At 43.8% G+C, this 285,344-nt stretch overlaps 9 protein-coding genes, 7 long non-coding RNA genes and 1 pseudogene across 41 annotated transcripts; 10 read left to right on the forward strand and 7 right to left on the reverse strand.

Annotated features, from left to right (window-relative positions):
* Positions 1-3,428: 3,428 nt before the first annotated feature.
* PGF (placental growth factor) lies at positions 3,429-54,237 on the reverse strand. Of its 16 annotated transcripts, none has more exons than XM_049113725.1 (11): positions 54,058-54,237; positions 53,537-53,747; positions 22,475-22,615; positions 18,783-18,891; positions 15,114-15,837; positions 14,639-14,681; positions 9,965-10,161; positions 9,138-9,239; positions 6,997-7,026; positions 6,829-6,924; positions 3,429-4,180 (listed from the first exon to the last, which is right to left on the reverse strand). In XM_049113725.1, exons 5-11 carry the CDS (start codon positions 15,159-15,161, stop codon positions 4,037-4,039), a joined length of 660 nt encoding a protein of 219 aa, XP_048969682.1. In that variant the 5' UTR covers positions 15,162-15,837; positions 18,783-18,891; positions 22,475-22,615; positions 53,537-53,747; positions 54,058-54,237; the 3' UTR covers positions 3,429-4,036. The 16 variants fall into 16 exon arrangements, with proteins under 16 accessions (XP_048969682.1, XP_025299645.1, XP_048969683.1 ...); XM_025443860.3 differs by lacking the exon at positions 15,114-15,837 and adding an exon at positions 15,883-15,921; XM_049113726.1 differs by lacking the exon at positions 15,114-15,837 and adding an exon at positions 21,701-21,818.
* LOC112657744 (uncharacterized) lies at positions 7,365-9,536 on the forward strand. Its single transcript, XR_007412718.1, has 5 exons — positions 7,365-7,539; positions 7,824-7,910; positions 8,495-8,612; positions 8,727-8,802; positions 9,402-9,536. It is a non-coding gene; the product is annotated as an uncharacterized LOC112657744 (long non-coding RNA).
* On the forward strand, positions 31,663-32,568 carry LOC125755670 (uncharacterized). Its single transcript, XR_007412716.1, has 2 exons — positions 31,663-31,973; positions 32,428-32,568. It is a non-coding gene; the product is annotated as an uncharacterized LOC125755670 (long non-coding RNA).
* Positions 54,237-60,964, forward strand: EIF2B2 (eukaryotic translation initiation factor 2B subunit beta). Its single transcript, XM_025443853.3, has 8 exons — positions 54,237-54,497; positions 54,610-54,730; positions 54,862-55,010; positions 55,944-56,107; positions 57,000-57,095; positions 57,829-57,966; positions 58,970-59,036; positions 60,272-60,964. Exons 1-8 carry the CDS (start codon positions 54,335-54,337, stop codon positions 60,427-60,429), a joined length of 1,056 nt encoding a protein of 351 aa, XP_025299638.1. The 5' UTR covers positions 54,237-54,334; the 3' UTR covers positions 60,430-60,964.
* Positions 60,965-67,892: 6,928 nt separating this feature from the next.
* MLH3 (mutL homolog 3) lies at positions 67,893-97,781 on the reverse strand. 7 transcript variants are annotated; one of them, XM_025443846.3, is made up of 14 exons: positions 97,663-97,759; positions 96,060-96,327; positions 92,975-93,188; positions 89,933-90,028; positions 89,152-89,237; positions 88,312-88,416; positions 87,149-87,221; positions 81,277-81,348; positions 79,917-80,028; positions 78,767-78,926; positions 70,836-70,859; positions 70,651-70,729; positions 69,263-69,414; positions 67,893-68,270 (listed from the first exon to the last, which is right to left on the reverse strand). In XM_025443846.3, exons 1-14 carry the CDS (start codon positions 97,722-97,724, stop codon positions 68,148-68,150), a joined length of 1,626 nt encoding a protein of 541 aa, XP_025299631.1. In that variant the 5' UTR covers positions 97,725-97,759; the 3' UTR covers positions 67,893-68,147. The 7 variants fall into 7 exon arrangements, with proteins under 7 accessions (XP_025299631.1, XP_025299626.1, XP_025299629.1 ...); XM_025443841.3 differs by having other exon boundaries at positions 92,975-96,327; positions 97,663-97,781; XM_025443844.3 differs by having other exon boundaries at positions 92,975-96,327; positions 97,370-97,702.
* LOC112657740 (protein SET-like) lies at positions 76,511-78,757 on the reverse strand (annotated as a pseudogene).
* A 1,418-nt stretch (positions 97,782-99,199) lies between the features above and the next one.
* ACYP1 (acylphosphatase 1) lies at positions 99,200-113,250 on the reverse strand. Of its 3 annotated transcripts, none has more exons than XM_025443870.3 (3): positions 112,871-113,250; positions 107,175-107,272; positions 99,200-99,621 (listed from the first exon to the last, which is right to left on the reverse strand). In XM_025443870.3, the coding sequence occupies exons 2-3, from the start codon at positions 107,262-107,264 to the stop codon at positions 99,406-99,408; spliced, it is 306 nt and encodes a 101-aa protein (XP_025299655.1). In that variant the 5' UTR covers positions 107,265-107,272; positions 112,871-113,250; the 3' UTR covers positions 99,200-99,405. The 3 variants fall into 3 exon arrangements, with proteins under 3 accessions (XP_025299655.1, XP_025299654.1, XP_035576062.1); XM_025443869.3 differs by lacking the exon at positions 112,871-113,250 and adding an exon at positions 107,689-107,844; XM_035720169.2 differs by lacking the exon at positions 112,871-113,250 and adding an exon at positions 107,636-107,662.
* An 85-nt stretch (positions 113,251-113,335) lies between these two features.
* Positions 113,336-121,672, forward strand: ZC2HC1C (zinc finger C2HC-type containing 1C). 3 transcript variants are annotated; one of them, XM_025443852.3, is made up of 3 exons: positions 113,336-113,426; positions 114,331-115,675; positions 121,126-121,672. In XM_025443852.3, the coding sequence occupies exons 2-3, from the start codon at positions 114,350-114,352 to the stop codon at positions 121,387-121,389; spliced, it is 1,590 nt and encodes a 529-aa protein (XP_025299637.3). In that variant the 5' UTR covers positions 113,336-113,426; positions 114,331-114,349; the 3' UTR covers positions 121,390-121,672. The 3 variants fall into 3 exon arrangements, with proteins under 3 accessions (XP_025299637.3, XP_025299636.3, XP_025299634.3); XM_025443851.3 differs by having other exon boundaries at positions 113,346-113,489; XM_025443849.3 differs by having other exon boundaries at positions 113,354-114,240.
* Positions 121,673-123,981: 2,309 nt separating this feature from the next.
* Positions 123,982-162,529, reverse strand: NEK9 (NIMA related kinase 9). The gene is made up of 22 exons (XM_025443848.3): positions 162,162-162,529; positions 159,771-159,948; positions 157,958-158,013; positions 157,346-157,416; positions 155,516-155,621; positions 153,674-153,805; positions 152,027-152,137; positions 150,926-150,990; positions 148,059-148,109; positions 147,406-147,598; positions 145,434-145,578; positions 144,316-144,516; positions 144,078-144,124; positions 142,651-142,806; positions 140,565-140,673; positions 139,212-139,373; positions 135,843-136,013; positions 135,011-135,070; positions 132,277-132,479; positions 130,553-130,714; positions 129,123-129,332; positions 123,982-127,034 (listed from the first exon to the last, which is right to left on the reverse strand). Exons 1-22 carry the CDS (start codon positions 162,378-162,380, stop codon positions 126,912-126,914), a joined length of 2,931 nt encoding a protein of 976 aa, XP_025299633.1. The 5' UTR covers positions 162,381-162,529; the 3' UTR covers positions 123,982-126,911.
* LOC125755672 (uncharacterized) lies at positions 134,958-137,476 on the forward strand. The gene is made up of 2 exons (XR_007412719.1): positions 134,958-135,091; positions 135,699-137,476. It is a non-coding gene; the product is annotated as an uncharacterized LOC125755672 (long non-coding RNA).
* A 91-nt stretch (positions 162,530-162,620) lies between the features above and the next one.
* LOC125755671 (uncharacterized) lies at positions 162,621-166,857 on the forward strand. The gene is made up of 2 exons (XR_007412717.1): positions 162,621-162,884; positions 164,355-166,857. It is a non-coding gene; the product is annotated as an uncharacterized LOC125755671 (long non-coding RNA).
* Positions 165,317-201,125, reverse strand: TMED10 (transmembrane p24 trafficking protein 10). The gene is made up of 5 exons (XM_025442703.3): positions 200,840-201,125; positions 181,610-181,721; positions 177,500-177,573; positions 168,825-168,951; positions 165,317-168,451 (listed from the first exon to the last, which is right to left on the reverse strand). The coding sequence occupies exons 1-5, from the start codon at positions 201,062-201,064 to the stop codon at positions 168,330-168,332; spliced, it is 660 nt and encodes a 219-aa protein (XP_025298488.1). The 5' UTR covers positions 201,065-201,125; the 3' UTR covers positions 165,317-168,329.
* A 7,121-nt stretch (positions 201,126-208,246) lies between these two features.
* LOC112657763 (uncharacterized) lies at positions 208,247-209,905 on the forward strand. Its single transcript, XR_003135277.3, has 3 exons — positions 208,247-208,359; positions 208,527-208,816; positions 209,161-209,905. It is a non-coding gene; the product is annotated as an uncharacterized LOC112657763 (long non-coding RNA).
* A 4,211-nt stretch (positions 209,906-214,116) lies between these two features.
* LOC118355501 (60S acidic ribosomal protein P1-like) lies at positions 214,117-216,651 on the forward strand. Its single transcript, XM_035719900.2, has one exon. The coding sequence runs from the start codon at positions 216,102-216,104 to the stop codon at positions 216,444-216,446; it is 345 nt and encodes a 114-aa protein (XP_035575793.1). The 5' UTR covers positions 214,117-216,101; the 3' UTR covers positions 216,447-216,651.
* Positions 216,652-249,060: 32,409 nt separating this feature from the next.
* On the reverse strand, positions 249,061-271,150 carry LOC125755673 (uncharacterized). Its single transcript, XR_007412720.1, has 3 exons — positions 266,795-271,150; positions 250,255-250,350; positions 249,061-249,792 (listed from the first exon to the last, which is right to left on the reverse strand). It is a non-coding gene; the product is annotated as an uncharacterized LOC125755673 (long non-coding RNA).
* On the forward strand, positions 260,298-266,801 carry LOC118355525 (uncharacterized). The gene is made up of 3 exons (XR_004818165.2): positions 260,298-261,158; positions 261,806-263,801; positions 264,847-266,801. It is a non-coding gene; the product is annotated as an uncharacterized LOC118355525 (long non-coding RNA).
* A 3,133-nt stretch (positions 271,151-274,283) lies between the features above and the next one.
* Positions 274,284-277,936, forward strand: FOS (Fos proto-oncogene, AP-1 transcription factor subunit). Its single transcript, XM_025443360.3, has 4 exons — positions 274,284-274,829; positions 275,567-275,818; positions 276,257-276,364; positions 276,489-277,936. The coding sequence occupies exons 1-4, from the start codon at positions 274,689-274,691 to the stop codon at positions 277,128-277,130; spliced, it is 1,143 nt and encodes a 380-aa protein (XP_025299145.1). The 5' UTR covers positions 274,284-274,688; the 3' UTR covers positions 277,131-277,936.
* The last annotated feature ends 7,408 nt before the right edge of the window (positions 277,937-285,344 follow it).

A 285,344-nucleotide genomic window follows, 5' to 3' on the forward strand; every position in this document is an offset into this window, starting at 1 on the left:
AAAAAAAAAAAAAAAAAAAAAAAAAAAAAAAAAAACAAAGGAAGGGAACAGAGACCTCATCTCTCTTTCTTTTTATTTAAAAGACTTTATTTATTTATTCATGAGAGACACAGAGAGAGAGAGAGGCAGAGACACAGGCAGAGGGAGAAGCAGACTCCATGCAGGGAGCCTGATGCGGGACTTGATCGCGGGACTCCAGGATCACACCCTGGGCTGAAGGCGGCGCTAAATTGCTGAGCCACCCGGGCTGCCAGAGACCTCATCTCTTGAGGAGGGCGATGTCAAAGAATTCAAGGCCATCTCGAATATGCCAGAACCGCATGTTGGCAAGAAGACATTTTCTTAGTAATTTCTTTGTCTATACGTGTAACTTGCTTATTGAGCAAACAGTGAGTATAAAACAAGCTAGTTTTTTTTCTCTCTCATCATTGTGTCTAGATGAACTCTGTTGATTTTTCCTTTCCTGTCTCTTTTTGTTTTTAAAAGATTTTCTTTATTTATTTATGAGAGACACACAGAACAGGGCAGAGACACAGGGAGAGGGAGAAGCAGACTTCCTGTGGAGAGCCTAAAGTGGGACTCGATCCCAGGACCCCAGGGTCATGACCTGAGCCGAATGCAGATGCTTAACTGACTGGGAGCCACCCAGGCATCTCTCTCTCTCTCTTTTAAAGATTTTGTTTGTTTATTTACTTATTAAAGATTTTATTTACTTAGAGAGAGAGAGTGAGTGAGAAGGAGAGAGAGCATGAGCAGGGGGAGGTAGAGGGAGAAGCAGACTCCCCACAGAGCAGGGAGCCCAATGCAGCGCTCCATCCCAGGACCCCAGGATCATGACCTGAGCTTAACTGACTGAGCCACCCAGGCGCCCCCTTTTCCTGTCTCTTAATAGCATTTTGGGAAGATCATCTAATGTTCCTGTCACTTTAACTTATGATAGGTCCAGCCCGACCTGGGCTGCTCTGTCCCATTTAAGGCCAACCCCTCTCCTCCCCCAGGCAGGGCCTGGATTGGGCCCAAGGGAGCAGGGAAGGCACAGTCTCTCTGTGTACCCTGCCTTGCCCTCTCTACAACTCCCTTCTGTGCTTTCACACAAGGTCAGGAAGGAGTGACTGGGGACAAGGACTACTTAGCTGCAGCCATGTCTTCTCTGGCTGTGAACGCAGCTGGCATGTTGGGCATGTGGAGGCCAACTCTCTTGTGGGCACCCTGCAGGGCACCCCACAGCACTGTTCCCTGATGTGCTCCCCTTCCAGCTCTGTATCTCACAGCCCCCACCCAGCAATTGCCCCCACTCTCCACCCGCAGCCCACTGCCTGTGGGGTCTCCTCACCTGCACGTTTTCCTCTCAGGAGAACAGGAGGGCAGCTCAGGGCCACTCACCTTCCAGCATGTCCCCTGACCCATGGGAAAGTCCTGCTGGATGCCCCTCCCTCTGGCCTGTCACGCTTCAGTTCTCCATTCACGCCAGCCACCATCCAGCTGGCACACGGGCTAAATGCACAGCGAGGCCAGCCCCAGGGAGAGGATGGGAAGGGGCCAAGCCACCCGGGCCTCCGCTAACCTCGCCTCCCCACCTCTCCCTGGTCTCTGCTTCTGAAGACTGAGGAAGGGGGTGCTGGGTGGTGTCTGGGGCTGGCAAACACCAGCTGTCTCACAATGGATCCTGTGGGCACATGTGTCCAGCCCCCAATTATTTCTCTCTGTTTTAGAGTGTGAGACACTCAACACCCTTTTCCTGAGTCCTGAGTGCAGTCATCAATCTGAGCAACAGAAAAGTCCACCCGCTATCCCACAACATACGGTCAGAGTCTGTCTCTCTACTCAAGTATAAGATATGTGAGAGCAGGGATCCCTGGGTGGCGCAGCGGTTTGGCGCCTGCCTTTGGCCCAGGGCGCGATCCTGGAGACCCGGGATCGAATCCCACGTCGGGCTCCCGGTGCATGGAGCCTGCTTCTCCCTCTGCCTGTGTCTCTGCCTCTCTCTCTCTGTGACTATCATGAATAAATAAATAAAATCTTAAAAAAAAAAAAAAGATATGTGAGAGCAGGTCCTTGCATGTTTTATTCCTCATGGAATCCTTGGCGCCTGGGACAGTGTCGGGTACACAGGTGGTGCTCCACAAACCTATGTTTGAGCAATGAGCAAATGAGCAAATGAAGAGGGCCTTCTAAGACCTAAAAGACACCTAATATGGTCAAGTGGACCAGTAAGTTCCCTTCCTACCCCTTCCTGCTGTGAGCCTCCCAGCTTTGGATGCAGAACATCACAAACTAACAAACAACAATATTAATTACAGCACTAATATTAATTTCTTTACTAGCTGCAATTTTTCATTTCTGGCCCCCAGGAGGTCCTCTGGTCTCTGGCTCTCTGCAGGGGTCACTGGTCTGGATGGGGAGGCTGGACTCCAGGAGAGCAACCCTGTGAGGCTGAGGCCCTTGGACCTGCTCCAGGGGCTGGGCTGGGGTCCCTGGAGCTGAGCCAGAGGCCTGACCAAGGGGAAGGGGTGCTCTTCTCAGCTTTCCGTCTATCAAAAGCAGTGGCCCAGGATGGCTGCAGCCCTGACGTGGAGAAGTAGGAGAGAAGTGCATTTCTCCTGCAAAGTCTGCCCCCCAACGCCAGCCCACATCTCCTCTGTGACCATACCAGAATCACATTCTGACCAGAGTGTTCCCCAGGGGGCCCAAGCTTCAGTGAACAGATTGTCAAGGGCAGCTGGCACCGCACCCCACCCCGCCCCGCCCCAGGTGCTGGACCATCCAGGGCTTCCCTCAAGAGCCTGAGGTCAGCCCCTGCCCCTGAGCCCCTGTGGGTTTGTCCTGAGTAGCCACAGATGACAGAAATGGGGACTCCCCCCTCCCACAGCACATACAACATGAACACACGTGCGCCTTGCAGGTCACAGGCAGGTGGGAATCTGACACTCTAAGGTTTGGACTGAAAAAAGAAAAAAAAATTATTTTCTTATCTCATGCCAAGGTGTTCAGAAGACAGACAGACGAAGATGGGAGGTAAAAAGAAATAGGGCATCTACAGATCCCCACATCCAGCAGCCAGAGCAGGCTGGGGATGCTGCAGCTGGGACACCTCCTCCAAGGGCCGGGAGAAGCCAGGGAGCCCCCCTTCACTCAGGAGCCTGGGGGCCAGGCACCGGAGTGAGTGTCAGGTGGCCCTGGGGGAAGGGGAAGAGGAGTGTGCTCTTGAATTTGAGGGTGTTCAGGGTGGCTGAACTTTGAGACCAAGATTACATCTTGGGAGCCCCTCACAATGGAAGGACCCCAAGCTTTTGCGTGAAGCAGCTGGAAAGGTACCCCAGAGTCCTGCAGGAGCGAACCCCTGAGCCCATCACCCCTTCCTCTGTCCTGCTTCCACCTCCCACTGTGGCTGCCCACTGCTCCGCAGACACACTCCCCTAGAAAAGCTGTTTCCAGACTAGAATACTTTATTCAAGAGAATCTGGCTTGGCAGTCAGAAAGCCGCTCAGGGGCGGCTGGAGGCACATCCCGGCTGGGGCTCCCTCTTCGCCTGTGTCCCTGAGAGGGGCAGGTGGTGATGCCTTGACCATAAAGCACAATGTCCCAGCATGAGCAGCGGCGGCAAGATGTGAGGAGAGCCCGAGGGGACCAGGAGTGGCCGAGCCCCCCAGGCAGCCACCAGTCTCCAGAGCCCCACTTTCGGATCTCCAGGGCGCCGGGCTGCTGCCAGGTGGAGGAAGCAGCAGGACTCCTCTGTCTGCTGCCTGCCTTCCCACCCAGCCTGCGCCCGTCCACCCCCACGTTGTTGGCCCGGAGCCCCGAAAACCAGGGCTGCTGGTCCACGGGGAGTCCGAGGCTCAGGCACAGGCGGCCGCTCCCGGGAAGCCCGCTGGGGCCTGGTTTGCCCCTCTCAAAGCCACAGATCTTGCTTCTTCTCCAGCTGATGCACACGTGGGTCTGCGGCTGCCTCCTTTCTTTCTCTCACGTTCTGTTTAAGGCACTGAATTCCTGAGGGTCCTATCCCTCCCTGCCCCTCACCTTGGAGGGAGCAAGTCATTCAGCAGGGATACAATTGGCTAATAAATAGAGGGCAGGTGTCAGCAGGGAGGTAACTGAGTGTGGCCGTAATAAATACAGGAGCCGGGGCGAGGCGTCTCTCCTCTGAGGGGCCGGTTACCTCTGGGGAACAGTATGGCCGCACCTGCCAGAGACCAAACACAGAAAGGGGTGTCAGCACCCCGTGAGGGTGGGGTCCCTCCTATGGGAGAGGGGCCCAACCTGGAGGGAAAGCTTGGAAGCTTGGAGCACAGGGAGCACAGGGAGACTGTGGCATTCCTGGGTCTCTGCTTGCACCCAGGCCGAGGAGCTAGGCGTTCCCCTCCACCAAGCGCTTACCCGGGTGCCCAGCCCTGTGCTAAGCACTTTTTCAGGCCCTTTGACAACAGTTCTATGAGGAAGACCCTTTTATCACTTCCCTTTCGAAGACAAAAACAAAAAGCCCAAAAACAACCTAAGGCTCAGAGATGGTAAGAAACTTGCCCGAGGACACACAGATCGTGTTAGGGAGCCAACTCGGAACCCGGTCTGGCTCCACGCAATGCCGCCTCTGGTTACTCTGGGACGGCAGTCTCCTCCCGGGGGTAGAGGCAACCCTAGATGTGCACGGAGATTGTCCGAGGGGTATGTGAGCACTGAAGGCATTAAGAGAATCCGTTTTCAGCCTCCACATTTCCTCTGCCTGAAAACTGTCCACGTGAGAAAGTACCTGAGGTCTGCTTTCCTACCGCCCTGCCCACAACTGCCCTGTTCCCTTTGGGAAGGAAAGAAGCATCTTGTCCCTTCCTAATCCAGGTCAGCACTTAGCCCCAGGGTGAGACTCCAGGGGTGGGGACAGTGAACAAAAGGACAACTTGAGATATTGCTCTAGGTGTTGAGAAAGGAGATAGGACCCACGACTAGGACAGCCGCTATGGCTCTTGCAAGTCAAGTGGTTTCCCAATCTTTGCTTTCAACCAAACCAAAGAACAACTGAACTGAACTGTCAGCTAATATGTCAAGAGGAGTGATTTTTGTAAGCAGATCACCTTGGGGCTTTTGGCAAAGAATTTGGAAGGAGTTCAACTGACTGTGTGACATCTCGTCCCATTTGCTTATTTATGGGAGCACGGTTGCTCAACCTTTCCATCTATTAAAAAATGAGAATGGAATTAATGCTGAATCCTGTCTCAGGCTGGCAGGAGGAAACATTCATTAATGGATTCATTAACTAATTAAAAAGAGGTAGCCACCTCCATCTTATTGAGATGCACTTCTGGTAAGATTGATTATACTTTTATGTTTTGCATTTATTAAAACATGATGTATTTGTGCTGTTTTGATCAATTGGTACTACTAATAATTATTGTGATAATTTATTCCAGGGGAGAACTTAATTTATTGTTTTCTGTTCACGGGAAAATTGAAAATAATTCAAATTTATATACCATTGTCATGACAGATAAATACGACAAGGTGATACATCATGGACTTTTGAACATTCGACCATATTAAGTTAGGCTGAAACTCTGTGGGGGAAGTAGAAGGGAAATACAAGGTCAAGGGGAAAAGAAGCAAGGTAAATATGCAACCACTAGAGCAGAGCATTCACACTGCTTTTTAAAAGTGAATGATGGTGAGTATTGGAATGGCTTATCCTGTAGGGTAACCTGAAGGACATATAAAGACCCTACTAAAATATTAACATTTATAACATACCAGAAATGATACCCTTTGCAATGATTTATAATTTTGATGAAAAAGTTCAATGTCAACTTAAAAATAAGAACAGGAGCATGGGAGTTTTTCAAATTCTTTCACAAGATTCCCAAATGAGAGGTCTTGGGGACCACTGTCCTGGCAGATGGAGCAACGAGACACTTTGTATCTGAGGCCGCCTGGCAGGGGTTGGGGGAGCCCCACATAGGCTCCTCCTTCAAGTCCATGTCTGGGGCCAAGGGAGAGATGAGGGCCACTCACATTCGGGGTGCCAACATACCCGGAATCCCTGCCTTCATGGAATACGGTGGAAGTCTCTGTTCATGGAGGGGAGGGCTCATGGGGTGGGACATGGGTAGGAGACGATCTCCTGGAGTCTGGCAGTGGCAAGAGATGGGCTCTACAGGAGAGCCCTCGTGCGACTGAATTTCTGTGCGTGTGAAACAGCTTCACTATTTACTCTTACAGATTTGGGTTTTCCCCTCTCTCACCCTCTCCCAGTCACACGCGGGCGGGAGCCCCAACCTGCAGGTGTGAAGCCAAGATGACATTGAGAGGCAGAGAGGAAGCTAGTGGACCCTCAAGGTCCCCTGCGTTGGGGGGAGGGTAGCAAAAATACCAGCCTAGGAGCCAGTGGGGGGTGGCCCTGTACCTCCCCAGGGCCACCAGGAAGTAGCCCTGGATACATTTTCAGCTGTTGGACTTTGCATCACTAGAACGTAAGCACTGTAAGAGCAAGAATGGTGTTGGTTTGTTCACTGAGATACCTGGCGCACAGTAAGTGCTTGGCAGGTGTCTGGACAATGGCTCAATGCTTTCCTCCTTCTACACATAGAGGGAAACGAGGCTCAGAGAGGTGACATGACTTTCTCAAGGCCATGCAGAGACTCAGGTCTCAGCTCACTTAAGAACCAAGGTCCCCTGATGCTTCCTGGGCCCTAGATTCTCTAGGAGACGCTTGCTCCCTATTCTGCCCCAAGACTGCCCTGGGCCTGGTTTCTCCCCTTCCCGACCACTGATCCCTGCTGGCAGGGCAGGGGCTCCCCTCTGGCCCAGGCTCCTTGCCATCCCTGGTCCCCCCTTCCGCACACTCACAGGTGGCAGTCTGTGGGTCTCTGCTTCTCTCTCTTCCTCTTCCCCCTGCCCTTGGGTCTCCTCCTGCAATAAGCCAAAAGCGTCAAGACAAAGTGGCTGGGGGGCCCCATGCTAGGACAAGGGCTGGCAGGCCCGAAAATAGCCCGGAGCCCCAGCCAGGCTACTTACCTTTCTAGCTTCATATCCTCCAACGGAGGCCTGGGAAAACAGAGAGACCAGGGGAGAGTCAGGAAACCAGCCTGTGGGGCTCCCCACCACCCCCACATCTCTAGACCTCCAGAGCCCCGGTCCTGCAGTTAGTGCTGACACCACCAGGGGGCAGGGTGGAGCCAGGGAGGGAGGAATGGCCTGGGCTTCAGCTTCCACTGTAGGCTCTTGTGACCCCACCGAGAGAGAGAGGAATCTCCTCTAGGGGCCCCTTTCCACACCCCGATGCACCGCCTAGCCTCTTGGCATCAAGTCTGTGGACTTGTGAGTTGTTCTCTACTGACTTTCTCTGTTCACTTCCTTCCCTTGTACCTGCCCTTCCTCTCAGAGTGCATTCTGGGAGTTTCTGCGAGGACAGTGAACGAAGGGCAAGGCCCTGGACCGGGGGATGGTTGCCCCCAGCGAAGGCTGCCCAGCAGGGCACTACAATCACCCCCACCCTGGGGACTTTTGCGGCTGCAGGCAATAGTAGGGGGAGTCCGTGAGGGGGCGGAGGGAAGGGAGGTGAGCACAAGCCCCACAGTCACCAGGCATATCCTGGCTCAGCCTCCGGGGCTGTGGCGGGTGGCCCAGAAGTGAGAAGAAAGGTGTCCCTGTTGCCCAGCCCGCTGAAAGGGGACAGGGCCTCAGTCTCCCCTGGGAACAGGGGTGGGGGCATGGGCAGTGCGGTAAGAGTCAGCTTTGGCACCAGGGAATATGCTGCCCCAGGCTGGCTATCTCCCCTGGGAGCCAGCGCCGGGCACTGCTTGGGCCTCTTGGACTGCCTGGTCATGTCTCTGCCATCTCAGGCCAGGAAGAGACACTCTTGGAACCTCAGTCTCCCCAGTCTGCCTGCCCCAAAAGAGTGGCTGTGAGGGGCAAAGGTGACATAGAAGGTGAGAGGCCAGCATGTGGCCCTGTGCCCAGGAGGGCTCACCCCTGACCTGTTGTTGCAGGTCAGGCTAAGCCCTGGCCAGGACGGAAGGGAGGAAATGGATCAAAGCAGGGCCTCTAACAGAGGTACAGGGAAGAGGGCCTAGAGCCTGGGCTCACATCCAAAAGGGGTGGCCAGGGCCCCGGACAGGAGGAGCCCCAGACAGGTGTCCAGGGCAAGCCCAAGACAATACTGGGGCTCCTGAAGAATGTGCTTACAGCCAGGAGAGGTAGCATTAGGGGCGTTAGACAGGCTGGGGTTCACTCACTAGCTGTGGCAAACGATGTAACTGTAAAAGCCTCAGTATCTTCATCTGTAAGATGGGGACAATAGTACCTACCTCCTAGGGTTGTTATGAGAGGAGGGACCCTGTCTGTCTTGCTCACCACTGTATCCCAAGCATCTAGGATGGTGCCTGGCATACAGTAGGCAATCAATAGATGTTTGCTGAATAAATGGGAAAACATTCCAGGGCCTAGTGTGGGGCTAGGCACAGGAGAGGTGTACACAATACATGGTGATCCTCTCCCTGTCTTCTGACCCCAGGACAGGGCTCAGGACCGGCTGCCTCCATCCACAGCCCAGCGGTCTCAGGAGAGGACCAGGTTCCAGCCCATCCCTCTCCTCCCTGAGCCTGGCTAAAGTGCCAAGCCTGCTGCCCCTGGTAACTAATGTTCAGGGTGCCCTGGGCGAAGGTAGCAAGCATCTCTGCCAGGTAGAGGCGTGACTTTAAAGAAAGCCCACCGACTCCTGCCTTCTGCCTCTTTTCTCCTGCCAGACCTCATCCCTCTCCATGCCCCTCAGTCTGGTGTCCCCTTCTCTGAGGAACCAGCTTGGCCCAGAACAAAGTCCAGGTGAGAAATGCCCCCTCCCGCCCCGCCCCCATCCACACCAGTTCTGGGGCTGCGGCAGCTCCTTCCCAACTCGGAAAGGGGGAGAGTGTGTCCCCGGCCCCGGCAAGGTTAGGAAGGAATCCAGGCTTCCTCTGCCCCTCTGGCTTCTTGGGCAGCTGATGGGACCACCTCCCCTCTGGCCAAACTGGCCAGTGTGGTGGATAAAAGGCTGCTGCCATGGTCCCCGGCTTCCTTGGTCTCCTTCAGCCAGGAAGAGTGCTGGAGGGACAGGCAGCCAGTGGGCTGAGGCTGCCAGGGACGAAGGGCTCCTCCCTGCCCCTCCCTGGGGAACCTACCTGCACTGACAGCGGATGTGCTGAGAGAAGGTCAGCTCCACGTAGGAGGGCCGGCCCGTAGAATGGATCATCAGGAGCTTCGGGGAGAGAAGGGTTGGATGCCTGGATTGGGGGACGGCCATGGGTTTCCAGTATTCTCTCCACCCTCTCCTTGCGGGGAGGACCAGACTCCTTGTCTCCCACCAGCCTTTGGATGACGTTCTCTCATTCTGCTCTGAGTGGGGGGCAAACAGGCCTGGCGCCTGTGTGTCCCTCCTCACCCAGAGCCGCCAGCACAGCAATAGTGCAGGAGGGGGGCCCTGCTCTGGAGTCAGAGAGACCTCTGTGCGATCTTGGTTCCTCTACCCGCTGAGCAAGTGAAATGACACCTCTGAACCTCAGGTTCTTCCTCTGTGCCTTGTGGGACTGAATGTTGGGGTAAGAGAAGTAACATTTATAAGGTGCTTCTCACAGAGCTAGGCCTTCCTGGCAAGTGCTCAGTAAACCACTGTGTGTGTGTGTGTGTGTGTGTGTGTGTGTGTGTGTTTACATGAGTGCAGAGCTCAGGGTGCCAAGTGCTCCTGGTATACACAGGAGCTTCTTGAATCTGGACAGATTTCTTTTCCAAGCTCAGCCGGACATCCCTGGGTCTTGGGGTAGGACCAAGCTAGAGCCCAAGAAAGCTCCTAAGGGAGGAAGGTGGTAATGGAGGAAGGGAGTGGGTGCCAAGCTGGCCCAGGTATGTGGGGAGGGGGTTTGTGCAGGGGGAGCACCGCACCAAGGCGGGGAGAGCCTGGGCCTGGGAGTTAGCTGGAGTCCCGTGACCCCCTTCCCTCCTGCGCACCCACCTGCATGGTGACATTGGCCGTCTCCACCGGCATACAGTGCAGGTTTTCGTCTCCGCAGCAGCCACTACAGCGCAGCAGGGAGACGCAGGATGGGTTGAACATGTGCTCCACCTCATCCGGGTACTCCGACAAGACGTCCACCAGCTTCTCCAGTGCCCGGCAGTAGCTGCGTCCCCACACTTGCTGGAAGGACACCACTACGAGGGGGTGCAGACAGCTGGGTCAGGCCAGGAGGAGTCTGCTCCTCTAAGCCCCAGTCCCTGCTCCCCAGGGCCTGTGGGCCCTTCCAGCTTCAGCACCCCTGCTCCCTCCTCCGGGAAGCTCCTAGCCAGTGAGCTCCCCATGCTCTGAACTCCTGACATGATGCCTCCCCATGCTGGCCCCACCGCTCATCTGCCACACAGAGATCCTGGTGGAATGGGGTTTCTCAGTGTCCAGGCTCTCCGCAGATGCCCACATCCCGCCTTGGTGCCTGTGGAGCTCTGAGGAGAGCGTCTTGGCAGCTCCTCAGGCTCTCTAGGTCTTTCTCAGGCCTGATCAAGTGCTTCCTCAATCGTGGGGAATTTGCAGAAAACAGTCAGTTCTGCACGATTGACTTGCAGAGTCCCACAGGGAGGGTTAGCCTCCCCCGAGTCCTTATTTCCTGCCCCGCTCCGGGCTAGCTCCTCTACCTGGCAGCCAAGGCCGTGGCCAGCGATGTACTCCAAACCCACTCTCCCTATCAGTAGGACGGGCCCTCACAGCAGGCCCAGCGGCATGGCCACAACTCCCACCTTTGGGATCTGCTCCTTGTCCCCTTCCTGTTTCTAACCAAATAAAGCCCACCACCCCACCTCCTCTCTGAGGCCTTCTCTGACTTCTCCAGTATGAACAAATGTTCCTCCTTCAAGCAGAATTTGGACTCTAGGGCTTGCCCTATCTTGGCCACTAGTGGCTCTTATCTCCTTTATAACCAAGTCGAGGCTATGTGAGGACAGAGACCCAAGAACCTGGTAAACACAGGCAAAGTAATTACTGACTGATTTAGATGCTAGCTCACTGAGGATTATCAGGGACATCCCTGATAGGGACATCCCTCCAGGTCCTGGTGTGGTCATGACTAGGATCTTGTGCGGATTGATCCAGAATCTCTCAAAAGATGCTGTTCCTTCAGGAGAAGGCCTGGGTCCTGGTCCCCAACAGAGGCTCATAGGAAGTGAGTAGTTAGAGCTAGGCAACCTGGGCTTCTGGTCCTGGCCCCATCCTGGCTGTGTGACCTTGGGGAGGTCACTTAACCTTTTTGGGTATATCAGTTTCCTCAGCCGAGGGAAAACAAGAAGGCTGGGAATAGATGGTTGCTAAGGTGTCTCTGGGCTCTGACAGACGGTCTGAGATTCTGTGCATGCAACCCAGCCCAGCCTTGAGACCGTGGGCAGAGAAACATCTCCAACTCTGGGTCATCCTGCCCTACACCTGATGGTTGTCCTCAGCTGGTGGGGGAGGACAGGCAGGCCAGCTGGACCCTGCAGCGTCTGCCCCACAGCAGTGGCCTCTCCTGGCAGCCCCTCAATTCTTCCCATGGTCTTTCCTAGGAGGCAGAAGGGGCCAAAGTCCATTCCACTGAGCCTGCAAGGCCTAGTCTCAGGGTAATCTCAGAGGAAAAATAAACTTCAGCCCTAGCAGAGGCCCTTGGGAAAGGCCTGCAAGCTGGTGGAAAATACCCAAGAGGCAGTATGTCCACGTGGAGTTGGCCAAGGCAGCCACAGAGGCAATAAACTGTGCTTATCTGAGTGTCTGCTGCTCCATCCACCCTGTCTACTTTGGGGGTTCTAGGGACTGGGCCTGGGGACAGGTGGGGGATCTTATGCCTCCCCTGATCCTATCTCTCCAGGTCACGGGGATACCCTCCCCAGACCCAAGTGGGACACAAGACCCTCTCCCTGTAAGCAGCCACAGAGCCCCGGGGAAGTGAGCCTGTGCAGTGCAAGGTCAGGGGAGCATCTCCCTATTTTAACTCCATGAGCACATGTTTAGTCTAAAATCCACGAACACTACATAACTCTGAATGTTTAATCTCTGCCACGGACAACATAAATAACAGCAGAGGAACAGCCAGCTGCCAAAGTGCCATAGAAAGCTCAGTCTCGGGATCCCTGGGTGGCTCAGCGGTTTAGCGCCTGCCTTCGGCCCAGGATGTCCCGGGATGGAGTCCCGCATGGGGCCTGCTTCTCCCTCTGCCTGTGTTCTCTGCCTCTCTGTGTGTGTGTGTGTCTTTCATGAATAAATAAATAAAATCTTTAAAAAAAGAAAGCTCAGTCTCCTGCTCTGGAACCAGCCGTTGGAGGGTTAGCAGCAGAGAAGGGGCTCCTTACCCCCTGCCCCTTCCCCACATAGACCACCCCCCTCCCCGCCCCCCCGCCCCGCGACCCAGCTGGGCTGGCAGGCTGCGGCCAGTTAAGCAGAGCTGCCTGGGTCTGGTGGCAGAAAGGATCTCCTTTCCTCATCCCACACCACGCCATGCAGAAGGTGTCAACGGGACCCAGGCTCCAGGGCCCTGAAATCTGTCACTTTCTGGGCCATGTGGCCAGATCATGTGGAGAGAAGGGGTAGAGGGCTAAGAAGGAGGTAGGCTGAGCCCAGCTGACCTGGTGGCTACCAGGAAAGAGGGCATTTGATCCCTGGAGGCCACTTTCTGGGCATGTAGGAAAAACAGAGGAAGCTATGTGAGGGGGCAGCATGAGGGGCTGGTTCCCAGAGCGTGGGGGCTGCTCCCAGATGGGGGCCAAGCCCCTCAGACTGAACTCTGCTCGGCTGCTCCTGAGAGCACTTCCTCTGGCCCCGGACCTGCTCCAGAGGTAAGAGGAACTGGAGACCGTGGCTCTGTCAGGCACCTGGCCAGGGCTGGACAGTCCCATGGGGCTGCCGCCGACGCCTCAAGGCGGCTCTCAGCAAATCTCTTGCCAGCCCCAGGGGCAAGCCTCCCATCGGGCTCCAGCTGCCTACTCCCCGGGATGGAGGCAACCGAGGAAGGGAAGCGTTTAATCCTGAGAGCAAGCTCCTAGGGAGGGGCCACAGGGCTGGGCAGGGCCCCTGGGCACCAGCCTGAATTCGACAGGTGTCCCCTCCATGGCACTGGCAGAGCACACAGCCAGCCTGCCAAAGGGACATCCTGCTCATGCCTGCTCAGCCATGAGCCGCGGGGAGGCCTGGTGCTATGCACACCGGCTTTGCCACGTATACTGAGGAACGTGTGAGCCTTTACCAGACCCCCAAGGGCCTCTCCGAGCCTCAGGTTCTTCTGTAAAATGTGGAGAATAATAAGTAATAGTAAAGATCAGTGTCCATGGTTGCAAAGTAAAGACCGTGTTGTCTCTTGTCTGGTGTTAGCAAGAGGGGGTGGCATTTTCAGATTGTGGTGACTGCGGTCCAACACTCAAGGTACTTCTCTTGGCCATGATACAGGGTCTCTGACTGATTGGGATGACAGGTGAGCTGCCCTCATGAACTGACACTTCTAAGCTTCCTCACCCCTGTCCCTGGGAGATATATACTTGTCTGTCTCCCCCATGGAGTCAGAGAATCCCACAATCTTAGAAAAAGAACCTTGGATAGCATGTAATCTAATGTTCCCATTTTACAGATGAGGAAAGGGAGGCTCAGACTTCTTTGGTAACTGTTGCCTGAAATACACTAAAAACCGTCAAAGAGGCTATGGGGTGGAGATGGCTGATGGGGTCCTCCCCAAATCCCAAGAGCATAATATTGTGCTAGTCCCAGGGGGCAGAGCGTGGAGAGGGAGGGAGTGTCAGTGAAGTTAAGGGCTGCTACCTTCCTCACCTCCTCAGTGCCCGAGGGACCTAGGACTAGTTGCCCAAGGGGCCCAGAAGCATGGCCTGGCCCAGTTGATGCTGGCCACCAGACAGGCAGGGCAGCAGAGGGAGGGTGTTTCCAGCTTTCGGAGACTATCACGAGTGTGCGTGTGCACGTCCCTACACGCTCCCTCCTCCGTGGCGCCATAGGAAGCCTCAGTAGTGGCGTGTGGCTTTGCTGCACGTCCCAGAGAGGCAGGGAGGGAGGAGTGAGGCATGGGGGCTGGCATGGGACTCCTGCCTTCTGCACGTATGTCTCTTTGGCAAATGACACACCCTTTGAAGATTCCCTCTTGATGCAACCCAGGGTGGAGAATGGAGGGGCCAGGGAGGGCACGACTCATGTTCTGTCTGTTTGTAATCAATGGAAAGGCCTGGTCAGATCTCTGCAGCTTTGTCAAGGCTGGGCTTCTGGAAGGTGTCCTCACCCCTCCCTAATCCTCTTGACTGCTTGCCACTGCAACTAGCTCCCGGACCTCTCTCACTGCCTGCATTGCCCTCCAAGACCCCATCTGCCTCCCGACATCATATTGGAAAGGGGCTCCACGCCCACGGGACAGACCCTGGGTATACTGGCCCCAGCCTTACTCTCTGTGCACTGGGTGACCCTGGCCCAGGAATACACTTCATTAGGCCTCTAGGTCCCAAAAGAAGGATCTCTCAGGCCCTGCCAACTTTGTCAGCCAGGATGTCAGCCAGCTTGCAGGCTCCTGAACTCCATTATCAGCCTGTACCCATCCTTTATGCCAATCCTTTCTTATCCTCTGCAGAGGACTGGGAGGAGCAGGTTTGGGGAGCATGTGCATCCACAGCCCAGTGTGCTTACCTTCCACCTCTGATGAGCCATTTCCAGCAGACAAGGCCAATTGCTGCAGACAGAAAGGGACAAAGATGAGGGGGTCCACTTTGGGCCTCTGAGCTCTGTGGCCAAGTTGCCAAGAGCATAGAGGCCGCTCTGAGCTCCTTGCCACACACTCTGCCCTGTCTCAGAGCTAACTCTTTCCGGATGCAACTAAAACCTCACTAGACCCTGGATGGATCCCACCCTTCTCTCTGGCCTCAGTTTCCTCATTTGGAAAGGGCGGGAGGCTAGAGGATTTTGGAGACCCTTTGCCTTCCGTGTCTCAAAGATTTTGCAGACCTTAGGGGTCTCCCTTCTCCCCAGCCCCAGGCCAGGCCTGCTGGGCCCTGTGCAGCACGCATTGGCTAGATGCCAGAGCCCGGGGGAGGTGATCAGCTGGTGGGAGCTGAGGGGCTGGAGCGGGTGGCGCCATGAGCTGGTGCTGCCGGTAAGGCTATACCTCAGGCCAGCCCTGCAGCAGACCAGCAGTGGCAGGTATGGGGCTCATCTGTCGCTGCAGGGCTGCCCAGCCCACCCGCTCCTCCGTTGGAGCTGGAGACTCCTAGAGCAGCAGGACAGTGCAGAGGGAAGGGATCTCATTGGCTTTGTCAGGATTTCACTGCCCAAGCTGGCTCCCAGCCAGACTCACCCGGCTCCTGGGAAAAGGGCCCTGCTCTCTTCCCCAGGCCCTGCACTCAGGAACTCCAACTGCCCACCCAAGAAAGAGGGCATAGCAGGACCTCTTGTCTTGCCCCCAGCCCACCCAGGAGCCCTGGGCTCACCCAGAGGCCTGGTGCGGGAGGGCCCAGCCTCCCCACCAATGGCCTCTTCAGCTGGCTTCCCTTCCACCAGGCCAGGTCAGAGGTCCTGGGGGCGCCTGCCTGGTCATGGGGCCTCGACCCTGACCACAGGGCCAGGGGCCCGCCTGGGATTAGTGGAGAGATGCTTTTAGCAAAGCCACCAGGGCTCCAGGGGCCAGACAGGAAACCTCCCTCCCTTCCCTGTGGCTTCCCTGCCCCCGCCAAGACAGACCCCGGAGCTGGAGTCTGAGACAGCCGGGCCTGAGGTCTCCTCCCAGAAGACGTGGTCCAGCCTGGCTCCTGGGAAGTGTGTGGACATCCATGGAGGTGCCGCTCCCCCAAGTGGGTCTGTGATTTCAGAACCCCTGCCTGGAGCGCTGGGGGCTGGAAAGATCAGGGGGGCCAGGCTGGGGTTGGGATAGGTCTTACCTGGGGGGGCATAGCAGGCAGTGCCAGCCCGGCCAGGAGCTGCAGGAAGCAAGTGAACAGCCTCATGGCAGGCATCTTCTCAGACGTCCCAAGCCAGGAGGTTCCAAGGGGAAACCACCATGCTCGGCCCCCTGGGGGAGCCCCTGGCACAGGAGGAGAGGACCTCACTGCTGCCTCGAGGTCCCCGCAGGTGGCCGGAGCATCCTCTGGAAGCCCCGGGAGCCTGGGGCCCGCAGGTAGGGCTGGGGCCGGGGCACCTGATGCGGAGCGCCCGGCAGGGCGGGGCGGTGCGGGGCAGGCGGGTCCCCGGGTGGAGCCCGTCGGGCGCCCGGCGCGACCCCGGGGCCTCTCCCGCTGGCCAGGGGAGCTGCAGCCTCCCCCTCCGACAGCAGCTCCCTTCTGGGACGCGGCCCGTTGGCGACCGGGTTTCAAGGGCCGTGAGTGGGGCGGGGCCGCGGGCCAGCCCCGCCCACCGCCGACGAGGCCTGGGAGCGGCCGCCGGGGCGGCTGCGGCGGCGGCGGCGAGGCCCGAGCGCGCGGAAGGGGCGCCCCCACCGCCCCCGCCCCCGCCGCCGCCGCCGCCGCCGCCGCCGCCCCGCCCCGCCCCGCCCCGCCCCCGCCCCCCGGGCCGCGCGGTGCCCGGTGTCCTGCGGGGCGTCCGTGGCCCCGCGGCTGCGCTCCCGCCCCTCCAGGCCCGCGCGGGGCGGCGGCCAGGTGGGGGAGCCCAGCGACTGCAGCGGGCCCGGACCTAGAGGCCCCCGGGGACGCGGCTCCAGCTCCCGCGGGGCGGAGGTCGGCCTGGCCCTTTGCGGTGCCACCTGTGCCGCCCCGCCGTCCTCGGGGCGTGAGGTTACCGAGCCTGTTTGGCAGATGGAGAAGCCGAGGTTCCCAGAGTGCCCCTGCCTGTTTAGGGCGCACAGACACGTGCGTGCCCGTGCGGTCTCGAGGAAACCGACAGAGACAAAAGTGGGACTGCAGAGCCGCCTCTCCACCCCGGGCACCCTACCGCTGGCCTCTGGCCGGGCACTCCGCAGGGCACCCCGGCTGTGGGCACCGGGCTGAGGGTCCCGCACGACTGCCTTCTGTGGCAGGCAGTTTTCTCAGGCCGTCACACGTGGTTGGGAGAGGGGCCTAGTGCAGCATTTCCTCCCGGTCCCCGGAAAAGGAGGAAATGGTCCAAATCGGCAGGGGTCTGTTTGTCGGTGTGTGACCGGGGAGGTCCACGTGTGCTGTGAGTCTACCTGGTCTGAGTGTGTGTTTCATATATGTACAAGTGCGGCTTTGTGTGGGTCTGGTGTCTCAGTATCTCTGTGCTTGTGTGATTATGTGTGTGTGTGTGTCCGCTGTGGCTCCAGGTGTGTTTGCAAGTGTGTCTGTGCATTTGTGTGGGATCGTGAGTTTGTTTGCCTGCCTGCATCCTTGTGTGTGTGTCTTTCTGTGTGGGTGAATATCTGGACCGGCTTCCGTGTGAGACTGTACATCTTATTTGTGTGTGCCCTCTTGTGGTCCCTGAGCATTTGTCACCCCCACCACCCTTCATGCACAGCCCACTGGCTGCAAGAACCTGACAGGAGTCATAGATTGGCCTGGGCCTGGGGCGCTGTGGGAGAGGGGGAGGCCTGGGAGGCAGCCCCTACCGCTCACATTCCAGCCAGGAGCGGAGAGGCCAGGGTAGCCCCAGCTCTCACCCCAGTGACCTCTGTGTCCATTGCCTGCCCGCCCACCCACGCAGGCCTGCCAGAGATGCTGCCTCCCTGCCTGGCCAGGCCTGGAGGTCCAAGAGCCAGGGGCCAGTCATCAACCAGCTACGCGAGGGCTGCAAAGAACCTTCCAACAAGCTCCAACATGCTAGGGCTTGTGGAGCAGAAAGATTCCTTCCTGGGCCCAGGGTCATGGTGGAGGATTGTCCTGTGTACGTGTGTGAGGATAAGTAGATGTGTGTTTGTGCGTATCTGGATCATGTATGTTTGCCCATTACGTCTGTGTATGTGTAGTACATGTGCTTATGTGTGTCCTTATTTTGGATTTAGATTTTTGTATGTGGGCACATGTGTGCACTGTGCTGGAGTGCGTGTATTCAAATATCTGCATTGTATCTGCTTGTCTATAACTGAAGGTTTTGAGCACATATGCATCGGGTAAATTTTCCTGTAACTGTGTATGTAGAGGGGCGCGTGTTTTGTTTATGTGCGTGTGTTTGTATTCATTCATCCTTTCATCTGATGCAAACTACTGTGCTGTAGGCACTGCCCCAGGTGCTGTGGACACGGTGCAGAGGTTCTCTCAAAATTTCTGTTCATGGGGTACCGGTTCAGGCAGCTGGAGCATCTCCTTTCTTTCTACACTCTTGAGTGAGCTCAATACCTGGACAATGTCTGTGGTTCCCACAAATGGGCCTGTTCTGTCACTGAACTGGGGAACATATGCTTCTAAACCTGGCTTCTTGGGTCATGAGATGAATTAGCTAGGGTAGGCGGGGGGGGGGGGGGGGGAGAGGAGGGGACCAATGAGACCCAACATTTCCATGGGTTAGATGGAAGCCTACTCTTGCTCACACCCAGTCCAGGGCAGGTGTGCTGGTGGCTCTGCTCCCCTGAACTGCAGTCCTTACCAGCCATATAACCTCAAGTAAATTTCTCTACTTCTCAGGGCCCCCACTTCCTCCATTCCAAAGTGGGAATTATAACACTCCTCTCACCAACAGCCTGACTTCTGATTCAACTTTTGATTCTTATTAGAGATACAAAAATATTCAAGTTACAGAGCAGGGTCCTTGCCATCATGGACATGAGACAGATAGAAAATAAAGAATTTTATGCTTCTGCTAATTGCAAGGAGCAAAACAATGGAAGGATTTGCATGTGTGTCGCCTCCACCTCCCGTGCCCTGTATATTCTCACCATCACCATCCAGGTCATCAGGTCCCAGCTGTCATCAAGGCCTTCTGAGTAGATCCACCGGAGAGTCAATGCTTGAAACTCCACATTGAACTGTTTATCATCATAATCACTTGTTGGCATTGCAGGGAGAGAAATGATGTATAGTGAGCCCTGTGCCTGGCACATGAATCACTTCAACTTGGCTGAATTCCACCACAACCCTGGGAGGTAGTTTTAATTATTCTCATTTTGAAGATGGGAAGATGAAGGTGCAGGGAGTCTAAGTCATTTGCCCATAGTCATTTAGCTACTAAGGAAGCAACCAGATGAGGGTCAGCCTGGGTCTTTCTCCAAGCTCTTTTGAGTGGGCATAAGCTCTCTCTGCCAATCAGATTGCAAATACCTTGAAGGTAGAGTCCCTGTCTTGAACCTTTTCTGAGTCTTCCCCTTGCTAGAGCAAAGTGGGTGCTTGACAGACTCTGAAAGGTTGATGTGTGGGAGGGAGAAGCTGTCATCCCAGGCCAGGAACTGACCCTGTCACAGGATGTCGGGCAAATATAAACACAAGGGTCTAGGCCATGGAAACACTTTGGGCCATGACAGTAGTCACCCTGAGCAGCCATGGGTTCTAGTTCTGCATGCCAGGCTGCCAGACCAGCCCCTTCCTCCCAAGGCTGGCCCAAGACACAGGGCTTCCCACACCTTGCTTTAGTCATGGTTTTAGACTTCATCTGCCTCAATCCACCCCAATTTCTAGCCTTTCAGTTTCCTGACCTATTTTTCCATTTTGGCCTAGCCTTTTCATTGTTTTGACCCTCTGAACTATTTCCCAGTTACGACCTTTTCCTATTCCTATAATGGCAATTCAGCATCTGCCTCTGGAGCAGTGTCTCAGGTGGTAGTGGGTAAGCACATTCCCTCTGACCCCATCCCTGAGCCCCAGACCTGGGTATGACCAGAGGTGAGTGAGAAGGAGAGTATCCAAGGACTAGAATCTCTCCTTTCCTGGCCGGCAGGGACAGCAGCAGCAGCAGGCAGCTGGGGCCGAGGGCCTTCCTACTTTATAGGTTGGACAAGCTGTAGCCACCAGCGAGTCAAGATCACCAGCCAGAAGCTGCTTGGTTGGCTTCTTCTGCCTTCTTCTCCTCCTCTTGGGCTGGGATTTCCTGTGGGCCCACCCAGGCTTAACTCTGAGGCCCTTTCCTTCTTTCCATGTACTCCTTCCAGGCAGGCTGTGATGGCCTCACTGGCCACCACTACTGGGTGGGACACCCCTCGCCCAGGTTCCCCCAGCACCTTGAATTGCCTCTCCATCATAGCACCTAGCTCTCAGTCTCATCACTGCCCAGCTACTTGTTTCTTTCCTCAGACTATAGGTCTGAGAGGGTAGACAGTACCTTGTCCAGTGTCTGGTACACAATAAGGGTTTAATGTGTGTTGAGTTGGATCAATCCTCCAAGCACTCTCTCCTCCCTCCATAGGAAAAATGTCCCAAGTCTTCCCATTCCTTACCCAATTGTCCTTCACTCATCAGAGGTAGCCCTCCTGGACCCCATGCTCAAGACAACTTGGGTGGGCCTCTCTGGTAGGGGTGAGTGTGGGAGGACAACCTCCCATTACTATGTAATCACGCCCTGGGTTGGTCACCACAGCCCTGCTGGCCCCCAGGGGACAAGGCTCATGCTTCTGGCCAGAGACCAGAACCTAGTGGGGGGCCTGGGGTGGGGTCAGGCTGGAAAGGAGGCAAAAGTAGAGCCCATGGGTGACCAAGTGGTTCCCAGGGGTGGGAAACAAGATGGCACCGGCCACGAGGACTGCGAACAAGGGAAGCCAGGCAAGGTGCCCGCAGCCTTGTCCCCGGCCTTCAGGGCGACGCGTCGTCACCAAAGGATCGGAAACCTGTACTTTGGGAACTTGGCAGCCAGGGCTGGGTTTTTCGTGTTTTCTGTAATTATTTCCCTTTTGTTCTCCCTTAGTATTTAGTAAAGCCCTTTGTGAAAATGCCAGCTGGTCTCAGCTGTGCTAAGAGGATGACAAAGGGGTCCTCTGTGCGTGCTTGGCCCTCCACTTTAATGGAGGGACCTCGCTTAATGGTGACAGCAGAGTCAAGGACCACCAAGGGCAAAGGGAGGCTCTGGGGCCACAGCCAGCACCTCGTGTTCAGCGGCCTCTCTGACTCTGAGGCTTCTTCCGGGTCCCAGACTGGCCTTTATTGAAACCAGAGGGGCTAGAGGGCTGGCCAGCCATGGCTGCTTTGAAGGAGGGCATTTGTTCAGATCCTGATGGTGTCCAAGGCTCTCGAGAAATCCGGAGGCCAGGCACCTGCTGTGCTCCAGCTACCCAACAAGGCGGGGGGGTGGGGGGGGCAAACCCTCCCCAGCTGGGGCCACTTGACAAGCTGATGTCGAGGAATCAGGCTCATGAGCGGGTGCCAGAGCTGCCTCCCTTTCCTGCCTTCCCAGCTCAGGAGCCTTGCTAAGTCTTGGTCCCCTGCCTGCACGCTGCCCACCAGGATGGACGCTCAGCTGGTCCCTTCCCAACTGCGGGGACCCTCCACGTCCTTATCTCCTGTGACTATGCCCTGCTTTCCCTCCCACCCTCCTCTCTTCCCCATTGCGTCTCTCAGCTGCCCTGGTGAGAGGGGCCTGGGAGACCTTCCTCCTCAGGAACAATCGCCCCTTTCTCTCTGTTGTGTAAGTGATACACGAGGAAAGGAAGCTATTTGTAACTAATCGGCTGTGATGTGGAACGGAGTTTAGGGAGCCGACGGCCCCGGGGCTGTCCCGCCTCTGCGACAGCTGGGTGGTTGGGGATGGCAGGTCACCCTTCTCCTCCCCCACCCCGCCAGGGAGGCCTGAGGGGTGACGGCGGGTGGGAACACTGCCTGCGCAACAGGCTCTGCGTGTGACACACTGAATACATGGGAATCTCGCAATCACCTTGAAGGGAAGTATTGTTTTTCCCACGTTTCAGATGAGGAAGCACAGGCTCAGAGAGGTGAATTCCCTCTGCTAGTGAGCAGGAGGAGGGAGAAGGATGGACAAGGACCAGCTGAGGCTATACAGGGAGGCAAAAGTTGCGCAGGGATTAAGAATCTGCTTCTTACTAGCCGTAGCTAGTCTTTTCAGCATTCCAACCCCAACTCAGAGGCTGATTGTGTAATTTAAATGAGAAAGTGGAAGTCGGTCACGTAGCAGTGCCCGGTACCACCGTACGTGCTTAATAACTTCAGCTACTATGATTGTTTCCTGCAGAAAGGGGAAAGAGGCCAGGTTACCCCTACCAAGTTGCAAGGAGACCTGGCTGCGATCACCATGGATAGCAGAAAAGCCATCCTGCAGGAGACAAGGCTTCTAGGTTATTCTTCTGCCATCTGAGGGGTGGAGCTAACCTCAGGGAACCTCTTCCCCATAGATTGGGAATCCAGGGAGGAGATGGGAGAGAAGAGGGCCTCCATAACCACTGGGCCCCTTCTCTGTGTCACTTATATAAGGAGACAGAGATGCTACTCATTCAGAGATAATCATAGATAATTATGAGTTAGCATCTGAAAAACCAGAATCAAGGTGCAAAGTGCTCTGGGAGCATAGAGTGGGGAACATGATGTTGGCATGTGTGATGTGTGCGTGGATGGGGGTGGAGAATCAAAATAGATATCGGATCTCCCTGGCCTGGGAATCCTGACCATCCTTTCCCCCAGAGAAGGCACTCACCCCAGAGGCTGGAAGATTCTATGAAAGGGGAAGGGAAATGAGTCCTAGAACCAGGGCCTGGGGCTTCTTGGGGAAGGTCTTCAAGCTCGAGCCATGTCTCCAAGGTTGGGTAGTGTGACAAAAATCTTCTGCAGGGACTCCCTCAAAGGGAAAAAGAAACAAACAAACAAACAAACAAACAAACCAACAAACCATGTTGCCTGCTTCCTAGGTAGTCACTGAGGAACTGCTCTGAGCACTTGTGAGGAGGTCGAGGAAGACAGCAACCAGAAGACCCATCCCACCCCTCAACCTCACAACACTGTGTTCAGAGACTGCAGAGTCTAGGGAGACAGCCAGTCTGGCCTGAAGAACTGGCAGTGGGGCAAAGACCTGAAGTCTTTGCTTGGTGCTCACTCTGATGCAGAGAACCCTGAGGGTGGAGAGGGGGTTTCTGTTTCTCTCAGGAATAACGCTGTCTCTGTTGTGGGTCGAAAGGCTAGGGGAGACAGTACAGACTAAACATCTCATAATTGGAACAGTGTGGACATGGGTGAGGATCCCTCTGAAGGCTTATATCTGTTCCATTTTAATGTCATCTCTGAGAGTGTTAGCCACTGGTCAAGTTGTCATGCTGTATACCTCAGAGGGAGGGGGGCCATCCGGTGAATCAGCAGGACTCGAGCTAATGATGGGGGAGAGAAAGAGCTGCATCTTCTGTGGGTTCTGTATGCATTCAGCCCTACTCAGTGCCAGCCCCTGGGCTCAGTACTAGGGACACCAAGTCAGCGGCCTTTGAGGGGCTTCTGGTCCAGCAGGAAAGGCGTAATGTTGGCTTAAACAAAGTCTGTGCAAGCAAAACCCTACAAGGCTTCTGCCATAGACTCATGGTCATGGGCAGGTGAGTGGCTCTAAATCTTAAGATGGTCTATCCTCTGGAGGACTTTAAGGCACATGAAAGAGAATGAAAGAGGTCTAGAGAGGGGCAAGAAACGCTTCACATAGAGAAGGTAATGCTTATGCAGTGTCTTACAGGATGAATGGAATTTTATCAGGAATCAAAGGGCCAAAGGAGCATTGGAGTCAAGGGGAGTAGCTTGGTGAGGTATGAATTTTTGAGGGACATCAAGGAATCTGGTGGGGCTGGACTGTGTGCAGGGGAGGGGAGGGACTGTATCTGGAGCTGAGCAAGATGTTGAAGGGAAGGCTGAGGTCAGATTGTGAAGTGCTTTGAAGGCAGTGTTGAGAGTTCATAGTTTATTCTGAGAGCTCTAGGGAGCTATTGCAAATTATTGAGCAGGAGAGTGAAATAGCCAGATGTGTATTTTGTAGAAACAACTCAGGGCAGGTAGAGGGTTTGGCATAGAGGCAGGAAGACTGAATCTGTGGTTGTCATGGAACTGAGAGTGGCCTGAATCAGTGGCTGTGGGAGGAGATGGGGTGGGCAAATGGTACCCAGATAGAAGTTCATTTTCCAGCCTTCTTTATTTATTTATTTTTTAAAGATTTTATTTATTTATTCATTAGAGACAGACAGAGAGAGAGAGAGAGAGAGAGAGAGAGAGAGAGAAGCAGAGACACAGGCAGAGGGAGAAGCAGGCTCCATGCAGGGAGCCCAATGTGGGACTTGATCCTGGGTGTCCAGGATCAGGCCCTGGGCTGAAGGCAGGTGCTAAACCGCTGAGCCACCTGGGCTGCCCCTCCAGCCTTCTTTAGAGCTCATGATGGCCTGATGACTAAGTTCTGGCCAATTTTTGCCCATCAGGGATTCTTAGGGCTCTGGGGATAAGTGGAAGCATTGGGTTTGACCTCTGGGAAGTTTCTTTAAACAGAGAAGCATTTCTGTCTGTCAGGTTTTTGTCTGGAACTCAAATATGATAGTAGGAGCTTGTGCAGTCATCTTGGACCAGGAAGATGAGTTGGAAGGACTTTAGATCCCTAAAAATGTTCAGGGTCGCCATACTAGCCCAAGGCAAATAAATTTCTATCTTATTCAAATCAGTTATTTCAGAGTTTTCTGTTAACATATGTGCTGATCCTCGTTTTGCCTTATGAAGGTGAAAAAATGAGTTCCGCAGTTCTACTTGAGTTTTATAGAGAAAAGGCTGCATTCTTCCACGGCTTATCCTGGGGAATGAATCATATCACTGTTTCCTGGGGAGAATCAGGGCTCTCCCATTCCCCCACAGTTCAAAGCAGGAATGGGGAGGCCACTGTCAAGGATACAGATGTTGCGGCCCAGCTGAGCTGGACCTGCCTCCCCAGCCACATCCCTCCCTTCCCAGCGCTCATCTTTCCCCAGAAAGCACAGGAAGGAAACTGTGTTGGGGGCAAGGGGTACAGAGGGGAGCCAGATTAGTTCCTCTTATGGTTGGATTCCCAGGGGTGGAGGAGACAGAAAGTCTAGCAGAGCCTTCAGCAGACAGACAGTGGATCTCCAGCTGGCCCTTTGGGCCCCAGGCTCTTCTCTGAGTCAAAGAACACTTGGCTACTTCTCCAAAGATCCTCTTCTGCCCCCAGCTCCCCTCATCTTGGAGAAGAACAGGGGCCTTGAGACTAGCCCTGGAGGCACGACGGGGCAGCACTGGCTCCTGCCTTGGTAAAATAGGAGAGAGGGAGCTGTGAGGGTGGGGGGGACGGCAGTTAGGCTGGAAGAGACATCTGCAGCTGCATTCTCTGATTTTCCAGCCCTAGCTTTAGGTCAGGAAAGCTCTGGGGAGTCCATTTCTCCCCAACACTAATCAAATGCTCCAGATGACCTCAAATACCTTGAATCACTTCCCTATCTTTCTGCCAGGAACCTGTGGGAGTTCCCGGGGAACCCATACTTACTGAGCACTTACTATGTGGCAGGTCTCACGTGCCCAAGTCTGACCTCATCCCATCCTCACAATAGCCTTGAGAGCTGGCATCGGCCCCATGTGAGCAGATGAGAATGATAAGCCACAGATTACGTAACTTGTCTCAGGTCACCCAGCCAGTGAGTGGCTGAGCTGGACCGTGAACACTAGTCACGTGACTCCAAAGACCAGGCCTGTGCTGGATGGTGCTGGGGTGTTCCAGGGGGCTGGGGTAGGGGGTGGGGGCTTCCTCTGCCTAAGGTCATAGAGGGCAGTTTCTAGGTCACCCCAAACCTAGATCAGATTGTGAAGGAGGGCACAGTCCTGGGCATCCCGCCTTTCCAGCATCCCTGCATTTCACCCCATCTCACCATCCACTCATTTCCTCCTGCCTTGTCTTCACCCAGGTTTCCACAAACACTGGATTTGTAATTTGACCAATAATAATAATAATCCCCCCAAATAATAATAATAAGAAGAATCCCTTATAGAAGAAGGCATCTGGGTGGCTCAGTTGGTATGTTTTCTGCTCAGGTCATGATCTCAGGTGCTTGGGGAGACCTGGGAAGGGCTCCCTGCTCAGTGGGGAGTCTGCTTTTCCTTCTCTTTCTGCCCCTTCCCTTGACTTGGGCTCTTTCTCTCTCAAATAAATAAATAAAGGTTTTTTTTTAATATTTTTATTTATTCATTCATGAGAGACATACAGAGAAAGAGGCAGACACAAGCAGAGGGAGAAGCAGGCTCCATGCAGGGAGCCTGATGTGGGACTCGATCCCAGGACCCCTGAGCCAAAGGTAGATGCTCAACTGCTGAGCCACCCAGGTGTCCCCTAAATAAAATCTTAAAAAAAAAAATCCCTTATAGAGGTTTGATGATTTCAAACCCCTTACATATACTTAGTGTGCTGACAATACCTCTGTGAGGCAGTCCAGTGAGGAAATGGAAGTGAGTTGTCTGGGGCCACACAGCTGGCGACGGACCTACACCAAACTCAATTTCTCAGCCCCGATCCCTCATCTCAGGCTCGTCAGCACTTTTTGAATGACACCTACACTGTCCCAGGCCTGGTGCTGGCTACTGGGGCCTAAGACATACTCTTGGCCACTGAGACACTCAAAACAACCCATCCTAGGAAGAAAAAGCTAAGGTATCATCCTGAAGACCCACAGCTGAGATAAGCAGCAGTGGGGGATGGTGTCTTCAGAAGAGTCCATTAGAGGGACCATTGTTCCCTCTCTCCAGGGACCACAAATCTTCCATAACATTATGCCATATTTATGATGCTTACCATATCCAAATACCACCTACACTACTATTTATTTATTTGCATATATTGATTCATTTTAACTTGAAAAAACTAATTTTAAAGAAAGCTTGATACCACTATCTTAGAAAGGTAACTATAAAAAGCAACTAAATTATAGGTGGATGTTACTGGTGAAGACTCTGGACCTGAGGCCTGCTTTCTTTTTGTTAAAAGGAAACACAGCAAGCGTTTGTAAGGTATTAGAGACACATTGGTCCCTAACTGGGGCTTTCTCCCTGACTCATTAGAAGGATAGAAAGAAGACCAGAAGGGGGACAATTCTCTTACTCCATAATTTCAATATTATTAAAGACTAGCCAAAATTATCTCAAACATGCCCCAAATCATCTCATATGTCCATACTTTAAGAACCATTGGCATAGGAAAACAAACATTCTACTGCCAGTGGTCAGGCAGGTATGATGTCTGGGAATTGGACCCCATAGAGCAATAGGGAGGGGTCATGTTATCTTCTCTCTATAATAAAGAACAAAAAGGAATCCCTGGGTGGCTCAGCAGTTTAGTGCCTACCTTCAGCCCAGGGCATGGTCCTGGAGTCCCAGGATCAAGTCCCACATCGGGCTCCCTGCATGGAGCCTGCTTCTCCCTCTGCCTGTGTCTCTGCCTTTGTCTCTCTCTATGTTTATCATAAATAAATAAATCTTTTTGAAAATAAATAAATAGGGGATCCCTGGGTGGCTCAGTGGTTTAGCGCCTGCCTTTGGCCCAGGGTGCGATTCTGGAGTCCCAGGATCGAGTCCCACGTCGGGCTCCTGGCATGGAGCCTGCTTCTCCCTCTGCCTGTGTCTCTGCGCCTCTCTCTCTCTCTCTCTCTCTCTCTCTCATAAATAAATAAATAAATAAATAAATAAATAAATAAATAAATAAATCTTAAAAATAAATAAATAAATAATAATTAATTAAATAGAAAAGAACAAAAGGATAGCTGGGCTTCTTAGCTTTGGTATATCCTTTTATAGCCTGCAAAGAGAGGAGCACCCGGGTGGCTCAGTCAGTTAAGCTTCTGCCTTCAGCTTGGGTCACGATCCCATGGTCCTGGGATCGAGTCCTATGTCAGGCTCTCTGCTCACTGGAGAGCCTGCTTCTCCCTCTCCCTCTGCCTGCCACTCCTCCTGCTTAATCTTAATGCTCTCTATCTCTCTCTGTCAAATAAATAAAATCTTAAAAAAAAAAAAAGCTGCAAAGAATCTTTTGTTTTGTTTTGTTTTTTTTAAGTATTTGAAGCTCACACCTTGGGAAGCCCACAAGATCCCCACATAACTTTCCTCTCTATTAGGGCTGGAGAAAGCTCAGTGGAGGTCACAGGGCCTCCCCAAGGTCATCTAGCAGATTACTCCGCAAAATACTGAGCAAATCCTTAATGGTCCTCTCTAGAGTACCCCCATCCTCAGGTAGGTGAATGTAGCAACCACTTGGTGCAGAAAACCTGTTCCCCACTGAAGAAAACCCAGACCCTTGGGGGTTGGTCCTGGAAGAAGAGCTTCTGGAGGAACCATCTTGGGAGTCTGATCTTGGCCCTTGAAACTGGGTTCACCTTCCCCTAGGGGTGTCTCTCTTCCTGACTCCCACTGCCCCCACCCTACTGGTTCCAGTGGGTACTCAGAGAAGGAAGGACAAGGGGACACAAACACCGAGGGAATAGGGATGGGTCACTGTGAGACCCTGAGGTGTCTGTGTTCCAGTGTCCAAGTCCTGGTGGCTGTTCTTCCTGGCCTGTGCCTGCCTCCATGTGTATGGCTCATCTGCTAGCCCACTACCTGGGGTCCCCCTAATTTTGTTCCCTCTTCATGGTCCAGGTCCAAATAATCCCACTCCCAGGCTGCCTGGCCAGGCCTTTCTAGTTCAGGGCTGGTTCTTGCACCAAGAGATACACTTTTCATCACTGGTGTCAGCAATGCTTTCCCTTCCAGGGAGATCTACCTCTCATATTCAGGGTATGGCCTAGCCGTATATACACAGTCACTTTGTTTTAATTAAACAATATAAATTTATTGTAGAAAATATGAATTAGCATAAAGAATAAAATAAAAATCACCCAATCTGATCAGCCAGAGAAATCCCCTATTAACATTTTGTTGTATATCCAAGTTTTTTTTATGCACATGTATCTTTTCTTCTTATAAAAAATGGCATCTTACTGTTTTGTAGTATGCTTTTCTCCATTTTTATCATATTTTGGTAATACCTTTTCATATTAGTAATGAAAATTCTATAGGACCAGCAGCATTGGCACTGCCTGGGAGCTTGCTAGAAATGCAGGATTTTAGGTATTAGACCTGTAGAATAAAAATCTTCATTTTAACAAGATCTCCAGGTGTATCTTAAAGTTTGAGAGTGCTATTTGGTGTATTTTTTTAAAAGATTTATTTATTTTAGAGAGAAAATACGTGAGCAGGAGGAAGGGCAAAGGGAGAGAGAGAATCTCAAGCAGACACGCTGCCCAGTATGGAGCCTGACGTGGTGCTCGATCCCAGGACCCTGAGATCATGACCTGAGGCAGAACCGAGAGTTGGCTGCTGGCATCATTTTTAATGATCATACTCCCAAGGGATACTTGCAACTATGTGACTAAATTTTTCTTTTCCAACCTACCTATAACTGGGAATTTAGGTTATATCTAATGTTTTCTCTGTTATTAACAACACTATAATAAGCATTTTATACATATTTGTTGTTCATGTCCCTTAAATTCCTAGGAGTAGAATTTCTGGGTCAAGGACTTTTTTAAAAAAAGTTTATTTATTCATGAAAGACACACAGAGAGAGGGAGAGACATAGGCAGAGGGAGAAGCAGGCTCCTTGCAGGGAGCCCAATGCAGGACTTGATCCCAGGCCCCAGGATCACAACCTGAGCTGAAGGTAGATGCTCAACACTGAGCCACCCAGGTGCCCTCTCAAGGATTTTTGATGCTATTATCAAGTTGTCTTACAAAAAGACTGTTCTAGCTTACACTCTACCCTGCAATGTCCAAGGGCAATGAGATCCCTACAACCCAGCCATCTCAGTGTTATCATTTTTTTACATCTCTACCCTCAGTTCTGTGAAAGGAACATTTCAGGGTTGGCTCTGGACGTTTCCCTGTTACTAGGCTGTCAGGTTGTACATTCTTCCATGTGAGTATTGGCCATTTGCATTTCTACAGGCTGTGTTTGCTGGGCTCTTTTACAGCCCAGCTGGTAAAGCTCAGGAGAGGTCACCGGGCTTACATAAGGTTTTCCAGCAAGTTACCCACTGAGATAAGTAGAGATGTTGTCACTGAGGACCGCAGAGAGGGTGGCCTGAGCCCAGTTCTGGTGGAGAGCTCTGCACAGAGTAGATGCTCATGTTGCTGCCTCCCTGAGAGTATGGTCAGCATGGGTCCAGTTCAGACTCAGCCTGGATCTTTTGTGCCTCAGCCTGGACTTGTGTCCAGACCCCAGAGCGAGTGCCAGCCAAGCCCCCGCCTCCTGGCTTGGTGAGGCCTGGGTACTGGATGCCACCCAGGATGGTGGAGTCAGCCTCTAGCTGGGCACTCCATGGCTCCCCAGGCGGGCAGGGTGGCCGGCCAGATGTGGTGGGGAGAGCCGGTGGTGAGGACAATTCAGGGAAGTGACCCTGCCCGGTAGCAGAGCTCCTGCCCCAGCAAGCATTGTGAGCCGCCCACTGGCCACTGTTGCTAAAGCTGCTGACGATGGCTGCAGGAAGCTGAGCTTACTCAGCCCCGGCTGAGGGGCTGCACGTGGCTGTGTTTGCTACTTCCCTCCACCCAGCCTTCCTCCCAGGCACAGCCGCCCCACCAACAGCTGGGGGAAGCTGTGCGTGGGGAGGAAACAGGCAGGACCACCCCCCACATCCCCTGCAAAGCTGCACCTGTGCTCTGCTGGCCTGCCACCTGTTGCCTGACTGCACGTGGGGCCTGCCCGGGAGCCTCAGCAGCAGGGTGTGGTGTGGGGCTGGGACCTAGAGTGGGTCCTGGCCTGGGGCAGGCAAGCTAGGAGTGGGACCCTGTGTTGACATCTACTGAATGCACCACTTGCTCCCCACTGCGACTGGGGTGCTTGAGCTATCATCTCCCTCTGACATAAATGAAAATCAAAGCTCAGAAAATAAGAGTAATAATAGCTGAATCTAGAGCTTGCTTATTAGGTACCAGGAATTCTGCAGCACACATTGCAAATGTTAACTTATTCACGTCTCACAAGAATAGCAAGTATTCCCATTTTCCCTGAGGAAACCCAAACACAGAGAGGTGAAGGCACTTGCCCTAGGTCACATAGCCTATAAGAGGCAGACCAACGTGCCTAACTGCAAAATCACACCATTAACGCTCCCCTTTGCTACTGAAGGGTCCCTACAGGAGCACCCAAGCTGTTCCTCATGTGGTACTGTTCAGCAAGAGTCCCCTGCCCCTAGGCCTCTGTCTCACCATCCCCTTCTGTGTCTCCATTCCCCCCTACCCCAGGTGTCCTTGGGGACTGGCTCTCAGATGCTGTGTCCTCTGGCTGTCTTTATCCTGCCCTGACTCTGGGTTTCTCTGGCTCTTCTCTCTGGTAGGCAAAGGGGACAAAGAGGGAGTTTGCATGGAATGTGGCAAACGAATTGTGGCACCCAGTTGCCATGGGCAGCAGAAGAGTGTCTCCCTGGCTGGGAGATGAATGGGTAGAGAATAAAGCAGAGGGGAAGGGAAAGAGGAGCCAGTCCAGAGGCTGGGGGGCCAGTGGACCTGGTGTCTGAAGGATGAGGGGGTGAATCAGGGAGACTGTGGCAGCCCCGGGCCCCCATGCACCTTTTGTCTTTGGCAGTGGTGGCAGTGGCCGCAGGCCTTGACAAGGGATACTGTTGCTGTTGCCAGCCTTGTGCTGCCAAGGATGGGACAGCAGGAAGAAGGGGGTTGTTCTCAGAGTGAGGGTCTCTTCGTAAGCCTGTTGACAAGCTTTCAAGCCTACAAGATGGGATTCTGGGTTCTCAACAGATTCACTTCTATCCCAAGTGGGGCTCAAAGCCAGGTTTCTGGGCCTTTGGCAATCAGGTTGGAATCTAACCACCAGCTGTCACGGTAACCTTTATCTCTAGAACTGCATGGAAAGGCGTAGAGTCTGCAGCTCAGGGGACCAGAGGCTCATTAGTACATGACAATGGGCAAGCCCATGGGTGTGCCAGGGGGAACCCTACAAGGTTGGGCCCAGGAAAGGGTCTGACTTTGGCCCAGCAGCTTCCTTCTAGTCCTGGCCTCTTCCCGTCAGTGTCTCCAGGGTCTGGCCTAACTAAGTTGGGCTTCAGCCAAGCTGGCTGGCCTCCAGGTGGATTTGGGACAGACAGCTGGGATGTGGTGTTTCCCGCTCTGAAGAGATGGAGGCTGGAGATGGGGCCGTGGTAGGGCTGGAATCTGGAGTGCTGGGCCCCTCAGGGATGGATCTCAGCAGGATGGTGGTGTCATGGGTGGGTGGAGGCTGGATGGATTATCTCTAGTGAAGTTTTCCAGCGAGGGGATATGTCAAAGGATTAGGGCCAGGTGGTCCCCATACCTCCACCCTTCTTTATCTGGGTGCCTATGAGACCTGCGTGGGTCCCTCTGGAAGGCCAGCCAACTGGCTCTGAAACTCCTCTGTCCTCACCCTATGGCTCTCACTTTTTCCGGAGAATAGTTTCCCTCCTGCCCGGGGTCAGGTCAGCCTGCACTCCTGATTCTGGTGTTGATACTGTGGTCACTCCTCAAGAGGACCTTTGTTTGGGTCTACAAGGCATACGTAATAATAACTCAGTCCTTCCCCCAGCTCTTAGCTGCCAGGTTCAGCCCGGGTCCTTTTTTCTGTCCTTCCCTGTCTAGACAATTCCTATCCATCCTATGAGGCCCATGTCAGATGTGAAGCTCCTGCTCCTCCCCAACTGTTCCAGGCAGAATCACTCATTTCCTGTGCTAATGAAGCACAGAGCACTGAGTGAATAAAGCTTCCCAAAGAGGAAAAAAGCTTCTGGTATTGACAGTCTCCTGCTCAAACATTTTCTATGGCTCCCCATTGTGAAAAAGCCTTTTGCCCTTTTGGGATTCACCAGTCCCCCAGCCACAGAATCCTCCACTCAAGTGGTCCCTTAGCCTTCCCCAAACTTGGTCTGAACCTTCCCCTCTCCACAGCCCTACTCAGGCCATCCCCTCTTCCTAGAACACACACCATCACACTCACCTAGTGAAATCCTACCCATTCTTCCATTTTGTGGCTCCCAGAGGCTGCTGGCTCTTGAAAAGGCACAGGAGAAATGGCCCTTGGGGGCCCAGGGATCTTCCTCTATCCCGTCCCTGATCTCTGGAGCCAATGACCCCTGAACAACCTGCATCATATAGTCCTTAATCTGGACCAAGCAGGAGCTGACAACCTCTCATTAATATGTCCCATGTAAGTGCAAATGAGTGTGTCACTGTGTGTGAATGAGCCAGATATATTCACAGGAGGATATAAGTAAGCACGTGCAGAGGGAGGGAGCCATGTGCGTGTTTGGAAATGTGTAGGAATAAATGTGCTTCTCCATGTGTGAAAGCAGGCATGTCATGTCTGTGTGAACATGTGTATGCACATGAGCCTGTGCAGGTGAACCTGTGCCCATGTGCCAAAGCATGTGTGCACACATAAACCTATCCGGGTGCTTTGGTATGTTGAAGGTGTGCTTGTACACACAGGCAAATCTGTACATGCATGTGGGTGTACGTGTCCAGCCGAGGGGTACTGGGGAAGGCCAAGGCCAGTCAGTCTGCCTTCCACAAACCTCTCAAGCTCTGGGGACATGAGGAGGGACTGTACACTGCACCCTAACTTTTGACAGAGAGACATGCAGAATCCCTGTGTGGTTGCTGGGTTGTGATGATGAGCAGCTATGGGGACCTGGCCCCAGGCCCCCAACCTTCAGTATCTCTGTCCCCACTGAGCTGGTAACCAAGACCAGGAGGGCTCAGCAGGAGATAATGGCTCTGTCCTGGTCCTCAGGCAACAAGACCCCACCCTAGGCCTGTGAGGAGCTGCCTATGCTGGGCCATGGCAGTGGGGACAGTGACAGGGCCAGAGTACCCAGAGAATGCCAGGTCTATGGTCCTCCTTCCTCTGGGGACTGAACTTTGAAAAAACAAAGCGGCAAGTTAATGCTCAGGGAGAGTCCATTATGTGAACCCACTTTAGATAGAGCAAGGATATATAGGTTTAAAGTGCAGCAAGGGAGATTAGGCTAGACCTGAGGAGGGAGTGTCCTTCACTGACAAAGCCCACAAAATCTATGCCCTCAAAGATCCCACCAACAGGATCCATATCCACCCACAGGGCTGGTGGAGTGGGTCAGACAGGAGGCTGGCCTGGGTGACCTTTAGAAGTACCCCCTCCCACTACTGTCCTGGCTCTTTCCTCTACAGCTCTGAGGGGGCCCAAAGGGGCATCTGGGGAGAGAATTAGTCAGGCGCACTTCCATGCACTGCTCCCAAGATCCTTCCCTCCTCCGGAACCTTCTTATCCCTCATTTCCTGCAGCTCTTCTCTCACCTCTGAGTGGCTGCCCCAGCCTTGGCCCCAAAGTGGTTTCCTCACTCCCTCCCTGCTTCCAGAATTCTCCCAGCAGACCACCCCCAAAGGCCCAGCCCAGTCCCGCCTGGTCCCTGGAGTGCAGCCCTGGGCCTCCCACCCTGAGGAAAGGCGCTTAGAGGCTCAAACTGGGAGCGGCACTGGGGTGGGGGCAGGGAGACAACAGGCCTGGTGGGCAAGAACCCTCACCTGGGTGGTTCTCAGGGAACTAAGGCCAACTGGACTTGAGAGTGTACCCTGGTGTGGGGTCAGAGGAGCCCTAGGACCACCGCCTTGGTGCTGGAGATCCCACTTCTTAAGGGAGTTGGGTTCCCCACCTTGCCTTTCCTGATGGCTTCCTCTGGCTCTCCAGGGAGTGGCCATGGGAGAGGACATGCAGAGGTGCTTGAGGAGGATGGGGAGAGGTGAATACACCCACACACCCTGGGATCCCCTCCTCCTCCTCGTCCTGGAGCTCGTATGCCTTCCCTGGGAGGTCTGACCCAGGCGAGCCCAGGGACGAGAGGAGGAGGTCATTAATCACCGTTATTTATTATTTCTTATGTAAGCAGTGTTATGAAACATGGGACCTTGTACCAGGCACAACAGGGAATATGTGAAAGATGGCCCCTACTAGTAAGAGCTTCCTGTGGGATGACCAGGTAGGCTCAGGAACCATAGGGCTGCCTGCAGGCCAGTATGGAAACAGTGGTGTAGACTGGACTGGGATCTGACTTGAGGTAGGTCAGCCCTGCTATCTCAGGGAGCCCTAAGGTAGGAAGGGAGCTGGGTTTGGGGCCCCCTGAACCATAACAGGCCTAGATCAGTTCTGGCTCCGGGGTGGCCTGGGTCACAGCTGGAGTTGTCAACATATTGACCCAGGAGGAGATAACATCCAAAGGGCTTGGAGTCCCAGTCAGACAAGGAGGGGAATGTCGCCGGAAAAGATCCCTGGCCCCTAGAGGGATCAAACTAAATGGGGCTTTAATAGGTCTCTTCCAGCTCAGATTTCATGGGTAATTGGAAGCAGGTCCTGAGCTGAGCAGAGTGGGCTGGCTCTGTGGGCTGGCTCTATGGGCTGGCTCTAGGAGCCTTATGGGCTGGGGCCTGAAGAGAGGCAGAGGGATGCTGCCTCCATGCCACTCCACACACCAGACTGGCCTCACTGGGGCTCCTGGATTACCTTTACACTGCTTTGGAAGTGCTGCTGTTTTAACTCCTTCAGGGTAAGAAAATGGATAAACGAGGAGGGAGAACCTGAATCCTGGCTCAGAGGGGAAAAGAGAAGCAGGTCATGTACTAGATACATACTAGGCCTTCATTCATTCATTCATCCACTCCACAAATCCACATTAACACTTAAAACTGGCAACCACCCTTTAAGATAGAGCCTTTACATTTTTGTTTTTTTTGTTTCTAAGATTTTTTATTTATTCATGAGAGAGACAGAGAGAGGCAGAGACAGGCAAAGGCAGAAACAGTTTCCATGTTTTGGAGCCTGACATGGGACTCGATCCGGGGACTTCAGGATCACACCCTGGGCCAAAGGCAGGCACTAAACCACTTAGCCACCCAGGGATCCCGACGTTGTTTTTTTAATTGCAAAAGAAGGCACACACTTGCTGAAATAAGATTCAAGCAATATCAAGGCATCTTAAGTAAAAGTGAAAATTCTCCTCCCCCACACCATTACTTGATCCTTCCCTCACTACTCGCATACGTCAGGGGTAGCTTCTGTCTACAGTTTATTGGATCTCCTTCCAGACCATCTTCAGTGCATTCTGTACTCCATCCTGACGTTCTGATTCAACAATACATCATTAATATCCCTGCAAGGCAATCAGCAGAGTGTGGATATTCCTCATTCCCATTTTAAAGATGAGAAAAACAGATTCAGAAAGCATTAGTGATTGTCCCAGACTGCACAGCTTGGCCTTGTTCTCACTCTGCCAGAGCTTCCAGCCTCTTCCCTGCAGCGGATAGATATGATAGAGGGGAGAGGCTGGAAACCCCCTGAGGGAGGTCTGGGATGAGAGAGGGGGACTGGAAGTGAGAAGGAAGCAGTGGGCTAGGAGTGGGTACATAGTCTGCTTGGATGCAGTGGCACCCCTCCTCTAGTGTCCTCCAGGATCCCTCAGTGTCCTCTCTGTGGCTTCGACGCCCTAGATGTCTGGGCTGGGCAGGGCTCGTTAGCTGGTAGTGGAGGGGTTTTCAAACCAAATCTGTCAAGAGGAAAGGAAGGATTGCATTTTGGCCTCTGATGTACCTGGGACACACACATTCCTCCCCTGGCCTCAAGGGGCATTTCTTGCCTAACATCATTGGTGGGTGCTGGCCACTGCCCCTGCCTGCTAATGCTGACTAGATGGACCTGTTCTCCCGCCAGGACTACCATCCTATATTCCCATGTGGCCACAAGCTAGCTGGCCTCTAGCATGTCCACCAGTGAGGGGAGGGAGGCAGCCCTTACCCCAGCCCAGGCCCTGAGCAGCCAGGACCATCTCCTACTCACAGAGGGTTTGGGGCACCTCCTAGGAAGGTGACTGAGGGGACAGGCAGGTGGGAGGCCAGCCCAGCCTGTGCCTCAGCCTAAAATATAAACAAGACCAGCTCTGAAAAGGTCGTGACCCAGAAAGCCTCCACACCAGACCTAACCTTCCTCCTCCCTGCCTGGGACCTCCAAGGAAGGGAATCCGGGAAGCTGAGAGAACACAAAGGATGGGCAAGGAAGAAAATATCTAGTGTTCCTTCTGGGCAGACATAGATGCTCATACCCAGGCACACACATACACCTTCATGTGTGTGCACATACGCTCATGCCAAAAGGGGGAACTTGGCCAAAATGTGGCAAAGCTGCCTGTTAGAGATGGTTTAGGAGATGCTGCCCTTAGAGGCAGGGGAATAGACCAGATGGCCTTGGGAGAGCTCTCCATTCACGAGACTGTCTGGAAAAATGTTCCCACAAGGACCACCCAGGCCTTGAAGGGGATCACAGAGATTCTCCCACAAAGCAATCAGGCCAATTGGGGGAAATGGATCCATTTGCTGATCCACTCATGTTGTCAATATCCTTGGCAAACCTACTCTGTACCAGGCTCCAGCTGAGCCTGGGAGAATAGATGGCACCTGCCAGGCTCCACTGTCCTAGGCACCAGTGGGCAAATGGGGAAGAGGGTCCCCAACTGGCAAGCGAGGAGCCCATCCCTGCACACAGGGTGGCTCATCAGTCCCTGAGGGGCCATAGGGTGGTTCCCAGCAGAGCTGGCACCCAGTATGAAGACCCTCTGCCCCAGCCCCAGCTGGTGGCCAGCTTAAAAGGAGCCTGGGAAGGCCCAAAGTCTCCTCTCTGTTTACCATGCAGGCCACCCCACAGTTCTGGCTCTGGCTGGGCCGCAGAAAGGAAATCATTAAGGAGGGTCAATTCACCAACTAATCGGATCAGCACGAGCGGCTGCAACATACGCTGTTCCCTCCCTGGCTCCTCTGCTCCCAGCCGGTCACGGTGGCCCCAGTGGCCTGCCTGGCAGGCCGGACCCTGCCCGGCTGCGAGGCCCTTCACAGCAGCCTAATCACCCTGGCGGCGGTGGCTTTAACAACTGTCTGTCCACCAGGCTCCTTCCTGGGGCTTGGTGGAGGGGCTGACCCCTTGCATCTCTCCTCTCAGAGGAGCGGAGGAGCGAGGAGCGTGAGCGGGGAAACTGGATCCCAGCAACAACCCAGTGGCCGCCGTCCAGGGTAACGCCTGGCTCCTTGTGCTGCCTGCTGAGTGTTTGCCCGGCTCCTCGGGCCAGGGGGTTGAGCCTCCCCTGCGCATGGAGGCCACTGCTCCCTCTCTGCCGCCAGGGCTGCCCCCAGTAGATCTGGGGAGGAGGCGCTCCCTGCCAGCCAGAGCAATTAGGTGCCCGGACGTTGAGGTCTGCTTGGCATTTCCTGTGTTGGCTTTGGCTGATGAGGCCAGGCCAGTGGGCCGCCCTCTTGACCCCAGCCCAGTCCAACAGGCACGTCCCAGACTCTGCAGCCCACAGACTTCTGTTCTGTACCCCACAGGGAATCCTGTTCCGGAAAAAAAAGATCACCCCTCCTGGCCTGGGTTCCCACTAAGCTGCCTTCCCTTGCCTTGTAGGGTGCTCTGATACCAGAGGCCTGGCCAGCCCCCAACCTGGCTCATCTCAGTGCATGTTCCTTAGGCTTGGGCATGGAGCCCACAAAATTTGTAGATCTCTGAGCTTCCCAGTGTTTCCTGGATGTGGTGAGGCGCTTCTGGTGGTGGCCGCCCCCCCCCCCCGGCTGAGGTTCCACAGGGAGCTCTGATCTCCCCTGATTTCCTCCTCCCATCTGTCTGTGGAAAAATTTCCCCAGCCCAAGGTCTGTCCTTTGCCTGGACCCCAGGGAAAAGAGGTTGCTCTGGACATAAGCACCCTGGTTCCAGCTTGGGAACCCACGGGAGCTCCCGTCCTCAAACCCGGAAGCACGGGCTTCACCTGTAGGCTTCAGCATTGCTGGCTCCTGCTTCTCAGTTCATGTTTTCTTTGGCTTGGATCTCTGGGACACCAGATTGTCCAAAACAAGACAACTTCATGATACTTATTTTTCCAAAGTGCAGAGTCTGCGACACAATCAGGCTCTTTGTGTGCAGTGAAGTCTCTAGTAACCCCCTCCCCAGTTGCCCCTGTCCCTGCCTGAGCCAGGTCCCCTTGGGGCATGAAGCACTCCTCATTCCCAGTGGCCAGGGGTCTCTGGCCTAGGATTTGGCAAGGCCCAACAGAGAGGGCAGAGCCAAATTCCACCCCATAGACCATCCATCACTGATCCACAGTTCTTTCCTCTCCTCCCCAGTCTTGGGGTGCCAGCATAGCCCCTATAAGGAGAACCAGGAAATCAGAAGAGCCTAGAGTTGGAGATGTCTGAGTACAAATTCTAGCTCTACTACACACAGCTGTGTGCCTTGAACAAGGTCCCAAATGACTGTGGAACTTAGTTGCCTAGTTAGTAAAGTGGTGACAAAAACCTACAGCTAGGGTCTGTGAGAGGAACCCAGCCTTACTAGAGCCTTACCAGAGCCTTTGGAGCTAGCCTATAGTAAGCCCTCAATAAATGGCTACCATTTATATAGCTATCTATCTGCATGGGGTTGGCGGAGCAGTCACTAGGGAGTCCGCAGAATTGTCCTGGACCAAGCCTAGGCCACACGCAGGATAGAGACTAGTACCCCTACTCTGCTAGTTGCTTCTTTGCTCCCAGGCTAGTTCTGCACGGCCATCTCCCTGAGGAGGCTGCAGGCTCAGGCTGGCTCTCTTCTGGGCCACTCTACCCTAGGGACATCAAAAACTTATCACCTCAACTGGACTGGCCAGCCCTGCCAGGGCAGAGCAATCTCAGAAAGCATCTGAAGATGGTTGGGTATCTTGAAGCCCTATTTGTGGAAGTCTTCACCTTTCTCCAGGAAAAGAGAAGGCATAGCAAGAGGTACCTGGCTTCTCAGCACCAGGGACATGAGTCCTCTGAAATTTGCCAAATGTGTGGTAAAGGAAGGAAAAGCCTTTGGATCTCCTACATTGTTTGTGGGAGGAGCAACAGGCATAATTTTTCTGGCAAGTCTGAGGTGATAGTTATCAAGATGACTGAGGAGTGTTTATCACCTTGGTGAGCAAATTCTACTTCTGGTACTCTCCCTTGGGAACTAATGTGAAAATGACAGGGCAGCAGGGAGGACCCATAAAAATGTCTACTGAGATGTTCTTCTTGGTTTTGTTTATAAGAAGAAACAAACAATAAAACAAAAAAGATACTTAAGTAGCTAATGGCAGGAGACTGGTTAAATCTATTATGCTGTATCTATGTACATAAGGAATTAAAGTGTAAGCACTAAGAATTAAAGAGTAAGCTAGAGTAGTCCTAGCACTAAGACTATTTCTAGGGGAAATTTTTAATGACGTGGCAACGTCGGAGTAAAAAAATCAGGATCTCTAACTGCTGACGAAGTATAATCTTAATTACATGAAAAAATGTTATGAGTACATAAATAATATGTGAGGTGTGTGTGTGTATACTAACCTGCCTTAAAAAGGAATGAATTCTGATTCCGACACATCCTATAACACGGATGAATCCTGAAGACATTATGCTAAGTGAAATATGCTAGAGACAAAAGTACAAAGATTGTACAGTTCCACTTAACCTGACATACCTAGAAAACGGTCAAACACGTAGAGATAGGAGGTAGAGAGGTACTTGCCAGCCGGCGCCTGGAAGTAACAGAGAGTTATTTCTTAATGGGCATAGTTTCAGTTTAGGAAGATAAAAAGTTCTGGAGATGGTGATGGTTGCACAAGATTGTGAATGTACTTAACGCCACTGAACTGTATACTTAAAAATTATTAAAATGTTAAATTTTATGTTATGTACATTTTATCACAATAAAAAAAAGAGGTCATAGGGAAACACATCAAATGTTCTTGATGGGTATTTTTGAGTGAAAGGATTATGGGTGACCTTTATTCTTTTTAGTTTCTAACATTTGTCCCTAGTAAATGAGATATTTTGTTTTGTTTGTTGTTTGTTTTAAGGAAGCTTGCTTCAGCATCTCCCAGATGTGCGGGGGTGGGGTAGGGGAGAGGTTAGGTCCAGCTGCAGCTAGAAATGAGGGGAGCACAGCCTGCTGGGGGAGAGCTGGCTCAGAGAAGGCTTGGGGTCCCCCCAAGCTCTTGTTCTACTGGCCGGCTTCTCTCTCTGCCTTCCCCCACGCTCCTCCAGCAGTGCTTAGGGGCCTCTCCACGCAGGCACAGCAGTCACTAGCCTGAAGAGGCTGTCCCAGCTCTAGTGGGAATGCGGGCTCGGGGCTTTCTCAGACCGTCAGTACCCATGCCGCCTTCCCGCTGCCGCTCCGCCCCAGCCCAGCTGCAAAAACAACAGCCCATACCCCAAGCCCTGTTATTGCAGCCCAGAGTGGAGCCTCAGTGCACAGCGGAAGGACTGGGGATGGGGCCTGCCAGTCTTAAACAGACCTAGGGGCAGAGTGCTCTCAGGGGGGTTAGAGGCTCCCCTCCTGCTCCCTGGGGGAAACCTGGCTCCCAGGTGTGTGGAGCAAGGGCTTGGGGAGGCCTGGGGACCTGAGAGCCAACTCTGCTAGTGGCCTCCCTGGCTCCCTGGAGACTGCAGGGTGGGGGGGAGGTATAGGGGAGGAAGTCAAGCCACTTGGGAACCCGCTGAACCAAGTTGAGCCAAGCCGTGGGCAGGAGGCGGCACCACCGTGGCTCCCAGGCAGGCCGGGGCCAAGGCTTTCCCACGGGATGCAACTGGCCACTGGGCTCTACGGAGCCATCTACCCCAGGCTACGGCCTGTAAACCCTGGGAGTTTTCCATGCAGTCTTCCCTTCAGGGGGTTAGGAGCTGGCAGGCAGATCCAGAACCCAGCAGGGCTCTTCCCTATCCAGCCCCCAGCACCCAGAGGTGTGTGCTGGGCATCCCAGCAAGACTGGGGTACAGCTCTCAGAGGCCTGCTATTCAGCTTTCTCAGCACCCACTCCAGTCTCATCCACTGGCTCCTTACTCATGTGACAGAGCAGGGACACAGAGCTTAGATCCCTAAGAACCCAAAGGCCTCAGAGATTGTTAGAAGCCCTTGTGTGACCCCTAAAGGCCACTCCTGCCACTCTAACAGAAAGGGTGTGGATGGTGTGGTATTAGGACGTCCTGGGAGGTCTCCGGAGACAGACAAACCTAAGCTCTGCCCCCACTAGCTGTATGACTAGACATGTCCCTTAACCCCTCCAAGCCTTGGCTTCCTCCACTGTAGTCTCGGAAGTCTTAGATGTAATATATAGTCTCTGGCACAATGTGAATGTTTAATCAGGGGAAGGCACTGTAATGCTTAATACACAAGCCCCAATAAATGAAGTTAGCTGAGATTGGAAAGAATTTTCTGATCTCAATGGTCAACTTAGTACTTCCTACCCATGGCATTCTGCACAATGTGGATGGCACACTTGAAAAGTCCCCCCACCGTTTCTTTTTCTACTCTGGTTAGGAACCAGTTAATCAAACTACCCTCTGAAGCTAGACAATGACTATCTGTTTTTAAGGATGTTGTGAGCCACGGGCATCAAACCAGGGATAGAAATTACTTTAGCGGAAGAGGGGAGCCAGATGTGAGAGTAAGCCTTGGGCCTCTAGAAGCCACTGGCAGCCTCTGTCTGCAGGTCAGTGAGTGTCACTTATGTACCAAGAGTGGGAGGAAGCTACTTGGGTGAAGGGCCCAGGCTTCCTGACTGGGATGTAGCCTCATGCAAGGTCTGTTGCTGTTCTGAAACGCTCTCAGGTAGTTACAATACTTCATTCATTCTTGAAAGAGAGGAGTTCTAGAAATAAAAGCTGGTATTATTTTTTATCTGGATTATCTGGTCTTTAAAATACAACCAGTTTGAGGGATCCCTGGGTGGCGCAGCGGTTTGGCGCCTGCCTTTGGCCCAGGACGCGATCCTGGAGACCCGGGATCGAATCTCACGTCGGGCTCCCGGTGCATGGAGCCTGCTTCTCCCTCTGCCTATGTCTCTGCCTCTCTCTCTCTCTCTCTCTGTGTGTGTGACTATCATAAATAAATAAAAATTTAAAAAAATACAACCAGTTTGAAATACAAATCAAAACCACAAGATACCACTTTACACTGGTCAAAATGGCTAAAATTAAAAACTCAGGAAATAGACATTGGTGAGGATGCAGAGAAAGGGGAACCTTCCTACACTGCTGGTGGGAATGCAAACTTCCCAAACTGGTGCAGCCACTCTGGAAAACAGTATGGAGGTTCCTTAAAAAGTTAAAAATAGAACCACTCTATGACTCAGCAATTGCACTACTGGGTATTTATCCAAAGGATACAAAAATAGTGATTCAAAGGAGCACCTGCACCCCCGACATTTATAGCAGCCATGTCTACAATAATCAAACTATGGAAAGAGGCCAGATGCCCATCAATAGATGAATGGATAAAGAAGAGGTGGTGAATATACACAATGGAATATTATTCAGCCATAAAAAATGAAATCTTGCCATTTGCAACAACGTGGATGGAACTAGAGGGTATCATGGAACTAGCAAGATAATTCAGTCAGAGAAAGACCAATACCATATGATTTTACTCATATGTGGAATTTATGGGAAAAAAAACAGATGAACATAGGGGAAGGGAAGGAAAAATAAAATAAGATGAAAACAGAGAGGGAGGCAAACCATAAGAGTCTCTTAATCATAGAAAACAAACTAAGGGTTGTTGGAGGGGAGGTTGGTGGGGGAATGGGATAACTGGGTGATGGACATTAAAGAAGGCACTTGATGTAATGAACACTGGGTGTTACATGCAACTAATGAATCACTAAATTCTTTTTTTTAATTATTTATTTATTTATTCATGAAAGACAAAGAGAGAGAGGCAGAGACATAGGCTGAGGGAGAAGCAGGCTCCCTGTGGTGAGCCTGATGTGGGATTTGATCCCAGGACTCTGAGATCACAACCTGAGCCAAAGACAGATGTTCAACCACAGAGCCACCCAGGTGTCCTGAATCACCAAATTCTACCTCTGAAACTAATAATACACTATACGTTAACCAAATTGAATTTAAATAAAAAAAATTTTAAAATACAACCAGATCTTTATTAAGTACATTAGAATCACTTTATGATCACCCAGCTTGGGTGGGGCAGACCTATGATCTAAAATGAGATTCATCTGACTTCCAAGCTGCAACTTTTAAACAGTATAACATAACATGAGAGGATAGCTGGCTAGTGGGCATTAGTCTCCACATTTTTCTTTTTTCAGAATCACAGACTATTGTTTTGTCTATCTATGTACTTGGTACTATCCTCACTTATGATGAACTTATCAATTGTGATATAATGAATCTCTTGATAAGAACCAGCTCACTACTTAGGGCTCCTTAGAGACCAAGAGATAAAGAGTATGAAAATCTTTAACTAAAAGGCAAAATCCTCTAAGTTTAAAGGATGATGCTATTTTATTATTGAGTTTCTCCTAGTACAGGGGCTATTTCCCAATATGAAATATGGTGCTCAGTATGAAAAGATGGTGAACAAATATTTGTTATATACTGTATATGTTGATCTATGAAGACCAGCTATTAACATGCAGTCCTGATAACAATAGGGTGGTATTTTTTTTTCCTAATCACATGCCCTGGTACCATTACCTGTGTTTGTCATTAGAATTTTCCTCCAAATTCCTAGCAACTGACTAGTTCAAGTGGCAGAGAATTTCAAGAACAGAGCCAGATTCCACTAAAATACAAATCTACACTTAGACCAAGATCAGCTTCTAGTCTAGTAGAATCAATCAAATAATGCCTGAGAAGAGGGCTGGCCTCCTTGGAGGAAAAAAGAGAAACTTAGTCAAGTCTGTAGCAACTCAAAAAGTTAAGCCAAAGGGGGATTTGTTGAGAAGTCTAAGCAAGGGTAGCTCTACCTTCAAGCCTGACTAGGTCTACAAGCTTGTATCAGTTCACTTCAAGTCATAGCTCATTTGCTCTTTCTCTCTCACTCCAGGACTTGCCTCTCTTCACTTCTACTTCTTTTGGAGCAGTTGCCTGACTTTCTCCTACAGACAAGCTTCCTCCACAAAACAGGAAAGCTGGCCACCAAGAATCCCAAGCCAGTCTTCTGATAGCAGATGATCTAAAGGCGAGAACATGCTTTCCTCTGAGGTCCGTATAGCAAATCACAGGGAAGGACTAAATGACTTTGTACAGACAGTGTCAAATTGGGGTGACTGCCCAGACCTGGGTGGTGTGCCATCCCTGTGGCTAGGAGCCTCTGAGATTGACAGTTCCACCTGAATGACATAAGGAGGGACAGTTCCCAGAGGAAAGGGGGTGAAGGGCAGACAAAAACAACAGGTGTCCATGACAATAGCACTTGTTCTCAGGTTGCGTAGAGACATGACTTATCCACCAAAACAATCAGAGAAGGATAAAAACAGTAGTGTATTCACATGCCGCAGTGTTGAGTCAAAGCCCTTCAGGAAAAGGAAGTGATCCGATGGCATAAAGGAGATTCTTTGGAACAGGAGGAGAAAGGCACAAATATTTTGGTCAGCCTCCCTCCTCACAGTTGAAAATTATCATCATACTCACGCTATCTCCAAATTACCTTCAGAAACTGTGATCTGATAACTTCACAGGCAATCAGCCAGAATGTCTGAAATTGGAATACTGGGAAAATCTGGAAGATCAGGTCAACATAATCATATTCCTGGTTGAGGGAAAGGGCCTGATGGAAAGATTTATTTTTCTTACAAATAACTTTTTTTTTCTGATTATAAATGGGATATATTTATTGTTGAAATATTGGGAATTACAAAACACAAATGAACATTAAAATCACTCTTATATTTGTTAGGACTGGGTGTGACTGCAAGTGATGGAAACCTCAAGGTAACAGTGGCTCAAATAAGATTGAAGTCTATTTTGCTTACAGCTAAATGAAGTTCAAAAGTCCGGGCTGGTATGATAGTTTTGCTCCTCAGAGGCCTCAAAAAAGTCTATTTTGCTTACAGCTAAATGAAGTTCAAAAGTCCGGGCTGGTATGATAGTTTTGCTCCTCAGAGGCCTCAGGGTGCCCAGGTTCCTTCTAGCTCACTACTCCTGAATCCTCGTCATCTAGGCTGACAGAGCAGAAAGGCAGCCAGAAAGAGAAAGGGATAAAGAGGCCGATGGACACATGCCAGCTATCTTCCAGGGAAGTTTCTCAGCAGCGGCAACACAATGGTTTCACATCATCCCAATATTAAGAATGTAATCACGTGGCTACATCTACCTGCCGGGGAGACTAGACTAAGAAATGTAGTTGTTATTCTGGATGTCTATTTGCTGAACCAAAACTCTATTAATATAGAATAGCTTAGGAGGCAATTTTAGGGGTCTCTGATAACCTGTAATCATAGTACCAGAGAGAGCCACTGTTAACATCTTGGTGTATGTCATTTATACACACACATATCCACACACACACTCATACCTGTATGTGTATATATGTATACACACACATATATATACAAATATATGATGTATATGTGTGTGTATATATGTGGGTGTGTATATTAATATATAATACATATGAATAATATTTTTAAATGAAATTGAGATCCTATCAAATATATTATTTTTGCATCTTGCTTTTCTGAAAAATTGTACTTGAAACAGTCTCTCTTATTATCAATTTAGCACTGAGTCATTTTTTTTAAATCTTTTTTTTTAAGATTTTATTTATTTTTATTTATTCATGAAAGACTGAGAGACAGAGAGAGAGAGAGCACCAGAGACAAAGGCAGAGGGAGAAGCAGGCTCCATGCACCGGTAGCCTGATGTGGGATTCGATCCCGGGTCTCCAGGATCACGCCCTGGGCCAAAGGCAGGCGCTAAACCGCTGCGCCACCCAGGGATCCCATCACTGAGTCATTTAACAATTACTGTAATGTGATGTAATCCATTAGAATTTTCTTTTAAAGATTTTATTTTTAAGCAAACTCTACACCCAATGTAGGGCTCAAACTCACAACCTGGAGATTAAGAGTTGTATGCTCCACCAACTGAGCCAACCAGACATGCCTATAATTTTCTTTTGAGTAGATGCTTTTATTTTATAAATCCTGGTTTATGAAGTTTTTAACTACTTATTTCAAAATAATTGTAGAGTCACAAGAGATTGAAAGGAATATACACCGAAGTCCCATGCCCCTTCCTCCTACCTCTTCTAATGGTAACAACTTATACAACTATGGTACTACATCAAAATCAAAATATTTTTTTAAAGATTTATTTATTTATGATAGACAGGAGGGGGGGCAGAGACACAGGAGGAGGGAGAAGCAGGATCCATGCAGGGAGCCTGATGTGGGACTCGATCCTGGGACTCCAGGATCACGCCTTGGGCCAAAGGCAGGCGCAAAACCGCTGAGCCACCCAGGGATTCCCTCAAAATCAAAATATTGACATTGACAGAATCTATAGTTTTAGATTTCACCAGTTACACATGCACTCATGTGTGTAGCTCTATGAAATTTTATGATCTGCAGCCTTGCATAACTATCTCCACAAGATCAAGAGGCTCAACTGTATTATCCTTTAAGTCACGCCTTCATAGCTACACCCATCTCATGCCCCCCATCCATCCCTAATCCCTGGTAATGACTAATCTATTTTTTATTTCTATGTGTTATTCCATGAATGATACATAAATGGAATTATGCACTACTAAATATACTTTTGAGATTGGCTTTTTTCATTCAGTTCCTTGAGGCTCATTTAAGTTGTTGCAGTTATCAATAGTTTGTTCCTTTTTATTGCTGAGCCATATCTCATGCTATGGATGTGCCACAGTTTGTTTAAATGTCAACCAATTGAAGGACATTTGGGAAGCTTCCAGTTTTTGGCTATTATGAATAAAGCTGCTATGAACATTCATGCTGTTTGGACACAAGTGCTCATTTCTCTGGGATGAATGAGCAAGAGTGCAATTGCTGGATTGTATTATAAATCCATTTTCAGTTTTTAAAGGAATTGCCAAACTATTTTCCAGAGTGACTGCATGCAACCTACTTTTTAAACTTAACAATATGTTCTCAGTAATTCTTATCATAAGGTATTTCCTATGTCATTAAATATTCTCCTAAAATATGGATGGCAGTACCTAATTTCCAAACCAATTTCCTAACTTTGAGTATTTAGGAATATTTCTGATTTTTATGTTATAACTAATAAAATAAAAAATATTATTGTGGATAAATCTTTGTGCCTATTTCTGATTATTTCCTTAGCATAAATTCCTAAGACATACTGGTTTAAAGAGTATGAATGAACATTTAAAAATTTTTTGCTTTTTTTTTTTTCAAATTGTCCTACTGAAAAGGGTTTTAATTTAAAATCCCATAGCAATATATGAGAATTGGGCAAAGTTTCCAAAACTACTAATATTGCAACACAAATTACAAATGCTTGGTATCTTTAATATATGAATAGACCTTACAAGTCAACCAAAAAACTAAATGCCCAATATCAAGATGCCTTGGGCTACAAGTGATAGAAAACTCAAAATTTTATGAATAGAGAGACGTATCACTTTATATAATAAGAAGTATAAAAGTTAGGCAACTTCTGGATTTGCTGATTTCACACAACTTTAATATAAGGCTCCACAGTACACAGACTAACAGTGCAGGCACTGAAGCTATACTGTTGGATTAACATCTCAACTCTTTCACTTACTGGGTGTGTGTCATTAAGCAAGTTATCCTACTTTTGCCTCAGGTTCCTATTTTGAAAATGGTTATAGTAGTATCTATCTCATAGGATTGCTGTAAGAATGAAAAGAGTTTATATATGTAAAATACCCATTAAGTGTTGATATCATCAAAAGCCTAGGTTCTTTCTATTTTTCTGTTCTGCCATCCTTGGCATGTTAACTTTATCTTCAATCTTCAGACCTCACAAGATAGCTGCAAGAGCTTTAAGCACCATATCTCAGACGATCAGAGGTAGAAGAGAGACTAAGTAGTCTTCTCTGTTACTAAATAACAAAGAAACCTTTCCAAACAGATCTCTTTTTATCCTGCTGGCTAGAAAATGCATTACCCAACACCAACCTGTTAAATTTTTTTTTTCTTAAAGGAGAATGGAATTGCCATGATTGGCTTAAACCAATCAGGATTTACCCATAAGTTAAAACCACTCTTCCTGTGGGTAGAAACCAAACAAGTTCTTTTAACAGGGAAGAAGAAAGAAATGGATATCGGGTGGACAACCAGAATGTCTGTCACGTACCATATTAGAAAAATGGGCAGGGCAGCCCGGGTGGCTCAGCGGTTTAGCCCTGCCTTCAGTCCAGGGCCTGATCCTGAAGACCCGGGATTAAGTCCTACATCGGGCTCCCTGCATGGAGCCTGCTTCTCCTGCTGCCTGTGTCTCTGCCTCTCTCTCTCTCTCTCTCTCTCTCTCTCTCTCTCTCTTCCTCTCTGTGTCTCTCATGAATAAATAAATAAAATCTTAAAAAATAAAGCGGGCAACCACACACACGAGCAATTCATAAGAGAAGAAATGCAAAGTCAAATAAATATGAAAAAAAAGCTCACCTTGATTAATGAGCAAAGAAATGAAAATTAAAAGTTTTTGTATTTTCTCTATCAATTTGGCAATGATGAAAAAGAATGATAATAATCTATAATAGCAATAAATATACAAGGTGCCTAGGAATAAATCTTTTAAAAGATGTGTAAGACCTATATGGAGAAAATTACAACATTTTACCAAACAACATTAAAGACACAGGGATGCATTCATCTTTCGTTGGACACCGAGGCTCCTTCCACAGTTTGGCTATCGTGGTCATTGCTGCTATAAACATTGGGGTGCAGGTGTCCCGGCGTTTGATGTGGTTTATGTATACAATGGAATATTACTCAGCTATTAGAAATGACAAATACCCACCATTTGCTTCAACGTGGATGGAACTGGAGGGTATTATGCTGAGTGAAGTAAGTCAGTCGGAGAAGGACAAACATTATATGTTCTCATTCATTTGGGGAATATAAATAATAGTGAAAGGGAATATAAGGGAAGGGAGAAGAAATGTGTGGGAAATATCAGAAAGGGAGACAGAACGTAAAGACTGCTAACTCTGGGAAACGAACTAGGGGTGGTAGAAGGGGAGGAGGGCGGGGGGTGGGAGTGAATGGGTGACGGGCACTGGGGGTTATTCTGTATGTTAGTAAATTGAACACCAATAAAAAAAAGACACAGGGATGCCTGGGTGGTTCAGTGGTTGAGCGTCTGCTCAGGCTGAGGGCGTGATCCCGAGATTCGGGATTGAGTCCCACATGGGGCTCCCTGCATGGAGTCTGCTTCTCCCTCTGCCTCTGCTATGTCTCTGCGTCTCTCTCTGTGTCTCTCATGAATAAATAAAATCTTAAAACAAACAAACATTAAAGACACAAATAAACGGAGAAATGTACCAAGTCCATGGATGGGAAGACTCAATATCCTAAAGTTGTCAATTTTCCTCAAATTAATTTAGAGATTTAAAGTAATTCCAAGCAACATATTTAGAGTTCTGTGTTTTGGGTTTTTTTTTTTTTATGAATGGACAAATTATTTCTAAAACATATATGAAAGAGTAAAGGCCCCAAACTAGTTAAGACCCTCTTAAAGAAATATGTATGGCAAGGGAATTTTTCTTAACCAGATAGCAAGACTTTTTATAAAATAAGACAATAGTAAATAAGATAAGGTGATATTGGGTAAGGGATAGGCAAATTTAGCAATGGAACAAAATACTCCCCAAACAGACTCACCCATTATAGACACCTGGCATATTACAGTGGTAGCATTGAAATCAATGGAAAAAGAAAATAAAATTGGATTCCCACCTTTCACCCCACATAGAAAGTAACTCAAAATTAGTCATAAATTTTAAGTTTTAAATTATTCAGAAGGAAAAGATAAGAGGTTACCTTTAAGCCTTTATATCAGAGAGGGATTTTTAAAATAAAACATGAAAAGCATTAACTATACAACACAAGGTTGATGCATTTGATATTTAAAATAAAGAACTCTGTTCAAAGACAACTCAAAGTACGTAAAATGACAACACATGAACTGAGAAAAGATATTTATATAAAAAGTGAAAAAGATTAGTGTTCAGAATACATAAGGTACTTCTACAAGTCTATTTTTAAAAAGATTTTTAAGAAAGTAGGCAAGATGGGCAGCCTGGGTGGCTCAGCGGTTGAGCATCTGCCTTCTGCTCAGGGCATGATCCCGGAGTCCTGGGATCGAGTCCCACATCGGGCTCCCTGCATGGAGCCTGCTTCTCCCTCTGCCTGTGTTTCTGCCTCTCTCTCTCTCTGTATGTCTTTCATGAATAAATAAAAATATTTATTAAAAAAAAAGAGAGAGAGAACCACAAATACATGTAACAACATGGATGAATTTTAGGAATGTCATACCAAGTGAAAAAAGCAAGTTGTAGAAAATTACATTATAATGCCATTTGTTAAAAACTCCAAACCAAGCAGAACTAAACAATATGTTGTCTAGGGATATATATAATACTTTTTAAAAAATAAAACAAAGAAAAATCAATCAAAATTCAGTGGTTATCCTTGGGTATGAAGGAAGACAGGGAAATGGGGTAAACAAAAACACACATTAATAAGATGGTTCTGGCAGTATTTCAGGGTTTTTTTGTATACCTCACATATTTTTTTAAATTGTAGTAAAATACACAGAACATAAAATTTACCATTTTAACCTGTAAGTGTTCAGTGCAGTGGCATTAATGTATGTCCATCACCCACCATCCCTCTCCCATCTCTAGAACCCTTTTAATGTTGTAAAGCCAGAATTCTGTACCCATTAAATAATAACTTATGTCTCCCTCCAGCCTCTGAAAATTACCAGTCTACTTTCTATGTCTATATTTTTAAGAGTCTTGGTTTTTAAGTTGAGAAGATGTGCTCATGTATGTTCATTTTGTTGTCATGCTTCATAACTTGCATAACTATATTATACACACAACATGTATTTTTTTTACATGTATAAAATAGTACATTCCTTATGTTGCAATGGCCTGATGCTGGAAAAATAAAGAACAGCAATATCTAAAATTGTTCAGAACATGCTAAGTGTTAGCAAGCATGCAAATGGGTACAATTTTTAGGACAATTCAAACTTAACACAAAATTGAGGAATATATTATGGCTTTTGGGAGGTACGGTGTTTTCAATTTTGGTTTCTAATTATTCATTGCTAGTATACAGAAGTAAGATTGATTTTTGTGTGTTGACTTTGTATCCTTGCTAAATTCACTAATTAGTTCTAGGAGGGTTTTTTTTTTAAATTTTTTATTGGTGTTCAATTTACTAACATACAGAATAACCCCCAGTGCCCGTCACCCATTCACTCCCACCCCCCGCCCTCCTCCCCTTCTACCACCCCTAGTTCGTTTCCCAGAGTTAGCAGTCTTTACGTTCTGTCTCCCTTTCTGATATTTCCCACACATTTCTTCTCCCTTCCTTTATATTCCGTTTCACTATTATTTATATTCCCCAAATGAATGAGAACATATAATGTTTGTCCTTCTCCGACTGACTTACTTCACTCAGCATAATACCTAGGAGGGGTTTTTTATCATTGTTGTTGATTCTTCGGATTTTTTGTGTGGACAATAATTTCTGTGAATAGGGAGTTTTCTCTCTTTCTAGTCTGTATGTTTTTAACATTTTTCTTACCTTACTGCACTGACTAGGACTTTGAGTATAATGTTAAATAGGAGTGGACATCCTTGCCTTGTTCCTGACCTTAAAAAGAAGGTGGTCTTTCACCATAAAGTATTATGTTAAGTGCAGGCTCTTATTGTAGGTGCTCTTTACCAAGTTAAAGGAGTTCCCTTCTATTCCCAGTTCTCTGAGAATTTTCTTTAATTCACTGGCTGTCGAATTTTGTCAAATGCTTCTTGCATCAATTGATATGATCATGTGGTTTCACTTTTTATATTGTTAATATGGGTTGTTAAGGTGATTAATTTTCAAATATTAAAAGAGCTTTGCATTCCAGGTTTGAATTCTATTTTGTAATGATGTATTAATCTTTTTTATGTATTGACTTGTTAATTGGTTACAGATTTGGACTTTGTGCCTTGAGGGATATTGGTCTGTAGTTTTCTTGTCCTAGCTTTGTCTGATTTTGGTATTGATGTAGCTTTTTGGAGAGCAATTTGTCAATTGTAACAAATGTCTTTAAAATGTGTGTCAGGGGATCCCTGGGTGGCTTAGTGGTTTAGCTTCTGTCTTCAGCCCAGGGTGTGATCCTGGAGACCTGGGATTGAGTCCCACATCACGCTCCCTGCATGGAGACTGCTTCTCCCTCTGCCTGTGTCTCTCTGCCTCTGTGTGTGTGTGTGTGTGTGTGTATGTGTCTCTCATGAATAAATAAATAAAATATTTTTAAAAATAAAATAAATAAAATGTGTGTCAGTTGTAACAAATGTCTTAAAAATGTGGCTCAGTTGGTTAAATGTCTGCCTTCAGCTCAGGTCATGATCTCGGGGTCCTGGGATCAAGCCCCACATTGGGCTCCATACTCAAGGGGGAATCTGCTGCTTGCTCTCCTTCTGCTGTGACCCCTGTTGTTCACTCTCTGTCAAGGAAATGAATAAATAAAATCTTTTTTTTTTTTTTAAGTGTGTGTCCAAAGATTCTAAGAACTTAAAGAAATAGGGATTCTCATTACACAGACTTTGGATTCAGACAGACGTAGATTTAAATATGAACGCATCCCCTTTACCAATTGCTTAAATTTTGTGGTTGCTTTCTTGTAAAATGAGGATAAGAGGACCTACCTCATAAATTGCAAGAGATGAGCTAAGGCACACACAGCGCTAAGTCGACAGTAGCTCTTGGTATTATGTTATGTTCCCCAGCCTCTGTAGTCTGTTCAAATGGAAGGACATCATCTATGCTTCCACGTAAGCTCCCACTTTGAATATCCTTACTGGGGCGTATTCGGCCTCCTCATCCCGGATTCCCGTCTTACGTTAGATGTACGAGGCGCTGGGAATGCAAAGGCAAAAAAAGATATGGTTCCTGCCCTCAGGGAACTGACTCTATTAGACACAGGTGCGAACCAACCAGTTCCATGCAGTATAAGAGCATCATAATGGCCTGTCTGCCCGAGGTGCAGAGGGTCCCGGACACGCACTCTGAGCGTCTCTGCCAGGAGAGCGGGTGTTCGCCTGGGGACCAGGGCAGCGGCTATGTAGGGCAGCCTCGGATCTCGGGCGGCGGGGGGGGGTGGTGTCTCCGAGACTAGCTGTTTCCATAGCAATGGGACTAGCTACCCTCGTGGGGCCTCGCAGCTCACCTCTGGTTCAGCCTCGGAGGGACCCAGAAAGGCCACTTCCGGTCCTCGGGCCTCGGGGGCTCGCTGACGCTCGGCGGCAACTGAGTAACTCGAGCTCCTAGCCGCTGATTGGCTCAGGCAGGTGGAGGGGCGGGACGTGGCATCGAGGGGGCGTGGCCCGAAGACTCTCACGCCGGAGTTCTCGTTGCAGAGCGGAAGCCGACTTCGCCCGCCCCGGAAGTGCAAAGACCGACCTTGTGCAGGTGCGGAATCCGCCGGCGAGGCGGCTGTTTTCGAGATGCCGGGAGCCGCGGCTGAGGGCTCGGAGTTGTGCGGGAGCATCGAGAGTTTCGTGGAGGCCCTGAAGCGGGACGGTGGGCGGCGCAGCTCCGAGGACATGGCTCGTGAGACCCTGGGGCTGCTGCGCCGGATCATCACCGACCACCGCTGGAGCAACGCAGGTAAGGCATGTTGGTTCTGTCGCGTCCCTCGCCACTATCCAGTCCGCAGGCGGAGAGTCGGCCAGGCCTCATCTCGCTCGTGCCCTCTCACCCTCTCTCCCTCGGACCACAGAGGAGCTGATGGAACTTGTCCGCCGAGAGGGCCAGAGAATGACGGCTGCGCAGCCCTCGGAGACCACAGTGGGCAACATGGTGCGGAGAGTGCTCAGGATCATCCGGGAGGAGTATGGCAGGTCAGGATGTGGGCCATTTTTGCACCAGTCCCTCTCCCTGGTTGGAGCCCTTAGTGGAGCTGAGCAGCTCCTGTTGCTTAAATGACTATGTCTCCGCCCACCTCCCTGTTTGGGTCTTGTTGCCTACTTAGACTCCACGGACGCAGCGATGAGAGCGATCAGCAGGAGTCCTTGCACAAACTCTTGACATCCGAAGGCCTGAGCGAGGATTTCAGTTTCCATTATGCCCAACTCCAGTCCAACATCATTGAGGCAATTAATGAGCTGCTTGTGGAACTGGGTAAGTGTCCTGAACCCTGATCACAGGGCAGGTTACAGGCAGATGAAGGAAGAGAAGACCCTAGAAGTTGTTCATCAGCAGAGATGGGAGATAACCAGTCCTGTGGTTCTCCAAGCTTTGTCCTCTGTCCTGATTTAGAGGAAGGGTTGGAACAGGTGGCAGGATTAAGATAGCCTTCTCTACATTTCCTTACATACCAGCCCTTTATAGACTGTGGATCCACTGCTGCAGAGACTATTAGGACAGAGCTATATTTTCACTTTAAAGATGAACTCCCTAAAACCACAGATGATAGACTCTTTTTCACTAAATTTCTTCTTGAATTTTTATACACACAGATGCACCACCTCCATTCCCCTTGTCTTTGTGACCCAGGAGACCTGCAGGTATTCATTACAATCAAGAGTTCCCCAAGGGAGGAAGAGGCTGGGTCTGTGTGTCTGGAGCTGCTGCTTCCAAATTCCTCCCCTATTTTTCTTCTGTGGCCTCCTTCTCAGGTGGAGGTGTTGTGGCCACCTTTTAGAGGAGTTCTTTTAGGAGGAAACTCTGTTTACCCCACTCCTAGCACTTTGCAGTTTCTCAAATTGGACCGTTTCTTTTGCCTGAATTCATGGTCTTCAAAATGAATTATAGGGAGCTGGTGTTGTATCAGGCAGGGTTGAAGGGGGGGGATAAGTGGATGAGTAAGGGTTCTGCTGGGAAAGAAGGTAGGCTGAGAACTTGAAAAGTAGAAGATCCCAGTGGGGCAGGGCTTTTCAGAGAATGTGACTTTCACATTAGGTCTGTTAATCCTGTTACCAGGGTCTGCTTAGGTGGGCCTTCTGTGTGAAGGGCACCTATCTCTGTCCATGTTCTATCATTCATGTTTGTCTTGTGTTGGTGGTGTGGCATGGCAGTTTCACATTTTCCTTGCCAAACTGACTGTTCTTGCAGAAGGGACAACAGAGAACATTGCAGCCCAGGCACTGGAGCATATCCACTCCAACGAGGTGATCATGACCATTGGCTTCTCCCGAACGGTAGAGGCCTTCCTCATAGAGGCTGCCCGAAAGAGGAAATTCCATGTCATTGTGGCAGAGTGTGCTCCTTTCTGTCAGGTAGGTGGACTGCTGGAGCTGCTAAGAAAAAGGAAAAACAAAAAGAATAAAGAAGTGGCATTTGGGGGATGTCTGGGTGAATCAGGAGTTGAGCATCTCTGCCTTTGGCTCAAGGCATGATCCTGGGATCCTGGGATCGAGTCCCACATCGGGCTCCCAGTAGGAAGCCTGCTTCTCCCTCTGCCTATTTCTCCCTCTCTCTCTCTCTCTCTCTCTCTCTCTCTCTCTCTCTCTCTGTGTGTGTGTGTGTGTGTGTGTGTCTCATGAATAAATAAAATCTTTAAAAAATAAAAAAGTAAAGAAGTGATAGATGGGCTCCATGCCAACTTTCAATTGATAAGCAAGACATTGAGAAGGTAAAGTAAAACATGAAGGGAATTTTCAAGTTGTTCATCCTGTCAACATTCTTAAACACTGGCTGAGGAAAGTTAGGGGAAATGCTGGGTCCAAGAAAGGAAATACATTGGTTCTTTTAGGAATCAAAATAGGGTAACTTGCCTTGGGGGATGACTGATGCTTGGTCTGACCTCACTCAATCCCTATGTAAATAATAGGTCTTTAGAAAGGAAATAGGTAAGGATGCAGGAGGTCATAAAATAAGGAGCCAGGAGCTATCCTATCAGCGCTGCCTAGTTACACAAGCAAGCGGTATTTCCAGTTTTGTGGCTGCTCTAGTGCTCCTGTGGAAAATTCAACATTTATTGGCTTCTCCTGGGCTTTCCTGCAGCGTACCAGAGAATACCTACCATGGGCAGAAAAAGGAATTACCTGTTGGCAGTTGTGTGTTGGCTGTGCCCAATATCACAGAATTTTCCACATCCAGTTCCATTGGAGATGCCTTGCACACTCTCCCCACTCTCTTCTAACATCAGGCCTTTCTTTCCTATTGCAGGGTCATGAAATGGCAGTCAATTTATCCAAAGCAGGTATTGAGACAACTGTCATGACTGATGCTGCCATTTTTGCTGTTATGTCAAGAGTCAACAAGGTGGGTGTATTTGGAGTTATACTGAATTCATGAAGATTATACTTCCAAAATACAGATTTCTTTTTTCTCCCCCCTATAATATCCATGACAAGAAAGCTTCTAGTACCTTTTGAAAGTATATACTTGGGGCTTTTTAATATATTACCTGAACTTCTTTTCCCTTTATCTGTATCATTGTTCCTCACTTAGATTAGCTTCTTTTTGTTTTTGTTTTAAAGATTTTATTTTTTCAAGCAATCTCTGCACCTGACATGGTGCTTGAATACAACCCTGAGTTCAAGAGTCACATGCTCTACTGATTGAGCCAGCCAGGCACCCCAGAGCAGCTTCTTTTTTATGAAAGCATCGAAGAGAATGAAATAGGGCTATGTTAAGTGTGGCAGCTGCTAGGGATTGGGTAGGGGGTCCCTGCCTTCTGCTCAGAGAGCTTGGCAGTGGTGGATGGTGAATAGAATAGCTCCTAGCTTCTCAGGAGGTGTGGCATATAGATTCCAGAAAAGACGGGGCTAAAAGCAGAAGATAGTAGCTTCTTGTCACATACTATACTCATTCTTTCTTTGGGAAGCTACCCTTGAGCTAGAACTCCTGGTCTTCACTGTAGAATCCGTTTTCCCTTACTAGTGCACGACCCTCAGTGTCAAGACTGAGGCCTGAGCATTTAGCCTGTTGTCCCCAATAGCCCATTTAAGGCTCTTGCAGTAGGATGACTCACATTTTGCTTCCTGTTCCAAAGGTGATCATTGGCACAAAGACCATCCTGGCCAACGGTGCCCTGAGAGCTGTGACAGGAACTCACACTCTAGCACTGGCAGCAAAACACCATTCCACCCCACTCATCGTTTGTGCTCCCATGTTCAAGCTTTCCCCACAGGTATGTATGTGTCCGTCTATAGCCAGTAGAGAGAAGGAAGCCAAAGTGTTCAGTTGAGCTCTGGGCCTTCAATCTACTCACTGTGAGGCTTCACTTTATCTGCGTTTACTAAATGGATTAGACCCAGTAGAGGTTGGGAAAAGCCACAGAAGCCTTGAACCAGGAAAAAAAGATTGTTATAACTAGTCAGCTTTGAGAAATCAAAATTGTAAGGTCAGGACAGTTGGGGGAGGCCCTTTGTTTACACTGCCACCATTGCCCAGTACCCTGACTGTTTCTGGAAATGCCAAACAAGTTGAAACTCGGAACATAGGTTTTATTTGTTATCGTTGGAGGGACAGTTCTCTGTAGCCTGAATACAAGTAGTGTTACAAAGTGGGGAGCCATTTCATTAGTGATAGAAGCTGTTTGCTTTGAAATACCAACCTCTTTGCAGATCTCTTTTAAATTGAGGTGAAATTCACATAACATACAATTAAACATTTTTAAATGTACAGCTCAGGGGCATTTACTATAGTCACAGCATTGTGCAACTGCCGCTCTCTGGTTTCAGACCTTCATCATCCCAGGAAAATACTCCGTACCCATTACATAATCACTCCCCATTGCCCCCTCTGCCCACCTCCTAGGAATCACTAATCTGCCTTCTGTCTCTGTGGCTTTGCCTGTTTGGAATATTTCATATAAAAGAAACCACACAATATGTGCCTTTTGTTTCTGACTTCTTTAATTTAGCATGATGTGTTCAAGGTTCCTAGCTCTAACAAGAAAAAAAAAGGTTTCTTTTTGTGGCTGAATAATACTTTGTTACAGGGATCTACCACGTTTTTATCCATTGACCTGTTGGGGGGCAGTTGGGTTGTTCAACCTTTTGCGAATAATGCTACTGTACAAGTTGCTGTGTGGACATACCTTTTTTATTTCCCTCGGCTGTATACTTAAAAGTGTAATTTGCTGAGTTTCTCTTTCACCCCCCCACCCTTTCAAATTTTTCCTTGTCTAGTTCCCCAATGAAGAAGATTCATTTCACAAGTTTGTGGCTCCTGAAGAAGTCCTGCCTTTCACAGAAGGTATGGAAGGCGGGGCGGTGGGGGGAGGGGGTGTGTGTGTGCATGCATGTGCACATGTGTGTATTTTGGTCTTTTTTTTTTTTTTTGGTCTTTTTGATGATGTTCTGGTAGTCAGTGGGTATTGAATGTTGGCCAGATTGTGCTTTTTATCATTCTCATGGGGCCTTCCCTTTAGCATCTTAGGGTGCCTGATCTAGTCTGTGTTTATTTTGTTCTGAGACTAATATATTTGAGTACTGGGGTCATGGTAGGTTGGTTCATCTAGCATTAATGGGGTTTGGCTTTGCACATTGCTTGATACACATGCAGCAACCCACTGGGAAAATGTACTAGTTCTTATTTGCTGTAGGGAATCATTTTGGTGACAGGAGTGCCAAAGGAAGCATGCTCTAAAATGTGCCTACTATAAAACTTGCCTGTGACCTAGATACTTTTGTGTGTTGGGGTCCCTTTCTCTGACTTCTGAAGGCAGCAGCTCTGCTCAGTGAGCCTCTCACCTCATCAACATAACAGGGCCTTAAACACCTTATAGGAGCAGAGCTGGGATGCTAATTCTTAGAAGTTGAATACCTTCATCCATTTATTCACACATCCATTTTTTCAAGAATTATTTGTATCTGTTGAGTACCCACTATGTATCCAGCACTATTCTAGGTACTAGGATGTAACAATGAACAACACAAATAGGCCCTGCTCCCACAGAGCTTACATTCTGTTGCAGCAGACAGACAAGAAAATGTCAGGTCATGGGATGTTTTGGGAAGAAAACAAGGATGATGTGATGGAAAATGGCAGGAAACTACCTTAATGGGGCAAGGGTCTTAATGAGAGGACATTCCAGCTGAGTCTAGAATGAATAGAGCTCACCATGTAAAGATCAAGGAGAGAGTCTTCCAGGCGTTGATGCAAAGGGCCTCAATTAGGTCCATATGGCTGGAGAGTAATGACATGAAGGAGAGTGGGATGAATTATAATTAGTGTAGTGCAGTGAGGAGGGGCCAGATCTTGAAGGCTGCTATCCGAAGTTGGGAGTTTATCCTATGGGCTGTGGAAAGGCATTGGAGTTTGAAGCAGGGTGTCATGATGTGAAGTCCTCTCTTCTGGTTTGTACTTTGCTGTAACTTCCCTTTCTTGAGGTTGCAGGTATGCCTGCATTATTGAGCCTAGAATCTGTGTGCTTAGTTATTAGAGCAGGATCCTCCACTTTATTTTCAGCACGTGTGATTGCCTTTCAGGGGACATTCTGGAGAAGGTCAGCGTTCACTGCCCTGTGTTTGACTACGTCCCCCCAGAGCTCATTACCCTCTTTATCTCCAACATTGGTGGGAATGCACCTTCCTACATCTACCGCCTGATGAGTGAACTCTACCATCCTGATGATCATGTCCTATGACCACCACTCGTTCTAAGCAGCTGCTTAGCCAAATACAGAATGGAGAGGGACTTCAGTGTGACTGCTGAAAACATCGTCCTTGCAATGGAGAGTGACCTGGAGTCAACCTGAGAAAAACATAATACTGTTTCTTGCCTTTTTAGTCATCCCATAACAAGGATGCACATTCAGGACTGCTGCTTGCCTTTCTGATCTTAATAGGAGCAGTGGGGCTTGACCTATTGATTTTGGAGTCTCTTGGGGGTGCCTGGCTGCCTCAGTCAGTAGACTATGTGATTCTTGATCTCGAGGTCAAGCCCCAAGTTCGAGCCCCATGTTGGGCACAGAGTTTACTTAAAAAATTCTTCAGTGGGGACACCTCTTAACCTCTTGGTGATGTGGGGTGTCTGGAACTTAAGTTTCAGGAACTTGAACTTTCTGGTTCAGTGGGGTGTTAAACTTAACACTGAAGACCTTGCTGGGATACAGGTTTTTGCTCAGAAATGGCTACCACACCTTTTCCTGGCCGGTGCCAATAAAAGCTTCTTGAAGATTCCTGAGATGGTTTATTTATTGTTCTGCTCTGATTGAACTGCTTGAAACAGCAGCGGCAGAGCCCTTTTTGTGTTTTCATAGAGGGCTGTAATTAGAGGGAACCATCTAAAACAGAAATGCAAATGAAAGGATTTACAGTTTCCTTCCTAATTCACTGGCAGTGGTCCCAAACAACTTGTTAGTAATCTAAGACAGTGGTTCCAAGAACTCTGATCATCAGAATCATTTGGGAGCTTAAAAAAATGTACCATTTTGGCCTCTATCCAGACTTCTATCATTTGATCTCTGGAATGGCACCTGAGAATTTGCTTAAAGCAAATCTGACATACTGTGGATCATCATGTATATACGCTGCAGTAGAGGTTTCAAAAGGGGGGCTTTAAGGGCTGTATCTGGATTAAAGATGTTTTGGCTGGTTCACCCTGTATTTAATTTGAATTAGTTACCAATATTTAAAAATGCAAAGAAAAAAATGTGGAGATTGCACATTAAACAAATTCATATTTCTTGCTTCTCTTGAAAACAGAAGCTTTGGCAATTCTGGGCCCAAGTTTCCAAATGGCAGCAGCTGACTGTACCTGGGCAGCTTCTGAATTAAATGGAAAAACCTGTCTGCAGTTCCTCCCATTTAACACATTTACTATCTACCTAACCCCTACAGGCATTTGCTTTGTGAGCCTTGTGTTAAAAGAATGGGACAGATTTGTAACAAAGTCCAATTAACACTCAAGTAAAACAAGCTAGGAAAAAGTCAAGCTGCAGAGCAGTATGCAGAGTATGACCTTCATTAAAACAAAACAGTATGTATACGCAATAGGATAAAAGTCTAGAAAAAGGGGCGCCTGTGTGGCCCAGGCGATGAAGCATCCAACTCTTGGTTTTGGCTCAGTTCATGATCTTAGGTCGTGATATCAAGCCCCATGTGGGGCCCCACGTTCAGTGGGGAGTTTCTCCCTCTCCCTCTTCCTGCCCCCCACCCCCACCCCCTTGCCCACAGTCACTTGCTCTCAAATAAATCTTTAAAAAAAAATAAGTGGAAGAATAGCATTAAACAGTGGCAAGCAGGGCGACATCTAATTTTATTTAGTATGTTTATATATCATTTCCAATTTTTTATGTATACTATTTTATTTTTTGTATACTACTTTAGTAATTACTTTTTCAGAAAGTCTCCCCAGGGGCACCAGGGTGGCTCAGTCAGTGGCATCTGCCTTTGGCTCAAGTCATGATCCCAGGGTCCTGGGATTGAGTCCAGCATCGGGCTTCCTTCTCTCTCTCCCTCTGCTCCTCTCTACCACTCATTCTCTCTCTTGAATAAATAAAATCTTTAAAAAAATCTGCCCAGGTAATTCAGATGATCTTCCACGTTTGGGAACCACTGGTCTAGAACAGAGGTCCAAGGCAGACTTGAGTGTGCTGAGGAACCCTTGGGGATGCTGGTCACAGACCAGCTTCCTGTCTCCTGTGGCACTGTCTGTGGGGTGGAAGGGAGCATGAGTCTGCATGTTTAACAAACACCCTAAGGGATTTTAACAGGTGATTTGAGAACCACACTTTGGTAAACATTGGCCAGAGGCAGGTTATGAGGTAAAGGCCTCTACTCTTTGACATCAACTTGAGGTAGGTCTTAGGGCTCTTGTCTTCCCTTGAAGAGGGTAAAATAAGATTGAAGAGGGTCAGTCAGAAAGACAACCTAAAAACTCTATGACTCAGAAGAGCCTGACTCAGGCTTCAGTCTGTCAATTATCTCTTAAAGCATCTAAAACCCCGCACTTTCTCAGTGAAGTGGCTTATAGCTACCAATTATGAGCAATTGTCTCCTCTGTAGGCACCAATTCTAACAGCAATTCACTTGGGTGAAACCGTGTGGTCTGGAGTAAAAGCAGCAGTGAGTCAAGGAACTTAAATCTGTTTCTGGCCCCAAAAATGCTTTATGATACTTGTCCTTTGTGCATCTTAGTTTCTAGGTCTAAAATTAGCCCCCACATTCTTCCCAGGCATAAGTGCAATGGATGAGGGTTACAAGAGTAGAGGTTCTGTCTCGTTTTGGTCAACTCTTAAAGTTCCTGGGACAGAAGAACTGCACCAATGCATATTCTTTTAGGCTCTTTAGGACCTCAAGCGAATCCCACAAAGCTATTTATAGGCCTCATTTTTCTATTTCCCTCTCCCTTTTCCTGTTTGAGGAAGAGTAAATATTGGAATGGGAGAGCCTGATCTGAACGGGGAGGCAGGGGTTCCATGTGAACTTCCTACCTATCTGCCTTCGTGCCTGCCTGCCGCCTGCCTCCTGCCACCGCCGCTGCCCTCACAGATGGAACTGGAAACCAAAGACAAAAACTTGTAGCTCCAACTTGAAGAGGATTAATAGAAAGAGGATGCCATGCCTGTGAGAGGCCTCCTGAATATGCTAAATCAAGTCAGAGAATCACTCAGTACAGTTTGTAAAGACACTGTTCCCACGGTTTATGTCTTCCAATTTGGGCGGAGGGCAGGAAAGGCACAATTCTTGGAACTCAAATAAGGAACAGAAATTCCTAATTTAGCATCAGAAGAGAAGTCTCTGAAAAATCCTCCACCAAGGAAAACTTCAGCGGAAAGTGATACCTCAAAGAAATACACGCCGGTACCCGTAGGATCATACGTTTCACAGATGTGCTTTGCAAATCATTTCTCAAAGCAATCCGTCACATCAGTCTTTGGGGTAATGAAGGCTGCCAGTTCCGCAGTCCCATCATCGAGCTACGTGACTCTCTAACACCACATATGTAGAACTCAGTACATCAGAACAATTTTGCCATAAAGATAGTACCAGATGGCGATGTATTATAGTAAAGGCCACATACTATCCACCTGTCCTCCCCAAACTCAGCAAAATTCCCTCTGTAAAGGAGCACCTAGTTGATACAAAAGAGCTATTCTGAAATGTGGTTTGGAAGTGTTCTCTATCTGGCTAACTTTGCTTTGAATTATTCCTTCATTCACCAAACAGCTGTTCCAGGTTATTGTGCAATGGCTAAGCAATTATTATTAATAAAGAGCTTAGAGTCTAAGCTTTCTGTCTTCTGCACGACACTCACTCAACAGAGGGCTGCCTTTGAGCCTAACCACACTTGCAACTCTGATTGCCTGATGTTTATATTAAACACTGAACTGAAGAGAAGGAGCCTTTCAGGACTGTTTTTTCAGGCAGGTTACATTTAGAATTAAGACCTGCCTCGAGAAGGAAGCTACTTGAAAACTTGACAAGATTCCTAAAATTCATAATTTATATGCAAAATTCTGCAGTTTACTATAAAAGAGGCATGATGAAGGACCCTGAATAAATGATACGCTAACAGCAGCAGCTGACTCTGACTCCAAACCACCTTTTTTTTTTTCTTTTGCAGGGGGTGTGGGTGAGCAACTACCACTGCATACTCCTTGCTTTTGCAGTAAATAAGATTAAGTTGTTTAGTCAAGCCAGTTTTAAGGGTAGAGTCAGGCCAAATTTCGCTGCTTTGTACTGCTGCTGGAGTCATCCTAGCTTGCGAACTCCGCACTTTGATAGGTAAGACACTCAGCTCCCCGAGACTGGGGTCAGGTGGCCTGAACTTTATCAGATGTTTCTGAGCACAGAGTGCTCTATGACAAACGGGTAGAAGGTGAAACTGATCCAAGGGCCTGAAAAATCCTAAGACAGAGGAGAGCCCCTTTTTTTCTTTATATCCCCATAACTTCTGGTACCTTCAGAAGGGACTCATACATTTAGTTCCTGAATGATGAAGGAATGGAGAAAAAGAAAAGGGTTTTATCGATTTTGGGTTTCCCAGACTTCCTTCTCTTCTGAGTCCACCTTGTTGCTACCTCCCCATTGATATACAGCTTGATAGGCATGATAGATAATGGCAAACAGTGGTCAGTTCTTGTTGCTAGCCTGCTTTTGTAAAGGTTTTCATAGAATGGGGTGGTACTTCAGGTAGGAAACAGGTTGGAGGAGTCCAGCTCATTGTGCCAGAAACCGCTTTCCCCTTCACCGCTTACAGGCTCCTGCTTGGAGCTGCAGCTGAGCATGGTTGTTGAGGTTCTCTAGGAACTGATGGGCTGCATCTGTTCTTCTCACTGGGCATGGCTTCCTCAGCCCCCTACATATTTCTCCAACTTGGTCTTGGGCCCCGTCCGGCTCCACTTGTTTTGGCTGCCTTGTTTTTTTCCACTGCTAGGTTCATATCCCATCTGTTAATCTTTGTCTGACCTTTTCTTTGCCTTGCTCTGATGTGTGATTGCTAGAATCTCTCCATTCTCAGCTGCTTATGGAGTTTGAGATCCCAGCTAGGTTCTAGACTTTTCCCTAGCCCTCTCTCCAGTCTCTCCCCTCCTTTCTAAGCTTTTCTGATACTAGCTCCAATTACCTTCTATAACCTTAATTTCTGACGTAATTGTTATTTCCTCTTATCCCAGTAAAAGCAACATAGCTGTAACTCAGTGACTTCTAAACCTAGAGGAAGTTATCACATTAGATTATCAGTTTCCTTGTCTCTCTCCCTGACTAAAGCTAAGTTCTTGCAGGCTTGCACCCTTACTGCTCAATAAAATTGTGATGAATGTTCCCAAAAATGGAACTCTTGAAGATGGCTTCTTTGCACATCACATCTGTCAAGTTTTATTCTGAAGTTAATGAAGTGTCCACCAACCAGACTCTAATAAAGCTGAACTAAGTTGACAAACTGGTAAGTCCCTAACAAACTGCAAATATATGGGCAGCATGGGTTAACAATGGGAAGGAGTGTGCTATGTGAAGCCACGTAGACCTGGGTCTGAATTCTGGCTCTCTCTGCCAAAGGGGAAACTGCTCCGAGGCTCAGCAGTCTCACTGTAAGAGAGACACTAGCCTGCTAACAGAACTGTTGTAAGAACTAGAAGTAATGTAAACAAAGCATTGGGTATATAGGAGGCCCTTAATAAATGGTAATATTTATTCTTGTTATCAGAACCAGAAAACTTGTTTACCATTCTCAGCTTTACTAATACTTAGTACCTGTGTGATCTTAGACAAATCACTTAATATATTTCAGCCTTCAGAAAATGGGGAGCATAATACCATCTTATCTCATGGGTTGCCAAGAAATTCAAAAAAGATATGCAAAAATTATTTTGTAAATCTTAAAGCACCATGAAAGTGTTAATGATTACTACTATCATGTTTCAGAAAATTAAGTATATCTCTGCTCTGTTGTAAGTAAGTTAAAAACAAAACAGAACAAAACAAAATCCTAATAGGCAATAAAGGTAATGTTAGATATTTTTGGCTAATAGGTTCATTTTATGCTGATGTAGGCAACTGAGTTTATAAATTATTAAAACAGGATAATTATCTCTTCCATTGCTTGAGGCCGGCTAGCCAGAAAGACTGGTTACATAATTTATGGAGAACTTTTTCTAATCCTCTGCTATTCTCAAAAAAGAAACAATGGTTTGGGATTATAGCAAAACATTTTGAAAACTGCACTCCAGCATCCTAATATAAGAGGTATCAAAATATTTTTTTTAATCTCACACATTGGTCTAACCTAAAAATTTTTAAACTCCCAGGACAGCTGGCCTCCATATAGCTCTGGAGAGTGAAGGCAGAGGTCCGGAGGCCACAGCACCCCACTGGGCCTGGAGGCAGAGCCCCTGACATCTTTGCAAATCCCCTGAAAACACCCTCCTTTCAAAGGTCATGTCTCCCAGTCTATGAAACCGTTTATATGTATTTAGAAGAATAAAGGCCATTTTTAGACAGTGGTGCCTATTCTTCAGGGTTCCAATTACGTAATTCTACAAGGATCCCCTTGAAAACCAGTGAAGGCTTTTCCTGAACCTTCTCTGAGACACACACTAATGAATGCAATACTTCATTGCTCCTGTAAGAATCACTGCAGGGCTGCTGGCAAACAAACTTTTCTTCCATGAGCACAAATTTGTTTCCTGTATTAAAAAATGAGAAAAATCATTCCATTGATACAAAGGCCAATTTGAGCAGGCTGCAAATACAAAAGTGGAAATTCTCACTGCAACGTCTTTCTCATTATACGGTATCCCAGTTGCAATAAACATTACCAGCTGGTTTTTTGCTTTTCTTTTTGTCCTTCTGTAAAACCTTAGTCTACTGAGTTTTATTAACCAGAAATCAAACCTTCTAAAACAGCAGAGGACATACAGATTAAGGATGTCACAACAAGCGTTTACACAAAGATCAGTCCTGGTCCCAAATGAAATTATGAGGCCATTAGATAGGCCTACTATAATAAAAACTAAGACAGGATTTCAAAGGGGCCAAAAGAACCTGAAAAAATGTAGAGGGCATATCTGGTCAGGTTGAAAGAATAAATGCTGCATTTTGATATGAAAAATTGCTTTCACATCAAGAGAGATATTTTTAAAGTACCAAAAAAACTTGTATTTAAAATACAAGTTCATAGTCCTTTCACCGTTTTTACTAATTGGGTTATGAACAATATCAGACTGTGAATGAGATTTTAAAGAGAAAATAAGACAACCAGAGCAACTTGAAATTTTGTCTATTCTATCCTATTCTTGTCCTTGTTTCTCTTTATCAATAGTTTTTAATCCCTAAAATAATCTAACTACAAGCCTGATGGAAGACTGCAGGGGACATTTTTGTTGAGTGTAGAGAAACTCGTTAAGTCTGAAATTTAAGATGTAAAGCAGCAGAAAGTGAAGAAGACTGTGGGTAAGGAAAGGACCAATGGAGTGTGGCTGTGGACTGTCTAGGAAGGCAGACTGAATCGTGAGCAATTCATCATCAGGCAAATCACATTAATGCAAACTACAAGGCTGGAAAAAATTGCAAAAACAAAAACAAACTGCTCCCAAACCACTTCCCCCCCTACCAAAAAAACAAAAACAAAAACAAAAAACAACAAAAAAAAAAACCCACAAATGAATCAATTGATTATTAAATTTTATCTCTACATAGGTTATAAAAAGTAGGTATTATAGGGCAACCTCCTATGTCCATGGCTGCAGACGAATGAACTCTCTTTAGCTTGGAGCGATCATCTGCTCAAGATTGGCCAATATCATGTTGCTTGGGGGCACCGGCCAACTCAGGACTCTGCTGGTATCTGCTGCTCATGGTCTCTGCTCAGAGGCATATAGTTAGCATCCCTTTGGTTCCATACAGATCAGTAATTCTGTTCTCATGGTGGCTCACAAGGAGGCATGGATGCCTCCAGGCTTTGCCTTGTATTACATCTTTCTGCTTTTCCAAAGAGATGCCAGGCCTGGGCCATTTTTCGAAGTTTAGCAAGATTGGGTTTAATCTGTGGGAAGAAAGAGAATAACTTCCATATGCAGCATGAAAAGCCAAGTAGCATATAAAAATTTCCTAATTGTGGCTATTCCAATCTGTTCAGATTTCTAATTTCTGGATTCAGAAAAGATTAGAGATTTCCGTAGGATAAGTGGGACTGTAGACTTTAAGTCTAGATTCCCATCTCTTTAGGAATAAGAACAGGACTTTTTTTCATTGTCACATGAAACAGTAAGTTTTTAATGGATTAAAGTCTACTGGATGCATCAGAAAACAAAAGTACCAGAAAACTCCACACAAGGAAAGATTTTATAGCCCTTACAAGGAAAGGCAGGCAAAAGAAAAGATTTTGGAAAGCAGCAACATGGACATTCCTATTATGTTCTCATGTTCTGTTTCATTTAAGATTATAACAAGAACAGAAAATGTTCTTTAATTTAAACCATTCTGTGCCTTTATTGCATTATCCACATCATTGTTCCTGGGCTGTTGAGTAATCAAGGCCAAACCATAATGTGAAAATCTCCTAAGCTTGGTTTCCTGCCTGATGATCCCCAAATCATAATTCCAGAGATCCTTAGGGATGGCTACCATTTCCAGCAAGTATCATCAAGCAAATGGCTATTTAGGCTATATTTGCTAGCAGTGGATTTGCTGTGTTTCTACCAGTTTTCTGTAGCCCCAGACAGAACTTCTCTATCTTATCAAACCAAGAGCCAGTAGGCAACAGATGTTCAAGATATGTCAGTCTGTACATGTGTTAAGCTTACAAAATACAAAGGCATCATGTGTGTAATCTGACAGTGCAGCTTAAGTTCCATTTTGACTTTGAGACAGAAGATGAAATGGTGAGACTTTATGTAAATAAACTCTCAATTCACACTTTTCAAAATGCTCGTTATTTTGGAAAGGATTAAGACAGATCACATTTGGCTAACAGGAGCTGAGCAAGAAAGAGAAGATACACTTTGCTCCCTCTTCTCCTGTTAGTCATTACCATACCTGTTTTTCCTGTCCCAAGTGGTCTATGTCAGCTAATGGCAGCATGGAAGGTCTCCCATGGGCACACTGGAATGGCAGCTGGCACCAAGACAGAGCTTCAATAAGGCGACAGCTCTCCTCTCGGCTCAGGCCATCATTAAACTTAATGGCCCCTAAACGAAAGACAGAAACAAGAAGGTTATGGTGTGTATAGTGGGAAACCAGTGCTGACCCTGGGCCAGAGCCAAATATCTGGGAAAAGTAAAATGTTTCTTCAGCTTCTTTCATGTGACTTTAACACTGCTGGAAATTGGCGCTTACTGGATGAAACTAAGGCTTCAGGACTAACATGTCTCTCAGCTTTTCCTTATGGAATCATTGTCCTTCTAATCCTCATAAAAGGCATTCCTTAACTTGTTAGGATTTGGCTTTCAGAGTTTTTCTCAAGAGGCAAGGGCAATATTTTCCTACTTCTGCCAGGTTGTGAAATCGAGGTCATCTTTTAGCCAATCTTTCACCAATATCTCTTATTGTTCCCTACAATGCCCATTTTATTGGCTTTTTTCTATTTCAATAATAATCTTCCTGATCTAAACTCTTATGTGGGGATGCCTCAGTGGCTCACTGGTTGAGTGTCTGCCTTTGGCTCAGGGCATGATCTTGGGGTCCTGGGATCAAGTCCTGCATTGGGTTCCTCTCGGGGAAGCAGGCTTCTCCCTCTGCCTGTGTCTCTGCCTCTCTGTGTCTTCCATGAATAAAAAAAAAACAAAAAACAAAACAAAACAAAAACCTCTCATGTGGTCAGAACCTGCCTTTATGCATACATTCTCTGGTCAACAAATATTTATAAGTATATACTTTGTAGCAGGAGCTATGACAGGCAATGAATGAGACAGATGGTCTCTGCCCTCACAGAGCTTATGATCTATCAATCTAATAGGTGAGAGACAAACATTAAACAAATAATTATACAGTAATTATACATTTTTGTTGTAGGCTTCCAATCTTCCTTACCAGCCCAATTTTTTGGCATCCTTTGCTGCTCCTCATATAATAATTTGTTTCTGTCTTTGGGTCTGTGCATGGGCTATTTCTACCTCTTGGGGTAAACTTTCCCTTCTGTCCTATGAATCCAGCTCATTCAAAACTTGGCTCAAAATGCATCTCTCCTCCATGAGTTACTCCGCCACTTGTATGTGTCAGTCGGAATTATGGTCAAATGTATGTGTTGGTACTTTGCTTTGTAAAAGCAATTTTTTAGTATTCATTTTTAGTGTATTCAGTTTGATCCAAATTGTACCCTCCAAGAAGTGACTAGTAAATGTGCCTTCCACTCCTTTTATAACTGCTGTACCCCTGCCAGTGCTTAGCATACAGAAGCACTCAAGAGCTGGTGTGTTGAGACTTACCATGGCAGGCTTGGGACGCCAACACCTTCTGGACAGTCAGTGGCAAAGTCCTTTGGATGCCTCCTGTGGTCTGGAGTAGCTAATACATAAACAAACTCTCCATTAATGGGAAAAAGAAATGGGACAATAGAGCCTTTTGTGTGTGGTGCCTCTGTGTGAAACCCCAAAATAAGAGAAAAGCTTACCTCCACTTGTTCTCGAATAAATTCCTACAAAGCATAGAGGAAAAGAGGCATTACTCTACTGTTATAATTGCCCTTTTATATCCTTTTATGGTTTAAAAATACACCTCCTGAAGGAGAGTTCCAGCAATATAGCACTCAGGTGCAAATAATTTATCTGTTGTGAGACACTCTGAATATGAAAATACCAAGACAATTTAATAGAACTCCTACTGAATAGAGAATATATTTAGCTACTGAAACTTCCTCCAGAGATAGCTCATAACTCATGAGGTTATGTAACTGCTGAGAGCAGCCCTGATGATTCAACTGAGTCTAAATATCAGGAAGGATTCTAAGAGGCTGTTTGTATTTATGATCTTAGCCAGAACAAGTGTAATAATATACACAAACAGAACAAATACACGACAATCATCAACACAGCTGGGCAATGAGTATGACACTTGCTTAGATATATCATAAACATAAGTAGTTACTGTAGTTCCCACAAGGTTTTTATGTTTTTTGTGTTTTTGTGGGTTTTTTGGACAATTCCCTTCAGGTCAAAAAGCTTATTTTCTGGGGCATTTTGTTGAGAAGTTTCTCCTCACTAGCATATCTCTGTCCTTCGGGTAGCCTTTTCAATAGTTATCCCTGCAGATGTTAATATTTACAAGAGGACTTCAAAGAAATTTAAAGCAGATGCAATTTTTCATGCTACCAATCTGTTTAACCCTCTAGAGGTAAAAAAGTGTTTTGAGATAAGGCACATTTAATCATTTCTTTATAAGAAGACACAAGATTTTTTTTACCTGTAGAACTGGTGATGTATAAATCACGTTCTTAAGAGTACAATATGGTAGATCTTCTTTTTGAACCAGACTCAGAAAATTTTCCTCTTTTCCTCATATACACTCTAATCTACCAAGCTCATAAATAAGCAGTTACCAAAAGCTAGGGGGTAGATACCATGTATTTTTCAAAAGCCATGTGCTTTTCCAAACAAACCTACACAGAAAGATGTCTCATAATACCTGATCCCCAGAGCTCAATGCAAACAGTGATCAAACTTAACCTCTTTACCATTCTCTCCTGTGCTTGATCATCTAGGACTTGAGAAATACCATTTTTTTAAGCCTAGTGAGGTGGGGGGTGGGATAGACCATATTCTCTGTTCATTTCACATTTCAATGGTTCAATTAATTCTAGATAATTTAAATATTAAAAAGGCTCATTCATCAGGCTAGAGGACAGAACTTTATAGAAAATATTCGTGATCTTTCAACTGTTAGGATCGAAGTAGCTACCTCCTTTCCAAGACACCAAAACTGTTCCAGCTTCTTCCAGAATCAACAAAATCTCTCCTGATCAGTGTGACTTGACATAGTCAAGATTTTCTGAAGCCATAAGCCTTATTTCAATTTGAAGTAAACTCCTTACCAGTAGTCTTTGAAGTCATTTTGGGAAAAGTTTTTATTATAATTTTCTGGTTAAATACTTAGGGATTGAATTACAATAAAAGATTCTAACAGATCCTATCTTTTGGATTTAAGACAGTTTGGAGGAGGAGCCTTGGAGAACAAGGCTGCGCTGGGAAAGAGAGTACTGCTAAAAGCAAAGCAAAAGTTGTCTGATCAAAGAGCAATTTTGGAAGGGCTAACCTCATGGTAATCCAAAAGCTGGCATTATTAATTGCCTCTTCCTCTCAAATGTCTTCTCATCCTTAACCTACAGACATGCTTAAGTCTCTCCCATCTGAAAACAATCAAAAATCTTTCCTCAACCCTGTGTCCTGCCCCACACTTCAGACCACCCCTAACCTTTAGCTACCACCCTCTCTCTTCTTCTGTATGCAGACAGAGATCTTGAAAGAGCAGTCTACTCAGCTCCACCTCCTCCCCCTCCACTCCCTCTCTGACCCATAGCAATGTCTTCTGCACCCCCACTCCCAGGAACGGATTCCACCATGAAACCACTGTCCTCATGATTGCCAAATACAACTTTTTAAGCTTTATGACTATTATTGACCATTCCCTTCTTGCTTAAAACTTCCACTGGCTTTAGCAATACTACTTTTTTCCTGATTTTCTTCCTCTCTCTCTGACCAAAATTTTCAATCATCCTTTCCAGTTTCTTCTTTTCAGCAGTGGCTTTCCAGACCTTTGCCAAAACATATGCACCCTGAATGCTGGTGTTCCATCAACTTCACCCTTTGTTCTCCTCTCTTTTTGTTGTTCACATTCTCCCTAGACACTCACACTTCCTTCTCCAGCTTCTGATATGATCAAAATATACACAGTTAACTCCCAGATAGTACATATAGCCCAGGCTTCTTTCCCAAGCACTAGATCTGTAAGTCTGTCTATCCACTAGACATCCCCACTTAAAGGCACATTCAGGGCATCTAAACCCAGTATAATCTATTTTTTTTTAAGATTTTATTTATTTATTTGACAGAGAGAGAGAGAGAACAAGCAGAGGAAGCAGCAGAGGGAGAGAGAAGAAGCTGAGCAGGGAGCCTGATGTGGGGCTTGATCAGGACCCTGGGATTATGACCGCAATGGAAGGCAGATGCTTAACTGACTGAGCCACCCAGGTGCCCCCAGGCTCATAGTCTAACTCCCTAGGCAGATGTACCCCTCCTCCTCTACTTCTTTCTTCTGTCAATGGCACCACCATCCTTCTAGTCATCCAAACTAGAACCTTCAGAATCCTATCTTATCTTTTCTCCTTTATCCCTTTATACTTTCTATTGTTAGGGTTCCGTGGATTCTATCTTCCAACTTATGTTTTGAATATATCCCTTCTCTCCATTCCCAATGCTGTTGACTTAGGCCCTCATCCTCTCCTATTTGAGCCAGTGCAATAGCCTCTCAACTGTACCCACACCTCAAACCTTTCCCGTATCAATCTATCACACAATTTATCCGCTAAATCAATCTTCTCATTTTTATTTTTAGATATGACTAAAGTAATTCAGATTTCTGGAAAAATGATAGACTGGGTTCATGTGGATTTGCCTGTGCTCCAAACAGAGCTAGAGATACATAAGGAGCAGAAACCACAATGAACAGAACAATATGAAAAAAGAACAGGGATCCCTGGGTGGCGCAGCGGTTTGGCGCCTGCCTTTGGCCTAGGGCGCGATCCTGGAGACCCAGGATCGATTCCCACATCGGGCTCCCGGTGCATGGAGCCTGCTTCTCCCTCTGCCTGTGTCTCTGCCTCTCCTTCTCTCTCTGTGACTATCATAAATAAATAAAAATTAAAAAAAAAAAAAAAAAAAAAAAAAAAAAAAAGAACAGATATATCTGAGAAAGAACCTAATCGTAATTCTGGAAGTAAAAAACAGTCACTTAAAAAAAAAAAAAAAGCTTAGTAGATCAGTTAAATATCTGATTAAAGAGTAGGTAAAGAGAGAATTTAGTTCACTGGAAGATAAATGAGGAAATTTCCCAGAATGTGTCACAAAGAGGTAAGACAATGGGAAATATGACAGAGAAGTTAAAAATGTAAGATTTCTAGGAGACAAGAGAGTGGCAGAAGCAGCAGTGCTTGAAGTGATAATAACTGTACATTTTCCAAATGGAAGAAGCATGATGAATCTCAAGAAAATGGAAGCAAGATATATTATAGTGAAATTGCAGAACACTAAAGGCAAAGAGAAAAGCCCTCACCAGAAGGAAAATCAGATTACTTATAAAGTAATGATAACTTTTTCTTTTAACGGCATATTTTTGTGTAATTTAATAAACTTTTAAAATGTTACTGCTTGTGTTTGAATTTTTTGTGTTTGTGTTTCTGTCCATCTGAGTCATTGGTCTTCTTTTTGTTCCTGTTCCTGTTTTTCACATTGTGTGTTTCATAGTAGCGTACACCAACCTTCTTGGACTGTTGCTGCCGGGCCGCTCGCCTCCATTCCTTAGATGTAAGCGTCCTGAGAGTTCTATTTGAATGGTCCTCTTCCCTCTGTGCCTTCCTCTTCTTTCCCCTTTTGGTAGGTGCTGTGTCTTCTACAACTTCTTCAGCTGCTCTCTGCTCTTCAGATTTTGCAAAAATCTCTTCACTTAGTCCCTTGGATATTCTGACTGCTGAAAATTTCTTAGCTTTGGCTTTTAGAAACTTCTGATATTTAGCAATCTTCTCATCCAGGGCTTTAATAACTGCCTTGGTGTCATTTCCCGCGTGCTCCTCCTGGGACTCCTGGCAAGACTCCTCCTCGTTGTCTCCTGGTTGGTCCTCCTCCTCCTCCTGCTGCTCCTCCTCCTCTTCAGAAAAGGGACCTCCTCTTCAGACAGTGGAGTCCAATGGCATACAGAATGTCAAAGTAAGGGAATCCTCTCAAAATGTTGAGGGATAACTGACAACGTGGAATTCTATTTTAAGCTAGACAACCATGCAAGTGTGAAGGCAAAATAAAGACATTTTCAAAGACAGTTCATTATTTATGGACTTTTAGTAAAAGAACTTTTAAAAGATTTTGGTAAAAAGAGAGCTGAATACAGAATGAACAGTAGGATTCAAGGAGCAACAGTGGACAAAGACTCTGCTAAATGTTTTGGTTTAATCTAAATAAACATGGACTAAAAATTAATGACTGCTAAGGAGATTAAAAACAAGGTAGAGTTAAAATACTGAGCAACAACATGGAAGATGGGAGGGGAGTGATGGAAGATAAAGGGATGTAAGATTTTTGTACTGTTTAGGAAGAGAACAGAGAAACAAATTACCTGAAACTTTGTTAAGGCTGAAGTTTAAGGCTATCTAAAGGAATACAAATGGAATATGTAACTTCTAAACTAGCAGAGAGAAAAAAAAATAAACTAGCAGAGAGAAAAAAGGGGAAATGAAGAAAACTCTAATAGAAAACCAGAAAGGAGGAAAGAAAAGGCAGCAAAGACAAAAAATTGTTTGTTGTAAAAAATAAGGTGCGGGGCGCCTGTGTGGCTCAGTCTGTTAAGCAGTCAACTTGATCTGAGCTCAGGTCTTGATCTCAGGGTTGTGAGTTCAAGCCCCATGGTGGGCTTGGGAAAAAAAAAAAAAAGAATGAAACACATAAGTAGAAGTAATGGCTAGCTTCAAGACTTCCAAAGCCACATTCCAGCAGCAGCTTTCCAGACCTTTCCCAAAGTGTGTATGTGGAGGATGAAATGCAAACTACTTAGCAGGATGAAATGCAAACTACTTAGCAGAGTATGCTAAATTCCTTTATGACCTATCTAGCCTCATCTAGTCCACCATTACATACATATCTTCATTCAAGCCATATATACTGGTAGTTCCCTAAACACAGGATCTGCTCTGAGTCTCTGATATCGGTTGTTCTGTTGAGAATGCCCTTCTCTTCTCTTCTGTACTTCACAGGCTCCTAATGTTTTACAAGATTTTTCCTAAGGAAAAAAAACAGCTTTCCTGTGACAGTTTCCTTGACCTCCATCCCCTGGGCACAGTAATCATTCTGTATTTCCATAACAGCACTTTTGTGTGTGTGTGTGTACACATTTCGTTTTATTGTAACAAAGCAACTTGTACACTTTTAATGTTTAAAACTGAGCATCTTTCCTTTCCAGTGAAACAAAAAGAAATTTTAAAAATAAACAGGATCAAAATTACAATAGAGAATGCCCATTCCAAATAAGATCCTATTGGTTCTGCTGATTCTCCTATCGAGTGGCAGGGCTCAGGTCATCATTAGAGAGTTTTTTTTTTTTTTTAATTTTTTAATTTATTTATGATAGTCACAGAGAGAGAGAGAGAGAGACAGAGAGAAAGAGAGGCAGAGACACAGGCAGAGGGAGAAGCAGGCTCCATGCACCGAGAGCCCGATGTGGGATTCGATCCCGGGGTATCCAGGATCGCGCCCTGGGCCAAAGGCAGGCGCCAACCCACTGCGCCACCCAGGGATCCCCATTAGAGAGTTTTATTTTATTTTATTCATTTATTTATTTTTTAGATTTATTTATTTATTCATGAGAGACACCGAGAGAGAGAGGCAGAGACAGAAGCAGAGGGAGAAGCAGGCTCCATGCAGGGAGCCTGACGTGGGACCCGATCCCGGGACTCCGGGGTTACGCCCTGGGCCAAAGGCAGGCGCTAAACCTCTGAGCCACCCAGAGATCCCGGAGAGTTTTATTTAAAAGCGTCATCTTAAGCTGCAAGGATGTCCATTAAACACCACAATTAAACACGCCAAAGGAGAAGCCATGTTGTCAAAATGCCCACTTAACCCACCCAAACATCTTAAACCCACCCATTGCTGACCATCTATAACCCCATTTTTTTAAGTTTTTTTTTTCTTTTTTTAAACAAGAGAAAGTAGACAGGTACATGTTGGTAAACGCTAACTGTCCGTATTCACTTAGAGACACACTATAATCTCTGAGCCCAGTATACAGAGAAAGGAGGAAAAAAGCTAGAATTCTATGCACTACTACACAGGGGCCTAGCACCCTCCAGCTTCCAGCAAGCTAAGGGAGCAGGTTTTTCTTTTTTCCCACAGAGCATGGTGGTGTTGATTCCATAGTTTTTGTTGAGACAGGAAGGAATAAAAATGAATTTGGAACAGAAAGGGGTAGAGATTCTTTTCCTGCTGTATTCTGCTCAAGGTATTTCCCCCCAAATAAGTTGAGAACCATGGTATAAAGGGAGAGAAAGGAGACTTTAAAAAACAGGGCAAATGAGCACAAGAGGAGGGGTGAAAAAAAAGAGCCACAACTTGCTCCCAGGGACTGGAGAAAATTAAAAAAGGAAGGTTGGAATCCATCAGTGTTCCATTAGTCATCTCTCCTTCATCCTCCTCTCCTTCCTCCCCCTCATCATCATCTTCATCTTCTTCACCTTCATCCTCATCTCTTTTTTTTTCCTCATCTCCTTCTTCCTCAGTATCTTCCAATCCTCATTCTTCTTCATCATCATCACCATCATCTTCTCCTTCATCATCATGCATATCAGGAACCAAGTAGTACTGTAATGGATTTGGCCAAATATCATCTTTGATGACCCCTCCTAACTCATCTACACCTGCATCAGAATGGTCAGTAAACCAGGTGAAGAAGCTCTCTGTTTCCTCGTGCTGTCTCTTCCTGCTGGCTTTATTCTGCGTTTGACTTAACGTTTCATCAAATCCTTTCCAGATTTCCATTTGATTTCAGTGGACTTTGAAGATGGATCACCACTCTCATTCAGATGAAATTCTTTGGAGAGAACTTTATTTTCGAAGTAAAGGTTTTCATCAAAATAAAAATCTATTCTGTAACCTAACTTAATATCTTCAAATTCTGTCACTTCAACTCTTGTCAAATAATGCAGCGCCTCTTCATCCTCCTCCCCAAGCAGAGCAGACACTTGTGGATGGTTAACAAATTGTTGTTACCCAAAAATTGGGGATTTTGGCGAACAGTTCTGACCTCTTCTGAAAAAATGGTTGGAGGAGTTTGTTATATTTCTGTTCTACTTTTAAAATCTCCTCACTGGCTTGCTCATTAAGTCTGTCTATTTCATTTTGTACTTCATCCGTATGTTCAATTGCTTCTTGCTGTTCTTTTTCTCCCTTCGGCAAGTGCTGAGAGGTCGACGTCTCCTCACGCTTGGGGGCAGGAGGCAGCTTCGGTTTCTTTGGTTTCTTCATTTGAGGTGCAAGTGAGGACTGGCGCTTGGGGGCCATGCTGTGAGGAAACTCCACGAAACCGGAGAAAGGCATGTCTGGAAGAAGCTCGGATTACTCTGTAACACCACTTTTGAACATACCTCTTCTGGCCAAATTGCATTGTATTTGTAATTATGTAAACATCCTTCTCCACCTTGAGCTAATTCATCTTTGAATCTCTAGCACCTGGCACATAGAAGGTATCTCATACATGCTTGTTGGATAAAAGATGAATATAGAGAATTTCTAAAGAAAACAGGAGGTTACCCTTCACTTAGCAATTTCCTCAACATGTGAAGCTCTGTCTTACCTCTACAATATTCCTGGTCACAGGAGATCTTCCTCTTCGAAGTTCATTGGCTTCTCTTTCTATAAAACAGAGTGGTACTTTCCCTACAAGGACCAGAGAATCATTGGTGTCTGGAAATAGAATTTCAAGGCCCAGATCTTCCAGATTTTTGTGGTAACACCTAAAGAGATAACTTCAATTACAAAAGTATTACTTCATTTGCATTTCAGTACTAGTTCCAAATGCTGGATAATTTCTCAAAAGCTGCCACAAGTTTTAAAAGTTGTATTGTTTTTCTCATACTTATGGTCATTTGTTTAGGATTTTACTATCAAATTTCCTTTTTGAATTATAGTAACTTTCTTTTTTTTTCTTTTCCATTGAGAGAATCCATTTGTTTCTAAATCTTGTTCCTAAGTTTTATTCTTCACTGAGGGATTACTAACTTCTCCTCATTGCTGGCATTTCAAGGAGTTTGGCACAAATAAAAAGGCTGAGAATGTTTTGAATCAACATTAAAGCAGGAGGTAATTAACAGCCTAGGAACTGAGAAGTCCTGATTAATGGGATGTAAATAAATGGATCTGTCTCTATTATAAATTATGGCTCAGGGAAAAAGATTTATTGGCAGTAGCATATTCCCAATCCTGACATAAATTCAGAGATGATCCTTTTTTTATTTCCAATAACTTGTGCAGCCCCAAAGTGGGAAAATGTCCTATCTTATGACTCACCATATGATTTACCCCTTCCTTGCGGCCCAGTGTTTTACTTTCTCCTCAGTATGATTATGGTAATGAAAACTAAGAATCTAGAATGCACCAAGGCAAAGCAGAATGGAAGCAATTACTGCAGCAACTTTGCTTTTAGAAACAGCACAGCATAAACATGGACTTTTCCAAGAAATGGTAAGAGTATTCTAAGCCAACTGCTGGAAAAAATTATCAAGGAAACTCTATCCTATACTCAACAGCTGTGATATAGTGGAAAGAACAGCATTTGGAGTCAGAAGACCTGCATCTGAAAGCCACTCAAGAGTTATGACCTTGAACAAGTCATGTAACCTCCCTTTGGTCCCAGGTGCCTCATCTGAAAAAAGGAACAATATTTCCTCATAGAATTACTGTCGGAGCTTATACCATAAATATCACATCCTCATGGTGGTACTAACCGTAAGAGTCTCCTTTGTTCCTCTGTCACTCTTATCTTTAGTGGAGGACTTACAGTGGAAGACAGTAGTTTTTTCCGACCAGAGCCCTGTGGCTGTTGCTTCTCATAGGAATCTATTGGGAAAAAGATGAATGGGTTAGGCGTAGGAAGTGAAGTCTTCTAGAATCAGATAAAAGTAAGGCATGATAAGGCACAGCCATGTTAATTATTATTGTGCTTAGCGATGTGTTCAATGTTCAGTTTTAGGCTTTGAATTTCCATTATTAACGTCAAACTAGTCAATATCCAGTCCATTTATTCATTTCACCAGTATTTTCCAAAACAAGAAATGTAAAACATAAATCTTACACTGAAATGAACAATGCAATGTTCCCGGAGATAGTCAATAAATGTGGTTTTAATAATGTGGTGGGGGGAGTAATGTTGATTACTGAGGAAATAAATTGGTTTACTATAAAATCCTATGGCTCAAGAAGGCTTCCCCATTCCTTCAGAAGGGTTTCCCAGTCTCTGAAGAGAACTGATCAGTACTGTTCTCAAATGGTTCCGAGACTGTAGCAAATTTTCCTAACACTAGTTTTACTGTATCTTTCTCAACAATTATGTCTTAATTTCATAAGGAAAAGTGAATATGGAAGTGTATTGCCATTCTAGTCTTCCTAGGTCCTCTCCTAACTCTTTGATATTAATTTTCCATTACTTGACCATAGGAGTAAAGATTTTCCTGGGATTTTACCATTTGGAGAACATACTACCTCATGACGAGAAAAGAGGGTAGCAAAAATTAAAAACCACATACTGACTCTGGAAAAACACGTAGCAAATTAGTGATACTGGCTGTCTCTGGGTGGAGAAACTAGGAGAGATGAGGAACAAGGGTAAAAAGGAGACTTTGTTATATTCCATTTTGTACCTTTCAGATTTGAACTTATTTGATTATACCATGCATTCAAAAACAATTTTAAAATAAAAACAATATATTGGGCCCTCTGAGTTGGTAGTCTCTGCTGATGAGCTATGAAGAAGATATGTATACCAAAAGCATATGGCCATACACAGCGGCATATCTTTGTGTTGGATGTCATAAGAAAGTAGCCTAATTCTTATGTACCCAACCCTTAAGGTCAATAATAAATGAATGACACTATATATCTTTGACCATGTAAGACCACCAAGTCTGAATCAGTAAAGTGAATCACTACATTCTTTTGGTTATAGAAGCCAAACCAGAAGATTTCAGCTTAATTTTTTGAACATACAGTTCATCCTTCCTCACAACAGTCACAGTTAGAAAAACTCCTTAAGTATACAAGTTCTGCAGGGGAGTCTCAAATCTTTTCTAGTCCCAAACAGATCCTTACCAGTTATCAGCTGCTCTAAACGGACACGCTCATGGGCAGCATGCTGATCCACTAAGACTAGTAGGTTTCCACCTGGAAGATTAGTAAGGGTTACTGAAGCTTCAAGTTCACAGATCAAGATTAAAATCATCATGTTGTGTGGAAGGAAAAAAAGATTAATTCAAACTATTTAACAACATAAGCATAAGGGAAACACACATACTTAGTAGTAACAGTTGTATCTTTCATTTCTTAAAAATTGAAATATGGAGAAAACTACAAATTTATCCCTGATGAAAAACTCTTTTTTTAGTTCATTGGTATTTCATTAATAAAACAAGGGGAGGGATCCCTGGGTGGCGCAGCGGTTTGGTGCCTGCCTTTGGCCCAGGGCGCGATCCTGGAGACCCGGGATTGAATCCCACGTCGGGCTCCCGGTGCATGGAGCCTGCTTCTCCCTCTGCCTGTGTCTCTGCCTCTCTCTCTGTGTGTGACTATCATAAATAAATAAAAAAATTAAAAAAAATAAAACAAGGGGAAAGCCCTACATTCCTAATGTTTAAATACTGATTTTGCAGGGTGCCTGGGGTGGCTCAGTCGGTTGAGGTCATGATCCCAGAGTCCTGGGATTGAGAATCGGGTCCTGAATCAGGCTCCCTGCTCAGCTGGGAGTCAGCTTCTCACTCTCTCTTTTTCTCTCAAATAAATAAATTTTAAAAATGTTTAAATACTGATTTTGTTTTATTAATTCAGACTGATACAATGAAGGACCTTAAACACATTATTATAATCACCTGACTTTGATTTGCAAGCTACTCTGAACCCCAGGAAGAATGTAATTCTAGTATACTTTTTTTTTCTCCAGGGAGTACACTTATAACAAATGACAGATGTGATTCACTTTAAGAAACATTATAACCAAACATATAAATTCAATTTGTTGATTTACAGTATATAATAATACGTATTTTAAATTTAAGTGTAATTAGAATTATTTTAAAAAACAGGCTTCTTCTAGCCAATTTAAACTTTTCTCACAAACTCTTTACATATTAAAAAGGTGGCCTGCCAGATCTAGTATACTTTAAAAAAAATTTTTTTTTAAGATTTTATTTATTTATTCATGAGAGACAGAGACAGAGAGAGAGGCAGAGACACAGGCAGCGGGAGAAGCAGGCTCCACACAGGGAGCCTGACGTGGGACTCGATCCCGGGTCCCCAGGATCACACCCTGGGCTGAAGGCAGCGCTAAACCACTGAGCCACCCGGGCTGCCTCATCTAGTATACTTTAGATCAGAGGTCAGCAAATTTTTTCTGTGAAGGGCCAGATAGTAAATATTTTAGGCTTTTTAGGACATATGGTTTCTGTCACCACTACTCAACTATTCCTTTTGAACCAAAGCAGTCACAGACAATATATGAACACTGTATTTGAACCAAAGCAGTCACAGACAATATATGAACACTGTAGCTGTGTTCCAATAAAACTTTATTTATAGATACTGAAATATTAATTTCATATAGTTTTTTAAAGATTTTATTTATTCATGAGAGACACAGAGAAAGCGAGCAAGAGAGAGAGAGAGAGATGGAGAGGCAGAGACATAGGCAGAGGGAGAAGCAGGCTCCATGTGGGGAGCTCGATGCGGGACTCGATCCCCCAACACAGGATCACGCCATGAGTGGAAGGCAGACGCTCAACCACTGAGCCACCCAGGCTTCCCATAATTTCATAGAATTTTAATGTGTCAAGAAATACTATTCTTTTGCTTTTTTCAACCACTTAAAAATTTAAAAACCATTCTTCCTGGGTGCACAAAAGCAGGTCATGGTTGGATTTGGCTCACAGCCATAGTTTGCCTTGTTTTAGACTCAGGTTTCTCAAACTTTGATGGTCATACATATCACCTGTGGATCTTATCAAAATGCAGATTCTGATTCAGTAGAGATGAGACACAAGATGCTACAATTCTAACAAACTCCCAAGTGATGCTATTTATAGACCAAGCTTTTGAGTAGCAAGGGTTTTGACTCTCAAGTGCAAGAGAGAAGGCAGAGTGTCCTGACCCAAAAAGCCAAACCTACAGGGAAATCTTCTCATTGACAGGAGGACTGACTCTCCATTACCTTAGTACATCTTTTTATCTCGTAATTTTATTACTTGGGGCCAAAGGGTTGAGGTTTATTGCTATTGGTTATATTGCAATCAAAGTTCTCCTCTTGAATTTGATCAAAAATAGATAATTCCTGTTTTTCCCATTTCTACTAAAGAATCTACTATTTCTAAAACACCATCAAATTCATGGCATGAGAGCTTAAGACTTAAGGGAAAAATGGAAATAATTTTTCTGACGCTCAATCACAGGATTAGGCCCCAAAACGTTGAATTTTAAATTCCTTTGAGAATAGGAGGAGTTGCAGCTGGTTGTGATGAATACAGAACATCCTGTATTGGGCAAAACAATGGAATAAATAAAAAATTGTGAGGGAGTAACCTTAAACTTGAAACTGGCTTTGGTGTGAATTATCAAGAGTCAGGGACCCTCAGAAATCAATCTTGTACCTGATGGTAGCAGAATGATTCACAATCTACATAAGGTTCACAACATTTTGTATGTCTTGAATGAAGCAGAATATATGAAGATAATGTAATCATGTCAGAAGCTGTATTTCGATATTCTAACACAACAGAATGGCAGTTTCATAAGGTCAAGGATTTTATCTGTTATACTCTTAGCACCAGGCACATAATAGACAATAAGTATTTATGGAATAAATGAATGAATCCTTATTCTTTGGGGTATCATAACTGAACAACTATATTTTATCATAGGTGGAAATATGTAATACAAAATGCCAATTTATGAGTATATGGTATTAATTTCAGTATAATTTTATTATTTTTTATTTTATTTTTTTAAGATTTTATTATATTATTTATTAATTCATGAGAGACACAGAGACAGAGGCAGAGACACGGGCAGAGGGAGGAGAAGCAGGCTCCATGCACGAGCCCAATGTAGGACTCAGTCCCGGAACTCTGGGATCACATCCTGAGCCGAAGGCAGACACTCAACTGCTGAGCCACCCAGGCATCCCATTTCACTAATATTTTAAAGTAATAATATATTTGTCAATTACAAAAATATGTGCAAATATTAAAGTAAGTCAATTACTGGAATATGTTGCTTTTAGTATTCACGAGTGACAGTAAAAATACACTTTGATTTTAAAAATGTATTTATCTAAGAGTACTCTTTGGTGGTAACTAACTAAAGTAGACCATTGAACAACATGGATTTGAACTGCACAGGTCCACCTATGTGCAGATTTTTTTTTCAATAAATACAGTACTGTAAATGTATTTTCTCTTCTTTATGATTTTGTTAGTAACATTTTCTATAGCTTACTTTATTACAAGAACACAGCATGTAATATATAGAACATACAAAATATGTGTTTATGTCACTGGTAAGGTTTTGGTCAACAAACCTTGACCAATGGTCAAGGCTATTATAGTAGGAGTTAAGTTTTGGGGGAGACAGAAGTTGTAAATGGATTTTGACTATGTGGGGGTTTGGGGTATCTCTGCACTGTTCAAGGGTCAACTATAATCCAATGACCATACAGAATCTCAAGAGAATTTAAATAGGTCCCTTCTGCTTCTCTGAATATCTCAGATTTTGTGGCTATACCCATCTCAGGTGCCATTAATAAAGATTTTGGTATTCAACAACAAAGAGGGGCGCCCGGGTGACTCAGTCAATTAAGCATCCGACTCAGGATTTCAGCTCAGGTCATGATCTCAGAGTCTTGCGATTGAGCCCTGCATCGGGCTCTGAAATCGGTGCATGTGGCGTCTGCTTGAGATTCTGCTTGGGATGCCCTCTCTCCTCCCCCATTCACAGTTGCTCTCTTTCTCTCTCTAAAATAAATAAGATCTTTAAACAACAAAGAATCCCAGGTAATCAAAACCTTCGGAGAAATCTATTAATTTTCACAGATCAGTAAAACTACCAGAATTTGACTTTCACCGATTCCATATTTATGACAATTCTGACGGATCTTTTAATCTGTCTTTGATCTCTTAGGACATTTACTAAGTAAATCTACCATGTAAGCAAGGTAAAAGGGAATACTTTGAAATACAAAGAGAATGAACTGCTTTCAAACTTCAGAAGCACTTGCCTGTGGGTCTACCTGTCTGGACCCAAGTCCTTCACTGGTACTCAGGGCTCTCAGCCATGTACACTATCAAGCATTCCTCATAAATGTGCTCAAGTGTCTTCCAGTTAAAAAAAAAAAAAAAAAAACCCAAACCAATAAACAAACTGTCTTTTCCCATCACCCTCCTTCAGTCCGTCTCTACCATGTCACAGATATCTGAGTCTCTCCTTGGGATCTCTGTCACCTGGTCCTGCAACATCAGCCACTCAGTTATGGAGGTCAGAAAACTAGGGAGTCATCTTTGATTTCCTTTCATCTACCCAATGCATCACCGAACCCTGGACTTTATCTCCTATATATCTTTCCAATGCACTCAGTTCTCTCTAGTCCACTCTGGTCTTAGCCAACAATCATTTTTAGATATTGCAAAATCCTCCTACCAGTCTCTCTGCAGTTACTGGGATTCCACCCCACCCTCACTCCATTCTCCATATTGCAACCAGAGCAATATTTTCAAAGTACAAATGTGATATGACATGTGCCACTACAAAAACAAACACTGAAAAAAGAAAATAAAAAGCTTTCCAATGTTTCCAACTGGTGTTGGGACAAATACAAAGCTTCTAACTGGCACTTCTAACTGGTGGGAAGCTACTTCTCTGGCCTCATCTCTATGCTTTCACTCCAGCTGCATTTGTCCTGCTTCGTCTCACTAGAGGAGAGGAAATCACGAATTGTATATTGTCATTCCCTCAGCCCACAATATTATTACCTCCCTTCTTTACCTAGTTAGCTCACATGCATACTTCAGATCTCACTTTATCAAGAAAACCTTCCCAGGCCCCCCTGACTAAATCAAATCTCTCAGTATATTTTCTTACAGCATACTGTTTCTCTCTTCAGTAACACTAGCTAGAATTAAAATGTTAATGTTTATATACTTATTTGTTTCTCTTAGATGTGTATTTTTTTCCCACCATTGTAGCTCTAGGGCCTAGTACAGTTCCTGGCACGCAACAATCAATATTTGTTGAATGAGTTAATATTATTGTTTACAAACTATTATTGTTTTATTAAAGCAAGTCACCAAGATACTGTATGTAACTCTTGATAAACCTAGCAGAGTTTATTATATAGACTTTCTATTACTATAAAGGGAATACATGAACACATTATCAAAAAGTCAAACAATATAAAATATTTTAAAGAGTAAAAGATGAAATTTCCCCTTTACCTCCCAAGGTAACTAGTATTAATAATTTAACATGTATCTTACATATGTATGTCTCTGTATATGTAATATAAAACTACTGTACATTAAAACTGTTATTTCAAGGGTGCCTGAGTGGCTTAGTTAGTTAAGCGTCTGCCTTCGGCTCAGTTTATAATCCCGGGGTCCTGGGATCGAGCCCCATGTCGGGCTTCCTACTCAGTGCGGAATCTGCTTCTTTCTCCCTCTCCCTCTCCACCCCATTCATGCTCTCTCTCATGAGTGCACTTGCTCACTTTCTCTCTCAAATAAATAAATATTTTTTTAAAAAACCTGTTCTTTAATAATATTAATATTAATTTAGATTGGTTTCATAATATTGATTTAGATTGGTTTTCCCAATTGGGTTTTAACCTGTCCAAATCACTGCAACTGTATTGTATGTAAAAAATACCTTGAAAAGAGGCTATCAGAAGACCAGCTCCATATTAATAAAGGCTAAACTCCAATCTTACCTGCCTCACCATTCTCTTCAGTTTTGGTGCTCATTAAACAGGCAATAAACTTGTTATCCACTTGCTGGAGAACCTGTCATACATTCAAATAAGCGGTACAACACTAAATAAAAATTAACAAAGCCTTATCTGCATATTAAGAGATAAAACTATACTTAGTTAAGAGTCATTGCATTATAACATTCATATCTAAGACTATGGTAAAGTGCTGATGAACCTGAGGGAGTCATTAGGAAGGATTGAAAAATGGGCAAGTAGAATGATCAGAACACAAAAAGGAAGGAGATTACAAGCTAAGGATTCTAAAAGGGACATGCTAAGAAAATCTAAGACTTTAGAGTAGACTTGAAATGTTCCCAACAGAATGACTCTTATTGAGTATGTATTATGACCAGAGACTGCTACCAAATGAGGATGAAATAAATTTTGAAAATTTATGCAAAAGCAAGGAAAATAATTTCAGAAGAGGTAGTCCCTTAGAGCTGTAAGTTAAAAGTTACCAGGGGCTTTAACCTCGGTGGCTCTTCTCTGTCCGGGTACAGAAAGGTTCTCATACTTTCCTACCCCACTCCCCTATATCTGAGCTTGCTTTGCTCTAGCACCACATCAAGGCCAGGTGAGGAGTTTACCTGTATCTGTCTAACCTCCTAATTTGTTTCCATACTAAAAATAAGGAGATGAAGATGGCCTGAGTGGTATAGGGAGAAGGCAAACTAGCAAAGCAGAGGAGACAAGGGGTCCCTTTTGTTAACAGAGCTCCTCAATCTGGAGTCTCCTAAACCATGTCATTTGTAGCCTCACACAATAGGCAGTCATTTACAACGGGGCACTGTTGCTCATTTAAGGACAAGGTCTCCACAGTATTTTGTTGATTAATTAATTATTGTCAAAATATAAAGTCAATATATAATCTTTGAAACTGTGAGCCTCAAGCCATAATTCATCTCTCCAAACCTGCTCACATTACTAAAGACATTTTTTCTTTGTAATTAAAATTAGTCCTTTGCTTTTTCTCTGGATAATAAAAGTTCCAGTAAGATTTTAAAAAACACATGTGCCTTGACCACGGTGGCCTAGATCATTAAATAAATGCAATTTCACAAGATTTAGCCCAGGTTAGATCTTATCTATATTTTTACAAGATTTCAAAGTCAATTTTTTACCTGCATCGAATGAATCATTTCTTTGGTGAAACGATAAGGATATAAGACATTGTGAATTTTAACCACTAGACTTTTGGCCTGGCCACTGCTTACATCAACAGCAACCTAGAAAGATCCAGCATAAGCATCATTTAAATTTTAATTCTTTATATCTGCAGAACTGTCTCAAAGTGCTTTAAAACATTCATTTTCATAGAACCTATTAGAGGTGTGTTGAATTCAAGAAACACAGAAATTCAAAAAACTGTGTGAATTACTAGTCTTAATAATTTTTGGTTACAAACAGAATTACTAACAAAACCAATATTGTTTCAGATTAACAATTTGTTTACGCCCTATGATCAACTCCTTAAACACATCTTAACTGAAAAATCCGTAATCAAATGTTCATTTATTCTACACCTTCATTACAACACACAAAGTACATTCTGTGATAACCCATTGAGGAGAGAATGTACACTCATGTCCAAGGATGGACTGTCCCTCCAGTAGAAAACTCACTACTTTATATAATGATTTAACATGTTTTGTTTTGTTTAATTATCACCTCCCCATAAATACTTTGCTAAGGCTGTAAGTCAGGGTTTTTAAGAGTGGTAAACACATTCACTATTCACACACTGATCACACAAGTTTAATACAAAATGTGGGAGTTCCCAAAATGCGATGGATTCTGATTCCTCCTCTCTGTATTAAACAGTATTTCCAAATAAACTATTTGGAAACATGCCCACTTTCCATTTGTAATTAAAAATTAGTATAGTCATTCATGCCCATACCTAACTTAAATGAAATACAAATTTTAAAATAACAAGCAAAGAAAAATTGCTACAGACCCACCTCTGGATAACGGGCAAATACTGGATTTTCCCATTCTGAGAACAAAGACTGAAGTGATTCTTTACCAACAGTGTCATCCACAGTATCTAAGGCAAAAGGAGACAGGTAAAGTTGGTATCAAGAGCATCAGAAAAAAAGATGAATGGCATCTTGTATTTGGTGTGGTGCAGCCTCAAGACCAAAGATCAGACATATTGTTCCAATATTCTACAAATGTTCAGTGTTTGCTGGATCTCTAAATTGTTTTGATCTGTTACTTTTTAAACTAGAGTTGATGACTGTATCTTCTGGCATTATAGCTTTTTCTCCAAACTATTTTCAAAAGATATTTCAGAATACAAGTCAAGAAGAAACTGGTTCAAATTAGTAGTCTCACTTCCTTTAGATTAAAATGTACCTTACCTATTTTTAGAAACAAAGAACAAACACTATGTCTGTAGCTTTTTTTGAAAATAAGAATTTTGCTTACATAAAACTACAATTGTAGTGCAGTGCCAATCTTTAAGAGATATTTCTTCAATCACAAGACACCACAGACTGTGCATAATCACCCAGTATTGACTTCAAGTCTGGAAAAGTAATTTCTGATCTAAATGCATGTACTGAATTACTTAGTTCTGTTGTTAAATAGGACCATGGGGGAATTCCTGGTTCCAGTAAGGCACAGCTGGCACTGATCAAGCTTAATAATACAACCCTACTTTAAAAAAAAAATTGTTTTTTGAGTTAGGTGATACAGTACATACTAGGTGTCTCAGCAATCTCTGTTATTTGCCCCTACCTCTGTTCTGTCTCATCATAGTCCTCTCTTCCCGAGCTCTTGGAAGGAAAGGAAGAATGAGGTCGCTTCTAAAAGGATGACACCTATACTGAGTTCCTAAATGTAAAAAAAGAAAAACCTACACATTTGAACTCAAAATATAAATTATTTTATTTTATTTTATTTTTTAATTTTATTTATTTATGATAGTCACAGAGAGAGAGAGAGAGAGGCAGAGACACAGGCAGAGGGAGAAGCAGGCTCCATGCACCGGGAGCCTGATGCGGGATTCGATCCCAGGTCTCCAGGATCGCGCCCTGGGCCAAAGGCAGGCGCCAAACCACTGCGCCACCCAGGGATCCCCAGAACTCAAAATATAAATTATTTTAAAAATCAAGTTACATAAAATATTTCTGCATAAACCAAATAAAAAAATAAGGCAGACTACTAAACACTAGATTGAGAGTCTTTAATGAAGTTATACTAACTTAGGAACCTACTACATTAATGCTTAGTGCCATTATCCATCTATACCATACAGAATGAGCACCAAAAATAGATCACTGATTCTCAATGGTCACAACTTATATGTCTCTTATACCCAAAATATGTTTCTTTTTTTTTAAGATGTTATTTATTTATTCATGAGAGACACACAGAGAGGCAGAGACACAGGCAGAGGGAGAAGCAGGCTCCCTGAAGGGAGCCCAATGTGGGACTCGATCCCGGGACTCCAGGATCACGCCCTGAGCCAAAGGCAGACACTCAACCACTGAGTCACACAGGCGTCCCAAAATATGTTTCTATTACAACATTTATCTCACCATATTATATTTAGATAGCTGTCTTCGCCAATAGATTGTAAACTCCTGAAAGCCAAGTCAGTGAATCTGCAACCTAGCACAGTATGAACAATCAATAAATGAATGAATACATGAATAAATGAATGAAAAGTCCTCAATTTAAACTCCAAAGTCCAGTAAGATCTGGTCCAAAAACTGCCCTCCTCTCTGAATGATGGTCTGATTTTTTAGAAATAATGCCTGAATTTGACAGTTTTTGAATACCAGCAAAACATGAAACTATTATTTGAAAAAGATAAATCTGTTGGGCAAGAATTGGGAGAGATTCATTTAGAATGATAAAATTAAAGGGTAAGGTGAAATAAGGTAGTGTTACCATAATAGAAACAACGGAGTTAAAGGCATTTTAAAGAAAAAAAAAACTGCCAGAACTTGGAGATTTGTCACTACTCCTTAAAATTACCTTTAAAGATCTTCTCTTGTCTACAATTTAATTTACTTTTTAACAATTCACCTTAGGTAACGTTTTTATGTATGGTTCAACAGTGGTGTCCCAATGTCTTATATACATCAGTCCTTTCCAGACAGGTAACATTCCATGTGAATGGAGGGTGCTTAGGAGCCATCTTTCCATGGACCTTGTTTCTATATCCAACATACTTTATTTTTCCTTATGAAACTGAGTTAACCTGACCCTTCAAAGTTCACTACAAAACTTGCTAATCCTGAAAGTTAAGTAGATCGAAGTGTTTTAAACATCTAGATTGATTTAATAGGAGCAGATGTTTATGTTGAGTGTGGCAGCTGAGATTCCCCCTTTGTTTTAGCAACAAACACCTCAGTTTAATGTCATCAAGTTCTTTTTTGTCACCATTTTAGAAGCAGTTGAATTTCAGAAAGATGAGGTGCCAGTGCCTTAGGCTTACCTCTGATAAACACTCAGTATAAATCAGGGCATTAAGTTACATAGATTGAAAAACACGTCTTTAAGAGCAACCTGAGAGTCTCAGGAGCAATACTGAAAGACCAGAGTTTTCTCCTATTTAATACTTTTTATGTTACTACAGTAATTATTTTTTCACAAGGAAAACACTGGAAGCCATTGAAAAATAAAAGTCTTATTTAACCTTAGATAAGTCTGAGGCTCCTGCTAGAGATATTCATTCTAAGGAGGATTATGAGTTAATTTGCAATTACATTCATACAATTTACATTCTTTTGCAACATTCAAGATTTTTAATATGGATGTACATTTAACGTTTATCCTCCTGATGCAAAACCAAGATTATAGCCAGATGGAAATCAGCTTTACCATCTCCCAACACCTGGCTGTCAACACACTGCCAAAACAATGTCACTTTTAATGTTGACTGGACCTTCAAACTCAACAGTTCCAATGTAGGCTCTGATGTAGCCTTGTGGTATGATTTAAAAGCCACACTATCTTCCTGAATAACAGCTACTTATAGCATAAACAGAGCAAATGGATTAGCATATGTATTATAACAAACTCCATTTGAAAAGTATACTTTACCTACATTCCAAAAACTTTAAGGTCCTTTTTTCTAAAAACATAAAAAAAAGTTCATACATATATAGTACTGTACCATAGATTATCTGGGAAACCTAGGATGATTACTGGATCATTCTGGCCCTTTACTTGGGAGCTGCAGAGAGCAACTTCCAGAAAAATATCACACTGGCTTTGCAGGTATCCTTAATGACAAATTTCTAGGAGTTGTATGTTTGGGAGAGAGAAGAAAAGTAGGGTAGGGAAGCACAGTGGATTTCTCAACTATTAATAGTATCATTTTCATTACAATGGCCTCACTCTACTATCCCAACCACACACCCACAGATATATGAACATACAATTCCATTCTATTCTTTCATTGTATTTCTAGATATAAATTGTATTGAACCTAGAGAATCTTCATATATCATAAAGTTTATAATTAAACTTCAAAATGTTCCATCAGCTGAGATAATCTCTTTGGGCAAGGATTACCTCATGTTTTGGCCATTATTTCCACCTTTAAAAGCATTTTCATGGGGCACCTGGTTGGCTTAGTGGTTGAGCATCTGCCTTTGGCTCAGGTTGTGATCCCGGGGTCCTGGGATCGAGTCCCCCATCAGGTTCCCCGCAGGGACCCTGCTTCTCCCTCTGCTTATGGCTCTGCCTCTCTTTCTGTGTCTCTCATGAATAAAAAAAAAAAAAAAAAAAAAAAGCATTTCATGCTAGTGAATACTACATACTTACCATTCTCATGTAGGACATCCACAGCTATAGTTGTCAGGTCTTTAGTACAAGTAGCCCGAACATCCTCAGTAGGAGCAGTGAATGTGCTAAGTCCAGTTATTTTGTTGATGTAAACCATTCTCCCTAGGGCTACATCAAAATGCTGCTGCCAATCCAAAGAACATGTGCTTGACTCTTCATCTACAGAACAAGTTCTTGCTATAGATTCTTCACTCTGAAAACAAGTTCCATTCTGGTCAGCAGTGGAAACTTCTACATGACTCACTGACATTCTATTGGGAGAATCAGGACTTCCTATTTGTGGTTCTGAAGCTATAAGAACATCTGAATCTTTACTGACATCTTTAGAACGATCACAGGGTAACACCAAAGGAGTTTCTGGTATCACAGAATTCTCTGTTGTACTCTTGTTAGAGGATGTTTCACTATCTTTATTGAAGGAATTATCCTGTGTGACAGAGTCCAACACTGGAATGATGTCACTCTCTGTTTTTTCATACTTGTTTTTAGTTAACTCACAAGAATCTAGGGTTAACCCACTGCACAAGTCATGGTCTTTCCTACTGGAATCTGATTGTGGAAGTTCATCAAAATGACTCATCATTTCCACTGCTTGAGTCTCTCCTTCGCAACCTTTCATTCTGGATAATTTAGAGGCTAAAGATTTAGGAGACTGCTTGACATCCAAAGGTTTTCTGCTAAAATGAGATAATTCCTCTAGAGTTATAGGACTTTCTCTTAAGCAAGGCATCTGTTGTTCCAAACAATCTTCTTCATTGGAGAATGGAAACTTCTTTGGGTAAAGCATGTGACTTACTGGTTGACAACTATTATTTGAGTCATATTTCATCGTAGCGACTTTATAAATGTCTGAGTTGTCTAAGTGATTCTGGTCTTTCCATGGAATGCCAGGTTCAACTTGAGGACTGAGACTGGTAGAGATTTCAAAATTATTATTTTCTACCACTTCTATATTCAGAGGATTTTTAACCTTCCCATATTGCCTCTTAAACTTCTCTAAAGATCCTAGTTGTGAACCTAAGCTTAGCTTTTTATGGGTTATGGGTTTAGAGGAACAAATCAATTTATCTATTTTCTTACTACCATTTGAAATATGTGTACACCAAGGGGAAGAGGATGTGTCAGGTAATAAGCAATCTATTTGTGAGTTTTTACTACTTTCCTGAGAAATAGAAACATTTTTATAAGTTGCTATAGGTTTGTTCTCTACCCCATACCTTATATTTGTTCTGCATAATTTTTTGTTAGACAGTTGAGCAAATTTCTTATTTAAAGTGCTGGTTCTATCTTTGATTTCTGGAGTCTGAAGTGAATGGCACGCTCTATTTAGAAACGTTTCTCTGGCACTCATGGGACCAGGTTGAATACAATTTTTAAGTAAATATTCTCTTTCAGTTGATTTAGTTTGCTCATTTTGTACCACATGAGTTATAAAGCCAGTGGAACATAATTTAACTTGTCCATAACTAAAAACGTTTGTTCTTCCACAATTACTAGGCTGTTTTTTTTTCTCTTCCTCTCTCTGAGCACCATGTAGTCTCAATAGTGTTGTTGCAAAAGGCAGAGATTGGCATCCCATTTCGGTAGCAACTTTAAATCTCTCTAGTTGATTCCGAATTCCATTATTTTTCAGGATACTGGCAGCCATGCCATTAACAATAGTATTTGTATTTTGTATTTCTAGATCATCTCCACTCTTCTCAAAGCAGTATGATGTCTGAAAAGGGCTTGCAAACATTTCTGAATGGATTCTACTGAGATTTTCTGAAGAGTTAAGTTCTAAGCAAAGTTTTTTATGTTTTTCATTTTCTCCTGATTCTGATACTTCAGCTGTCTGTTGTTCCAAGATCCCTGATTCTGAGCAAGAGCTATCTTTGGTTTGTAAAGATGACTCCATCACTTTACTATGGCTTGGGTCAACTGATTCATAATTATACAAAAATGAATCATTTGTCTTTTTTCTGATACCTTCCAAATCTCTAGAATTCTCGGTGTTTCTTCTGTTTTCTATAGTAGCTTTTCTTTTCACAGCTTTTGATTGAATATTAAACATTTCATAGGAATCCGAAATACTATTACATGCTTCTTGGAAATTGACCTGGTCACCTTTCTCATCAGAGGGCACATGCTTCTGAAGAGTAGCACTAAATAAACTAAAATCATTATCTTCACTAAATTCTTTAATGTCCTCACCTGATAATTCCATAAATAATTTTTCTTTCTTTAAAAACATTTTCACTGCTTCCTGAATGCAAACCAAAACAGTATCCCAGTCTTGAAATTCAATCAGCGTTTTTGCTGGCTCCATGCACACATCATATTCACAGAATTGGCACTGCATATTGATTACATATATCCCATGGAGTTCTGGATTAGCCCGATGCCGAGGACTTGAATTCACTTGTCTACTGGATGAGCCATTCTTTGGTTTGCATATAATACTTTCTCTCCTCAATAAAAAATCAATGAATTTATGCAGCTTTGTCCTTAAAACTAGTCTTTTGTTCACAAACAAAAACTGCATGTTCTTGTTGTAATGTGCCTCAGAGCTGATATAGCCACTAAGCTCAAATTCCTTATATTTAAATTTTATTTCTCTTAATTTTTGGGATTTACCCAGTCCATAAATTTGACAAAATCGGGAACATACGTCTTTGGTTTTAGGGACCTGAAGAACCATGGAACCAGAAACATCATTTCTCAAAGAGAAAGAAATGGAAGGGTGCATGAGTGAGAGAGCTTCTATCCTCTGCCTAACCTTCTCAAACTCCAGTCTAGGGTCCATGCATTTCCTTCTTACAGGTAACTGATAAAATAGGTTATATACTGTTACTGTTGTCCCAGCACTTGGTCTAGTCAAGTTAGCTTCACAAGCTTTCAGGGCTTTTCCATTCTGAAACAGTTTCACAAAAGTTTTCATTGTCCTGTTTTTCTTGGATGAAATTTCCACAGCGCTGGCCATGTCAGCTATACTTGCCAAGGCCTCCCCTCGGAAACCATAAAACCTGGGATTCTCCAAGTCCTGTATAGAGTTGCATTTACTAGTGAAATAACGATTTCCCACCTTGTCTATATCATCACTCCCCATCCCGAATCCATTGTCTATCACTTGAACTTGGAAGGTTTCCATGTTCACCCTGACGGCCACACATTTTGCTTCAGCATCAATACTGTTGAGGACAAGCTCCTCAACACACTGGCCTAAGGAGCATATTGCCAAACCGGAGCGCAATCTGGCCTGTACTTCAACTGACAAGCACTCGATCATGGCAAGGTAGAAAGCTGGTAAGAACGCCAGGCACTGGTTTCCTTCTTTCACTGGAAATAATTGCCTATGGGAGAAAACAAAACAAAACACACACACACAATCAAAGCCTCAGAGTCACACAGCATTATCCATCTCTCTCAAGCATTACAGAGAAATACCATTTGAGGTAAATTAAATCTCTTATTAAACCACATTGTAAAAAATAAAACAACACAAATTACTGCTTTGATCTCTAGGCAGATCACACAGCTCATGTTTGGTGCGATGGATTTAATATCCAAAGCGGCATTCACAATTTCGTAATTTTCACTGCTTCTTTCTAAATCCCACATGCCCTAAAGTGAAATCATAATCACACTTGAAGCTGACCCGTAAGACAGTGTTCAAAATTCTAATCACTTCACCAAAAACAGATGTTCAAATTAAATTCAGCTAGAAATTCACACACACACACACACACAAAAAAAAACCCAAGCTAGTTTCATAATATTTATACATTACACAATAACCATGACTTTTAGTAAAAACTCATAATGAAGTGTTAAAAGACGGAGGAAACTTAAAAACTCAAATTGTTGTCTCAAGAAGAGGTGGGCATTAAGAGGTTATTATTCATCACTAATTGGTTAAATGTTGCCTCAGAGGAAAGAGGCTGGGAATGGGAATGGGTAGGGCAGGAACTTCCTTTTCACGATCAACCTTTCTGTAGCATTTGATTTTTGAATCTTGTTCACACATTACTCTGAGAAACAGTTTCGGAACTCTGACAGCATTTTGGTATTTGACAGTTGGCTACACACTACCTTAACAAGAGTGATGTCCTGGGGCTGTCTCAACGTGATCTTACGTTTTCCTGTCGCGTATAAATTAAGGTTATTGTGCCATTCAAGGTCTCCTTCCTTCTTCATAGGTGAGAGGGCAGCGTGACTGGACCTCTCGCAGGGGGGGAGGGGGAGTTCTCCAAAGCCAGGTACACCAGAGCTAAATCGCAGATTTGATGTTTTTTTCCTGTTTTTTTTTTTTTTTTTTCTTTAAGATAAGGAACTTTGCAGCCGGCAGCAAATGACCCGGGAAACGTCTAATGGGTATGCTGTTACCCAACCAACCTAACGATTTCTTGAGGACATCGCAGTCTTCCGTGGGCCACGGTCAAAGGGGACGATCCGGTGCAGGTCCCCAGGGGCGGGGACTCCGGGGCAGGCCCGCCGCTGCAGGCCCCCAGGCTCCGGCTCCACCCCGTCCCCTCCCCCAACTCGCAGGCCGAGCCCGGCCGCCCCCTGCGCAGCGGGGTCCCAAGCACGCCCGCGGAGGTCGTCACGGCCTCTCCGCGGTGACGAGGCTCCCGGGACCGTCCTCTGGACGCGTGCCTTCCCCCAAGTCCCCTTGAAGAGCGCCTCACCAACTCCTGGCCACCAACCGCCTCGGACGCCGGGCGCGCGCACGTCGGCTCGCGAGGCTCATGCACGCGCCACGAGCCTGCGCTGCGGAGGCGACTCGCTAGGAACGAGCGTTCGTCGGCAACACGCAAATGCGCATGCGCACCGGCTGTTCTCTGATTGGGAGGCTAGGTGGGGGGTCTCCAACCGCTGGTACCCCGAATTCTCCATCCTTATACCTCGTTAGCATGATGTGCAAAGCTGTTCCCAGCAGTTTTCACTTTTGCTTTTCTCGTTTTCCTTTCCTCTTTCTTCCTTCGCGCGTACTGCCTACCATTTAATTCAATTTGCGTGTTGCAGGTCTTTCACTAGAAGGTAAACTACTTGAAGGTGGGGATTTTATCTATTTTGTTTACAGTGCCTGTCCTGTTAAGGTACTCAATGGGTGAATAAATCCACAGCCTCCCATCTTCTGTAGTTACAGCATTTCAGAGGTGGAAGAGACTGAGAAACTAGCTCAACCCTCTTAATTTACAGGCAAGGACACCAAGACTCCTTTCATTGACTTTTATTGATGTTCCTAATGCCCCCGCAGCTCCTTTTCTAACTGATGAGAACTGTAAGAACCCTGTGAGAATAGGTGTTTGGGAAATTATTAACCAATCCTGTTTTTGCTGTCTCATTTTCACTGAAACCTATCATTTTCAAGAATTGTAATTTATGACAAACTTAAGTCCAGTGAGCATTTGCTATATACCTGTTTAATGGCTAACCAAGCCAAATTGGGAAACGTGAAGGGCTGAGGAAGCAAAATCCTGATTATTGCTTGTAGGGCTGCTGTAACAAAATACCAGACTGGCTTAAACAATAGAAATTTATTTTGTAAAAAAAAAAAAAAAAAAGAAATTTATTTTGTCACAGTTTTGGAGGCTATAAATCTGAGGTCAAGATGTTGACAAGTTGATTGTCAACTTCTGAGGCTTCTCTTCTTGGCTTGTAGATGGCTGTCTTCTGTGTCTTCACATGTTCTTTCCTCTATGCATGTACATGCCTGTGTCCAATTTCCTCTTTTCTTAAGGACACTGGAGCACATTGGAGTGAGGCCTACTCTAATGACCTCATTTAACCTTAATTACCTCTCCAAAGGTGCTATCTTCAGATAGTCACATTCTGAGGTACTGTTAAGGCTTAAACACATGAATTTGGGGATAGGCAGGGTATGTGTGATACAATTTAGTCCATAGCATTGCTTTATATGAAATCCTTGCCCAGAGGAAAGGAATGACAGCAGATACTCCAGAAAAGTAAAAGTAATATGTCTAAAATGTCATTTGAACAACTAACAAATTGAAATTGTGGTATTTGTTATTATTAGGTATGGAATTTCCTGAAGAAAACTGCATGGAAACCATTTTAAAAAGTGATTCAGAGTTAACTGATTTTTCTTTCAGCTCTCTTTAAATTACATTAAAATTCTCTTCCCACAGAGGTTTACTGAGTAAATACCTCTTATATTGCTCAAAATGAAGTTCACCAAAAATAAAGACAGGACCCTATGCAGAAGGTTCTAGTGTAGCTTTATTTATTTAGAACTGTGTAGAGTTGTCCTCTTTCTATCATACATATATTATACAGTAATATTCAAATACCTATACTAACATAACTTAACTTACTGATCCATTCTAATACTGAACACAGACTAATTCTATAATAACAAAAAAAAACAAAGCCAGTGAGTTCATCTTAGAAAATTTAAATTCAGGCCATTATTTCACAATTTGGAAATCTGAGTAATCCAACTTTAAGATGACTTTCTCATTCCTGAAGTTTGCTCTGTCGATGTGTGATTTGGGACTTCCTTTTGTCTCAAGCCATTCCTGCATAAGACGCACTTTGGAGACGGGACCTTGCAATTGTCCTTGCACTGTGCCCTGGTCAGTGTTCTGGACCCAGCCAACCAATCCCAGCTTTTTACCCTCAGCCTAAGGGAAAGAAAAATACAAGAGAGAGTAAAATCCAGTGAGATTGGACAAAACAGTGAGACTACAATCTGTTGCCAGAATCTTGGCCTAGAATCAAGCCACTGAAACTAATTTGATGTTGTCCAGAACAGTCAAAACAGAACTACAGCAAGGAGAATCTCATTGACCTTAACATGAAGTGTTGGCCATTTGACTCCACTTCCTTCTTCTACCCTATAAAACCTAGGCACTAGAAATTTTCACTATATAGTCAATTTGGTTAAGTACTAAAGACTTAAGTACTAACACAAATCAGATGCTTTCAAAACCATTCCCTAAGGCTAATTGTTTTTAGGATACTGGGCTGAATCTTGCTCATTTTTCCTTCTCCTAATCAAGAATCTAGTGGGTATATTAAATAGAAAAAGCATGAAGTTATCTGATCCTTCTCTTTGTCTTCAGCCAGGACCACACCTAAACAAATCCAGATGAATGAGTGTTCATTGTATCTTTAGAGATCATTATTTCCTGGGCAACACATTCATTTGTTCTCACTTTAGAAAAATTGTCTAATCCAAGGTATTTATGTTATATCCAAAGTCCACTTTCTGTCCTCCTCCTAGAGAAGGAAAAAGCATGTAGTGATCAGTCTCTGAACATCAAAGTTTCATGAGACTACATACCTATTAGGTTTTCACTTGACTTTCTTCTCTTCTGTCTAAATAATCACACCTTTAAAGTAGAATAAGTCTATCAAGACCATCTAATCATTGTAGTTGCTTTTCTCTTAGTCTTTCCAACATTTTTTCCTCTAAGTCATGAAACTGTGGAATGACTGAAAAACTGGGAGAGGTAGCAATGTTTAGAGATAAATTTTTTTGGAAAAATTTGCAAGCAGAAATATTAGAAAAGTTATCATTAAAGTAACTTATCTAAATGGAAAGAATCGGATTACAAAAGAAAATGGGAGTTACCATGACTGCATGCCCAAATGCCAGAGGAGTGACCTAGCAAATATGGGAAATTGCTGCAGTTGGCCAAAGAAAATGTTATGCACAGCAAAACCATGTTTGATGAGAAACTAAAGTATCTATCAAATCAGTTATGTTCAAAGCAAAGACATGTTTGTATAATGAACAAAAAGAGACTGCAGTTAAATAACAATTTAAGGGATACAGGGGAAATTAAGGAAGGAAAAAAAAATAGAAGATACCCACAGCACATATTAAGTGCCAAAGATGGGGGTCATAAAAAAAGGATGCAGAGAATAGATTTTAAGGAAGACTACATCCAATTGACTTTGTGTAACAATTGCACTCTTCTGCTTCAAATTAACCTAGGAGAACTGGCTACCCCCAGCTCTTTCAAGTTAACTCACATGGTAACTAGCTATAATAATGATTATATTGAATTTTGAGCAGTAGTTTATAAAGTCAAATAGATATACTTTTTAAAGATTTTGTTTATTTGATTGAGAGAGAGAGAAAGCATGAGCAGGGGGAAGAGCAGAGGGAAAGGGAGAAGCAGGCTCCCCACTGAGTGGGGAGCCAAGGACATGGGGCTCAATCCCATGACCCTGAGCTGAAGGCAGATACTTAACTAACTGCCCCTCCCAGGTGCCCCTCAAGTAAATCTTTAAATTGCAATGTGATTTATCTGAACTCTTAAGAGTGAAAAAAACACCCCCAAATGTGACTGGTATTGAGGATGAGAATTTCCGGTAGGTTGTTTTGTATTTTGTTTTTTCTTAAAGATTTTATTTATTTATTCATGAGAGACACACACACACAGAGAGGCAGAGATACAGGCAGCGGGATAGCAGGCTCCATGCATGGAGCCCGATGTGGGACTCGATCCCGTGACTCCAAGAAGATCACACCCTGGGCCAAAGGCAGGCGCTAAACCACTGAACCACCCAGGGATCCCCCTCCGGTAGGTTTTAATTGTGCATTTGATTCTGTTTTTTTTTTTTTTTTTTTTAGGATTTTATTTATTTATTAATGAGAGACAGAGAGAGAGAGGCAGAGGGAGAAGCAGGCTCCATGCAGGGAAGCCCGACGTGGGACTCGATCCAGGGTCTCCAGGATCACACTCCGGGCTGAAGGCAGCGCTAAACCGCTGGACCACCGGGGCTGCCCTGATACTGTTCTTATTTTGAAATGATAGTATAATGTTGCTGACTCGTGTTCCATTTTGAATATCTAAATAAGCAAGTAGTGTTTGTTCCTAAGAAAAATCCAAAAAGGCTAATCTTCCTCATAATCATATTCTGGAAACATTATTTTAAGGAACATAATCACCAATTCCAGTTTCAATCTAAAAAGAAAGTCCCTTCAGATCAATAACCTAGACTTCCAACTTAGGAAGCTAGAAAAAGAAGATCAAGCCAAATTCCAAACAAGCAGAAAGATAAAAATAATAAAGATTAGACTAGGAGTTAATAAAATAAAGCATAGAAAAAAAGAGAAAAATCAATGAAACCATAAGTTGGTTCTTTAAAAAAGATCAACCAAATTGCCAAGTTTTTAGCTAGACTGATAAAAAAAGAGAGAGAAGGCTCAAATTACTAAAATCAGTAATGAAAGAGGGGACAGTACCACTAACCTTACAAAAATGAAAAGGATTATAAGGGAATACTATAAACAATTGTGTGCCAACAAATTAGATAACTTAGATGAAAAAGGAAAATTCCTAAAAAGACTCAAACTACTAAAACTGACTCAAGAAGAAATAGGCAATCTGAATAGACCTATAACAAGTAAAAAGATTGAATTAGTAATTTAAAACTTCCCACAAAGAAAAGCCCAGAACTAGATGGCTTCACAGGTATACCAACTGTTTAAAGAAGACTCTTTGACCAATCCTTCACAAACTCTTCCAAAAAACAGAAGAAAATTCCCAAATCATTCCGTTAAGCCAGTATTGCCCTCATATCAAACTTAGGCAAAGACATCACAAGAAAAGAAAACTATAAACTAATATCACTTATGAATATAGACACAAAACTCTCCCACAAAATATGAGCAAATCAAATCCAGCAACATATAAAAAGGATGGCACACCATGATTCATCCCAGGAATGAATGGTCAGTTAAACAGAAAAATCAATACACCATAGTTTAAAAATCACATTTTTAAAAAAAGATTTTATTTATTTATTTGACAAAGCAAGCGAGCACAAGCAGGAGAAATGAGTGGCAGAAGGCAAGGGAGAAGCAGGCTCCCAGAGAACCTGATGTGGGGCTCAATCCCAGGACCCTGAGACCATGATCTGAGCAGAAGGCAGACACTTAATGGACTGAGCCATCCAGGTGCCCCTAAAATTCATATTACTTAAAACACAATATTAATAAATAAAATAAAATACCATATTAATAAGTGAAACAAAACAGATGATCAACTCATTAGATGGAAAAAAATTGACAAAATCCAACACTCAAACTGGGAATAAAAAGGAACATACTCACCCTGATATAGAAAGCATCTGTGAAAAACCCACAGCTCACATCATACCTAATGGTGAAAGACTGAACAGTTTCTCCCTATGAGCAGGAGGAACAAGACAAGTGGCTCTTGCCACATTTATTCAATATTATACGGGAGGTTCTAGCCAGGGCAGGGAAAAAGAAATAAAAGGCATTCGGAGAACACACTTTGCATGACCTCAATCTTTTAAAATTCATTAATACTTTAAAAATGAAATAAAACAACAACAAAAAAAAACACAATAAGATACCATTTCATACTCACTAGAATGGCCCTAATAAAAAAGACAATAACAGTTGTTGACAAGAATCTAAAGAAATTGAATTCTCACACATTTTTAGAGAGGATATACATGGTACAGCTGCTTTGGAAAATAGTTTGGCAGTTCTGTAAAAAGTCATACATAGACTTACTAGGTGACCCAGCAATCTACTCTTAGGTATATATACCCAAGGGGATTGAAAATGTTTACATAAAAACAAATATATAAAGGTTCACAGCATCATTATGCTGTGAATAATTAGATATTATATATCTAATTTATAAATTAAACTTTATCATTAGTAGGTCTGTATAGGAAAAAACATAGTATATATAGGGTTTGGTACTAACCACGGTTTCAGGTAATCACTGGGGGTCTTGGAATGTATCACTTGCAGATAAGGGGGGCTAGTATACTGATACATGCTATGATATGAATAAACCTCGAAAACATTATGTTAAATACAGCAAACTCAAAAGACCACATATTGCATAATCCCATTTATATTAAATGTCCAGAATAGGCAAGTCCATAGAGACAGAGATGAAGTTAATGATTGCCAGGGGCTGGGATCCCTGGGTGGCGCAGCGGTTTGGCGCCTGCCTTTGGCCCAGGGCGTGATCCTGGAGACCCGGGATCGAATCCCACATCAGGCTCCCCGTGCATGGAGCCTGCTTCTCCCTCTGCCTGTGTCTCTGCCTCTCTCTCTCTCTCTGTGTGACTATCATGAATAAATAAATAAATAAAAATTAAAAAAAAATTAAAAAAAAAATGATTGCCAGGGGCTGCAGAGGGATGGGATTTCTTTTTGGGATAATGAAACATTCTGGAATTAATGCACAACTTTGTGACTACACTAAAAACCACTAAATCATACACTTTTATTTAAAAGGGTGAATTTTCCAATCAAGAAATGGGCGGAAGCCATTTCTCCAAAGAAGACATACAAATGGCCAACAGACACATGAAAAAAATGCTCAACATCACTTGGTATCCGGGAAATACAAATCAAAACCACAATGAGATACCACTTCACACCAGTCAGAATGGCATGAATGACAGATGTTAGCGAGGATGTGGAGAAAGGGGAACGCTCTTTCACTTTTGGTGAAAATGCAAGTTGGTGCAGCCACTCTGGAAAACAGTATGGAGGTTCCTCAAAGGGTTGAATAAATAGAGCTACCCTATGACCTAGCAACTGCACTACTGGGTATTTACCCCAAAGATACAAAGGTAGTGATATGAAGGGGCACCTGCACCCCAATGTTTATAGCAGCAATGTCCACAATAGCCAAACTATGGGAAGAGCCCAGATGCCCATCAACAGATGAATGGATAAAGAAGATGTGGTATAGGGACACCTGGGTGGCTCAACCATTAAGCGTTTGCCTTTGGCTCAGGGTGTGATCCCAGGATCTGGGATCGAGTCTCGCATAGGGCTCCCTGTAAGGAGCCTGCTTCTCCCTCTGCCTATGTATCTGCCTCTCCCTCATGAATAAATAAATCTTAAAAAAAAAAAAAGATGGTGTGGTATAAATATACCACGGACTACTATTCAGCCATCAAGGAAAAATGAAATCTTGCCATTTGCAATGATTTGGATGGAGCTAGAGGATATTATGCTAAGTGAAATAAGTCAATAAGAGAAAGACAATTATCGTATGATCTCACTCATATGTGGAATTTAAAAAAACAAAACAGAGGATCATAGGGCAAGAGAGGAAAAAATAAAACAAGATAAAATCAGAGATGAAAACAAACCATAAGAGACTCTTAATCATAGGAAACAAATTAAGGGTTGCTGAGGGGAGGGGGAATGGGGGTATAGGGTGACTGGGCGATGAACATTAAGGAGGACACATGATGTAATGAGCACTGGGTGTTATATAAGACTGGGTATTATATAAGACTGATGAACCACTGATCTCTATCCCTGAAACCAATAATACACTATATGTTAATTGAATTTAAACAAAAATTTTAAAAAGTGTTAATGATACAGAAAAAAGGGGTGAATTTTATGAGATGTCAATTATATTTCAACTTTTTAAAAAGTCCCTTTGAGTATTCTCATCATTCATTCTAGGAATGAGTGATTGATGATATTGAATTAAGAGGCCAGATATCAACATACAAAGAGACTGTCATGAAAGAAAACAACTGTTGAAATGAACACATAAATGACTGTAAGTAATAAGGAATAAGCTCCAAGTCTAATGAAAAAGAAAAAGAGATGGTATTTTCCTTGCAGTTTTCCAAATCAATATTTGTTGCCTGCATTCTTTTATTGTCTCTCTGAACTGGGGGGTGTGGAGACAGTAGAGAAAGATGGGCTATCTTACTGTCTTGTCCTTTTCCCTCAAAAACTTTTTTTCCCTCAAAAACTTCAATTAATCTTTGAAGCTGTCATCCCCATTTACTAAGTCACAGGAATTTACCCTGCATAATTGGTACCAAAGCTAACTGCAACATAACTTTTGCTATGACTTTTCAAGAATTCTTTCTTTTTAAAAATATTTATTTATTTATTTGAGAATGAAAGAGATAGTAAGAGACAGAATGAGCAGGAAGGAGAGGGAGAAGCAGGCACCCCACTGAGCAGGAAGCCTGATGTAGGGCTCAATCCCAGGACCCTGGGATCATGACCCAAGCCAAAGGCAGATGCTCAACCGACTGAGCCACCCAGGTGCCCCCAGCAATTCTCTTTCAACAAGCACTTCATATATGAGTATGAAACAGGAGGAAATGATTTGCAAGTGATTGGAAAAAAGAGGTAATGACATGTAACATTCATATTTCAAAGATTGCAGGGTTGAATTTTATGTGCCACAGTACCAGGAATGGGACACTTGGAAAGCTCTGCAATCTTGACTCATTATCTTTGGGGTTGGCCATACATGAAGAAGGCAAAAGCCAGATATCCCTTTGACAGAGACAGAAGGGATATTGAGATTGCAATTATGTGTGCATGTCGTGGGAAGATTAGTGACAATAAAGCCATCATCCATGGTTAGTTCATCCGCACAATTACTCCACAACACTCTACTAGGAACACTAGATCCACATCCAGTGTCACCATTACCTACCCTGGAATAGATAGAGTATTTTCATTAGAAAAGCTTTAGCCCGGAAAGGTAACTCTTCTTCCAGAGCCATAATAAGCAGAAAGAAATTGAGTGGGGGAATGGGCAAGGTTGACGAAGTGAAAGAGGTCTGAAGAAAATGCAGCAGCCTCCTACAGAGGAAGCAATTACATATATTTCATAAACATGAGTTCATCTAAACGCCCCCGATCCAGGCGCCTGAGTTGCTCAGTCAATTAAGTGTCTGCCTTTGGCTCAGGTCATGGTCCCTGGGACCTGGGATCGAGTCCTGCATTGGGCTCCCCGTTCAGTGGGGAGCCTGCTTCTCCCTCTCCCTCTGCCTCTTTTCCTCCCTTGTGCTCTCTCTCTCAAGTAAATAAATAAAATCTTTAAATGCCATCTGATCAACGTTGTCTTTCCTACAAGAATCGTGATCTGGTTTGATAAGACCACAACAGGGAGAACTGGGGATGCCCTCAATTCCCCTTGGGAAGAGAGAAGCTCATTAATATGTGTCTGGTATTCTGGTACCCCCATCAGAAACGAACGATGACAACAGCACATGATTCTGCCATTTACATTGTCTTTCGTCCACTCCATAGCATTTTCATCCCCACTGCTCTACAAACCACCATGCAGCTACTAGATAGCCAGTTTCCCCCAATGCACATTTGTCAGGAACACTGTCTCTTGTTCCCATGCAGGTAACGTAGGTATGTCCCCAAAGCCTGTAGGACACATACCTGAGTGTACTTGCGGAAAAACACCCCTTGGACCTTCCCAAAAATTTCATAATCCACTGATATCAGGGTGTCCCCTTCTGCCATGTTCATGCCCACACCTGTCAGAGACCAGAAAAGCAGAAAAGCAAAGGACTCGTTATCCTATTCCAGGACCTCAAATCCCAAGGAAGAAAGGGTCAGACCCACACTTCTCCATCTGTAACCACTGCGACCTTTCCCTGACATTGTGGTCCTCGAACTTCAGAGCACGTAAGCGGATACGTCCAGCGCGGGCGTGCTAAGACAGGAAGACACCTGGGCTGAGAAGCTTGGGGTCGCAAGTGCCCACAGAGTCCCCTTTGGGGCAGTTACCTGCTTATTCATTTGCCTCCCTATACCTATCCCCGTCCGGCTCCCTCTCCATCCCTTCCTCTTCCCACGGACCCAGCTTCCACTGGCCACCAGAATCCCCTTCTACTAACATTTTAGGGGTATCGAATTATGGACACGCTACGGGGCCCCTTGCTAGGCTCACCCTCCTCGTCCTCCTCTCGGGCGTTCAGGGCAGCACGGCCGACCAGCACGCCAACGGTTCCCACTGCAGGGTAGCCTCGGCGCCCGGAAGCCTAGAGAGCGGCCCTTCCTTCGCTGTCTCTCATGCCCATCATCTGCGCCGACCAATCAGAAGTGGAAAAGCTCAGCCAGAGCCCGCCTAGGGGGTGGGGTTTCCAAATACGGTTGTCTGGGAGCACTGGCAAGCCTAAGGTTGGGGATCTGTCCAGAGTCTAGGCGCTGATTCTACAGACCCAGGCCTCACCTCACCTCGGTCACTAAGCGCAACCCTTTTCTCTTTTTCTGGAAAAAGACGTAGATGAAGAAGCACCTGAAATAAATTCAACCACTCAACAACTATTTACTGAAAGGCTTCTGTGTGCCAGGCACACTTTTAGGTGGTTGACCTACATTAGTGGACAAAAAGGATCACTGGCCTGGATAAACTTAAAATCTGGGGATGGGAAATAGACAATAAACATTGAATACACAAACACATAAATTGAATAGGACACATACAGGCATACCTGGTGTCACTGCACTTCACAAATATGTTTTTTACAATTGAAGGTTTGTGGCAATCCTGCATTGGTGAAGTCTAACAGTACCATTTTTTTCCAACAGCATTTGCTCACTTTGTGCCTCTGAGTTGCACTTTGTTTTTTTTTGTTTTTTGTTTTTTTTTTTTAAGATTGTATTTATCATTCATGAGAGAGACAGAGAGAGAGGCGGAGGCATAGGTAGAGGAAGAAGCAGCCTCCCTGCCCAGAGCCTAATGTGGAATTTGATCCCAGGACCCCGGAATCATGACCTGAGCCGAAGGCAGATGCTCAACTGCTGAGCCACCCAGACATTCCTCTGAGTCACACTTTGGTAATTCTCACAATATTTCAAACTTTTTTTCTTTTCTAAATTTTTTTGAGAGAGAGAGAGGAGCATGAACAGGGAGGAGGGGATGTGAAGCTCAATCCCGGGACCCTGGGACCATGACCTGAGCCAAAGGCAGATGCTTAACTGACTAAGCCACACAGGTGCCCCAAACTTTTTCATCCTTATTATATTTTTATAATACATCATATATATTTCACCATTATTATATATAAAAAGGTATGTACCTTTTTAAAGACATAATGCAAATGCATACTTAACAGACTACAGTAAAATGCACTGGGAAACCAGCATATTTAAGTTATATTTCTATTTGACTCACTTTATTGCAATATTCACTTTATTGCAGTGATTGGAATAGAGCCCACAATGTCTCTGAAGTATGCTTGTACCTTTCTGCCCTTTTTCTTTCACATCTCCTCAAATTTGGGGTCATGCCCCAGTCTGGAATTGTTAGCAAGGGAGGTAAGTGAATGGGAGGTCCCAGAGGACATTATTCCTCCTTTTGTGCTTATGGAAGCTACCCACCAGATTCTACCTTACTAAGAAAACTCCAAATAATGCTTACCTAAATCGATTGATCACAAGCACAAGCAAAATAACCCATGGCTCCAGAATCACAATTGAATCAATCAAGGACACCTGGTGACTCAATAGTTGAGCGTCTGCCTTGGGCTCAGGGCATGATCCCAGGGTCTGGTATAGGGATCGAGTCCCGCATCAGGGTCCCCATAGGGAGCCTGCTTCTCCCTCTGCCTCTGTGTGTCTCTCTCATGAATAAATAAATAGAATCTTTAAAAAACATTGAATCAATCAGTCTAAGCCAAATGACCAAAATCCATGAATTTCTTTTGAGAAAAGAGAATTGTTGACAGAGTTGTGGCTGATGATTGTTAAAAGTACAATCATCTTGCAAGCATTTGAATCCAGCTACTCTGATGATTAAGAATATATGAAGGAAAACTGTGGTGTTTACTGTTCCTCTGTGGATTGCTTTGTATGCATTATGTCCCTTCAGAATATAAGACTCCATTTGTGAATATGCCAGGTGGGCAGACTTGGTGAGGTGAGATGGGTTTGCAATGGAAGCCATAAAGATTCATCACTTCACTTGTCCCCCCACTGAAAAGTGAGGATCCAGATCCTGAAGAATCATATAACCTTAGTGCTGGAGTGGGGATGGGGTGGGAAGCTGGATTGAATGTTATGCTTGGCAATATTTGAAAATAATGCTAAACATCCGGTTGATGTTATTTCTTTCTCTAAAACTCATTTTTATTTGTATTTTATTTTTTAAAGATTTATTTATTTTAGAGAGAGAACATGAGTGGGAGGGGGAGAGGGATGGAGAATCTCAAACAGGCTTGATCTCATGACCATTACTGGGATCACGACCTGAGCTGAAACCAAGAGTTAGACACCCACCCAAATGCGCCGCCCAGTTGCCCCTAAAATTCATTTTAAAAAACCTAGTTTCTCAAAAGATTTTAAAAAACTATTGTCTACTAATATGGGACACTGTAGGATATACAAAGATGAATGATATGTAATCTTTGTCCTCCAAGCGTTTTTCTTTAGTATAAGGGACAAATATGCATGCAAATAATGACAGTAAAATGCACAACATGCTAGTCAATTCCATGAACATCCACTGAGAGCTCCTCATGAGTCAGCCCTGTTCTACAACAAGAACAGAAAATACTTGAGAGCACAAAAAAGCAAAAAGATTTATTCTGACTGGGAAGATTGGGCAAGTGTTCTTGGAGGAAGTAGCACAATGTCCAAGGTTACACAACCACAACCAGTAAGTAAGTGATGGAGCTGGGATTATTTCCAAACAGTCTGAATATGGAGCCCCCTTCCGTAAATGCTATGCTCTACTACCTCCCAGTGCATGGAACTTGGGTCAAGGTAATTCCACTGATCTACAAAAGTGGAAGAAAAAGAAGAAAAGAAAAAAGAGAAGAGAAGAGAAAGAAGAGAAGAGAAGAGAAGAGAAGAGAAGAGAAGAGAAGAGAAGAGAAGAGAAGAGAAGAGTAAGTGTGGGTGGTCAGGTGTGACCAGACCAAGGATTAACCCTGGCTGCACATAACTGCAACAGCGGAAGCTTTTAAAAATACCAATACCCAGGTCTCACCACCAGAAATTGCTTTCCGGGGAGTCCTAAAACTTAGCTAGGGTTGCCATACACTGGGCTAGACTCTGGGGAGGCAGGGCTGGAAAGGTAGGCTGGACCTAATCTGGCAGATTGAAATACCATGTTAAATTATGTGTTTCAACTTGAATGTAAAAGTAAGGAAGGTATAGGTAAAGAAGAAGCTGTAGGAGAACCATGGGGGTCAGAGATATTTAAGATTAATTACTCTGGCGGCAACATAAAAAATGAGGTTGAGGAGCAGATGTTGAAGGCAAGAATAGCAAGAGAGTGACGCTGTCCCAAAGAAAAGTGAGGAAGAACTCACCAAGGGCAGTAGAAATGCAAAGGAACAATCATATTTGGGACATTGCAAAGTAAATTAAGCAGAGTCTGCTGACTAATTAGACAGAAGGGGTGACAAAGAGGGAGTGGTGCGGAGCGCCTGGGTGGCTCAGTTGGTTGGGCATCTGCCTTTGGCCTGGGTCATTATCCCGGAGTCCTGGGATGGAACCCCGCATCGGGCTCCCTGCTTGGTGGGAAGTCTGCTTCTCCTTCTCCCTCTCTCTCTGTGCTGTGTGTGTGTGTGCGCTCTCTCTGTGTTCGCTCTCTCTCTGTGTCCGCTCTCTCTCTCTCTGTGCTCTCTCTCAAATAAATAAATAAATCTTTAAAAGAGGGAGTGGTGCAAAATAACTGATGCTTTCAGCACACATGAGAACACTGGACAAAAAGTAGATGGGGAAATGGGGAGATGATCATGAGTTTGTTTTCTGTCTTATTGAATTTGAGTTTCCTGGGGAATATTCATGGTGGAGGTGCTAAATGGGCAGCTAGAAATTTGAGTCTGTAATGAAGGAGAGAGCCCTAGGCTGAGTATCATTTAAACATAAGAGAGACCTGACATTTCAGCATTTGGTTGAAATCATTAAAGAAGAGAATGCCTGGAACTGTGTGTATATGAGAAATAAGAGGGTTTTGGAGAACACCTAAATTTGGTGGGCAGGCAAAGAAAGGACATAAATGCCCGAGACCTGGAAGAAGATGAAGCAAAAATATGAAAGAAGAAACCAAGAAGGCGAAGGAGCAAGTGAGAAGAGAGTTCCAAGGGAGTGAAAAATCAATGATGGCAAATGAGTAGGCTAAAGAAATAGGAACTTTTGTCTTTGGCCATTGGGAAGTCACCAACAGCCCAGCAGTTAAATAAAATGGAAAGGGTGGAAGCCGGACAACAGTGGACTGGACACTAAAGGGCAGATGAAAGAATGAGGACCACAAATGTATAGCTGTCTATTAAGAAGGCTTGAGGAGAAGAGGAGAAATCCATGAGACCCTAAGATGAGAGGCAGCAGGCCATGGGAGATGAGGTTTGCTTTGCAGGGCAAAGTTAAACATATTTTAAAACCAAAGAGAAGGAGTATGTGGATAGATACAACTCGAAGTGAATAAGGTGGAGGGGTAACGTGATGGAGTCAAGTCCAGGAGGGTACAGAAAGGGACTGATTCAACAGACCACAAGGAAAGAGAAAGATTTTCTTTTTCCTCAGACACCAGAGGGAAGGAATTCAGGATGAAGGGAGGCACTCTGGGCAATTCAGCCAGACTGGAGGGGAGCTGCAGGAGTTGATGACAGGCAGGCCAGATGCTGACATAATTAGGGCCTGGAGTGTAGCGGGAAATGTCTGAAACTGCAGAGAGAGAAGGCAGTTGAGTCAGCTATGAAAGAAAATAAGGAATCAAAGGACTGGCCCGGAGGAGGGCCCACCAAGGAATGTCTCTGTAACATGTAAAGCTGTAATAATGACATGCTGAAGCATCAACACCGACTACTGCTGTCCATTTTATGTCCCAAGTGCATGAATCTTTTTGAGTAGTTACAGGAAAAAAGTAAACCGCCTGTTCCAAACATCTTACACAAACGAACTAAAGCATGAAGACAAATAAACCCCTTTCTAATGTTAACAAGTCACAGAATGTCGCTCAGCGCTGAGGACCAGGTTACACCGATCATTTTCAATCCGGTAGTTAACTTTATTATCGTTACACTTGGCTGAGTCACCGTTGGGCCTCACGAAGAGACGGGCCAGGGTTACCACGTGAGAGCAAAACATCATATCAAAATAATTAGATTGGCTACGAAAACTACCTCGGAAAAGACCCTGGGCGGCACAACTTCGCCGAGCAGCTGACGTCCGACCGCAAGCTCCCAACTGCGGGCTGGGACGGGCGGGAGGGGCCGCACACCCGGGGCCCGCACGGGGCAGCCGAGCGCGCTGAGCAAGGCGACCAGCAGGCCCCCTGCCGCCGGCCGGGCGGACGCCGCAGGCCTGCACCGCGACTCCCGGGCCCTTCCCGGGGCTCCGACTCTTGCCAGAGAAGGGCACGCCCCAGGGGCTGGGAGCATCGTTCTCAGAAAAACACACGTTCTTTGATGGAGCCCCAGAAACGCCTCTCCCGCCCCCTCTCCCGTTCCCCAAGGGCAGGGCGGGACGGAGCCACGGAGTCGGCGGGACACCGGGTCAAGGGACACTCGCCCTGGCCACACCCCCGTCGCGGGCGCCTCGGGGCCGTGCGCGGGGCTGGGTGCGCACGCGCTCGCGTCTCCAGGCAACGGGAACAACAAAGGCCCGCGCAGAGCGCCTGCGCGGCGGGCGGTTGAGGCTCGGCCCGGGGGCGGTCGGGGGTGGAAAGCTAAGTCTTGGGTGGGTTTATTTATTTATTTTTTTTCTTTTCCCCTGAGCAGGAACGGTCCGCCAGAGCCTCAGGTAGGCGTAAGCAGACGAGGGGAGCAGACGTAGGGTCAGCGCCTCGCCTCCCAAGGGCGGCCGCATGGGCAGAAGAGCGAGGGCTGTGTTCCCCAAGCGGAGGCCCCAGCGGGGGCGCCCCTGCTGCGGACTCTGGGGCGGTGCGTGAGCTCAGCACCCGTGCGGCGGGCGGCGAGGCGGCCGGGTCAGGTGGCCTCCAGCTCTCAGGTTACGATCCGCGCCGTGGGGCCCCTGGGTGCGGGTGTGACGGCCGGGCACCTGCGGCCGGCCCGGGCGGCTCGAGTGTCCTCTGGAGTCCAGCAGCGGGGAAGCCCTGAGAGCGCCTTGTGCGGGCCACCTACCTCCGAGCCGCAGTTTGCTCACCTGTGACACCGTAGGCCCGGACTCAGAGTCCTAAGGTCTTGTAACTCTGAGCGAAACTTCAGTGGATAGGTGAAGAAGCCAGCCAGCAAGGGAAAGTTGCTGGTCCTGTGTCACAGGCCTAAAGCCTGACTTTGAGTCCGACAGCCCTTTCCAGTAAATCTTTCCACCACCTAAGGAGTCTCCTGTGTATGGCAGGAGCATCGCTGTGTATGGCAGAGGCTGGTACTGGAATAAAGCGAGGTGGCGGGAACACCTGTGTCACATTCGTTTTTCTGTCCTCAAGATCTAATAGGCACCCACAGGAAATAATAAGCATTCACCAAATCCTTATTGAAGGAAAGTTCTGGCAGACCCAGCACCACTGTCCCTAAAAAGTTCAAGAGAATAGGTAGGACAAATGTATAAACTGTTTACTTTAGTAGCCGGGGGTAACCTCAGAAAACCTCCTCACAATATATCTGGTTTAAATCTCCCCTAGGCTTCAGTCCGGTCCCTGAATGGCTGGCCTCCAGTTGGCACCACCTCTGCCTGTGGGCGTTATGCTTCCATATAATGAAAGGGAAGCTCCAGGGCTCCTCTCAGCTAAGCAAGAGCCCTATGAAAAAGGTGACTCTTCTCAGCGGTCCTCCATGGGGCACCTGAGGAACAATTTCCAGCAGAAGCTTTTGAGCAACAAAGAGCTGACGCTGGATAATCTCTACACTCACTCCAAATGGAACGCCTGCACAAAAGCTGGGAGCTGCTCCTATCCCCACTGTGTTGGAATCAGCCAGCAAGATTCAAGAAGCAATTCCCAAGGCCAAGCAAAGGGTTCGTTTTACTCAGCAAATTCTCAGTCCTGGTATCCCAAAGCAAATAATCAGGAATTCATCCCCTTTACGAAGAAGCGAGTTGGGGTAGACCGGGCATACCCGCTGAAACCCGTGTTCCATAGGAAGTCTCACAGTACAAGTGAAGCTGGCATTGATGGGGACCAGGATGTCTCTCCGAGACCCCCTGAACCAAGAGAGTTTCCATACAGCAGCTTTGGTTCAAGGAACTGGGTGAATGCATCTGTGCTCCATGCCATTGCTGCCACACAGGAGGAGAGAGCCATGGCAAACCCCAACAGGACCGAATGGATGCAGATCCAAAGACTAGAAGCTGCAGGGGAGAGCTTACAAGAGGAAATCCGGAGAAAAGAAACCCTCCTTAGGGAAAAGCTGAAGAAGACAGAGGAGGAACTCCGAAGGATCCAGAAAGAAAAGGAACAGGCTAAGGAAAATGAAAAAAGAGAGCTACAGAGAATGACACTCCCCAGGAGGAGAATTAAAGGTAATAGCAACACCACATACAAACCTACCTTCTCCCCAGAATTCGGGTCTGAGGAGGTCTTCAGTAGAGACAGGGGAGAAGATGAACTTTGGGGACAGTCTCAAGAAAATTCTGGTCCATTCCAGTTCTCTGATTACGGAATACAGAAGCTCAAAAGGGAAAGACTGGTGGCAAGCAATAACAGAATCCGAGACCTAGTCTCAGAGTCATCAAAGGAGTTTTCTCAGTCTTCAGAAGGGCCTGGCAGTGTTTTGTGGGGATCCACCAGCAATTCTAGTTTGTCTAGGGGACCAGACTCTTCGGTTTCCAGCTGTTCCACTGAAGACCCCAAACTTGGCGAATGTAGCCACTGTGGACGCAAGTTTCTCTTGGTCAGACTGGAGAGACACTCCAACGTCTGCAGCAGGATGCAGGGTTCCAAGAGGAAAGTGTTTGACTCCTCCAGGGCCCGGGCCAAGGGCACAGAACTAGAGCAGTACCTGAACTGGAAGGGGCCAGCCCCAGTCAAGGTAAAAAGGCCAGGGCCTTATGGATTTGACTTTGGGGATCATTATAAAAGGATGCTAAATCAGTTTTCTTTAGAAAAAAACTCATGTGTCATACAGGGAGAAAGAACATTTATTGATTACTGTGTGCCAGTCACTGTGATAGGAGTTTATCATAAGATCCTCAGCACAACCCTGTGAGGGTTTCGTTGTCTCTTATCAATTCAAAGATCAAATCTCAGAGAGTTTAATTTGCTTGAAATCACAAACAGTTTTGAATGGCAGAGTCAGCATATATGGGGTGCCTGGGTGGCAGTTAAGCGTCAGTTAAGCATCCAACTCTTGATTTGGGCTCAGGTCAGATCTCAGGGTTCTGGGATTAAGCCCCACGTTGGGCTCCTGCATCAGGCTCCAGCCCCATATCAGGCTCTGCTCTCCGTGGGGAATTTCTTTGAGGATTCTCTCTTCCTCTCCTTCTGCCCCTCACACCACTTGCCCATGTGCTCTCTCAAACAAGAGTCAGCATATAAATCTGGGTTAGAAGCACTGCAAAAAATCCAGGCTTAAAAATATATGTCCTATTGATTATAAAAGTAATAAATGTTGGGGCACCTGGGTGGCTTAGTTGGTTAAGCATCTGCCTTCAGCTCAGGTCATGATCCCAGGGCCCTGGGATCGAGTCCCACGTAGGGGCTCCCTGCTCAGCAGGGAGTCTGCTCCCTCTGCCTGCTGCTCCTCCCCACCCGTGTTTGCTCTCTCTCAAATAAAATCTTTAAACAAATAAAAGCAAAAGTAATAAATGGTTACTGTAGAAAATTAAAAAGATTTGAAAAATACAAAGAAAAAAATGATGCAGCATTTCACCCCTGGGAGAGAGTTCCTTGCTCTCTGCAATATACACTGCCACCTCCCAAGATTAAGATTTGTTACAACTCCTATAGCCTGATCTACTTTTTCAAGAGTAGCTCAGTTCTGATATATCTTCTTAGTAAATACGTGAAACTCAAGTTTGCAATCCTTGTTCTCCCCATTCAGAGTGTAAACACCTTAAAAGGTAAAGGACTTGATTTTTGGTTAACATTCCAGCTGCAGAAAAACTAAGTTGTAAAAAGGCTGTGAGACACTTGCATGGTATTAATACCATACCCAAGTTTAGGGGTATTTCACAGGCATAGTTGGACAGTCAGATCTGGAGATTGTCTCATGAATAAGCCTACCACCCTGTCAAGGTTATGCCTCTTGGTTTGTAAATGAGTGCTTTTCAAAGTGTGGCATACTGGCAAACATTTTTTATTTTAGTAGTTTTACTGTGTATTAGAAAAATATAACAACATATGAAGCCTGTAGTTTTAAAAATCATGAACTTAAAAATATTAAGTAATTTATCTTAAGGGGGATAAAGTGAAAGTGATATGCAAATGATCAAAGTTTGGAAAAGCCTAGACCACATGATCTCAAAGCCCCATTCGACTCTAATTTTCTAACAAAATAGGAGAGCATATTCTGTTTTCATTTCTTTCCACCCCTCCCTATGCTGTGCTAGCACTTGTTGTCCGCTATGCACGTTACAGTTTATGCATGTATTTACTGGGGCCTTTAAAAACTCAAATTTATGTGGTGGCTGTTACAAGAAGTCAATTGCAGTTACTCCTTTCAGTATAGTTTGGAAGATCACCACAGAAAAGTCCCTTCTGGGTTCAGAGATAATCTGCCCAAAGTCTAGTTTCCGACAAGAAGTCAACATTTTGCTCTTGCAGATAATGATATGATCACCAGTTCCGGTTCTTTCCTGTTTTCTTTCTGGTCAACCCAGTAATCCACTGGGGTCTTCTCTATCCCACTATAGTGGTTGTTTCTGGCAGGCATCTAAAAGACTCTTGTGTTTCTTAAATTCCTAAATACAGTAGCAGTGAAGCAAAAGAATTGGGTTTCTGAGATCAGATACCCTAGCTTTGTGGAAACTAGTTTTGCAGGGAATATGTTGCATTGAGGATCTGAAGCAGAAAGGATCTGGATAGGGGACCTGGGTGGCTCAGTCAGTTAAGCATCTGCCTTCAGCTTAGGTCATGATTCCAGAATCCGGGGATGGAGACCCACATCAGGCTCCCTGCTCAGTGGAAAGCCTGCTTCTCCCTCTCCCTCTGCCCTTCCCCTCATTTGTGCTCTCTGACTCTATCTCTCTGTCAAATAAATAAAAGATTAAAAAAAAAAGGAAGAAAGGAAGGAAGCATTTGAGTACAGGGACTATATCTTTGTGCTTTGTGATTAATAGGTGTTAATTGAATAAAATTTCAATATGAATTATGAATATGAAGTAACCATTATATAGTCAAGGAACTTTCTCCTAACTCTTTTAAATGTTCCTGGGTCCTGTCTCCAACACACAGATTTTCTTGCCTTCTTGTCTGTTTCAGTAAGACTCTCCTGAAGGATCCTTTTCCTTTGATAATATCTCTTCCTGTCATTTATCATTAATGATATCAGATCACCAAGCAGCTACTTAACTCCTTTTTTCTTTTTTAAAAAATTAATTTTAGGGGCACCTGGGTGGCTCAGTTGGTTATATGTCTGTCTTCCCCGAGTCCCAGGATTGAGCCCCACATCTGGCTCCCAAGTCTGCTTCTCTCTCGGCCCCTCACCCTATGCGTGCTCTCTCTCCTCTCTCTTTATAAGTAAATAATCTTAAAGTTAATTTTATATTAATCTAAATAATATTTGAATACATTTAAAAAATCATGTACTAAGTGACCTATAAGGCAGTAAGTAGGATCCTGCTTCACCCTTCTCCATCCTCATCTGGCCCCCAGTGGCAGCCTTCATTCAGTTCCTGATCGATTACTCTTCTGGTATGCATTTCCATATTTCTCAATAATATGCTTATTTTCTTGATTAACCAGTTTTACACATTATCCGTTGATTTCCTTCTATGAATGCTGTGGGTTAAGCTCTCTTTCACATCTCCTTTCCTTTTACTTTTCTCCTTCTCTTCTTCCATTGAAATGGAATCACAACTTTGGATTAAAGCAGCAGTCAGCTTTTACTTATAATAACCATGTAAATTTTGTTCACCGATGAGTGAACAAATTCTGCCTCTGCCCACGTGTACCTGGAATTAATAGTTGACTCAGGTTTTTATTTGCTTGGTTCCCTACATACCTGTCTCTAATTTTTTTCCCCTAAATGATTCATCTGATGTCAGATACCTAGTAGTGTTTTTATAAGTGCACTAACACTTAATCCATCAGTTTGATTTTTTTTTTTTTTTAATTCTGGAAACTTTCCTCCCACTACTCTTTTTCCTCCTGCACCAGTCTGGACTGTTTATTCTCTAGGTCTAGTGTAGACTTGTTGTGTTGGGACTTCTTTTTTTTACTTCTTTTCTGTATCGGGTCCTATTTCCAGCTTCTTATGTTTTCCTTTTTCTTGCTTTATTCCTTGATTTGCTGAAGCTTTCAAGAAACGTGCATGGGAGGCATATTTTTTGTCTCAAAATGAATGAAAATATCCATACAACAACCTTATAGTTGATTTGACTAGGTATAGAATTCTAGGTAGATAATGATTTTCAGGGGATCCCTGGGTAGCTCAGAGGTTTAGCGCCTGCCTTCGGCCCAGGGTGTGATCCTGGAGTCCCAGGATGGAGTCCCAGGATCCAGTCCTACGATCAAGTCCCGCATCGGGCTCCCTTCATGGAGCCTGCTTCTCCCTCTATCTGTGTCTCTGCCTCTCTCTCATGAATAAATAAATAAAATCTTTTTAAAAAGAAAAAATTATTTTCTATTAGAACTTTTTTTTTTTTTAAGATTTTATTTATTTATTCATGAGAGACAGAGAGACAGAGAGAGAGGTAGAGACACAGGCAGAGGGAGAAGCAGGCTCCATGCAGGGAGCCTGATGTGGGACTCAATCCCAGGGCTCCAGGATCACACCCTGGACTGAAGGCGGCGCTAAACTGCTGAGCCACCTGGGCCGCCCTCTGTTAGAATTTTTAAGGCATTTTCCCACTAGCTTTTAGCATCGTGTTACCGTTGAGAAATCTGATGCCATTTTGCTTCCTGCGCCACTATATGAAGCTTCTCTTGGTGTTTCTTTTTCTGAAAGCTTACAGGATTCACTCTTTATTCTGAAATTCCAAAATTTTTCAATGATTGTGTTGGAATCTTGGTAGGCTATTCAATTTCAAGACAGTGACCTTAATTCTAGGAATGTTTATTGTATTATTTATTTAATAATTTCCTCCTTTGCTTTTTCTGTTCTTTTTGGAACTCCTTTTTGTCAGGTGCTGGACTTCCTGGATTGACTTTCTAATTTCCTAATCTTTTCTACTTCCCATCTTGATCTTTTTTTCCCATTCTAATTTTCTTGACATTTTAAACACTGCTATTTTTATTTTTAGCTATGTTTTTTTTTAAGTGGTCTTTTTAAAAATAAAGATATTTATTTGTTCATTTATTTATGAGACAGAGTATAAGCACATAATCAGGAGAAGCAGAAGGAGAGGAACAAGTTGACTGTGCTGAGCGTGGAGCCTGATGTGGGCTCAATCCCATGACCCCAAGATCATGACCTGAGTCAAATTCAAGAGTCAGATGCTCAACCAACTGAGCCACCTAGGCGCCCCATAGTTATCACAGTTTTAATTTATAATAGTTCTTTCTGGCTTTCTGGTTTTAAGTTTTCTTCTACTTGCCTTGTTGCTGCTTCCTGAGAGTGAGTGAGTGAGAGAGAGAGAGAGAGAGAGAAAGAGAATTCATGTACCTGTTTTGGTTTTTTTCTTGTTAGAGCTTTACTCAAATATTTGGTGACCCCAGGCTGTCCATTCATAGTTAAGCTTAAGTGAGGCTTGTTGATTAAAGGCCTCAAATAGTGAACCTTTTCACTGGGGTCATGCAGGGCCAGCATCTAATGGCTTTTCTCTTGACTGCTTGGTGCAACCAGAGAACTCTTGTCTCCTGTGAGGGTGCCAATGTGTTTGATATCCTGGGAGCTGAGTTGATTCCTCGGCTCCCAGGATATCAAACAGTTCCATAATTTATCATGTATACTTGCACTTAATCCCAATTTTCAGCTTCAGTATTAACCTTGTTCTCTATTATGTCTGGACTTCCTGCGTGTGAAACCTGTCTGGTTCAGTTTCTACAGAGAATAGACCTCTGTTCTCCTGTGAGACTGCTGGAAGTGACAGACTCTTGGATGTGCAAGATGGGACGGGGCCCCAGGGATCCAATTTATTCTCAGCCCCACACCTCTCCCCTGCCTCTACCTGTAAACACCAAGCCTCCCAGTACCATCCCCCCTGGCAGGCCCTTAGCTTAGTGCCTCCACTCTGGCAAGTCAGCTCTGTTGCTCCTGTCCTGTTCTCTCTGACCTTAGGGAGAGCATCCTTTACATTTCCTTACTGTCATTCTGATGAAGACTCAGAAGGAGATGTGGTAAATGCCAAGTCAAATAATCAGTCTTCCTCCTACTTACAGGCTGAACCTCCTCAGAAGAGCAACTGGAGACAGAAGCATGAGTCTTTCATCCGTACTCTCCGTCAGGCCCGAGAGGTCCAGCAGGTAATTGCCAAAGGTGGAAACCCCTCAGACTTGCCACCCATTCTACCTGCAGAAAATCCAGATTATATTCAGTGTCCACACTGCAGCCGCCACTTTGCTCCCAAGGTGGCTGAGCGCCACATTCCCAAGTGTAAGACCATTAAGAATCGGCCCCCACCTCCAAGGAAGCATTACAGTTGAACAGACAACAGTGGAAGTCTCAGAAGGCTCTGCTTCTCTTCAGCAGTAAATGGGAGAATAATTTGATACAAACCAGAACTAAAACCTTTACATCTCCCACATCTGCCTGCAGAACTTAAATCAGTGAAGAGACTCATTGCTAAGCAGCAGGAAGCAAAAGGAAGCTTCGGCTTCCCACTAAATTACCATGTTGGGCTGGTGTGCCTTTCTATTGCCCTCAGAACTGGTGGGTGAAGACACTTGAGAGTAGCAAGTGGGCTATATTAAATCTCTCTTCTCGCAAGCCTGACTTGTGGTCTGTGCTAGTTAAGTGCCTGCATTTGCTGTGCCTTCTTGCCATTGCCTCTGCATGTATGTTTGTGGTTCCTGTTCATGCTTCTTGCTCTTGCAGGAAGTTGGTTCATTAGATTAAGTTGGTGTCAGAAGATCATGATCACCTAGGTGGTATCTCTTATAAAAGATAATACAATTTTGCTGTAAGGCAAATGGAAGTTTATGCTTGACCTTTGTGACGCATGGTCCTGGCCAAAAGCCAACACCAGTATGCAAAGTTCGGGTGCCAGTCTATCCTAAGCGCCGCTTGTGGTATACTGTGTCATAAAGAGAACCTCATCTTGATGTGCTTTACAGGCTAGGGATGGGGAGAGCACTACTGTATGCCTCAGTAGTTGCTCTTTGCTAATGGATTTCATATGTCAAAAAAAAAGGAAGGAACTTCAGTTTTAGCGATTGCTGGCATTCTGCTTTGAAATCAGATTGGTTGTATGGCTTTTGAAATAAGGCAGCAAAATCTACCATCAAAGCAAGCTGGGACATTGCAGTCTCACATGTCGCTGTCCATTATATCACAGTGAACTTCTATTTTAGAGAGTAAACTTTGATGAAAAATGAAAAAAGATACTGGATTTTTAAAATTTTCTCTGTGCAGAATTGTGCATACTGCAGGTACTCTTCATAATTAGACCTTCAAAAAGGGTTTTGGGGATTTAAAATTAAATAATAAAATGAGTAAGTCCTAGTTTGGTCAGATGGGAGAAGTGATAAGGTAATGCCCGTCAGGGGTAGTATCAGTTTAAATAGGATGAAGATAGAACAACAGATATGAAATAACAGTAGGATTATTGTCCTGAGAACATCACTCAAATTGTTAGTTTAAAATACTGGAGAAAAAAAACACCCAACTTGACCTGGGCCAAGGTGACTAAGCAGACAAAAAAACCCATATTCTACTAACAAATGGCCACTCATGTTCCATTTCCTCTGCAGCACCTGCTGAATGGCTGGGCTAATAGACCAGACCGACTTGAAATGTGATTAAGGCTTTAGCTGCGAAGCTGCAGGACCCTAGGTGGAGAAAAATGTATCTACTTAAAAAACAGTACATATTGAATTGCTTTATGCTCTTCTTAATTGTTGCAAAGAAGAGGAATCACATAGCAGGGCTTTAGGCTGGCCACTTGAAGGAACCTTACACACACACTGGGTATTTAACCCAATACATACATTCCCCTGGCAATGAAATACAAACTAAGTTTCATACTTAAAAACAAAAGATGATAAGAATGAGCTATGGCCAAGGGGGCAAAGTGGTAGCCTATGGACTGCTTTGTCCTACAGATATGCTTTATTTGGCTGGTGCAGAATTAAAAATATAGTCTGACATTTAAAAACTGGGATATGGAGAATCTCTTGAAAAGCCAGAAGTTCTGGAAATACCAGGCCAGCAATCCTGCATAGCCCCAACCACGTGGTCCTTCAGATGGTCTGACCTTGCAGATCACAAGTCCCGCCTGGCATGCTGCACTTATTTGCCTTTTCTGCCCAGCCCCACAGGCGCTTGAGTTTGGGATCCCTGGATGATGTGATTAAGTTCACAGATCAGGACCCTCTGGGGAGAACACATATATGTGTGGGGAGTGCTTTCTGTAGACAGGAAGCAGTTACTCATTCTTATATTGCTGGACAATAACGCAATAGTCAATGCCTCAGTGTTCCCTCTGATTTCAACATGTGTAGGCTTTGATTAGGTTAGGACTATCTAGGAGTCTTTTACATTTAGCTCGATCTGATTTTTGGGAAGAGGTCAGAACCCTTTTGCTATCTAAGTCCCTTCCTGGATGACAGTGGATAATGCTACTTGTTACTGTCTGTGTGTTATACTTTATCCAGGAGCCTTCAGTACAAGCAAATGTTATAAATTTTAAAGTTCAAAAGGTTAAGCAATGGGGGAAAAATCTCATAGTGAAACTCACTTCACATAAAAGTGTATGCAGACTGTGCAGACGTGCTGAGATACTCCTTAACAGCAGTGTATTTAATGCAGCATGGTACCTTTTGGCCAACATTTGCTTTTGGTCAATTTATCATTCTTCATGACTACAAAGGAGATAGCAGAGATGTGATATAATGTTTTTCTCTCTAATGTTCCCAATTCTGAGAGGTTTAGTGATCAGCATGTTTATTTCCGTAGTTAATCATTGAAGTAATAAATGATTTTTGGCTTTGTGGTAGGAAGGAACATGTTTTATAGTCCTGACTACAGCCCAGTCTGGCCTGACACTAATGAAGAATACTTCTTTGGAGGCCCAGGGATACTCATTTGAAAGAATTTATTTATAATACATCCTCACTCCAGAGCTGTTGTTTCTATTATGAAGGTTTCCAAATATATGGCAAATCAAATGAAATGTGAGTTTAAGGCCACTTTTGCTTTAAACTTTAGTGAAATGCTCAGCCAAGAGAAGTGATAACTTGGCTGTGCAATGCCAGGGAGACCAAATACAGTTCACCTTCTTTGAGGGAAAACAATTTTGTAAACGTAGACACACATTATCACTTGAAAAAGTCCACTGTGATTCAGGAGGTGAGTACAAGAAATGATCCTTCCTTCCTCTTTCAGTGGCTCATTTTTTTCCTTCCCTCTGCATTTTAAGCACTATATTTGAGAAGTCTGGGGAGAAAAAGTTGTAGCAGCAGAAATGATACTGTGAGCAAGAAAAAGAAACTGGAAGAAAGCAAAGATTATTTGTGCAAATGTTCCTTGTGTTGTTTCTGTTACAAGGTCTTTTATTTATTTAGATAAAGACTCATTGAATCAAAGATTCATGAAGGCCTAGAATCTGGGTGTTTCATCCCAGTGACTAAGGTCCATGCGCAGGCATAGCACTGACTGAGAGTTTAAATGTTTATTTAAAACAGAAATGCCAAACCACTCCACCCTCAACCTTTCAAACATCTGGCTAACAATGAGCTAGTTCTTCAGCAACAATGTCAGAGCAGAGGAATAACTCAGGTTATACTATAACTCAAAAGCAATACTACTGGGAAACTGAAAACACCTAGCACTGCAGAAAGAAGAAAAGCAGGACAAACTCCAAGAGAATTAGCTACAGAAAACCATTCAAAGGCATTGCTGCTGCCTAACCTTTCACTTTTTATCTAATGCATGGCTGCCACCTTTGAATTGGTTTCTGTTTGCATAGCTATTTGGTGGGAAAAATCATACGGCTGTCCCAGGCACAATTTGGTAAAGTGCAAATTGTCTCTAAGGCACAGAACTCAGATTCTCAGCCAGATTAACAGCAAACTAGACTTCCCATGGGAACATGCTAGAGAAAATGAGCAGTGTTCCCCTGCTAGAGAATGGCTCCCCTCTGGAACAAGAGCAGGGCTCACCCCTCCTTTCAATGCTCACTCCCACCCCTGTCTCAGCAACGTGCCCCTGTTCCTCAGTTCCACAGCAGAAGCAATACTCAGGATTAACACCCAAACTGAGCCTGCCTCTCAGTCCTGCTGAGATGGTGAGTATGAGGGATACAGGAACATGAAGAGCCAGTCAGTCCTTAAAAAAAAACAAAGGTGCATTTACATGATGAACCAAAACCCACAGTTAGGGTTTACAGCAAACCCCCAAGTCCCCAGAACTTGTAACTTTAATCCAGGGTTGGCCCCTTCCCTTATTTTAAGAAAAGGCTTTAGTGATTACATTAGTACCATTGTACTAGGCTTCCCAGAATTGAGAAAACAATGGGAACATCAAACCAAAGACATCCCATTGAACAGAGTTGCCCGTCCCCAGCCATGGGGTTTTCCCCAAGCATCAGCCTTTACACCACCAGTTTCAGGGAAATGGCAAAATTTCCATCGCACAGGTCCTTCCAAAATGTTAAAGAGATATTAAACATTCATTTTTTGGTTTGGGGAAAATGAAACAAAAAGTAATTTAGTGGCTTCTAAGGAGGGGGCATGTGAGACTCATCAAGGCAACTCCTATGACCCAAAATACTAAAGGAACATTTTATAAGGCGAGGTGAAAACACAAAGTTGACATCCTTAAGTAAAACTATCAAAAGCTTTGAGGACACTCTCTCTTTGGGAAAGCTGGCTTGCTTCTTGTCTATAAGGACACAATGACTGTGGGATCAGCCAAATTCCTTTCACTTGGTAGCTCCTACCTGTCCTGTTAGGCTTCAGGGACTACCAGGTTTGTTCCGGCTTTGGGCCACTCAAGTAGGAAAGATGATACAGATTCACTGATATGGCTTCATAAAACACCAAAAGGGGACAAATACTGACTAGACATACAGAAAGGGAGTGGTTGGGGCTGCTGAAGTTGAGGTTAGAACCCTAAGAGCCACGAAGGCAGAGGTACTCTAGACCTTCCCAAAGATACCAAGTAGAGGCAGCTAAAGGAGGACCTCTCTCCCTCATGGTTTTCTCTTAAGGTCATTCCTATTGCCCCACTGACTCAATTCTCTATGGGATACCTCACCTTTTAGAGGTACCTTCCAAAGTTAGGAAATCCAACCTGCAATGGCCACAGACAGCAACCCCAGCTGTGTGATGAGGAGGGACCTAGCCTTTGTCTCCTCCTCACTGAAGACATTTTAATCAACCTTCAGAGGAAAAGCAGTCTAAACCCACTTTTCCTCCTAAAGCATTTGGCTAATGCAAAGTAACTGAACTTTCTGAAAACAAGTCCTAGATTGACTCCACCAGACGTACTTTCCCAGACTCAGGGCTCCTGAGAGGGCTTTACCACTTCAGCACTCTCCAGATGACTGGATGGGCCCCACCTGGTTCCAGCCCACTCGAGTTTTACACTTTTCCCTCCTCCACCCAGAGGTGCAATGCCTGGTGCTGGATTCCCAAGGCAGCTTCCAAGTAATGGTGAAATGATAAACGGGACATAAGCTGCTACCAACAAAATTAAGGTGAGCATTTTGTCTCCTCTTCAAAGGTGGGATCACCAGATGAGGTACAGAGCTGCTGTTGCTATGGCAGTCACTGAGGACAAAGCCAGGGCCATGGGGCCCTTCCATTCTCCGAAACAAAACCACTCCTAGATCCTATCTAACAGGCCATGCCACTCCCCAAGTGTACACGGAAAGTGCTTCAGAGCCTCCGCCTTGCACTCCTTGTCTGCAAGTGAACAAAGCCAGGAAAGCGCTCTCTGCATTCAGTAAGTGTGCTGTGAAGTTCTTTGGATCCCAGTTTCCTGGAGGCCATACAGGCTCAGGAGACTAGAGGCTGGGTCGACAGGAGTCTGTTCCCAGGAGGCACCAGGAATCTGAATCTAAGTCAGGCTTTGGATCCATTTCCATCTCTTCTTTTGCTGTCTGAGTTCCTTTGGAATGCATCCCCACCTGTCCAAACAAAACACAGTATTGTATTAACAATACCACCACCAGTCATAGCAGTTTAGGACTAGGTTTCTAATGTTGACCTCCAAGGACCTGTAGCTACAGTTTTGTGACAAGCTCATAATACTACCTTAGATGATACTTTAACAATGCTACCTTAAATAAAGTCCACACCTTTACACTCATTGCGGGTAGGATGACCATTTGCCTAGGACTGTAGGGTTTTCTGGAATGTAGAACACTCAATTTTAAACTGAGACAGTCCATGGGATCCCTGGGTGGCGCAGCGGTTTGGCGCCTGCCTTTGGCCCAGGGCGCGATCCTGGAGACCCGGGATCGAATCCCACGTCGGGCTCCCGGTGTATGGAGCCTCCTCCTCCCTCTGCCTGTGTCTCTGCCTCTCTCTCTCTCTCTCTCTCTCTGTGACTATCATGAATAAATAAATAAAATCTTAAAAAAAAAAAAAAATAAAAAAAAAAAAAAAATAAACTGAGACAGTCCTAAGCTAAATAATCTTCCTGCTGCTATAGCTGCCAATCACCCCATGCTTACCTCAAGTGAGTATGTTACTTTCCAAAGTACTTTCATAGACATGATTTCGTTCTCATTCATCAAAACAACCATGCAAGGTAGATGGTATTCTTTCCTCTTTTAGGTGAGAAACTAGGACTCACAGAAACCAAGTAATTTGGTCCAGACACATAAAACTGGTAAATGGCAAAGCCAAAGGTTGAACCTTATTTCCCTTTCCTGGTTCACTCTAAATAGAGGAATACAATGGCTTTTTAAAAAACAATGCAAATGGGGCACCTGGTGGCTCAGTCAGTTAAGCTTGTGACTCTTGATCAGGTCATGATCTCAGTCATGGGATTGAGCCCCGTGTCGGACTCTGCACTCAATGGGGAGTCCACTTGAGATTCTGTCTCTCTCCCCCCCAGGCCCTCCCCCCACTCCACTTGCGTTCTAAAACAACAAGGCAAACAGCAACACCTGTGAAGTATTTTTACGAAAAATGTTTAATTTAAATCTAATCAGGCCTTAAGTTTATAGAAATGACGGTTTACAGAAATGACAGGGTGGGGATCCCTGGGTGGCTCAGCAGTTTAGCGCTTGCCTTCATCCCAGGTCGTGATCCTGTGGTCCTGGATCTAGTCCCACACCGGGCTCCCTGCATGGAGCCTGCTTCTCCCTCTGCCTGTGTCTCTGCCTCTCTCTCTCTCTCTGTGTCTCTCATGAATAAATAAAATAAAAAAATAAAAAAAATGACAGGGTGACAAAAGAACAAATTAGATAATGTCCCAAGAAAATAGAGGACAACTCCAGAATGTGGCTCATTTTGTTAAACAATGACCCTGTTTCTTCAAGTCAATGGCATGAAAATTTTTTAAAAAGGGAAGGGGGAGAGTAGTAGAACAAAGTATTCCAGATAAAAATAAACGAGACGTACATAACAATGTAATGTAGGGATCTTGACTGGATTCTGGTTTGATAAAAAGTTATAAAGGACATTTTTGTGGGAAAATTGGGCTATCAACTGGGTACTGGATTAGTGTAAACTGTTTTATGTGTGATAATAGTTTGCCAGTTATCTGGGAGAGTGAATGTCTTTATTTTTGGGTATGTATAAGAAAGTATTTAGGGGGCCTATGTCATAACTTTTATAATTTATTTGAAAATGGTTTAGCAAAATATATACACACATACACCCACAGATATTTTAAATACAGATATATATACCCCCATATATTTTAAACACACATGCAGACATTTAAAAGAAGCAACATGTTAATAATTGTTGAATCTAGATGGTGGATAGATGACTGTTCACTGAATTGTGATGCTTAAAGTTTTTCATAATAAAAAGTAAAAGAAAAAAACAGAGTAGCAAAAAACAACGGAAGTCAGATGATGAAAATGATTTAACCCAGGCACCTGAAACAAGGCCCAGGGCTGCTGGGATTAATTACAAAAGTTACATCATCAAAAGATAAGTACTTGCAAAGGAATAAGTCTATTTCAGTTCTTGGTGTTTTGTTTCTTTGATTCTTCAAAACAGAATTAGAAATTGAATTATTCTTTTAGTGCTCTCACCTGCTGCCCTCCTTCTAATTTCTTGTCCAGCTTCTGTAGTTGGGTAAAAATCTGGAGGTTTTCTTGCTGTAGCTTCTGTTGTTCAGCCAGACACTTTAACACCAGCCCCTGCAATCTCTCAACCTCTCCCTGAAGAGTGCTGCACGCACAGGTAGGAGTTAATGGCGTTGCCTTCCCAGCACATGTCTCTGCAGGATTCAGCCGAGGTGGCTAAGGAGAGCAGAGAGGTCATAGGCATTCTACCTGGACACCACAGCTGCCCCATTTAACCTTCCTCTAAATGGTATCAGATTTTATTTTTTTTATTTTTATTTTTTATTTATTTTTTTTTAGATTTTACTTTTAAAGTAACATAGGGACACATAAAGGAAATGTAAAAGCAGAAAATGCTGGGTATACAGTAGCACCTGGCTCCAACTTCGAGACAAGACAACTCTTAGTGCCTCCGTCTCTGTTATGCTAACACAAAAGAACAATCCTCTGTTTTGGAGAACTTGGCAAACAAATTTAAAGTGCATTAATATCATCCCACTGAAAATGCTGAAGTAGGGGAAGGCATGATATGGTTTGGAATGAGTCTTTCTGATCACAGTTCATGAAATGTAGTAGGTCACACTTTAGAAGACATTTGGAAGGTGTTCAGTAAACAGGACTGCCAACATAATTCAAGAAAGCTAATTAGAGGAATTAAACATTTACCTTGAAGTTTCAAAGGTTTTATTACATCTTTTCTAGTCTGGATTTTTCTCCCTTCTTCTACTGTACTTTATTTATAGGAAGGGTCAGTAAATGATAGCCCATGGGCCAAATCCGGCCTACTGCCTATTTTTGTAAATGAAGTTTTATTGGAACATAATCATGCTCATTCATTATGTACTATCTATGGCTGCTTTTGTGCTACAATGTCAGCAGTGTTGCAGAAGAGACTGTATGATCCATAAAACCTAAAATAATGACTATGTAGCCCTTTATAGAAAAAGCTTGATTACCCCTGGGGCTTACATTTGATTAAGGAATTTACCACAATTTAATATCTGCCAAGGTCAGGCACATATGTGTGGCTCCCTCACTAGACTATAAGCATTATTTCTTACTCATATTCAGAGCCTCCAAACCACCACACTAGTAGTGTCAAAAAAAACTGGATCTGAATTTTGGAAATTTAATTTTGGTATTTCTGAGGAAGAGAGAAAAGAAAGATGGTCCTCTGGTGTAGAAAGCTGTTAGCCCATCAGGAATGGGAAAGGGTCAATACTTTTCCAAGGCAGCTCAGTTAAGCCTAGGGCAGAGGCTTTAAGCACTACCAAACAGTATAATGAGTTGATATAAGGCCTTGGGAGACCAAGAAGGCTAGAGGAGATGGTGCAGCCAGAAGTGCGGAAAGCTCTCTGTTTACTTAGTTGTGATTCAAAGGCAAAGAGTTCAGTTACCCAGGCTCCTACTGGGGGCTTGTGTTCCGAAGGAGTTTCAGAAGCCACTTTGAGTCCTTGTAGCTCCTCATATGGCAGGGTATCTTTCTCAGATTCTGGAAAAGCTGCACTTAGGGGAGATGGGCTGTCAGGCATGGGGATGAATTCTGCATTTTCCAGCTCCTAAGAGAAAAAAATCTCATCAGTTCTGTTTGAGCTGTTTGTTTTCTTTCTCCCCAATTCTTGCTACAGCTTTCACTCTATTGTGACATCAGCACCCTCTAGTGGGGCATGACAGTTGTGGGTTCCACACAGCTCACTGTACCTGTAAAGAGCAAGCCACCGCTTCCTCAAAAGAGTAACAGAGATGCGAATTCGAACTCAAATTCAAGAACACAGTTTGGGGCATGTGGCACGTCTCCCTGACACACTTATTCTACATGGGCTATTCAGTGAGCTGGGAAGCTCAAAGGTGATGACAGTGAGGCCACTGACCAGGCTGCTCAAGGCTGAGGCTGAAACAAAAGTGTGCTGCATCCTCCACTCATTCTCCGAACTGGCTACCGAGTTTAATTGTCCTAAAAGGACAGCTTTAAATCTCTTAGATTCGGGCAACCCAGGTGGCTCAGTGGTTTAGTGCCTGCCTTCAGCCCCGGGCCTGGTCCTGGAGACCAGGGATCGAGTCCCGTGTCAGGCTCCCTGCATGGAGCCTGCTTCTCCCTCTGGCCTGTGTCTCTGCCTCTCTTTCTCTGTCTCTCTGTGTGTCTCTCATGAATAAATAAAATAAAAAATCTTTTAAAAAAATAATAAATCTCTTAGATTCTTTTTCTTTTGGTAAAAATTTAAAATTTCACAAACTACAAATGCTCACTGTAGAAAATGAGAAAATAACAGATAAAAAAGGACCAGCAATTCCATTACTCATAGATAAGCACTGTTAATTTTTTTAAAGATTTTATTTTATTCTGTATGTTGGTAAATTGAACACCAATAAAAAATAAATTTATTATTAAAAAAAAGATTTTATTTATTTATTCATGAGACACAGAGAGAGAGAGGCAGAGACACAAAGGAGAAGCAGGCTCCATGCAGGAAGCCCGACGCAGCACTCGATCCCAGAACTCCAGGATCACGCCCTGGGCTGAAGGCAGGCACCAAACCGCTGAGCCACCCAGGGATCCCCCAGATAAGCACTGTTAAAATGAGCAACGCTGTATTTAGTCTTCATAGCAGACATTCTTGTAAGCATTACATATACTCTAAGAGAATGGGGTCCTGCTGCAAAGGTTTTCCATCTTTATCTGCCCAGCCACATGTTGTAACCAACTTTCCATCCAAATAAATATACTCCAACATTTTTACTGTCTGCACTTCAACTTTCATAACCCATCTCTCTGCTGTAAAACATTCTGGCTGACCCAATGTTCCACTTCTACAAATCACAGTACAAAATCTCTAAGCTCAATTTTTGCACACATGCATTACAAAAACTGCCTTCAAGGAAGGTTTTCTTAATTTACATTGTAAGTAATAAAGGTATGAGAACATTTTGGGTCTCTTCATGTCAGGAAGAAAAAAGGATTAGAGATTTGGTAATTTCGTCCCAGGTAGAAATCAGAAACCTTGATTCCTGCTGCAACACACACACTTGAACAGGGCATGGGGCACGGAGAGATGCTGAGAACGCCTCTCTAGTTGCTGCAAAGGGCCTGATGTTTTCCAGATACCTCTACCAAAGGAATTACCTTTCGAAGCCAGCCAGGGCAGGAGCTGCTGGCCCCACTACTGATCCCCATGGCCTCCGTGGGACTGACTAAACCTTCCATTCCTCGGTCTGCTTCCATTGTTCCTCGGAAGCCTCCGCTTGGATCAGGAGTTTCAGATTCCTGCTGACTGTCCTCCTCTTCTCCCCCACCGCCGCCGCCTCCTGGGCTAGAGCTCTGAACCACTGACAGATACACAGCACAGAAAGAGAGAGCCTTGCTATGTAGCAAGAAAGATTTATGATCTTACAGCTCTGCTGACTCCTGGAGAGCTTCCTAGAGTCGCATGAGGTAGTAGCAATAGTGCAGGTCAGATATTTGGGACTAAATTTTTAGTTTTTACATAAGGTATTGAACATCAGTATCTTCATAATGATAATTCACTTTTATATCCCAAACTTATCTCTATATCCACAGCAAATTATCAATGTTCTAAAGCATTACTCAACAATCATCCCAACCATAGCTGAATCTACCACCCAGGCTTTAATAGATACATCCAGACTCCAGCATTCTCCACCAAGGCTCATCAAGGTTTCATATAAAAACAAAGCTCTTTCACATTTGAGCCAAACACATCTTAAAGCTGCCAGATAAACTCACACTACCTTCTTTCTGGAGAAATCTTCAATCATTACATTTATTAAGTTCCTTGATAACTATTTGTAAGAATTTTTAAAATATGACGGTTGGTCGGTTGGTTCTTTCATATCATGCAGCATATTCCAAGTTACCTTAATGAAATGAAGACTAGCTGATGTGTAATCAGAAAATGAAACTGAATTTTAATATGGGCCAAAATATATATATATATATATATATATATATATATATATATTTTGGAAAGTAAATTTGTCAAAGCTAAAAAAAATAATTGCATTGTATATTCCAAAGTTGAATGTAGGGATGCCTGGGTGGCTCAGTGGTTTGAGTGTCTGCCTTCAGCCCAGGGCGTGATCCCAGAGTTCTGGGATTGAGTCCCACATTGGGCTCCCTGCAGGAAGCTCACTTCTCCCTCTGCCTGTGTCTCTCATGAATAAATAAGTAGATCTTAAAAAAAAAAAAAGTTAAATGTAAAGGACTATTTATGATCACTAACTATATAGGTGGTTTGCAGACTGACTGCTACACTGTGATCCTACTGAAGCAGCAGAACTGTAGCTGCCAACAAAAGCTCTGAAGCTTGCTTTGTTTTAAATGGCTTTTAAAAATTAGGTTACATCTGAAATATAATAAGATATTTTTTAATATATGTGTAAGTTTTGACACCTAACAAAACAAAACATGAATCTATAACTTGAAGAAATAGATTTGTACTTTCCAATAGGGTAGTCACTAGTCATATATGGCTATTAAAATTTAAATAAAATAAAATTCCAGTTCCTTCAATAGCTACTTTTCAAGTGTGGGACAACAACGACATAGAACATTTCCACTGCTGCAGAAAGATATATGAGACAGTGCTGAACTAAAACGCTACCTGTATTGCACCTGCCTTGTGAATTCCTTCCTTCTCTGGCCTCCTACCTAGATGTAACTACTGATTTTATTCTATATTTATCATTTCTTCTTTAAAAAAAATCATCAAAGATTTATGTATCCTTAAGCAATATATTAATTTGGCTTGTTTTTGAACGTTATAATCTGCTACAACTTGCTTTTTACATTTTACATTAGGGAACTATTTGTAGATGTTCATCTCCACTCTTGTAGAATATTACATTGGATGGTAAAAACACATTCAACCAGCAAATATTTATTCAGTATTCACCATTTGCCGGGCACTCTTCTAGGCATTGTGGATAAAACTACCAAATTTAAAAAGATGAACATTCCTGCCCTTATGGAGTTAACATTTTCCAGCCAATGGATATGTGCTTTTAATTTTATTTTTTCCGTTAAATACTGTTCCACCAAAACAAAGCTGTAAGAGAACAGCTGCGTTTAGCAAAAAGAAATTTTATCATTTGTGACCGATATTAACATGCACAGGTAAATGCGGAGCAACAGAGTACTAAAGGAAATGAATAAAATGTATGATGTATGTGTGTGTGACTAGAGTACAAGTCCAGATCAGACTTTAAACTTTCTATTTGGGGATTAATCTGCTTTTATTCCAAGTCTTTATCTGCTTTGATTCTACAAACTAACAGAATCCAGGTTCTGAGATCCTGAAGAGTAAAGGTACTTCAGAGCAAATGGCTAACCAAAAAGGAACACAGATTTCGTTTTCTGGCATAGTCTCAAATAACAGAGAACAATGCAGAAAGCAGCCAAAGGAAAACTATCAGAGAGCTTTGGGTTGATTTTCCTAACCACACTGAAAGTTTAGCCAACTTTTAATTCTGAGGGCCTGTTTTGAAGGACTGTTTCTATAGGCTGGAATAACCCTGTGAATACGGTGGAAGTAAAAAGCAGACAGAACCCATAGTCCCTAGCATGGTAAGGAAAGAAACAATACATAGCCACATTACAATGTTGGGCAAGCCACTTAATTACTTCCATATGCTTGTTTGGCAAAGATGTACTCTCTCTCTGACCACAATGTAATAAAAGTCATAGCTTATTGTGAAATCCACCAAAATATGATCCTTTCTCTTGATCACCGTATTCCTCATTTCCCAAAGATATTTCCCATTTCCTTTTTTTGGAGACTGCTGGAATCAAAGACCTACAGTACAGAAAAACCACTGGTACCTGAGACACTGCCACTTACCAGTTCTGATGGATAAGCTGCTGCTATTGGAACGGATGGTCTTGGAATTCAACACTTTCTCTGAGGAAAAATATTCAGTAGGTAAGCATCATAAATAGCTATAGGCAGGAAAAGTGAGAAGACTAGAATAGGGAGTTAATCTATGAGATAACAGCTATCCCTCCTTCCAGGTAACTTTATAATTACTTATTATTCTAGATATTAAAGCACTACTAGCTACTCTAACTATATTCACTATGTAGAGTGGCAATTCTCCACTTTAACTGTTCTTTGGAATTACCTGGGAAGCTTTAAATAGTAACAACACCAAGGTCCCATCCCAGATATTCTGATTTAATTGGTCAGGACAGTGGATTTCTAAAAGCTCCTTGGGGGATTCTAATGTGCAGCTTAGGTTGTAAACCACTGATCCAAAAGAATGGACTTGGAAACCTTTACACAGGCTTTTATAATTTAGTTCATGACAGTAATCTTTATGCAGAAAACAGATATGATTTAGTTTCTTTTTAAAGGTATCCTTAATGTTTCTCACAAAAGCATGAATACAGACAACCAACAATTTGAAGACAACTAGAGATAACAATTTTATAGCAAAAGTGGCAGAGCCCAAAGTTATCATGTTAAAATATGGTCAGAAGGTAGCAAACAGCAAAGCTCAGGCAATGACAGTGTTCTGTCCCACCACTAGGTATGGTGTCACTGCTATGAGACTTATAGGAACAGCCTCTTTTCTTCAGGACACTTCGGTTTCGAAGAATGTGACCATCAGAGTCTTAGGTATGAGTCTACTCTCTGTCAAATCCACCCCAAGCCTAATATATGAAACCCTTACCAACAATGAGAATGGTGTGCCAGCCTCGGCAAGATAGGTCTGGGACGTGATGCAGAGATCCAAAAATAGGCCGAGGCCATGAGGTGCAGATATCAGAGCCATGTGGTCTCTCTGTGGGGGTCATTGCCAGGCGGCCATTACCACCATTGCCCCAGGCAAAAATGTGATTATCTAGAAAAAAAATCAAACAGCAGATAGTTTAATAGAAAACTGACTTCCCTATTCTTTGGGTTCCCCATCTTTATGTCCTAGAGTTAGAAAGATTTTCCACTATGTACAAAACAAGGGAAAGTGGTTTATTTCCATAAATAAAACTTAAATGATTCCTGATGCCAACCTTGTAAAAATGACCACTTCTCCTATGTACTGCCATCCATCTATCCATCCATCCATTCATTGACTCATTCAGCTTTTGTTGGTCATTTGCCCTTGTGGAACTGACATTCTAGTTGGAGGAGACTGATCAGTCAAGTGTCTAATAAGCCTGGTAGTCATAAATGTTATGAATGGAGGATAAATGGTAAAGAAAAGTGGTAAAAGAATAGTGGGGTATGATTATTTTAGATAGGGTGTCAGAGAAGTACCTGTCAACATTTGAGCAGAGATCTGATTGAAGTGAGAGAAAAAGAGAACGATGTGGCTATCTAAGGGAAGAGCTTTTCAGGCAGAGAGAATAGTAACTGCAAAGGTCCTATGTGGGTAACATGAGTATCACGAATAAGGAATGTGAAGGCCCGTACAGCTGGAACAAAATAAGAGAGGAGACAGTGGTCAGAGAAGAGGTCAGGAGGTAGGTGGGGTCCTGGTTGTGTAGGGCCATATATAGGCCATTGTAATGACTTTGGTTTTTACTGAGATAGGAATTCTTTGGAAGTTCTGAAGAGTAGCGGCACCTGGGTGGTTCAGTTGGTTAAGCATCTGACTCTTGGTTTTGACTCACATCCTGAGATCAAGCCCTGCTCAAGCTATGAGCTCAGCATAGAGTCTGCTTGAGATTCTCTACCTCTACACCTCTTACCTCTCCCCCTGCCTCTTCCTAGACACTTGTGTGTGTGTGTGCACGCACGTGCATACATGCTCTATCTCAAATAAATAAATAAAATCTTAAAAAAAAAAAAAAAGGGGGATCCCTGGGTGGCACAGCAGTTTAGCTCCTGTCTTTGGCCCAGGGCGTGATCCTGGAGACCCGGGATCGAATCCCACATTGGGCTCCCGGTGCATGGAGCCTGCTTCTCCCTCTGCCTATGTCTCTGCCTCTCTTTCTCTCTCTCTCTCTCTGTGACTATCATAAATAAATTTTTTAAAAATTAAAAAAAAAAAAAGGATCCAAAAGACTACCATGAGGAGAATCAATTGCAAGGGACCACAGGTAGAAGAAGGGAGACCAGTTGTAGGAGTAAAGATGGTGGGAAATGGGTCAGATATACTATGAAGATAATCTATAGGATTTGCTGATAGATGGGATGCGGAGTATAGAATGAAACTGCCATTTAGTGAGATAGGAAAGGTGTAGGAGGAACAGATTTGGGCAGAAAATCAAAAGTCTGATTTTTACTATATTAATACTAGTTTGTCTGAGATGCCTATAACTTATCTAAATCAGAGCATTTTTTAATGAAAAGGGGTACTATTAATGATTAAGCCTGGACACTAAGCATGAATGAGGACTTACCTGGGAAAACTGAGCTTTAAAGCCACCCTACCTTTAGACATCAAAGTCCAGGGGCTGATGAATAACAACCTGGAGCTCAGGGGTGGTGATATAAAGCCATCACTGAATATGGGGAACTTAAGGGAGACAGTGGGGGAGATAGAAGAATTGAGTTCTGGGCATTCCAGGTTTAGAGGGATCAGATATCACTATCAATGGCACCTGATCTATTTGCCTATACTAATCTGTTGATATGAATGTCTCTCCTACCCTACTAGACTGTGAGCTCCTTAAAGATAGGGGCTTTCTGAGACTCACTTTTATATTCTCAGAGCCTGAAAGTGGACCTGGAACATAGTAGGCACTCAGTTTATGTTGGCTGTGTAAGAGATAGAGTATAGTTCAGAGAAGTACAGAAACATTTATTAGGAGGTAATACGCCCAGCCATGGAATTCAACTCTACATTCCTCATTCTGAGTTGACCTTGTGAAGGACACAGATGTACTGAAGAAATATCACCTTCTTGAGGCTCTGTCAGGAAGTGCTACTTGACTTGCAGCACTTAATCCTCAGTGACACCCTCACTCTGTCTTTCTAGGTAGCATTTCCATTGATCTAATCTGACCTTAAGTTTGCTCCCTAAAATCCCTCATTTTGGGACAAGTGGAGAAGGTTAACCCCAAAAGCTGGTTCACTTAATTAAATACGGTAACAGAGTACTTATTTGACACTGTCCCTGGATCCCTCATGTATATACAGTAGGCACAGACTAAGAGGAAACAGACATTTTAGATCATAAGCAACAAGAACTGAAATGAGTCAAAAGATAAGAAAATGAAATGTGATTTGTTGTTCAGTAGTCACAGAAAGAAGTGGCTACAACAATCAAAAAAGTTCAGGTGATACAGAAAAAATTTTAAAAAGCAGAATAGAGAGGGAAGGGAATAAAGACTAGCTCAAGTGGTGGTAAAGAAGAGTGGTGAAAGGAGCAAGATGCTGCGGAGAAGAAAGAGCAATGAGAGGAAAAAAGAAGAAAATTCAGTTAGGCCAATTCCAATTCTGGAAGCTGAGAAACACACAGTATTCAGCCCTTCAAACCTTAGCAGTTCCTGAGAACATCACTGCAGTGTGGCTGAGGCTGGCCAAGGAGCAAGGTTAGATTATGTTGTTCTCTCCAGTCACCCAGCCAACATTTATTGAAAACAACATGGTGTAGGGCCAGGTTTATGTAGATATTTAATTATTCTTAAAACATTTATTTATTTATTTTAAAGATTTTATTTTATTTATCTGAAAGAGAGAAAGAACAAGGTAGAGAAAAACAGAGGGAGAAGCAGGCTCCCCACTGAGCGGGGAGCCCTACTTGGGGCTCGATCCCAGGACCCTGAGATCATGACCTGAGCTGAAGGCACTTAACTGACTGAGCCACCCAGGCACCCCAAATTCTTAAAACGTTTAACCAAAATATTTAAAGTAATAAAAAGAACTTAGAATATTAACTTTGCCATTACCTAGAAATCTGTTTTATTTTAAATAATCACTATGTTGAACACATGAAGTTAATGAAGCTCCAAATGCATAACAATTGGACACCAATTTAATGTAAATAAAAAGTGTATGATTCAGCTATCTAAATAACCAGTCCACCTCTTTCCCTGCCAAACATTAAAATATAGCCAGCCATCCAGAAAGCTTGAAATGGTGTGTACAGACTCACCATCAGTGGCAGCAATGGTAAACTCATCACCGCAGGAGACCCTGATCACTTGCTTCCCACCTAGGGGTCCTCCCAACAGGTTGATTCCTAGACGCTTCTTATAATTCCCAACGCCCAGCTGTCCACACTTGTTGCAGCCAAAGGTCAGCAGCCGGCCTCGCTCTAAGAGAGAATAAAAACAAATAAACAGGCACAAATGGGGCACAGAACAGAGGGGAAAATGCAGTCAATGTAGAGTTCCATGGACTAGCTTCTGGTTGTTAAGTGTATACAAATAGAAAGCCAGCCACACAATCTTGTACCCAGGGAAGCTAAGGTATCTAGATCTATGACCAATCTGACCCAGGAAGTGATTCAATATTGTACTTTCTCCCTAATATTGTATTTTGCATGTAGAAAATGGATACTACCTTAGTAAACTCCTAAATGGCACTAATTAAAGGCAGTAGTTGTCTGGAATTATAGGCGTGGCATTCTTATTAAGGGATATACTGACTGCATTTATAATCATTACCAAAAAAACATTTACTTGAATGCCTAATTTGTTAATGAGATAATACTGGATGCCAGGAAGTAAATAGAAGAATGTATATATTGTTATATTGTTTTTTTTTAAAGATTTTACTTATTTATTCATGAAAGACACAGAGAGAGAGAGGCAGAGACATGGGCAGAGGGAGAAGCAGGCTCCATGCAGGGAGCCTGATGTGAGACTCGATCTTAGGACTCCAGGATCACACCCAGGGCCGAAGGCAGATGCTTAAACATCCACCCGGGTGTCCCAGAATGTATATATTGTTAAGAAGAGCTAATACTTGGGGCACCTGGCTGGTTCAGTCAGTAGAATGTGCAACTCTTGATCTTGGGATTGTGGGTTCGAGCCCCACATTGGGTATGGAGACTACTTAAAAATAAAATCTTAAAAAAAAAAAAAAGAAGAAGAAAGGAGGATGGAGGAAGGAGGAGGAGGAGGAGGAAGGAGGAGGAGGAGGAGGAAGGAGGAGGAGGAGGAGGAGGAGGAGGAGGAGGAAGGAGGAAGAGGAGGAAGGAGGAGGAAGGAGGAGGAGGAGGAGGAGGAGGAGGAAGGAGGAGGAGGAGGAGGAGGAGAAGAAGAAAGAGAAGAAGAAGAAAGAGAAGAAGAAGAAGAAAGAGAAGAAGAAGAAGAAGAAAGAAGAAGAAGAAGAAGAAGAAGAAGGAAGAAGAAGGAAGAAGAAGGAAGAAGAAGGAAGAAGAAGAAGGAAGAAGGAAGAAGGAAGAAGAAGAAGAAGAAGAAGAAGAAGAAGAGCCAACACTTGAGCGGAAAAAAAGCATGAGCTACTAAGGCTTGTGTATAAAAGTTGTAAATCAACTCACCATCAATAGCAGCTGTGTGAGTCTTGCCTGGGGCAATTGTACGGATCTTATAAAAGGAGAGCTGTTTGGCCAAGGTAAAGGAGGTTGTGTAGGGAATTTCGTGGTATGCCTGAAACAAGGTAAAACAGAAAGCAAAGACTCATGAGGTAAAAATGAAGGGACAGTAGGCTGAAAATGCTGTCATGGTGACTAAAAGGGCTTTCAAGCAAATTTGTTATTAAGAAAAATGTGCCAGGTAACTTTTCATCCAATTGAATACAAGACAAAATAAGCTCATATATGTAATCAGAGAATTTAATTAGTGTATGAAGCAGGACTTTCTGACAACAAAAGTTTTAGATTCCTAATCTAAGAGTAAGTATGCAAAACATGAACTCTATATCCCAGATGGTATCTGTCTACATGAGGATAGAACCATTGACATTTGTCTTGGTATAGATACTGCATACTAACAAACGCAGGGCAAAGGATTAAAATATTGAGGACGCTCTCTGGCCCATTAAGCAACTAGTTTACTGTGATCTAATTTCATCTACAAGGCAGAGTTCTCAACATATTAAAACCCGCGTCCCTTTAGATTAGCATTAAAAAATTCCTCTCAAATTTCACAACAAACCTAACATTATAATAAAAACCCAAATCAAATAATGGTAATTCTGAATATGCCTTTTCAAACTACGTAGACACCCTTCCCAGACTTGCCCCAAATTTGTACTTTCCCATTTGAGAATCATTACTTCAGAGATTGCTTAACATTTTTTTTTTTAAGATTTTATTTATTTATGAGAGAGAGAGAGAGACAGAGAGAGTGGTGGGTGGGTGAAGCAGAGGGAGAGGGACAAACACACTCCATGTTGAGCACAGAGCCTGAAGCAGGGCTTGATGTCAAGACCCTGAGATCATAACCTGAGAGTCAGATGCTTAACCAACTGAGCCACCCAAGAGGCCCACTTAAAAACTCTTATTCCCTGAGTCAGGAAACTTTTGTGTCTCTCTCTCTTTTTTTACATTTTTAAATTTATTGTATTTTTCTAAGATTTATTTATTTATTCATGAAAAGCACAGAGAGAGAAGCAGAGACACAGTCAGAGGGAGAAGCAGGATCCTCACAGGGAGCTGGATGCGGGTCTTGGTCCCCAGACCCCAGGATCACGACCTGAGTCAAAGGCAAATGCTCAACCACCCAGGTGCCCTGTTTTTTAAAGTAGGCTCCATGCCCAAAGTGAGGCTTAAACTCATGACCCTGAGATTAAGAGTCTTATACACTCCACCAACTGAGCCAGGCAGGCACCCTTGAAAACTTTTGTCTCTTAATTTGATTCTTTAGTACATGAAAAAAACTCATCATATTAACATAAGGAGAAAATGAAGTCTTTTTTTTTTTTTTTTTTTTTTAAGGAAATGAAGTCTTAATAACAGTGGTAAATTTCATGATATCCTTGAAGGAAGTGAATGGTAATTATATTCACTAGGCCTGAACAGGATCAGTGATTTTGCAGCAATAAATCTAAAAAAACTCTTCAGGGAGGTGATACAGGAAAATGTTTCTTTTCAAAAAAAAAAAAAAAAAAGAGAGAGAGAAAAAAAGAAAATGTTTCTTTTCATGTAAATTTTCTTGTACCTATTTCAGTGATAGAGTAGAAATAGGTACCTGAATTCCATCACTTGATTCTTTGTAATAAATTTATTTATTGTGGCATAATACATTATAAAATATTGTACAGATTGAAAATTTTTTCTGTATGTATATGAATGTAAAACCATCACTCAGATCAAAATATAGACCATTTCCATGATTCTAGGATCCCTTCTGTTAATACTCATATACCTTTTCCCAGAAGTAATCACTACTTTGACTTCTGCCATCATAAGTTGATTTTGCCTGTTCTTAAACTCCATATAATTGGAATCACATGGTGTATACTCTTTCATGGCTAGCTTCTTTCATTGAACATAATAAATGGTATCTGCAAAATCTTTATTCTTAGGTAAAATTCCACGGTCACTAACCAATAGCATTCTCAAAGAAATTCCAACCTAAGAGAAATTGTGACAGTGTGGTTAAGGCACCAAAGAGGGTACTCACTTCATGGTTGATGATTCCAGACATGCACTGATTCAGACCCAGCTTGTTAAATTCATTGAGTCCACAGGCTAGCACTTTGCCTGACTGGGTCAGCAGAAATGTCCCATCACAGCCACACTGAACTGCGACAATAATCAAGGCCTTGGGAACATCCACCTGCACGGAAAAAAAAAAAAATCAGGAAAAAAAAAATCCCCCAAACGTAACTTGCATTAGGACACAACCCTCAAATTCCATCAAAAGTGATGTCCCACATTTAGCAGAACTGCCCACAGTAAAGACTGCTATATCCTCTTCAGATTTTCCCAGCAGTTTAAACACTATGGTTTTCAACAAGGAGCTCAGGTTTGATAATAAAATAAAAGAAGGCATTTCCAGGTTGGCTAAACAGACAGTCTTGTCAGTTTGTTTTAGCAGTAGGTCCTTCCTACAAAGACTTCTCTGAAAACATTGGGAAAGGAGAAGCTTCAACCCATTGCTGATTTTGTCCCCTGAAATGGTAGGCCCCACAGCAGCTATAGAAGAAACTCAGTAGCCCTAAAGGGTCCTAGTCTGGTCACATTATAAGTGAAGTGACAGTGTACTGAATCAGCAGCCAGGACTTCCAAGTCCTGGCTCACATCCTTTAAGCTAACTAAACAGGGCTGGGGAATGGTAAGGTGACAGGATCATTGTCTGTGAAACTTGAAAACTCAAACTTCAGTGTTTCTAAAAAAGCCTTTTCAGAAGAGGAACAGCCACGGTCCCACAAATAATATGTTTAATTTTTAAAATGCAAATAAACAGAGTTAACAGTGAATGATACAGTTGATTACAGTCACCCTTCCGGTGGGCAGGCGAGCCTGCATCCTAGGGTGAGTATGAGACAGATGACCATGCTCCTCTTGCAGCTGCTTTCAACTCCTGCGCAAACTCCTGCAGGGCTAGCTGCTGCAGTGCTGAGAGTAATTAGGTATTATGTTTCATATAACATGACCCCTAAAATACAAACACACATTTCATCTGGAGTTCAACTGTAGAAATCAGACGGGAAAGTGGCTGTGTGGGGTTAAGAGGGAATATATTGCTTTCCAATATCTTCCCAAGGAATTTTCTGGGGTGTATTTAGCTCATGTGTCTTTTTTTTTTTTTTTTTCTCAATGTGTCTTTGTCATGGTACATGCAGATTTTAGCTCTCATTCCTGAATAAAATGTGACTCCAGGGTATCCACAATGGCTATATCCTCCTTCTCAAGTGTTTATGGTTTAGTCAGATGACAAGGTCACATAGTGCTAAATCAGGAATCCCGGACTGTCAGTCTCTCAGATAGAAAATATTTCAGAAATAAACACCTTGACATGAGGGGTCAGGGAAAGAGGAGTCTGTGTTATTACTGGAGTCTGAGTGACCTACATAAGCTTTAGGAAGAAGCTGCTTATGAGTTTACCTTTTGTGGTGTATAATAATCCTCTTCTGAATCCAGACCCAGTCGTCCTGAGATACACATAAGAAAGAAAACCATTAAGATGAGGTCCTCTTTCCCAATGAAAATGTTCTATAACGACATTCTCTTTTACTGAATCAACACTTCTCAAGTACAAGCTACATGATATGCTTAGAAGCATACAAGCTTGAAGTCAAGTTGGCTCCTGGGAATAAGTGGACAGAGACAAGGCTACACCTACCATATTCGCCACAGCCCCAAGAATAGACTTCTTTGTTTCGTGTCAAAACCACCACATGATTATCTCCACAGGAGACCTGCTCCACTGGATTGTTCAGGAAGAAGTTCAACTGCATTGGTTCTAGTACTTCGGGCCCAGCAACCTTGTCTACCCCCATGCAGCCATAATAATCGGATCCAAAGGCATAGAGCTGACCCTCATCTGCAAAAGGAAGGAAGGCATAACCTATCAGAAAGCTGGACAGGACTGGAATGAAACTATCTCATCCAGGGATTTCATATGAAATGATTTCACCAGAGAAATCTGAAGGATAGACCACAAAAGTCTAGAGTTGCTTCTATTTAGGGGATCATGGGTACGTTATAACAATTTTTAAAAGGTGGTAGTACTATGTTGAAATTTTATTGGGGCCATCTCTATTTTCTAGAGAAAAGAAAAAGTAACTAATGGCAAGATGAAAACTAAATTTTAGCACTGGGTGTTATATGGAAGGGATGAATCACTGAATTCTACTCCTGAAACCAACTTGCACTGTATGGTAACTAACTAGAATTTAAATAAAATTTTGAGAAAAAAGGGCAGCCCGGGTGGCTCAGCGATTTGGCGCTGCCTTCAGCCCAAGGCATGATCCTGGAGACCCGGGATTGGGTCCCACGTCGGGCTCCCTGCGTGGAGCCTGCTTCTCCCTCTGCCTGTGTCTCTGCCCCTCTCTCTCTCTCTCTGTCTCTCATGAATAAATAAATAAATAAAATATTTTTAAAAATTTTTTGAAAAAAAAAATGTAAACGGCTTAAAAAAGACTAAATTAAACTTCAGCTCTTTATTTCTGATTTGGTGTTATCCATACCTGACGAGGTGGTAACATTATTTTTCCCTCCAACTGGAACATACAACATCTTTCTCCTGATCCCACCTCTTCTCTGTTATCCACGTGCCTTTCTTTGCTTATCACCCCACACTAATACCATTGCAAATTGGGCTTTTGTTATTAATGTGTGTGTCTGCTGTCTTTGGTTCTTAGAATACTGTCTTTTGCTATAAAATCCCACTGAAATTGCAGAGCATTCAGTACAATACCCCATGTCAAATGCATGGCATGCTTTCTGTTGATGGCTTACCTGTCACGCAGACAGTGAAATCATCACCACATGACACCTGACGGATAGCTTTGCCTTGCAACTTTTCCACATGCTTTGGCTGTCGGTAGGAGGCTTTGTCTCCGTGGCCCAGCTGACCATGGAGTTTAGTACCCCCTTGCATGTTCTGTGAAATAAAGAGGTCTTGTGAAGTTTTAACTTTTCATGCCAAAAGCTACTCTTCAATATAACTTCTTATCAAAAAAACCATAGGAAAAAATCAGCTGAAAATTTAGAAATGAAAAAAAAAAAAAATCAGTAAGGAGATTAAGCCTTTTAATGATAGGCAGTATAAAAATCCCTGCCAACAGGTAAAGACTTAAAAAGCATCCAGACTAATACCTATCAAGACTTAAAAGAACACATTCCCAATTTTGTCTTTCTCCTTCAAGTCTAAGGCTTTTATATTTAATTATGGGTGTTGGTGAAAAGAAATTCTTGGGACGCCTGGGTGGCTCAGCGGTTGAGCACCTGCCCCTGACTCAGGGTGTGATCCTCAGTCTCAGGATCAAGTCCCACATCAGGATCCCTGCCTGGAGCCTGCTTCTCCCTCTGCCTACGTCTCTGCCTTTCTCTCTCTGTATCTTTCATGAATAAATAAATAAAATCTTAAAAAAAAAAAAAGAAATTCTTTATATAGTCTACCTTGATTGCTTTCTATAGGAGTATAGTCTCTTGGAAATCCTTACTAGAAGTTTTATGAATTTTGGTCAGTTTCCTTGAACTATGGAACAATTATAAAGAATCTGGCTGCATCCAAGAGGCTGTTATATAGTACCAAGAGTAGTTCTAAATCATGTTTCATCAGTTTTATAGAGAAAAGTAAATCTTTTCATACAAGAATTCAACTGTAAGTCCTTATCCAAATGTTTTTGAAGGGACAATAATTTCACTCCATCTCTGGAAGCCCCCCATGGGCTACTTATTTAAGGGATGGGGTTTTAAGGAAGTAACAGTTAACATTCTGTAACAGAGGCCCAATCATTCCATCCTTCTTTCAATCTATTAATAATTGAGTGTCTACTCTGTCACACACTGAGGACAAACCTTTACTTGTGGAGAAGCTGCTGGAGAAAATGAGCTCTCCCAGAAAGAAGAGGAATAGTGAGAAGAACTGAGGGCCTAAGACAAGGCTGGGTAAAGGAAAAGCAGCCTAAAACTAGTTAGGAGGCACAGCCAAAGAGACAAGATAAAAGCCAAGAGAAGAAGCTCTCATGGAAGCCAAGGGAAGACAAAGCTACAAGGAGAGAGTGATTAACTCGGTCAAAAATGCTGCTGGAAGGTCAAGGAAACTAAGGACATCAAAGTATCTGTTTTATATTCACAACTTAGAGGTCATTTTTTTAAAGAGTGGTTTCAATCAAGTGTCAGGGATGGAAGCCGCATTGTAGGCAAATGATGAATGAGCAGGAGTAAGGAAACAGCAAATATATGCAAATTGTTCCAGAAGGTAGAGACAGGGTGAAAGAGGGAACAAAGGAAAATTCTACTGAAGATATACCTAGCCATTTTCAATCACTGATAAAGGTCTTAGAATTTTCCTGATGTGGTACACTGCTTCATTTGTTTATAAAACTATTTCACATGTACTAGTTGCTCTGAAACTCATGGCAATGGAATAATTAAGTGACTCTGAAATCACTCAGCTGTAAACGAGAGTCCAGTCTCCTGAGTCCAGACCTAGGGCACTTTTCATTCATTCTTTCCTTCCGTCTTCTTTGATTCATTCATTCAAAAAAAAACATTTACAAATGACCTAATATGTACCAGGCACTGGGGAAAGATACGTCAGTGAACTAAACAGACAAAATCCCTGGTCTCATAAGAGCTTACGTTCCATCACCCCATGCTGCCATTCCCACAGCACACTCAACTAATAAAATACTTAGACATCCTCAGCCCAATAAACAATTAGGCTTACATCACTGTTCTAAAGTACTTAGCTTTCACTTACCACCCAGGTGTATAGTTCCTTCTCCACTGTGACCACAGCAAAGTGGGTATTCCCTGCACACACCTGCCGGGCACTACAGCCACTCTTGATGACATCCAGTTTCTGGGGAGTGGATTTTCCACCGCCCCAAACATAGACTTCACTGGTTCGTGATGTTACCACAGCAATGGGTGCTTCAGTCACAGTGCTTGACCTGTCAACAACCCCCAGAACAAAGGCACATTTAACATAAAAACTATATCAAAGAAAAATGCTTCCAGTGTTCCCAGAGAAGAACTGCCAATTATGGCATGCGAAAGTATGTTTTTTCTCGACAACTTATTTCAACCCTCTATCAGAGCAGGCCTTGCAATTTCTGCCTCAGGGCTTCATCACAGCTCAGCCAGATCAGATTCCAGTCTGGTCCATAACACCTACACTTTTCAAATTTCAACATTCATCATGGTAATGATGTCCACTTCAGCATGAGGATGAAATTATAGCCTTCTGTTTTCTCAGAAATGACTAGCTGACATTTCTGTAGATGTTGGCTTCTCAAAGGATGCTTCTCAAAGGCTACTTACAGGGATCAAACAATGCATGGACCAAAGAAAGAAAGACCTCCTAATGGTAATTTAAGGTATTTCAGTTTTTATGAGTCTCCTAGGCATTACCTTGGTCTTTTTGTAGGTGCATTAAGCAGTGTGACTTTTTCCTCCATCTCTCTACCAAAAGAAAAGATACATGAGTAAAAGAATAGTTGTTACACTGTACCAGTGTCTCTTTAATACATTTCATAGATTTAATCCTCTATAAACAATATACCTCCTGCAACATGACAATACTTTGGGAAAAGTACCTCAATACCATTCAAACAGTTACATAGGCCTGACTTTGGACAATCATTAAATATGAGGGGGACAGCAGTTTGGGGCCATTTGTTTTCTTTCTTCAAGAAATGTTCCAAGCTGGAACAGAGAACCTAGAGAACCTCTGTTGCACATTTTGAGTACCTGCTGACCTCTCCATCCAGGCTACCCACTGACTTCCCAAACTCACTATCTTTAAACCTCAGCTCATTCTCTTTTTCCCATACAGCTTTTCTTTCTGATTCTTTTATTTCTATAACTGGCACTCCCCATTCTCCCAGTGAACTAGGCTTAAAACTCCTACGCTGTCCCTCTTTAATATTCAAGTCCTAGAGATTCTACCTATATGGTGCCCTTTATATTCACCTCTCCCCTCCAGGCTTGCCACCTTAGCTCTGAGCAGCTTTGCTTCCCACCTAGACTGCTGTAGCACATCCTAATAGGTCTAACTCACCACAGTGCCAATCCACTTTATTGGTCCTCTATTGATTTAACACTGAGATTAGTTTGCTAAATGAGTCTTCCTTAAGCATGCCCCTTATCACATGAACTACCCTCTCATAAACATCCACTACTGTACTATAGTTTGAATTAAGCACAGATCCCCTTGTCCAGCATTCAAGATTCTTTACCTACCTTTCCAGCCTTCTTTCCTTATACTTACTTCCCATATTCTTGCTCAGGGTTCTCATTCTGTCTAAAACACTTATAGCTGAATTCCTTAGGCATCAGTATTTTTTGAAAACCCTTGAGGTGTTGCTTATTGAGAGCCCCAGGTCTAGACCCACTAATCAAGTAGGACTTAGTGTTTCCTGAATATTTTCTACAGTTTGCTCTATCTGTGCTCTACCTGGAAAGCTCTTTGTCTTATGTTTTTCCATCAAAGTACAAAGTTCTAATGAAGTACTGTGTGTAGATCTATAATTATCTCAATAAAAATTGCAATAAAAAATTATCAATGAAAATATTTGAAAAAAAATTTAAATAGTGATTTTACTGTTGGGGAAAATAAGCCAGATAAAAAATTTAAATATACTTGACCAGCATATTATACTGCTGGAATATGCATCAAACATAAGTAGAAGGTCATAGTGCTGTTTCTGGAGTATTATATGTAATTCTAGACACTAAAACACTAACTAGACCTTAACTGAAAAAGAACCAAAAAAGATTAAATGACACAACAAAATAAAAAAGATTAAATGACACAACAAAATAAAGGTACTGACCGAATAGCAAAGATTATGGAATTAAATATATACTTAACGTATCTATGGGCAAGACTTGAAAAAGAGCAGAGGAGGGGATCCCTGGGTGGCTCAGCGGTTTGGCGCCTGCCTTTGGCCCAGGGCACAATCCTGGAGTCACGGTGTCGAGTCCCGTGTCAGGCTCCTGGCACGGAGCCTGCTTCTCCCTCTGCCTGTGTCTCTGCCTCTCTCTCTCTCTCTCTCTCTCTCTCTCTATCATGAATAAATAAATAAAATCTTTAAAAAAAAAAGAAAAGAAAAAGAGCAGAGGAAAGGTTTAAATATTGGGAAGTTATAGAAACAAAGAACTGGTAGGGGAGGAAGAAGGACAGTAAGACAAAAAGAGTATAACAGGATGAGAATATAACAGGATGAGAATAATAAAAGGATGCTGGCTGGCTTAGTCAAAGGAGGATGCAACTCCTGATCTTAGGATTGTGATGGGTGTAGAGATTACTTTTTAAAAAAGAAAGAATAACAACACATTTTCCTTTGTGTTTGGGTTTGAAAAAAAAAAAATAAGTTTGGGTTTGAAGCCTCCTATAGGATGTGAGGAATAAAGGACCTCCTTCCTACCTCTAGAGACCCTGAACACAGAAAAAAATCTCAGGAAGTAACCTGCCAATAATCAGGCAAGCTTGATTTCAGGAAATGAGCATAAGAAAACTCCTCTGACTGCAACATACCATCTAAACGAATGCGCTGAAAAACAAAGGCCCACTCTAAATCCATACTACTATCTGACAATCACTGAGCATCTTGTGCCAAGCCCTGGGCTAAGCAATTTATATGCATTACCTCTCTTAATCCTTACCCTACCTGACTTTACAGAGGAGAAAACTAAAGAACAGAGATGTTAAAGAACTTGACAAAGAAAATAATAGAATTCAGATACAAACCTAAGAATGTCTGAGTCCAGAGCTCTCCTTTCTTAATTTCTATACTCTAATGCTCCAATTCTAGATGAAAACTCACAGATGAGAGGAGTGCAGGGTGCTAGGGTCTCATCAGTATATATTCAGAACAAAATAGCACAGACTAACAAAGTAAAGTCAGGAGTTTCTCTCAAGCAATAAAAAGAGATGTTGGGACACCTGAGTGGCTCAGAGGTTGAGCATCTGCCTTTGGCTAAGGGTGTGATCCTGGAGTTCTGGGATTGAGTCCCACATCGGGCTTCCTGCATGGAGCCTGCTTCTCCCTCTGCCTATGTCTCTGCCCCTCCTTCTGTGTCTCTCAGGAATAAATAAATAAAATCTTAAAAAGAAAAAAAAAAAAAGGAAAAGAAAAGAAAACAGAGATGTTGCTAGAAAATGGCATCAGAGCGGCCACATCAGGAAACGATGCCCTCTCTTGTGGTCCTCTGATCAGGTCTTTAGCAGTTAACTATCCAAAGAAAGACAAGAAAGTGACTTCTCTGTACTTTACCTCCTGCGTTTCCTGAGAAGGGGGCGATCCAGAAGTTCATCTGCTGTGGGTCTCTGCTCAGGATCCTAAAAAGTACAAGCTGGGTTAGTTTTAATTTAAAGGAAAACAGCAATGGGGCACTGTGGGTATCTCAGGGGTTGAGCATCTGCCTTGGCTCAGGTCATGACCCCGGGGTCCTGGGACTGAGTTCCACATTGGGCTCCCTGCAGAGAGCCTGCTTCTCCCATCTCTGCCTCTCTGTGTCTCCCATGAATAAATAAAATCTTAAAAAACAAAACAAACAAACAAAAAAAACCAAAGGAAAACGGCAAAATGGGATCTAAAGAGGAATTTTACTTCCCCTTAGAAGGCTGTATGCTGATTACTCCAAGATCACTGTATATTATCCTTTTGTTTAAAAAAAAAAAATTCCTATGTCACATTCCATGTTTCGTGCATATCATCTCATTATCATCAATACTTGTATGTGAATGAGAATGCACATTCCTTATTTGTTCAGTATGGTACTGCCTCTTAAATTGCAATATATATAGCACAAAAAATCTCCCAGAGTGCTTGTTATAAATAAAGATTTCTGGGCCTTATCTATAGAGATTCTGATCCAGTTGGTCTGGGGTGGGACTCAGGAAACTTCATTTTTTATTTGTAAAACTCTTCCATCCCTTAGCAATTCTAACACCTATGGTTCACAAACCATATTTTGAATAATACCAACCTAGAGCTAGACTACAAGGCAACTGTGAGATATAAGAATTATATATATTCTGCACACTAGGAACTCTGACTAAAATTCTGTAAATCAATTTATAAAAATTAATCTTAATCATAAAAAATGGAGCACAATTTAGATGGTAAGATAATTTCACAAATCAGTAAAGTAAGAATAAAGCAGAATAAAGCTTAAGGATTTGTTGCCTACAACAAATAACTATCATGAATTGCCAATGCTTATTCTTCTGGGTATAGTCAAAATATATTCTACCCTGGGAAGTGAATGTGGTTTTATGCAGGAATCTGCACAAAGTATGCATACCATACTCCAAACACTATGGTGGAAAGGGAAAACCCTCAACTGAAATCAACATGTTAAGTCACACTTACCTGGTCAAGGCATGCATGGACCATTTGAATCAGTTCCAAAGAGTACTGGCTAGAATCAACTTCCATGGCCCGGATTCCTTGTACAATCTTCACACACAAGTTGAGTGGATTCTATAAGAAAATGATTATTCTTGGTTATATAAAGATTATATAATCTATCAGTAGGGGTTCCGAGATGTCTGTGACTACTTTTTTTTAAAGAAATGGCAATTGTTCTGTATTAGGTTTGATTTCTTTTATAACTGAGTATGCATCAGCAAGAAATAGCTAGGGATACACTGTTGCTATCAGAAGGAATGAAGCCAAATGGCCTACATGGAAGTATGACTATGTGGCCAATAGTATAATACTCAAAGTATATTATAATCTGACCCTTCAACTGAATCCCAAGAAAAAGGAAAGCAAGATTAGCCATGCTTATTGGCTTTAAGTACCTTCTCTGCCACGTAATCTGCCTCCTAATGTTATGCAGGGGATACTCTACAATAACAGACAAGGCAGTAAATAATAAGATGACAATGATAATATTATTATTATAATACCATCAATACCTTTATTGAGAGACCACAGTTTGCTAGGTAGGCACCTTTGCAAACCCCCTGTAAGGTGGTTATTATAATTATCAGTTCAAAGATATAAAGTAACTGGCCTAAGATTACACAGATAGTAAAAGATGGAGTTATAATACCAACCAAAGTTTATCTTCACTCTAAAACTCATTTTCCTTCTGCTATATTATTAAGAAGAATTAGATGATACATCAGAATAAACTAGGATTTAGAAAAACAAATAGGTGTCATGGAAGGCCAATGAACTAGCATTATTTCATATTTGCATTTTTCATACACATTATCATAGCATCTCTATAAGAAAAATATCTATTTTTCCTTGTTATAGATAATGAAATAGAGGATTGAAGAAATTCTTTAATGATTTACTTAAGTTCTCATACATGGTTTGTAGAGAATATTGGATGTGAATCCATTTTTGCTATGCCAATTGATCCATAGACTAGCAACATCAGCATCATGTGGGAACTTGTTAGAAATGCAGAATACTGGGACCCACTCCAGATCTACTAAAAAGAGTCTGCATTTTAACAAGGTGCCCAGGTGATCTTCTATGTGTGTGAAAGTTGCAGAAGCACTGTTTTTACTTAGAAGAAGATAAACTAAAAGGAATTTGTTGTCCATTAAACAGTAACAACCTCTAATAAAAGAGTCAGTATGGAATATTTTATAAAAAATAACACTTAAATGAGTATTACATAATTTGTTTTAGCTTTAAAAAAAAATAATGTAGCTGAAGCATAAGAAATAAAATGGCTTATCCAAACTGCAACATCACATAGTGGATCCTAGAGCCAATTTCAAAATTAGAGTCAACAAATTCAAGTATAATGCTCAAACCACTTGAGTAAGATTATTTCAGTGGGGAGCTCAAGTTAAAGATAAATCTGATATACAGCATTTCAGTAATACACTACATCAAGCCTGAATAGTTTTTTTTGTTTTGTTTTGTTTTGTTTTGTTTTTGGCCTACAGCCGATTTCTGATGAAAAAATCAGAAACTCGGGGATAAATGAATTTGGTTCTCTCAACCAAGTTATACCATTTTCAAGGACAAGGTGGGGAAAATACAACTTACTGTAGCATCAAATGTTCTCTTTAGGGTAAGCAGTTCAAAAATGACACAGCCTACTGCCCAGATATCAGACTTGAAATTGTATTTTACTCCTTGGCAAAGTTCTGGAGACATGTAATATGGAGTTCCTACAAGCTGAACAACAAAGAAAACAAAGAATAACTTCATTTCTGAGGTAACTATATTAATATTTCAACAACTAAAGTAAATTTCCCACAAATTAGTGATAACAACTATAAAATATTCATCAGCAAATCCCGAAATGTTCTTTATGAGATGGGAAGAAATCTTTTTTCATATCACATTTTTTGGACCAATTAAAAAGGGTTAATTAAGGCAGTGTGGTAATTTGGGAGGCACAACAGTGATTCCTAGATCACAGAGGGCTTAGGCCCGCTGAAGATGTCATAAAGATAAAGACACACTTAGTAGAAGTTCACCAATGGGGGAAAAAAAAAACTGACAGTGGGGAGATGATAAGTAAATAAAGGGGTCAAAAGTTCTAACTGAAATGCATAGTACTGAAACTTTGTAAATGGCTCAATTTGACATCTGTAATACTAAAATGGCTAGGGAAATTTCTTTCAAATTTGAAAAAAGATCTTCTGCCTTGAAGAATGGGTTTGGAAATAAAAATGTCCTGAATGGAGGTTGTGCCTCTCCCCAGACAAGAGACAATGAGTACCCCAGAAGCTCTAATAAAACTGACAGTCCTCTTTAACCAGCAAAGCAAGTTTTAGATGGCTTATATGGCACTTATAAATTTTCGTATCATTCCTTCCTTACATTTAACTGGCTAAAAAAGTCAAATCTTGGTTTTACCAGATTATTATTGATGAGAAAAATCCATATAAGGACATGACTGGTTCTTCAGAAGCTCAATATGACACCATGATACAAGCAGACTGAGTTCCTGAAGCAGATTCCAAACCCTAGCTATTAGCATCCTTGGATGTCTCTGAATTGCTTACAGGCATATCTTGACATTACCAAAAAACATCAACAAGACAAAATTAATTTTATGGAAAGAGCACTGCAAAACTAGAAGAGTAATAACTGGGTTTTATAATTCCTAATAGGATAATAGGATGGAATCACTGTCCTTAAAGATTAACTTAGGTCTACTCTTTACCAATGGTCTTTCTTAGGATCAGGTGAGAAGGGAGCCCTGCAACTGAGATGGCATACGATATTAACATCAGATTGTTCTCTGTGCCTTAGCCTTTATTTGTAATATAAGGCTTCTGAACCAGGAAAATTCAGAGGAAACACAAAAATAGATGTCCAACATCCTAAGCTCAAATACTAAATAAGAGATAAACTGAAATCTACTAAAGATTCTTGGCCAGAAAAAATGGTAGAACATTTCTTTGTTTTTAGAAAGTGTTGGAAAGGGCTATGAGGTCAGAGCTATGATGTGGACGATGACTCTTGAAGGAACACCTGAGCATGTAAATGCCTGTTAGTAAGCACAGGAAAGACTCCTGAAGACCTGCTTTATAAATATGGAGAACTTGGCAGCCCAGGTGGCTCAGCGGGTTAGCACCGCCATCAGCCCAGGGCGTGATCCTGGAGTCCAGGGATCGAGTCCCACGTTGGGCTTCCTGCATGGAGCCTGCTTCTGCCTCTGCCTGCTTGTGTCTCTGCCTCTCTCTGTGTCTCTCTCATAAATAAATAAAATATTTTAAAAAATAATTTAAAATTTTTTTAAAAAATAAATAAATATGGAGAACTTAGAAAAATACTGAGAAAAGATGTGAGATTTAACATGGTTTACAGTTATAGATCACGGTACCGGAAAGGATAAGAAAAAAAAAAATTAAGACAAGGGCAACACATACTTACCGTCTCAGCCATGGAATACTCAGAATTAAGTTTCTTGGCTAGGCCATAATCTCCAAGTTTTATTAGGTTTGCCTTGGTCAGAAAAATATTTAATGTCTTTATATCTCTGGAATAAAAGATACTGTATATTAAATTCCTACAGACAATCATTTTGTTTCACTCCTGACTCTGCCCAGAATTAGTACAAAATAAAATGTGTGGTTACCACTGCTCAGACTATTATGGGATCCCAAACAGTGATCACCACTTTCACATGCACTTTAACACTGAAAAGGGGATTGGGGGGAGTGGAGGCAGAGAATTAACTCCATTCTTTAGGGCTTCAAGCACAGTCATGTCTCTCATACCATTGGGGATATCAGAAAAAATTGAGAGGGCCAGATTGAAAATACAGTGCTTGGGCAGCCTGGGTGGCTCAGTAGTTTAGCGCGGCCTTTGGCCAGAGCCTGATCCTGGAGACCTGGGATGGAGTCCCATCGGGCTCCCTGCATGGAGCCTGCTTCTCCCTCTGCCTGTGTCTCTGCCTCTCTCTCTCTGTCTCTCTCATGAATAAAAAATAAAATCTTAAAAAAAAAAAAAAAACACACACAGAAAACACAGTGCTCTAGGTAATCCTATAGTTCCTATGAGGTGCGCTGCCTCTTCAATTACCATTTAAACCTTGAATTGGTTGGTGTTAAAGTTTCAAATCTGTTAAGGCAAGGGAAAAGATTGCACATCCCAGCAGCAACATGATTAGGCTATGTAGATCACCTAAATAAAACCACTGGCTCTTTTTCTAAAGATGAGTTGGTCATATATAACACAAATAAACTGTGCCTGGTTCACACTCCGGCTTCCTTAACATGTGAAATAACCAGAATACTTTTTGTAACTTTTGAAAAGAAAATAACACGCAACTATAGCCATTCAATAGATATTAAGAAGCACATGTTAACTAAATGAATAAACCAACAAAAAAAATACTGGTGAATCAACACTAATCTCTAGCAATGATCAATGAATGACTCACTTAAGAGGGGTATAATGTGGAAATGTTCTAATAGTTCTTTCCTATAGCTAGAAATGGATAGCTATTAAATTGTAAAATTAATTGCATTTTTATGTAAATTAAGGCTCAATTATAAAATTAAAAATATTTGCCAATTGTTATTGCTCACAGAAAACATTTACTATGAATTCCAACCAATCTAACATCACTTCTCTTAGTGGCTTCTAGACTTTACTAATGAATTAATGAATTCAACTCTAAAATATCTCATAAAAAAGCAACTGAGCAGTACTTAGCTACTGAGATTCTTCCTAGATTACAAACACAGTTTAACTTCAGGAAGTGAAGGTAACACCCTTCATTACTCACTCTTTCCTTCCTAAATTATATTAACGGAAAAGCCTTGACCGCTTAACCAAAAATATAATAGTGCTGATGGGAGGTATGCAAGATGGGGGTTAGACTGGTGGGGAGGAATCCATCTCAAATATATATATATATTTTTAATTTTATTTATTTATTCATAGAGAGAGAGAGAGAGAGAGAAGCAGAGACACAGGCAGAGGGAGAAGCAGGCTCCATGCAGTGAGCCCGACGTGGGACTTGATTCCAGGTCTCCAGGATCACGCCCCGGGCCGAAGGTGGTGCCAAACCGCTGAGCCACCCAGGCTGCCCTCAAATATATTTTTTTAAAGTAGGCTCCACACACACCCAGCATGGAGCCCAATGCAGGGCTTGAATTCATGATCCTGAGATCAAGACCTGAGCTGAAATTAAGAGTCAGATACCTCACTGAGTCACTCAGATACCCCTCTGTCCCACATTCTTTCACTCATTACCTATGAAGGATTCCAGCTTTATGGATACAGCTCACTGCTGAAACAATCTGAAATAGGTACCATACCACCATCTACAGAAAAAAAAAAATTATATTTGGACTGAAAACAAAAAAAATTCCATTTAAATAAAGACACATACTAAAACAAACAAAACAAAGGAAACTGCAACCAGAGGTTATGATACAACATGACCTGACATCTCTTGCTTGAAGGCTGAGTAGGCAAAGAAAAGTGGTAGGGGTAAAAATAAAAAGCAGGTCATCATAAAAACGATTCCGATGTTATTATAAAATATGGGATGGTGAAGCAGAGTTGTGGAAAAAAACGAAAAAGAACGCAAAAGTATAGAAAACTGGGCATACCAGTCTGCAGTAATAGAACCGGGGAAAGAAAGCCCATAGAGAATCATGATGTGGAGGTAAAGCGTTTAGGAAGCAGCTAGAGCTTCCCTGTTAGAGGTTTCCTTTCTCATGAATAGCAACCAGAGCCTGGAAGGAGTCTGAACAAAAGGAAAAAAACACTCTTCATTGTTGGAAGAGTAAATATAGGCCTAGAATGTAAGAATCACAACAATATACAATTCTAGGTTCCTTCCAAAGAAGCATGAATTACCTCTTCCTCAAACAACTTGTCCTTCTGACGAAGGATTTTGTCATACAGGTTCCCTCCTGCAATTAACAAGAGACAGGTGTGAATTGCTTCATAAAGATCAAAGCTTGGCTCCTGTAGCCACTAGGGTTTTAACAAGTGACACAAGGAACTGAAGGATTCTGCTTCCTCTCCAAAGGAAACCCCTTCTTTTCTCTTGGTTCTTTACAAAACTCTTCCCATCCTTTTGAGGACTGTATCCAAAGTCTTCTTCAAAGTTTCCCTTCCCTAACAAGGGAGGCTCAATACAAAAATGGGAAGTATGAGATTTTTAGAAAAGATAAGAACAAAGCCCATTCCTATATTATCCTAATAGCAAAATACCTTGAAAGTCTTCAAAATCAAAAGATTTTCTTTCCTAGGACTCCTTTTAAGGGACACGGCAATATTTTTGTAATAACTCTCTGGTGTGACTGTGACTACTAGAACATTTGGGTTATACCTGTGATGCCATGTTTTGTACATACAGGTGTATCTCATTGACAATTTCCTTTTTTTTTTTTTTTTTACTACTTCACACTGAAACGGTTTCCATAATTTAGGGTATACCCTAGACTGTTTCCAATCATTACTCCCTTTACTAACTCCTTCCTAAGGAAGAACTCTGAATTTGTTTCTCCCTTGCCTTTATCAAATAACAGACTACAAATGATCACCATTCATTTTACTGCCTACCTGCAACTATAACTGCCGCCTTAGCTCGTCTCAGTTTCACAATGCCTTTCCCTTTAAGTTAGTAACTCAATGTTTCAACAAATCTACCACTTGTTCTAGTCCCTCCTAACCACAAAGGAAGTTAGCTGCTTAGGCTTCTGCTATTTCAGAAATCTCTAATATAATCTTATACATTAAGGGTTGATCAGAACCAGCAACAATCACGGTACATAAGCCAAAAACACAAAAAGTTAGAAGTCTAGGATCTTTTTCTTAGAGATCTAAGTGAAGAATATGCTGGGACTTTTTTTAGCTTGTAGCTCAAGAAAGGGCTTTGAGCGTTCTCCTATGTAATAAGGATAAGAGCTAGTACAGTATGTATTAAAGATTTACTACTATCCCAAGAACTATGATAGGGGCTTTACATATTCATCTAATGCAACAACCCTAGAAGACAGATACTGTTTATTAGTAAATTCATACTAAGATGAAGAAGCTGAGGCAGAGAAAGTTTCTTGCAAAGTTACAGAGTTAAGAAGTACTGGAGCTTGTGATATGGGTTTAGAGTCTATATTCTTAGAACTGAGCTAATACTATCTACAAGCAAAATGGTCCAAAGAAATCAGAGACCAGATAAATTAAGGCCATGCTTTACCATGTGCCATTTTCATTCAGCTATGAACTTTAAACCACTTTTCAGTTGGATAACTTTGGCTGAGTTAAAATAAATAAATAACACTCATAAGATTTCATTAATATTACATCAAGCCGTGCCATGCCACATGTTTCTTAGTGCCTAGTTAGATGTCTAACACTAATGCCTAAAGTTAATTCATGTGAAAAAAACCTTGAAAAGTGAATGTGAAATTCAACTGAACAAATAATTTGAAGTTGGAACTATAAGCACAAGAATTTGAATATGCAGGGGAAAATCCCTTTCCTTATTTTGTAACTCACTTAAAAATTCTCTAAGAACTATTCTCTTAAACTATTTGAGTTATTTCCCTTCAACTCTAGAAATCCACTTAAAATTTTTAATCAATGTATATGCCTTTTATTTTTTTCTCCCCCTCAAGGTACAAGAATGTCTTGCCAAAGGAGGGCCCGTTGAATTCGACCTTACCGTTACAATATTCCAGCTCAATCAGCAGGGTGGTATTGTCCATGAAGTGATTGTAGTAGGCAATAATGTTGTCATGCTGCAGCAGCGCCAGAATAACAATCTCATTCAAGGCGTCACGACGTTCCTTCTCTGACAGTCGGATCAAATCAACTTCCTTCCACACAACCAGTGAGTCATCCTACAACACATTAATAGAGGTATTGTGCTTTACTCTTGCCTGGCAGAGAATGAATCCACACCTGGATCTGTAAGTCTAGAAAGAAAACTTCCTAGATGGGCAGAGACTGACTCCTTTTATTTTTTCCTTTAAAAAAAACAGGAACAGAATTTAAAGGTTCTTCATACAATTGCGCAAAGCACTAAGATGCTGTTACATTGCTGCTACACTTAATTTGCATGATGTCAATTTCAGGTAAAAATAGGAAAGGTAGATCTCTAAGATTCTATTGAGGGACATTATGACAACCTGCTAGTCATGATAAGCAGTAGTAGGGCTAGAATATTGGGAGAAATGGAGAGCTGGAGAGCATGGTTATCTATAGCTAGTTACAGTTCCTTGTAAAATGGTAATATTAAACTTATCTCTAATTTTATAAATTTAGATTTCTCTAGTGATTTCTGTTTATGGTTTCTGGATAGGAATAAGTGATGCCTAAGGGCTTAGAGTTCACTTCCCTCACCTGCCTCTATGTTGCAACTCCTATAGCTCCTATAACTTTTGTGTCATGTGTTTCCCTCTATCCATGACAACTTATCTGCAGCTCCCAATATCCACTCCCTTTTACAACACCCAAATTCTTTACTGATACTGCTTCCCAGCCCTGGAGCATCCCCACCTAAATCATTCTCCTTATCCTTTAGAATGATTCTGCCAGAACTTTTAAACTTGGGGGTAAGGGGTTATCCTGATAAACCTTCTACTGTGCCTTTATTCAGTGCAACCATTCCTTCATTTTCACAACTTACACTGGTATGATATTTGTGCATCCTTTCTCATTTATATACACATTCAACTTAAATGCTTTAAAAAAAAAAAACTAATGGCCAACTTGTCTTTCCACTGAAATAAAACCTTCTGGAGAGAAAGGGCTGCTTCTAATTAAACCTTTGTAAATTCACAAACATCATAAACATTTGGCAATATGAACAATGGTCTGCCATTTTTGAGAAGTATAATCAAATTTTACATAAACCAACCTCAATAATCAAGTTCAACATGATGGAAAGGCATGGGAGAGGAGACCTGAAACACTGTTCTAGCCCAAGATTTACTTCTAAGTGTCAAGTCATTTAAATATACTGTCTTAGTTTAATTATAAAACAGAAACAGCAATGCTCATCTTCTCCTTCTCATGAGTACAAATAAGAAAAACAGAATACCAACAGTAACCCTAAAACTGTACATTAATGTTGCACTAAGATAAAAAAGAACAGGAAAATTTTCTCTTGCAACCACCCACTTCCCCTCCTCCAACTTTCGGCCTTAAAAACTATGCTAGCTTGGAACACACCCCAGAACTGCAAATGGATCATTTATGGGTGAATCTTCATCACCCACAGTCTTCAAGTTTAAGACTTTAGTGATAAAGTCCAATTGATGGTTAGTTTTTGGAAGTAGTGTCAGCACTACAAGGCTTCAGATCAGTATACGTTCTGGACTTGGGGGGTCAGTGATCTATGAATCTCTTCAAAGGATGTGTATATATGCAAAGCGGGGCGGGGAGGGACGGATTATTTTTACATTAGGTTTTCAAAGGAGTCCTTGCCTCCCCCTAACCCAAGTTAAGAAACAGTGGCTTAGAATATGCCAGAAAGGTATTTCCCATTCACAAACACAGATGAAGAAAGTGACGAACCCAAGGATCTTCTAAAAAATCTCCAACTAGGTGTTCATACCTGAATTTAAAGATAGCGGCAAAGACGGTGGAATTGCCACTAACGTGGGAATTTTGAAGCTATGCCCCTCCTCTCCACCCCGACCTCGGAGAGCTGTACACACGAGGGAAGGAAGTTTTGACAACACTTCACATTCGTATGCCACTTTAGTTTGCAAAGTACCTTCGATTCTCAAAATCAAACTTAAAAAAATAAAAGATTATTTTTAGGGGGGTTATCATTAACCCCAATTTACAGATGGGAAAACTAAGGCTCAGAGAAGGTTCAACGCTTTGCTCAGTTCCCCAGGTTCGACAGAAACCATCAGTCAGTAAAACCGGGGATCTAAACTCCCGGCGCAGGGGAGCTGGAAGAGTGGAGAAGACCCGGAGACAAACACCCTGCGGCCACGCAAACCTAAGTGACCTAAGTGAGGACGAGGGAGGCGCCAGCCTCGGGGCTGGAAAGCGGGGCGGCGAAGGAGGGGCTGGGGCGGCCGGAGCCGGGGGCCGCTACCTCTGTGCGGCGGTACAGCGTGGCCTCCCCGAAGGCGCCGCGGCCCAGGACGCGGATGGGGATGTAGTGCAGCTCCTCCTGCTCCGCCGCGCCGCCGCCGCCTCGCGGCCCGGGACCGGCGCTGGGCCCGGGGCCCGAGTCCCCGCCACCCCCGGACTCGCTCCCAAAGTCCGAGTTGATGGAGTCGCAGTGTCGCTCGTACTCGCCCAGCACCGACATGGTGGCGGCTGCGGGACCGGCCTGCGTGTCCCCAGCGGCGCCGGCCGGCGCTGGCCGCGCTACTGCTCTCCCCCTTCAGACGCCGGCCCGCGGCTCCGTCCGCCCCGCTACCCCGCGAGGCTCCATGGTGGCTCCTGCCCCCTGACCCGGAAGCAGTTCCGGGTGCTTCCGGCCCGGCGGGCTTTCCTCCGCCCCCGCCGGCCCACTTGCTGAGTCCCCGGCCCGGCTCCCCCCCCCCCCGCCTCCCTCCCTCCCTCCCTGCCGGCGGGCCGCGCTGGCTGGCCGTCGGGGCGGGCGGGCGGGCGGCCTGGAACCCAAGGGCTCTGGCGGCGGCCGGGGAGTCGCCGACCGGTCTGTGGACCCGCCCCCGATCCCTGGCCAGGATCCAACGGCTCCGAGGTCCGGAGGTCGCCCCGTCGCATCTCGGCGCCAGGCCTATCTCGAGCGCGGTGATTCCACGTTGGACAGTGCTCGTTGTTTAGGGAGATACTGAAGATAACTGTAGTAAGCGGAAATACTTGCCTCCTGTCATCTCAGCCCGTAGGCCCAGTCGTTGCTCCCAGAACCACCCTAGGTCCTTCCCTCTTCTATACAACTCCCCAAAATATTTTAAGTCAACTCTCTTTTCCCCGATTTAACATTCTCCTTCCGTGTATCTGTCCAAATCTTTGACCGTCTGACCTCTTGCAACATTCTTGGAGCACGGGGTGCCAGTATATTTGAAGGTGGGAAATCTACAAGAAGATGCTCTAAACCCTCAAGTCGCTAAGAGAATTGTAATACAGTGAAAAAACATGTTCCATCAGTTATTGACCTCGGGCAACTTTACATCTCCAAGCTTTTTTAAAATCTTTAAAGCTGTAGGAACATGACCTATATCACAGAGTTAACAGCTAAGTTTTATTGAGTGTTTTGTTCCTAACACTGTTAAAGGTTGTCTTTCCTTGAGTCATCCCACTTAATCCTCATATTTTTCCCCAATCTACCGAGGGAACTGAGATAGAGAGATTAAGTAACTTGCTCAGTGTTACACAGCTAATAAGGGAAGTCAAACCCAGTAATCTGGATCCACATCTTTCAGAGAGCATGTCTTGAGAGTAAGAGAAAGTCATGTGGCTGGAGGCCAGGGTGTATGTAGGGCAGAAGCAAGAGAAGACAGGGCTTCAATTGTTGAGTTTGGCTTTCCTGTGGACAATAGAAAATTAATTGAAATTTTTAAGGAGGGGAGTATATGATTAGTGACTATCCTAATTTGCTGGGGAAGTCCCAATTCACGCCTTTTCCCCAGGCATAATAGAGCTTTATTTTGCTCAAGTGCCCAGCTCAGACAATAAACAACAGTCACTTTACATAAGACCAAAGATATATTTTCTTAAGAACTCTGTTAACAATGTGGAGGACAAAGGCTAGAAGCAGGGAGACCAGTTAAGAGACAATAAAATTCTAAGAAAAGAAGAGGCACTGAAGTATTTATCTATCAGTGTGAGTGGAAAGGAAGTCCATATTTGAGAAATCCATCTGAGAAACATTTATTTTTTAAGAGATTTTAATTACCTGAGTGAAAGATAGGGAGAGAAAGCATGAGGGGGGGGGGGGGGGCGCGGAGAGAAGGAAGCTCCTGCTCAACAGGGAGCCTGAATTGGGGCTCAATCTCAGGACTCTGGGATTATGACCCAAGCCAAAGGCAGATGCTTAACCAACTGAGCCACCCAGGCATCTCCATCTGAGGAACATTTAGAACTTTATGATCAGTAGGGATGTGGTTGATGAGGTAAATAAATGAGTCCAGGAGATTCACTTCCTGATTTTTAATGAGGTGGATAGTGATTGCAAGGAGAGGATAAAGAGAATTGGTAGAATGGGGTAGGGGAGTTGTGAAAGATGAATTCACACTCCTTTGACCTCTCTACAGCTCATCAATGACCCTTTTATTTTATTTTATTTTTTAAAATTTTTTTTATTTATTTATGATAGTCACAGAGAGAGAAAGAGAGGCAGAGACACAGGCAGAGAGAAGCAGGCTCCATGCACCGGGAGCCCGACGTGGGAATCGATCCTGGGTCTCCAGGATCGCGCCCTAGGCCAAAGGCAGGCGCCAAACCGCTGCACCACCCAGGGATCCCTCAATGACCCTTTTAAAGTATGATATCCTACACTCTGCAAAACACTCCACCTTGGCTCTGGATTGGAATACAAAGGGACTGCTGTCTCCCTTGACCTGGATCTAGTACTTCTATTAGTAGGGGTGCTTAGGTGGCTCAGTTGGTTGAGCATCTGCCTTCTGCTCAGATTATGGTCCCAGGATCCTGGGATCAGTCCTCACATCAGGCTCCCTGCTCAGCTGGGGAGTCTGTTTCTCCCTCTCCCTCTGCCTGCTTGTGCTGTCAAATAAATAAAATCTTAAAAAAAAAAAAAAAAAAAAGCCAGCCAGCCTGTGAATGTGCAAAGCACTTCAGGTTGACTCTTGGAAAGGAGCTTTATGAAAAATGTTCAAATGTAAGTAAAAGGAAGGAGAAAATGGCTGTGTTGGGTTTTATATAGATGTGATGGGCAAAAAAGCAGTCCTGAGAGATTCTGAACTGGGAGGGGTATTTTGAGAATGGAGGGTATGGGAGAGGACACTCTAGGAATCATTCCAATAGCAGTTTCCAAGAGAAGCTACAGAGAATATTTGGCTTACAGAACCCTATTTTACCTTTCTGAAGATGTTATTGATTATTATTATGCTTATATACACATCATATAGCTTACATATTTATATATAAAATATAATAAAACTGTATTAGCTCACATAAACTTTATTCATCTCAGCAAATTATATATAACTTTTCTCTAATTTATATGGATAATTTGCCATACTTTAAAACTGAAGCATACGGAAGAATTATTGCTACTTCAAAGAGATACTCAAGAGTAACAGAAAAATACACCTAAAATGGTTTCTGCTAGCATTTATTTGAGAAAATTTACACAAAAATCCCCAATCCAACACTTACAAGTGAATCTGTAGAAATCCCACATGCCTCTATCCATTAAACAAACAGAAAAATGGCTTATGACAGGAGTTTATGACAACAGTATAACAGCACTTAAACTGTATCATTTCTATCTGTGTTATATATAGACTGTGTTGAAAAGGCTCAAAATGTTGGAAAGCAGGTAACATCCCCATTTTTAAAGCTTATTTGCTCTTGCACTAGCCTTCTATCAAAGGCAAATAATTTTTACTTTTTCAATAAAATCAAGGTGTTATCAATGAACTTTAAACTGAAAGCACAAATGTCTGAGTTGGTATTTCTGGCATGAGAGTAAAAGGGAAGGACATGGAAAAAATACCAGTTTCACAGAGTCACATCTGTGAACAAAAACATCAGTAAAATAAAATATTCTCCTCTCCTATCTTATTTGCCATTGTCAAACAGAAGGATATAATCAAGTGAAGAACTTTCATTGCTTCTGAAAAAGGGGAAAGGCACCAGTCAGAAATATGAAAGCTTCTTACTAGGCTAATGGTACAGAATAGAATTTGACCTTTAGGCCTCTAAGACTGCATCTGACCCACAAATTCGGTTATTCTCTTCCCTACTTGGATGTATCCTCTGTCACCTAGTAAATGTAATATCACAGGTGGACTTTCTCAACATCCATTGTCCTCCTTAATGGTGAGGATTTGGCTGCCAGTTCTCAAAAGCTGTACCTATCAATTCCTACCAGCAGATGGCAATGTTACACAAATTAATGAAAAAACCATTCTGCCACTCTAGAGGAATTCTAGAGTCAAGAAGTCAGAAGGTGGGAAGGGAGGGCGGGGCTTTTGGGTTTACAGTAGCTGGAGCATTAACAGAAGGCCTGAGATTTTAACAATGTAACTCACTCCCTCTTCTAATTTTGTAATCCTGGTCATCACAGCAGTGTTCTCCATTATTTCTAATATATTGCTTCTTAATTGCAAGCTATTTGCCCTAAGTCCTATAATTCTTGCCACTGCAATTAGACAAAGCCCTGCAACAGTCAGCAGGGGTTAAAAAAGAAAATTACAGAAAGGACACTTTCCTAGGCAAAATGGAGAAATTTTCAAGTGACAGTATTTTTCATAACTTTTCATAAACATGGTCATTTGTATCCATACCTTTGCTTACTTATATTAGTAGTGGCCTTTGGGCACCTTATATTCCCATAGCAATTCTTCTTGCTGTGGGAAAGAAGCAACATTCATTTTCAAGTATTTACTCTATTCATAATCCTTCCAGATGTGGTTTTTTTTATACCCCATGTCTTAATTTGCTAGACAAAACATACAAAGACAGGAATTAAGTCAGCGACTGGCCATGTAGGAAGTGTTGGTAAATTTTACTTTCATTTTCCTTGCTAGAAGTTATGTTAAAAATTCAAGCAACCACATATCTGACAAAGTACTTGTATCTACTATATAAGGAAGTCTTGAAACTTAATAGTAGAAAAAATCTAATTAGAAAGTGGGCAAAAAGAATAGAAATAGTTCATTGAGGAAGATATATAAATGATAAATAAGCACATGAAAAAATGTTCAACATCATCTGCCATTAGGAAAATGCAAGTTAAAACCATAAAGAAGTACTACTAGACACACCTATTAGAATGACTAAAATAAAAAATAATAACAATAGCAAATACTGGTAAGAATTCGGAGAAACTGGATTGGCCACACATTGCTGGTGGGAAGGTAGAATGGCAGTTACTCCAGAAAAAGAGTAGGACAGTTTCTTACAAAAATAAACATGCTTAACCATACAACTCAGCAATTGCCCCCTTGGGTATTTCTCCCAGAGAAATGAGAATTTATGTTCACATGAACACCTATACATGAATGTTCACAGCAGCTTTATTAGAAATGGCCAAAAACTGACAATGACCCCAATGTCCTTCAATGGGGGAATGGTTAAACAAATTGTGGTACATTCATACCATGAAATACTGCTGAACAATAAGGAGCAAGCTATTGATACATGCAACAACTTGGATGGATTTCAAGGGATTTATGCTGACTTTTAAAAGCCAATCTCAAAAGATTACATACTGTATGACACCATTTATATAAAACATTCTTGAAATGACAAAACTAGAGATGGAGGACAGGTTACTGGCTGCCAGAAGTTGGGGCCTTGGGGAAAGGAAGGGAGGTGGCTCTCGTTATAAAAAGGGAGCAGTACAAGGGGTATAAGAGTTGGACTGTTCTGCATTTTGCGGTGGTGATCACACAAATCTACACCTGATAAAATTGCATAGAACTAAAACACACATATATACACAAAAAAAAAAAAAAGATTTAGGCAGTTGAGCACAAATATTTTAATTCTCTAAAATGAAGTCCTCTTTAGGAGTTATATACAGTTCAAAGCTCCTTTCTATGAGGTATCCCATCTATCACCCTTTTAAGAGACATAAATTTATGAAAGGATATCACCAGAAGCTACCTAAACATTTCAGCTAAGGGTCAAGAGAAAGTGAAGTGTGTTTTCACACAGAAATCCAAAGAGGACAATCAGAATGAAACAAGTTCAACATGGTCATACAAACCTTGGTAAAAGAACTAGAGTGGAAGCCCAAGCTGGTGAGCAAGTAGGAAAAAGAAAGAAAACATAGTTCGAACAGGTAACAGGAGGAAACCTAGTATAAATGCTGGCTTTGGCATTATCTAGGTAACCCCCTATTGTTTGTCATAGGTAACTCTATTAATAATAGTCCTATTGTTGCAAAACCAGTCCAAATCCTACCAAGTTAAAAAGAAGTCCCTCATTGATTTGTTGAGTGTAGGTGGTAACCCATGGTCCTCCCATACCAAAAGAGATCAGTTCTGGCAAGAAAGCTCCAACGTGCCTTGATGGTGCTGTTGGTAGGATGCCTTAGATCAGACACGTCCCAGTGATGTTCAGCTGGCTGAGATATAAGGTGGGAGGAGACTGGGTCTTTTTACTCAATCAACTTCTTGGCCTTGAAGAAGCGACGCAGGTAGAAGACCTGCCAGGTGGCTAGTCCAATGAGGCAGAACATTGAAAAGATGCTGAAGTATAGGACCCGAGTGTTTGTTGACTCTAAAAAAAAACAAAAGTGTTATAAGGCTATGAAGTGAGGCTCAGCAGGCTTAACAGGGGCCAGGGGGAAAAGGCAATTAATTAACTTCACCTAGTCCCTAGACCTGTCAGTAGGATTTTGGATTGGCTTTTCTCAAAATTTCACTGTTCTATATATGAATGTTAAAAATTACAAACATTAGCACTATCAATTTGATACACAATAAGCTGAGAATATAGCCAACCACATATCACGGAAATTTCTATTCCCTTGAAAATATAACAAAGCTCATTTACCTGGAAAAGCAACAATAAAGTAAGTGATCATCCCATTTGGCAAAACTGAGAAAAGAGATCTGTCTCCTTTATGAAGAGACAAGAACTGCCTTCTCACCATTGGTATCTCGCATCTCCTCCTCTCGCTTCTTCATGTAGGCAAAATCATTAACAATGGATTCTGAAAGGTCTTCTAGGCGTCTGAGCTCCACCTCTAAAGGCTTGAGCTTCTCAACCTTGGCTATCTGGAAAAGAAAGGAATTATGAATTCACTCCTTGAAAAAACTGCTCTCTGGTCTAGAACAGGCAACAGAGGAGTCTTTTAAAAGTTTCACCAAATCCGGGGCACTTGGCTGGCTCAGTTGGTAGAGCATTCGACTCTTTATCTCAGGACTGTGGGTTTGGGCCCCAGGCTAGGTGTAGTGATTATTTAAAAATAAAATCTTAAAAAAATAAAATAAAATAAAAATAAAAAAATAAAAATAAAAATAAAATCTTCAAAAAAAATAAAAATTCACCAAACTTAAAATCTCCCCTGTTATCACTCTAACATATTTTGAAATCTGGGCATCTGCCCTTCTCCACAAACTGATGTGTTTCCTCAAACTTTTTTGATACTTTAATTTTGGCTGAAAACTCCTTATAAGTATTATAATATAGTGGGCTATAAAGTAAAATGTTATTTTCCTAAGATTTCTGATTTTAATAAAGCACTTTACTTTGCCCTTCCACTCATCTCCAAGAAAAAAACAATATTATCCGGGTTCTCTATAGAACTCCCTACCTTTTTTTTAAAAATATTTTATTTATTTATTCATGAGAGACACAGAGAGAGAGAGAGAGGCAGAGACATAGGCAGAGGGAGAAGCAGGCTCCATGCAGGGAGCCCAATGTGGGACTCGATCCAGTGACTCCGGGATTACAACCTGAGCAGAAGGCAAATGCTCAACTGCTGAGCCACCCAGGCATCCCAACTTCCTACCTTTTCTTCTCTTTTGTCCAATTCACCTTCTTTGTTCTTTTTCTGTTAATGTTAACAGAAGTTAATATGGGATAAACAGGAAGAGTTTAGGGTGTTTTGTTTTCTTTGCTAATTGATATTCTTCATTGAACATCTAAAGTTACTTAATATGAAAATTATTTAAAATAAAACTAGAAACTGCTGTTAAAATAGGGACATAAAAATTAAGTTTATATTTAAGGTGCATTAAAGTGTGATGAATTTGCAATGATCCACCTAAGTTTTCTTTCACTGGATGTACATTTTCTGATATTTGTAAAATGCTGGCTAGAGTTAATGGTGTGATTGATAGCCGCAAAAACAATGAAGCTAACTGACCGTAACATTTAACTAATGGTTAGTTAATGCATTCAGCTAACTCTCCTAGCTTAATGCCCAAATGCCAAATTTTGTCATTAATATCTGCTGCTTGATCTAGTATCTAGCCACAGAGCAAAGAAATTCCCCAGGAAAAAGATTTCAATTCAAGAGATATATAATAAGCTGAACTTTAGTCTGTTTAACATTTTCCCTCCTGGTCTATACTTTCGCCTCCAAAGCTTCCTGAATGAGACAGTATAAAAGCAATGGTATGAAATTTCTTTAGCAATAAATGATTTAAAGTTTTCTATATAGAAACTTGTAAAAAGAACTGCAGATGAAACTATAGCCATGCCTCTGCCAGCTGAAAATATTATTTTAAAAAATTACTTTGAAGACTACTTGTAACCCTTTCCACGTTTTCTGCAAAATGACAATAGGCCAAAAGCCCCAAACCTGAAAAATGATGATGGAATTAAAATAAATTTGGAAATCTTAAAAAAAAAAAAAAAAAAAAACTTAAATAGGGCAGCCCCGGTGGCACAGCAGATTGGCACGGCCTGCAGCCCGGGGTGTGGTCCTGGAGACCTGGGTGTCAGGCTCCTTGCATGGAGCCTGCTTCTCCCTCTGCCTGTGTCCTGTGTCTCAGCCTCTCATGAATAAATAAATAAAATCTTTAAAAAATAAATAAATAAATAATAAAATAAAATAAAATAATAAATTAAAATAAATAAAATAAAATAAATTTGGTATTGAGGATGGCCTTTGTAGATTACAGACCAAAAATCTCACTCCTAATCTTTCTCTTTTCTGATGTTTCATTTATTTTTTAGTTGTACAAGCAACACATAAACATTTACATTTAATCTAAACCTAGAGATCAAAAAAATGTACAAAGCGGTCTTTTTAAAAAAGGAAAGAAACATTTAAGACCTTAACAATAATGCTTTCTTGAGTGCTTACTATGTGCAAGGTACCAATATAAATGATGATCTCTGCTCCTAAGAAGCTCACAGTCTGGTGGGGAGGCTCATATAAAAAGTTATAACCATAACATAAGGCATCATGTATTAACTTCTATAATAAAGGTACACATTAAAAGTGGAAAGAAAAGAGCACAAGATTAATCATAGTTGGAAGGATAAAGGAAAGCTAACAGAAGTGGGCAAGGTAGGATTCACAAATTATGCAGGATTTTGAAAGAAATGAGAAAGGCATCCAAGGCTGAGGGAACTTGCAAATCAAAACATGGCTGTGTTTAGATCATATGTAGTCTGATGCGCATGTGTGTATGTATGTGTATGTGCACACTCGTGTGTCAACACACATACATGCTTGGGGGAGGGTGGTCAGTAATAGCAAATGAAAGGCTCAAAAGTTAGGGTGGAGCTAAATTGACAAAGAGGATGAAGAAGGTAGTATAATGATTAGACCTATCAGTATATATCTAGAATGTGTAACCTACTTTAGACCTTACAATCTTTTTTTTTTTCTTTTAAAGATTTTATTTATTTATTTATTCATGAGAGACACAGAGAGAAGGGCAGAGACATAGGCAGAGGGAGAAACAGGCTCCTGGCGGGGTTCCTAATGCGGGACTCGATCCCAGGATGTTGGGATCACGTCCTGAGCCAAAGGCAGACAGACACTCAACCACTGAGCCACCCAGGTGCCCCTATACCTTATAATCTTGCTTAATCCTCATGACCTTATATAAGGTGAATATTATTATTCCTAAATTTTTCAAATGAGGAAATGAAGGTTCAAAATGTTAGGTAACTTGCCCTAGTTCCGAGCTTGGTAGAGCTGAGACTGGAATCCAAGTCTGAGTTTATATTTTATTCTGAAGGTACTAAAAATTTGATGGTGGAAACTAGCAGACCACACTGTTTTTTGTGGATCAAAAGTGAAGTGATCAAGCTATATTATATTAGGTCACAAGGTTCTGCATAAGTTGTCCAGTTTATTAGTCAAACTTCCTTGGTTTCATACTGCTATTATTCCAATTTTTACAGACTAATAGAATAAAAATTTTTAAAAAAACTATCATTACTATTCTCAGGAAGACCCTCTTCGTTTGCCCTGGACTAAGTATTCAATGAGTATCATCAAGATTGATATCATAGTATAAAAAGATAATAAGAACATCCGTATCAAAATCCCCAATAACTGTTGTTCTGCTCTTCTGAACATCTGATTTATCAAAGTGTCTGTAAGAATGTGAAATTATACATGTTTCATGGTGGCAGGCTATTATTCCAGTCTACTTCTCTCTTCTTAGGCTGGAAGGATGATTTGTATTTTGCCAACAGCTTAATAAAAGCAAAGCCTGTTTGACAATGTTATATACCACAGATTCTCCACTAGAGGGTAGTAATGTAAACTGTATTTAGGCATTAAATGAAGACTACCAGAGCTACAAGGGACTTCATTCTACAAATCAAACTGAAGACTCCATAGTCTAAGTCCTTTGGGTGGAAGACCAAGACTAGTAGAACCATGGTTTCTTGACTCCCTACCTAAGCTAAGGTCACCAAAGCATTTATTCAACATCAAAACTGCAAAGCTAAAAAAAAATAATAATAATAACCTGCAAAGCTCTCCTATAAAATGCAAGCAAAACTGTATCTTTGACTTCTAAAAGTATATCCGCTCAATATATCCAAATCCTATCTATCTCTCAAGCCTTAACCATGAAGCTTCCCTTCACTACTTCTGTCCACACCGATGCCCTCTTTCTTAAAGTCCTATAGCACTTAGACTGTGCCACATCACTAACACTCAATCGTACACTGTCATATTCACATTGTTTTGATTTTTATCCTTTTTCCCCCACACTAGTTTGGCTCTTGAACTTAAGGAAATTAATACAATGTATACTTTGTATAGCATGCCCATTCGTGCCTTCTTCAGAAGGGCCAACTTTCTCATAGCAGTAGGAATTACTGTTGGTCCCCTGAAGCAACAAGGCTTCCTCAGACCACTCTGCATCTACCTTCACCCACCACCCAGGACAAAGTCTTCCCTACCACACTATCACTCTCGTCTGTGGTGGTAGGGACTCCTTGGAAAAGCTACAAGTCAGAAAGCCTTTTTCTGCCCATGTAAAACACCTCCAAAATCTTGTGAAATTACCCTTCTTAAGGTATTTCCAAATCTTCCACTCCCTTAGTGATGATTTGAACCTAGGGTTCAGAGTCCTATAATTGCACCAAGGAAAGGTTTTAACTCTGAAAAACTGCTTCTTAAAGCACACGTGTGAACGAGCCTCTAGAGAATTGCTAGCCTGTTTTCCTAGTTGGAGCACTGAGACTCAAGAGAAGTTTTTTTGTGGTAAGCCAGATTCAGTCAAATTGCTGTTACCTCCACAGTCCCCACCACAGCCCCCCAAATTTTAGAAGCACAGCAGTAACAGTGGACACCATCTAATCTAACACAGTCAAGATAAAGAAGGCAGACCTACACCCAAGAACAACTCTTGTGTGGGGAGGTACGTGAATCACAGACCTCTTCATAGAAACTAAAATGGTCAAGAATGTGCCAAAATAAGGCCAGATAATACTGCCAATCTTAGGGCTTTATGAAATTTAGGATGATCCTATTTACTCTGTCATAGTCAACTTCTAGAAAGGATAGAAAGAGGGAGCCAAAATTACTGAACTAACCAAACTATGTGTCAGGTGCCTTGCCCATATGTTATTTCATTTAATTCATGTCGAGAAAGGGATTTTGGATCTAGTATGCAGAACTAGAGTTCCTCCCCTCCTAAGGGCATTCAGAAAAGTAGAACTTTTGGAAAGTCTTCAGCTGTTGCTCCAACAAGGGCAACAGTGTTTCTGGTATACATGTTGATAGCAAATGACATACTAATAGAACCCACAGGCACAACAGGATTTTAGTTGTACTGAAAATTTTGACATCTACATCAAGGGAACATATATAGAATCCCAGAGTTAGAGGATGTGTCAGACAGCAACTTCTTTGTGGGATAGTTATTGCCTTCATTTCCACAACTGCAGGATTAGATAATTGAGTCTTTGCAAACAGCTGCTCTAGTTCATGGACCACCAAAAAAAAAAAAGGCTCAATTCACATACTGACTCTATAAAGATGTGCTCCTCTTCATTGTAATGGGCAGAAGACAGTGTAAAAGGTCCTCAAAACTCAACAGAGATCAAAGTGCTAATATGTGAGGACATACCAAACTCTTTAAACAACCATTCTAGCTTCCAAAATATTAGCCTATATTTGTATTGTTTACATAGCAATTTCACATGCACTAATTAAGTAAATCCTCCATAACAATTTAGTAGGTATTGTAGTACTGTGTCTAGCTACTGAAACCCTGACTACTACTATTAAATTTTACAAAACCACAAGGGATTTCAGAATCATGACGCTCCCAACTGCGAGGGAGAGATACTTTGGATGTGAAAAATTAAAGAAATGTGCCACCTCCTCTAAGCCAAACACTTAGGCCAATAGGCTCAAATCCTCTGGAGATAAAAGCTCTCTATTACCTCAAGGGCCTGAAATTAAATGCCTCAAAACCTCCACGTATGTTCAGTGTTCTCCGGTAATTAACCAGAGAACAAGTGCTTCTATTATTCATGTTCTTGTCACAGGCATTTGTTGAAAGACAAGTAACAGTTATTTCTAAGCAAGATTCAAGGGAGCCTAGCCACTAACTGAGGAAAAGGCTGGTCTTTGGCCTACGTCGAAACCACTCCTCTGTCTCAGTTTGCTGTGCCTTTTTGGGGGAGGTGGAGGGGTTGGTGGTAAGATCACCAAAGAAAGTAGTAGCAGGAGTTACTTGGTTAAGAAACAGAATTTAGAGCTGTGTTGTAACCATGTGCGTAATGACATGCTTAGGACGTGCCAGACTTCCAAAGCAGGAAGCAGGCAAAGGAAGTGCTGTGGTTTCCTTTCTGCTAGGGATTCCCCTCTTGGGTTAAGCAAAAGGTCAGGGAAGATAAAGGCCCTTCCCCAATGTCAACAAAGTCCAAGGATGACAGAAATTCCAGGAGGAATAGGAGTTCTAAAATGCTCCGTGATAGTGATGCCCACATTATTTTATATATATATTCAATAATGCCCTCTGTTTTAGAGGGAAAAATTACATCTAATGTCTAATCAAGTGCCCTATTATTTCATATAATGGCAGCCATCAGATTTGGAAGAAGAAGTTACAACCGGTAAAATTCCTTACGGTAGGAATTCAATGTATGCTGACTTAAGAGTGGCTTCAAGTTGAGGACACTGCAGCAGTCACTGAAAACTGAAAATCGGGGATGCCTGCGTGGCTCAGCGGTTGAGAATCTGCCTTTGGCTCAGCATTCTGGGATCTAGTCCTGCACTGGGCTCCCTGCATGGAGCCTGCTTCTCCCTCTGCCTATGTCTCTGCCTCTCTCTCTCTCTCTTTTTTTTTTTTTAAGATTTTATTTATTTATTCATGAGAGACACACAGAGAAATATTTTTTTAAATCTTTAATAAGAAAAAAACAAGAAAACTGAAATCATCTTAGCTATTCTTCTACCTCAAAATAACTACATTTTTTTATACCTTACAATGACATTTTAACATATATTATCTTATTTAAATATAATTATGATTCTTCTGAACCATCAAAGTTTAAAAAGATTCAGGCAGAGGGTGAAGCAGGCTCCCTGCAGGGAGCCCAATGCAGAACTTGATCCAGGCATCCTTGGATTCCAACCTAAACTGAAGGCAGACGCTCAACCACTGAGCCACCCCGGTGCCTCTGAAAGGATTATTTTAATTTACTCTTCAGTTCATCAAATAAAGAGGCTCTCTTGCTTTCTGTCTTTTAACTAAACTAGCATAGACACAGAAACAAGAAATTCAAAGTCCCTGCCAGAAACTGTCTTCCATTCACTACCTCTACCGCATCCCTTGCTCTTGTTGATCACCTATAAATAACTCAGCCTCGTGTTGTTCCATTGAATATCTAAACTAAGAAAAAGAGGAAAAACCTAAAGAGCAGCAATTCTTGTACTACTTCCTGTTGCAGAATTAGCTGGTCATTTCCAATCTTCTTCCATTTTAGTCTCCTTTCTAGGTCCTGATCAAAGATGGAGCAACTTTCTCTGGGTCCATCAGTCCTAGAAAATTCTCTTAAATCATTTAAATCAACTTTCCTTTATTTAGTTTACATTCTTTAAAAACCATTTACATTTCCTGTGCCACACCTCTTCTACATACCTTCAAGGTACCATTGTAAAAAGACTCTGATCTGGGTTAAAATACTATTAACTTTCTGTGAAGATCCATCCTCCAGTCTTAAGTAGTTCTCGTGCTTTTGTTCTTTTTTTGGGGGGGAAGATTTTATTTATTTATTTATTTGAGAGAGAGAACGTGCATGTACATGGGGGGGGACAGAGGGAGGGAAAAGCAGACTCCCCATTGAGCGGGGAGCTGGACACAGGGTGAAGGTAGGGGTGGGGGCTCCATCCTAGGACCCTGGGATCATGATCCGAATCGAAGGCAGACACTTAACTCACTAAGCCACCCAGGCAGCTCAGTTCTTGTGGTTTTTAAAAGGTGCTCTCCATTTGAAGAACCATTTTGTGATCTCTTTCATAATAGACAAAAATGGCTCAGAGTCCCCTTACCCTTATCCTATGCACACCTCCACCTCCCTAATAAATGTCAAATTTTATTACCTATAATACTTCCTGTCAGCAAAAATGTTTATTCATTATCACCATCCTAGTCTCTTGCAGTTTTGCTTCCATCGTGCTCTTTAAGTTTCTTAGAGTGTGAAATTACTTTATTAACTAGAAGCTACTTTTGACTATGGTGTTTCTCAAAGACAGCACAGTTGTTCAAGTCTAAATAGCACTGAATCTATGTCCCAGAAATATATATATAGCTGTCAGTCTGGGAATAAAATCTTTAAGAACTAAAAACACATTGCTTTTCTTAATCTTGGACATATAAGTGAAGTCGAGCTTTTAAAAAGTATAAATAGAGGCACCTGGGTGGCTCCGCGGTTGAGTGTCTGGCTTTGGCTCAGGTTGTGATCCCGGGGTTGTGGGATTGAGTCCCGCATCAGGCTCCCCGCAGGGAGCCTGGTTCTTCCTCTGCCTATGTCTCTGCCCCTCTATGTCTCCCATGAATAAATAAATTAAATCTTAAAATAAAAATAAATAAAAAGTCTAAGTATACACCTTGTTTCTGTCTCAAGAGCACTAATGGCATATGCTTGAGTGTTTTATCTCACCAACATTTCTATGGGATGTTGGTTCAGTCATTTGGCCAAAGGCACTACCAGAATTATTGTTCAAGGCTGTTAACACAACTTTTTGTATTAGTTAAGATTGTAGCTGACTGTCACATGACTACTGAGAAAACAAAAGCCTTCTGGGCAAAGCACAGCCGGCTGGCCTGACTAGGTCACAGAAACCTCCCAGCACAGCACGCTACTACTGGCTATTACAGAAGGACATACCTCTTCATAATTTTTCGCCTCCACTCCGTGTTTCATGTCTAGAATCACGAGTTGATCAGGTATCCGCCCTGTTCCTGAGAAGGAAATCAAAAGATTCATTGTGTAGAATATTTAAAATTCCGGGAAATCACCCACCCACCCTCCCGCTCTCTAACCCCTACCCTCTCAATAGAGGGAAACAGTCGCAACTCCTCCCCCTACTCAGCTGCAAAAAATTCCTGGCTCTAGCTAAAATCACAAGCATTCCAGACAAAGCCTCTATCTGTGTGGGGTGCCAGAAAGCAACAAGAACATGCTGCTGGCAAACATCTCTGAGCAAGCAGGACACAAGACACTGTAGCTGGTACTACAGAGGAACAGAACAGCAGAAGAGACTACAGGCTTACTGAATCGGGAAATAAAATTCAAGTCAAAACAGTACAAAAATGAGTGGCATATAGACCAATAGGTGGTAGGCACCAACTAAGATTGTAAAGGTGCATTTCTACATCTGGAAAGGCTGTCCTGTCAAATTTTGAGAAAAAAAAAGGATTACTGGGTATACGGTAAACTTGGATTTACTTAATATAAACATGAGTATTGAAAACAACACAGGATTTAGCTAATCCACTTTAATTCAAACATTTTGGTCAATGTAAGGCCATTTCCGTAGGTTAATAAAATATTATAGGACCCACAAAACACTCCAAAGAGAATAGCCCAAGAAAAATTCTTGTAAAGGAGAGTACAATTTTCAGGGATGCTACTTAGAGAAATGTCTATTTGGGATAGTAGGGCTAAGAAAGCTAGGGTCATATTAGAAAAGGTAAACTGATTCAGCTTGATCAAAAAAGAATTTAACCTTAAATCATCAAATAGGAGAGAGGGAAAGACTCCAGAGTCCCAAAATTGCTCAGCCCCAATCCCCTGGAAATCACCTGATTATTTATGAAATAAAAAACTGCCTGCATGGAATTAGGAGTTTAGTGAAACAGTGCCACTTAAACATTGGAGCTCTTGAGACTACAAGCCAGAGAGAATGGCACTATACTCCACCGCCTGAACACTGCAGGTTTCTGAAATGGACTCAAGTCAATTCAATAACTACTGAGAACTCACTGGGTGCTAGAAATGTACTGAATTACAATCTCTGCCTTCAAAAATTCGATGGGGAGCTAAGACAAATAATTGTAACAGCTACAATGAAAATGCAAAGCAGTATAAAACTTCAAGGGAAAAAAAATCCATTCAGATAATCCCAGCTATGGAGTAAAGGTTAGAGAAATAAAGGGATTAGTTGTGGACAGACTCCACTAAAGAGAAAGCACCTGAAGACAAGAACAAAGTACTCTGGCAAAGGTTCAAATATTGAAATGAGTATGGCATGTTTAAAAGACAGTAAAGTTCTTTTGGATTGATCAGAAAGATCAACTTGAAAGCAACAGAGGGGCGCATGGTTGGCTCAGTTGGTAGAACATGTGGCTCTTGTCTTGGGGTTGTGAGTTCAAGCCCCATGTTGGGTGTAAGGGATTACTTAAAAATTAAAAAAAAATGTAATGCAAATTAAAAAAAGAGGAGAAAGAGAAAACAACAGAAATAAGACTACATAGGTAGGACTAAGACACTAAGTCACAGATGTCTTCTGAGCATGAAACTAGTAAGTCTCCTAAACAAAAAAGAAAACAAAACAAAGTGGCACCCAGAGAAGCAGGCATCTTTTCCCAAATCCAATGTGTAGACCTGGTCACTGCACTGGTCTTTAAGAGATACAGTGCAGGTTTTTGCTTCTCCTTCTTCATTTAAAAAATTATGAAACCGAACCAGTTCACAACCCTACCTGGTCCAAATGATCAAGACATTCTCTCCCTAACAGGGTCTTCCCACCATCATTCTGTTGCCACAGCAAAGCATTAGCATTATTCAAACACTAGTGAAACCACAAAACCACAGACCTCTGGCTATTCTCAGTCTAGACCATACAGTCTCTTGCACAGACCAGCTAGCTTATTCCCTTAGCTGACATCATAGCCCTAAAGGGTCCCTTTTATTAAAAACAAAGCAAAACAAAAAACAACAAAAAACCCACCAACCTTCTCTGCATTTTTCTGTTAAATGGACAATCTTTTAAAAGGTGCTCCAAAGACTACAAGGTATCACATTGTTCCATATCAAAATAAATGAAACTAGAAGTTGAGTGCTGACTATACAGTGTGTGGATACATTTGTACATATATATACATATATGTATTTTTTTTAGGAGGAGGAGAGGCAGAGAGAGAATCTTAAACAGGCTCTACCCATGCCCAGTGCAGAGCCCAATGCAGAGCTTAATCCCAGGGCCTTGAGATCATGACCTGAGCCAAAATGAAGAGTTAACAGCTTAAACACCCTGACACAATCCATGATTTAAAAGATTAGAGTTCAGGGCAGCCCGGGTGGCTCAGTGGTTTAGCGCCGCCTTTGGCCCAGGGCCTGGTCCAGGATCGAGTTCCACATCAGGCTCCCTGCATGGAGCCTGCTTCTCCTGCTACCTGTGTCTCTGTGCCTCTCTCTCTCTCTCCTTGTGTGTGTCTCTCATGAATAAATAAATAAAATCTTAAAAACAAAATAAAAATAAGAGATTAGAGTTCAGATTTGTGTGGTGGCAGATATAGAAGATATTTTGAAAGAAGTATCAGTATAACTCAATGATAGGCTGAAAAAGGCAAAAACAATTTCAAAATGTGAGCCCACGTAACTGGAAGGATAGTAGTAACATTGATAAGAGAGGGGAATTAGTTTGAAAGGGAATCTTGTGAATACAGTCTTCTACATCTTAGACATCTTGGTTTTGAGGAGTGACACAACCATGTGAAATGTCTAGAATATAGTTGAGACATCCTGGAAACAGCATAGGTGGGAGCACAGAGAAGGATATTGGTCATGAAATCACCATTAAAATTCTTTATTTTTAATCCATTATTCCATTTACTTCTGGCAAATTCCCTTAGCTTTTAGGCTAACTTGACCAACTTTAGATCAAGGGAGTCAATTTTTGATTAACTGTCAAAAGCAGCTGGTTCATCTGCCATTCCTGGGAACCTACTGGCACTGTTGGCAAAGATGCTTGCTCTTCTTGGATCCTATGTTCTGAACTTTCTACAAATGTAAAACTGTCAGGAGTCCTTTTGCTACTACACGGAGGAAGCCTGAGACTAAAATTAAATGGAGACAAGGAAAGGAAGCACTAAGAGAGGTAGAGTTCCAATGATACTGTTAAAACCCCAAGATGAAGCTGTACCTTGGGTCAGCATCACGTTGTAAATTTCCCAGTTCAGAGAAATTTCTCTTTAAGGTAGTTTTGAGTTTTGTTTTTATGTCCTATAGGACCCTTTTGGGCTATAGCCCAAAACTGATGTAACTGTTGTAACAAGTATAACTGCATACAGCTTTGAAAAGGCTAGTGTTTTTTAAACTAATGAATAGGGAGTAAAAAGGAATCTGCCTTTAAAAAAAAAAAAAAAGATTTTATTTATTCATCCATGAGAACGCACAGAGAGGAGAGAGAGAGAGGCAGAAACACAGGCAGAGGGAGAAGCAGGCCCCATGCAGGGAGCCAGATGTGGGACTCGATCCCGGTCTCCAGGATCACGCCCTGGGCTGAAGGCAGTGCTAAACCGCTGAGCCACCCGGCTGCCTTTTCACCCATGATTGAACACAGAAGCCATCAAGTAATCAGTAAAAAGGTACTATGGGGTCTTGGCCTTGAGATGCACAGAAGAATTCATAGCAAGATAGAACTAGGAAAGTGCTCTCAAGAACAAAAATACTTCTAAATTTGCCATATATTGTTAGACGGATGTTATTTCTAATCCCTGAGAAAAATGTGTCACTAGCATATAAATGCGCTATTTTCCAGGATATATACAAAATTCAACTCTATCATTCAAGCCAGTATGTCACAGCATTCAAGAAATGCCTACTCCTGTTCATGAAGAACTCAGCTGATTAGCCAACTTTCACTCATATGTGTGAAAAACATATAAACAAATGTAGTTTCCATTTCCTCTTCCTGCTAGCCCAAGAGAGTAAGTTCATGCTCTAACTCGAGAAGAAACACTTAATTCAGGGAAAACACTCTTGATTACTTACCCTTGCTCTCAAAACACACTTCAAACATGTCATAATCTTCAGTAGTAAAGGCAAATTTCCCCTTGGTTGCATCTTCCTTGGAGTACAGAATATGACCAGCAGAATCTGTGATCTAAAATAAAAAGTAAGTAAGAAGAGGAAGCAAATAACACCAGGGAAAAGAACTTACAGAAATTGGAGAAATGTCTGTAAGTAAATGTCTTTTACTGTCTGTAAAAGATAGTTGATATTTCTCATTATGGTGACTATGTTCAGTCCATTCCTAAAGACAGGAATTGAATTATAGATGAAAACCAGGTAGAGCAAATTTCATTCATCCAAACAGTATCCCAAACAGCATCCACACTGAAGGCTAAAATATGTTGCTGCTATAAAATGTCTTACCATACCAAAAAATTGATACGGTTGATATAAATTGGGCTTATTAGCAAAAGTTTACTATAAAATGTATACCAGTATCATTACCTAGAAATGGACAGGTCCTAAGAATGAAGAGGACAATTACCAGAAGAATGTAGGAGAAAAATATAGAAGAACACACCTCTTCTGTGAAACATATCTTGATGGGGTAGAGGTAGAAGCAGAGAATGGTAATGAAACACCTGATGCAAAAAGAGAAAAAAAGGGATGCATAGAGAAGAAAATCTGGAAGATTCATTCCTGCGAATTGCACATCAATTATGTCAATGATCAAATGTGTTGGCAGAGAGGCATGAAGGACAAACAAGAAATCTGTCCTAAAAAAGGTATCATTGGTTTCCACCAGTGATAATTTCTTTCTTCTAGGTTGTTAGCTTTAGTTCTCCAACCTTAAACTGCTCCATTTGTAGAGAATGGCCTGTAAGCACAGATTAAGTAACTAGTCATATATAAAACAAGGGAATGACACTGTAATATGACACAGTGGATTGCAATTCTTTATTAGAGCTCATGGCTGTCCTAAGAAAAGGCACATTTCATTACTTAAAACAAGAAGCTACTTGCAATGTGGAACACAAAGTAGTAGCCTCATTATATTAAACTAGATGTTCTAATGCTGTCTGTAAAACAAGATTCATTTATAGGTGGGATTTTAAATATGAAAACTGAGCAGTACTTAAGAGCTTATAATTTAAAGTACTTTAATAACACCAGTTTTTTTTTTTTCTGAGTAGTGAGATTTCTTCTTTATACTTTTAGTTTTCTTTCGATTTTCTTTAAAGGCATGTATCACTTATGGTCAGAAATAAAATTATTTCATTTTGGGGAAAAATATAGTAACTAAATAGTTTTTACTGCTAAACTAATCTGAAATGGGTCAATTTATTTATTTATTTTTTATGAGGGGCCAATTTAAAAGGTTTTATGGCACATGATCTAAATTCCCTAAAAATAACAGTAGTGATATTAATCATGAATCTTCTGCTATGAATGATGTTGATCATTAATTTGTCAATGCTTAGATCTGTGTTGGTCATTGGGGATACAGGGATATGTAAGATAGTTCCTGTCTTTGAAAGAGCTTAAAAGTCTAAATGAGATGAATAAGAAATGAGACTTCATCGTAATGTGAAAAGTACACTACTAGAAGCAAGCACAGGTGCCATGGGGTATGGAAGTTCAGAGAGTGTACTCTGGAGGTGACACATGAGATAAGTCCTGAAGGATGAACTATAATTCAGGGAAAAACAGGAGTGCAAAAACATTCAGGGTAGAAGAAAGAGCAAATATGAAGAGAAGACTTGGGGTCCAGGAAAAAAAACCAAAAAATATAGTATTATCATAATACTAGTAACTAGTACTTATCAAGCACTTACTAAATGTTGAGTACTATGCCAAATGCTTTATATGTATTTTAAACTGAATCTTGGGCAGCCCCAGTGGCTCAGCAGTTTAGCGCCACATTCAGCCTATGGTGGGATCCTGGAGACTGGGGATCGAGTCCCATGTCTGGCTTCCTGCATGGAGCCTGCTTCTCCCTCCGCCTGTGCCTCTGCCTCTCTCTCTCTCTCTCTGCATCTCTCATGGATAAATAAAAACTAATTAATTAATTAATTAATTAAATCTTAATGCTCTAGGTAAGAACTATTATTTCTCTTATGTTCCATAGCAGGAAATTGAAACACAGAGAGGTTAAGTGGCTGGAGAGGTTATATGGCCAGATCATATAGAAATGCAACACCAGGGGATCCCTGGGTGGCGCAGCGGTTTGGCGCCTGCATTTGGCCCAGGGCGCGATCCTGGAGACCCGGGATCGAATCCCACGTCGGGCTCCCGGTGCATGGAGCCTGCTTCTCCCTCTGCCTATGTCTCTGCCTCTCTCTCTCTCTCTCTCTGTGACTATCATAAATAATAAATAAAATTAAAAAAAAAAAAAAAGAAATGCAACACCATGCTAAGGAGTTTATACTTCATTTAGTACAAAGTGGAAAGGCAATGAAGAGTTTGAAACAACAGAATGATGTGATTTAGTTTGCGATTTAGAAAGATGAATCTGATAATACTGTGAAGACAAGTCCCTTGAGAGGGACAATACTAGAGATAAAATGGATTAGGGCACTATTCTAGTACTCCAGGTTAGAAATTATGAATGCTTTGGGTATGAGGAAAAGGGAACAGATTTGAGGGATTTTAAGGAGACAGAGCCCATAGGACAAAACCAAAAAGTCACTGCCCACAAGCATTAAGCCAGCAATGTAATTGAATCTAATGGGCCAGTGTAGGCCCACAAGGTCAGACAATTTTGCAAAGTGAACTGTGCCTGTCTTGAGAGAAACCAATGACTGTCATGTCACGATGGGTTTTCAGATCGTCCAATTTTTCAGAAGACGCCACACGTTTTAACTTGTATTTGAAATCTCCTAAGTTTTAAATTCTCACAGCTAATCCCAACATATGAAAAACTATCTCAAGGCCAAACAAAAGAGGTCTATAGAACCAAGTTCTTCTAGACCACCCACTTCTGACCTCTGCGTAAGACAAGAAGAAAGCTAAGAGCACATAAAAGTATTGCTCGGCAGCACTGTGGTCTCAGCAGAGATCATAGACTGTGGATGCATTTCTCACAGCAACTCTTAGTAGCCAGGATGCAGGAGCAAAGAAAAAAAGTATCAAGTGATTTAAGACTGAGGTTCTGTAACTGAGTGGTCTGGGAGAAGAAGGGGATTAAGGAATGCTGTTATAAACTTTATACACAGTATTTATTTCACCTTCACAACAATCCCAGAGAGGACTGTCTTCTTATCTCCCATTTTACTGATAAGAAAACTCAGTAACTTGCCCATCATCACATAGTTAATAAATTATCTATGTGGATTTGAGGTAGTCTAAAATCCATGTTCTTCCTATATTCCATTTCGCCTCCCCACAAAAAGAATGTCTGAGAGAATGGATTGCACAGAAGCCAAGGACTAACAAAATGTGATGGATTCTCTGGGTCGGTGTGATAAAGAGGGCCTGAAGAGTCCTCTCAAGTGGGTCACTGCCCTGTTCAGTCTGCCATTCTCCACCTTGGAGTGTAACAGGCACTCACAAGGTAGAGGCTCTGAAGTCAGCAATAACTAAATAATCTGCAAGGGAAAGGGAATATATAGTACTAGAGATTCCTGAAGGCCTCTTGTTCATATGATACTTTTTCTGAAGCAACTAAAAAAAAAGGTGTAAAAAGAGACTTCTTTAGAACCTTGAACACACACATTATAGGGCAAAGGTCTGAGAACTAATCAAATTTCAAAGTAATGTGTAGTCACCAGTGTGGGGTCATTCTTCCTTTCTTCAGACTCTGTTCACCCATGAGATACTCACACATCCCCACTCCCTAGCTCCCAAAAGCACAACGACAATCCTTAAGAGCAAGGAGGAAGTTCAAAAAGATAGACTGCAAGATTAACAGATTTTCACATTCCAAGCTGATCTAAAAACTCTAACTTAGGTTTGGCTCCAATGAATAAAGTTGCAGAAAATGTAGAACTTCTCCAAGGCATATTTGGATAAAAATAAGCTTCCAGATTTGCTCACCATACTAGTTTCTTTTTTAAAGAAGATTTTTTATTTTTATTTTTTCCCTGCCCTTAAAAAGATTTTATTTTTAAGTAATCTCTATACGCAACGTAGAGAGATTTACAACCTCAAGATCAAGAATCACATATGCTCTATCATGAGCCAGCCAGGTGCCCCTAATTTAATCCATAAGGCAGAAGGAAAGGATTACAGGTTATTAGAAATGTTTAATGTAGGGCAGCCCCGGTGGCGCAGCGGTTTGGTGCCGCCTGCAGCCTGGGGTGTGATCCTGGAGACCTGGGATCAAGTCCCACGTCGGGCTCCCTGCATGGAGCCTGCTTCTCTCCCTCTGCCTGTGTCTCTGCCTCTCTCTCTATGAATAAATAAAGAAAATCTTAAAAGGAAAAGAAAAGAAAAGAAATGTTTAATGTAAATGAAACCAGTAGAGGACAGCGAGGAATGGCATCAAGAATACAGCCTTAAAAAAAAAAAAAAAAAAGAATACAGCCCTAAACAGTCATCAAAGATACCATCATCTCCAGTCAGGCAAGGACCTAGCCTAGGAAAAACCACCCAGGGCACCTGAGTGGCTCAGTCAGTTGAGCACTGGACTGAATCTTGGTTTCAGCTCATGTCATGTTCTCAGGGCTGTAGTATAGTATGTATGTATGTAGTATAGTATAGTATGTAGTCCCTGTGAGGGACTCTGCATTCAGTGCAGAGTCTACTTGGGATTCTTTCCCTCTCCTACTGCCCATTCCCACTCTCCTGGCATGCGCCTGTGGTCTCTCAAATAAATAACTTTTTAAATTATGAATTTAGGGACAAGAGTCTCTCTAGATGACAAAAGAACCTAGATTTAAGTCTGAAAAGTCTTATTAAGGGGCACTTGGCTTGTTCAGTCAGTGGAGTGTGCGACTCTTGATCTCAGGTTGTGAGTTTGAGTCCCATGTTGGGTGTAGAGATTACTTAAAAAATTTTTAAAAATCTTCAAAAATAGGGGCACCTGGGTGGCTCAGTCATTGAGCATTTGCCTTTGGCTCAGGTTGTGATCCCAGGGTCCTGGGATTGAGTCCGCATAGGGCTCCCTGCAGGGAGCCTGCTTCTCCCTCTGCCTCTCTCTCTCTCTGTGTCTCTTATGAATAAATAATAAAAACTTTAAAAAACAATCTTTAAAAATAGAAAACTTTTATTAAGGCATTACCAAAATCCTTCACTGAGCACTTTGCAAAATGAATTAGGAAGTCTGCCATGTTTTTCTGAAAGACTCTGATACTCAGAAGGGGTAAAAATTGCTTACATTGTCCCTTGCTACACTGAACTGAGTAACTACAATTATGGTGGAATCACTTGCTTTGGACATGTGACATCTGAAAGAAAATATATTAAACATTCATCCTAGGAAAAAAAAATAAATAAATAAATAAAAAATAAAGATTCATCCTAGGGCAAAGACTCAAATGCTTTACAAGAGGCTGAAGGCAAAAGACCCATCACTGCCTACAGCTTTCATCAGAATGAAATTTACTCCCTAAAAGTGTATAATAATGATCACAATTCCCTAAGGGCCTTCGCATTTCTATATTCCTCATGACCTTCAGTTGACACAACTATATGAGGGTTGTTTATCCAGGTGAATATTTGGAAATCCAAGTAAGCAACATGACAACCTTCATTTTAGGCTCTTAAGGACTGTTGGGCATTCTGAGATTCTAGAATTTTTCTGAAAATCAGTAGGTTTCTCATATAGTTCACAACTTTACAATTTAGGAGCCAAGTCATTGATCCTTGTGTATGTGTGTATGTGTGTGTGTGACCCAAGCCATTGATCTTAATTAAAAAAAAAAAAATCAGGGATCCCTGGGTGGCGCAGCAGTTTGGCGCCTGCCTTTGGCCCAGGGCGTGATCCTGGAGACCTGGGATCAAATCCTACATCAGGCTCCCGGTGCATGGAGCCTGCCTCTCCCTCTGCCTATGGCTCTGCCTCTCTCCCTTTCTCTCTCTGTGACTATCATAAATAAATAAATAAATAAATAAATAAATAAATAAATAAATAAATAAATAAAAATCATATGCACTAACCCCAACATAAATAAATAAATCAGCAGGTAGCTAAAATTAAGAAATAGAGAAGTGAGCCAAGCTCATGACTAGCCAGAGCTGGCAAAGTCTAAAAGGTTGAAATGATGGTTTTAAATTTCCTTTAATTAAAATGTTCTAATTACAGATCACCTTAAAGATCATCTGGTTTATCAAGAATTGAGAGATTCTATTTTTTCTTCTTAAATTCTACTAAAGTATGTTGGTAATATGATAAATAACTGCCAATTTTACCTTCTGTAACAGCAAGTCCTTAAAAAATTACTTATTTCCCTTTAAACAATACTTACAGAGTTTATTAAAAGTTCTTAATTAAACAAAGGTAACATGAAACCATTAAAATTTGCTCATATGACATCAAAGAATGGGAAGTAATACAGATTTGTTCTAGATAACACCTTCTGAAAAGCAAACCAAAGTTCACAACTTAGTAAGTAGGGAAAAAGTGTTAATTGTGTAAGAAGAGTAGCTGATGTCAAGAATATGTGAATACTCACACTGAAACTGTCAAATAAGTGAAAATACAGGTCACGGGGGGAAAAAACTCCTTTAGAATTGGATTTTCTTGGACCATTCTAAGCAGCAGCCAGAAAACAGGTTCTTGAGCAGGTCTTGAAGCCTGCTCGCATTTCTTTTATGAAATATTCAAGATAATACCATGCCTACTTGACAAGGATCTTTAAGAAGCTTGGGTCCAAACACTAGGCAAATAAAGCAATCAGTAATAAAAGAATATAGAGCTTGTCTGGAGGAAGAAACAAATAGGCACTATCAAGAACCTGAATTGAGCAAATGGTAAGTACAGAATCTCTTTGGCTCTAAGTTTTCTGGAAGCCAACATTAAAAAACAAGAGAACCAAGTTGGTTACACATAATTTGTTTTCTGATGAAAGCTCACAAATTTATCTTCAGAGATAATTTTCCTGGAACTAGACATGAAGTAAAATCAGGAAGGTCCTTGTAAAAAGACTGTGACCAATATTAGACTCTCCAATTTCAAACACTGCCTTGCTAAAGATACAAAGACAGTCTGAATGAGTGTTCCTCTATAATGATGTGCCTGACCTGATGCAGAGGTGGGACCTGAAGGACCTAGACAAAGGCTCTAGTGCTCTGGTTCTCTGCCCTAATTTAGCACTACAATCTCTCTCTCCATCCCACTCCCTTGCTTACTCCTCACAGAATTCCCAGACTTACTAAAATTGCAAGAAGCCTGGGACAACTTTCGGTCACTTGTTGAAACAAGTTAAAAAAAAAAAAAAAAAAGGTCAGGAAGAGAGGTCTTAAAAATAATACTATCTACCCAGACCTCCATTTCTTATACCATTTTCCAATAAAAGGAACCAGAAAAAAAAAAAAAAAGAAAGAAAGAAAAGAAAAAGAAAGAATGAAAAAGAAAAAAAAAAGGAACCAGAAATTCTTGGAGAAATGGTTGGTCCTAGGACTGGGGCAGAAAGTTATACAAGTTAAGCCTGCAGCATTTTGTAATGCCAGAAAGTACGAATGTTCTCAAAAACAAAACAAAAAACAGGAATGAGGGCATGTCCAAGGGACGGAGAAGCCAAATGAAAGAGCACCCAATGGCCAAGGCTGAAACAAGCTGAGCAACAAAATATACTGGTATTGGGCTGTAATCAAAGTAAAAGTATAGGGTATCTGGATGGCTGAGTGGTTGAGCATTTGGCTTTGGCTCAGGTCCTGATCCCAGGGTCGTGGAATTGAGTCCTGCAACAGGCTCACCGCAGGGAGCCTGCTTCTCCCTCTGCCTACGTCTCTCCCTCTCTCTGTCTCTCATGAATAATTAAAATCTTAAAATTACAAAAAAAAGAAGTATAAAAAGAATATCCATGAATCCAAACTGATAAAAAGAATTAAACAAATGAAGGAGAAGAAACAAATCCCTCCCATGCAGAAGACTCAAATAATTTACGAAGAAAACAGTGCCCTCAAGAAGATTGAGACTGAGCATAACTCCCCGCTCCTGAACTGTGGGCTGTACATAGTGATTTCCTTCCAAAAGCATAGTATGGAAAGGGAGAAAAAAGTAACTTACCTTGGAAAAACCTAACAACTACTCAGCCAGATAATCAAGGTCAATAGCAGCAACAATGATAAATCATGTTGACAGTACGCTCCCTTAATATGATATAATGAAAAATGGCACTTTACCTCTGTGAGCTTCCTCTCCCAAATTCATAATCCCAGTTTTACCATTAGGAAAACATCAGACAAATCCCAATTAGAGGGGCATCCTACAAAATACTTGACTAATACTCCTCTAAATTCACAAGGTCATCCAAAACAAGTCTGAGAAACTGCCATAATCTAGAGGAGCCCAAAGAAACATGACTAAATGTAACATATTCTGGATGGGATCCTGGAACAGAAAAAAGAACACCAGGTGAAAACTAAGGAAAGTTGAGTAAGTATGGACTTTAGTCGATAACAACATACAAATACTGGTTGATGCACTGTGACAAATATGTAAATGTTAATTAACAATAGGGGAAACTGTAGAGAATACGAGAGCTGTACTATCTTCACTGTTTTTCTGCAAATCTAAAACTGTTCTCAAATTAAAAGTTCGTTTAAAAAAATACTATTCAGGGCACCTCGGTGGCTCAGTTAGTTAAGCATCTGCCTTCAGCTCAGGTCATGATTCCAGGGTCCTAAGATAATAGGGCCCCTGCATCCGGCTCCCTACTCAGCAGGGAGTCTGCTTCTCCTCTCCTCCTTGCTCATGCTCTCTCTTGCTATCTCTGTCACTCTCTCAAATAAATAAAATAATAAAATAAAATAAAATAATAAAATACATTAATTAGAAAGATGAATTCAAATGCATATATACACACATCTCTCCAGATTCTGAAGAAATTTAGTCTATGCAGAGCCAAGCATGCATTAAGCATCTTTTTTAAAAAATTATATTTTAAAAAAGAGTTTATTTGGTGAGATCACGTGAAAGCATGGGGAGGGGCACAGAGAGAGGGAGAGAGAAATCTCAAGCAGACTCTGCACTGAGCACAGAGCCTAATGCAGGGCTAGAGTCCAATGCAGGGCTCAATCTCACGACTGTGAGATTATGACCTGCACCAAAATCAAGAGTTGGAGGCTTAGCAAACTGAGCCACCCAGGTGCCCTGCATTAAGCATTTTCACAAACTTTTTTGAGGTATATACAAAGAGTTATTTTGGACCAAGTCTACACCTATTCTGTAAAATAACATATGGTGTATGAGAAAGGTGGCAAGTCTGTCTTTCTATTGGCAAAGGTCACACACTGGTTTCATTTACGGACTCAGCTCCATACCCCACAAGTCTAAGAAAATGTTAAAAAATAAAAAACAAAAACCCCCACTTCTTTTCCAGGAGGGCTACCATAGCAGGAGAGGTCAATTAGCTTGCAATTTTGGTGTAGCTGGTGAAAATCTGAAAATGTAATTTCCTTCAAATAGGCTCCTCCTTGCACTGTCTTCCTCAGGTTTACAATCAGTGTGTGGTATAAAGTTTGAGTATGCAATGTGTACATATTATTTCATGGGTAGCAATCACCCTTTGTAGCTCCAAAATGACTAACTCAGGAATTGAGAAATATCAGGTCCCTTGTAGAAACTCTGTACCCTGATAAAAATGAACTGAAACAGAAATACCTATTCTCTTCCCCCTTTGAGAGACATTACAGCATAACAGACTGAATATGCTAGAGTCACATCTCAGGTCTGTGTTCAAATCACAATTGTGCCACTTACTAGCTATATAGTTTTGGGCATATTCCTTAACCTTTCTGTTCCTCATACGTAAAATAAGGATGACAGCACATACTTTATGAGGTTATTGTGAGGATTAAATTTAATATAGGTAAAGTGCATGGAATAGTGTCTGGCACATGGCTACACTCATTAAGTGTTACTATTATTGTCACTGTTGTTAGCATTATTTTTTTTTTTTTTTTTTTTGTGATAGTCACAGAGAGAGAGAGAGAGAATGAGGCAGAGACACAGGCAGAGGGAGAAGCAGGCTCCAGGCACCGGGAGCCCGACGTGGGATTCAATCCCGGGTCTCCAGGATCGCGCCCTGGGCCAAAGGCAGGCGCCAAACCGCTGCGCCACCCAGGGATCCCTGTTGTTAGCATTATTATGATAACTACTTATTAGTAACAACTCAGAACTCCATAAACATTTAGGTTACTAACCATACTTCCAACCTAATAGTGCTAGTGGATGGCAAACTACATAAAATACACTACACTGACTAAACCCAGGGATAGTAAGGGCCAAATGGTTACTGCATGGAAACAGAAAAAGACAAAAAAGTAAACTCTCAAAGCAGCAGTAGCAGCAAGATTTAGAAACTGAAGGGATACAAAATGTCTAACCAAGCAGGTATTCAATGACATCTTTTAGTTGCTAAGAAGGGATAGTAAGAAATACAAGGACTCCAGCAATTCCTGCATGCGTTTTTTAACAAAGTAATAAACTACATGTAAAACCCAACACCGGGGGAGAGAAGGGGTATTGTATGTGTATGATTAGGGGCTGTAGGTCTATATCCTTCTTCTGGTAAAAGTTAACCAGTGAATCTTGAGCCATGGGGTCTATTACCCTAAGACATAAAAAAGGAGAAAGACCACGAATCACTGAAGATGCTGTAGTTTTAAACTAGAAAAACAGTACAGTAGTCTCCCCTTATGCTTGGTTTCACTTTCTGTGTTTCCAGTTACCTGCAGTCCGCTGCGGTACAGAAGCAGATGATCCTCCTTCAGATATATGTTCAGAAGATCAATAGTAGCCTAATACTACTTCACAATGTCTATGTTCTTCACTTCATCTCATCACATAGACATTTCAACATCTCACATCATCACAAGAAGAAAGGTAAGCTACCACAAGTCACCACTGTTTTCAAACTTGAACACAGGTAACTGATGGCCTAGATGCTATATATAAGGGGCGTAAAATGAATTTACCCTGATCTTTCAAACAAGAGCAAGTACTAACAAGTCTACCAATTGCATCCCTGAAATCAAAGGATCACATCTAGATTATATCCAGAACAAAGTCCAATTTAGAAAGGCCACAAGTAGTATTTAACAATGCTAAATTCTTTCAAATTTCCAACACAATTCTATAATGACATAGCATAGCACAAAGGAATTGCTAGAGGCGGCTTGTAGAAGTGTTGACAACTTGGGGCACCTGGGTGGCTCAGTAGGTTAAACATCTGACTCTTGGTTTCAGATTGTGATCTCAGGGTCCTGAGAATGAGCTACATCAGGCTCCGCACTCAGTGGGGAGTCTTATTGAGATTCTCTCCCTCTCTCTCTGCCTATACCCCAAAAAAATAATAAATTAATAAACAAAATCTTAAAAAAAGAGAGAGAAGTGTTCAAACCTAGAAATGGACAATTTCTAGGCACTGGATGTGGTAATGGATAGATGCTCTATTCCTGCTTCTATCAACATTCTACATTAACTCAACATAGGCAACACGTCATGCTTGACTGGGTGGGGGAAGGGGGAGGAGTTGTGGGGAAGAAAGGAAGAAAGAGAGGGAGGAAGGGAGGGGAATGAGAACGAAAGACCAGTTGCTGCCCTAACAATATGACTGCGGGGGTGAAGCCAGATCAAATGTTTTTTTTCATACTGTTCCAAAGTTATTTACGGTAAAAACCTCCAGCGTGACCCTTTAAGGGACAAACAAAGCCTTGTTCTTTCTTAACAACTAGTCCCTTGATTTCCCACACATTACGTTGAACAATGAGATTGGGGGCACAGGATTAAGCAGATGACATCAACCTCCCTCAAGTCGGAGGCTTGTTTGGGAGCCCAAATTCTGGTCTGTGGCCAGCTAGCTGATTTCACAGAGGGCTCTACTGTCCAGACTGCCAGGCTGAGTTACGTATATGGGGGCAATGGCTCAGATCAACCACCAGTCAGCAATTCACGTAAGAGACAGCATAGAAGTCACTGTACTCTGTTGGATTACCTTCATAAATCTGTTCCATTTTCCTAGAAACTAGGCTCAGTCTTCAGAAGTCATCATAAAGACATGGCATAGCAATTTCCATTTCTAAGCAGCCCTCTTCTCTAGGTCAGTTCAAAAGAGAAGGCTGCAGATAGCTGTTCACTAAGAGAGATATAAATGAAATAGCATACTGTTTAACTTTTACAGAGAAAGAAACACAAGATCAGAAATCTTGTATATAGGGGATCCCTGGGTGGCTCAGCGGTTTAGCGTCTGCCTTTGGCCCAGGGCACGATCCTGGAGTCCCGGGATGGAGTCCCACATCAGGCTCCGGCAAGGAGCCTGCTTCTCCCTCCTCCTGTGTCTCTGCCTCTCTCTCTCTGTCTATCATAAATAAATAAATAAATCTTAAAAAAAAAATCTTGTATATAATAGAAAAAGAAACTACCCTTTAATACTATTAAATGTAAAACTACCTATTTATTGTACTGTTTCTAACCCATTGGACAAAAGTCACACCAAATGTCAATTTGAAAAAGACAGATTTTCCCCAACAGAAGAAGATCAGCCCTCACTACAGATGCCAGTAATAAACTGAAATAACTGTTCTAAATAAAAGAATCTCAAAACTATAGCATATATGTGTATGCACATACACACAATCCTTCCATAACTTTCAATGGGAAAAAAAAAAAAAGTTTAAAGCCAATGGTTTCCCAGCTGCCAAGATATTCCTTGGTAAATTTTAGGCTTGAATTGTGATAGGCCTAGGACTCAATGCTGAACTCTTCAAATGATTTGTTTGGCCTTCTATAAGCCAGTTGGGAAGACTGGCACCAAATATCCAATGAAAAATAATTGCATTTAATAAAATGAACTGTTAATTAGTATTAGCCCTCTTGAAAAATTACAATGAAAAAGTCACTGATAAGATTATTTGGAAGAGGCTGAAAAATCATAAATCATTTCAATTATTACCATTAAGCTTTCTTTCCTTTTGGGTGATGATTAGGACAATTGCTCACAACTGCTTTTCTCTCTCTACAATCTATTTCTAAAGGATAAATTGCCCTTAGGCAACAACTCATCTCATCCCCTAAACCTAATTCATCCTCTAATTTCCAAAATTAACAAGCATTCTAAATAATAAATGGTACTGGAGCTTATTAAAATATCATGATATAATCTAGTCTTAATTAAAATGTGGTTTTCAATTAAAAAATCAACAGTTGAAATTCTAAATCCCTACAACAGGCTTTTTATTATGCACCTGAAGCAATGAAAAAATTTCCATAGTCACTAAAATGATGAGTCAATACTTTCTGCTTCAATTTCATGTTGCAAAGTCTTTAAATCTGATACTACTTAGCCTGAGTTAGCCTCATTTTGTGAAAAGAACAGGGAAGGGTGGTATGGGATAAATTCCCTAGAAATCTCAACACAAAACACTTAATATAGTTCTGAAGCTGAAATCTTAGCAATAGAGTTCATCGTTTCAATCCATTCCTCTATTCAGAGAGGGCTTCCCTGACCAAATACTCTTTACCCTTCAGTCACTCTCTACCCACTACTGTTTGACTTTTGTTTTGTTTTGTTTTGTTGTTGTTGACTTTTCTTTATAGTACTTACCACTACCTGCAATTGTGTGCATTTTTTGAACTTGTCTTTGTTCCCCAGTGTAGCTTAAGGACCTTGTCTGCTATTTATCCCCATTTCCCTACCTAGGTCTGGCATATACTAAATATTAAAATATTTATTGCATAAATAGGAGAATCAACAAAATCCTCAGAACTCTTCTCATTATAATATACTTTATCAGGTCACTGCAATGACAAAAGACAGAGGAGTGAAACTAGCAATTCAATTTTCATTTAGTAGAGAAGAAAACAAGAGTACTAATATATTTGACCCATCCCCAGAATAATAAAGAACCACCTCAATTAGTCCTTCCAGCAAATAATTCTATGAGATCTATCATCCCCATCTTATAGATCAGGGACCCAAGGACAAGAGTTAAGTAATTCCCTCAAGAGCATACACCCTTTAAGTGGCGAAGCCGCTGAGATTTGAACTCAAATTTGTCTGACTCCAGATCCAGGTTCCTCCCAAAACACTTCTATTTAATAAGAACTGCTATTTAATGAGGTTAATATATTTAACTCAGTTACAACAATGTGTACACAGTACATTAACCTTACGACACAATGATGAATGAGATCTTAATGACTGCACAAAGTAAGTACCATACTATATCAAAAGTGCCATGTCAAATACGTTACAATGGAAACACACGGGTTTACAGGTAAACACCAGTCCAGATTAAGAGAACACTATATTCAAGGAACTGCATGGGGTTCAGTATGGTGAGAGTCAGGAGTGAGAGTAAAGTGAAGAGGAAGAAAGAGTAGGAAAAAATGAGAGATAAGGCTAGGACACTGCCAATTCATTTGTTCATTAACTCTTTATGTTGAAGTCTACTATGTACTATGTGCCAGGCACCGTATTAGAGACACAAATTTCAATGGTGAGACATAGTCTCTGTTCAACTACATTTACAAAAATCCTTATAAGAGAGAATGCCTTATTCAGAGTGACAATGAAACATCAAGTCCAGCTGGCTAGATTTTGCACGTCAGAAAGCCTCCAGCCCCCCCCCCGCCTTTAACCTCAATCCAAATGCTGCTTGAACCAAAGGTGGACAGATGACCAAAGAGAAGACAATCAATAGGCTATAAGAAAACTAGAATGTGACCTGGCATATAAAAAGAGCTAAACCAATCAGATTCTCTTACTAAAGAGGTGTACTTCAGAAGTAAAAATGACATACAAAGAGAATCCTCAAGCACAGTCTGGGACACAAGTGATCAAAAGTTAAGAGAAAGTGATGAGATGCTACAAAAAAGGTTGCAAATTATGATAAGGGACTGGACTGAGCCCACAAGTATTCTGTGGCCTGTATATTACATTTTTTTAAGATTTATTTATTCATGAGAAAGAGAGAGAAGCAGAGACACAGGCAGAGGAACAAGCAGGCTCCCTGTGGGGAGCCTGATGCAGGACTCGATCCCAGGACCCCGGGATCACGACCTGAGCCAAAGGCAGACGTTCAACCACTGAGGTACCCAGTATATTAATTTTGTTTTAAATGACACCTAGCTATGGTCTTTAAAATACTATTCCCCAGAAAATGGACCAGAACTCCTTGAAGGAATAGTTGCTTCCAGGTCAAGGGTTGGACATACAAAAGATGAGCCCAGGATACCTTGTTCCACAAAACAGGAAGCTATCAAATCCTAATGGGATTGTGCCAAAAGGGTACAGGAGTCAAAGAGACATGTGAGTATAAAGAAATAACACAACTGATACAATGACTCTAAAAATGGAAATAACAAAAAAATGCTTTCAGTGTAATACTTAAAATAAAAACCTGGGGCACCTGGGTGGCTTAGTCAGTTAAGTGATCGACTCTTGAGATCAAGCCCTGTGTAAACCTCTGCCCTCAGTGGGTAATGTTTCTCTCCCTCTCCCTATCCCCTAGCTCATTCTCTAAATATAAATAAATAAATCTTTTTAAAAAGATTTTATTTATTTATTTGAGAGAGAGTGCACGCTTGCATGCACACACACAGAGGGGAAAGGGAGAAGAAGGCTCCTCACTAAGTAAGAAGCCCAATGCAGGACTCGATTCCAGGATGCTGGGATCATGACCTGAGCCTGAGGCAGACACTTCACCTACTGAGCCACTCAGGTGTCACTAAATAAATCTTTTAAAAAACAGAACAAAACCTTCTTTGGACTACACTGGAAATGACAAGGGCAACAATCTCTTACTCTGAAAATTGTCAAAAGAAAGACTGAATTTGGGCAGCCCGGGTGGCTCAGCGGTTTGGTGCCACCTTCAGCCCAATAGGGTCCCACGTCGGGCTCCCTGCATGGAACCTGCTTCTCCCTCTCCGTCTCTCAAGAATAAATAAATAAAATCTTAAAAAAAAAAAAAAAAAAAAAAGACTGAATTTTATGTTCATCCTATAAATTTTAGGGTAATCCAATGGTCTTAAAAACTGATGAGGGCAGCCTGGGTGGCTCAGCGGTTTGGCACCACCTTCAGCCCAGGGCCTGATCCTGGAGACCCAGGATGGAGTCCCACGTCGGGCTCCCTGCATGGAGCCTGCTTCTCCCTCTGCCTGTGTCTCTGCCTCTCTCTGTGTGTCCCTCATGAATAAATAAATTTAAAAAGAAAAATTTGATGGGGTCCTGGGTGGCTCAATTGGTTAAGTGGCTGTCTTCCGCTCAGGTCATGATCCCAGGTTGAGCCCCATATCAAGCTTCCTGCTCCGCAGTCTGCTTCTCCCTTTCCCACTGCCCCTCCCCCCATTGTTCGTGAGCATGCGTTCTCTCACACTCTCTCTCTTCCCTCATATTAGTAAATGAGATCTTTAAAAAACATTTTTTTTTAATTTGATGAATTCTTTAAGAATTCTAGCTAACGGGTACCTGAGTGGCTCAGTTAGTTAAGCATCTGCCTTCAGCTGAGGTCATGGTCTCTAGGTCCTAGGATCAAGCCCCACCTCAGGCACTCTGCTCAGCCTGAATATGAATTGAGTATACTAGTGGCATTATTGTTAGTTTTGCAAAGTGTGATTATAGACACTTAACGCTGTGATTACACTCATATGTTTAAAGAGATTCATGCCGAAGCAGGCAAGATTGAAATAGTATAATATTCGGGATTTACTTTAAAACAATTTAGCATAGGGACACCTGGGTGGCTCAGTGGGTTGAGTGTCTGTCTGCCTTTGGCTTAAGGCGTGATCCCAGAGTCTTGGGATCGAGTCCCACATCGGGCTTCCTGCATGGAGCCTGCTTCTCCCTCTGCCTATGTCTCTGCCTCTTTCTCTCTGTCTCATGAACGAATGGAATCTTTAAAAAATAGTAATAATAAAACAATTTAGCCTAACATGTGAAGGGGGAGCCAGTTTCAATGAAAAAAGTATGGCAACATCTTGATAATTTCTGAATCTGGGTACTGTATTTACAGTGGACTGACTGTACACTTCTCTACTAAACTGCCAACAAACCAGGGGCACCTGGCTGGCTCGGTCAGTAGAGCATGTGACTCTTGATCTTAGAGTTCTAAGTTCAAGCCCCATGTGGGCAACAAACTTACTTAAGAAAACACTGTGAACAAACCAATGCCAAAGCCAATTTGAATTAGTGATATTTAAAAATCAGTAGCTTTCACATCAAAATCTAGATTTCTAACTTCATATGAAAAATTAAATGTGGCAACAAGGCCTACATCAAGAGATGAGTACTGGCTACTCCAAATTAACAGTTTCTACTACTCCCAGTTATCCCCCATTAACCATCACTGCTGCTGTTTTTAATCCTATCTGGCCCAATTCATTCATTTACGTTGCCTCCTGGGCATTGGGATTAGGACCCCAAGTCGTTCAACTAAGCTGGCTAGAAGCATGAGAACAGAGCGGACCTAGGGAGCGCAACCGAGGGATAGTAAAATGCTAATAAGTAGATGTACAGACTCCTGCTATTGAGGTCTCTCCAACAGCCCTGGAGACAGATGTAATTCTCACGAGGCCCTAAAGCTACACTATGTTTCCTGTGTAAGTACTTAGTAGAAGCAAGGCCATATGCCTGATATTCTGGAAAATATGAACATGAAAATTACTCTTGCCCTCGGGATACTAATAGTCTGGTAAGATATAAGGACAAACAGCTACAATGTAAGATGAAAATACGTGCGTTTAAGGTACTGTTCAGGGTGGCTCATATAAAATGCAAAGTGGGGAGTGACAAAGTATATAAAGCTTCAGAAGCAGATCATAAAGAGTCCTACAGAGCATGTTGGGAAATTTAAACTTTATCAGATGAGCAACAGTGAGCCACTGAAGGGCTTCAAAATATAAATACAAATCAGAGGGGGCAACACTGGAAGTGAGAGCAGTCTCCCTCCTTGCTGAAATTCTCTTATTCTATGCACTACATCCCTTGAGGTGCTAGCAGCATGACCCCCAAAACGTTGCGTCTAAGCCTCTAAAATTACACAATCATAGCTTTCTTGGTTAGCCAGAAGCTTGGTACCTGAAGGAAATAATAAAAGAAAGGGTCACTGAACAACACCCCTAAAAACAGTTTATATCTCCCAAAGAAAGTCTAAATAAATTGCATCTGTTACTACTTCTGGGTTTCAATATCTTAAACATAAATTATAGTCTTATCTACCTGAAGCTCTATTAAAAAGTAAAAATATTTTTTTTTCCTATTTTGTCTAAGACCCATTTTTGTTAAAAAAACAAAAACAAAAACAAGAGCTAACTGCGAATAAATAAAGCACAATCAAATCTTGACTGAGATCGTGTTACAGCAACGTTTCAAAGATCTGGCTGGTCATCCTAAGGGGAAAATAGGGCCAAATTGGCATTATAGTAGTAGCTGTCACCACGCAGGAGGGTCGCTGAAATTTACATAAAAATAGGCCAGCTTCAGACTCTGGGGTACCATAAAAGAAAGTCATTACAAGGTGAGATCACCATTTTGCGATCGACTTTTATCATTCACAGGAACGACGATAATCAGGGAGAATATAAAATTGCAGTGCTTTTCTTTCACCTTAATTAACTCCCGCACTAAGGATTCCAGCTCTGACATCGATTTATTCTACACCCCTCTGAGCCTCCGTTTGCTCACGTGCAACACGAAGCCAACAGTACCTACTTCACAGAGTAGGAACCAAATGGTATCAAGTGGCACAGGACCTGACGCACAGCCAAGGCTCGACACAGCAGGTCTTATTATTCACAATGAGCTTCAGCCGCACCACGGTTTTCCTACAGTCACCAGTTTGTCTCAAGATGCCAATCCCCACCTACACGCAACACCCAAGGACTTCTTGGGGAGACAAGCCACAGTTCAAGATACCGAAGGCCGAACCCCGTAGCGGGCGCCGACCCCGCGGCCGCGCGGTCCTGGCGAGGGTTCCCGGCCCCGCCCCGCCCACGCCAAGCGGCGGGGGCGAGGGGCGGTCTCCACAGCGCGCCCTCAACGCTGCCAGGAGGCCCGGCCGCCCTCCAGGCCTCCGCCCGCCCGCCCGCTCCCCTCCCCTCCCCATCCTCAGCCTCCCCTCGTCGGCGCCTACGGGCTTCCCGGCCCGCGCCGCCCACTGCCGCACCTTGAGGTGGGTGCGCAGGCCGCCAGCGCCCCCAGACTGGTCGGTGATCTCGTACGCGCCCGTCACCAGCAGGTCCTTGTGGATCTCCTCTCGGAGGCACTTGCGGGAGTTAACGGGCAGATGGAAGGAGATGGCAAGCACCGAGGCGGGGCCGAACAGCAATAAAAGCAGCAGCGCTGACGGACAAGGGCCACGCGGAGCTTGTGGGCCAGACAAGCCAGACATGGTGCCGGAGACTGTTCACCTCCTCGGGCCTCGACCGCGCCGGAACCGGGAGGGCCCACGTGACTCACCTCTGACCTAATGCCGTGGGCGCCATTTTGGAGACTGGCAAATGGTGGCGGGGAAGGATAGATGGTAACTCTTTTGAAAGGGAAGAAAGGATACGATACCACGTAGTGGCCACAAGTTAAAGTGCTTAAATAAGACTTTCTAGAAGTTAACCGCAGACGCTTTATTTTTGTCAAGCTTAGCGATTGCTCACCCGGCCGTAGCAAGTATGGGCAGCCCCGGAAGTAATTCTCCTTTAACTTCCGGAAGTAGTACCGGAGAGTTTTTAAGGTCGGTGATACCATAGCAACGAAGCCCCAATAGGAAACAGCCACAAGGCCCTTCTTTGGGCCCACCCACCAGCGGCTCTGGCGCTCCAGGCGAGGCAGAGGTGCAGTCCCAGCGCCTTGCAGCCTCAGTGACAACTGGGACATTGAGCACTTAAGAAGGAAACTTTGAGAGATTGAGGGGAGAGATTCCAATTGGCTAGTAGGAGAGCAGTGCCAGTATCTCAGATTAGGTGTACGGGTCACCTGGTGAATGTGGGCTAGGCGGCGTCCAGTTAGTTCATGCACCTGAGCAGTTTTGGGCTGGAGGGATGGCTCTCTGAATGTGCATCTTGTTTGGTAAACCTTAGGTGCCTACTATGTTAGGTAATATTCAAACTAAATTTGGGTTCTGTATTTCTTTTAAGATTTTATTTTTAAATAATCTCTGAGTCCAGGGTGGCGCTGGAACCCACAACTCTGAGGTCAGGGGTTACATGCTCCACCCACTGAGCCAGGCAGGTGCCCCTGTATTTTGTATTTAAATTGAATAAAACACAATGATTTAGTTCAGTCTGAGAGATGGAGCTAATGCAGTTGACCAAATAAGCGCTGTCAATTATTTGTGTGTTTTAAATGCATAAACACCTTAGGGATCAAATAGGCTAGTCTGTAGTAAGTAAATTTACACCATAATCATTCATGTGTTCCTTTAACAAATATTCATTGAGTACCTACTATGTGCTGGACATTATACTATCCATGAATACCAACATGTATTGATTTAACAAATCACTATCGCTACCAAATATTCAGGGCTGAAGAAAATGTGAAAATGAAAAAGGAATAGCCTATGTTTAGAATCATCTACTTTGATTAGCGTTCATTGAGCATTTACAGAAATACCCAGAAGATGGACTATCTGCTTTTAGCAATTTAAATGATTGTTCAGTATTTAATCACTCCTTTCAGTCCACCTGAAACTGGAACTGAAGTCCCACAAGCAAAATAAAAACAAACATAAAGGAGCTGTAAAGCATTTTAAAATTTGGCAAATGTCATATAATAATTATTTTATGAGGTGTCCATTTAGAAACATTTAGTTTGATTATTTTATCCCTGATCTAAGATAAGATTGCTAATCTACTACTCAGTACTCAGTATATCCTGATAATTTGCATTGGCCTTTTCCCTGCCTGTGCTGACCATTAACCAAAGATTTGCAACCCATAAAATCCTGGGTCTGTGTTATGTGTGTGTGTGTGTGTGTGTGTGTGTTTTAATTCTATCTTACATTTATATAATAACTTACATGTTTTTAAATATCTTCACATAATTACCTCACTTGACATTTTCAAACACCATAGGCTGGGCAAGTCTGTTCATTTTATAGATCAGGGAAACTGAAGTCCTGAGAGGCCAAAGAGCTTTTATACCCCAAATCCCATTGTATAAATGTGACACAGTCTGGGCGCCTGGGTGGCTCAGTTGATTAAGCATCTGACTTCAGCTCAGGTCTTGATGGGATGGAGCCCAGAGTTTGGCTCCATGCTCAGCAGGGGGTCTGCTTGTCCCTCTCCTGCTGTGCCTACCCCTGCTTGTGCTGGCTCTGGCTCTGGCTCAAATAAATAAATCTTTAAAAAAAAAAAAAAGACAAAGTCAGAGCCTGTGCCTTCTTCAGGAAGGTGCTATTATTATTTTACAGATAAAGAAACTGAGACTTCGAGAAACTGATTTACTGTCCTAAGTCTCAGCCCACGTGTGCTTTCTTGTCCTATATTCTCATTTATCCTGCCTCCACCTATTTCCTGTTCCCATTCTCTCCTTCATATTTTTCCCATATTTTTAGCACTCACCACTGTTGTTTCTTCTTCTTCTTCTTCTTCTTCTTCTTCTTCTTCTTCTTCTTCTTTTTCTATTAGAGACACACAGAGAGAGAAACAGGCAGAGGGAGAAGCAGGCTCCATGCAGGGAGCCCGACATGGGACTCGATCCTGGGTCTCCAGGATCAGGCCCTGGGCTGAAGGCGGCGCTAAACCGCTAAGCCACTGAGGCTGCCCTCACCACTATTTTATACAGGATACCTTTTACTTATTTATTAACCTGTGTCCCTAGTTAGGATATCTTTTTTGTGACAGGCAGAGATTTTGTCTATTTTGTTCACTGCTTTATCTTCTGAATCTAAAATAGGGCCTGGCCTATAATAAATTATGGCTCAGTAAATGCAAGATTGATTCCTTAGCTCCTAGCCCAAGGACTAATGGCAAATTCTTTCCATGATTCCTTAGCTGTTTTCACACTAATTTATTTAATCCATACTGTATCTAGAGTGTAGGTGTGATTTCAGTTTTACCAAGAAAATGGATATCTTTTTATTAATTAAAAAATGTGTTATTATCTCCATATAAAAACATAGAAGGGCACCTGAGTGGCTCAGTGGTTGAGCGTCTGCCTTTGGCTCAGGTCATGATCCTGGGGTCCTGGGATCAAATCCCACATCAGGCCCCCTGCAGGAAGCCTACTTCTCCCTCTGCCTATGTTTCTGCCTCTCTCTCTCTCTGGGTGTCTCTCATGAATAAATAAATAAAATCTTAAAAAAAAAAAAGCATAGAAAAAAAAATCCAAAACTGTTCTCCCCTCTGTACTGTGGACTTAGAGGGTGGAGAAGATACTCCTGGGGAGCCCAGACTTCAACTTCTGCATCTATGTTAAAGAAGTGTTATTTTACATCTGTTGTGGGGAGTAGAGATCAAATGGAAAGTGTCCCACAACCAGAAAAAATTTTTTCTTCTTAGCCTCACGGCCTCTGCCATCCCATCAGCCTGAAACTTCCCCAGCCAGACTCAGGTTCCCAAGAATCCTGAGGCTCCCCAGGCCTCTGGAGGTGAACAGATGTCACTAGGACACACTTTTTTTTTTTTTTTAATTTTTATTTATTTATAATAGTCACAGAGAGAGAGAGAGAGAGAGGCAGAGACACAGGCAGAGGGAGAAGCAGGCTCCATGCACCGGGAGCCTGACGTGGGATTCAATCCCAGGTCTCCAGGATCGCGCCCTGGGCCAAAGGCAGGCGCCAAACCGCTGCGCCACCCAGGGATCCCCAGAAGCTCTTATTAATCTGCATTTGGGGGTGCCTGGTAGCTCAGTTAGTTAAGTGTCTGCCTTCAGCTCAGGTCATAAGGATTGAGGGCCTGGGATTGAGCCTTGAGCCCTCCAAGCCCTCCACAGTCTCTGCAGTCTCACAGTCTCCGGCTCCCTGCTCAATGGGGAGTCTGCTTCTCCCTCTCCCTCTTCCTGCTGCTCCCCCTGCTTGTGCTCTCTGTTTCTCTGTCAAATAAATAATTTTTTTTTAAATCTGCATTTATAATAAACTTGCTGGGCCATTCTGTGGCCAGTGCTTCCGCCTTCTGCCTTCTCCAGGCCTCCTTAACTGGCCTAATCCCCCAGTGTGGCTTAGGGCTCCTCGCTCCAATGCAGAAGCAGTCAAGAATTCCTAACTCGATGTCTCTGCCCATTCGTGTGTACAGTCCCACTCACAGTGTGTATTTAAACAGCTAAAACAAGATGGGTTCTGTGAAGATACAAAAGACTCTTTTGGAGAGCAATTTGGCAATATTTGTCATGTGTCATGCTCTTTGACCCAGAGAGTGATTCCAAGGATTACTATGGGTCCTCTAATTTCTACTGTCCCCCTGGACCTGTTCCTAGAACCTTTGTGCTGCACTTGGGGGTGATCTCATCCAGTCCCATGACTTTAAATGCATCCATAGGCCGATAATTCCCAAATGTGGATTGCCAGCCCTGACCTCTCCTCTCAACTCCAGAATCTATATCAGGCTCCCTACTTGACATCTCCAAACTGGATGACTAATATGCAACTCACTTAACTCTTAATTTCCCCTCTCCCCCCACTCCCAAATCTGCTTCTTCCCCATCTCAGTAAATGGCACCACCTTCTACTTCTTCACTGAGGCCATCCTTGTTTCCTCTTTCTCTTACCCCCTCCCCACACTGAGCATCAGCATGTCCTACCCATTCTGTGTCCTAAATATATGACAATCAGTTTCTACTTCTCTCTAAGCCAAGGTTTGGCAAACTACTGCCCAGCTAGACAGGTCAATCCAGCATGCAAATTCCTGTTCTTGGACCACCCAAAACCTAAAATGTTTACTATGTGATCCCTTACAGAGTTTGCTTCTCTCACCTAGGCAAGAAAACAGCCTCTCTACTATTGTCTCTACTTCTATTCTTGCCCCCACTGTGCTCCTTAATACATTTTTAATGATTTTTCAAAAAAAAAAAAAAGTAGATCAGATCAATCAGAATAAAGCCCATATACCTTATCACAGCCCAAAAGGCCACTGTGGTCTGGCTCCTGCCTACCTTTCTAATCTCAATTTGTCCAGTGATCACTCCTTCCCACCACCCAACCACTCTCCTATCTATAGTCACATGGCAGCAAGGACTTTGTACCTACTGTCTACCTAGAGTGCTTTCTCCCAGATATTGTCCCAGGGACTCTGGACTCTGCAGGCTGCTCTTCATCATTCAGGTCCCAACTCCAATGTCTTCTCATAGAGAGCCCACCCTGCATAAGTAACACTGTCTCCAGCTTATTTACTGTCCCATGATCAAGTTTTATTATCTATAAAGCACACATTGCTATGTAAGAGTATCTTGATATTTTCTTTTCTTATTTATTATCACCTAGCCCTACAAGCATTTTACCTCTAAGAAAGCAAGGTCTTTGTGTTTGATATATCCCAAGGCCAGGTACAATATACTGTGTATACTGGGTGCTCAACAAATACTTGGTGAATGAATGAATGAATGAATGAATGAATACAACATGAAATAAAGCACTTAGCTCATCAACATAGAGCAATTGCTCAATAAATGTTAGTTCCTCTAGTATTTTAATTGCTGTTTTTCATATGGAGAAGCTGAGGTCCAAAACTATTAAGTGACTTGTCTCAAGCCATCCAATGAGTCAGTGTTGGAGTTGAGAATAGAAATGAGAGTTCCTCACTGCACACCAATTTTCAGACAATTGTCTGAAACCAGTTTTCAGTTGTCATTACATTTGATAAGACATGGCACTTTTTATTTAGTTCCTATTGAGAAGTTTTTAGATTCCTTTTCTCTATCCTCACTTATATTCATAATACAACTTTTGTGCTTGAGTGAATTTAAGTCTTCCAGAATGTCCCTGAAGATGTCAATAGTTGATGTGAAACCAGTAGCATCTATTAGCAACTCCCCTCAAGTCACTTATTTGAAAAAAAAAAAAAAAAAAAAAGATTTCTCTTCCTCTATAGATTCTCATGATGCTGAATTTTTACCTTCCTAGGTGGGAAACAAGAACCCCTCACCAACTGTCCATGAAAATTAATGCCCTTCATCAATGTTGTCTATAGAACATGCCAAGATAAACTATCAGGATCCTGCTGTCCATGTTACAGCCTATAAATCCTGATTGCCAGGATCAATATTTTAATAATATATGTGTCTAATTATATATGTGATCTGAGAGCACTAAGAAGTCTGGATTTAACAAAAAAAAATTATTAGGAAGAATTTTAGAGATGATGTAAGTAAAGGATATAAAATGTATCCACAAAGAGTAAGTTTCAGAAAGCTTAAAAGCCATCACATGAACCATCACCAATACCCACACACTCTGAGAGCAAACCAAAGTTGAAAAGGCCAACTCTGGGAGTTGAAGATGGGAGGCATCTTCTCTGCCCCATAAGCACTGTTTGTTTATGGAGAACACCAGCCTTAGAACCCAGTGCTGAGAGATGAAGTCCTGGTGTCCTGGAAGGCAAAATCTCAAGGCAAGAATGAGATAAAAAGAAATCCATTGGACAAGTTGGAATGTAAGAACCAAGAGAGAGAGAAAAAGAGCTGTGAAGATGGGACCCTAGGAGAGAAGGAATAGGGTCAAGGAGGTAAGATGGGGACTGCAGAGGCCCCTTGTTTACCTTATGTCTATAGCCACATTTGCTACAAAGAAGAAAAAAAGTATTGAGAAAGAAAGAAGAAATGGGAAAATTACTCAGTGCTTTGTGAAGTAGCCCCAGGGTTGAGACCCTCCAGAGGATTAACAGAGAGCCAAATGCATCTACCCCCAAACATTAGCTACATTCTGCATCTCGACACAGCCATCCTTGAAGCTTGTCCATATGCAGATCCTCAGTGGGTTTGGGATTGTTTCAAAAGTACTCTAAGATCTTAAAGCTGGGTGACCTGGATCTTAAAGCTACTGACACTGTTTCCAGGCTTCTTTCTTGATATTGAGAATGTTTTGGGTTTTCTCCCCAATGTCTTTTCTGATAGGCTACTAAGCAGTCAACATCTCGTGTCCACCATCATTAGCTGTCTCTGAAATCCACCAAAACCCATTCAAAGTCAACAAAAGCTCCAACTTGTAAGAGACATGGGCCATGCAGATGGGACAAAAGCACCAACTGCAGGAACCTTGATAATGCCCATATGACTTCCCCATCATTACTTAATTTGAATCACCTCTGCACCCTAGAATAATAAAAGTAGCTTTTTAAAAACTGCCAATGCCTAGGACCCACCTAGAACCCACCCTACACCTCTGAAAGCAGAATATCGGGGTATAATTCCTAGGAATAACATTATTTCAGTGGTTCCCTGACTTTACTGACTGCTGGAATCATCTGAAGATATTTTAAAAATGCTGATGCCAGACTCTCACCATCAGACAGTCTGATGTAAATGGTATGGGGTGTAGCCTGGGCATTGGGATTTTTAAAAACTTCTTTGGGACCCAACATGCATCCAGGATTGAAAAGTAATGCTCCACCTTAACCCTTTCTAACCGCATTCCTGTTTTCAACACCTAGCCTTTCAGTGGCTTTTAAGCAGTGTGCTCTCAATATTTCTTGGTTTGATTTCTCCTGCTGAAGTCCTGCTGTCTTCTCTCCTAGAATACAACATGAAATTAGTCCTCTGGTAAGTAGAGTGCCTGGAACACCAGCTTGGGGACAAAGTTCATTCCTTGGTGGCCACAGTCTACCAGCTCAAGTGTTATAGAGAGGAAGGAATGAGAAGCAAGGGCTTCAGATGAGGAGGAAGCTCTCTGCAGGCACATGAGGGAGTCTTTTTCTTCTCCCTTGCAGAAAGTCATTGTGGCACGTGGACAAGAAAGTATTAATAACTTTTCTAAAGAGGTACTTCTCCAAGATTTGGTGTTTCACAGACCACAGCCAGTGCTCTCAGTTCTACAGATGGCCAACTTCTGCATTTCAGATAGCAGCTTCCAAAGATAGCTCAACTTGCATCCCTAAAGCAGAAGACCCAGCTATGGGGAAGGGAACCATCAGAAGAATCTCTAAGCCAGAGGTTAAACACCACCACCCACATGTTGGTCAGGGGCAAGAAGACCCACCACCAAGCAAAATCATTGCAGGTAATTGAGACTTTTGAAGTAAAATTAAAGTAACAATGTTACAGCATTATAAGAACCAGGGCTTCATGGCAAGCCCACAGTGACAGCCATGGACTGAACATCCCACAAGAGATATATTTTCTAGATGGGGTCCTGGCTCTGCCCTGCTACCACTTACTGGGTAAACTTGGACTGGAAATTATGCTTTCTAGGTGTGACTTCCTCTTTTGTAAAATGTGAAGCCAAAAGACTGAGCCTTTCTTTGACTTCTTATAAGTCTGTCCAAGGAGAAATGGAGAAGTCACAAGCTTGCAAAGGTGATGCCACCATGTCATTAACAGGTGTGCTCCACTACTCTCCTTTAGGGCCTGCTGTCCTGGCTGGGGATCCAGCAAGCAAGGCTGAGCTGTCTGCAGGCTGTGACTTCCACAGCTCAGTGACTAATCAAAAAGACCTCTCCAGGATGAATGGTGTAAGTAGGATAAAAGCATGTGTTAGATTCCTAGCGCTGCCATAACAAACTGGAAGGCTAAAACAAGAGAAATGTACTGTGTCGCACTCTGGAAGCCAGAAGTCCAAAATCAAGGTATCAGCAGGAACATACTCCATCTGAAGACTCTAGAGGAGAATCCTTCCTCATCTCTTCTGGCTTCTGGTTGCTCCATGCATTCCTTCACTTGCGGCTGCATAACTCCCATCTCTGCCTTTGTCTTTGCATAGACTTCTCTCTGTGTCTCTCTGTCTGTCTCTTATAAGGACACTTGTCTTTGGATTTAGGATCTGCCCAGATAATCCAGGATGGTCTCAGGTCAAGATCCTTAACTTGCAAAGACCCTTCTTCCAAAAAAGTTCACATTTACAGATTCCAGGGGTTAGGACTTCAACATATCTTTTGGGGGACACAATTTAAAGCAATACAGCCTCCAAATAGAGAAGGGTAGAAAGGTGTACAAAATCCTACCCATGCTTAAATCTCAGGTCATCATCTTGCAATGTATACAAATACTGAATCATTATGTTGTGCATCTAAAACTAATATAATGTTATATATCAATTATACCTCAATTAAAAAAAAAACAGCCTAGGTTAAATGTCATCTTATCCAGAAAACTTTGCCACTTCTCACCAGATATTATTGTTGCCACTCAGATATTATCCCCACTGGGCCATCTAGTTATTCTTGCACTGTTCATGCCTTCTCTTTCTACCTTAGACCACTTGCATCAGAATCACCTAGGGGCTAGTTAAGGAATACAAATTTCTGACCTCCTTGCTCCAGCCCCTATTACCATCCCTGCTACAAAACAGACTTTCTGGGCATGGGGTCCTGGCATGTGCATTTTAGGTCATCTCCTGGGAGAGTCTGATGCCCCAGAGGTTTGAGAAGCCCCATGGTATGCCATGAACTCTATGACCTGTTCTTGACTGGGTCTCTAGATGTCTTACATTCATTTAAGCTGATGGGATGCACGAGTATGGACCTGACGTCTGAATGCCTGAGTTCTGCTGCCCACTCCCTGTGTGACTTCAGGCTGTTTACCTAAACCCTCTGTACTTCTGCTTCCCCGTGTAAATGAAGATAAGCATAGTGCCTATTCATTAGGTTGTGGGGAGGATTACGTGAAGTAGAACATCTGCAATATAGAACGTATGTGTCGGGCATATAGGATGCACTCAGTGAACTTACGTTGTCATGAAACAGAACAGGTTGCCAGTGGCTTCTTTCTTCCACTGAATTCCAAGATCCCTCCTTCTCAGGAACAAACTGATCATCCCACCAACATCAATCACTCCTAATGTTTATTGAGCCTTTTTCTTTTCCATGCACTGTGCTGAGCTCAGCACATGCTTTATCCCATTTCACCTGCACAATGATGGCATTAAGGCAGTTGGTATTACTACTATCTCTCATTTTATGGCCAAGAAAACTGAGAACCAGATGGGTTAAGATATTTCCCCAAAGTCCCACAGTCAGTGAATGGTGAGGTGTGGATATAAAGTATCAGCTTGGGTCCCTGCTCCCACTGTTTCCCTGCACTTCTTACCCCACCCCACCCCATGCAGGGCATTCCCTGTACCCTCGTCAGGCCCAGCTATCTCTCTGAACCAGCTTCCTTTTTTTTTAAAGATGTTATTTATTTATTCATGAGAGACACAGAGAGAGCGAGGCAGAGATACAGGCAGAGGGAGAAGCAGGCTCCACGCAGGGAGCCCCATTTGGGACTCCATCCTAGGACTCCGGGATCATGCCCTGAGCCAAAAGCAGATGTTCAACCACTGAGCCACCCAGGCGTACCTCTGAACCAGCTTCCTAAACCACCCCCACAGTTTCCCCACACCAAATCCCATCTTTTCTGATCCTTCTGAGCCGTGCTTCCATGCTTTGCCTTCTTGGTATGGGGTCCTCCAAGAAAATGTCCTCTTCTCAGAGGTATTGAATCAAGTCATGTTTCTCCTCCATCTTCCTGGAAGTTCCTTCAAATCTCACATCTATACCTAGGGTCTCCCAAACCTAAATCCCTCCCCTGCCTCTCACACACACAGCCACTTGGACTGGTTTCTCCTGCAACCTCCACTACCCACTGGGAGCCTGCCTCCTTCTTCCTTCCTTGCTTCTGTAGCTCCTTCAAGTGGGAGAAATCTGTAGGCCTGGATGTCAGGGAAGCCAACAACCAGTCAACCTTCAAAATGTCCCTCCCATCTTCCGCTAAATCCCAGGTCTCTTGGCCACCCCTAGATCTTCCATCAGCCCCTGTTGGAGAGGGGCCTTCTACCCTGTCCCACTCTGCTGCCCGCCCTCCCACTTCTTGTCTCTGGCCAAGGGCATGGGGCCACTATCAGGCACACAGGCCTTATCACTACGTAAACACTTCCTCTTTCCCCAATACTGGTTCTCACACAATAAGTAATCAGGGTAAACTTCCTCTGACAATTTACTGAGCAAACACTCACTGTGCCTCTGCCCTATGCTAGGGCCTGTGGGGAACCCAAACCTGGTCTCCACCTTGAAGAGCCTTGAATCTGGTTGAGCTGAAGCACAGAACTATCAGATGCTCTGATGCTTTGTGGCCCAGTACACTTGGGTTCTAATCCCATTTCTGCTATTAGCTGTCTATGCCTTGGAACAAGTTACTTACCCTTTCCAATCTTGAGTGCCCTTAGCACTGAAATGGGACTAACACTACCTAGGTATGCTGTGAAAGTGAACTAAGATAAGATTCATAAAGGACCTGGCAGAGAGCCTGAGATAAAGACATTAGTTCCAGAGTTCCTGGGGGAGGTGGAGGGGGAAGGGTCTGCCAAGAGCCTCAGGCTTCCTTCAGGTGGGGGAGGAATGTGGTTATAGGAGTGGCTACCTCCAGGGATTGAATTCTGCCTTGAAAGCAAACACTGGGAAGAATGGCTTTCTTTCTCCCACACTCTAGTGAGGTTTAGGAGTAGATGTGGTGCCATCTTTCAGGTGTAAATTGAGTGGTACCCGCATATAACACGGTCCACGACTTAGTCAACGAGAACCATTAGCGACTTGAGTGTCGAGAACACAAAATGTATAAATACGTTTTGTGTGTATGTATGTTAGGTTAGGCATCTGCCTTTGGCTCAGGTCATGATCTCGGGGGTCCTGGGATTGAATCCAGTGTTGGACTCCTTGCTCAGTAGGGTGTCTGTTTCTCTCTCTGCTTCCCCCCACCCTATGTTCTCTCTCTCTCCCTCTCAAATACAATCTTAACAACAACAACAACTAACCCCTTGGTTTAACTAACGGGGGCTATGAGGGTGAGTGGGTGGGAAGGGGCTAGTTACAACATGTTCCTATGCAACAGCAAGAGAACCTTACAGGATAAACTGATTTCCTATGTAAGTGCTAACTGTAGGGGCACAGCCTAAAATGAGAAATCGCTGAAGGCCTTGAGTAGTTGGGAAATTTCTCACCGTTGAGAGTGCATGCAGAGTGTCCAGGCCAAGCAACCAGCCATACAATAAGACAGAAGAGTAAAAACAGTTCCCTCTCGCTGCTCCTCCATCAAAACATGTCAGCAAAATGGACCACCTTTTAACCTCCATACATTATTCTTTCTTAATACTGCAGACTTGTTTTGTGCTCTGGTCGGGGTTTGTAGGAAACACGGGGGAGAAAGAGGACAGAGGGGCTGGGTACTGGTAGGGGGCACAAAGTGCTAGGTGAAGAGTAGCAGGAATTGTAAAGTTGGCTCCTTAACTCAAATGGGGTGACGTGGGGAATGGGGTGATGCTGATTATCCCTCCACTGAAGGAAGATTCTAGAGAAAGATACCAAGAGGGAGCCCAGTGCAGTGGTGGATAGAGCTTCAGCGTTGGTGCAAGGCTGACTCAGTTTTCCTTGGGCCTTTGGCACTGACCAGCTGTGTGAGCTTGGCCAAGTTAATTTACCTCTTTGAATCTCAGCTACCTAATCTCTGAAAGAATAACAACATCTGTTTCACAGAGTTTTTGTGAGGACTATAAATTATGGAGCACAGAGGCTGCCAGAATGGAGGTGATAAATTTCCCACCCCTTCTCAAGCTTCTAAGAATGCTCCAGAAATACAAGACTGGTCATATTTAGTGTCTGGCCCCCTCACCCCTGCCAACCTGTGGTTAAATTTATGGTTAGAATTTAACTACTTATGTGAAAGCCCTTTCCAGTGCTCAAATTCTCTGGTAATACATGTGGACTGGGTTGGGGAGGACACTCATCACTTTATCTTCCTTCCAGGGAACTTGGTTTGGAGGTTGTGCTCTGAGTTTCACATGTAGTGCCCCTGGGTGTGAGGATCTGTTAGAGAATGGGGCCCTGCAGGGGGTTGAAGGGTATGCCCAGAAGCCTGACAACCCCTTTCCTTTTCTTTTTTTAAATTAATGTATTTATTTGAGGGAGAGAAAATGCACGGCACAAAAGCAGGGGGAGAGGCTGAGGGAGAGGGAGAGAGAATCCCAAGCAGACTCCTCGCTGAGCAGAGATCTCCACACAGGGCTCTATCTCACCACCCTGAGATCATGACCTGAACAAAAATCAAGAGTCTGAAGCTTCACCAACTGAGCCCCCCAGGAGCCCCCTGACAACTGGTTTCCTACCAGGGCTCCTGCATCTGCGTCCACGTTCCTTCCCTCCCTTTGCTGAGATTTGCCTTAGCTTATGGTGAGCGTGGTAAAGGGAGTGGAGGGAGGGGTAGTAATTGGATATCTGACCCAGTGATTCTCACCTCTGGTTGCGTGTAAAATATCCTAGGAAGTTTTGTAAAGAAAATCCTATAAGCCTAGCCCCCATCTATGAGATTCTGATTCTCTTGGCCCATGGCAGTGGCTGTGGATCCTTGGAATTTTAACCATGCCTCCAGGTGATTGTAATGTGCCAGTGGGGGTGAGGACCAGAGTTCCCCAGGCTGGTGACTGCCCTCACCCCCAGGAATTCCCATACCTCTGGGCTGGAGCCGCTCTGCCCTCCTTTCTAACTCTAGGAGTCCACATGCCTGGTATCATGTGTATGTAGTCATGTGGACTTGCTTCCATCCTGGCCTTCTGTAATTCACTCTGAGGCACAGCAGCCAGAGTGGTGCTTTTTAAACCTAAATCAGGGATGCCTGGGTGACTCAATGGTTGAATGTTTGCCTTTGGCTCAGTGTATGATCCCGGGGTCCCAGGATAGAGTCCCGCATCAGGCTCCCTGCAGGGAGCCTGCTTCTCCCTCTGCCTGTGTCTATGCCTCTCTCACTGCCTCTCTCATGAATAAATAAATCAGATTTTTAAAAAATAAATAAATAAACCTAAATCAGATCCCATTCCTTCCCTGCTTCAGCATCTCCAGTGTGTCCCATGTCAATCCCAATACCTCACCATGACCAACAGTGCCCTGCTGTTCCCCCTCTCATTTCCACCCCTCCTGGAACCAGACACTTTCTGTTTCTCAAAAGCACCAAGCTGTCCCCGCCCCCTCGGGGCTTTGCACTTGCTATGCCCTCTGCCTGGGGTGCTCTAGTTGGTGGCTGGCTCTGCTTCATCCTCTGGGCCTCAGAGCTGTCCTTTCCAGAGAAGCCTTTGCTGAATGGTCCATCTGGTCCTTTTTCTCCATACCTGTGGCTTCCTATCTCATCCCAGGGAATACCCCCCTACTAGAGAATGAGCTCTATGAGAACAGGGAACTTGTATAACTGGTTTATCACAGTGCCTGGCACAAATGGATTCCCAGTAATTATTTGTTGAACAAATGAGTGAATATGTACATAGAATATGTTTACACATTTAAAATCAAGAATTTTTATGTACATATTTCCTGTATAAAACATGATCAGAGATCTGGAATGGAAATGAATGGAAGGTATTAGGGAAGAGAGCATCAAAGGAGAAGGGAAAGGAACATTTAATGAACACTGACTTAGTACCAGGCACTGTTCTGGGACTTTGCATACATCTGATCCTCATAACAAACAATTGTTAACAAAATTCCAAGGATCTGCAGCCAACAAAAGAATTAGAATCTTGGAGATGGGAGCCAGCTTTATTGCTCCCACTGTACAGATAAAGAAACTGAGACTAAGTTACTCCAAGTTAAACTACCAACAAGTGTCAGAGCAGGTTATAAACCCAAGTTTATTGGACTCCAAGGCAGGCTTGTTCATTGCATCATTCTGGAAAGAGAAATTACCTTAATCCTTACCTCTCTCTACTCTCAGGGAGTAAAAAATCTCTGGTGAATGTGGACCCAGATAGCAATGGCTAATTGTGACTGGAGCTAATTTAGCAGAGGGAGCAGAAGAGATAGGAAAGGAGAGAGAATTTATTAATAGTCTTGCCACTAGATCAATTTAAAATCAACTTAAAATCTCATTTCTTAATTTTATTTGTGATCAGTTAAGAATCTGTACTCCTTTTCTATTGTTAAAAAGAAAAAAAGTATAGTTTGCTGGATTTAAGTTCTCAAAACCTCCTACATATGAGCAAGATTCCCTGGGTCATCAGAATGTCCTGAGGGTACAAAGAACCTTTCTGAACATCAAAATGCATAAACCAGAGGGTTATATTATATAAACCTAAAGGTGTTTGGCCTCATTGACCACCATGGGCTAGTTTGTTTGGGTCCTCGATCTTAAACTTCCAAATCTAATTTCTAGCCAAAGGACTAGAATATACCTTTAGAATATGCTTTAAAAATATCCCCAGAGCTTTCCTCAGGAGCCGCCAAGGTGCTCGGTCCTTCCGAGGAAGTTAAGGCCGCGTTGGGGTGAGGCCCTCACTTCATCAGGTGACCAGCACCACACCCGGCAGCGCCCGCTCAGCCCTGGCCCTCCCGATGGCCTATGTCTTGGAGCTCACCTGCATGGCCTCAGCCCTCCTCCTGCACGACCACGAGGTGATCGTCATGGAGGATAAGATCAATGCCCTCATTAAAACAGCGGGTGTGAATGTTGAACCTTTCTGGCCGGGTTTGTTTGCAAAGGCCCTAGCCAACGTGAACATTGGGAGCCTCATCTGCATTGTAGTAGCTGGTGGACCCAACCCAGCAGCTGGCGCTGCACCAGCAGGAGGTCCTGCTCCTTCCACCACGGCTGCCCCAGCCAAGGAGGAAAACGTGGAAGCAAAGAAAGAAGAATCTGAGGAGTCTGATGATGACATGGGCTTTGGTCTTTTTGACTAAACTTCTACAAGCTGCTCAATAAAAGCTGAACTTTAAAAAAAAAAAATCCTCAGAGGGGCACCTGGGTGGCTCAGTCAGTTGGGATTCCAACTCTTGATTTCAGCGCAGGTCATGATATTGGGGTCCTGGGATGGGCCCTGCCTAGGGTTCCCTGCTCAGCAGGGAGTCTTCTAGTCCCTCTCCCTCTGCCACACCCCCCACTCGTATCTGGACTCTCTCTCACTCACTCAAATAAATAAATAAATAAATAAATAAATAAATAAATAAATAAATAAAATCTTTAAAAAAAATCCCCAGAACTTGGTTTATATCCAGATTCTCTATAATCTTAGTCTTTGGCAACCATTCTGCTCTGAGCCACAGAATGCCTTTTGTTATTTTTAAATGAGTTGGTTCTCAATTAAATCTGATCAAAATACATCAAACTGTCTAGCAAGGGAAATGAGTTAGACACCCTCCTTGCCCATAAAATGCAAATAGCATAATAGTAGCTCGCAGGGATTGTTGTATAGAGGCTTAAGCTTAGGGAAGAACCATCAAGTGAGATATAAACACAATGTGGAGAATCTGTAACATAGGATGAGAAGTTTGCATGCTTCGTTCTGTAGATGATGAGCTGTATTAATTAGAGCTCTTTGGTTTCAGAGGCAGGAACCAATTCTGGGTTAACTGAAGAGAAAAAATGGGCAATCTGTTGGAAGGACACTGGGGAGTTTACAGAATTGAAGGAAGAACTGACCAGGCTAGAGGGGATCTCCAGAGGATGAACTCATGACTCAACCTCAAACCTCCCATCCCTGAATCCCCATTGAAAATGCAGATTTCCAGAAGTATCTGATTGGCTTAGCTTGGGTCATGTGCCCACCTCAGAGGATTTGGGATTGATTGTCCTCCAGAATTTTGCAGAACAGGAAAAGGGAGACGGTTCCCAAAGGAGGATATACTGGCCAGGCAATATGCTCTAGTAGCCACTGAATGCTTCTAAGCATAGAAATGATGTGATTAACATAGATCACATGTTCCTAGGTGTTTGAATCAATAAGTTCGTTTGATCCTTACAACAACCCAGTAATGTAGGCACATTTATTAGTTCCTATCTTTAAAAAATGAGGAAAATTGCAGTTTTGAGAGGTTATATGACTTTTCCCAAGAGGGAAAGCTCTTTTTGAACACTAAACTCTGTTTCTCCTTCCCATATGCTTTTTCTATCCTTTATAGTTATTGGTTTGGCTCTAAACTGTTTAAAGAAAGACCGAGGTAGGAGATGGGTTATAAGCTGTTAGAATCACCCAACATGGAAGAAGGGAGCCAGGCTAGGCCAGTGGGAAGAGGAAGGAAGCAACTAGACGTGAGGCACAAAGCTCAAAAAGTAGTTTGTGAACTAGACTGAGCATTAGAAGCATTGGACACCTTGTTAAAAACACCAATTCTGAGATATCATTTCTGACCTGAACCAGAACGTGGCCTGGGTGGTAATGGAGAGTAAAACACACACCCATACTATGGTGGTAATCATTTTGCAATATGTAAGTGTATCAAATAAACACATCATACACCTTAAACTTACACAATGTTATATGTCAATTATATCTCATAAAGCTGGAAAAAAATTTAAAAAAACACACACCCATCCCCGATATAGGTGATTATTCTATAGCCAGCTGGACACTGGTCTGTAGACGGGTGTTTAGAAATCACTGACCTATTAGACCCTTTTTTCTAAATGTCCTCTAGTCCAGTTTCTTGTCTTATCTCCCTGCTGTTGCAGTTAAGCATTATCAAGGTATAGCTTTGGAGTAGTTGCAATTTGTACTCATTACATTTAGAGTCATATATCTGCAGTATCTCTTCTGAGGTCTGAGGAATGAAAATAAGGACAAAGAGGTAGGGTGGCTCCTAGCTGTCCCTTTATTTTGTCAGTGTGTCTGAGGCTTGTGGCTTTTGACAGGGACCCTTGGGAGATGACTTTTCCAGCTTTCCCTTTGGGGAGAGTAATCCTGGGTTCTTACCCTCCCTTTCACTGCAGTAAGTCTCCATAACAAACACACCCAAGTCTGGTATTTCTGAACTTATGGCTCTGTACTGAATACATGCTGTTCCTGGAGCCAGGCTTATTTTGCAGTTTCTCCTTCCCACCCCACCCTTTGGTGCCACTGATGGGCTGATCCAGCCTTGACGTGTGATAACCTACTTGCAGGCTCTGGGTGTTCTCTCTGCAGAACAGTTTAGACTTTCAGTAATATCTGGAATTAAAAGGAATAGTGGTCTTTGGGTGTGGTATCTGGTACAGATTGGAGAACAGGATTTTTGGTCTCAAATGCTCCTGCCCCTATATTTACAGTGAGGGGATTCACAAGAATGAGTCACTGGGAAAGAGTTTCCCAAACCTCAGTCATTTGAATGCCATCCTCATGGTTTTGGCCAAAGCTGTGTGCCATCTATCTGTTATTTACAGAGTATTTTTCACAAAATCAATTAACATGTTCTGCTGGAGTACTTCCTATCCACTCTAACTCTAGCCTTGCCATAAACAGTAATGTTTGTGAATAATTGTTTATGAACAATTAATGTTATGTAAATCATCAAGTCACTGATTCATGAAATCAGGTCTGATATACTACCTGTAAATTTTCTAATATACATTAAAATAAATACACATCTATTAGCATTGTGTAAATATTCACCTGGGTATTATCTAAAATCCTCCCATAGAAGGAGATATATGTGTCATTAGGCATATATGTATTACGCTTTGGGAACATTATTACCCTAGAAAAGCCCATGTGCTAAAAGACACGTGGCTCCAGACCCCTCAATTCATCGCAGTTTGGATGTCAAGCATGAGAATATTTCTTGAGAGTCTATTTAGTGAAAAAGTATGCTTTTATATCCTCTTGCTGCAGAACTTAGCCCTGTGTTGGGCTCTACACTCAGTGTGGAGTCTGCTTAAGATTCTCTCCCTCTCCCGCTGCCCCTTCCCCCCACTCAAAGAGTAAAATCTTAAAAAAAAAGAAAAAGGAAGTGAGGAAGGAGCACAGAAATGGACCTTGAGAGAAGATTAAGAGTCAAGTAAGTGGAGAAGATGAAACACCTTTTCAGGCAGGGCCCTGTTGATGAAACGGCAGAGAGAAGGACTGCTTCTTGTTCATATCTAGACCTCTCTGACCTGCTTGGGAGGTGCTCCACCCCTGTGCCCCTGTTACACTAGGCACTTCTGTCCATAGCATATGAAATAAGAAGAAGGGAAAAAAAAAAAAAAAAAAAGAAATAAGAAGAAGGAAACCGCCTTTACCCTCATTCCCACAGGAAGACAAAGACTCAGGAAGAGGTTCATCTTGACTTAATGGCTAAATCTGGTAGATCCTTAGATGTGGTGACACCAAAACTTTAGCCAAAATCCATCAGCTGTTCAAAGAAGGTCTGGAGCTGGGGGAAATGGAACCACTGTGTATATGATAAAGGGAGAAACGGGTTGGCTCCTGAGAGGCAGAACGAAGTAAAGCAGTGCAAGAAGGGAAGTCAAAGAGGAGAGGCAGAGAGAACCAGTGTCACAAAAGTCCTCAAAGGAGAGAGATGTTGAAGTGCTATCAGGAGGACTACAGGGTGCATGTCTCAAACCTCAGTAAGATCTGCTATTCCCACCACAGCACAGTGAGTGACTTTTTTTGCCAAGGCAGGCATGGGACTGAGCTCCAGATCTGGACTTTTGTGGGACAAAACAGGGCCCCTTTATCAGGATGGTGAGAAGATTCACAGACTGATTTAATTGAGGTGAAAAAAAGAATGTGGCCCCAGAAGTAACCATGATCATCAGAAACCTACAAGAGATCAGATAAAACATGGGTCAGTATGAGACCTCTCAAGGTGTGCAATGACAGCGGTGCACAGGCATGCCTCCCAGGGGCTCATGAGAATGAAGATTCCGTTTCTGCCCCAGCCACAAGTCTCTGGAAACTTTGGCTGCTGACCAAGGCCTGCCAGTTAGGATTCCAAACCTCCATGTACATTCCTAGCTCTTGTAGAAGGCAGAATTTCTGAAATGGTCTCCCACCTCACACCCATAGATTTCCTAATACTCTGAACCCTTGAATAGGATGAGAGATTACCTGTGGTTGTGGTATATTATATAACACAGGGAGATTATCCAGGTGGGCGTGGTCTAATCTCCTGGCCCCTTGAGAGAGGAGAGCTCTCTGTGGCCAGCAGCAGAAGAGGAAGTTAGAGATTCAGAGCACATGGGAGATGTGATGTACTGTTGCTAGCTTTGAAGATGTAACGGGCTGCTTGAGAAAGAGGGGGCACTGTTTGGGAGCAGAGGTGGACCCTGGCTGGCAGCCAGCAAGGAACCAGAGACCTCAGTTCTACAGTCACAAGGAACTGGGTTTTGCCAACACCTGGAGGAGTTTAGAAGTGAGTTCTTTCCTGGGGCCTCCAAATAAAAGCTCAGCTTATAGATACCTTGATTTGTGGGAACTTAAGCAGAAAGCCCAACTGCACCTACTAGACTTCTGACCTACAGAAGTCAACTGCCAGCTAATACATGGGTGTCATTTTAAGCCACTAAGTTTGTGGCAATTTGTTATGCAGCAATAGAAAACTGACATGTGTACCTCTCACCTCCCGCCTGATGTTGACCTTGGCATCACCTCCTGGCTCTATGGGACTCACATACCCTTTTATTTATAGGATGCTTTAGCTGGGACCTCTTCCCTTAACCCCTCAATATTTGTTGTATTCTACTGACCCTATTTGAACACAGACCTAGGTTCCCTTGGACTGTTGCATCTGGAGGGATCCTTGAGTGGTGAGTATAAGGCCTCTTTTCTCCATTTGTTTGGGTAATTGCAATCTCTAACTGACCTGGACTGGAGTCCCATATCTAATGGGATGGTGACATTTATTACCCATATCCTCAACACCTAACACAGTACCTAGCATATAGTTTGTGCTCAATAATATGTGTTGATGATGCTATAGAATACAGAGAGAAGGAAATCTCTGGATCATCCCCACCAAACATTCCCAGTGTTTGGATGTTGTAGCCATGTTACCTCATATGTAATTCTCAGGAGACACCATGGTCTTCTTTGCCTCAGAGTCCTCTGTTCCAACCTGCTTTTCCTCCACCCTCATCCCTTGTACTTCCTCTTTCAAGTGGCTAAATCTTATTCTTCAGGTCTCACCTCAAATATGATATTCTCTGGAAATCCTTTGGTCCCCAGTTCAAGATTAAGCCCTTTCTTGTTCTCCAGCAGTGCCCTATCATTGTAGATGCCTTTGTTCTGTGTGTGTGTATGTGTGTGTGTGTGTGTGTGTGTTTTGTTTTGTTTTTTAAATAGGCTCCATGCCCAGTGTGGAGCACAACCAGGATGGAGCACAACGCAAAGGGTACAAGATGGGGTTCAAACTCACAACCATGAGGTCAAGACCTGAGCTGAGATCAAGAGTCGAATGCCCAACTGACTGAGCTACCCAGGTACCCTACAAATGCCTTTGTAACTGTAATTATCATTTTGCTTGTCTGGAATTCCTACTAGGCTGTATGCTCTATGATAGTGAGATGTGCTTCCTTTTCTCTTCCGAGACTCAAACAACCTACATAGGGTAGGCTCTCAATAAACATTTGTTGAATGGGCATGCTTCTTCATCATCCAGGGATCCTGTCAAAGTGCAGATTTTGATTCTTAGACCCAAGTGGGGCCTGAAAATCTGCATTTCTAACAAGCTTCAGGTGATGCTTCTGCTGATGGCCCATGAACCACACTTTATTTTACTTAAAGATTTTATTTATTCATTCATGAGAGACACACACACAGAGAGAGAGAGAGAAAGAGAGAGAGGCAGAGACACAGGCAGAGGTAGAAGCAGGCTCCATGCAGGGAGCCCAACGTGGGACTCTATCCCGGGTCTCCAGGATCACAACCTGGGCTGAAGGCGGCACTAAACCGCTGAGCCACCAGGGCTGCCCCATGAACCACACTTTACGTCGAAAAGTAAGAGTATAGGCACTCCCACCATTGCCCCACTCTGACGAAAGATTTGCATTTAAGAGAAGCTAGATAGGGTTGAGGGAGCAAATAATGGTCACAGGTCAAAATTTCCCCTGTCATTGCAAAGCCAGCTGACTCATTTGCAGAGATGAAGCCAATAACCTTGGCCTTATTAGCAACTGAGCTAATGGCCACCAACCAATAAATAACAACATTTGGCTAATTTGCATTTCAAAATTGTTTCCTTCTCCTGCTCACACTCTAGGGCAGGTGCTAATGAACCATGAAATGTCTAAAAGCATTGGCAGCAAGCAGGAAAAGGGGCAGAATTGACCCATGCCTGAAGAATAATAGTCCTTAAAAATCAAGAGCTACAAAATGCATTTGCAGTGGTATGATGGGACCCTCTCAACCCCCTTCTCTCATCCTGAGCATCCATACCCTGTAGAAGGTCTTTAGGGAGAGAAGGAAGAAGAAAAGGAAAAAGGAAAGTAAGAATCCTAAGGAGCCTCTGGCTGAGTGATCATGCTATTCCCTACTGAATCTTTCTGGTTGATATCCAGGTGTTTGGAAACTGTAAATCATGTGCTCACTTAGGTAGGTAGTTCATCAGCTTCCATCATCATGAGTCTCACCTGTAGCACAGCGAAGGTGTTTTGGAACATTCATGAAATGTTTATAAACAACAACAACAACAAAAAGTTACAAAATGCAATGTGGTATCCTGTACACAGAAAATCCTGGAACGGAAAAGGGGTATTAGTAGAAAAACTGGCAAAATCACAATAAAGTAGAGAGTTTAATTAGTAGTGTGCTAGTATTGGTTTCTTAGTTTTGACAGACGTACCGTTAGGAGAAACTGGGTGAAGGGTCTATAGGAACTCTCTGTATTATCTTTTCAACTTTTCTGTAAATCTAAAATAATTCCAAAATAAAAAGTTTATTAAAATAATCAAGAGCTAGACTGTATAGTTTTCTTTACTTTTTGTAATAATAGTATAGTTTCTGAAAATGTAGAACAATTGCCATTGATTTAACAATAGAGATTTGGAGGGCAGCCCGGGTGGCTCAGCAGTTTAGCGCTGCCTTCAGCCCGGGGTATGATCCTGGAGACCCAGGATTGGGTCCCGCGTCAGGCTCCCTGCACGGAGCCTGCTTCTCCCTCTGCCTGTGTCTCTGCCTCTCTCTCTCTCATGAATAAATAAAGTCTTTTAAAAAAATTAGAGAATTGGAAATGTGTGTTCATGGGGGGGAAAAATCATCCAAAACAAAGTAGCATTCGGGGAAGGAGCCAGAGGGTGGCTTGTCCAAATAGCCAACCTGGCCAGGTAGCATACTGGTAATACCTGCATTCCAGAAGTGCTTTGCCACATATCATGAATTCAAGATATTCTGAGGGCTAGTTCCTCCTAATTCCTACCTTCATTTATTTAGCATCTCAGGAATTTCTTCCATTCTTGAGAAGCTCTTTATTCCATACTCAGGGCTCAGGGTGTCTTTTGTTTATTTGTTTGTTTGTGTAACAGTGCTATCTTACAGACTTGGCTGTGGTATCACATTTTGCCTCAACTGTGTTTCCTTATGTACTAGAGACTCTAAGCCTGCTGAGGCCACAGTACTTGAACTTCATTCACTATGATTGCATGAGCAGCACCTGATTCCAAGCTGTGCATATTGTGGTGGCTTAGTAATTATTTGTTGGATGGATGAATAAAGGACGTCCTTCAGCATTTGAAGTAAATTTCTGCCTGAAAACCATGAATTTTCTGATGATATTTCCTTTTGTGTGTGTGTGTGTGTGTATATATATATATATATATATGTATATATATATGTATATCCCTTTGGTGGAACTTGATGGAGCTTACTAGGTCTTCAGGTCTTGTAAAAAACATATCCACAGGCCTTTTCCAAGTCTGGTGAATTCATGGGAAGTCATGCAGATGCTATCACATCTTATGGAAACCATGGCTTTGACCAAAATAGTCCACAGTGAGTACTCTGGTCTTGGGAAGCTGCTTCCCGGGACCTACATGGAGGCCCAGACTCTGAGGTGACCATATGGGTATAAGCAGAGGCTGTGCAGTCAAAGATTTGTGTACTTACTGCTTTTGCTGTACTGTAGTGCCTACTTCCCTAAGGAAGCTGCTTGGCTATCACTCCAATGCGGTGGGAAAGGAGTTCAGAGTTCATCTACTTCCTGGAAATCCTGTGACCCCTGCCAGGCCAATGGCCTTCATGTGGTTTTTAAAGCTTGGAGCTGGAGAAGGGGCTTTTGCCTTTGAGAACATGGAACTGGGAAGATTTTGATGCAAGGATAGCTGTCAGCCACCTTCTCTGCTAAGTGGAAAAGATCTACAGGAGAAGGTGCCTTGGGATATGGAAATGGAGAAAGAGGGACCTAACATCAATATTTATGTCTGGATCTAATTGTCCTGTAGGCCACTTCAACCCCCTGAATTTCTCAGTTACAAGAGCCGAAAATGCCTTTTTTTTTTTTTTTCCTTAGCTGGCTTGGGTTTCTGTCAGTTGCTGTGGAGAGTTCCATAATCCTGGAGAGAATGTGCAACTCTCTTTCCACACCTCATGGGACCAGTACCACCAGCTCAGCCAGGGAAGCATCCACCTGGGCCCCTGTTTGGACTATGTGCTGGGCAGAGATTGCCAGCAGCTCTCCCACAGCTCAGGCTCTCCCTTTCATGGCATGATTCTGTCCCTGAGGTGGTGGCACCTCACCCACAGACTACATATCCTAACCTTTCTTACATTTAGCTGGCAATACGTGATTAGCTCTTACCAATGGAATGTGAGTGGAAGTGGCACATGTTGTTTCCAGGCTGGAAGGCAGTTAAGAAGCAGTGGTTCCTTGTCACTTTCTCTTTTGTGCTACTGACTAGCTGGGTAAGGAGAATTTCAAGGCTAGAGCCATAGGAAGGAGCCTGGGTCCTGCCTTTGGGCCAGAAAAACTCCCATTTGACTGTTATATGAGTGACAAACTTTTATTATGTTCAGCCACTAAAATGTTGGGATTTAAATTTAAATCTTAAAAAAAAAAAGTTGGGATTTGCTTGTCACGGCAGCTAGCATTACTCTAACTACTACACTTTTAAGAGCTGGAGCCAGATTGAGATGAAGATCTTGTTTGTTTGGTTTTTAAGATTTTATTTATTTATTCATGAGAGACACACAGAGAGAGGCAGAGACATAGGCAGAGGGAGAAGCAGGCTCTTCAAGGGGAGCCAGATGTGGGACTTGATCCTGGGACTCTGGGATCACACTTTGAGCTGAAGGCAGATGCTCAACCACTGAGCCACCCAGGTGTCCCTGAGTTGAAGATCTTGTAAGTAAGAAGAGTCATGAGTGAAGCTTAAGAGAGGGAGGCCAAAAGATGAAATGGGAAAAGCTGGACTCTGTAGTTAAGCCCAAGGGATGATTTCAAGGATGGAAACTGGAGACAAAGTTGAAGCAAACGGGGAGGCCATGGGAGAGATAGTAAGTGAGGAATATGAGCAGAGACAGATCCAAAGAGAGAGGAAACCAAGCAGGGGTACCCATGGATCAGTTGTATGTCTGCCAGCAGCATGGGACATGGGTGGGTCTTCTAGGTTGAGAGGGGCAGGGGCAGGTGGGAAGGAAGCACAGGTAGCATGGGGGGGATGGGATCAGGTACTGGGCCAGGGTGAGGAGTCAAATCCACAAACAAGAAATCAGTCAATGACAGTAGAACTTGGGAATACGTTGGGATGTAGAACAGGAAACAGGTCAAGGCAAGTGGTTTAGAACTAATGGCTGAGGTAATTTGGAAGTCTCATTCTCTGTGGAGTCTTGGGATGAGCCTGGTAGGTAAAGTAAAGGAAGGTGGGGATGAGACCAAGGCCAGGGCTCATGCCTGGCCTAAGGGGGTGGCTGCTGCTCAGCCCTGTGGATTATTGCCATGTGGACATGCAGCCATAAGGTCTTCAGGTCTTCTAATTTTTTTCAAGAAAAGCAGGAAATCCTGATTTTTTTTTTTTTTTTGGAATCTCTTGATTTTTTTTTTTCTTCAAATGCTGGCAACCAATTGAAAAATTTTTAAAAAACACCCTGCAGGCCAAATAAAACACATTCACAGGCTGAATTGGCCCACAGGCTGCCAGCTATTAGCCTCTGGCTTAAAGGAAATGGGCAGAACCAGACTCATGTAAAAAAACAACAACAACAACAAAAAACAAAAAACATGAAAATCATTCAGAGTTTCACCGGATTGCCAAGCACCACAGGAAACTAATAGAAGAGCTTTGAGACAATCACCCACAAAACACAATACATCTGGTCTTCAGAAAAGCTATGGGCTTCTGGAAGTTGCCAGAGTTGTACCTTGTAGTTCCCCAAATCTGTTGCAGTTTCCTCAAAATTGAATCCATAGCTCTGATATGAAGTGAGCTTATTTTCTTTCATCTCTCTCTCGGGTGCGCCAGTTTTTGGGGTAACTTTCTTTTCTGAAAGCCATTGACTTTATTTTGACAGCTGCGTTTCCAGTAAAAGCACTTGAGTGAAGGCAATTTAGAAAAAGAGAACTGGAGCCAAGTAAGAGTTTGGCTAACTCAATTTTATGATAGGAAATGCTTCCAGGCCAAAAAACCTCAAAAAGTGTTCAAAGGTTTTCAAAGACTGGATCCAACTAGTTCAGTTTATTAACCTTGGCCCCTATCCGAGCCAGGGTCATGCTCAGAGGATGTGGCAAATGCAGAATCTGATTATTTTTTAAATGTGGTCTCTTAGAGGGTATGTATTAACATGACTGGCAGCTGAACTCTTCATTGGTGCTCCAATTTAGACTCTAGCTCAGGGCTTTGCACATCCCAAAGCCTGTTGGGCCAGGACTGACATGTTTCCTGAGATGTGGGACTTTCAGGACTAAAACTGGGACAATCTTGGGCAAATGAGGACACCCCCCCCCATCCAGAGGATCTTTTCCTTTGCTCAGAGTTCATGCTATAAAGCATTGACAGTTTCTTAGACCTGAAACTAATATAATATTGTATGTCAATCATACTTCGGGAAAAAAAGACGTTTGGACATTTTTTGGTTGTCCCTTAAAAGACAAAACCAAAACCAAAACCTCTCCCCCCCCTCAACTGTAGAGGTGCCGTGCTCTCTTAGTTTTCTTTCTATTTCTCTAATTGTTCTTAGTCATCCCCTTTGGCTGCATTCTCTTCCACCTCCTACCTCTCAGCTCTGAATTGCACCTCAAGGTCCAGCCCTTGGGCTTCTGTTCTATTTTCTGCCATCTCGGTGGACTCATCTTAATGTGGAAGATTTCCACATTTAGATCTTGAGCTCATATTCTCACCTGAGATCCAACCCTCCAGCTCCAACAATTTCACCAACATTTTCCACTGGGACATCCTTGATCATCCCATCCCTGAGTCATTGTCTTCCAGCCTGATCCAACTCCCACTCACTCACCAAGTATTGTCTTCCATTAGAGGCAATACTATCTTTCCAAGCCTCCAGTCTCAAAATCCTAGAGATGCTCATCCTAAATTAGCACACAGGTGCTATATTATTTGTCCACAGCAGCTACCAAACTGCTGGGCATATTGGAAGGGCTTAGGATATGCTTGATGAATCAAATCAGATCTTGGGGAAGGAGTCCAAGAAGGAGGACATGTAAGCATCCTATCAGAGGCTCAAGATATCCAAGTAAGTACTCAGAGTTTGTAAGGAGAAGCAAAGTGAAGGTCTGGCTGACCTTTTGCAGACACAGTTAATTTAAATCTTCATTGACACAACCTCAACCATAGTGTCATGAGCATGCTATGAAGGTGCACACATGAGTTGCGTCTTTGCACATTGTCAGCTTTATTCAGTCATAAAGCAAGGTTAACATAATTATAAAACAAGTTCGAGATTCCAAACTCAATGACATTTTGACACGTGATTAACTTGGCTTCTCATAGACACACAAAGCAGGACACAAGTCACACAACAAACAAGATAAAGCAGGGGATAGGAAGTTAATGAACCAAGCACGAAGTCCGTCTGCGGTACATGATTGAGATGAGGCCTCAGTCTGATCCGGGTCAATTCTTGGCACTTACTTGGAACTTACTGCTTATGTTCAAGCAGTGGAGGCTCTCAGGTCTGATCAGAGATCAACTGGGCAGAGCCTTCGGCGGCAGCTGCCTTTTTCAATTGGTCAGACATAGAGGGGTCAGTGTCCAAAGAGTTTGACAGTTTGCTGCAAAAATCCTCCCTTCGTAAAGGGGTTTAATCAGCTTTGGGCCCCTGCAGACTTCCTCTGCTTCTCCTGGTATGAGGTCTGAGTGTGTCGTTAGCTGATACTGGTGTCAGTGATAGACTGGTAGCTACACTCCCTTTAACTGCTTGCGTCATTGCTTGTTGCAGGCCCCTGCTTGACATAATGACTCCATCTTGCTCTCTACACATAGATATTTGACCACCCATTAGTTAAATTAACTCAGGTGGTGTTAAGTTTCTAGCTCATTTTGTATTGTGTTGCTACATTTTCAGGCATAGTCAAAGGCATTTCCAAGGTTCCAGACAATTATAAGAGTTAACATGACAGATACGGATTTTATTCTTTTGCTTTATTTACTAAGTTCCTGACAAAAGAGCTTGTCTTTAATTACCAAATGCTCAGAATCAGAGCAAAACTGGGGGCCAGAATCTAGGTCTTTTTCCTTCTGTCCTCAACACTTTCCTACATTCTTAGAAGACAATCACTTTAAAAATGCTTTTGATGAAAAACAACAACAACAACAAACTTTTGATGAACATAGGGGAAGGGAAGGAAAAATAAAATAAAATGAAAATTGAGAGGGAGGCAAACCATAAGAGACACTGAACTCTAGGTAACAAACTGAGGATTGCTGGAGGGTAGGTGGGTGGGGCGTTGGGGCAACTGGGTGATGGGCATTAAGGAGTTTTTTTTTTAATTTTTTAATTTATTTATGATAGTCACAGAGAGAGAGAGAGAGAGAGGCAGAGACAGACAGGCTCCGTGCACCAGGAGCCCGACTCGGAATTCGATTCCGGGTCTCCAGGATCGCGCCCTGGGCCAAAGGCAGGCGCTAAACCGCTGCACCACCCAGGGATCCCAAGGAGGGAACTTGAAGTAATGAGCTCTGGATGTTGTTTGCAACAGATGAATCACTGAATTCTACCAATGAAACTAATAGTAAGTATATGTTAATTAAATTGAATTTAAATTAAAAAAAATTTTAAATAAAAATACTTTTGAAATAGAGCTATATAGCATGTTTGGATGGGGGCCAGCAGCTTGGAAACATTGCTGCTTAGGGAAATCCTCCCCCCAGGAGGTCTTCCTTTTCAGATATTCCCAAATCTGGGGATTTCCAACAACCCCTTTTCTTTGTATTTATAAAGCACAAAACACACCTTAGACCTGAGTTTCTCAACCTCAGGCACTATGACATTTGTGGCTGGTTGGTTCTTTAAGGCGGGGGGGGGGGGGGGACGACGACGACACACATGTGTGCTGTCCTGTGCATTCTGGGGTGTGTAGCAGCATCCCAGGCTTCTACCCATGGATGCCAGCAGTACACAAACACACTCTCCACTTGTAACAACCAAAAATGTCAGATGTTGCCAAAATGTCTCCTGGGGGATAAATTGCCCATGGTTATTTCTTTTACTCAGAAACAATAATGGAGCCTGTTTACCTGTACTCCTGAAATGTCTCTTTGTTATTTGAATCTCTTTGGCCAAGCCCCAGACAGTTGCATTCCCAGGGTTGAGAGGAGAGAATTATCTCCAGGCATGGACCCAAGGCTGGACCTGACAGGCCCATCAATCAAGGAGGCTCTAATTGGACCCATTACCTTATCTGAGAGCAAATTCTCCCTTTAAAGATCCCCCCTCACCCTCGTGCCTTTGCATAATTTGCCTTTCCTTAGGGGGATGGGATGGAGCTGGGTGCTGGAGAAGGAAGGTCAGCTGGGATCTAAGGTGCCTGCAGAATGGGTGGCCTGAGTCAGCGGAGCTGTTCTGGGCCTGGGGATTTCCAGGGGGAACTGAGTGGATAGAATTCCCCTGGGATGATGGTCTAGACAGGGCTCACTCTTCCCTCTGCTCATCAGGGGCTTCTGCTTCCCCTTTAGGAAGAGGAAACACCCTGGCTGCTTATTTTGGGGCTGAGGATCTATTGTGAATAAGCCCAGGACGGGCAGCGGGACAAGCTTTCTGCACGTGTGGCATTTCAGGAAACAGGCTGAACTGGCTGCAGCCCTTGCCAGAGGGCTCCCTGAGGGCGCCTAGATGGACGAGGAACATGAAGAACAATGCCTGAGATCAAATGCAGTAAATAAGAAACTGTAATTTAAAAGCAGTTTAGAGTTCTTGCTAACTTTCCCAATCTCAAAAAAACAATCTGCTTGTTAAAAAAAAAAAAAAAAAAAAATAGAATCCCACAACCATTGACAGCCATTTATTGAAATACTTTCCATGTGCAAAGAGCTAGGTTCACATACATACTATTACATAATTTTTTTTAAAAAAAAGATTTTATTTATTTATTTGAGAGAAAGAGAGCACAAATAGGGGGAGCAGCAGACAGAGGGAGAGGAGAAGCAGGCTCCCTGCCGAGCAGGGAGCCTGACCATGTGGGGTTCAATCCCAGGATCCTGGGATCATGACCTGAGCCGAAGAGAGACACTTAACTGACTGAACCACCCAGGCGCCCCTATTATGTAATTTTTTCCTACTTAAAAACGTCTACTAAGCACTATTTCATGTTAACAATTATATATGCCCTATCACCTTTTTAAAAGCAATCTCTACCCCCAATGTTGGGCTTGATCATGAGTTGCATGCTCAATTGACTATATGCTCTATCACTTTGAAGGGCTAAGAAGTTTTTCTATGGTACAAATATGTCATAATTATTTTAACTAAAATCTTTACCCAAACATTTTAGTTGTTCACATTTTTGCCATTATAAAGGATGCCTGCAAAAACGTATTTATACAGAAATTCTGCTTCTCTCAACTGTGTTCTCTAAAACATTTCATTCATTTTCTTTTTTCTTTTTTCCACCTTCCTTCCCTCTTTCCTGCATCTTTCTCCACCCAAACAAATGTTGACAGCTGGCATATATTTTCATACACCTTTCTCTGTGCCCAAGCAATGATGCCCAGCCCAGGGACACATATGGGGCTGATTTATTTGTTTGGCCACTTATATATGAGTAATGAAAGGCTGCCCCATGTTCTTAGTGATTTGGTTTTCTCTCTTGGTGGGAACCTTCTATGTCTAGCAGGCTCTTTTCTAGATGTGAGCATCCATGGTGTCAGAAAATCTGAGAACTCTTTCTTTTGGGACCTTGCATTACTACTTGGAGGCCGTGGGGAGAAGCTGGCATCCCCTCAGACTTTTAGTTTCCCCACCTATGGAATGATGGCATGCTACTGCCCCATAGGAGTACTCTGAGCAAAACTCTCAAGTCTATTTTATATATATGTAATAAATCTGTACTTGTTCTATGGTATCCAAGAAACATAGGGTCCTTTATTTGCTATTTTCCAAATACTTCTTTTTTTTAATTTTTTAATTTTTTTATTTTCCAAATACTTCTAATACTTTCCTGCCTCTGTGCCTTTGCTTTTGCCATTCACCTTGCCTGGAATACCCTTTCACCTGCTCCACTTATCCAAGCTCTACCTACTTCTTAAGGCTGATTCCAATCCCATTTCTTTTTTTTTTTTTAATTTTTATTTATTTATGATAGTCACACACAGAGAGAGAGAGAGAGAGAGAGGCAGAGGGAGAAGCTGGCTCCATGCACCAGGAGCCCGACGTGGGATTCCATCCCGGGTCTCCAGGATCGTGCCCTGGGCCAAAGGCAGGCGCCAAACTGCTGCGCCACCCAGGGATCCCTCCAATCCCATTTCTTGTGTGTAACCACCTCTGACACCTCCAGGTGGAAGTCATCTCGTCCTCCTCAGGACCCTTGATTTTCTGCATTATTCCTTCATTTCCTTGCAATATTCAGGCTTTAAGTTTTTAAAATCTGAACTTGAAAAGCTTCTGAGGCTAGGAACCATACCTCCTATGTCTTGTGTTACCAGAGGGTTTAGCAATATTACCCATAATGCACTCGAATAGCTGTCAAATCTAAGAATGAATGAAATGAATAAGTGAGTGTATGAACACCCCCTACTCTTAACTCTCACACAAACATTGCCCATGGAGGAATCTCTGGGTGGCTCAGGGGTTTAGCACCTGCCTTTGGCCCAGGGCATGATCCTGGAGACCCAGGATCAAGTCCCATGTCAGGCTCCCTGCATGGAGCCTGCTTCTGCCTCTGCCTGTGTCTCTGCCTCTCTCTTTCACGAATAAATAAATAAAATCTTAAAAAAAAAAATTGCCCATGGAGAAAGGAGAGAAAATGAGTGAAAATATCAGTGAGGGTGACAAAACATGAGAGACACCTAACTCTGGGAAATGAACAAGGGGTAGTGGAAGGGGTGGTGGGCGGGGAGTTGGGACTGGGTGACAAGCACTGAGGGGGACACTTGGCAGGATGAGCACTGGGTGTTATGCTATATGTTGGCAAATTGAACTCCAATAAAAAAATTAAAAAACAAAACAAAACAAAAAAAACATTGCCCATGGAGATGGTTTCAGGAACAGATTAGAATCCAGGAAGATTCTGAGCATTTTGAAAGAAAGATATTCTAGAGGGTCTTTTTTTTTTTTTAAGATTTTATTTATTTATTCATGAGAGACACAGAGAGAGGCAGAGACACAGGCAGAGGGAGAAGCAGGCTCCATGCAGGGAGTCAGATGTGGGACTCGATCCCGGGACTCTTGGATCACACCTTGAGCCAAAGGCGGATGCTAACCGCTGAGCCACCCAGGGATCCCTAGAGGGTCTTGAACTATAATATTTTGCCCTCATTGGAAAAGCACTGCATTGTGTAAAATACAAAAAAGCACAAAGATAAAAATGAAGATCACTCATAGGTTAGCCACCCAGAGAAAATTCACCATTAACATTTTAGTGTTTATTTATTTTTTTAGTCTTTCTGTATATATATGAACTTATAAAATATGACATATACATGTATATATGCATGGGTGTATACATGAATGTACACACACATACACACACAGCCCTTTAAAAATTGAAGCAAGGGGAAGATGAGAGGAACTCCAGGATGCCATGGCCCCTGTTCCTGTGTTCTCACCTAAGGGCAAGTGGAGGCAAATCCCTTGGGGTCTTTGTACCCAAGGAGTCATTGAGGCAGGAAAGGAACCCTGTGGCTGAGAGTACAGGTCCCTGGAGGTCATGCATCCCGGGGTCCCACATGGGACAGAGAAGCAGTGTCTCCCTCTTTTACCATTCCCTCTTATTCTTATCCCTTTTGGGGGAAGTCCAATTACCCCAGGAGTTTTGGTTCTCACTCATCCTAGAAAGCCTTAGCCCTATGGCTACAATTTCCCTATTGTCCCAGTCTCTTCCTATTGGACACACCAAAAGTACAAGAATTACCCAACAAATGAGTGGGTGGATGGGTTCTCCCTGGGAATTTTGACACTCCCAGAGGAGGGAGGAAACCCACCCACTTCCCAGGATGGATCCTCTGCCAGACAGTGGCTAACTCATTGAAGGGTGTTTTCAGGGTGGGGCAATGGGTAAGAACTCTCATTCATTGTGTTGACTCTCTGCCAGACACTGCTGGCCCTTTAGTACCTTCTCATGTAACTTTCAAAGAACCCCTCAAGATGGTATCACCATGCCCATTTGACAAATGAGGAAACTGAGGTGGGTGTAGAAGCCTCTAAAATAAAACTGTGAGCAGAGCCGGCTCCATCTGTATGGCCACACTACTGTTCATTTGCTGGCACTTCCTGATCACCACCTCCCCAGCCATCGATGCCTCCCTCATTCTGTAAGAGTGACCTTTCTCCTCCCAGGAATTGTCCTTAATTCTTTTTGCCTCAACTCCACATTTGGTCCCTCAGCAAGAGGTATGCACACTGGCTTCAAAAAGTCTGAGGCTTCCACACCTCTCCATCCCCACTGCTCCCACTCTGGTCTCAAACTACCCTTTTCCCCTAAACTATTGCAATTGCCTTGCTGACCTTAGAGTTTATCTTCCACACCATAATCAAAATGATATTTTGAACAGATCACAAAGCATTCCCCTGCTTAAAAGCTCCTAAAGGATTCCCAACAAACCTTCAACAAAACCCAAACTTCTTGCCTTGGCTTATAAAGCCCTACAGGATGTGGGCAACTTGCTCCTCAGACCTCAGTTCCAGCCACTTCCCCTGGCCTTGTCACTCTACCACATGTCTCTCTGTTCCCCCAGCAGTCAAGCCGGCTCCACCTCCAGGACACTGAAGTTGCTATTCTTTACTTCTGGCATGCTTTCTCCCCTGGGCTCCCCATGTTACTTCCTTCTTGCCATTCAGGACTCTGTTAAAGGACACGTCCCTGGAGAGGCTCTCCCTAACCACTGATTCTAAGTAGCCACTCCATCACTTGCTACCAAGTTGTCCTGTGTTAATGATCTGCATAGCACTTACCACTATGAGGAGCTTTTATTTTATTTTTTTATAAAGATTTTATTTATTTATTCATGAGAGACACAGAGAGAGGCAGAGACATAGGCAGAGGGAGAAGCAGGCTGCTCACAGGGAGCCTGATGTGGGACTCAATCCCCAGACTGGGATCACGCCTGGAGCCAAAGGCAGATGCTCAACCGCTGAGCCACCCAGGTGTCCCCTATGAGGTGCTTTTAGAATGTCATCATTCATTCATTCATTCATTCACTCATTCTCTGTGCCCTCCCACTTGAATCTATCCCCAATGCCAACAGTGCCTGGCATATAGTGGCTGCTCAAGAAGTCTTTGTTGAATAAATTTGCAAAATGAGTGAATGAATGACATTTTTTTAAATTGATTAATTCACTGTGGATTTATCATCTGTTAGGGGCCAGATGCTGAGCTGGGGGCTATGAGAAGAGCAAAGATGAACAAGACACATCAACCCTCAAGGAGTGTTTGACTTATGATGTCTGAGATGTACTTTAAAATAATCTGGAGAAAACAGAAGGGAGAATATCTCACACAAGGCTGAGCAAATGTTGATGACTATTAAGGCGTGATGGAAAAAGGGGGGGGTTATTCTGTCATTCTCTTGGCTTTTGTGTATCTTTGAAAATGTCCAAAATAAAAAGTTTCATTAAAAAAACAAAGCTTATGCTCAAGATGGGGAGAGGTATACACAAATGACTGGTTTGCTGCAGGCTGCTGAGAATGCTATAAATGAAGGGGTTGTTAATGAATCGGCATTTATTATGCAGACTGAGCATCTAGTGCGTGCCAAGTACTGTGCTAAGTACCAGGGTATAATGATAACCAGGACCCACCCAGGGCCTGCTTTCATCCAGCATACACAGTCTAGCCTGTAGACATAGGCACAGTAGCTGAAAACAAGGACAAACACCGGGTGCTGGGAGAGTGTGTTACAGACAGCACCCACTTGATCTGGGGTTCAGGAAAGAGAGCAAGGTGAAGGGCCACCCAAGCAGAGGGAACAGCTTGCACAATGGCTTAGGGGTGTGAAAGAGCATGACACATCCCAGGAACCAGAGAAGACTAGCATTCTAGGGCAGACAGAGCAAGGAGGAGAGTGGAAAGAGATAAGGTTAGACCAGTGAGCAGGGGACAGAATCTACAAGGACATGAAGGTCATGAACATTTGGGACTTTATTCCCCTACTACTGAGGGAAGATGTAGAAAGATTTCCTACATTGAAGTGGGTAACCAATGAACTAGGCTTTGAAGTCTAGGGGCATTTCAACAGGGTAGCATGTAGCCCCCAATGGTGTTTCTGGTGAAAGGTAACAGAGTGAACTCTGATCCAGAGGGAAAGAGTTCAAGGTACTGAGGAAATAGTGGGTGGCTGGCATGGGAGGGGCACATGGTATGTACAGAGGTATAGTGGGCAATAAGTCTAGATAGGAAGATCAGAGAGACAGGTGCCAGACAGTATACTAAGGAGTTTGGACTTTATTCCTCAGACAATGGGGAGCCACTGAAGATTTTCTGATTATTGGACAGATGTGATCAGAGCTGCCCTTAGCAAGGATGGTTTTAATGGGGAAAGCAAGTAGGAGATTATTATCTATGTGAGAGGCAAGATGAGTCTCATTTTAACACTCAGCGATATATTGAGCACATACTATATGCCAGGCATTGAACTGAAAGCAGAGAATGCAAAGAGGAAAAAGGGACTGCCATCCTGCCCTAGAGAGCTCATAGATGCCTAAAATGACAATAAGAATCCAATGTGATATGACAGTAACATGACCAGGATGTTACGGAAACCCTTAAGAACGGGGGCTTCTGGACCTGCCAGAAGGGGGGTGGGGGTGGACAGTGGTCAGGAAAGGCTCTCAAAGTGACACGAAGCCTCCTTGAGCCTTTCTTGAGGGATGACTTACCAGAAAAGAATGGAGAGCAACATTTCATTTCAAGTGGCGCCAGCTTAGGTAGAAAAGTTTGGAAGTTTGAGAGCACAATGACCACAGGCTTGGTCTGAAGATGGGGAAGGCAGTGCTGCGACCTGAGCAGAGGCCAGGGAGATAAGTTGGAGCCAGAAGGAGGGCTTTGCATATCAAACTAGTTTGGTTCTCATTATTAAGGTAAAATAGGATAAATTATCCCAACCTCTTCTCTTTGTCTCAGCCCTAGGAGTAGACAATGGCCCCTACTGAGAGTTGCCACCTCCACGGTATTTTGGCTCTTTTTGTCTTTTCAGTGTCATGGTTGTTAACTTCAGACTTCCTAAACAATTGATCTGAAAAACTAATCTGAAATCTTAATGTAGCTCTCTGGCTGGATCCTGATTGACCTAGAGGGCTTGAGGAATTTTTAAGAGGCAATCTGTATTTTGAAAATGTCTCTCTAGGAACAATTATATATATATATATATATATATATATATATATATATATATTTAAGTACTCTCTATACCCAACATAGGGCTCGAACTCACGACCCCATGATTAAGAGTCACGCGCTCTACTGACTGAGCCAGCCCCATACAGGTTGGAACAATTACAGAGTATGAAGCTGGGAGGCAAAGAGCCTGTTCAGGGAGTGGTTGCAGGACTCGCAGGCGGAACAAGGGGAAGTGGGGAGCCCGTAGGACAATAGCCTGGGTGCCAGCTGCAGAGTGGAGATAGAAAGGAGAGCATCCAGTCAAGAGAGACTAGGGAAATAGGATTGACAGAAGTTGGGAACCATAATTGGAGGTTTGCTTAGGCTTCTGGGTTTGCACAGAGTGTCATTTGCTGGGGCCCCAAATATAGAAGAATTAAGGGAGTGTTGAGAGGATTGAGTCTGAGGGGCTGGAGAACCCTGTGGAAATGTGCCAGGGGCAGCTGTATATACATATCTGTGGTCAGAAAGGGAGTGTGAATGGGGCCGTGGATTAGATCGGGAAATGTGGTGGTGATGGCCCCTGGGTGAGATCACCCAGGGAACATGTGGAGGAGGATGAGAGGAGGGCTGAGGGTGGAACCCCAATTGCAACACTTAGATGTGCTGAGGAAGAGGAACTGCAGAGAATCCTGAAGAGAAGCCTGGGAACCACAAACATGGTGGAGGGAGGACCAAGCAGAGTATTCATACTCTGGGCACTCAGGATTTTTCAAGGGGGTGTGTATTACAGGTACATGCATACATATACATTTTTAAAGTAATTCCTTCCCCAGGGCGCCTGGGTAGCTCAGTCAGTTAAGCGTCTGCCTTCAACTCAGATCATGATATCACCGTCCTAGGATCGAACCTCCCGTTGAGCCCTGAATTGGGCTTCCAGCTCAGCAGAGAACCTGCTTCTCTCTCTCTCCCTCTGCTCCTCCCCCCAGCTCATGCTCCCTCTTTCAAATAAATGAAAATCTCAAAAAAAAAAAAAAAAAAGAAAATCTCCAAAGTAGTTCCTTCCCATAAGTTTGGAGTATTAAGCAGAAACTTTTTCACATCAATCCTGGTGCCACCATGCGACCTGGCCCAACCCTTCATCCTTGTCCAAGTGCAGCAGGAGAAGCCACCTGGCAGGAAGGAGCCAGGTGGAACAGAGAACAGCAGGGTATTGCCGTCAATAACTGGTGATAAGGCCAGATGTGTAGCAATATCAAATAATCAAGAACTGGCGTCATCCTGGGTAGTAAGTAGTGGTCAACTGTCTTTAGCCAGGAGACAAGGAAGGGGTGGAGCAGTGTCCCAGACACCTGGGAGGGGTAGTGGGAGGGAGCACATATTTATGGAATGGGCCAGGCCCTGTGCTAGGCTCTTTGCATGTTATCACAATTAATCTTCCCAAGGCCCTGCCTCTTTCAAAGATAAGGAAGCTGAGGCTCTGAGAGGCTGAATAATGGGCCCAAGGTCACATAATAACAGAGTGACCCGAGATCTGAACCCAGAAAGCAAAAGCCTGTGCTGTCTCAAATGAGCCCTTGGTCTCCAACTAAATCTATTTCCCTGGTGACCATGTTCTTTAACTTTTGGGCACTGATACAAACTTCCCGTTGAGGCTTGAGCCAAGTGATGGCTCAGTGCCCAATCAACGGCCTGAGTTGGGTATTCTCTATTCTCTGTGAGTGGTTTTCTGCTGGTACTTGCTTCCAAACCAGACTTCCTGTTTCATCATTCACACCTATTGTCTCACTCCTGGGTTTCTTGCCCAATGCCTTCCTTGCCACTCCCAGTGTGGGGGTGAGGTGACAGGGGAACAGCCTGTAATGAGGTGTCTGTCAGACCTGCTCACCTTCCAGAGACCCTAAGAACCAACAAACAACCACTAACTCTGGGGGCAGGCCAATTACCACCCAATGTCTGAGACCCTAGAAGACTCCCTTTGAGACTGATGACAGGCCAAATGATGATAATAGCTAAAGGGCATTGGGTGGCTTTCTGTATGCCAGGCTTGTGGCTGTGTGCCTTAAGCGCACTGTTTCATGTAATCCTTTCAACAATCCCGTGAGGTAAATGATTATTATGCCCATTTTGCATGCAAGAGAACCATTCAGAGAAAGGTGTGTAAGCATCAGGAATGTCTGAAATAAAGACGCAGAGTTTGCCTGCCATGCCACCCTCATTTCCCCTTCTGTCCCTGCCCCCAGAGTCCTTGGCTTGATTTCCCAATCCTGAGAAATCCTTCCTTCTTTTTCCTAAGGCCAAAGGAAAATTTTTTTTAAAGATTTTATTTATTTATTTATTTATTTATTTATTTATTTATTTATTTATTTGAGAGAGAGAGCTCACATACACTTGTGCAAGAGTGTGAACAGGAGGGAGGGGTATAGGGAAAAGCAGACACCCTGCTGAGCAGGGAGCCCAATGATGTGGGGGACTCAATCCCAGGACCCTGGGATCATGACCTGATTTGAAGACAGACGCTTAACTGACTGAGCCACCCAGGCACCCGGAAATTATTTTTAAAAAATTGTTTCATTTTTGGGAAGATTTTATTTGTTTGTTTATTTATTTATTTATTTATTTATTTATTTAAGAAAGAGGGAGAGAGAGTGTGTGTGTGCACACACGAGCAGGGGGAAGGACAGAGGGAGAGGGAGAGATTCTCAAGTAGATTCCACACTGAGTGTGGAGCCCTGTGTGGGGCTTAGTCCCATAACCCTGAGATCATGACCTGAGCCAAAACCAAGAGTCAGACATTTAACCAACTGAGCCACTCAGGCACCCTGGCCAAAGAAAATTCTGGCCAGGATTGTAAAATGGTGGCAAAGGAAATGTGTGCCTTGGGTGTGCCCAGAGTCCCAGTCAAGAGCTTTTCACTCCATAAATCTTTTTATACAGAGAGAAATTTAAAGCTCTGTCTCCAGTTATAGGTATTTTATGTTATCAATGGAGCCAATAAAGAAGGGGTGTATGGGCATGCATGTCTGTCTGTGTTTACGTGTGTTTAAGAGGTGGGATAGGAATCAGGCAAATCAACCTCATAGATCTGTCCCCTATTTCTATAGTCATATGTGCCTTCCATGACTGTATTTTCAAAATCAAAGTTAGGATGCACTGATGGGCCAGTATAAGTGTCTTTTTGTAACAATGAGATCAATAACATGCACATGAGATACAGAGGCTGTTTGTTGGCTAACAGGTCAGCAGAGATGCTTTGGTGTGCTTTTGGGGATGTCCTAGAGGCCCTTGGGAGAGACGTGATTTGGCTAAGAGTTGAGACCTGAGTATTTAAGTATAATCTTGCCAGCTGCTCACAGCCCACTAAGGATTGGCACCATTATATGTGATTTTAAAGATGCTGTTATGGAGGATCTGATATTCCCAGTACACTTGAGAGAAACATGATAGCCTAAAACTACAGGGGAGCTCTGAGACAACAGATTGTTTTAGGGGTTATTACGAGATGCATTACATTAATAATTGAATCTTTATATACTTACAAAATGTCATGGAGACTTGAGCCAGGCCTGCTCATGCATGAGGTCAAAAAGATTGCCTCTGCTTCAAAGATTCGGTGAGTGGAGATAAAAGTGATTGGTTTTGCATGATGGGAATTCCACAAACATGTATTGCTTCCTACCGCTACTACCTACTAGCTTCTAGATCCTGAGTGGGTGCCAGACCCAAAGAAGACTGAGACTAGGCTTATAGTGATAACAAAGATGTCAGAAATGCAGGGAAGATCATGCTATAGTGTGAGGAGCGGTGATTCTAACAGTGGCGAGAGTGGAGTCCAGAGGGATGCCTTGGGTCGCTCAGTCAGTTGAGCATCTGCCTTCGACTCAGGTCACAATCTCAGGTTCCTGGGATTAAGCCCCACATTGGGCTCCCTGTTCAGCAAGGATTCTGCTTCTCCCTCTCCCTCTGTCCTTCTCCCCTGCTCCTGCTCTCTTTCTCTTGCTCATGCTCTGTCTCTCAAATAAATAAATAAAATCTTATATATTAAAAAAAGTGGAGTCCAGAGGATGATTCATTCATTCTTGGGAGGGGACTGGTACTCGTTTTCTCCTAATTTGTCACCTAGCAAATTATTACAAACTTAGTAGCTTAAACAACAAACATTTATTACTTCATAGTGTGTGTGTGTTGGGAGTCCAGGCATTGCTTAGCTAGGTCCTCTACTTGGGGTCTCATTAGGCTGTAATCAAGGTGTACATCTTTTTTTTTTTTTTTAATCAAGGTGTACATCTTTCTGGAGCTTGGGTCCACTTGCAAGTTCATGTAGTTGTTGGCAGAATTTATTTCCTTGTGCCTGTATGATTAAAGACCCTCTTTTCTTTCTAGTTGTCAGTGGAGATCATCCTCAACAACCAGAGGCTGCCTTCAAATCCTTGTCACGTGGTCCCTTCCATAGGCCCTCTCACAACATGGCAGCTTACTTCTTCAAGACGAGGTGGAGAATTTCTCTGATTTCAGGGAGCGTCCCAACCCCTCTTTTGAAGGGGTCACTCTAGGGGCACCTGGGTAGCTCAGTGTTGAGTGTCTGCCTTTGGCTCAGGTTGTGATCCCAGGGTCCTGGGATCAAGTCCCAAATCTGGCTCCCTGCAGGGAGCCTGCTTCTCCCTCTGCCTATGTCTCTGCCTCTCTCTGTGTGTCTCTCATGAAAAAATAAATAAAATCTTAAAAAAAAAAAAAAATGAAGGCCTCACTCAACTAGGTCAGACCTACCCAGGATGATCTCCCTTTTGATTAACTCAATATTAACTGGTTAGGGACCTTAATTACATTGGCAAAATCCTTTTTGCCAAAATCAAGGGGGTGATATTACATCATAGATCCTACCCACCGCACCCTCAAGGGTTAAGAAGCATGTTCACCAGAGGGCAGGAGTCTTGGGGGCAATCTTAAAATTCTGCCAACCAAGAGTGGGGGAGGGAAAAGGAAGAGGAAAGTGCCAGGGTGGGCAATCTTACACCGAGTGCTAAAGAATAAATTTAAGGGTTGCAGGCTCTAATGCTTTAGTGATCCAAGGAAGGAAGGCTGTTGGAGAGGGCTGTGGGAGGGGTGGAAAGGACATTATAGAGATAGAAGACCACAAATAAAGGTACAAGTGTAGGAAGAAATCTGTTCAGTGGCAAAGGAATTGTCTAGTGGGGCCATAGATTGTGGTGTGGTGTGGGGTGGGGTGTGGTGTGGAGAAAAGTAGATAGAATATTAAGTCATGAACACCATGTTCTTTCAATGAGTTCTTGGCCTCAATTCCTGAAACCAGACAAGATAGGCTAAAGATGAAAACTGCCCCCCCACTAAAAACAAGTCTTTCCCTGGAGGTCTTTCCCCAGGGATCCCTGACCTCACTCATCAGTGTCTCATAGTCCTGTTGGTCTAACAAGCTGAATATCCACACTCTTCCTGAACTCTTATGCCCAGGCTTCTAATGGGGGCCAAATTCTTGCTTACTTGGTCAGTTTCTGGATGCTCCTTCTTTTTAATATATTTTTTTTTTTGATAGTCACAGAGAGAGAGAGAGAGAGGCAGAGACACAGGCCGAGGGAGAAGCAGGCTCCATGCACCGGGAGCCCGATGTGGGATTCGATCCAGGGTCTCCAGGATCGCGCCCTGGGCCAAAGGCAGGCGCCAAACCGCTGCGCCACCCAGGGATCCCTGGATGCTCCTTCTTATGTGTGTGGAGAAGCCAAATAGTGGGCATGCTGGAGAGGGCTAGAGGAAGCCCGAGAAGCTAGGCAGTCTACACGAAAATGAAGAACCGAGTGACAAGCAGCTGGGAGAAGAAGAGAAATACCCATGAGGGCTGGGTGTCTGGAGGTTGTAGGGGGCTCAGAGCAGCTCTGAGGTTTAGAGAGGAGAAGAAAGAGGATGTTCAGAAGTGTGGCTATGTTTACCGATCAGATCCCTTTTTCTCTTCTCAATATTTAAATCAAAATGGGAATGGATTTTTAAACCAGTTTTTAATTAGTTTAGATTATTTCTCCTGTGTATGTGCAGTTTTGTTTGGGGAGATGATACAGTGCAGATCCTGGGCCACGTGGGAGCTCCAGGATATATTCAGGTTACCTTAAGAGGAAAAGAATCTGACAAGTCACTGATACCTCAGTGTGAAATAGTTGAATACGTTACCTCTCTCTGTGAAGTATTTACTTAAAAGAGAGCGCAAAGGTCAGAAACACCCTCACCCCCCAGAAGTGAATGCGTACTAGCAGAATTTCAGAGGTACTAGTAGGACAGGATGGTGACTTCCTTGAAAAAATCACAACCCAGTTTTATTCTATCTTATTCTTCTGTACTATTCATGTCATTTCTCTGGTCTCTGGGGTCAGCTGCATTTCCTCCCTTGGAATTTATATATGATCCTCAGGGATCAAGATAACAAACCAGTAAATATATATATATGTATATATATATATATATATATATACATATATATATATTTTTTTTTTTGCGGGGGTGGGGGAATCTTTTGCCCTGCTTTCCCTCAAGCAGAAAAAGAAAACAAATCCCCGAGCTGCCTCAGTTGGACAGTAGTTCTGCCCACCACACTCATTAGCAGTGATCGCGGCTTCCACATGCGGTCAAGGCCCTGAAGAGGCCTACAGAAAAGACAGCCAAATTCATCCAGCCTTGTCCCTTCTCTTGACTTCTTGGCACCACTTTTTTACCTCCAGATCATGTGTATTTGGTGGAACTTACATAAACACAGTAGGATTTTGTTTTTGTCGTTTGGTTTGCAGAATGGGGCTCAACCAGGAGGGAATATCCTTGACCTCAGCCAATCTTGACTCTACGCAGGCCAGACAAGAGGAGGTGTGGAAGGAAGCGAAGAGGTACCGTGAAGTAAAAGAGGGTATGGACAATGACGTCCTCCCCAAAGGCCTGGAACATCCTTCTGAAAGCCCCACATAGCCAAGCTCCTTGCACCAGCTCCTTGCCACTCTTTTGAAATGTTCTCTGAGTAGGGCTCCACATGGTGTGCATGTACAGCCCGTGCGCGTGCGCGCGCACACACACACACACACACACACACACCTCTCTGTCTGGTGACAGATGGGGCCTGAAGGATCTGGCAGTCTGCGTGGCCGATGGCAGAGAGTCGAGCCTGTTCTCACTGTCTCCCTGGAGTCCCACTGCAGACGCAGGTGCGCGTCAGTGCCTGCTCTAATTTTATCCCTGGTTGATGGAGGAGACTAACCGAGCAGCAGGGAGGCTGCTATTTTGGGTCTCTCCATGGCTCTGGGTTATATAAAGCCTATTGCTGTGACCTGCATTGCTTTGTGGCTGTGCCTCACTCTTGCTCCTTCTGTCACAATATGTCATCAGTTCAGACATTCACACACACACCCCCGGGGCTCTTGGGGAATGAGGAGGGAGGTGTGTGCTGGCAGAGCATGTGTGTGTGTGCGTGTGCGCGCGCGCACACTCCTGCCAACTCACTGGGGGAGGAGGGCTGCATATACTACTGGGAGGGGGGACTGTGCGTGAAGATGGTTTGTTTTGGAAGGAAATGGAGAGATCTTTCTGATGGAGGAGCATGAGCGTGTGTGCTCTGGGCTCTAGGACAGAGTGCATTTGTGAGTTGATGTTATGGGTCTGCTGTTGGCACGGTGATGGGAATACCTTCTATTTCAGTAACTCTTTTCATTTTGAAGGAACCCAAGAGTTTCATAAATTATACACAAACAGCTCTGCCTTTGAATGGCAGGTTTTTTGTTGTTTTGTTTTTTGTTTTTTGTTTTTTGTCTGGAATTAGGAACAGCAGCTAGATGCACAAAAGTGAAAGCATGAATTTAGGGATAGGGTTAATGGCAGAAGATGATTATTTCCCACAACACTGGGGACAAATTTTACTTGGAAAAAATATCCTTATAGATCCCCAAAATCCTTCCGGTGCTGGTAATGTGGCCATTGTATAAAGACAGGTGCTTGCAAAAGTTAGTCATGTATGATATCTAATCTACCTTTGCGTCTCCCAGTATTGAAACTTAATAAATATTTTTAGACATGTCAATTTTGAATAAGGAACATACAACAAAATTCTAATATAATATAGCTCATTAGGCGATGATTTTGAAAGAGCCAGGTTTCCCAAAATATAAATTATTCACACAGAACAAGCCTAACAGAGCCCGATGACCTTATCACACAAGTGTTTGTCCTGTCCCCCAGTAGAAGCCAGGGAGAGATGTTCTGTACTCGGTGAGCTACGCGTTTCCCATATATAATCTCCAGGGTGTATTTTGGCTGACATGATGGGGCTCATCAGGCATTACCCAGGGGAGGGAAGCGCTGGCTTGTGTGCAGCTTGGCTCCTGGAGCCTGACAAAATGTGAGACCTCGGGCTGGCGCTGCTGCTTCTCATTCGGGTTTTCCTGTCACCAGCAGCTATCCTAGCAGGTGGGGCTCCCGGTACCAGCGACCTGACCGCCGCACTGTTTCTCAGCTGCTCTTCGAGAGGTGTTGAAGACCCTTCTGTTCCACTGGCCGAAGCACTTCTAGGGGTCTTTAGAGAGAAAAAGCTCAGGAGTTTTCCATGTAGAAGACTAGAAGGAGGTGGCAGCCTGCTGCCTGGGACCTGTACCTTGGAGTTTTCTGGCGAAGGGAGTGGCTAAGGAAACAGGAAAGGGAACTGGAGCAGAATCAGAGATGGGGATGGTAGGGGCCTGATGGGGAAATGAAGCCAGGAATGGGGAAGGTATAAATGAATCACTGTGTGTCTTGTTTGTTAATGATTGACTTAAGCAAAATTTCACCACTCGTGCCCCTCCTCTCTCTGCCCCGGGTCGGAGGCAGGAACTCACTACTTGGGCTCCTTGGTGGTCTCCTCACTGCGCCCCAACCTCCCCTACCTACCACCCCCCCATCCTCCACTGTCAAAGTGACCTTTCTAAAACCCGTATCTGGGATCCCTGGGTGGCGCAGCGGTTTGGCGCCTGCCTTTGGCCCAGGGCGCGATCCTGGAGACCCGGGATCGAATCCCACGTCAGGCTCCCGGTGCATGGAGCCTGCTTCTCCCTCTGCCTGTGTCTCTGCCTCTCTCTCTCTCTCTGTGACTATCCTAAATAAATAAATAAAATATTAAAAAAAAATAAAAAATAAAAAATAAAACCCGTATCTGGTCATCTTAGTGCACAAATCTCTTCAAAGCTTCTTCATTTCTCTCTCCAGAGAAAACACATATGAATTCACAGGCGGACAAGGTTCTCCGTGATCTGGGCCTGCTTATCTGGCTTAGGTCACATAGCAACCCTCTCAACCCTATTGGAAGTGGGCCCCCTCTCACCTCCTTCATTCCACCCCGACACCTGAAGCCTTACTGAACTGCTTGCAATCCCCTAAATGTGTGAAACTCTCTCATCTTCTGTGTGTTAGCATGGACCATTCCATCTACCTGGAATGCCCTTCCAGTAATTTTTTGCCCCCTGAGCTTCTTTCAGTCCTCAACTCCCGCATCCTCTTCTCTAGGAAGTTGTGTTAACCCCTCCACGCCTGGATCAGGCATCAGGCTCTGTCGTAGTGCTTAAACGCTCCGCACTCTGCTCTGCCCAGACCAGGGGCTTCTAGAAGCCAGGGACTATACAGCTCCTGACCTGGCCCACTGCTCCGCCTGCAACAAGCATCTGTTAAAGGAATGACTGAATTTGGGCAGAAGCCACAGTTCAGAACTACAAGTTCCTCAAATGCCATGAGGTGGAGGGATAGAGGTAGTGTTGGTAGGAAATGTCAATAAAGTTGAAGAGAAAAGGATGGGTCCTGGGAAATCTGACCCAGAACACCACCAGCAGGCCTGCAGTGGTCTGTCTCCAAGGCCCAAGACAGAGGGTGGGTGGTGCTTCAGTGTCTGGGGAATGAAGTTGGGAGGTTGGGCTGCACTCAGGGCAGAGCCATCAGCACGCTGCCTCTGCTCTCAGCGCTTCTGGCCACACTCACCACCTATTTAAATAAATCTTAAAAAAAAAAAAAAAAAGGATGGTTAATTACCACCTAATTCATCTGTCTTAATACTCACATTTGCATTTATTTGGCTTTCTTTCTTTCTTTTTTAAAGATTATTTATTTATTTATTTATTTATTTATTTATTTATTCATGAGAGACACACACACAGAGAGGCAGAGACATAAGCAGAGAGAAGCAGGCTTCCCATGGGGAACCTGATGCGGGACTTGATCCCTGGAGCCTGGGATCATGACCTGAGCGGGAGGTAGACGCTCAACAACTGAGCCACCTGGTGACCCTATATTGGGCTTTCTTAAATCAGAGTCTACCTTTTCTAGACTCTCAAGGCATCACTGCCCCAAATATTTTCATTTAATTCTGTGTTGGAAGCTGCCTACTGATCTTCCAATGACAGATCTGTGTGCGTGCACGTACATAGGTTCTCCTAAGTCCTTTGTCCCTGTTCTCAAAATTGTCCAGTGATAGAATAATAATGCTATTAATTCAGGAACAAGGTAGCAACATAACTGGCATTTTTGGGAAAACTTTTGGAATTTCAAACAGTGCCCTTTTTAGATTCCTGACACTCACCCTGCTGTGACAGAGGGTCAGCAAGAGCCTGCTCGAATGGGAGCCTGGGGAGTCAGAGAGGGAAGGCTGGCTGTTGGCATGCCCACAATTTTAGGACAGCTGCAGAGGTTTAGAGGAGCTCCTCTGAATGAGATGATGCTGGGCCACTGAGGAGAAAGGGGGAACAGATTCTGCAGCTGATGACAAGGAGCAGAGGGGACTCAGTTTACACAGTGGGTGGGTAGGAAAGAGATTATCTGTTTTAGGCACTATTATCATTACACAGAAAGGCATGTGCTTTCACTGCCAAGAAACAGATAATGAATTGGAACACCTTCCAGGGAGTAGACAAGTTAAAACAATATATTCTGTGTTCAGTATATAAGATATTTCAAAATCAGTAGCACATTCTGGTTTATGCAGGGCATGATAGGGAAAGATTGTAGAGGATCTCATATTTGTCATTTACTCTGGCTACTTTTTAAGTCACATGACGGGCACACCTGGGTGGCTCAGAGGTTTAGTGCTGCCTTCAGCCCAGGGTCTGATCCTGGAGTCCTGGGATCGAGTCCCACATCGGGCCCTCTGCACGGAGCCTGCTTCTCCCTCTGCCTATGTCCCTGCCTCTCTCTCTCTCTCTCTGTGTCTCTCATGAATAAATAATTTTTTTTAAAAAGTCACATGATAAGGGCTCTCCAGAGTGACGATGCTAAGTTTATTGAGTGCTAACTGCATGTTTGTTGATCTTCTAAATGTTCTATATCCTTACAACTTCATTCATTTTTAAAAATATTTGTTTATTTATTTATTTGAGAGAAAGAAAGTGAGAGAGAGAGAGAGAGAGTGGAGGGGGAGAAGGGAGAAGCAGACTCCACCGAGCTTGGAGCCTAATAAGGAGCTCGATTCCATGCCCTGGAGACCATGACCTGAACCAAAATCAATAGTCAGATGCCCAAACAACTGAGCCACCCAGGGGCTCCCATGATGGTTATTCTTTTTTTTTTTTATGGTTATTCTTAATATCCCCATTTTACAGATGGGGAAGTGAAGCCATAGAGAGATTCAGTAACATGTCCAAGACCACACTGCTAGTAAATGGAAGCGCTAAGATTTATTTATTTAAAAAATTTTTATTTAAGTAATCTCTACACCTAACATGGAGCTCAAACTCACCACCCTGAGACCAAGAGTTGCATGCTCCGTGGACTGAGCTGGCCAGGCGCCCCTGGAAGAGCTAAGATTTAGACGTAAGCAGTTTAGTTCCACCTCCCAGATTGGTAACCACTATCCTATACCACCGTGTGCCCTCATCAAATTGTCTTTGAAGACCTGCGAGGTGTGTGTTCTCGGTGCCTAAGAATGAGGGAAACTATGTGGAAATCCTGTATGAACGTCAGCACGACATCATTATTAATAAAACTTATGGATCTAGGTCAGTTATGTTATTCAGGGCTCAGCAGCAACTCCACAGAGGACTCAGGGTGAGTCTTATTTCTAGATGCTGTGACCCAAAGTATTCAGCAAGTGATCCTTTTATGTACTCAATATATGATTATCAAGCACTTATTCTGTACCAGACATGCCACGCACACTGACGAGGCTCTGGAGATAAACTGGGCCTAAGGTCTAGTCCTTGCCTTCAAGGAACATGTCGTGCATGGATGTCTCTCAGCTGATGGCCAATAGGTTAAAAGTATAACAGTATCCTAAAGGCTAATGATCACGTGTTGTCTACTTGCTACCTGCCCCAGATGTGTGGATATTTTCCTGTTTCCTGGAGACCTTCGGGCTAACTCAACACCTCCTCACTGGGCTGCCACACCTGAAAGTCACCCGTGTCCAGAAGTATTCACTCAGCAGTTCTGACAGTCTGAAGTTCTTCTCAGAGAAGTGACATGGAATGATAGCGAAGATGGCGGTTAAGACAGTTTTGAAAAGAACCTGCAGCATGAACCCAGCATGGTTTATATATATAGACTAAATCTATAGAAAGGTTTAGGGCTGGTTTCTAGGGAGTAGTTCATGGAGCTGGAAAGTCCAGGGACAAGCCTGTGTCAGGCAAGGTTTCATCTAGGAGCTCTAAGACCCAGCTATGGAGGGAGAGGTAGTTTTAACTCCACAGAGGGCTCAGGGATTGGGAGTGGGGAAGGGGATTCCTGGCAGGGCAACGGGAGTGGGGTAATGAGAGTGGTTGCCAGGAGAAGCAAGAATGAATGTTGGGTGGCCAAAGAAGAGTCCACCCCATCAATTAAGGAAAATGTTACAGTTCAGAGGAAGATCTCCTCAACTGATTTGATCCTCCAGAATTTCCCTGTGGGTATCCGTCCCATCGAGACTTACCTTGGACTAGAGTGAAGAAATGACAAACTTCCTTATGATCTGGCTAGGGCAGATTATGAACAAGTGTCTATGTTGGGGTGAGCCAGGACTAGTGACCTGGAAGCAGAAGGAGCAAGGTGAGAATTAAGCGTTGCATATACTGGTGAGATTCAGGTGACAGAAACCTACTCCTGCCTCCCTGGGAGCGTCTGTGACTGACTGCCTTTTCTACACAGGACAGAAGCCCCCTGGGCAAGCAGGGCAGGTAAGACATATGAGTGCAGTGGACTACCGCACAGAGCCAGAAACAAGTGCCCTTCTACAGGGGGCAGCTGTCCCCCATTATCACCACTTTCCCCCCCAAGGGGGGGCGTAAATCCAGATTGGGTGTGCATGTGACGAAACCTCTCCACATTTAAACATTGCCAATGGGGCACATTTTAAAATACATGATGTGGGCTGAAACAGAAAAACATGTCCAGGGGTCAGATGTCCCATTGTGACATCTGGTAGGAGCCATATTGTCACAGAGCCAGTGAAAGTCCCATCTCCATTTGTGCAATTTCAAATCTGTGTGCGAATCTATGCCCAAATCAACAAATACCCGGTGACAGCCCCCTGCCCCTAGGTTCAGCCCTTTGATCTACACTATCTAACTAAAATCTGAAAAACACTGTGTGGGCCTTGAAAGGAGAGGGAACATCACTGTGAGAACTGTACTTTCATTTCCTGGCGGGGGTGTGGTTAAATTCACAACTTCGGTGTGACACTAACCGTCGGAGGGTTTTACATTCGATTTCCTGTTTCCTTTTCTTAATAAAGAAAGGAAAAGCAGGCCCCCCCTCCACAGCAACCTTACCCTGAGTTCCATAGGAAGACACCATGGGGGTTCCGACTTGACCACAAGCAAAAACAAAACGTAACCGGTAACCCCGGAACCTGGTAAATAGCAATATGCAGAGGGCTGTGGGTCATAGCGTTGTTCAGGATTGTTTTGATCATCTCCTGCAGCAATTTTCCACCGCATACCCAGTAGACGAGTGACCAAAGTCCTTTATTTTTGAGTTGCTGGAAACATTTCCTATGGAAGGTTTAGTAAATTATCATAGTGGTGATGATAGACATGGGAGCTAAGGGCTCTGAAAGGACATGCCTCACATGTCTCTGATCCAGTGTAAATGCTCTAAAAATTAGCCCCATTCTACAGGTAATGAAACTGAGACTTGGAGGAATTCAGGTAATTTGCCCAAGTCACTCTGTAGGTTTTTGTTGTATTCCCAAATATTTATTGGTCACCTATTTATTGGGCCAGGCACTACAAAAGGATTGAGAGATGAAAGTAGCTGAGCTCAAAATGATTCTCACTTGCTGAAAATTATCTCTGGGAAGAAGCTCCATTTGGAATATTTACCTCGAGTTTTCTTTCATTTGCTCAGACACTTAGCAACTGCTGTGTCCACAAGTCTTAGGCTGAGTGTTGAGGGGAACAATGCGAAGCTTGTAATTTGGTTGGAGAGATGGAGCCTATGCAATACAACACTTAAATAGTAACCAAGATAATGCATGTTTCAGGGTCAAAGTAAATGATCCAGATAAAACGTTCGGAGGGCGAGAGGCTGCTTTGGGCAGAACAGAGGAGGTCTTTGAGGGATGAAAAATTGCTAAGTGGACATGCCATTGCAGGTAGGTGTGCAGGAGAAAAGGGCAAAGCACAACATAAGCAAAGAGTTAGATGGGGGAAAGAATATGATGCCGCTGCATAACTTGGTGTGTAAGGATGCAGTTTGGGCATGCAGTCACGTGGTATGGCCTCAGGTGTGAATCCAGGCTTGACACCTTTCTCCTTGTATGACACTGGGTTGATTATTTAACTTGTAGTAAGCCTCAGTTTCCTAAGCTGTGAAGGGGGCAACATGAATGAAATGAGGTAGATAAAGCAGTGTCTGGCATATGGTGAGCCCCTATATCTTTGGTCTCTTATGATCTCTTTGTGGGGGTTCCTTGCTGGTGTTCCATCTGAATAGTGGAGAGAGATATGTGGCCAACCTGAAACCATAACGTAAGAGCCCCGAGGAGGACTGGAAACTCTACAGCCATGAACTAAATGCAGCAGGTATCAGCCCCAGAATCGGATAACACAACCAAACCACAGATGTGCTGCTCAGGTCTTTAAAGTTCTACGCCGGGGCAAGACCCACTGTAACTATGTGTGAGGGAGTCAAACCACACTTTTTTTTTTTTTTTTTTTTTTTGTATTTTCTCATCAGACCTCACAGGAAATATACTCCTTGGTTTAGATTTGAGATAAGGTACCCCTTCACCTTGACTCTGCTTTGTGGCACTAACTCACCCACTGGGTCGCTTACTTTCTATCCTTGGTCTGTATCATCATCAGCTTATATTTAGTAGGGCACGTGGGTTTGTATTTGCCCTATGTTAGAAGTCAAACAGAAGTTAAATCTATTAAGACATGGTTTCTAGTCAGACTGAGATGATAATCTAAGAAAAGGAGGTGAGAGTCTCCAGGGGGACACAGCTGGGAGGGGGTGTTTTTTGAAAGGGTTATTTATTTTGCCATTAGTAATCCCCTACATTGCTGTTGCTCATTAATTATTTTAGGTTTCATAACTTTTGACCTAACTTCTGTGCCCAACAGAGAGGATCTATACCGAGGTGTTGACAGTGATTTCTCAGCAGCTGTTACAAATTAATAGCTTTGGCTGCCTTCCCAAGTTGAGCCATTAAAATTCTCAAGAAAATTGGCTTTAAGGAATTTCCCAAAGATCCTTGACCTAATCTAATGGGATTTCTTTCCCATTCTAAGAGCACCCATTCTTGGATCTCTTCAGAGAGGACTCCATAAGGAGTTTGGATTGACAGCAAGAGGATATGGGAGGAGGAATATAAATAGTAACCCAGTAAGTGATAGCTTAGAGCCAATTTTCAGCAAATTTATCTCATATCCAGAGAAAAAAGGATGCAAAGAAGTAACAAGCTACCACAGCAATAACAACGCCTAACATGCACTGAGCATTTGCCGTACACATACGTTATCTCATTGGTCTCTTAACAACTTTATAAGGAAGGTACTATTGTCATCCCCATTTGACAGATAAGGAAAGTAAGGCACAGAAAGTTTAAATCATTTGGAAGATAAATACTTTGCAAATAAGTGGCAGAGGTAGGATTAGAACCTAGGGAGTCTGGCTCTAGGGCCAGTGTTATTAAATAATACCAGTGTGTGTGCATGTGTGTGTGTGTTATTGGGAGGAGGTGGAGGAAAAGGACCAGGAATAGAAAGGTGTCTTCAGGGCTTTGGCTCTGGCCTTGCATGGTGCCATCCTAGTCACAGAACAGAACCCAAACCCAGAAGGACAAGCCTCACTCCCAGTCATAGCACAGAATCCAAACCTTGTCTGCACAAATATCCAAGGTATGACAAATCATAGTTTTATACTTAGTCTCTGCCACCATCTTGTTCTGTTCTTATAGGGGCAACAAGGTTCCAGACCAGTTTTAGATTTTTATATGGGATCTAGTTAGCCTAAGGGAATTACTAGAATTGTCTCGGGCCCATGTTGCTCTAGAATAGCCAGTGAGAACCTGAGGGCCCCAATAAGATGACACTTCTGGAGGCATGGACCCCAGGATCCCCAGTAAACTAGACTTTGAGGCCTTGAACCCCCCTAGTCTAATATGGAAATGTCTCAAGACTTCCCCCTGTTCACACGTCTCCACTGATTCAGAGGAAGGGCGTCCACTTTGCCTTAGATAGTTAAGAGCACAGGCTTGGAAGTCAGCCAGTCCTGGGTTTGAAAGTCACTTATTGCTGGGGCCGACTTGTGGAAGCCAACTTCTCTATGCTTCCATGTTTCATCTGACAAATGGAGATGGTAGCACGTACCTCAGAGAGTTGTTTTAAGGATTGAATAAATGAATCCATATCAGCCACATAAAGCACACTAAGAGCTCAATAAATGTGAGCAGTGGTAATTATCTACACCTTGCCTCCATTTAAGAAATAATTGTAAGTGTCTCACGTCCACAGAGTACATTATCACATCCGGTTGGGAGTGGCTTTGGTGAACAAAGCCTGTGGCCTTGCCAAGCCCTGAAGCCATGTGCTCAGGCCTCTCCAGTAGAGGAAATGGTTTCATCACCTGGCTGTCTAGGTCAGGGCCACTTTCTTCAGGGAAAGGCTCTGTGGCCTTGCCTGCTGGACATGCTTGGTTACGTCTGGCACCCTCACCTGGCTCTGCCCGCCACCACCCCCTCCACCCCTTGTGTGAAGGAGCACGGAGAGGCACATGCCTGCCTGCCTGATAGAATGCTCTTTCCTGAAAGGCTATGAGTGTGGCTTCCTTCTTGCTTCTGGGGCGAGTGAGGATCCCACGGAAGCTAGTGCACCTTTTAGTGACCTGGCTGGCTGACCAGGACTGTCACCTTCACCTAGGAAATGCCTGTTTTTCCGTGAGTGCAGAGTCCAGAGTGAGGGTAGTTTCTAGACTTGGTAGAAAGGCCCCTTCCAAGTTGACTTGGGCACCTCAGAAGTCAAGTGTAGAAATGTCAGGGTAGAGGCTGGCGGCTACATGTGCGCTGTGCTCTCCATGACATGCCTAGCCCCTCTAGGAACGGCACTACCACAGAGTGGTTAAGCACATAGGTTCCAGAACCAGACTACCTGCTGTGGAATCATGGGACTGCTCCTTATTAGCTGAGTGACCTTTGGTGATTTCTTTAACCTCTCTGTGCCTCTGTTTGTCATCTATAAAAGAAGATGATAATAATAGTGTTCACCTACTCACCTCTTTAGATTGTTTTGAAGCTACAATGAGTTTTCATAAAAATGCTTAGAACAGTGCCTGGCATGTAGTAGCATAAGTATTAGCTGTTATTTCCCACGTGCTAAAGATTTTAGTTCTAGGTAAAGGCTCAGGTAAATAAGGAGGCAAATCCAGAGTTCTAGACCAAATCCAGAGTATTTGACCTCGACGTCTGTTCTCTTTGAATGTTATCACCTTGTATGAGAAGAATCCCTCTGGATGCTTTAGGAAAGTCCAGATTTCAACTTTGGGCGCATGAGCTCCCCAAAGTAGAACCCAATTGTCAGGCTTGGGATTTTTGTTTTACGTCTGCGAGTTACAATGTCCATGGGCAGTAGGTATTCATGGTAATCTAGCCCAAATGGACACCGTCAACCATCCACTGGTACTGGATCCCAGGACCTTTGACCTAAATCTGAATGACGTTAGTAATACAGGAATAGATGAAATGCCAACCACACCTGGCTGGTCCATAAAAAGGAAATACTTCCCACACCTTGCTTTAGCACACTGAGGGCCCCCAGGTGAAGGCATCCCCAGTGCAAGCCGCTGGCTCTAATGCCTGGGTGTGTCTGCAGGAACCACCCCACACAAACCGGAGTGAACCTGTTGCCCTTTCCCTTCCATGCTGCCAAGTCAAATAGAACACAGGGAGCACAAATAGAATCATCACAATAAACCGGTTGTTGGAGTCAGACACAGGAGAACCCACTCCCTGGCACTGCACCCCCTCCCTTCACGGGTCCAGACAGGATGGGTGCTAGGAGGGCTGAAGAAGGTGTGGCCTGTGGGCATTCCTGCCCGGCAAGGAACCCTCTGGCTCCTCTGGACTCACTGCCACCCACATGGAACTCCACTGGAGCTGCTTGCCAAGGCCAGGAGGGAGGAGGGTCTCCCCTTCCTTCCAGCCCTGGATCGCTGGGAAATGCCCTTCCCACCCACTCAACTTGACTAATGCCGCTTGTCAAGGAGGGAACTCTTTAGACACATTAAAATCCTAAAGGCATCCGAGGTTTGGAGGAATTCGTGCTGGACGTGCTTCTCCGCAGGGTCGGCCGTGGGGGAGGAGAGAGGGGAGGAGGCGGGGCCAGGCCCGAGCGACAGCTTCAGTTGACTCCGGCCGGCCGAGCTCTCCAGGTAGTGCCTCCCTAGCCTGCGGCAGGTCAGAGTCTCCCAGAACTCGCCCAAACTTTTCTGCTGCCTGTGCTCTGGGGCATGTCTCTCTTTGTCTCTTGGATCTTGAACCAATGAGGAAATATAGGTTAATCCCAGGAGGCTGGGATGGATCCATGTTCTTACTTTGTGGTGTCAGCACCTTCCCATGAAGTTCTAGTAGATCTCACAAAAGAGCTTCAATCTCCCCTCTGCCTTTTCTTTTTAATAAATTTGGGAAGGAAGGGCTAGAGTCTATCTCCCTGTAGAAAAGTAAACTTGCAAAGTGGTCCAAGTACAGGTTTTCCATGTATTCCACTTCATTGCGGGGTGCAGGAAGAGCAAAAGCTCTGCAAATTGACACCTGGGTTGGAAATCTGGCTCTGTGCTACATCCTTGGGCAAGTTATTTCACTGCTTGAGCCTCAGTTTCTTTGGGTGTCAAAATGGATACAAAAAGACCTAGTGCACAGGGACATAGGGAGCATAAAATGAGATAACATATACGAGGACACTCTGTACCCATCAAAGGACTAGAGAAGTCTTGCCTCAGTTTTTCCCTTTCCCTACATTCTCTGTCAGTGGTTTGCTGGGACCCTTGATGAGCCAGAGGGATTGGAAGAGAGGCCTAGAGAGAGGGAGAGAGAATCTCACAATTAACAAAGCTGTCTTATTCTAACTTAACTTTGAGTTTGAGGTAGGGAAGATAACAATGACTGCTCTTCCATCTTCTTCTAGATGGTAAGATAGGTTATTTATGTGCCCGGGGGTAAAGCATATCAATGCTTCCTTTCCCATCTGAAAGAAAACACAAGCCACTTCATTCCCATGCCCTGATTCCATCTAATCTACCCTCAAGTCAGGCCTTCCCATTGCCTTGAACTTGAGGTTTCACTCTCTTCCATCTGTCTTAGGCTCTCGGTGGAGTATTGGGGGTGGGGAGAGGGTAACTGATGCTCCCAAAGGGATTTAGATTGAGCATCAGTTGGCAGAAAAAAGTAGAAATTATCGGACTTCCCTGAAAATGTCAGAATTAGTAGGTTGCTGCCTTGCCCATAGTCCTGTAATAAGCAAAATCTGCATAAAGCTTGGATATGTGGAATCTCAACTACTGTCTGGGGATTTTTTTTTTTCTTTTTTTAGGTGCAGATGATGACTTTTAGTTCAGCTCACTGTGCTCTTTCTTCTTCCTGTGTTTGGCCTACATTTACAAAAGGCTGCCGTCCTCTGTTTAGTAAGGACTAGACAGGAAAAACATTATGGTGGAGATGGGTGGATGGGGCAAGGATTTGGGGAGTGCTGATCAATTGGGTAGAAACCTGGGGAGTGGCGACAGAGTGGGAAGGGAATTAAGGGAGAGCTGTTTAGAGAAGGTGTTGGGGGAAGTGAGTAATAGGTAGGTCAGAGGATGGAGCAAAGGAATATTGAAAGAGAACGGATATGCTCTGTGGGCAGGTGGTAAAATATCTGAATGGGAGCCCAGGGAGGGCTAGGAAGGAGTAATAGGGAGGGAACCCTAAGGTGCTGATTTGTCAGAGATGGAAAATGGGATTGAATAGGCACTAGTGGAGGAATGGAGGGATCCCAGATCAACCCCCGATGCCATTCATTTTAATGAATCCTTCTTTATGCTTCTGCCATTGGAAACAGATGGATGCCATGTGCTTATCTCAATGGCTTTATTATTTTTTCTAAAGCATTTCACTTTATTTTTACTTTTCTGTGAATACTACTGCTTTATTTATTTTTTTAAAGTAATCTCTACACTCAACATGAGGCTCAAATTTACCACCCTGAGATCAAGAGTGGCATGCTCTTGGGGCACCTGGTTGGCTCAGTTAAGCATCTGCCTTTGGTTCAGGTCATGATCCTGGGGTCCTGGGATCAAGTGCCTGGGATGGAGCACTTTGGGATCCAGCTGTGCCTGGGGTTCCCTGCTCATTGGGGGAGTCTGCTTCTTTCTCTTCCTCTGCTCCTGCACTCTGTCTCTCAGTCTCTTACATAACTAAAATCTTAAAAACAAAAACAAAAACAAAAAAACAAGACCAAAACCAAAAACCAAAATAACAACCAAAAAAAAAAAAAAAATAACAAAAAAACCCCAGAGTGGTGTGCTTTTCCGACTGAGCCAGCCAGGCTCCCCTCTGATGGCTTATTTTTAATTCAAGCAAATAATAGTTCTGCTTTCCCTTAAAAATAAGACACAATGTAAATTTGGCAAGGCTGGAAGATTGTGATATTTGGAGAAAATTCAGAGTCTCAGACTCTTCAGCTGTGCCTTATCATTCAAATGTTACATTCTGTTCAGGGCAGTTGCCTTTGCAGTCATCTCAACCCCTCAGTCTTCTTACTGGATCTGGTTTTGTTTGCATTTGTCGGTGCAACCTTTCTATAACTGTTTCCAGGATTTCGTGGGGGGGGGGGGGGAGAAGGAGGCTGGCCCCCTGAAGATTTCTCACACTACAAAGCAATACAAAAATCAAAGCTTCGCTTCCTAGTGAGTTGGGTTCTTCAGGTTTTCCCACTTTTCAGTATCCAGTCCTCAGGGATTTCTAAATTGTCTCTCTCTTCGGGAGGCCCGCCCTGGACTGGGGTTATTAGGCACCCTTCCCTCAAGTCTCCAACAAAAACTCTAAGGCGTGAAAGTGTAACTGAGAGTATAAGAGATGTCCAAACTTCTGATTCCCTTGGATTCGGGAGTTTACTCCAAGAGTGGGAAAGTTTTCCACGCTGGGTTTTGCTCCTGTGTCGCGGGCCAGGCAGTTTGGGCAGTGGTTGACCTGTGGGCCGCTGCTGTCTGGAGGAGACGGCGGTCTGGGAGGTCACCCTGACAATTACCGCCGACGAAGCGTGGAGGGAGTGGTCTAGGTTTGGCCCTCAGTCCGGAGTCCCAGGCAGCACACAGATCTTGGCTCAGGACCCGGGGCTGAGGCGTGCTGGGACAGCCGAGGGGGTGTCCTGGCTTTCCAGGGGCTGGGGAACCCTCTCTGGCCCGGGGGCGGAAGATGCTGTTCCAGGATCGGTCCTGGCTCCACTGCCGTCTCAGCGCTTTCTAATTCCAGCTTCCAAACAACAACAGCCGCCGCAGCTGCAGCCATAGCAACAGGCCCCGCCCACCCGGCCTCGCTCGCGGCCGGCGGCACGTGACGGCGACGTCTGCGTCGCTCCCTCCGCCCCTGGCGCGGCGGGAGGGCGGGGGAGCGCCGGGGGGCATGACGTTTACTCAGTCGTCTCCATGGATATAATGCATAGACGTCAGCGTCGCCCGGTGTTTAGTGTGTAACGTTCCTCCGTCTCCATGGGAACGTCAGGCGGCCAAACACCAGGCCCCAGCAACAGGCTTCTGATTGGCCCGAGGCTTCCAGAGGCGGAGCTTCGCCGCCCGCGCCCGCTCGGCTGTGTTGCTGTTTTGGTTGTTTGTCTCCTATTTGTTTATTTCTCAAACAGATCCTGGAGGTTGAGGTCTGGATCCGTCGCCAGGGATAGGGTCCAGGACAAAACGTGTTCAACGTGCAGCCTGCACCTACCGATTTACAGCCTCAGGATGACACAGGTCCTGTGTGACCCAGGTCCATGGTGGGAATCACGGCCCTGGGGCCTGGCGGCTGTCGCAGCCCAGTATTTGGTGTTATACCCCCGACCCTACCCCACTTCACGTCTCGAAAATGCACTTCCCCTCTCAGCCTCATCCCAGGAACTGTGTGCTGCCTTCACAGCTACACTTGTTTACCCCCGAGCAGTCGGGGCCTTTCCTACCTGATGCCAGGATTCAGGGCTACCCCTTGCAGGATTTGGCTACATTTTTCCGTCTGGCCCTAATTCTGCTGAATGACATCATTTATCCGTATTCCTACCCAGAGATGCCCAGATTGCTTGTACCTTGAGCAAATACCAAAGAATCCCAAAGGACAAGGGTTGGTACTTCTATTCATGGACTCATTGAATCTTAGGCTCTTCTCTTTGCCTATTTTAATTCAAAACGAGGGGGGCCACGACTTCTCTGAAAGAAATAGAAATAAGTTGAAGACAGGGGTGGATGGGGGGGTGCGGATTCTGATCTGGAAATCCCAGATTTCTTGATATATAATAGTGGTATACTGATGGAGTTAAACATTCTGAGGTACAGATAATGTCTCCAGAAACAGTTTTAACCTTACCCTGGGCTCCCACCAGTGAAACCGAGTTAACATCTGGCAAGAGATAGGGATCTAGCCTCAGGGGTTTCAGTCAAGTTGTGCTTGAAAGAATGCCTTAAAATCTTTAGTTATGGTGTCAAATATAATAAATCTTCACCAGCTCATGCACATACAAGTCTGAAATGTTTCATAAAAGGTTTAGATGACCTGATAATATGTTTTCAAAACCCAGAGAGAGAGAGAGGGGGACTGATGCAAACCTCAAGTTAAAAACAAGAAAGCAAAATTACTTTCATAGATTGGAATTGATAAGAAGGGCATCTGTTCTCTCTGCTGTAATCTTAGCCCATTACCTCTTTTCCCCTTTATCTGCTCTGGTGAATATCCTTGCTAGCTGTCCTCCCCACCACTCCTTGGCCGGCTTATAGCCTACAATTTCCTTCGGAGATGTGAATGAAATTGGGAGCCTGCTTAATGCAAATAGGACCAAAGGGCACAGCTCTTTATCGTAATGAACTTCATTCTGATTAAGTCACAGAGACTGCAAGTGCTTACTATTTACCCAGTAAATACATTACATTGCTAGGCAAGTCTCCCTCTTGTCCTGACACTGCCAAGGGATATTTGAAAGTCTGATATAAGATCATCTTTAGACCATCAAACATCCCTTTCAAATTCTAACATCTCTCTTTACGTTTCCAGGAATCCAGAATGTCTTGGTCTCTGAGAGCCAACCTATCTGGGTTGTACAGAAAGAGTAATCATGAGGCAATATTTACAGTATTCACCGAAGATGACCCGAAAAGCTAGGAGAGGTGACTGAGGGGATTTCTCAGTGTGGCTGAGGAAGAGGGGAGTGTGATGGAAGATAACAGAATCTCTAAGCGCCTAGATTTGACGCTAGCACACGAACTGGATTTTATGATTCTGTCCAAGGACATCAGTTGTAATCTCAAAGCTTCCATGTCCTTCTCCATCCCCCGCCCAGACTTAGTTCTTCCCTTTTGTTCTTTTGACCATCACCCAAACATGGTTGTGGGCCATGGTGTGTGGCCTAGGGAGTTTTAAATCCAGGAAATACCAAATGGATTATAGTTTTGATGGTATTGAAAACAGCCGTTTGTTTCCTATGTGCTTGCATGCACACACACAGGCGTAGACCCTTCCTGCCCTGGGGTTTGTCCGAGCTGCTCCATGTAGCTGACTAAATTCAACCTAAGGACCGTGCTGTCCTGCTCTGCTGCTGATTTTCTCAAACCACAAGATGATTAATCTCCCCAGCTTATTTCCTCATCTATAAAATGGGATCTGGAGAACTCTCTGACCCTCCATGTTTGTGTAGACCTAAGAGGATTACAATGATACAGTGATTATTAGTTGGTACTGTGGAAATACCAAATGGTGTATAAATGCTCAATTATTATTAATAGGCACAATTTCCCCCAACATCTCCTCATTTTAGCTGGAGCCTCCACCTACCAGGTTTCCACAGCAGAAAGGCCTTGTCTCGGGCCAGGAGGACCAGTGAGCATGGCCTACCTGGCCTTCTAACACCAAAGTGCACATTGTCCGTCTTGCCCATCCCAGCCACAACTGAATGCAGCTCTTCAACCACCACTCCTCAAGTATGGCTTTTCTTTAGTCATAAAAACAAAGGTACTGCTACCTGCCCTGCTTATCTTTCAGCACTGTTAGGAGGGATATATTAAGAAATGTTCATGAAAGGGCTTTGAAAATCATAAAGCAGAAGGCATTTACGTCTTAAAATGTTTTACTAGGCAAGGTGACCTATAAATGGAGCAGTGTCAAGGTAGACTTGGGTATAATTCAGGAGCAGGCCCACCTGTGAGATCTGATATGTCCCATGTCAAGGCATGCTCCCTCACTGTCCCTAAGATTTCATTGTCAATGGAATGTGCCTTTGGAGTTAGCATTTACTACTCTCTTCAGGTCTCAGCTTTAAAATACAAATTTTCTGGGGCGTCCGGGTGGCTCAGTTGGTTAGGCATCTGCCTTTGGTTCAAGCCCTGATCTTGGAGTCCTAGGATCTAGCCCCCGCATGGGGCTCCCTGCTCACTGGGGAGTCTGCTTCTCTCTCTCTCTCTCTCTGTCACTCAAATACATACATCCTTTAAAAAGTACAAATTTTCTGACAAGTAGTAAACTAAAATTTAACCTAAATTAGGTTATCAGACACGTTCCTCCCTGACAGGTGAGACAGCACCACAGAAGGACACTGGGCTCTTAGGTTGGTCTGAAAAACAGGATCCTGGGAGTCTAGAGAACGTGATTCATTTTACTCAAAGTCAGCCCTCATAGTTGTGCCAGTTGGTGACAGAGGATAGTCAGAGCCCACCCAGCAGATCTGGAGCTCTATTCATACATGAAAAGGGGAGATTCTTTGCCCCATCCTCTCCCAAAGCCTCTGAGGACACTATTGTACAGTAATCCAGGGGTTCCCACACTACTGGATTTTAGGGGCCAGCAGAGTTTTCTAAAGTTGGTAAACTGACATCGGTTGCCAGCTTTTAATTTTACCAACTACCATTTATTATCACCATCATTTTATAAATAATAGGACATTTTCACACTTTTAAAAAAGTCAAAAAGACAGAAACTAAGACTAAAAGACTGGCCTTTTATTTATTTTTTTTAAAGATTTTATTTATTTATTCATGAGAGACACACAGGGAGAGGCAGAGACACAGGCAGAGGGAGAAGCAGGCTCCTTGCAGGGAGCCCGACATGGGACCTGATCCCAGATCCCGGGATCACGCCCTTAGCCAAAGGCAGATGCTCAACGGCTGAGCCATTCAGGCATCCCGGGACTGTCCTTTTAAATGGAATATATGTAGCTCTATGAAAAGTCCCTGCTTTGTCCTTTTTCCTCTAACTGTTCTATTCCCTCTTGGTCTCCATGGGGTGATGGTGACAGTGGTGAAGAGCAGACAGAGAAATCAAGAGGTAAAAATCTAATTCAAGGATTGTTTAATTTTCCTAATCAAACTGACCACTTCTGCATTGTGCACCTTTGGATCACCAGTTTCTTTGGTAACATAATCTCACCAGGAAGGGTAAGAATATTATACAATTGTGAGAATATCATACTTTGAGTACTTCCCTTGGAATTATTTCCACTCTGGGTTGTGTCAGTCTGTTTCTGGTTGGTTGGGTCCTTGCTTCCAGTGAGCCCCACCCACCCAAACACTTCTAGGATTACCTGGGGAGGTGGGATTGTGACCGCCCTATGCCTCATTTAGCCAGATCAGATGGGGCTGAATGGTGGAAATTGGCACGGTTCCCAGAGGAGGAAACAAGCTTGCTTTCCAACTGGTGTCCCAGGCAGGTGCAGGAGACACTAGCAGAGCCAGTTTAACCAGCATCTTGGGCAAGGTTTGGCCCATACTTTTTTCCTCTTTGCAGTTTCCTCTGGCAGAAGTGGAAACACTGCTTGGCAGGTAAGCTCAGTTGGTTAGAAGTGGAAACACTCCATACTCTACATGTTTTGTGTGGTTGTATATAAGCCCAATGCAACCAGCATTATATAATTATATATATATATTTATATGATTTATATATATATTTATATTTTATATATATTATATAGAAATATATGGTATTATATAGAAATATATAGTATTACATATATAAATATATATATAGTATTATGTATTATATATATTTTTCCTCCTAAAGGTAAATAGAAATTGAGGCTATAGTTGAATTCAAATCAGTTTAAGAATAATTAAGTCCCATGAGACTGTTTCTCTCTCATCAGTTACTCCCTGCTAGATACCTAGGAAAATAAATTCACTTATTCAGGTCAGCAGGGCACTATCTACCTACTATACTGGGGAGAAAACAGCCCAATTATCCATTGTGGATTAGTGAATTTTAAGATCATTATTTTTAAGAATGTATTGAAACTACTCAGCCAAAATGGCATATTAATATATCTGTATCATTGAATTTGGGTGAATATTAAATAACATAACAATATCTGTAAAATGCTCAGCATAATCCCTGAACAAACACTCAATATATATTAGCTATTGTTCTTTCTATTCATTCTGGAAGAATTTTTCAAGCAGCTAGTACATGGCCAGACACTACATTAGGGGCTAGCAAGTCCATCATGAGTGAGCTAGGCAAGATTTCTCCCTTCCTGGAGCGGACACAGAACCAAACAAACTCAATCAACAGTTAACAGCTACTTGTGTTAGGTCTTCTGTAGGTGTTTGGGGGTTCACCAAAGAACAAGACAAAGATCCCAACCCTTGTGTGACTTATCTTTTAGATATTAGCCCAACTGTTTTCTAAATGATTATTATTAGAAATGGTGTGAAGTGCTACAAATGCAAAGCCTGGGTGCTCAGGGAAGTCTTGTTGTGAGGACCTGATATTTCAAGTTTGACATCTGGAGAGAGGAGGAGAGTGCAGGAGGTGGGGGCAGAGAACATATGATTTAACGCTAGTAACTCACATTTAATTCTTGCTTTCCAGGTTACAATGCCTTTTCACAAATGTGAAAAAGCCCTAGAGGCCAGGGCTGCCAAAGATGGGAGATGGTCTGCATCAGAGGTTTGGCACGGGACTGAGTTCAGTCTCAGCTCTAGAATACACAGCAGCAGCTGCCTACTTGGCTTTTTCCCAGGAAATCACTGACAGTTGACAGTTGCTGCCTCCGTTTCCCTTGCTCTCTGTTGCCTGGAACAGTTAGTATCACTACGACAAGAATGACCTTTGAGAGCTGAACTCAGCTTCTTTTACTTGTTATAATGAAAGTCACCTTCGCGCCCCCAAGAATGTGCCAGGGTACATTCGCTGCTGGATTTAAATAATCAAGTGCAGTCCCTGAGGGGTGAGCTATCTTCTTTCCCCAAAACATACATAATCCTTTAGTCTACTTTTCTCTTTACTACTGAATTTTCTCTCCTTTAGGTTTTAATGCTCCTCTTATTTCATTCCCATTAGCAGGTTTCACAGCCTGGTTCATATTCCAGCTATGAAATAGTTCACATAGTTCTGGGTAGACATAATATTTACGGGAACTGAAGATGGGTGGATTCTGATAATGGCTTGTGGAATAGTCTTCAGTGCAGTCAAAATAACAAAGAATTCAAGGAACTAATGCTTTGAGACTTTAGGCCCTCATAAACTTCCCAAATGTTCCTCTTAAACCCTGTGTGAATATCAGCAGAATACAGCAGAGTGTTGCCCTGGGTGAGAAAGCGTGGTTTGTTCAGTGTTCTGCTGTTTTACAGCACAAATTCTAAGCTGAATTCTGTTTATTGTCAATAGCTCTCTAACAAAGGGCAAAATGGAATGTGCCTGTTTTCAAATTCCTTTGTGAAAGGGTCCTGGAAGACCTCAGAGCCTGGTTTAGGGCTCTTTACGTCACTGCTTTTCAGGGCTTTCTATTAAGACTCTAAGCTGTTGAGAAAGATCTTACCAACCACCAATTTTAGCATGGAGCCATTTATAAGAAGGATCCATATGGGTCGTTATTGCATAAAAATAAAATAGAACTGTCCAGGCCCGGTTTGAAGTCTAGTGACAGCTAGGGACAAAAGTAAATTGGGAATAGCTGGGACATTTCCGAATTTGGTAGCACTGACCCAAAATTTGAAGGAGAGATGGTTTGGTGGCAACTCAGAGAGTAAAGCTTGAGGTACACATTGCAAGGACAGAGGGTTGCTGGGTTCAGAGGTTTGGGAGAACTGAGAGTTACATTTCCCAGTACTTAACTCTACATTGGGAAGCATTTCCTCTGCCTAGAATGCTCTGTTCTTGTCCTTCCTGGCTGGTTCCTTCTCATCATTTATTTCTCATGACAAAAGTCACCTCCTTGCATCTAATCTGAGATATCACAACATATCCCTCCATTTTAATACCCTGCCCGGCACTCACTTTCATCTGACATTTTTGTTTGTTTACTTGTTTATAACATTAGTAGACTGTGAGCGTCACTTATTTATAGGCAGTTTGTTAATTTACTATGGATTCCAGTGACTGGCACATAGTAGATGGTCAGTAAAGGTATGGGATGAAGAATAAGGAATAGGATAATTGTGCCTGTACAATTTGAGTCATGAAAAAATTAACTTTGTAGAGGTCTTACCTAGTACCTGCAGGTAACCATTTGTTTTTTTCTGGCTCTTATGCAAGATAATAATAATTTGAGTCACATGAAATCCCTTTCTTCCCCGGAGGGGATTCTGAAGCCAACGGAAAAATAGAAAGTAGGATAGAGATATCTGATAAGACTATAACTAAATTAATCTCAAGCCAGATGTGTGATATAAACACCACAGGGCTGCTCTTATCTGAACATATAATCTAAAATCACTTCATTTGGAACTCTTCGGTTTTCTCCATTATTTTTTAATGTACTTCTCTGGTCATTTTACCACACGGGCCAGAAATGGGTAAGGAGTGTCGAAATACTCACTGTGGCTTGGAGCTGATGTTTGGTGAGCCTGCTGATCTTGCAGACCAAGAAGCAGAGTGCTATTTGAAGAACACCAGGTTTTCTCCATCTCCCCGGCCTATTTCACAACCCCTTGCTTCACTCTTTTCCAAGTTCCAAGCTCAGACAGACACCAGCTGGATGAAGACCTGGTTCAAAAAACTTGACTTGGATGGCAAAGTAATAGTAGCAAACGAACCTCCAAATGGACCCCAAAGTCCCTCCTACTGTGAGGTGTCCCACTCATGGCAAACAGAGACCAGGGGACAACACAGATTCTTCACCCACACCCCCTGGACAGCTTACCCACAATTTATTCCAAACCACCTAATTTTTTTTAAATTGTATTTATTTATTCATGAGAGACACAGAGAGAGAGAGGCAGAGACAGCAGAGGGAGAAGCAGGCTCCATGCAGGGAGCCTGACGCGGGACTTGATCCTGGGACCAGGATCATGACCTGGGCAAAAGGCAGGCACTAAACTGCTGAGCCACCCGGGGATCCCTCCAAACCACCTGATTAATCTGGAAGAAGGGATAAAATGATTCTGCAACAAAATGATGCAAATGAAGAATCCTGTGGGTTCCGATCCCATCCACTGGGCCAAGTAATCTGAATGGGGTAGGAGCACGTGATGCCCTGACGTAACCTTGCAGATCAGCTCCAGCCTAGATAGGGCTGATGTAGGTAAGTCCTGCATCCAGGCCTCAGGTGAGCCTGTGGTATGCGATACTCCAGTCCTGTCCAGTGCAAGTCTAATAATACCCAACAAATACTGACCTGGCCCTAGCTACATGTCCGATCATGGCTGGATTGCCCAAGAAGCCAGGGAAGCACATGCTGGGGCCAGGACAGGGGCAGGGATGGGGGTAATGGCATTCAATAAAAAACTGGGAAAACTATAGCCCTCATTCTATTTATTGAGGGCTTGTTATTGTGCAAGACATGGTTCCTGGGGGAGCCAGAGACTTTTCCCTCCCTCACAAATTCGCATTCTGGCCTTATTTCAGCATACTTATAAAGCTTTATTTTTTCCATAAAATTTTATTTTGCAATTTAATATTGTTTTTATTTTGAACCACTTGGGAGGGTACCATAACCATTTTAGTATTGGGGCCATAAACATTTTATTATGGCCTGATTCTTAGTGCTTTTAAACAAAAAAAAAAAAAAAAAAAAAAAAAAAAAGGTTTTTAACTTTTATGCTCAAATATTTTCTTTTGATTTTTTTTTTTTAATGCCCAAATATTTTCTAAGAAGTCGCTTGTGGTATTAACTTGAGGTTGTGAAAAAGAAAGGACTTGGGGACTCACCTGCCCTAGATGGAATTTTTCTTGCTGTGCTGATCAGTGTTTCTGGATGGGGTCGTTGTATAACAGGTAGTAGAAGCATTTAGACAGCAAATGAGATGGGTCTGTACATTTCTCAGAATGAGTGTGTATGCATGGGGTTTATAAGCATCTAAATCATTATGCCTGATCAGGATTTTGGTTCTGCTCACTTGTGGAGGGTACAGGTCAGAAGTCGCCCATCAAGCTCCCTTATCCAAAGAGAGAATCTGTGCTGCCTTTTCAGCCACATGGACAATAGAGGATGAGCTTGAGCTTTCTGTTTAATGTTCATTCTTTCCACAAACATTTATTGAGTGCCTTCTAGTGTCAAGAAGCTAGGCACTGAGGATAGTTTCCTACTGAAAAAGACAGATAAGGTCCCTGCTTTCGTGGAGATTATGGCCTAGTAGAGGAAGGCAATGAAAAAGTATATAAATGAGCCAACAGGGTCCCATGGTGAAAAGTCCTAGATAGAAAATAAAATCAGATAATGTGACAGAAGGTGCTGAGGGATGCCACATTGGATGGGGGGCAGGATGGGCTTTCTAGAGAATTGGTATTTGAGCAGACATGAAGGAAGAGTCACCATGGGAGAAGAGGAAACAATGGGTAAAAAGTCCTACAGACCCAGCTTGGCATATTTGAGGAACGGAAAAATGGCCAGTGTGGCTGGAGTGGAGTAAATGAGGGAAAGTGGTTTAAGATGAGGTTGGAGGACTCGGCAGAGGCTGGGTCATATACTCGGTGGATCTCAGTAAAGAGTGTAGATTTTTTTTTTTTTTTCTAAGTGTAATTCTGTGAATTGGCCACTAAACAGATTTGGAGGGATTTATGATTTAGTGATCAATGTTATGATTTAATTCAGAGCCCCATTAAGTAGGAAAGTGGACTTTTCAGTGTGCGATCTGTCTCCGTCTTAATTGATTACCTCTCAGTCTAGGGTGGGCCAGAGTCTGAAGGTAGAATTCTTCAGTAGCCATTTTGGGGGATTTTACCAGTGATCTCTTATAGAACTCACTGCCACCCAGGGCCACCCAGGTAAGATATTAGTGGGGAAAATCAGACTTCATCTGGGAGTTGCAACTAGAAGTTTTCTTGTAGGACAGAGTCAAATACTAAACTAGGACGAAAAGTGTTCATATCTGAGGATGAAATTCTACTCTAGATCAGCAGGCAGTGTAACTCTGAATTCTTACATACCAGTCGGGATTTTCCTGGTTTAGACTAAGGATTTTTTTTTTTTCTTTTTTGGCATCACAATTTATGACTGTCTTTTTTAAAGATCTTTCTTGTTGAGCAAGGTAGTGGATAAAATGGCGTAAACTATGCTTGAGATGTCTTAACACCTTGGAGCACGTCATGTGCCAGCCCATTCTGGCCATCCCTGGCCCTACCCTTTGCTGACTCCGAGATTTTTCCCATTGGATGGGAGTCATGCAGTCACAGTTTTAGGTCTGGGTGTGTTGTTGTCCTGTAGGTTTCATGACGTAGATGGGGTTCTTTTGGAATTCCAGGAGCTAAGTTCTCCAGAGCGGCAGAAAGTCAGCTCAGGACATCTGAGGAGCTGAGAACCTGGAGGGGACTAGCTTGTCTGCCCATGCAGACATGTCAGAGTGACTGGCAATGAGGGTCTGGTGATGCTGATTGTAGTGAGAAATGCTGCAAGCTTGGGCTGAAAGGTGTCCTTCAGCACCATAACTCTTCCCGTTTCCTCAGCTCCAGACGGAGTATATCCCAGGGTCCACACGGAGCTTTATTTAAATGCTCACATTAGCAGAAGGACGGGGATCCCATTGAATCATCATCTCCTGTCAAAGAGCCAAGAGTTGTTCAGAAGGAGAAGTTTTTCCCAAAGAGGCTAAATCCCTAGTACTAATTAGTGGTGGTGGTGGCAGCGGTGGTAGCGGTGGTGGTGGTGTGTGTGGTGTGTGTAGATGGTGGTGGCAATCCTGTGTTCCACTGTTTTAAAATAGGAGCAGTCTATTTTGCTCACTGTCTGAGCCATAGGGTGAGTAACCTTGACCCCTAAAACCCTCCATGGGTGTCATGTGTGTGTGAGTCCTGCAGGAACTGTGGAATGCTTCTCTTCCTTGGGTCCAGACATTTAGAATGAATAAATTAGAGGGTGGTGGTAACATGGTGATTGTCATTGCAGACAATGTGGCATTTATATATGGGCACTGGCTGTCTTTATCATGGGGCTCAATAACAAGGGCAAGTCTGATCTTTCATCACGAACTGCTGGGGTGTTCTTTAGAGCTTGCACCAGCTGAAAATAGCCCTAACATCTTGTTATTTTCTCTTTCCCAATTTTTGCCTATTCATACCCAAGAATAAAAGACTCAGCCTGTTCAGCCTTTCCAAAGATTCAAAGAACCTTCTCCATTGATTTCTAAGTACCCATAAAGAACAATATTTGCCTTGCTTAGATGAAGATGTTCATTCATTCACTTGTCCATTCAATAAATATTTATTGAACACCTACTATGGGCCAGGCACTGTGCTAGGTGCTAAGTGAATATCAGTACATGAAAAAGACAAAGGCCAGAAGTATGTAGATGTTAAACAAGTCTAAGGAAGCGACTTCCCCAAGTCCCTGAAGGAGTTGATTTTGCTATACGCATCTTCCTGACTTCTGGTCCCGTGCTCTGACCACAACCCTTCACCGCTAGACCACACTTCCCCAAATAAATAACTACTTCTGCATGCTGGGGACGGGTTGTGTGCGGCAGCATTTACGTAGGCGGCACAGACAGCAGCCTTTCACTTAATGTTGCAATAACACCAGGCTAAACAATGTACAGTGACTTCCAGAGTTACTGAACAAATGCTTGATGTGGGTCAGGTCTCTTAATTCAAATGCCAGAAAAGTGCAAAATAGGAAAAGTCTCCATCTGATAAGGAACAACTGTAGAGGAAAGATAGATTTGTTTTCAATTGGGGTTAAAATCAGATATGGAATTCTATCCTCCTTTTCACTTTTGGATCCCCAAATAGGAGGAACTCTGCACACAGATAATCATAAACTGCATAAGTTTTGGTTTTTATATGCTCAGACTTGTCCAGAACACAGAATCCCTGCCCTGCTGGCAGGCACCACTGCGCTCACAGAGGCACACGCACATCTGTCTTCAAAGTCACTCTGACCTTGGCAAATGGCAAAGATAATTTCACTTGTTGATTCTGACTTCCCTCTATTTTACGGCTACACCATGTGAGCTCCTTATTAAAGATGTGATTTTGTGGGCAGCCCGGGTGGCTCAGTGGTTTAGCACCGGCTTCGGCCCAAGGCCTGATCCTGGAGACCCAGGATCGAGTCCTGCGTTGGGCTCCCTGCATGGAGCCTGTTTCTCCCTCTGCCTGTGTCTTTGTCTCTCTCTCTCTCTCTCTCTCCCCCCTCTGTGTGTGTCTCGTGAATAAATAAATAAAAATATTTTTTAAAAATGTGATTTTGCAGTCCTGAAATGGATATCATGTGTAGATTGAGATGTGAGAGTACATTAGAATGATCACAGTTTCAGAGGCTCTGGCATTTCCATCTTTACCATGCCATTTCCCAGAGGACAGTGGATCCGGGTCCCATCTCTTGGACTACAGTCACTTCCTCTAATACTGGTCTTCAGGCCCTCCTCTGCATTCCATTGCACCCTGTCCTTACCTCTGTCAAAGTACTTGCTTGCTGCTCTGCAATTCTCTATTGATTTTTCAGTCTTCTGCCCAAGACTGGAATCTCTCTGAGGATAGGAACAGGTCCACTCTGTTCATTACAGTAAATGCCAGCCCCCAGCACTCATAGGAGTGCACAGCCATAGGAGGTTCTCAGTAGTTCTTTGACAAATAAAAGAATTATGAATTCATGGTTCTGTCCTTTCAGAGGATGGATTTATTAACTCTCCAACTCTCTGGTCATAGGAAGGAAGGAAAGAGTTAAGCCATCTGGAGGACACAGGCTCATCCAAAGACCCTTTTCCTTTTATTGACAAAGACAGTATAAAGTGAGATATGGGATAAATCCTGGATATAAAATCTTGACACAGTCTTTAGGTGTTGGGCTGAGCCGATTCAAACTCTAAAGGACAAGTAAATAAAATCATTCTAGGTTTTCTCTTAAGTGGCCTGAGATCCATTTATGAATGGAAGGCAAGGCCAGACCCAGGAATTCAAAGCTTGACCTATTTTGTCGGAGCTAATCAGAAGAGAGATGGATTTGCTCTCAACTCTCATAACTTTTTTTTTGTTAATTAAATAATCAAGGACAGTGAAGTAGCCTGACAGATAAAGAATTAGGAGAACTAAAAGCCGAAGAATTGTTTTAGGGTTCAGGGCACCTCCGAGAAGTCTGTGTTTATGTATTATGTGTTTTTCCTTCTCTCTCCTTTTTTAAGTGAGGAAAAAAAAAAAAAAAAGCGCCTGAATTCCCACCAACATAAACCAGTGACATACAATGATGAAATTCTGTTTTCACCTCTGCCTGTGACAGGGAATGCAAAAATAGCAAGTGGCCCAGTTCCACGAATCCCCGCCTCCCTGCCCTCCCAGCTCCCGCCGGGTTCTCATCTCTAAGAATGGAGGTTAGCGCACAGCCGCGCGCGAGCCGCACGCAGCCCCCGGACCCGGAGGATGATGTCAGGCGGCGGGAGTGGCCGCGGCGGGGCCGGGGAGGCCGAGGCCCCGGGGGAGCGAGGAGGGAGGGCGGCCTGGCCCGGCCGACGGCGCGCCCGGCCGCGCGGCGTCGCCTGGAGACAGCCCTGGCGGCGCAGTGTTGCTGTAAACAGCCGCTTCCCTGTTACTATCTATAGCAGGATCGCCTGGCTCCGGGGTGCGGCGGCGGGAGGCAGGTCGGCGGTCCGGCTCCCCGCGCGCCCCGAGGGATCCGCCCGCGGCCCTAGTCCCGCCTCGCCCCTTTCCAGGGGTCCACCGCGAGCCCGGGGCCCGGAAGAGTGGGGAAGGCACACGGGGGCTCCGCTGGGCTCTGCGACTTCGCGCCCCGGAGGAGGCCGCGCGCTGGAACCCGGGCTGGGGCAATGTGACCCCAGGTGTCCTTTGCAGCGGAGGAGGAGGCTGGGGGGGTCTCTGGGGGTGCAACGCACGCTCGAGCCCCCGACCGCCCCAACCCGGTTTTCCAGGCCACAGAGCCGCGCCTGAGGTCCCACAGCGGCCGAGGTCTCCCTCCTGGGAGCTGCTGGCTACAGTCCTTCCAGCGCCCCCGGTCCCCCCCCCCCAAGTCTGCGCTGGAAAATCACCCGCTGTGGGCAGCCAGTAAGCCCAGCTTCCTGGGGGAACCGAGCCTCGTCTAACTTCCCAGCTCGGATTTGCGCTCCCCCGGGGAACTCTCTCCACCCGGTACCCTCAACTGACCACCTTGTCCACATAGCACCCCCGGAATCGCATCCCACTCCCCGGGCCCCAGCTCAGAACTAGGCAAACGAACCCATCAGATATCCTTGCATGGAGGCTCTGCCCAATATTCACTGGCTAGCGTCTCAGATTTGACGGTATCGCTAATGTCCCTAAGTATGGCCGAGAAAAAAAAATGCGCTTTTTTCCCTAAAAATAAAAAACCAAAACAATTAAAATTAAAATACCCAACATCGTAGATAAAGTAGGTTAGCGTACGTATTCCCTTATTTCGGATTTCCCGACTTTTCTGCTTCCAAATGCAGTAACAGCCCTAGTACTGCTGCGGACTGGGGGCTTGAGGGTCTGCTTTCACGGGGTGCACTGAATCAGGGTAGAATCCGGAATGGCCGGGGGCGGGGGTGGAGGCGGCGCATTCCTTCTGGGGCTGAGGCTTAAGCCCTCGGGCTGTGTACCTGTTTCTCCCATACCTGAGCCCCAGCACATTTCCGGGGCGCCGTATACTGGTAAAAAGACGCTCCCGGCCCATCCCCCCACCCCGCCCGGGGAACAAGGGTCCGCATTGAACCAGGTGCGAATGTTCGCTCGCGTTCTTCTCCTTTCCCGCCTCCCCTCCCCCGGCCGCGGCCCCCGCCTCCCCCCGCGCTGCACCCTCGGTGTTGGCTGCAGCCGGCGAGCAGTTCCCGTCAATCCGTCCCCCCTTACACAGGATGTCCATATTAGGACATCTGCGTCAGCAGGTTTCCACGGCCGTTCCCTGCGGTCGTGGGGGGAGCCGTCCCCGGAGTCCCTCGTCTCGGGGGCTCCACGGGACCCCGGAGACCCAAATTGCTGATCGCTCAGGAGATAAGGGACCACATTAAGACGGGCAGTGGGGGGCGGCGGGGGCGGCGGCGGCGGCAAGGAGGCCGAAGGCGTGCGCAGGTCCGCCGGCCACCCCCCTGGCGCCGCGATGGTTGCGCCCATGACGTGGGTGGGGGCTCATTCATAGAATGCTGCTATAAATGCGGTGCTGCGGCGCCTCGTACTCCAACCGCATCTGCAGCGAGCAGCCGAGAAGCCGAGACGGAGCCGGCGGCCGCGGCGCAGCGAGCGAGCAGTGACCGCGCTCCCACCCAGCTCTGCCCCACAGCTCCGGCCTGTCTCCGCCCCTCAGCCCCTCGCCCCGGCCCAGACTCACCGCGACCATGATGTTCTCTGGTTTCAACGCCGACTACGAGGCGTCCTCCTCCCGCTGCAGCAGCGCGTCCCCGGCCGGGGACACCCTCTCCTACTACCACTCACCGGCCGACTCCTTCTCCAGCATGGGCTCTCCCGTCAATGCGCAGGTGAGGCTGGCTTCGCGCCGCCGCGGGGCCCGGGGCAGGGTCCGACCCCAGGGCGGAGACTCCGGGGCGGGACGCTCGGGAAGGCGAGTCGGGGGGGAAGCTGCCCTACCGCGGGACCCCCGGACTCGGTGGGGCGCACGCGCGCTGTCCTAGCGAGGATCGGCCCCCCTCTCCCGCGGCAGGCCCGGCTGGGGCCGCCCTCGGGCCGCGCTCCCTGGCATTACCCGGGGCGCAGCGTGTCCCAGGCCGAGACTCGCGAACTAGCGCCTGGCTCCTCCGGGAGGCGACGGGAAGCGGCAATCCCCCCGCCCCCACCCCTCCCCGCGCAGCCCGGAGCCGGGAGGAGGGGCGGGGGAGGAGGGTGAAGCCGGCGGGTGTGTAAGGCAGTTTCATTGATAAAAAGCGAGTTCATTCAGGAGACTCCGGAGCGGCGCCTGCGTCAGCGCAGACGTCAGGGATATTTATAACAAACCCCCTTTCAGGCGAGTGATGCCGGAGGGGTAACGGGGACGCAGCAGCAGGGTGGAGGAGAAACGCGCTGCGTCGCGGGCTTCCTGGGAGGACACGGAGAGCCCCCTGCCTCCAGGACGAGGGGCACATCAGAAGCCCCGAGCAGTCCGGGGCGTGCTTCTCCTCCGCTCTCCGCCGCTGCATGCGGCACTGGACGCCCGGCCCGCCGCACCTGTGTCCGGAACCTGCTCCCTCACGTCAGCTTTCCCCCCTCTGTTCCGTTCTAGGACTTCTGCACCGATCTGGCCGTCTCCAGTGCCAACTTCATCCCGACGGTGACTGCCATCTCCACCAGCCCGGACCTGCAGTGGCTGGTGCAGCCCACCCTGGTCTCCTCCGTGGCCCCGTCCCAGACCAGAGCCCCCCACCCGTATGGAGTCCCCACCCCCTCGGCTGGGGCTTACTCCAGGGCTGGCGTTGTGAAGACCATGACGGGAGGCAGAGCTCAGAGCATTGGCCGGAGGGGCAAGGTGGAACAGGTGAGCGGTTCTTCCAGCACCTTCTCTCAGTAGGGGGCGTGGGTTGGCATTGGTGGAGCTGGGGAGCACCGTGGGCAGGGCGAAGCCACTGATGGAGTCACCACCTATCTGTCCTCCACGAGGAACCCTGGCTCCAAGCCATTTCCGTCCCACGCCGGACTCTGATAGTCCTACCCCAAGAAATACTCTGGTAGTATTTCTTCCCTCATAGGCTCCTTCTCCAGCTTTTAGACCGGGCTCTTCTTTGTTCTCTTGCTAAGGATCTTATTTTAAATGCAAGTCACACCCAGCCCGCAAGTGCAGGTTAGAAATGGCTTCCTCGCAGGGGTGCCAGGAAGCTGGGAAGCTGCAGGGACCAGTTTCACCCCGGGGTGGCTGAACCCAGCTGATGGCAGACCTTGTTACTGACTGTTGGCCTTTTGGAAATTGTTTTTCTAGCTGTCCCCAGAAGAAGAAGAGAAAAGGAGAATCCGAAGGGAAAGGAATAAGATGGCTGCAGCCAAGTGCCGGAACCGCAGGAGGGAGCTGACTGACACGCTCCAAGCGGTAGGTAGACCCTGTGGGTCACTCCTTTTTCAAACTTAGGGGGAAAGTTGGAGACTGGGTATCCGGGAGCAGGGCCCTTGAGTAGGCCCGCGTCTTATGCTTTGCTCTGTCCCTCTGGATACAGGAGACAGACCAACTAGAAGACGAGAAGTCTGCTCTGCAGACCGAGATTGCCAACCTGCTGAAGGAGAAGGAGAAACTAGAGTTCATCCTGGCAGCTCACCGACCTGCCTGCAAGATCCCTGATGACCTGGGCTTCCCCGAAGAGATGTCCGTGGCTTCCCTAGATCTGAGCGGGGGCCTGCCCGAAGCTGCCACCCCGGAGTCCGAGGAGGCTTTCACCCTGCCCCTCCTCAATGATCCTGAGCCCAAGCCCTCCGTGGAGCCCGTCAAGAGCATCGGCAGCATGGAGCTGAAGGCCGAGCCCTTTGATGACTTCCTGTTTCCAGCATCATCCAGGCCCAGCGGCTCGGAGACCGCCCGCTCCGTGCCAGACATGGACCTGTCTGGTTCCTTCTATGCAGCAGACTGGGAGCCCCTGCATGGTGGCTCCCTGGGGATGGGGCCCATGGCCACAGAGCCCGAGCCTCTGTGCACCCCCGTAGTCACCTGTACTCCTAGCTGCACTACCTATACGTCTTCCTTCGTCTTCACCTACCCTGAGGCTGACTCCTTCCCCAGCTGTGCGGCCGCTCATCGCAAGGGCAGCAGCAGCAACGAACCCTCCTCTGACTCGCTCAGCTCACCCACGCTGCTGGCCCTGTGAGCAGGCAGGGAGGGGAGGCGGCAGGCACCCTAGGGTGCTACTGCCCAAGTTGGTGCATTACAGAGAGGAGAAACACGTCTTCCCTCGAGGGTTCCCGTAGACCTAGGGAGGACCTTATCTGTGCGCGAAACACACCAGGCGGTGGGCCTCAAGGACTTGAAAGCATCCACGCGCGGCCTCAAGTCCTTACCTCTTCCGGAGATGTAGCAAAACGCATGGAGTGTGTATTGTTCCCAGTGACACATCTGAGAGCTGGTAGTTAGTAGCATGTTGAGCCAGGCCTGGGTCTGTGTCTCTTATCTCTTTCTCTTTAGTCTTCTCATAGCATTAACTAATCTATTGGGTTCATTATTGGAATTAACCTGGTGCTGGATATTTTCGAATTGTATCTAGTGCAGCTGATTTTAACAATAACTACTGTGTTCCCGGCAATAGTGTGTTCTGATTAGCAATGACCAATATTAAACTAAGAAAAGATATGACTTTATTTTCTAGTAGATAGAAATAAATAGCTCTATCCATGTACTGTAGTTTTTTCTTCAACATCAATGTTCATTGTAACGTTACTGATCATGCATTGTTGAGGTGGTCTGAATGTTCTGACATTAACAGTTTTCCATGAAAACGTTTTATTGTGTTTTTAATTTATTTATTAAGATGGATTCTCAGATATTTATATTTTTATTTTATTTTTTTCTACCTTGAGGTCTTTTGACATGTGGAAAGTGAATTTGAATGAAAAATTTAAGCATTGTTTGCTTATTGTTCAAAGACATTGTCAATAAAAGCATTTAAGTTGAATGCGACCAACCTTGTGCTCTTCATTCGGGAAGTTTTGTAAGATTCTGAAAGGGATTGGAGACCAGTTCGTCCAGAAGGGTAGCTCCTGGAGGGGGACACGCCCCTTTGTTTGATCCCTTATCAAAAAGGAGAAGGAAACTCTAGAGCTGATGTTGGAATATTTGACAAATACATGTGTTCACACGGCCGAGCTAAGATTCTCTAGCAGACTCTGGGGTGGGAGTTGGCTGTGCAATAGCTCTGTGGGAACATGTCTGCCTGCTTCTCTGTTTTGCAAGTCAAAGGGGGAGATATTTAAATTTAGTTGTGCTTATGTTCAGTTGAAATGCCTTGAACTTAATGGGATACTTTTAGCAAACAAAATTTATTATTTTTTAAAGATTTTATTTATTTATTTATTCATGAGAATCACAGAGACAGGCAGAGACATAGGCAGAGGAAGAAGCAGGCTCCATGCAGGAAGCCCGACATGGGACTCCATCCTGGGACTCCAGGATCACGCCCTGGGCCGAAGGCAGCACTAAACTGCTGAGCCACCCGGGCTGCCCAACAAACAAAATTTAAGTTTTGTACAAACCACTTTAGCTTCCTATTCCCACAAGATTATGTGAGGGTTTGCTCCTACCTTCAGAGTGAGCAAATTGAAGAATGGTTAGAATGAATGACTTTCTCAATGTTGCACTAGTGAGATTTGAGTCTTAACTTCCTCATTCCTTCCCCTATCCCTAAGGCCAAGCTGTCTCTGAATACTTGGTTTAAAAAAAGAAAAGTTTCTCAGGCCTCCATTTGAACATACACTTCCTTGGACTATTTTTATTCTCATAAGAAAGGGAGAGCTTTTGTCCTATCCCTTAATGATAAATGCCTTCCAATTTCTGACATTTCTTGATCATATACCTGCTGTTTAGTTTACACTGAGGGAAGAGAAAACTGGCTCTGGGAATTGGAAAGAGATCTCTCCAACAGTACAAATAATGGTTGATCTTTCGGTCAATAAAAAGTTACATAATAGCTCATTATGGAGAAGTCAACATGAGCTGTAACTTAGAACCTTTATCATCTTAAAGAAGAACATGACCTTTGTCTGGGGCACCTCTAGTAATGGGTCCCTTACACGCACATGCACAAATCATGAAGAGAGGAGCCTTTCTCCCCGCTGCTCTCAGATACCATGCTGGCCCCATGCTTGAAAGCCAGAGACCATGCTTCCACACCTGCCTAGTGGAAGAGGTGCTTCAGTGCTAGCCTCTCAATGCTTTGGTGATAATGAAAATCACTGGGTGGTTATGGGGTGTCACACTCAGTCAAGTTGAAAGTTTTAATTGAAAATGACAGCTCCTTTGAGGTTGATATTTTCACCTCTGATCTACCTAGGCGACACATAATTGACATTTGAAACCAACTTACTTTAGGCTCTTAAGAGCACTGATAGATATATGCCATACCACTTGCATATTACTCTTGCCCATCGTCTTACAGTAATGGAAGTGGCTTTAGACTCCCTGTTTGCTGTTCAGAGGGTAAATTTTCTGTAGCCTTTATTATTATTATTATTATTATTTTTTTTTTTAGAGAGTGAGTGCGGGTAGGGGCTGGGAGAAAGAAAATCTAAAGCAGGCTCCATGAGCCGGAGCGGAGTGGGGTGTGGGGGTGTGGGGCCTGATTTCATGACCCCGAGATCATGGCCTGAGCCAAAATCAAGAGTCAGATGCTCAACCAACTGAACAACCTCAGGCACCCCTCTGTAGCCTTAAATATGGCCGAGACTAATTAGAAAATTACTGAAACTAACACCCAGATCTGAAATAACAAGGTGAGATACCCTGTAAGGAAGCCAGCTGGCTCCCCTTACAGGGTACAGGGATAACAACCCATGGAAGTGGAGAATTGTGGCTGGACTTCAGCCCTGGACACTGAACTGCTCCCAGGACCTGGCTAATGGCCCCTGTCAATCCTGTGCTGACTATAGAGAAAGGACATTGCTTTCCCTTTGACAGCCTTAGCCTATGCCCGGACCCTTCCTCTAGTCACCATAACCCAGTGGAGACCAGGCTGCTCCATCAACAAGACCACAGTGCAGGTCCAGGGAGAGGTACTTGCACACAGGGAATCCTTTTAACAGTCTTCTCAGAGGCCAGAGTGTGCTCCATAGAGTTGACATCACACCAAGCTCCCTGTGGACTATTCTCATGGGATCAAGAGAAGAAGCCAAAGGGCTCTTTCCACATCTCCCTTTTCTGAGTCAGGATTTAACAACTCCTATGGATGGTGTACACTAGGAATGCTGACTTCCTTTTAGGAAAGACTGATCTTTACCCACAAGATATGACTTTGGGAAAGACTAATCTCTACCCACAAAGTATGACCCCCTGTTGGTCTTAACAAAACAACTACCCCAAAAGATACACATATAATAGGGATGGGAATAAAGATGGGAGGGGTCATTTCCTTACAGGGAACATTTCTACTTTAGCTCATCAGTGGATCTCCAGGCCTGTCTCACTGTCTGGCATATAATACAGGTCAACAAATATTTACCTGGTAACTAAAAGAATACATTTTGCTCTATTTCCATGAGCAGAAATAAATTCCACACATATTCTCTAAATTCTCCTATTCCAAGGGCGCCTGGCTGGTTTAGTTGGTAGAGCATGTGACTCTCAAATGTCAGAGCTGTGAGTTTGAGCCCTACATGGGGTGTGGAGCCTACTTAATTAAAAAATAGGGATCCCTGGGTGGCGCAGCAGTTTAGCGCCTGCCTTTGGCCCAGGGCGCGATCCTGGAGACCCGGGATCGAATCCCACATCGGGCTCTCGGTGCATGGAGCCTGCTTCTCCCTCTGCCTATGTCTCTGCCTCTCTCTCTCTGTGACTATCATAAATAAATAAAAATTAAAAAAAAAAATTCTCCTATTCCAGACCCTTTTATGATATTAAGCAATGGGGATTTCACATCTTTTATGTCTGGTTTCAAACACAGGCCCCACTTCTTTCGTTGTCTCCTGGAATTCATCTACTTGCCTCCTCTGATTACCTCTGCCCATTCAATTCCAATGAATACGCTGCCATTGTGCTTCTAGCTCCATATTAATTTTAGATGGACAAAGGGAAGGAGAAAAAAAATACTTATCTTTATATAATAGTGAATTATAGATTCTGTATTGTCTTTGCGCATCCCTGCATCATGTGCAAATATTAAAATTAAAGGGTAACATTTAGCAATTCGTTCTAATGATAGTCATTTCGTATCAACAACAACTTTCCATGTGTCAATGAAAGTAAATCAATTGCTATCGTTTTTTAAAAATATTTTATTTATTTATGAGAAACAGAGAGAGAGAGAGAGAGAGAGAGGCAGGGACACAGGCAGAGGGAGAAGTAGGCTCCATGCAGGGAGCCTGACATGGGACTGGATCCCGGGTCTCCAGGACCACACCTGGGCTGAAGGCGGTGCTAAACTACTGAGCCACCCAGGTTGCCCTGTCTTGATCACTTTCATATCTCCAGTATCTATTAGGCACTCAGATGCTTGTTAAGTGGATGAAGATGGATTCGTAAGTGAAGGCGGCTGAAAATTACAAAAATATCTAAAAGGAGATAAGTCGAATTTAAAAGAGGAGGTGTGTATTTCACAGACTTCTCTCTGGGTAGAAGAGCATGTCCTTTGGGTTTTGTTTTGTTTTGTTTTGTTTTAATCCTTTATTAAGGATTTTTTAAAATCCTGGGTTGTATAATATTAAAGTGAGGAAGTAGCTAGCGTGGGAAGAAATTTTAAGAGGTACCAAAAATACAAGCGTGCTGCAGGTCAGTGACACTTCCAGACTAATTACAAATTGAGAAATGTGTTTCAACATCAAATGAAGAATGGATGTATAGGTAAATATAGGTATAATCATCTTCAAAGAAACAAACAAACCTGTGTTTTTCACTCATGTTCCTATGAAGTTTTAGACCATCACACAAATCCATTTGAGTTCTTCAGTGCCTAGCAGTTGGTAAGCTAAATTACAAAGCCTACAATTTAATCTGCATTAGAATAGAAGAATAAGGGTTAGCTGTTATTACTGTCATTGCTGATATCAATGTCATTATCATAATCATTGGTTACCAAGCATATGCCCAGACCTGAAGAAAAGCAGTTGGGAGTGAAGTGTACTGAATCCTGACGAATGAGTTCAAAGTCCCTGAAGGGAGCTGGCTGGATAGATTTCCACTTTCTTTGCACGCAGGAGAAAGCAATTCATAAACTGGTTTAGTTCAAAGCAATTCATTTCAGTGGCTTTTACACACTCACTCAAGGACTAAAACTGAGTTGCCTTTCCTTTGCCCAAGGGCAGAAAGGGCTCTTGGCCATTGTCCCAGAGAAGCTGCCAGGCCTGATGGCCATCAGCTCTTCTTAATTAATAAGCCCTTTTTACTTTCAGCTCACACTGACAAGGCGCTTAGGTTTGGTTCAATCAGCTGATTAGGATAAGAACCCAGAGGGGTTTGATTGATGGTTACATTAGGAACAGGCCCCTAGGAAGGAGGACTTGTTAAAGGGTGAGGAGCAAACGGCAGCGCCTCCCTCATAAGGGTGGATGGTAGAGGCCCTGCCTGCTGCCAAGTTCACTTTGGGGAACAATTTGTGGTTAGATCTACAGAAATGGTGATCGATTTTCAGGCTTTTTGATCAATTATGAGACTCTCATCACAGCTATAATTATCAAGATGATGACAAATTAATCTAGATTTGGATCCAACATAGAAGAGTGGTTCAGAGCATAGACACAGCTTTGAATCCTGGCTCCTTGACCTTGGGTAAGTTACTTTGCCTTTCTGCACCTTAGTTTTTTCATCAGTAAAAGAGGGGATAATTGTACCTATCTCTTGGGGTTGTTGCAAGCATTAAAAAAGTTATGTACTCGGTGCTTGTCACAGTGTAGATGTGTTAGCTATTATTTATTATCTCTGTAATTATGAGAGATGGGGCTCAGGGAAGAAAACATTTATCTTCTGGAGCTAGCATGGGCTTCATTTAATTCAATAAAAGGTTGCCAAGTGTCTATTTTTTATCAGGTGCTGGTTTCAGATGTGAGCATGACACAGTCCCGTACTCAAAGAGTTCATGGTCTAGGAAGGGAGAAAGACATGTAAATGCATACATCATAATACCCTGTAACAATGAAAACATTAGGCGCAATTGTTGCACGGAAGAGTGAATGATAAACCCTATATGGGGGAGTTTCTGAGCAAGTGACCTCTGAGCTGGGCATTGAGGATGGATGGAGTTTGCTAGACCAGCTAGTGGCAGGTTTAGGGATTCCAGGAGGCAGAGGGATAGCACTGTAAAGGCAGAGGTCCATAAAACAGCACATTTGCTTTTGCTGAACTATACAATGTGAGTGGAAGGGGGAGGAGGAGAGGAAGGAGGATGTAAATTACAGAGCATCATATAAGTACATTTGATTTCATTGACATTAATATTGCAGCATCAAAGTGGAGAGGGCTGGAGATAGGTCAAGGAGAGGTAACTGTGGCCAGATCATGAAAAGCCGAGTATTTACTTGCTTCAGTTGTGTGTAGGCTGAAGTGAGGCAGTGGTGGTGGGAATAGAGAGGAAGGAACAAGAGGTAATTGAGGGGTAGGACTGTTGGGGCTTGGTGATTGAGTGGATGTAGGAGGTGAGAGAGGGAGAGGAACCAAGTCACTCTCAGGTTCACTGGGCTTGACACGCAAGGAGGCTGTAATACTGTGAATATAGGAAGAAGGGGGAATAAGAAGATAAGGTCTATGTTGGACACGTGGAGTTTCCCATGCCTGTGGAACATCCAGAGTGGGGGGTGTGGGCAGTTGGAATTATACACTAGAGGTTCTATATGTGAGGTTATAGTGTTTGTCTGGAGGCATGTGGTGGGGACAGAACCTGGGGCCCTAGGGTATAATATTAATAATGGCTAACACTTTACGTATGCTTGCTTTGTGCCAAGCCATGCTACGCATTTCTCAGGCCATGCTAAATCAGGGACCGTCTTGCTTCACTTATTTTACCTCTGGTAACTGGCACATACTGGGCACACAGTAATGATTTTACTTTATTGAATGGAGGCTCCCATTTAGACCTTACCATAACCCTATGGGGCAGATAGTATTAGGATCTTCATTTTACAGATGAGGAAAGTGATCTAGGAAAGATTACGTTGACCAAGGTCACACAGTTGTAAGCAGCAGATCTGAGATTTGAAATCAGCTCTTTGTGACTGTAAGGTCTGAAGTGCTTCACTGTTTTGCTAGAATGTTAAAATCTGCTCCTAAAAATGTACTTATGTGATCGAGGGTGAGACTCAGAACCCCTCTGAGACTACCACAACAGGAGGGGGTCTCAAAAATATCAAAGAGCTCCCCTTCCAGGTTTATTTATTTATTTATTTATTTTTAAACAGTTACCTTTTTTTTTTTTTAATTTTTTATTTATTTATGATAGTCACAGAGAGAGAGAGGCAGAGACACAGGCAGAGGGAGAAGCAGGCTCCATGCAGGGAGCCCGATGTGGGATTCGATCCTGGGTCTCCAGGATCGCGCCCTGGGCCAAAGGCAGGCGCCAAACCGCTGCGCCACCCAGGGATCCCCCCTTCCAGGTTTAAAACTCTGACATCAATGACTCCTGTGAAGATGCCCTGCAAGGGCCTATTCCTGGCCCATCACTCAGGGTGGAAGGCCTGAGAAGTGTATGTAGTGCTACACTGCTATACCAGGAGTGGCCAGGTGGGAGCCGACTGTACTAGGTGCAGGCAAAGCAGGCGGATTAGGGTTCTACTTTTTTTTTTTTTTTAAGATTTTATTTATTTATTCGTGTGTGTGTGTGTGTGTGTGTGTGAGAGAGAGAGAGAGAGAGAGAGAGGCAGAGACACAGGCAGAGGAGGAACAGGCTCCATGCAGGGAGCCCAATGTGGGACTCGATCCCAGGACTCCAGGATCACACTCTGGGCCCAGCAGGCACCAAACCGCTGAGCCACCCAGGGATCCCAGGATTCTACTTCTTACGGCAGATTATCACATACTTAGCAGCTTGAAACAACACGCGTGTCTTCTCTCAGTTTCTGTGGACTCAGTGGTTTAGCTCCGTGCGCTGAGCTGAGTTTTCAGCCGGATGCTTGAATGGGGAAGAGTCTGCTTCTGAGCTCATTCTGGTTGTCACAGACTTTATTTCCTCATGATTGTATACCTAAGGCCTGACTTTCTGCTGGCTGTTGGCCAGAGGCCACTGTCAGGTCATGGAGGCTGCTTCCTCAATATGGCCACTCACTTCGTGAAGCTTGTGAGGAGAACCTACTAGTGTGTGCTGGTAAGATAGACAGATAGATCTCCATTACGTAGAAATAGATATATAAACATTGCATATTACATATCATAGGAGTAACATCCCATCACCTTT

The sequence above is a fragment of the Canis lupus genome, chromosome 8, assembly GCF_003254725.2.
Source record: "Canis lupus dingo isolate Sandy chromosome 8, ASM325472v2, whole genome shotgun sequence".
In the NCBI taxonomy this organism is placed as follows: Eukaryota; Metazoa; Chordata; class Mammalia; order Carnivora; family Canidae; genus Canis; species Canis lupus.

Bases quoted from the DNA above. Each gene is read 5' to 3' on its own strand.
- PGF (XM_025443857.3), bottom strand. The intron at 14,682-15,882 runs GTAAGACCTATC...TTCTGTCTGCAG, and splicing joins TGCCTGCTATGCCCCCCCAG to CAATTGGCCTTGTCTGCTGG. The intron at 7,027-9,137 runs GTAGGTTCCCCA...CTGTTTTCCCAG, and splicing joins CACATCCGCTGTCAGTGCAG to GCCTCCGTTGGAGGATATGA.
- EIF2B2 (XM_025443853.3), top strand. From the start codon at position 54,335: ATGCCGGGAGCCGCGGCTGAGGGCTCGGAGTTGTGCGGGAGCATCGAG. The intron at 56,108-56,999 runs GTAGGTGGACTG...TTCCTATTGCAG, and splicing joins AGTGTGCTCCTTTCTGTCAG to GGTCATGAAATGGCAGTCAA. The intron at 57,967-58,969 runs GTATGTATGTGT...TTCCTTGTCTAG, and splicing joins TGTTCAAGCTTTCCCCACAG to TTCCCCAATGAAGAAGATTC.
- MLH3 (XM_025443841.3), bottom strand. From the start codon at position 97,724: ATGAGCCTCGCGAGCCGACGTGCGCGCGCCCGGCGTCCGAGGCGGTTG. The intron at 80,029-81,276 runs GTAAGGATCTGT...TTTTCCCAATAG, and splicing joins TTTAGAGCAGCTGATAACTG to ATTCCTATGAGAAGCAACAG. The intron at 69,415-70,650 runs GTAAGTCTCAAC...TCTTTCGTTTAG, and splicing joins GGCGTCCCAAGCCTGCCATG to GGGCCATTAAGTTTAATGAT.
- ACYP1 (XM_025443870.3), bottom strand. From the start codon at position 107,264: ATGAACATGGCAGAAGGGGACACCCTGATATCAGTGGATTATGAAATT. The intron at 99,622-107,174 runs GTATGTGTCCTA...TCTTTCCCTTAG, and splicing joins TTTTCCGCAAGTACACTCAG to GCTGAGGGTAAAAAGCTGGG.
- ZC2HC1C (XM_025443852.3), top strand. From the start codon at position 114,350: ATGGCTGGCCTCCAGTTGGCACCACCTCTGCCTGTGGGCGTTATGCTT. The intron at 115,676-121,125 runs GTAAAAAGGCCA...TCCTACTTACAG, and splicing joins AGGGGCCAGCCCCAGTCAAG to GCTGAACCTCCTCAGAAGAG.
- NEK9 (XM_025443848.3), bottom strand. From the start codon at position 162,380: ATGTCGGTGCTGGGCGAGTACGAGCGACACTGCGACTCCATCAACTCG. The intron at 144,517-145,433 runs GTAAGCCATCAA...TTCCTTTTGCAG, and splicing joins TTTCACTGTCTGCGTGACAG to ATGAGGGTCAGCTCTATGCC. The intron at 144,125-144,315 runs GTAGGTGTAGCC...TGTGTATCTCAG, and splicing joins TTGGGGCTGTGGCGAATATG to GACGACTGGGTCTGGATTCA.
- TMED10 (XM_025442703.3), bottom strand. From the start codon at position 201,064: ATGTCTGGCTTGTCTGGCCCACAAGCTCCGCGTGGCCCTTGTCCGTCA. The intron at 168,952-177,499 runs GTATGTCCTTCT...TTTCTTTTCCAG, and splicing joins AGGCGAAAAATTATGAAGAG to ATAGCCAAGGTTGAGAAGCT. The intron at 168,452-168,824 runs GTGAGAAGGCAG...GTTTTTTTTTAG, and splicing joins GGAGATGCGAGATACCAATG to AGTCAACAAACACTCGGGTC.
- LOC118355501 (XM_035719900.2), top strand. From the start codon at position 216,102: ATGGCCTATGTCTTGGAGCTCACCTGCATGGCCTCAGCCCTCCTCCTG.
- FOS (XM_025443360.3), top strand. From the start codon at position 274,689: ATGATGTTCTCTGGTTTCAACGCCGACTACGAGGCGTCCTCCTCCCGC. The intron at 274,830-275,566 runs GTGAGGCTGGCT...GTTCCGTTCTAG, and splicing joins GCTCTCCCGTCAATGCGCAG to GACTTCTGCACCGATCTGGC. The intron at 276,365-276,488 runs GTAGGTAGACCC...CTCTGGATACAG, and splicing joins TGACTGACACGCTCCAAGCG to GAGACAGACCAACTAGAAGA.